Here is a 221,285-nt window from a genome sequence, read left to right on the forward strand (position 1 = left end):
AAGTAATCAAAATCATACTGGCAAATTAAAAAATCTCAATCTTTAGGAAGTTAAAAAGTTTTATGCATACTTATAAATGCACAGACAGAGTCGCAGGCCGCAGCTAGTATTTAAAATATTTATTAATAACCTAATTCTGGACTGACTTCTCTACCAATTAAAAACCATAATTAATGTTTTGTTTTAAATACAATAAAGGATTTTATAAAAAAAATATAACTTTAGCCACAAAACCGCAATACAAACAAGTGGTTAATTTTCCTTCAGTAATTATATTATTGTTGTTATTTAATTAATCATGTAATACTAACATGTAATGCGCTTACAATAATAATAACATTATAACTATTTTATGAAGATATTCTTTTAATTATTTTCTTAGGAACAAGCGGTACCTACTCAGGGGATGAATACAGCCCATCTGTATAGCTGGCTACTTTTATATCTATGTGCGGAAAATAGTTTCTGTTTACGCAGGTAAAACCACTGGTGTAGTACATTAGATCCAAAAATGTTCATACTAGCTTCTTCCCGCGGTATTACCCACGTCCGTGGGAACTACCGTTTCTGCCGCACTTGGTAAATAAAGTAGCCTTATGTTATTCTGATATATCAGCTTCATTCCTAGCGAGTTATATCAAAATCGACCTTTTTCTACATGAAAGATCAAAACAATCAATACGTACCTACATTCAAACATTCGCATTTATAACATTAGATAGGTAAATAGGATAACAAAGACAGGTGATAAAATTCATCACAACACACCAGCAATTTACAAACAGATCATTCACTAAATCCCTCAAAAAACAAAAGACAGTTTAAGTACTTAATAAACTCCCAATGAATCATTTAACTGTCCACGATAATTCGCTCGCTCGGTAAAGTCCCTATTAGCTTATCATCTTACAACTGTTCGTATATAAACGCGAGAATACTGAGTCTGGTCATCATTTGATAGTCCTGAAGAAAGCAATCATGTTCTCTTTGGTTTGCTTAACCCTGCTCGTGGTTAGTGCTTCGGCCTACCCCCAGTTACACGGCAGTACTGTCGTTAACTCTGATAAAAGTTCAGGTAAGATTTTTTTTCTAAGCGTCTAGCTAGACTATCTGTGTACCATAACTTAAATCTGTTCAGTAGTTTTGGTGTGGAACCGCGACAGACATTGTTACTTTTGCATTTAAATAATTGTCTGAAATTATAAATGTAAAAGTGGCGGATATAATTTTATTATAAAACGGCTGAACCAACTGAGAGACTTTAATCTCTAGACTCATCAATCATCATCATTATCACTCTACCCCAAGTTTATTTGGGGTCAGCGTAACATGTTTTCTCCATCTTCTTACTTTCTATAATAGTTATTTGTTATACAAGAGTGCAAAGTTGCTTTTTAACCGCGGGCTCAATTTTGATGACCGAGCAAGCGAAGGATTCTAAAATTGAAACACGAGCGTAGCGAGTGTTTCAATAATTAGAATCCTGAGCGATAGCGAGGGAATCAAAAGAGCACAAGGTGAAAAATCTTTGCACTCGAGTGCAACACGTAACTTTTCATCCCACCTCATCGAGGCTAAACTCAAAAAACAAAATGGCACGCACATATGAGTATCAATTAAAAAGAAGTAGGTACCTATTAAAGTTCATTTATTTAAAAACGCAGTTTAAAAATGAAACGAGGTTAAAAATCTATGTAAAAACAATAATAAAAATTACTTAATTAATTAATTAATTAATTAATAATTAATTATTTTAAGCAGTATTTTATTTGTTTAATATGTATTTGTTTGAAAAGTCTTATCAAGATTGTCACAAATGGAGTATTGCACACGATGTTCTAAATTCAAATGACGTTGCCGCTCTAGAGGATAAAAACGACTTTTGCGCTCAGATATCAAAGGGTAAAACTACTCTTTCCGAGATGGTGGGATGAAAAGGTATATTATAGTTACAATATGCGCTACTTTTTACCCTACCGTATACATTATGTAGTTCCTTAACACCCTTGATCAGGTAATTTTCCATATCAACCACATTTCTTTTATCTTCAGCAATAAACGCTAGACTGCCAATAACTGGTGACGATAAGAATATGCTGAGCGCTGTCGGAGGACTGAACTTCGATAGGAACAAGCACCTTCAAGCTGCTACTGCTGGTCTCACTTATGAAAATGCGTAAGTGATCATCATCAGTTATATTATATGTGCCATATATACGCATTTATGTATACGGATCCCATATATACGTATGGGATTTATCCAGCAGTGGACGTCATCTAGTTGTCTTGAGTTCAACACCTCTAATTTATAAAACGGAGTCATTTGTCTTTCAAAAACAACAAAAATAAACAAACAATGGTTTTAGATCTTCCAGTAGATTTCATAGCCCTATTCTAGAGAACTAGTCACCTTTCTCTTGATATATCAGACGTTCTAGGTATTTTACGAACTCTGGCACGATATAATAGAATTTAATTCACGGGCCTCCGCCTTAGTACTTAAAGCATGAGGCTCCTACAACTATGACACCTGCAGTTTTCATGGAGATTTCATTACTAGATGTTGCAGCTTTTCAATTTCTTTTCCTCTAACAATTATTTTCTTTAGACAATCCATTAATAATTGATATTCTCTTCCAGCCGCGGCCACGGACTCTCACTAACCGACACTCATATCCCGAACTTCGGTGACAAGCTGACAGCTGCTGGACATGCGAATCTGTTCCACAATGATAACCATGACGTGACTGCTAACGCCTTTGTGACCCGCAACATGCCTTCCATACCTCAGGTGCCGAACTTCAACACTGTTGGCGGTGGTCTCGATTATATGTACAAGTAAGTATCATCTTTGTTATACAAGTGAGCTTGATTGTCATGCTTTTACTAAGAAATTACGGAAAATGTAAGGTTGCAATGTCATTATCATCTGCCTAACCTTTTCCCAAAGTATGTCGGTTCCAGTCTTACCTGGCTCAGTGCAGTGTTTTCATGGAGCGACTGCCTGTCAGACTTCTTCATCCCAGTTACGTAGGCAATATTTGGTATGACTGGTTATCAGACTTTCTGGATTTTGACTGCCACGACGGTAACGACTGCCAAAATGTATCCAATTTAGGATACATAGGTCCATATTCATTGACAACATACATGTTCGTTTTTCTCAAAACAACTGTTTACTTTGAAAATTGAACGTTAGAATTCATACTAGACAGTTGTTTTAAGAAAACTGACGTTTATGTTGTTCAATCGTCATTCTGTTGTTTCATACCTATATTCTTCTTTCCAATTCCAGAAATAGAGTGGGAGCTTCATTAGGGGTGGCCCGCACTCCCTTATTTGATCGTACGGATTACTCAGCCACTGGCAATCTCAACCTGTTCCGGGATAGAGCCAGTTCCCTGGACTTTAACGCTGGGTTCAGCAAGTCTGTGTCACCCTTTATGAGAAGTTCGTCTTGGGAGCCATCCGCTGGTCTTACTTTTAGAAAGTATTTTTAAATTTTTGAGTTTTTATTGTCAAAGAGCATTTGAAAAAGTTTCTTTTCAGTTTTGTGATTAATATTTTAGTACTTTTAAACTATACATTCATTTATAAATATGTCATTTGCTTAAGCTTAATTCTCATCTCTTCAATTTTAAGATGCAAAAAAATGTAAAACCAAAGTATTAATTAGATATTTGTAAGTTTGCAGCTTGTGCCATATATTTTAAGAATAAGTAAAGCTTTTGTCATTTCATTATTTTTCATTTAAAAGACAGAATAAAGTAAAATATAACTAATCTTTGTTTTTATAAACTAAACCTCTTGTACAACATGCATTTAACTGCGGATAATTATGACAAAATTGCAACCATTAATCGCAAAACAATAGATAGATCTGTTATTGAAATTCGCAGTCAACTTTTAGATGTGTCAACAAAGTATTGTATACTTACAGAAAAAAGGGTAATGTACGTACAGTCGTATGTAAAACGTGCACATTAATTTTCTTTAAATTTTATTAATGTTTTTTTGTATTTGTATCATTGAAGAGTCTAATGTATTTACTAAGTTTCCTTCTTAATTTTCTACGAATCTTTATTTAATAGGCAGTAAAGATTTCATCTTATGAATATACTTATAGGAGAGAGCTATTAAACAGATAAGTATGGCATATAAAGACATACAGCGCCGATCGAGAAGCTACTGAGATATGGGATGACTTTTGTGGTTTCAAGTCAGGCATAAGGGCATTTGTTAGCAACTGTACAGAATTGAAGCACTGAGTTCAGGTGACATTTTGTAATGACCTATTCTTTTACCTGGCTAGATCAGTTATCAACGCAAGCGCACCGGTCGTGTCTTGGTGATGTTTTTTTTGTAAAGGGAAAAAGAACACACTGGTGTTATAAAATAAGTAAAAAGGTAAGGCAAATGGCATAATATAATAAATTATGTAGATGTAGCTTTATTTATCTCTCCTTTAAAAAAAAAATTAGAAACTTAGAGAGGGGTGCAGGCTAAGTTCAGACACGCAAACTTATTTGATACCTACGAATGGTATCTAATCTAATTTTTAATTTTAAAAACAACATTCACAAATATACCTATACTCGTACTTTTAAATTGATCCACAAATAAAACCTTAAATGTTGACTTTATCTTCACAAACAGAAAAACTAAAACAAGAATTTCAGTGCTAAAAGCTACATTTAATACAAAAGCCCTAAAATTTAAGTGCCAACATAAAAACAAATGGTTCCTTTGATGTGTCTGCTTAAATATCTTGGAATAAACAATGTTTGTCGATATTTGTTGAATAAATCTTTTGTTTCCACCCAATGGGCCGCGAGTTGCAATCATAACAGGCTGGTGACGAATCTAAGATGTACGCTAACTAGATGTGATTTAATTCGGGACATTAATTTTAATTGGGACTTTAGTAAATTAAGTTTGTTTTTAGGGTTCCGTACCCAAAGGGTAAAACGGGACCCTATTGTTTTCGCTCCTCTGTCCGTTCGTCCGTCTGTCACCAGGCTGTATCTCATTAACCGTGATAGTTAGAGAGCTGAAATTTTCACAGATGATGTATTTCTGTTGCCGCTATAACAACAAATACTGAAAACTAGAATAAAATAAATATTTTGGTTTTTTTTTGCTAATTTTTGTTCTGGTACGGAACCCTTCGTGAGCGAGTCCGACTCGCACTTGGCCGGTTTTTTTTTTAATAATTCACTTGATTAGTGGTGTGTTGGGATAATACATAATCATCATTTAAATGCAGTCATAATCTGTATTGGAACGGTTCAGGACTGAAGACGAAATAATAAAACATAAGCAAAACTTACCCAATTTCAATTTTATTTTACACATAATCTAAGCACTGCATTTAAGTGTTAACTTAATTTTTTTTCTACTCAGTTTTAAGTTTGAATATTTCCACTTCTCGTTAAAGTAGTGTCAACAAAATACCGCCCGTTACCGTTACAGCCTTTTCATCGTCCCACTGTTGGGCACAACAACCTCTCACATGGGAAGAACCAAATAACTATACAAAAAATGATATCAAACAAAAATGCCTGAAAGAATAACACACAATATTTGACACAATGACAGGTGAGAAAGGTATCAATCGACACTCACAGACGGTAAGACATATTTACCCGAGAGCTTTTCTAGTAAAAAAGCGATATCTTTGTAAAAGGAAACGAGTGAAGTTTTCGAGACATTATCAAGAGCTTTCAGCGTCGTGAAAATTGTCGTGAAAATTCCTTCAGTTTTCGCAATACTAGTAAAGATATGTTTGACGATAAGTATTGCTGTGGGGAAATAAAGGCGTGCTTGTGTTCGCTTTGTTTTAAATTATTTTCTTTTGCACAATGTTTGTTGGGATTGTTTTATTTGTGATAGGCTGTTTTGATCGCTCTGTTTTTATGAAGATAGAGCGTGCTCAGATGCAACCTATCTAAACAGTTCAGTGTAATGTTGTGACCATAATTTTGGGGACGTCAGATTCTCTAGTCAAGATCTCCGGGATGTTGACGATCGATCAAAATGGCGACCCTTTTGTCAAAACGTGGATTTTTTCTTCTGAGACGAGGAAACTCTTCTCTTCTACAATACATAATAAAGCATGCCAGACAACTACTTTATTTGATAGCCTTTTTCTGATAGGCAAATCAAATAATTACATTCACTTTTTATTTTCAGGTTCACGAATAAAATATCTAACAATTTAAAATCTATCACAAGAATTGATAAGGACGAAGAAAGTATTAAAAACGAAAATGTACGACGCACAACAGTTCTTAATCCTAACCCTGATGACATGTTCAAAAACTTTAAAAGATTTAGAGTCAATCATTGATGAAAGGCGTTTCATAGATTTCGATGAAATAGATCCTTTTTTTGACACAATTAAAGAAACTGGTCGTCTTAGTGAAAGAGAATTAGCTAGGTTACCTAGACAGGCTGAAATATTCAAGACTTTTCATACTAAAAAGGGTGTTAAAGAAACTAAGGTCGGTGAAGAGAGGACTGTTAAAGGAAAAAGATTTCCTAGGAAAAATATGGAAGAGGTAATCAAAGATGATATTGGAAACCTGGATTTTGTCGATAGTTTAAACTCTCATGAGAAAGTAAAGGATGAAGAACGGTGAGTTTAAGAAGTACTAAGACAGTAGGTTTTAAAGTAAACTGAATTTATTGATGTTCAATTGTTTTTTGTTTCAGCCATCAATTGGCGGGTCTGAGTTCTACTAGTAATCCATTCCTCAATTTTATTTAGCTCTAGGTAATATGTAATTTCTGTTGAAAAATAAATATTTATGCAATAAATTTTTTTTTACCTGTTTATTTCCATCTATGGTGATTTATTATCTTCAAAAGCACTGTAATTAAGTACCCCCGCAAACTGCACTCTAAAGTCGCTAAGTAGTTGGCCATCGGCCCGACTATTTACAACACTGTGACTTACAACTATAACACACATATGAATCAATTTTTAGTCGGTCTAATATCGGCCGGGTTTCTGATCCAGGTAATGTGCGTGCTACTATTCTTCTCCATATTGTCGGCTAAAAGTTTACATTATGCAAACAAAGACAAACAAAAAACTTCTCCATAGTCTGGTACAACCCCAGCTTCTATCTACTACTTTTCCCATTTAAAGTTTCCAAAACCAAAACAGTTTTCCAAAAACTTTTGGCGGGATTAACCGTGGTTATTGGAACGTAACTCTGTATGCTCGATGGAACTCTCATATTTTCAAGTCAACATTTTCGCTGGTGGTTTAAAAAATATGACTGTTTTCAAAAACATTATTAATGTCGATACTACATTAAAGTAAGCACGGCCCGATTTAGCGCTGCGAGATGGAAAAAATGTTGGGGTCCTATTCTGGTGAGTGGTAGATATTTTTTAAGTTTTGTATGTTTTTATTAAAACTATCTTTTTCTTCACTTTGTTGTGGTTTTAAGTAGGAATTCTATAGACTTGGATGACATGGAAGATAAAAAATCTACATTAAATAACATTGATGATATTTAAGTCGAATAAAAGATATTAGAAGTTTACAGAGGAAATCTTAGAGAAAGACCCATTATCAAAGTATTTTCAAAAGTACTTCTTTTCTCAGGCTCTAGACTGGCTGTGTACTAAATGCCATTTAAATTGATTTAGTAGTTTTTGCGTGAAAGCGCGATAAACTTAGTAAGGACACGATTTACAATAAAGGTATGGATGGATTTATTTTTCTCTACTCAAATACGAATGGGATTCAAAACAATTTCTGAATCCAAAAGTTCTGGCTTTCTCCACAACAACAAATAAATATTCCGCGTTCAAACGTGTCCTTGTATTTATTTACAGAGCTACCTTATCCGTGTTTCTTTTGAAGTCTTACAAACAATTAAATCGATTCTACATGTACCGTTAGTATGTAAAAAAGTTGCTAACAATTTTTGCTAGACAATCTTCTCAAAACAAATTTAATCTTAAAGGTAAAGCCATAATGCACATATTGTAAGTAAGTAGTAAAGCATGGATAGAGGCTTGTTAAATGTTACAGAATAAATATTAAACTTTACATATTTCTTTTTAATGGTCGTTTGAAAATATTATCCTAATCTTAGAAAGTTAAAGTTGGTTGGTTGGTTACGTGAAACATGAAGAAAAGGATGTTTTCATGAACTTAGTCGCAGTTCATGTATTTAATCAAAGGGCCTGCATTTTTTAAAAATTTTCAAAGACGGAAATATACACCAAATGTTTCTGACTGTACAAAGATTGTGCCCCAAGGTATTTTCCTAATCATTTGTTGTGTTATGTCTTTGCCTGGTTTCGTGTATCGATTTTGTTTATTGTTTGAATATATTTTGATTGTATTTACCTTATAGATGAATGCTTTAAATCTGAAGAAAGAAAATGACGTGTTTACGAATGACGTAATGAAATTCTAATTATGAAATTAGATTTTAATGTAATAGCTTGTATTTTAGGGTTAATAGGAGAATCTTGAACGAAATATTACAAAATACCTATTTAAATATCTATAGCATTTTTTATCAAATAATTACAAAGAAAACATATTTTTTCTGCCAAACTAAAAAAAAGTCGGAAAAAAAACTAAAAAAAGCACTCGTAAAAATAATTCTATAAGTTTTGAGAATACTGCACCGCGCCCGCATTTTCATTCCCACTGCCATTAAACAGATTGAGGCAGAAAAACAAGGATCTAGAAACTTGTGTCCCCATGCTAAATATACGACTGCGGATTCAGCACATGGATAAGTAGTAAATGGAGCTATCAGTATAGCCATTAAAAGAAGATTTTTTTATGTATGTTTCTACTTTAAAATGAAGTGTTGTTAAACCACTCTATCCTCGGGTGTCAAAGGTTATATTTTATCTGGGTACAAGAAGTAGAAGCCGCAGGAAAAGGCTATAGTTCTTATTAATGTGAGTATGATTTAATATTGAACAGAAATGGAATAAATTGTGTTTTTATGATGCTTTCAAAAATTCACGGCCACTGGATTCGAAAAATTACATAAAAGCTTTTCAATTTATTTTTTCGGATTATTTGATAAATAAGTATAGCGACAACATCGAATCTTATAGCAATAGAATGATAAGTTCATCCACACGAAAACAAAGGACTGATTGCAAAAATTATAAAAGTTCTACATACTTACTCCTCCATTAACTCAATACTCCGCAACACCAACGCAGAAATGAAATTCGGTATAATTTTAAAATTTTAATTAAAGTAGTTACTTAGTGGTTTCCTGGAGTCTAGGTTTCACTGGATGAAGAGGTTTTATACCTTTTGGGAAGCTGACGAATCTTACTTTTTGACCCTCAGGGAGGAAAAGAAGGCGTCGAAATAATTGCCTGCGGGATTGTTCGAAAGAGTTACCGCGGCTCTGGTACTTATAAGGCCTACGACGCAACACGACGGTTTTTAGTCAGTAAGAGTCTGACACTCCCTCGCCGCTGCACAGCGTGAGGGGTCATTTGATGATTTGTTAAAAAAAAGAAGGCGAAATAATTGGCTGGTTAATATTGTCGCAAGATATTATAACGCTTCGATGCTCTTGGTAGGACTTCCAAAGATATAAGTCGGTAGAAATATGGAATACTAGCTTCCGCCCGCGGTTTCGCCCGCATGGTGCGTCGATGAAAAGCAGCTTATGAGTTAATCCATGGTATCACCTATCTCCAAGTATGTTTACTGTATGTATATTCAACCAATTTAAGTAGGTACGTGTGTTTTGTGATCCTGTGAGGAATGTGACCAGGTTAAGCTACACTAGTCACGGTTGGTTACAGGATGGGTGGACGATGTGCGAAAAAATACAAAGTAAACGGCTAGTATTTATTTGCAGGTGTATTAATCTTTGATAGCTATTATGGATAAATAAAACACAGCTTATATTGAAAAATATATATTTGTTTGAAATATGCATAGAATAGATGAAAATCTAAAACTCATAATCTACACAAAAGACTTCAAAGCACATTATGCCATGAAACATCCCGCACTGCAGTATACGGTAACAGTATTTTTTGTATGAGCATTAAAATATACAATAAGCTACCCCCAGAAATTAAGAACTTAAATTCTATTGCCATATTTAAAAGGAAGCTTAAAGCCTTCCTAATTCAAAAAGCCTACTTTTCTGTCAAAGAATTCCTTGAAGAAAAATTATAAAATGATAGAAATTACTGTGATGTAAATAATGTTATGTGCCTAGATTATAAGTAAGTATAGAATTTAAGATATAAGGTTACTTTATGATCTCATTAAAATTAGTTTTATTAAGAAAAAAATTATTTAGTTTTATAAGTTATATATAATATAGTGACCTAACTTTAATTATTTTATTTTATTGTAATAAATTGCAATGCCTTAACAGGCAACTAAGTTCTAAGAACGTACCTAAATATAAGATCCCTTTTATACCTACTTAGTTCGCAATAAAGATTTTGAATTTGAATTTGAATTTGAATTTAAAAACTTATCCACACAGAATACAAAATATCCATTAATGGAAATAAGCGCTTAATATTTATATCCCAAGCTAATGGAAAAGGATTAAACTAATGCATTTGCATCGCAAATAATATTCCTACGAATAAAAACTCAACTAAAACAACAATATTAAAAATCCAATAAAACTTTTCCTATTCCTCCATGCTTATCTCTTGCCATCATGAAAAAGGATTTAATAAAAAATAAAAAAAAAACTTTCGCAGCAAAAAGTTCCGCTGTGTAAGCAACATTGAAGTACACTCGGTAACGCAAGTCCTAACTTTAAGCGTTGGTACAATGGTGCACAGCGGTGGAAACTTAATTGAAGCGGGCGCCGCTAGCAGGTTCCTGCGAGAATTTTTTTTCGAGTGCTCTATTCCTGTTGTGAAGGCCAAATTTTTGGATTTTCAAGGACAGTTCTTTTTTGTTTTTTTTTGAAAATGGAAGCTGGAAAAGTGTTTGTTTGTTTGGTTGAATTCAGATTGTTCTGAGGAGATAATTCCACAGAGGAGCTTTAACAGGGGTTGTTGTTGAGACATGATAGTAACTATCGAACATGAAGTTAAGCAACGCAACGCTTGGCGCAGTTGTACCATGGATGGGAGACCTACATCATAACGTGTTTCCCCGTGTTTCGGAAGGCAAAAAGGTGCCTTGGCTGTCATTAGAACATTTTTGATGACAGATAGTCTGACAACCAATTTTACAAAGGGGTATCGGGTTGCCCGGGCAACGAGGGTTGACGAGGTTAGAGCTCGCTCTATGTAAATCACTGGTACTCAGCTGCATCCGATTAAGACTACAAGCCGACCCCAATAAAAAAATATGTGCAGTAACTTTCAACTAAATTGAAAAACCACTTATGCACACTTAAAAAAGGCAACATTTTCTAAACATTCACTCACAAAAGGCAACCCGGAATCGTAATAATTAATAATACCATTCCCTCTCTTTTACCCTTCACCAACAAGTAAAGGACAGAGTTATAGTTTAGCTAGTGCACATGGAGAACAAAATGACTAGCGGAGGTGCCATAACGGAAAATCTTCTAAGAAAGTAGCGCGCCAAAATGCGGGTGTGCGGGGGACGAGGAACGTTACTGTCTTCGCTCTTATACGCTTTCATTGGACCCGATCAATTTTTTAATACCAAATATCGTTGACTCAAACAACCCGAACGCTTCGTTCATCATCATCATCTCAGCCATAGGACGTCCATTGCTGAACATAGCCCTTCTTAGATCTCCATAGATACCTGTTTGAGGCGCCCTGCATCGAGCGTCTTCCAGCGACCTTTATAAGGTCGTCTGTCTACCTTGTTGATGGAACGCTACGTAAGTTCACTCGTAACTGATCGTTTTGCTCGTGACCACGGTACGTATTTGACCTAGAAAAAGGCGCCTGACCTACCTGCATTATGGAATCTCCACTCTTTCCTTACTCCGTGCTAGTGCGTAAGGGAATCCAGGGCAGCTATTTATAAGTTCTCGGAGGGTAGTTCGAGGGCTGCCCTCGTTTCGAAGGCAAGTAAGTAATGAGCCGAGAACGTAACCTATTTAGTTTAACACTAGATCTCGATGCAAACGCACGGTTTTAAAGCTGTGTTCTGTTATTAATTATTCCTTTTTGAAAAGGTTTTACTTGTGGAGACAAGTAATTTAAAAAAGTAATTTGAAAGGGTAAACAGTTTGTGTAACACTTTTAATTCTTGTTTGAATTCAGATTATATGGGTTTCAATTTTATTATTATAATTGTTTTTCAATAACTCAATTTAAGAAGAAGAATCTTTATTTGCAGGATAAAATTTTAGCTTCATTAAGTCACTTCGATTAAAGTTATTTTGAAATTAAAAGGCAATCCTAGATTAGAGGTAGTTTGAAAAAAAGACGATTGACAGCAATATCGGGCTACGTATGTAAACATCTTTTGAAAACATAAAATCAACTCAAAAACATTGCGGACAGTCTCCAAACCCCCAGTTCACATAGTCACCTTACATTAAGACAGCACGGCTAAGTTTTTTAAGTTAACGAAGGAAAACTATAGAACAGGTGGTTGTGATCTGTTCTACTTGAAGTTCTTGCTCGGCGTCGACAGCTCTAGGTAGAATTGATTGGGTTCGTTAATTAACGTTAATATTCGTTCGTGTTGAGTGTATTTTTATTATTATAAGTGCAATTATTAAGTAAGTATAATTTCTTGTATAATCAAGACATACGGAAACAGGTTATTTAACGATTTAATAGTTTAACTTAAATTAATAATTATTCTCTTGCCATTTATTCCCAACTTAATGTCATGCGAAAGAGAGTTGGTTTATTTGTTACGCTTATGAGCAAAAGCGGCTGAAACAATTGAGAAGAAATTTGACACGGAGACAAGGTGACATAGGCCACATTTTATACCGGTGCGGGAAGAAAGTATATGAGTATGATATATGAGTGAAACCGCGAGAAACAATAAAGTATACATAGGCTACATTATATTCCGGTACGGGAAGTTTTCACGGGGAACGGGTGAAACTGCAGGAATACAGTTAGTGTTTCATATATCTAAAAGCCTTACATAGCCAGTAAATAATGTAAGAGCTACATAACCGTAAACCCGAAATCTATGCATCCACTACACGGTTACATAACCCTTGCAATGTATCTTAGACCATTCAAGCAACTGGAACCGCCGCAAAAGGGACGCTCACTCATGCATTTTCGATCACATTGTTACGCAAGCACATGACAAAATTGACAGGCATAGGCATAAAGTTAACCGCGGGTCTCGGACCATATGATGATGACAGATCAGCGGCCCGTTTCGTGCCACGCTCTCCTCGAGAGCTTCAGCAAACCTAGTACAGCCCTTAGGACCGAAGCCTGCCGGGGATTGTTCGAAAGAGTTGCTACGGTCCTGGAACAAGAAAGGCTCCAGAAAGAACAAACATGGTGGGTTTAAATCATTAAGAGTATGAGAGGAGAGATTTTTCAATCCAAAAAAAGTTATAAAACTTGATGCACATCTGTACATATGAGTTCGATCGACGTTCTCTTAAAGAAGACACAGCATTGGCGTGTCCAGTTCTTTCAATTCTCCAAGCAATGCTCTCATGAATCAACGTGCGTCGCTAATGGAGCCTGTCAAAGCGCTCGCCAGGATTTAAAAGCACGTTTGGACCGTCCAGTGAGAACGTGCCTATGAATTTAGAATTACACTCCTGTGTTAAATGTTACTGTGATATTCTGAATATGGGATAGTTTTTTAGGAAAGTGACTAAAAACCGTCGTGTTCCGTCATGGGCCTTTTATGTACCAGGGCCGCGGTATCTCTTTCGAACAACTTTCAGCCCCTTATGAACGCGCCTGCGATGTGAATGAGCCTTGCTTGTGTGTACAATGTTCATGTTGTACATTTACACCTAGAAGTTTCTCTCATCGGTCTATCTGACAGATGTAGTAGGATAGTATAGGCAGAGAGCTGTTAGTGTCAAATTACTGAAGCAATTTGGTGCCAGTCCATCACTATATTAGTACATCAACATATTAGACTAGACTAAAACAAAAAACTTAACTAAAATTAAAATTAAGTAGGGATAGGCTAAATCCAATCTATTGTTGGAAATCGGATGCTTAAAAATAGACTTTAATAGATTGCCTGACCTTTAACCATCATTTAATCAACTAAACTTAAGAATCAAACTTAGATCATAATCTAAACTACCTCTAAAATGACATTCCCACAATTGCAAGCTCACGACACATCAAAATCTAACCCCCAACCGCAAGACGGCAAACCTAACTTTTTAACCTCAACAAAAACATGTAACCCCGACAATGTGTTCCCGATAACCCTGGCTGAGCAATTTCCGCACACTCCCGTACTCATGTTGGCTGCAAAAACATGTTAACCCCCCTCTTTTCACACGTAATAGCGCAAGAGATCACGGCTCATTTCCCGTTCAGCAATCTGAACATCTTGTAAGTGATTGAAACGCTCAGGTATTTTAGGGTTAAGTTTCCTTGGTAGAAAGTTGAGGTAAGAAGTCAGATCTATGGTTTATGCTTATTCATGGGAGGTCCAAAAAGGTCAGCTAGAGACGTTATGAGATGATTCGATTTTTGAATTTGAAAATGATATTTGAATTTGGAATTCTTAGTTCATTTTTAAACAAATGAATGCGAGGATATCGACATAGATAGAGATGATGATAATTACGTACATGGGAGATAGTCAATATATGTATTTTTTTCCCGTTTATGTACCTACCATTTTCAAGTTGATTACTGAATTTGAACGTCATTCGTGACGTTATTTGTTTATTCGTTATTGCTACCATACCTTTATGGTTTTAAACGTTCAATACTTACTTTCTAAATTTACGATAGTTAGTCTAACCTGGCTTCTTAGCACTAGTAATACTTACATTAACATCAAACCGTTGCAATTACACACACCATCAACAAAACAAAATCGACAACCCCTTTCGAATTCCATACCATTCTTAAAAACCCGGGACTCGATAAAGCCACGTCAGCAAAGTATCCCGGTATCAATCGTTATGATAACGATGTGATACGCTGTGACGTCACAGATATCACAACCGTCGAATATATTGTTCGCGACGAACAAACACCGAATGTACTGGAAGCGGCTTTTGTGTAGCACTTGTTTTTCGAAAGTATTGTTACGAGTTTGTCAAAAAGCGTTTCCAGTTTGAAAAGTTCGGGGGTATGTTGTAAATTCAATTGGTGCTACTGTTGAAATTTTGACTGTCATGGGAGTTCTGTTGAGTGATAGTTTCAAATAGAAAATATAGGAATAAATAGAGAGAAAAGGGCTCATGATTTTTGCTATTATCTTTCCTCTATAACGAATACTTCTAACTAACGAAACAGCGACCCTTAACGTACTGAAAACGATTACAAAGTCATTCAAGACGATTTTAGCGACTTTAATATACCTAAATGTAACATTAAATTACTCCATTTCACGAAAAGCAACTCTAAAATTAGAAAACAGAACCACTTCAATTTTCAATCACCCCATTTTTCCAAAAGTAACTTACGATCTTAAAGTGCTATAAAACCAGACTAAAAATATCGTCTCAAAAGTATTTATTAGGTAAGAATTAAATCAGAAAACCACGCAGTCGCTTCCATTTATAACAGGGAATCAGTGGAGCGAGCGAAATCCTTTGGGGTACAAATTCGAAGCCGTCCGTGCGAACGAAGCATATTAGTAATTGTCATATTTTTATACTCCACCGCTCTTTAAGGCGAGTAGTGTTGCCTGCTGGGTGAAAATTTTCCCTTTAAAAAGCTATATTAATAAACTAAGGAACAGGTAAAAAAGCTTTACGTATGTTAATCAAAGTTTGAAATACATAACGTACAAAAGATAGAGGATACGTTTTTTTGTTTGCTGGTACCCTAAATCTTTGTAAACTACTGAATCATTTAAAAAAACTCCTTCACCATTGACAAGCTATGCTGTTTCCGAATTACATAGGTAAGTTGTTTCAGCAAAAATTGCAGCAGAACAATAGCGAGACTATATCTAAGTTTTAAATCCCATTCGTTGTTAGTACCAAGTAGTTGAAAATCACATGAAAACCCCGTGAAAAAACTGCCTTTACAGTGTTTTTCTCCCAACATTTTGGGAGAAAATTCCAAAGTTGGTATCACTAAAGGCGATTCGTACGGGTGATTTCCCACTTGTGGGGGGTAAAAGGTATTTTGTGTTCTCCTTTGTTGGGTATCTCCGTTATTCCGTGTAAAGGGTATTTGAATGTATGAGCCAGAAATAATGATGATGTTTTTGATTCTTGTTTTATTTTTAAACTGTTTACAGATGAAAGATGGTGAGTTTCACTGGATATGATTTTTTAAAGATACTTTTAATAAAAAAAAAATAAAAACAAGATTTAAAATTTGATTTTGTGGCGTTGGAGGAGTAATATCTGGACCTACTGAACTGATAAAAAATCCAATAGAAAGTTATATTACTTGAGACTGTCAAAAGCTATATGATATCCTGATACGGGAAGTAGACCCTAGGAACCTTAAAACCCTGGGAATCATCTAAAAATAAAATGCTAAGTAAATAACTTTCCCAAGATTTCTTCAGCCTACCTACACCAACTGAAGAAACACTTTTTTATTTCTTTTCACCGGCAACCTAACCCCATATTCACCTACTCACCTGTAAATTAGCACTAAATCTATAAATTATTAAGCGGAGCGTTTCAGTCACAAATCTAATTCGGCGTCCGACAACCGTTCCGTTCCCGGACCGGTTCGTCCAACGCATAAATCTGGAGCAAGACGGAAAACCGGGGCCGTAATAAATCTCATCGCGGATCCAGAATATTCATGAGACCACATACATACGCTTAACGGATGTTATACATGCTGCTGTTTGTATGTAGGTGTGATTTTGGTACTTGTGTAGGGAAGACGTGGTGGCCTAGTGGTTAGGGCATCAGCCTGTGAAGTGCGAGTGTGCGGGTTCTATTCTAGGACAGTCAAGGACCAGTGTAACTGTAAATAGCATGTACTTTCTAGTGTATATTAAATACCAATGACTGACTTAGGTAAAGGTAAACTCCCGTTGAGTCCTTCTCTGTGTGAGAGAAGTTCCGTGCTCTGTTTAACGATAAAGAAACTGATGAGGATGCTGATACGGAAAAGAAACTGTCTCATTGGTATATTGGTCACATGGAGCGATTGCTGTACACCAGAGGTCCCGAGTTGGTTCGGGGTTGAAAAGTTTCAAAAGCCAGCCCTGAATTTGGAAGATGGTGGTCTCCCGGTCATGGATCTAAAGTGGTAAGCATTAATACACTACTGTTTAATATATTTTTACAACGGTACAAAATATGCTTTTCTATATAAGCTCGACCCCTTCTAGTAGTAATGCTGAAAGTTAAATCTGCAACTGTGTGACCTCCAATGTAGGTCATGACTTGTAAATAGCTGATATTTTGTTAAATACGTACTATGTGTTGTTGTTTTCGCTTTACGCTATTATTGCTAAAAATAAGTCGATGAGTATTTCCTAGTTGTAATAGGCATTAAACTTGTTTCGGCAATACATAAATATCAAAAATGTGTATGGTGAATGTGTATGTAGATTTGTCAAAAAAAATAGTGAAGCTACAACTATCTAATGTAATAAAAAACCACTTAGCTACACAACGAACGAACTCCCATAAAAAGCCCATATTAAAAATTTAATTTCGTCCCATATATTACAACCGCCGTGCTACTACTTTTTTTTGCAACACACTGTACGCTAGTCAGTAGTGGCCCCAAAATATTTACATGCGGTGTAATAACTTTATTGCCGGGTGCTGACGTCAAATAGTGCAAAAAGGGTAGCTTTGATATTATGTCTATGTGGTCGTGAAACTGTTACTACCTACTGCTGAAAAATGAGGTGAGCGGCATTTTATATGTAGGTTTGTGCGTTTGGTGAATATTGCTCGAAAGATAGAAAGGGTGGAAAAATGCTAAGCAGATGGTGCAGAAAGTTATATTTTTAGATGACTTTTTTAGATGTAGAAGACATAATTTTAAACTAAATAATATCGATAGTCGATTTGTTTATTTATACTCAGAAAAACGTTGTGAGTGTTAACTCTCAAGGGAATTGAAGATGGTGTCTCGTTTAAAATTGATTTTTGTCATATCATGTATAAATCTTATTATTAAAAAAATAAATAAGGTAAGCTTGAAACCTACTGATTGCAATTTATTATAACGATAATACATGGCCCAACTATATGACTAACTTGAGGTGGTTTACACGACGAAACTATACTTATAATTTTATTATACCATAACCAACTGTGAAATTGCTGCCAATTGGTCAGATTGGTGTTTTGCAACCGACCCTTACATTAGCCATAAATAAAAATAGAATAGAATAGAATAGACCCTTACAAATCATATATTTTACCTCTAAAAACTCTAACATCCCTATGTGAAACAAGAAACTTCCTTCTATCTAATCCTCCTGAGAAAACAGGTGTGATATAACAGTCTTCTATCACACCAATTAATTAAAAATTTAAATAATCCCCAAGAATTTAGTGTTCAATTAAAATAAGATGTTATAATCATTAATTCGTTGAACAGAGTGTTTGGGGGAAGTTTGTTGAATCTTAATTAAATAAATGAATTTCTCCCCAGTGCGGGCTAAGTCGATTATTTTACTCAGTGAACTTCTCAACTCGTTTTCGTTAAAACTGTCTATTGCGGGTTCTCGATTTTTTGTGCGTTGACGTGAGAAACTTGTGAGATGTCGCATCGTCGCTAGACATAACGCAAAATGGATGAATTTTAGTTAGATGTAAAGATATTTAGAGTTTACAATGCAAATTTGTTCAATTTTCCATAAACGCACATTAAGTTTCACATACGAAACAGCACAGTTACGAAAATCGAAAATCAAAGATACCCTATTATGTACTTACCCCGTATACTCCCCCAAGTACTTACTCCATAGACTCCCTTATGTACTTACCCCGTATACTCCCTTATGTACTTACACCATAGACTCCCTTATGTACTTAACCCTTTTCTTATTTTTGTCTTTTAAATAATAAAACCGGTTGTCATCATCGACTGCATAGCTTTTTCCCAACTACCTATACCTTTCGGTCAGCTATCTCGGAAAGAGTTTAAATACCTAAATGATAAAAAAAATTATATGTATTGAAAAAATATCCTTAGTAGCGGTCCAATTTTATCACGACGATAACAATGCTTTTCCATCGAGGGCCGAGCGCTATCGTTGGCGAATTACATGACGCTACATTATCATTTGCGAGATAGCATCCAACTGATTGTGTGTACGGCTGAAATTCAGCATAAAGGTCGGCTAATTATAATCTTTGTATGTGTGGTTTTAGTATGGATATTAAATTAATTACATATTAGATATAAGCTAATCAAAGATTATTGGAAACACTACAGGTAGGTAGTAAACACTGATTTTCACTCCGCTGTATCTGGTTAGTCTGGAAGTCGATCATAGGCTAGGCTGATGATAAGTAAAAACTACTTAGTGGTTTCTTAAATTTTAATCGTCAAAAAGAAAGAATTTAACTTAACTGAAAGAATGAATTTATCGCAACGGAAAATCCTTTCACCAATCAAAGCGTAGGTAAAACATATATTCGTTTGCAAAATAAATAGAATCTTTTAGAAAAAAAAACCTGCAATATGCACCACACAACGTTTGTTTAAAGGCAACGAAAATTGGCGTTTTCAAAGATACACAAACAAGGATAAACTACGAATGCATCCTATGAAAAAATGTGGAAAAAACTTATTGACTACATCGATTGAGCAACTCCAATATATGTATTCAAAAACAGCTAAAACTGTAAAACGTAAAAAGTAAAAAAAACCATCTGTACTCTCAAAACAGTTTCAGGTTTCAGTATCGCAACTACATAGTAATAAAAAAGAAATATTTTAATATGTTCGTTTGGCAAACGAAAGGACACAATTTTCCAGACTGAAGCGTTCTTTAAGTATGAAAGCAAATAAACTGAGGTAGGGTAGATGGGGAACTTTTTTAGGGATCCGCAATAAATATGGTATTTTATTTTATTTTTATGTTATTGGGTTCGGTTCGCAACTGTTTTGCCTCATGGGATTATAGTAAGGTAAGGTAATGTTTTGTGCGATAAGTGAAGCGTTTTTTGTTAGCATTTTCTCCCAATGTTCTGACCTTTTGCTGTAACAAATCTAAAAATTAGTTTTCAAGACACAACTTAATTTTTTTAAAGAAATTTTGGTAGAATCTTGCTATAACAACCCTTTTATAGAAATACATTAATTAAAAAAAAAAAAAACAATTTAAGTATCTATTAAAGTAGAAAGTAAAAGTACTAGGAAACTGGTATTTTGGCATGTGTCTTGAAAATGCATACATTTGCCACACTTCTATACCCCTGTTCTGGCTTATAATCTATCATTTCATTTTACCAAGACATTTATACAGGTTGACAAAAAAAACCTACGGAACCATACCCACTATAAAATAAAGCATTTCCCTATTAACTAGGCGTGCTGAGTTTGTGTGTTTTACAGCTGAGCGGAGGCGCTAGTATTTTTAATATGCCTATGCTTACAAATATTTGACTGACAAATCCAAACTTTGACAAGACCAAAATTGTGCTTACAATCTGTCAAATAAACGTCATTTTACCAAAACACATTATACAAGCTAAAAAAAAAATTGTTTTTAAAGACTAAAAGACACGCTAGTCATGTATCAAAGCCATGTGTGATAGTCGTGTCAGAGCGTGTGGAAAATTTCATCCTAATCGAAGACTGGGAAGTGGGTCACATTAAGATTCCAAAATTTTCTTACATACATAGCTACAAGTGAAGCTATAGGTCGTGTTAAAAATCTACGGAACCTTGCCAGCTATTATAATATAAAGCGTTTCCCCACTAACTAGGCGTGCTCAGTTTGTGTGTTTCACAGCTGAGCGGAGGGCGATGCGTCCCCGACTGTCTACTGGCGCTTACGAGATCATTACCTACCCTGTATATAGAAAACATTGGCTTCGGTTGTTTTAGCACCCAGTAGATAGAAGGACTGTGTTTCGGATGGCACGTTAAACTGTAGGTCCCGGCTGTCATTGAACATCCTAGGCAGTCGTTACGGGTAGTCAGAAGCCAGTAAGTCTGACACCAGTCTTACCAAGGGGTATAGGATTGCCCAGGTAACTGGGTTGAGGAGGTCAGATAGGGCAGTCGCTCCTTGTAAAGTACTGGTACTCAGCTACATCTGGTTAGACTGGAAGCCTACCCCAACATAGTTGGGAAAAAAGGCTCGGAGAAGACTAGAGATAGAAGGACGTTTGAGGATTTTTGTGTGAAATGTACCTCTCTTTTGGTGGTGTAAAGGAATCTTATGTTTGATTGACATAACCAAAATTGCCAGCCAAAAGTAAAAGTACTAAGAAACTGGCATTTTTGCATGTACCTTACACATATTTGCACGAGTTCATAAGATGTATTTACTACACTATTGTACCTAACCTAACATTATTTCACCAAGATCTATACAGGCTGACAAAAAAAACCTACGGAACCTTCCCAACTATGATATAACACGTTTGCCTACTAACTAGGCGTGCTCAGTTTGTGTATTTTACAGCTGAGTTTTTACTGGCGCTTAGTCGATCATTACCAGCCTGTATATAGAAAATATTGGCTTCGGTTTTTCAAGCAGCCTGTATATACTTTGGACAGTGTGGATTTCTGTGAAATTTAGCTTTTGATGATAGATACGAATTTGTTTTAGGTTTTTTTGTCAAAAGTTTCAATCTAAATCAATAGTTCAGTTTAGCGTAATTATTTATACCCATAAATATATGCTCTCAGTAATTTTGTGTGCATCGTTCGGATCGTTTATTTATTTTACAAATAAGTATCCCTACCGTTTGACCCACTTACAACAACGATGAGCTTACGATACAACTACCGCCTCTATCTGGATAAAAAGTAGCCTATACAGGCACTAGACTCTGTATACCTTTCATTTAAATCATTTCAGGAGTTTCGGTAGCACGACAGACAGACTTACATTTATTATATTCTGTCTTAGCATACTGACTCTGTTTTAGCATATGCCTGCCTACTTAAGATTGTCCCCAGCCACAGAAATTCATACTTCAGTCCAACTTGTCCTAATAGTTTCACCAACAAGTCTTACTATTGGTATACATAGTTATGTCTAAAACCAGTTAAGTGGCCTAGACAGCTGTTACGATTCCCACGCAAGTCATAACAAGGGTAAACTTATTAGGGTAACAACGTGGTAACAACTCATTACTCTTACTGTTGTATTTATTGCGTGTCATTGTTTCTGAACGAAGATCTTTTTGTGGGCTTGTAACTGTTTCAGTGGTCGGTCTTCCTGGTAAAAATCTTGGGTTGAATTAAAGCTTGTTGGAGTCAAAGTGACCTATAGTAGTTAAAGCACCTACTTCTCATGTAAGAGTGTGAGTATTCGATTCCGGATCAGGCAAATATGAAAGTGAGTATGTTTAGATTTATTGTTATGCTAGCTTTTGTGAACGGCTTCAGCCGCTTTCTAAGGGAGCTGCACCCTCATAAATATGCACATACATATGATACTTCGAGCTATAGCTTTGATCTTAGCTGCTAAGTTCCATCAAAGTCCGTTCATCAATTTGCGCATGAAGACGTAACAAACATAACTCAAACTCAAACTCAAACTCAAACTCAAATTTTTTTATTTCAAATAGGCCTATGAAAGCTCTTTCGAAACGTCAAAGTTAGGTGCACGGTTCCAAAGAGTTGGTCTCATGGAGAAGAACCGGCAAGAAACTCCATGGACACTCTTTTTAAAAGAAAATAAAAATAATTACAAACATACAGTTTTCTATCTAGTCCTGAGAATGTTATACAATCCAAATTGAGCTAAAAATGTATTAATAAATTATACAAAATAATTTTAGTGCAATCGTTACTGGAAAAATAATTTATACAATTCAAAGAAAAAATATATTGGGTAACCAAGTTATCATATAATGCAATTTGGGGTCTTGCTGGCTTGGGCTTGGCTGGTCTGGGCGGCACTCCCGTGCCCGTGGTCGCCGGGGAAGCCACATGTGCAGAGAAAAAGAAAGAACAATATTAATTTAACGCCAGGCATCACTGTCATTAATGTAATCCTGAATTTTATAATACGCCTTTTTAATCAAAATGTTTTTAACTACATTCTTAAACTTTTTGTCCGTGAGATCAAGGATACATTTAGGTAGCTTGTTATAAAAACGTACACAATTCCCTAAGAACGACTTATTTGTTTTTGTTAGCCTAAACTTGGGAACCATTAATTTATGTTTGTTACGTGTATTTATCTGGTGAATGTCACTTTTAACTGTGAATTTATGGATGTTTTTGCGAACAAACATAATATTTTCAAAAATATACAAGGAAGGTAATGTAAGTATATTAATTTCCTTAAAGAATTCTCTAAGAGATTCGCGAGAGCCCATGCCATAGATCGCTCGGATCGCCCTTTTTTGCAAAACAAAAATTGATTGGACATCAGCCGCTGCCCCCCATAGCAAAATGCCATATGACATCACGCAATGGAAATAGGCGAAGTATACAAGCCTGGCCGTAGCTACATCGGTCAGTTGTCTGATTTTTCTGACTGCAAAAGCAGCAGAACCAAGTCGCCCTGATAGGGAGGATATATGGGGACCCCATTGCAATTTACTGTCAATGGTAATGCCCAGAAATATTGTACTGTTAATTAACTCTAATTTGCTCTTATCGAGCATTATATTTGTTTCAACCGCAGTGACGTTAGGCAAACAGAACTTAAGACATTTAGTCTTGGAAGAGTTTAATAATAAATTGTTGGCTGCGAACCATTTGGAGAGAATTTCTAGGCTTTCATTAATGTGACTAACATTGGGGTTCTTACGTTTAACTTTAAAGACAAGGGAAGTGTCATCCGCAAACAAAATAACATCCGAAATATCAGACAACACAAATGGAAGGTCATTTATATAAGCTAGGAACAGAAATGGACCCAGTATAGAGCCTTGAGGCACGCCCATTTTTACAACTGTCCCCGAAGATGTTGAGCCGCAGACATCCACTTTTTGCTGTCTGTTGGATAAATAAGACCGGACAAGTTCAAGAGATTTTCCACGAATGCCGTAGTGTCTCAGCTTAGAAATGAGTGTATCGTGGTCCACACAATCAAACGCCTTGGAGAGATCACAGAATATACCGACGGCATCCTGCGAACTCTCCCAGGCTTCCAAAATCTGAGTGACTAACCGCGCACTTGCGTCCGTAGTGGACCTACCCTTTGTAAAGCCGAATTGACGGTCGTGCAGTATATCGTTTAAGTTGAAATGGTTTAACATCTGATCAAGCATGATCCTTTCGAATATTTTACTTAGAGCCGGGAGAATGGAAATGGGTCTGTAGTTTGACGGATTTTTCTTACAACCTGACTTAAATATTGGAATGACCTTACTGTGTTTCATCAAATCAGGAAAGGTGCCTTCATCTATACACGAGTTAAATATTTGACTGAGTATTGGTGCAATATTGTCAATCACGGAGCTCAGGGCTTTAACAGAGATGCCCCATAAGTCTTCCGTTTTTTTTAAATTAAGGTTTTTGAAAGCTTTTTTTACTGTATTAAAAGTTATGTAATGGAATCCGAAATCCGGTACTTCTTTAGTAAAATTTTGTTTTAGTAATGACTCTGCAAGTGTAGAGGACGAGTTAAGTGATTTAGTAACCTCTACTGGTACATTAGAGAAAAATTTATCAAACGCGTTAGCAACCTGCACATTATCCGACACAGTTGCATCATTAATCGTTAACGATAGTTCAGTATCCCGGACTTTAATTTGACCCGTTTCCGCATTTATTATTTTCCAAACGGTTTTTATTTTATTATCCGATTTAGTTATTCTGTCACTAATTGATTTAGACTTTGCAAGAATACATACACTTTTGAATATCTTAGAGTAGTTCCGTACATGATCATGAAAAGATTTATCAGATGTCATTGATTTTTCTCGATACAGGTTATACAATACATCTCTGCTTATCCTAATCCCTTTTGTACACCATTCGTTGAATTTTAATTTATTGTCGATTTTTAGTTTCTTAATAGGACATGATTTATTAAATTCTAGACAAAGTGTGTTAAATAACTTATTAAATTTAGTATTCGAGTCCTCTGATTTAAAACTACTGCATAATTTATTGACAACATTATTTTTAAAGGTTTCTAAGGTTCTGTCTGTTAATTGTCTGTATTTTATTACTATGTTTGACGGAGTGTTTCTATTAGCAGGAAAGCTAACAAGCTGCCCCAAGTGATCCGATCTCACACCAGCAATAATGGAAGAATGCTGAACCACACAATTTGTAAAAATATTGTCTAAACATGAACTTGAAGATGGTGTAATTCTAGTGGGTTCATTAAACAAATGTTTTAAATTAAAAGATTGAAATAGAGATAACAGTTGATATTTATCAGAAGATTCAGAAGATATATCTATGTTAAAGTCAAAGCAAATGAAAACTAGTTTATTTGACTTAAAAATCTTCCTAAGTATTTCCTCCATATTTGTAATAAATAATGAAAAGTTACTTGCTGGTGGTCTATATACACATAAGAATAAATGACTTCCTATTTCTGCACATGCTACCTCGCACAGGCGATTAACAGAGCTTGAAGTGATGTCGCTTCTATCCTTAAATTTTAAGTTATTTTTACACAATATCAATGTACCCCCACCCTCTGCAGTTACCCTATTAAATACACTAGCAACCTTGAAATTATTAATATTAAATAACATTTTCTCAGGCTTGAGCCATGTCTCACAAAGACATAATATATCTATAGAAAACTTATCAGTTAAAAGTTCAATGTCTAATATTTTGCCAGAAAAACGGTTTACATTCTGATGAAATAGGATGAGGTTGTCGCTACGCTTTTCTATTGTCTTAGAACCTAGTTTAAACAATCAATCACAGTATTGTTAGAATAACTAGTCAATACTGGCTCGTCGCTTATCCTACATTTTGTCATATTGTTGGCTATGACAATGTTAATATTATATGCTATCAATGTAGCTATATTATCTTTATATTTATTAGGGAAAAACATGCTTTCCCTACTCAAATGAAATTCACTAACAAACTTGTTAGTGTCAAAGAATAATAGTTTGTCCCTATGACAACATGTCAATGTGTATATAAAATTGTTCAGAGTATGAACATAACTATTTTGAGTGTCAGAAAAACAGTCAGAATATGGAAGTGCACAAATCATTATGTTTTTTAAATTTAGTTTTAATAAGGTGTTGATACCATAAGCAATGTCACTTTTAATTACATCAAGACTGTTGCCTATCAAAAGAACTAGTGTAGTGTTAGCATCAAACTGTGTATTTACTATCTTGTTTATTATGTTGTTGAAGTGTAGGTTTGGGTAGCAATAACTAGTTACATTATGTTCTTGTGGGAGTGAGTGTTGAATAAATGAGCCTAAACCTTTACCAAATTTATCTGTAAATAAGACTGACTTGTGTTGCTTAGTATTGTGAATGATTGGAACAGTATGAGGGGGGTCTAGTAATGTAGTAACAGGCCTGGGTTCAGGGATTGGGATTGGGTGAGCACGGGTACAGGAAAGATTATTAGTTAGTGACTCATACACACTCACCTTCACATTACGCCTCTACTAGGCAAACGCCTCCCCCAAAGTCTTCCGTCTTTCTCTATCCAAAACATGCAGATTTCATGCATTGTAAAACATTCAAACAAAGAAGAAAACAAAAGCAACGTCATGACCCTATCTTAAAATAGCGAAGCCAAAGCTTGCAACAAACAACATTGACACAAGAAATTACTTTAGCCGAGCTGAAGACGTCAAATCAAATCCAGCGCAAGTTGATTATTGCCAAGCCCGATCTGAGTTTGTGTATCTACGTGACGGCCGAGTTCATTTAGTAAACGATGGTGATGGTGAGACTAAGGAGTTGGGAACTATTGAAGTAGGGGATGTGGCTTGACCAGTGGCTGGTACTTCGTTAATATCATTCATCTATCTATACGTATTACAAACAGGCGAAGAGTTTCTTTGCTCCAATCTCTGAAAATTCTGGACTAGTTTGAAAGATTATTTCAGTGTTATTTAGACTTAACCTAAGTCTAAATAACACTGAAATAATCTTCTCGTTCTTATCTAGATGCGCGGAATAGTTCGGGTCCCTTCTTATACAAATAAAGAATGAGCGTAATTACTCGCCACGCTTGCTCAAAGCGGATTGGGGATTTTAGACTTTTACGTCCAGGTTTCCTTCACGTTAAATGGATACTTTTCTGTCACGGAATCACACCCACGCTCACTTGAGACTCAGATGCTAAAGCATAACCATGCATGCTAACGTATAGACCACGATAAAAATACCATGAAAATGTGACAAGTCTATTGTTTCAACAGTCGCATTATTCTGCGTAGAAGAGTTTACCAACTTTCAAAGTGGGTTCCGCTTATTGATTTACCGGATCGAAGCGCCCTAAAGAGGTTTGCTGTGGGCTTACAAGATAGATTGAAGAAAACTTTGCCGGCTCCTACACAACAAAACTTCGCCAACACAATTAAATGTTTTAGGCGAGAAAAAACTTCGTTTGGAGTGGTGAAAGAGTTCGCTTTTAGAAAGGTTTAATGCGGTTATTGTTAACGTTGGGGAGTATCTGGGCTGTATTCATTTTGGGACCTCTGGGGTAGACAGACTAGAGGGCAGAGAGGGTGAAAGTAATCGAAGCCCTTTCTGATGTATTTGATTTCACGTTTCCAATGAAGTTATGTGCATTGGTCAACCTAAGCTTATGTCGTGTTGAAGAGGTAAAATGTTTGTAGGTATGTAAATAATTATTCTACAATTGAAAACTGTCCATTGTTGGTATTGGAACGCAAGTAAAACGTCAGGATACAGTAATTACGTTCATAATTAGGTTCATCTTAGAATTTGAACTCTATTATAACATGCTGTCTATCATAAATTTTCGGCAAAACGGCTAAAGGGAATAGATAAGGCAAGCAAAAGCTGCGACTCAAGTAAGATAGATAAGAGAATACATATAAAGTAGTACATAGTTACATATCTTGAAAATCATCAGTAGTCAGATAGGGCAGTCGCTCCTTGTAAAGCACTGGTACTCAGCTACATCCGGTTAGACTGGAAGCCGACCCCAACATAGTTGGGAAAAAATGCTCGGAGGGTGATGATCAACCAAAAAACCAGCAAACAAGTCATCAAAATATTTCTCCATCTCCAAAAGCCGGTAAATATTATTAAGATCTCCAAAAAGGTATATTCCAAATGTTTACGTACCTTCTGTCGCCCGTTGTCTATGGAATGAATACTTCAATAGATGAACCCGTGTTCCAATTTGATAGGTAGGAAACCTCATAACTTATTCATGGTACCAAACACCATGGAGGGAAAACAGTGTATTAATTGAATCGGTCTTCAGTTGCCTTTGTTTTGATGTATATCTATGAGAATTTAGAGAGGGTTTTGGTAGAGTATATTACAGTTATCGGCACGGATATTGAGCTCTCGGCGGAAGAGTGAGGATCGCTTCGCGCACTGTACACATAAGGCAATAAACCAATAAATCGCTTCTGCGCAGGTGAAGGTCAGGGCTCAATATCCGTGCCGATAACTATATAAGTGTTGGGATTGAATGAGTTTGTAAGAATTATTGTGACTATGGATGTTGTAATAAGGCTATTTATGAATTACTGGCTTCTGACCACAATTTCGTGTTGAATTATGATTTGGTAATGAGTAAAGATAATATTATGTAGCCTGACTTCCTCGATAAAACACTTTTACAAATCTGACCAATTAAATAGTTCTTGAGACTACCTTGTTTAAGCCAAAAACGGTGGCTTCATAATAATAAGTAGGTTGGTATAGATTCTTAAAAGCTCGCTACACTTTCCGTGATCCAATAACAGACATGGTGTCACATGATAAAAATTGGCATTTAATTTGCAAAATACTTTTTCATCCCACCATCTCGGAAAGAGTAGTTTTACCCTTTGATATCTGAGCGCAAAAGCCGTTTTTATCCTCTACAGCGGCAAAGTGATTTGAATTTAGAACATCGTGTGCAATACTCCATTTGTGACAATCTTGATAAGACTTTTCAAACAAATACATATTAAACAAATAAAACACTGCTTAAAATAATTAATTAATTAATTAAGTAATTTTTATTATTGTTTTTACGTAGGTTTTGAACCTCGTTTCATTTTTAAACTGAGTTTCCAAATAAATGAACTTTAATAGGCACCTACTTCTTTTTAATTGACAGTCATATGTGCGCGCCATTTTGTTTTTTGAGTTTAGAAATTTCCTCGATGAGGTGGGATGAAAAGTTACGTGTTGCACTCGAGTGCAAAGATTTTTCACCTTGTGCTCTTTTGATTCCCTCGCTATCGCTCAGGAGGAAAATTGAAACACGAGCGTACGCTCGTGTTTCAATAATTAGAATCCTTCGCTTGCTCGGTCATCAAAATTGAGCTCGCGGTTAAAAAGCAACTTTGCACTCTTGTATAACAAATAACTATTTTAGGCCTGCAATTTCTATATTCCCTACGGAGATGCTCTTACTTTTAAGCCTAACGAGTCTCGAGTATCTAGTTTGAAAAGAAGGTAAATTGCACCAATTTGTCAGAGGGTGAGTTGGACCGAATCCCGTCACTGTTGTGATGAAACGTACAATAGATTACCCTTCTATAGGCTGTTTGGAGACTGATATAAATGGCGTAATTTGCCGTTGAATATCCTCCTTACTTGACGAATATCCTTGAAATATGCCTGGGAATAGTTCTGTCAGGTTTTTGTGGGTAATAAGTTGTGTAGTGTGATATAAGTTTTATATTAGCGTTACATACTGGATGTTTCAAGTGTTTTCGATCGCGTTCTTGTTCTTCAATAAATGCGTTTTCTCTGAAACAATTTTCCATGTCTGTCTAGCTGTTCTTGAGATGAGCTGTTTCAGTCAAATTAATATACTTTTCAGCAATGAATTCTTGGCATACATTATTAGACAGCTTTTACATTATTTTATTTTTGTATTGTGCTGAAATTGAAAGCTGATTAGCAACCCATTCAACATGATTTTGTTATGTAAACTCTAGAAAGTTAATACTAAGTCAATAACTAAAGTCACAGGTGCACTGCGTTCTTATCACACAATTTCCTTCAATATTTAATGTTTTGAGGAACCAATTTATTTCAGTCTCAAGAGATATATCCGAGTAAGTGGGATTAGTAAATGTATCCGTTTTAATTTTTAATACCGTCAGCCCTTAAAAGGTTCTTCTACATTATTTATGACGTAACATCTGGTATGTGGAACTATCTTAATAGAAACGTAAAATGGAATAGAAATAACAACGTTAATGCATTTTAAAATTGCATTAAAAACTGTTATTTCTTTAGTCTATGAATTTCAACTTTATCTTCCCAGATTTTTTCTGAACTATGTTGGGGTTGGCTTTCAGTGCAAACGGATGTCGCTGAGTACCAGTGTTTTACATAGAGGGACCGTGTATCAAACATCTCGGCATCCCCATGTATGTTGGGGCCCTATGTATGTTGGGGCAACATAAAAAATCTTGGTGGTTTAGGCATGTCCTAGGATGATGAGCATTCTACAAAGTCTTGTCTTTCGAGGGTTAAAAAATACGGCTTCTTCGACAAACGCCGATTTCAAAATTATCGGTCGCTTAGTTTTCGAGATTTGCGCGTAACAAAAAATCGAATTCTTCAGATATATAGAAGCAATATACCTAAGTAGTTTCTAAATATATTGATGACAAACAGATCTAAGGACCGATAAGCCCGTATTTCACCTAGAACAGGCACACAAATGTCAATAACAGTCACTTTACAATACTGAGAGATCACTAACAACTCATTATACACAAGCCCCCTTTACTTGACAACATGTCTTGAAATTGTCGGTAACTGTTAGGATATGATATTCTGAATATCCGACTGATTACAGATCAAAGTGTCGACGTATTCGACTATTTCAATGGCTTTGTTTTGTACAAATACCTATCGTTTGGTACCCTTTGAGCTTGAATTTGTAGTGTTTTTGAAAGACAGATTACCTTCCATGACTCCTATTCATTGTCATCACCTGCCTAACCTTTTCCTAACTATTTTTTTCGGCTTGATGTGTCACCGGATGCAGCCGAGCACCAGTGTGCAACGAGCGACTGCCAGACTCTTCCTCAACCTAGTTCCCTGATAGGCAATCTGACCTCCTCAACCCAGTTACCCGGGCAACCCAATACCCCTAGGCAAGACTGGTTTTCAGACTTACAGGCTTCTGACTACCCGTATCGACTACCAAGTATGTTCAAATAACTGCTGGGACCTACAGTATATCGTGTCCTTCGAAAGAAGGAATAATCAGAATCACTGTTTAACCCTTTATTTAGATAACATATTAATCTTGAAGTGACGTAACTGTTAAAACCACAGGCTACCCATTAGACGTCAGTGGGTACTTTGACTCTAACCAGAGACTAGACTTACTTAAAACTTAGCTAAGTATAAACTTGCCTTAAACTAATAGCCTAAGTTGTTTGTAAGTCGTCAATATTGTCGACTTTAGCTGAACTTGGCTTGCACTCAGGGGAATTCGAAGATTGCTTTACAAATACGGAGTATACTAAGGTATTATGTTTCTAAACATTCTCTTTCATCGTAATCTTAATAGGTAAATCATCTGCCTAGCCTTTTCTCAACTATGTTGGAGTCGGCTTTGAGTCTAACCGCATGCACCAGTGTACCTACCTGTCCCTGCGACTACATGTCTGATCTCCTCAGCCCAGTTACTTCGGAAACACGATACCTCATGGTAAGTCTAGTACCTATATTTATTTAGACATACAAAAGCCAGAAAGTCTGACAACCAGTCGTACCACGGAGTAACGAGTCGCCAAGGTAAATGGGTTTAAGCTGTCTGATACCCAGTCCCTCGATCAGAAAGCCAACCCCAACATACATAGGGCGATTCGATTCTTTGTTACGCGCAAATCTCGAAAACTAAGCGACCGATAATTTTGAAATCGGCGTTTGTCGAAGAAGCCGTATTTTTTAACAATCGAAAGACAAGACTTTGTAGAATGCTCATCATCCTAGGACATGCCTAAACCACCAAGATTTTTTATGTTACTCCTAGAACACAGTTCTTCGAGCTGGTTAACATAACACCGATACCATCAACTGTAGATCCTACACTCTAAAGCCTAAACTAGCATAGAACGCTGGAAGTTCGGAAAACAAACGAGCATCATTGGAAATCGGATAATCCATTAATTCAGACTCCAAATTTCCTTTATAGCCCACCCGGGAGTGTTTGGGTGATGAATCGCGACAAATTCGCTTCGAAAAGCAATTTGGAAGAGTGGGGCGGGATTGTCTATGGTACAGCTACTCGTATTTGGGGGTATAGTGTGTTTCTACGTAGGGGGATATATGGGGTAGTAGGCCATATAAATACTTCTTTTGAAATACCTGCGGTAAAAACACTCAAACTTAAAATATGTATTAGCTTTCTTTTTTCTTTTGTTGATTAAATAGTCCGCATTTTAGAACTGTTTTGGACTACATTACAATATTGACATGAAAAATCTAATATTAGGTTTGTATTTTAAAGCTGAACAGTTTGTTTGAACGCGTTATCCTCAAAAACTACTGATCCGGTCTGAATAAATCTTTCAGTCGCGTAAAATTCCTTTTTAAAAGCTTGTCCATCCGGATATGGTTAATCTGATTTGCTGAAACAGACTGTCATTCGGTTTTCAATAGCAGTTTAATGATTAATTCACTTTGTCGATAAATAACACTAGGTATTTCCTAATTATATTTTGGTAAGGCAGGACACAAACTATAGTCTGTTTTTTAATCTCGTAGACTAAATTGACACTTGCAAAATGTCAAACTTTCTAATAATTTTGCTAGCTCTGTGGTGCAGTGTTGTACTTGCGATACCGGTTCGTTGAATCGTAACTTTTTATCTATAATAGACGAATTTAATATTCATTCAAAGTTTTATATTTAAAATTCACGTACGTACACATGGCTGTACGACGTGCTACAAACTGCCAGGGATATCTGACCACGCAAAGCCATGCGTAATCATCAAGGATAAGCCCATTATTTCAGGATGACTTATTGTAAAAAGTTACGATTCAACGAACCGGTATCGTAAGTACAACACAGCACCACAGAGCTAGCAAAATTATTAGAAAGTTTGACATTTTGCAAGTGTCAATTTAGTCTACGAGATTAAAAAACAGACTATAGTTTTCTATTTGCAATCAATCACTAAATTGGACTACTAGTGGATCTAACTAAATGCAACCTTGATTTCTTTGAGAGTCTATAAATTACTCCACTACGTTACATTTTGATGCCATACATTGAATTACCATTACTAGATATGCCAGATTATTTTGCAAAATATATATTAAAGAAAGTAACTACATACGTATTTTTATAGGTTTTATGCAAAAATAAGCTGATATTAAAAGGATGAAGACATTAAAAAGAAACATACCATTAATATGTTAATGGAGAATTTTCTCAATTTTCTGAGGTTGTTTGAAAAGTGTCGTAGTGTAGAACATGTTAGGCAATTTTTTAAACAGGTATGCTCTTCTTACTGTTTTACATTTAATTAGATAAAATTTTGAATTTAGTTTGACCTCTAAAAACTTTGAAAACTGTTAGCTTTAACAATAGGTTTCGAACAATATTCACGCGGCCATCCGGCCGTCTTTCGACCGTGAACAGGAACGATACGCGCCGTGCCACGTCATGTCAACAAAGCTGGGATGAGCCGATTACCGGGAGCACTCTTCTGCACTAAAATATATTCTGTTTCAATGGTTGGTCAAAGCTTGGAGTGGGTCAGTAGGATATTATTTATTTATTTTTAATCTTTATAACTAAAAGACTGAACGTTGTACCTAACCAATAAAAATCTTGTTGTTTAGATCAATACGTTTAATAAACCCACAATATCTAGAAGGCATTATATCACATATTTGTCGTTGTCGTTGTCGTATTTAATACCCAGCGGAATCGTTTAAACATTAAAGCCAATAATTCCATGTAAACCATGGCATGGGGAAGAACATAAAATATTTATTATACATTGTTGTGCATAAAATTAATTTTAATAAAATGTACTATGACGTTTTTCAAGATACCTATTTACCCACCTGTACCTAAAAAGTAACCTATAAAATCCGTATTTTGTAGCTCATCTAGTGCACTACATCCATGTTACCGTCACTCACTGGATTGCTCGGCTGATGAATTAATCCGGGGCAAGATGTGAGTGAATTAATAGCGCAGTGTTCACAGTGACGAGAGAGGCACGCCTTTCCAACTATCTCTAGTTTTACCGTGACACCGTGATGGCCTATTTAGTAATTCACTGCAGAGATCCATATTTTTTTACGAAGAAATAGGGTTGTTTTTATATACGGGCTGTTTCAGCCGCGCAGGTTTCAACTGCGTCCTGTCCTTCCCACTCATGGATAAAAAGTAGCTGATATATCTACTTCTCATATGCAAACATAAAAATTCATCACTGGTATTTACGATAAAGAAGAATAAGCATTCATTAAATATAATCTATACAAATAAACTTTCGCGTTTATAATTTTAAATAGGATTTTACTGCATCGTATGAAGTCTTGATTCTTAGATTAAGTTCTGTTTCGTTGGTATAGAAATTGCATATCGGAATTGCTGTGCCATGATGGATCTCGGGTTGGGGATCGGGCCGAAATTGGTTTGTAGGTTTTTAAGAAACTTTCACAAAGCAGCCTGAAGTGTGGTCGTTTATAGTGCATTGGAGAGCACGTAAATGTAGGTCCCTGCGTCTGATCTCTCTCCGGTTGTGTCGGGTTGCCGTCCAATCGGGCTATGAGAGTGAAGGAATAGGGAATTCTTCTGTGTTAGCTTGCTGATCATTTTAGAAGGAACATTTTTTCTTGACGCCATTATTATACTTCTGCCTTATCCCATACTGAAAAACAAGCGTTATTTTGTCTAAATTTATAAACAGAAATTCGCTTAATTTTACACAGAACAGGCTAGCAAAGGAGTGTAAATTCCTCCCGAAATAATGTGTTATTTGTAGAAGCAATTAAAATTCCTCCTCTGTACATTGTGTTTGCATGTTTAGGCCTTATTGTAAGTAGAAAGAGATTTATCTTTATTGCTTGTATGGGAATCTCACAAGGGGATTAAAAAGATTCTACAATTACGTTGTTAATTTGTTTTCAACAACGTGTTTGAAATGATGTTATTTTTATTTATTTTTTGATGATGATTTACTCAGCCACTGCATAGTATTTTTGTTATATAGGATAATTTTTGCTTTTATGTTTTTTTTTATCTTGCCGTCGGTGGCATCGGCTGCCATGAGGCGTGTCTTAGGTTTCATACCCGATCCTGACTTCTAAAATTATTCCGCGTCTAGGTGTTTTGAAAACCTGTGTTGATTTTTGTAAACACATAGGTACAGTCAACTTCAGGTCAGTGGTAACAGTTTTATAGGAAAATCGTACTTATTACTATTGAGTTAAGGTGCATGACAGTTACCACTGATATGCAGTCTACTGTACACGACAGAATAGGATAAATAATTACACTGGGGCAACGTTAAATTGAAAAAAAAAGTCCTTAAAAGCCTTATCGAAACGAAAAGCACCAATTTTTTACGAAACCCAAGAAAATCCTACAAAAACCTACTTACTCAGCAAATCCGATAATTCACAGCCGATAACACTAACATAAAACTTTATTATAACCACATACGATTCGCGAAATGCCGGCATTTTAATCTTAAAAGTCAATTGAAGTCGTAAAAACGACCTCCAGGCCATAACGTACATCTGTTGGTCGCTTAGACCACTTAAATCACTGGAACCGCCGTAAGCACCAATCTTTATCATAAATACGGCCGTACACGAAAATACGTCACTCAATTTTTAGTGCTGCTCAAATATCATTAGTTTTCTTTTACAGTCGCTCCCTTGTGAAACACTAGTAGGTACTCAGCTGCATCCCGTGAGACTGTACATTGACTTTACGCGACTTACTTGACTTACCTACGTAGTAAGTTGCTGAAGACTTAAAGTTAATTAATTGAGTTTTTCGTTGTATGTCTGAGAATTCATACACTTGACACACACATGCATATACGAGTATGAGTGTCATAAATGGGGCTCTCTCCATTTGGTAGAGTGAGGAGCGTCGTAATGGCATTTCCACTTGGTTTAGTGCTCTAAGGTTAGGCCATAATATACGGAGCCAATACTGGGTGGCTTGTGGGATGCGCCGGTGTTAATTATGGGTTTTTTACCATTTTTTGTGAAAGGGTGAGAATTAGTATTAGATTACTAGGTAGGGAAAAGATTTTTTTGCTTAAAAATATTTTTTGCTAAAGATAAAATGCCCTTAATCTGTATTTTTAAATTCATACTTCACTATTTTGAAAAAAGGTCAATAGGTATTCTGCCTGTTTTATCTCAATATATCAAAACTAACATCAGCACTATATTCCTAGGTATACCTACCTAGTAACATTTTTCAAGGTAGGTACCCTAAGGCTCCGAAATTAAGAACTGCATCCGAATAGCATAGGCTATGTTATATCTGGTTATGATCAATAGTTCCCTTTGACTGACGTCTGATGTTTAAGGTCCAAAAATATGCTTCATTCAACTTGGTATTTCAAAGCCTACCAATATGACGTCATCACCAACATTGGCGGCCAACCCAACTTGTCAAACACAATAGGCTTGTTACTCCCAGATTTGACCCAAATTGGACTCAACCAAGCGACAAAGAAATCTACTATGAAACTGACATTGACAACCAATCGGTTATCGTTTTGTGTCTATTTCCCTCCTTTTTTCAACAAGGATACATATACAGTTTACATCAACCTTAAGTACACGTCATAAGGTACATTTTCCTATGTTTAATGTGTGAGGTAAGTGTGTAATTTGTACGTGAGGTCGTCAATCAAATAGCACCCTTTTAACGTCTCGAGTATACACTATAAAGATGATACATGGGCGTAGATGGGAGGAGATTAAAAAGGTCAAGATGGACTATTTTCTTGTTCGTTCAATCATCATTTTGGTATAATCGTTACTTTTATGGTACCTATGCAGTAGATGGCTGACCCAATATACGTTTGTTGACTTCTGAACTTACACAACTATACTGTTACTTTTTGAGTTTTTTTCAGGAAAGAGTCGTTTTGCAAATTATTTTCCACATTTTCCAAAGTAAAATAATTTGAAAATCTCTGTTAGTGATCATTATTCTTAAAATTCATCTTCAAAAAGCATATCTTTAAAATTATGTTTAATTGAGAATAGCGCCATCTATTGACGCAAACTTTAAACTTTCAACCTAATTGTCCAGAACTGTTTGACCCCTCATTGCGTCGCTACTAGCCACAAAAACAGCCAAATTATCAACCAATAAATGTAGTTTCCATATTTACCGCGTATCTAAATATACTAGTTATAGACACTGAAACATGAACAATTAAAATATCGGATGCCACGGCCATCGTTAGCGTTGTAAAAGTTATTGAGCTAACTTTTTGAACAGAGTCTAAGAAGTTTTGTACCATAATGACCGACGCTTTAAGTTATAATGACGAGGCATAGTTAGTGAGTTCCAGAAAGTTCTATTCTCAGTTTTTGAGGGAAATTTTCGTAGTTTGATGTTTTATTTAGCGTTTAGTTCAGGTTTTTTTTATTATTTGTGTTTTCGTAGAGAAGGATTAGTTTACATAACGCTTTAAAAAAATTCTGTAGAATGAGGCCCGATTCATTATTTTCTGAATAAAAAAGTTCAAAGAAATAATAATCATCTACCTACGTTGCGTTTTGTAATAGATTGTAATGTACCTGAGATAATCTATCAACACCAATTTATTTACGTTTTTACACTCACAAATGCGCATGATGTAAATGATGTCATTCATAGTATTGCACGTATATACAGAATCACAATTTCAACATTGCTCTCACATCTTCGGTAGTATAGTGGTAAGTATCCCCGCCTGTCACGCGGGAGACCGGGGTTCGATTCCCCGCCGGAGAGAATCTTTTTGTGGTTTTTCTCAGTATATTTTTTGTGAAATACACATTTTATAAGAATAATTCCTGAAGTAATCTGGTTATATTTGTTTTTACTGTCTATTTATAGACCTGCTCGTTTTAAGTTTTATATGTTCCGGTGTACGAACATAGTATGCCTGATTAGATGAAGGCCTCTTGCAATAAAATACACTGTGTAAAAAAAAATAATTTGCACATTTTTGTTCACTGTGGTCATAAAAACTACAAGTTTCTCCGTGAACATAAGCGGTGTATATTTATCTCCGAAACAATTAAAACTGCAATAAAAATAGCCACTATTCTTTCAGCAAAGAGTTTATAATTGCTTGCAAAGTTGTAAATATTCCCACTGCGGTAATACTATGCGTTGGCATTTTTACACTACCTATGTAAACTAAGTATAATAATTAAGTACTTACTAAAGTATTTGTTGCTTTGCTTGAACGTGTTAATCTCAGGAACTTCTGATAGCTCATTTATCGAGGGAGACTGAAGTCTACAGGTAATTTATTTCAAGGTGCTCGAAATAGTTGGCTAGCAAAAACGAATTATGTTTCTGCTATTAAGTCAGTTAAAGAGCTTATATTTACTTTTTCCTAATACAAATCCAGATTTTGAAAAAAAAAAAACATCAAATAGCCATATAACCACAGGGTAAAGATTCTTCTCTTCATCATTATTGGTATTAAAGACAGCTTTTTTCTCTTCCTTTTATCCTGTAGCTCCTAAAAACTCCTGTACTATATACATAAGAGTAAATTCTGGCCGCACTAGGTTAGTAAGTAACGTTGCACTCGCCCGTAGTGACCGATATAAGGCTGCGTTTAGTGTAGGAGTGAAACGGAGATGAGCGGAACAGAGAGGAGTTTGTTTACTTAAACGTGAAAATCTCAGGAAGTACTCATCCGATTTCTAAAATTCTTTTAGTGTAAGATAGCTCTTTTATCGACGAAGGCTATAGTTTTTATACGGATGAATGAAATAGTTTCTACAAGTAAGGATGAAACCGAGAGCGGAGGATAGCAAAATAATATTATGTTCCTGGTATTCGTGCTATTCTGCTATTAAATAAGGTAGTGAGCGCCTACGTTAATGCAAGACCGTGGTATTATATATATATATTTTATCCTGTAGCTACTAAAAACTCCTGCACTATATACATAATAGTAAATTCTGGCCGCACTGGGCAGTAAGTAACGTTGCACTCGCCCGTAGTGACCGATATAAGGCTGCGTTTAGTGTAGAAGTGCAACGGAGATGAGCGGAGCGAGGGAGTGTGTTTGCTTTAACGCGAAAATCTCAGGAACAAATTATTCGATTTGTAAAATTATTTTAGTGTAAGATAGCCCATTTATGCATCTAATAGTTTCTACAGGCAAGGGTGAAACAGAGAGCGGAGGATAGCAAAATAATATTATGTTCCTGGTATTCGTGCTATTCTGCTATTAAATAAGATAGTGAGCGCCTACGTAAATGCAAGACCGTGGTGGTAAACCCATTTTTCTATTATATTGGCAAAAAATCCAGGCTTTTATCCTGTAGCTCCTAAAAACTCCTGTACTATATATGTACATAATAGTAAATTCTGTCTGCACTAGGGCAGTAAGTAGCGTTGCACTCGCCCGTAGTGACCGATATAAGGCTGCGTTTAGAGTAGGAGTGAAACGGAGATGAGCGGAGCGAGGAGGCAGAACTAAGTCGTTTAGTGTGAACTGAACTTACTAGTAGGGTATTTGAGGGAATAATCAGCATAATGGTGAATGATAATGATGGATGCCTGGCATGGCGATGCGGGAATGTGACCGATTTCATGCAACTCTCTTCCATACAGCACTTTAACATACCTCTACGTGCCTAGTAAAGTAACTATGACTTTTATTTATTTAGTAACATTACTTTCGTACGGAGTTTTGTCGAGCATAGTAAAACCAATCGGCAAAAATCTGTCACTCGGAATTAAACGTAACCTTTTCCACTCGTAGCTGTCAATTGTTTTCTCCCACTAACCACAATTAACCGATCGATGTCACTCTGAAAATTCGCTTATATAAATACGCTGATAAAACTGTTAAAATGTTGTCAAAAATGCTGACTTTTCCACAGGCTGAAATTAAAATACACGCATTTCTTATAATTAAGCTCACATATTACCTAGTTCATCTCATCTCATCTCTCGAACGCAGCTTGTTCGTAGCTCGGTGGGCTACAATAAATCTTGTCCGCTCTGATTCCCGGCACATTGTAGTTAATATACCCTGGCTGTATTTAGGAGCTGAGATATAGCACGGTTATTGTTTCCTAGTGCTCGTGTATTTTTTACTTGAATACCGACGGTGTGGTTTGGGCAATCTTTAAACGAAACTGCATATTCGCATAGGAAGAAATGTTTATTTCTTATAATAATTATTACAAAAGTATTGTTGAATGCGGTCAGAAAAGGCTTTTTTATTGCTATGTAGGTTTTGCGATAGGATCCTTTCATAATCATTATTTCAGCCATAGGAACACTGTTGAACATCGGCCTATATACCTACCACCTCCCACAGATTTCCAAAAGGTTTATTTGGAACTGGACTGCTACCAATGCGAACCAGCAACCTTTTTTCGGTTATTCGACCTATCCAAGAGCGAAAAATTTATTTAAGTACTTCTGTAGCATAGTATAGATCACTTAACCATATTCTAGGTAGGTACTTTTCAACCTAACTGAATTTTAATAGTTGTCTCGGTAGCTCCTCGGCAGTTTATTTCGATGGTAATCGTGAATCCATCTAATCAAAGTTTTTAGTCGATTTAATGCCGGATACTCAATCATTGTTGGGTATGTGCGCACTATCATTCATCTCCATACTGATTTATGAGCCCGATCAAACTATCGTCCGACTAAAAGTTTGCTTTGTAGGTACGGGAGCTTAATAAAGCAAATATTCCGAAACTGTTTTTTCCTTCACTGGATCAAAAATAACACAATATTATTAATAAATAAATAACATATCCACAATATAATTATTATCGTTGCACAAACAAGCAGAGTCAATTACAAAATACATTTCATGTCTGTTTGCTTAACAGAAATAATAATTATTGGCTGTGCAAACACTGAAATTAATTATTGTTTCGATACAGAACTGTTGGACAACCCGTATGAAGTAATTAATAGTGAGATAACCTACAGTTATTCACTTGTCAATCGTTTGTAGGTCTTGAGGCAAGGTTTTGTTTTCCGCTAATCTAGTAGAGTACCTACCTATGTAGACATACTTCTGTGACAACAACTGATAATAAGTAGGAAGATGTAAAGATTATTTTTTCCATAATAAATTGATTAGCTTTTGCCCCGCGGCTTCGCCCGCGTGGAGTTCGGTTATATCGCGTTTCCAAGAGAATTCTTCAAAAGTCCCGGATAAAAACTATTCTATGCTCTTTCTCAAGGTCAATTCTATCTCTGTAACAAATTTTATTAAAATCAGTTCAGTGGTGGACGTGAAAGCGTAACAAACAGACAGACAGAGTTACTTTCACATTTATAATATTAGAAGGGGTTATTTGTAGGTACCTACTTCATGTGTAGTTAATTCTTATGGCGGGATTCCATTAGAAATTTCACACATTTGTTCGTGGAAAAAAATGTGGGCCAGCAATTTGCCAAAATGTGCGTGCATCTGTACTTACTTCTAGCATGGTGTTAGCGAATATACACACAGGTTGCAGTTTCAGTTGTTATTTATTGCTATTATTTTTTGGTACAGCTATTAAAATGCTCCCACTCAATTTATTACTGTTTTCTAGAGCCTAGGGTGAGTAGACTGGAAGAAATAGTTTGTAGGACATTTCGAGTCTTAGGGCTGATTTTTCAATCACCAGATAACTTTTATCTGAAGAATAAGTTTGAAGTTTTGACAGCTTTTGTATAGAAAATATGTCAAACCGCCATATTTATTCCTCAGATAGAAGTTAACTGATGATTGAGCAATCAGCCCTTGGTGTGGTAAAGTTCAATGCGCCGATAGAATTCCACCTTAACTACCACTCAAATAGAAATAGTATTTCGGCTGTCACTATATTTGTGCCTACAATTTTATTCCCATGATACGAGCTGAAATACTCGTATGTATTTTTGGAGTGTCATTTATTACGACAAATGGGTATTGACAGCGCTAAAAGTATAAATCTATACATTTTTGGAGTTCCGTAGTCTGTCGGTATATCGTAGAATAGCGGCTTCTCGCGGTTTTACCTGTGTTCCAGGGGATCTTCTTCCCGCACCTGGACATAAAATAGCCTATGTCAACGGCTATAAGGAGATAGTGTAACTTCCCAATAGTAAAACATTTTTTAAATCGGCTCAGGAGATTTCAGGGTACAACTTTGGTAAAAACAAACTAAAAATTCTTATTCCTTATTAGGTATATTAGTTTAGATAGATTTAAAGATCAATCTCTGCCATTCCACTTCTAACATACTAAGCAACTTTGCATTTAAAGGAATGTTTCCAAATTGAATATGAACATACTTTTAACGAATACTTAAAGCCGTTTCGGAGTGGCAACATAAATCCCGCACTATATGGGGTGTTGTAAAATATGGCTGTGTTAGTAATAGTATGCAAAAAGCTGAAAAAAACTCCAATGCGCGTAGGCGGGCTGGACTATGTGTGTTAAAAGTATTAAAAAAGGTACCTTGATGGAGAAATAGATGGGTGCTTATGTGCTACCAGCACGCATTAAAAGTTCAAAATACTCTTAAAAACTGAATAGTTTTGGCATAGAAAACGTGCTATTTATGCTTACAAAGAAACATTACCTGGCCTATTTTTATCCGTTGGTAATTCCGTGAAAAATAAAACTAAGTCGTTCCGTTCAACCAATTCAGTTTTATTTCTCATTTTCACGGAAATCAAAATATATTTCATGAATCTGTAGCATTTTGGTAAAACTGACTCACAGACTCAACGTTACAGTAGGGTGTCCACAAAGCCCAACATTACCAAGGATATCGGATATATCGTTTGACCCAACACAAGTAGGGTAACAAGGCTTCAGAATAAAACATGAGACTGTCCACCTGACCGGCAATGAATAATTTTATATACATTGATGTGTAGTGCGACTTCGAGTTTATTTATATTTATTGCGAATTTCGTGTGATAGGATTCCAAGTCAGTGGAATAGAAATATTCGAAGATTGAGGAAGTTATAAGAGGTAGATTATTTATGTATAGTCAATCTTTGATATACGGAAGTGTTTTTAGGGATACATAGGTACCTACTTGCATGTGATTTCGAAAGAAGAAATGAACTTTTACAAGTTGTCTAGATCTTAGTGCAATTTAGGTGTACGGGAAAACAGTGCCATGCTTTTTCGCAATTTAATTTTCATAACTTTATAAATAGCTGGATATTCGTGGATGGAAAGTCGTGGTGGCCTAGTGGGCAAAGAACCAACCTCTCGAGTATGAGGGCGCGGGTTCGATTCCAGGTCAGGCAAGTACCAATGCAACTTTTCTAAGTTTGTATGTACTTTCTAAGTATATCTTAGACACCAATGACTGTGTTTCGGATGGCACGTTAAACTGTAGGTCCCGGCTGTCATTGAACATCCTTGGCAGTCGTTACGGGTAGTCAGAAGCCAGTAAGTCTGACACCAGTCTAACCAAGGGGTATCGGGTTGCCCGGGTAACTGGGTTGAGGAGGTCAGATAGGCAGTCGCTTCTTGTAAAGCACTGGTACTCAGCTGAATCCGGTTAGACTGGAAGCCGACCCCAACACAGTTTGGGAAAAAGGCTCGGAGGAGGAGGGGATATAAATAGCTGGATATTAGGAGCTTACAAACAAATAAAAGTTTTACTCATTTATTACGTTTTGCAACATTCGATACCAAGCATGTACTTGCCGAAAAAGTAAATACAATAAGCAAAGTTGTGAATTCAGTCATAATGCATCATTGAGATTTTATACAGTAGAATACCTAGATTTTATTTTCGCGAAATTTTTCCTCGAAACTTTTAGTTTTACGCATTCGTTCCAGAAAAATTCTCTTCTAAACGAAACTAATCCGATTTCGCTAAAACTCGCGCGACTTTGCTCGCTGAGTAAGCTTTTTTTAGCCGAATACAGAGGAAATAGTGAATGAAGTATTGTTTTTAGGTATTATATGACCTCGATATTATGAAAGTTTCAGTGAATATAATACTACGTTTATATTTTGAAAGTTTAACTGAATAGAAAGTCTGGCTTGGAGTTAAATAAATAATTCACTGCAGAAATGACTGTCACAGATTTTTTTTAAAAGTGTAGTGTAAATTGTTTCTCCTAAAGTTTGTCCTAAAGTAAGCAAATCCTCTAATTTCCTAACACATTCTTTGCCACAAAACAGGAATAGGTAACCTGCATTCAAACCCGCTTTGAAGCTACTAATTACAACGCAACAATACCTTTATTTAGCAGAACCGTATCCAAAATACAGCAGCAAATTCGTACGTTTGGTTTTAACTAAACAAACGAGATATTTGCATCGTCGAGACTGGTAGGCAGAATAAACACGGTGCACGTAGTTGTGTCTGCGTGTCAATACTGCTATGTAGGTACAGTTTGTGCTGACGAAGCTGTTTTGCACGCTGTCTCATTTTGTTATGGGAGAGTTTTTTCGGTTGGTTACAATTTTTTTTTATTTGTCTCGATACCTTTCAGAAATATTCTCGAAATTATGAATCTTTTCGTACCTATGTGTTTAAAATTAAGTAGGAAAGTATATTAAGCAGAAAGATTTCACCTGCTTAAGACTTCATGTTTGAATTGTAACATTTAAAACTTAAGTGTAACGGGATATCTTTTTGAATAAACACGGTGCACGTAGTTTGTGTCTGCGTGTCAATACTGCTATGTAGGTACTGTTTGTACTGACGAAGCAGTTTTGCACGCTGCCTCATGTTATTATGGCAGGTTTTTTCGGTTTGGTTACTACGTTTTGGGTGTGAACAGTAGATGCACAAAAAATGTTGTATTAAATTTTATAATGGGCCTGATACAATTCAGAAGTATTATAAGTAGTAAAATAATTATTTATTTAAAAATGACTAGTCTTGATACATTTAAAATTTTTGAGTAAATGATTAGAGTTTAATTTTTGAAGCAAAAACGTTCTTTGTATCCATAAGCTGTGTATAAAGATTCAACCTATATGTACGACTTCATATTTGAATTGCAACATTTAAAACATGTAAAGGTACGAGTTTTTGTTTGACTCCATAAACCTAGATTATTTGCAATGCTCTTGGCGTTACGGGATATACTAGGAAGCGAGGTAAAGCGAGGCAAAGTAAATAGCCAGCTCTGAGCTACATACCGCACTTCTGTAAACTAACGGACTTTAGATACAACGTTGTATCTACCTATCTATAGAGTTGTTGATATATTCTTTAGGGTTTAGGAATTTATCTGTTTATTACCTGTTACTTGTATTTTGGAAGAGGCATTTTTGTGCTCATATATCTGGATGGTTGGAGTGTTTAAACACAGCGTCTTCAGAAAATGACAGCAAAATATACTTACGGGGACAAGATACAAGTAAATAGATTTAATGATATTCGAATTTCCAGTAATTAGCTGCATCTACTACAAGTATTCAATACCTTCGGAGTAAAGAGGATTATTGAAATTATGTATCATTTATGATAAACCTCAATTTAGTTTTGTATCTTGATTCCAAAAAAATGTTACAAAAATAACATGAACAAACGTCTTATGTTAATTAAAATTGTAGAAGATACAACTTTTAGCAAAGCTTCGAAATTACATAAAAACTCAAAAATTCTTGACCCACATCATTATAATTAATCAGATAACCGATCAAAATCCAAATCTCCATCGTCAAAATCATCTAATTAACTTAAAAGGATCAAAAAGTTTGCAGCAACGAGGCTGCAATGGCAACCCGGTTCGAAAACCATCTGACCATGGAGAACAAAATGACTAGCGGAGGTGCTATGACGGAAAATAGCGGCACCTTCGCAACGGTAGCGCGCTAAAATACGAATCTTCGGGGGACGAGGAACGTTACTGTTTTCCCCCTGACCATTTTTTGTTATATCAAAAATCGATAACAATCTCGAAGAACCTGTACCCCTCGATAGTTCACTCGAAACTGATCGTTTTGGTCATGCTCACCGTATGAATTTGACTTAAAAGAAGGTGCCTGATCTCCCTGCACTATAGCATCTCCGTTTATCTTTCTTTATTCTATGCATCTGACCCAGATACAGGGGTAGGTGGAGAGCCGTTTTATGAACCGACCCATTCACAAAGCTGATTGCTATGTACGTTTCCATTCGAGGATACTCGCGTACTACCCGTTGGGGCCCCGTGATTGGATTACCTTTAAATCTGGTCGGTTTTTATAGTGTAACCGCTTTTTTCTGGATTTTGATTTGATGGGAGCTGTAGTGTTGCGGTTGATTGATTTGTTAAGTGTGTGGATGTGGTTTTATGATGTTGTCAGTTATGTTTGGCACAAAATGTGGGATCAGTTCAAAGTTATATGATCATTATTTTCGCAACCGGCTGTCTTATCAAAGGCATTAGGGAAGACTGGCGATTAGCTAGTAAGAAAGGTTTTGATCTTAGAAATGATGCATGGATGGATGTTGTGTAAGTCGATATGGTTAGAAAGTATGTTACTTGTGAGACGACGGCAGATAGAAGAGTATGGCAGAAGAAAACAAATTTCGCCGACTCTAAATAAAATTGGGATGATGCCTCTTTACATTTTGCATACACCGATGCACTGGTATGCTGTAATGTAGAAAATGCATTCGGTCAGTCGGCCTTATAACAATGATCTCATCTTCTATGCAGCTATTTAGGGGAACTTTCAACTGCAACGTAATAATTAAGTACACATCTGCCTACTCTCCGGAAAGGCGTAATACCAAACACTATTTTCCACACAAACGCATTGCTCACCGCCATAAATCCAACTTAATTTATACAATACTTGTGCAATTACAAACCTACCTACCACTGCGGTTTACCAGCAAACTAAACAGGTTGCCGTAGATTCTACCTCACTAAATCAACTGATAATTACCTTACACCCCACTATTGGGTAATTACAAGAGATATCTCAAATGTCGAGGGACGTAGGTACAATGTTCTGGGTAGTGTTGGCCGAATTCAGTTTTGGTTGTGTGCGTGTAAATACGTGTTTGTGTTACGGGAAGTACTCGCGTCCTGTGGGAGCTATTTCGCGTGCGTTTTTTAAAAAGTAGCCTATAGCTTTAAGATGGATTTTAATAACCTATTTATCTGCTGATTGACTAAATAGGAATTTGGCTTTTACCATTATTAGGCTGATGACAAAATTCTATGCCTTTTATCTAGTAAGCAAAGTAACATATAGGCAGATATGTTATTCAAATTGATAGTTACTCGATAATACGCAACCTAACACTAGAGATTTTTCATGTTATTACCAGTAGGTACTTAGTTCAATATTATAGGAGAGCAAGTTTTTGGAATTTGATATTTGAACGTTTGTTCATCAGGCTTTATCAGCGGGAAAGATTTTAATGAAACTTGACAGTAATAAATAAGCTAATAGTTACGCTACTTTTTATCTGAATACGGGAATTTGTTCCCTCAGGACGCTATTTTATCACACTACATATTTTAATTTGTCACGTAATTAAACGAAACTATACATTTATTTGCATCGCTACAGACGTTACATAGCTTGTTTTAGTTCTAGCATGTTTGTTTACATTCTACAGAACTCGCTTGTGTAAATACGGACTAAAACGGATTTACTATTTCTCAGCCTTTGCGCTATATTATATACAATGTTTCTGTTAAACAGTAATGCGTGGTCACCCTACTCAGGTATGCTAGGCTATTGATGTGGTAAGTTGTGTGCTGTCACGGTTAGATTTTGGATGGGTTACCGTTTCATATATTAGCATTAGCATGTTAACTGAAACTTTTTTGTTAATTTCCTGCATCTGGATAAGAAGCAACCCATAGCTTCTACGATACATAAGCTATTTAACACTAAAGAACTATTCAAATCAGTCCAGTAGTTTCAGAGATTTGATTTGAGGAATACACTCTAAGCATAAGTCTTAATAAAACACATCTTCATACAATTTCATTTCGTATTTATGTATGCAGGCAATCTGGGTTAGGATAGGTCAAGATAAATCCTTCGGAGCGCGGGTTACAATGTCTTTGATTGCCTAAGTAAATTAGGACAAATTATACATTTCCTCCATTGAAGGGGTTCCAAGTAATTCCTCATTATAGGGTTTACTCAAAATAGTGACACTAAAACTATAATCATTTTAATGACTAGCTTTCGCTCGCGGTTCCACTCACATCCCGTGGGAAGTTCTTAGCGCACCCAAAGGGAAGTGTAATAATTTTACAATTAGACCAGTCGTCGCTAAGATTAGTACGTTCAAGCAAAATAACAAACAAAAAATTACTTTGTCTTAACTAATATAAGAGTAGCAATAAAAAAATCTTAAAAAATATTGTAAGCCTTTTGCTTATGCGCTTGACCATAAAGTTCCTAGACTCATTCTGTAACAAAAATTAATACACATTGCAAAAACTTCTTCCCAGAAAAAAGTCACTACCCAAAACCAATCTAGTAAGTGTAAGTAATTAAATAGAATGCCTAGTACCAACCTTTATGTTAAGTTCATTTTCTTAAAACGCCGTCAGGTTAAGCTGTACGAATCGCAAAGTAAGCAACCTTAGATCCCTTGCTTAATAAATTGAATGAATACTGGCCCCTACGCTTTGTAGGATTCGAATTTCGAAGTGACATTGTGAAAAGAGTTGTGTTTTTATGAAAACAGTAAATGTTTATGTTTTTACGTCAGATTTGGTTTTGAATTTAGAAATCTGAATTTGAATTATGAATTTAGAAAAAAATTGTTGTCATATTTTTTATTTATTAGGTGGATTTTCATTAGGTAATAACATGGTAATGAGTAACCAAATAAGAATAATATAGACAGCCACTTTAAATATTATTTGTATTACATACATATAAGGTTATCTGTAGGAAAACCAATTCTGGGGCAAGCTTGCCCTTGTAAAACATCTTCTCCAAGATGTTTATGTATTTATAAATAGTGTGCAATAAAGGCATTTAATTGACTGGTCATCATTGGAACATATCCTAACGACAAGAAAAGAAAATATAAAATGATATTTTTGTGAGTTCCAATGGTAAAAAGGTCCAAATGTTTCACATTAATTAGATGATGTTTTGGTTCCGTATAATCAATTGACTTTTGACGTTATTCTGCTAAGGTTATCTTATCTTCTTTTTTCTGATAACTTAGACTACCTATAATTTGTTCCCAAAAAGTTGTTGGTATGTCTTCTTTTCTTTGTTTTCCATATATAATGAAAGGTAACACCTAAGGTACGTTACTATTATAATTATGTACTTACTTAAAGCGACACAAAGTTTTTCCACACTGCTATCGACTAGCAGCATGATCAAAGGCTGCAAGAACCAACCGCTTAGATATGTAACTCATTAAAAAAAATGACAGCCATTTGCATTGAAAACTACATTCCCCCACAAAACATACGAATTAATGCAGTTGTGTAAATATTCAAATGTTTAATCAGTTGACAGTCATTACAATAGGTATTATCAGATTTCGATTTAATGACCAGTAATATATGTATATAGAATTTAAAGTGAAATTTCAACCTAATATTCAAGTCTTCGGTAGTATAGTGGTAAGTATCCCCGCCTGTCACGCGGGAGACCGGGGTTCGATTCCCCGCCGGAGAGAATCTTTTTGCATTATTTTATAAAACCTTACATATTTTTTGTTTCTTTTAGATATTTTTTTTTTCAAAATGGCATATCAAATTGTTATTAAATCTAAGTCCTAGTTTACAGCTACGTTAGTTACGAATTATGAATGAGGCTATAGGCTACTTTTTATCCGGGTTCGTGCAGAGTTGAAAGCTAGTTTAAATTATAATCTTCATAATGTTACGTCGAAATTTGTCAAAATTAAAAGACAAGATTGACTCAAAATCTGCAAGCAATATGTCATGTAAAGTTCCAATATTTACAGTTTTCACAAAAAATTGTAAGATTAAAAAAAATATTTAAAACGAAAACTTCACACAAACATCATAAACTAATTGTCCATCCATCATAATTACGAGTTCGTTGAAAACCTCGGCATTCGTAATCTTGCTAATTATTTTCGGAATCAAAAGCTTTCGAAGTTTCTCTCAATTTGAATTCTGTTTAAGGTTAAAACGTTTTGTTAAGGCCGGGTTTGTTTTTAAGCGATCTTTAGGGAATACGGAAAAAAGAATGATCGGAGCGATTTTTTTTTGTTAAAATAATGATTGGGGGAATAGGAAAAATAGTCGCACTGCAGATTAAGTATGGATTTATTTGTAAACTCTTATGATGTAGGTACTGGCCGATTTTCGGCCACGGCTGTTCTCTTTAAGGTGATCAGCCAGCTGCGCAAGTTTTAATACAGGGCCCAAGCAGACTACGGGCTGCTTTTGTGACAGTTTCTTAAAAACCACAATCAAATCAGAAATCAGAGACCCTATGTACAACAGTCGCGACGACTAATTAAGTAGTAGACCAACGAGGCCGCTAAACTCTGTTATGTAAATTATATAAAATGTTACTACCATGTTGTTACCTTGCGACGAAATCTAGTAGAAGATAAAGTAATACAGCGTCAATAGGTTCCTTAAAAATATATCTTAGCTTAAAACTATTATAATTCTATCATATCCTATACGTTGGATGTAGTTAGATATCAGCAACAAATTATCTCAACCCGATATTGGCATTAATAACAGCGTTGGCAAGCAATTTGCTGTTTCAAACACGTTGGCGTTAGTATTTAGTATTACAGCTTGTCTGTAACATGTGCTAAAACATTATACCTAGTTAATACAGAACCTCCTCTTTAATTGTAGTTGGTTAAACTTGAGAAGCATGAAGGGTAATTCATTTGGAAAGGTTAATAGAAAAACAGTAACCATTCTGTCCTCCAGCTAGCGTTTTCCCAACTATGTTGTTGGGGTTGGCTTCTAGGCTAACTAGCTGAAAATGATAAATAAATATTTATTTATTTAAGAATATGCTGCAATGAAGGATTCCGTACTAGAATTGCCACAACTATGCTGCGGAATCAAACTACAAAATATCTTCTTGTGTTAAGAATTTCAACTTTCAAGAACGAGATTCCAACAACATCATCTGCCTAGCCTTTCCCCAACTATGTTGGGGTCGGCTTCCAATCTAACTGGATGGAGCTGAGTACCAGTGCTTTACAATGAGCGACTGCCACGTACTTCAAGAACTTGATTCCTACCATAACAGTGGAGAATTGAATTATTCTTGTTGAATTCAGAAAAAACCCATATACCTATTGTTTCGTTTCCATAAAGAAAACAAAACGTAATTTAACAAAATCAATTTAGTTTCATACTTGTTGTTCTGGTATCCTGCGGGAGCAGTATCGAAACGCCAATCTGTTGGTTGTTCATGTACGCACATTGACCAATCAGAACCGGGCATGACTCGCGCGAAGCTCGTTCGAGTCACCAATGCCGGCAAGCGCTCAGTTAGTCGTTGAGAAAACGAAATCACGCGCGCGAACACGACAATATCGCTGCTCATCAACCTAAACCAACAAAACCGACTGCAACTCCTGGTTTTTGGTGTGAAATCATCTCAACCAGCAGACCAAAGCATCCCGGGATCAAACGGAGTGGAAGCTCAACGGCCAGTGCAGGTCGCAGCCCGGATTCGCAAGGTATGTGCGTGCATTGTATTTTTGCTGTTACCTGTACAGGAATTACTCGAACAAGAAGTGTTTTATCGTAAGACCAAGATCTGGTCTCCCCAGAGTAGTACCACGCACCGTTTTTACCTACATTTCGGCCGGTGCAAGTTGCTACACCTAGTATATTGTTTTGCAAAAAGTTTTTCATATACCTACCTATTTTATTTTATTTACGTTAGGTTTTATTCGGCGCTCACAAAGCCATATTTGCTCTGTGGTTTTTTTGTTAGCTGTGTAGAATGCGTTTTGGCAACGATAGCGTGCCGGAACAAATTATGGCTTGAATGTTTGTTGCGTTATGCGGTATTTAGTATATTAGGTACTAGGTTTTCAGTTGAAAACTGAGGTAACAATTTTGGCTAAATTTTGATAACATTTGGACCACACATAGCTCTTATTAAAAAACTTTCGTCCCATGTAAAAGCCCGGGAAACTGACTTGAGGGGCTCAGATAGGGCAGTCACTCCTTGTAAAGCACTGGTACCCAGCTACATCCTGTTAGACTTGAAGCCGACCCCAACATAGTTGGAAAGAAGGCTCAGAAGATGATGGTGAGTCCCATGTAAAAGTCCATAGCCATAGCATATTCATTGAGATTCCTAACCAACCATTAGGTGCTAAGATGTAAAGTCGTCTGTTTACTATTGTTGGTACTCATAAGAGTTGGAAAACCTTAAAATAACTCCGCCTTAACAATCCATCTGCAAAAACATTAACTCATATTTGTCATGAATTTAGTATCTTCGCTAATTCTAAAGCTTTTAAATCACAATTCTTCATTGTTCGTTTCGCAACAGTAATAATTGCCGGGTCGACGCCTTAGGCATATTTTTGAATGGGCGCCTTCCATTGGCTTCCTCGTGAACAAAAGGTGGGTAGTTTTTGTTTATTTTGTTCGTAATTAGGGCTAGAATAGAGCTCATTCAATAGCCGGTTAATTAGAATGTTTTGGTCATGTTTTTTTGTTGGGATTAAGATTGGTCTGTATTTTTTTTGAGAGGTGCTATTTTATTTTCTCAATAAACATCTAAATTAATATAATAGAGCTAAAATAATTGCTTGTTTGTTTGACCGTGCTAATCTTAAGAACTACTGAATATACTTGAAAAATCTTTCAATGTGTCGCTGTGGAAGTGTGCCCATTTACACCGAGGTAAATACATGCGCGTACCTATGCTCGGAAGTTAGTTGCAAGCCGCCTTTAAGTTAGGTGAGACATACACTAACAAAGCGGACAGCACAGTCAGTCACGACAAAGACAGACACAGATAATAATACAATATCGTCGAACATAGAGTATCCAATCTATATTTCTACTCACCCCTCGCCATCGGATGGCACAGTGGTCTCGCTATCAATTACCGCTAGTCATGCAGACCACATGAATATGGAAGCGACACTCAGTGAATTCGGTCATTAGTCTGCAGTTTGAGTGTGTCGCGTTAATGTCAGTGGGTTAGATACTCTAATATTTAGATGAGAACTGTAGAAACTTGGTGAGAAGATATTATTATATTATATACAGGAATATGATCATTTGTTAAAATCATTCTTTTTCTTTTGTAGTCGTTCCTAATCCAATGAGGTTTGCAATTCCTATTTATCCTTTTGATAATTTATCTCGATTCGTATATAGGTACAATAACTATTGGTATTTCAGTTATTCAAAAAACTGGTCTGACTATGTTCTGAGGTTTCGGCCCAGGCTAGAATAATAACAATAATTGGATCTCAATGCATTGTGAGATACCCATGTCTAGCAGTGGAATTTGATGAAGAGGTAAAGTAAAAGTGTAGAGATTTTTTGACATAACTATAGTTTTTGACATAAAATACAAACTTCCGAGTTATTGAGAACCTCTCCCTCTTTGGAAAGTAGAAGTTACTTCTTAACGCGACGGTTTACGAGATTTAAGTAGATTTTTTTACGAACTTACACTTTCTGTTGCTGATCTTCCTTATTGCCTTTGTTCATCAAAACCTACACAGGTGAGGTCTAAGAATCTATCAGCAACGCGACTGATTCTAAAGTGCTTTGCTTACGGTACGCCCCTGAGAGCAAATTTACCGTCTTTTTTGTAAAAACTGTACTTAATTGCTCTAAAATGACCTTTGTTTCAACGGAAAAAGTTCCTACAAATACCTATAATATTCTGTTGTTTATTCAACAAAAATCTCAATACATTTTTTACTCAATGTTTTTTTTAAATGTAAACAGTGAAGTGCGAATCGGATTACCGAAGTACTACTATTTGTGATTTTTAAAAAGCTTTTTTGTAACTATATATATTTTTTTGTTTGACTGTTATTTTTGTTTTAAAACAATATTTGTGTTTACATAAAATTTTGTAGCGTTCATTAATATTTTTGTATTTGTTTTTGCTGTGAATAAACTGGTGTTTTTATTGTGAAATCTACATTGTTAGTGGGTTCTATCTATTTCCACGAACTGGTCATTGTTCAGGTGTATTTATACCTGTATGTTTCATTCATACAATAGTACGATATAAAAGCTTAAAATAGCTATCTTTACTTTACGGTACATATTTATACGTGGTAGTTAAAATTTTATTTATTTTGATTAATATTATTTTAAATAGCTTTAATTTTTTTTTTACCTTAATTTCATGAGGCGTAATCTTTTCATTGTAATTAGATAGCTAGAAAGATTTATACAGTAAAAAAAAATAAAAAATAAAATACCTAAAAATAACTTTATTGATACATAAAAACCTTTCTTACATTTTATCTTGTTGCCATATTATAAAAAAAATCTTAACTATAGGAGGATTTGAAATAGGTTTACAAGGAAATACAATACAGTTGTTTAAAGGTAACATAAGTATAGTGAAAAACCCTGCCTCCCAAACTAGGGAAACCCTGTGACCTAGGAGTCAGTGTTCTGCTTATAACTAGTGCACAATCATAATTAGTGTGGTTTCAGTAGTTACCTATTTCTTTTGTTTGTGGATGTGTGTGTGTATGGATATGGATGTGTGTGTGTGTGTGTGTGTGTGTGTGTGTGTGTGTGTGTGTGTGTGTGTGTGTGTGTGTGTGTGTGTGTGTGTGTGTGTGTGTGTGTGTGTGTGTGTTAGAGCTCTTGTTTTGTAGGTTTAACATTGGTAGATCAATAGATTTTCTGTACTGAGATAGTCTTGTTCCAACAGCCATCGAGTAAGTTTACATTTTACTTCGTGCTTGTTAAGTTTACCTAGTTTAAGGTGTTGATTTATTCTTCAAAAGTTTTTTTGAATTCAAATGTCTCTCTTATTTTAAAAGATCAGCTACAATTGCAGCTAAAAACTTATCGTATTTACCCATACAATAATGAAATAACTTTCAAGCGACATACCAAAAAAAAAAACCGGCTCAACAATACCCCAAAATATCAAATCCTTTAACCTTACCAAGAGTACCCAGAATCACTGTTAATTAGTGTCAAAACTAGTTCATCTGTTGCATTTATAATTACGTGCGGCGCAGGACGAAACGGTTTTTCCGCTCCAGTGCTCTGCTGGGAATGTAGGTTAATCTGGGAAGATTCAATTGCTGTTATCTAACTTGCTGTGGTCATGGTTTTTGTGAAAAGTAAGTGTAGGAATAACCATCAATTTTTGGGCAAGTACGGCAAATATACCTAAATAGACGGAAGAAAGCTGAAAAAACGAATTATGAAAAGACTGCTTTCCGAGGATTGCTCCATGTATTTTATGCTATCCTGGTACATGGCAAGCAATAGCGTTGACACTCTTTACGCAATTGGAATGTTCATTTAGGTTATGCTGTCCTGGTACTTGCGTAACTGCTCACGTTAGGTACTGTTTTTTTATTAAAAGACTTGTCTAAACTAAAACTAGCGAATTTCATCACCAATCAATCAAGATTAATCTTTGACAGATTGCTTTTGATTTTACAAGAAATCCGAACGTCTCATTAGTTCTAGTAACCATGCCTACGGTACGTTACATTGACCTACAAGAAGGCGCCTGACCTAGCTACCTTCCTTATGGTATCTCCGCTATCTTTCCTTCCTCCGTGATTTTTTTGCCAAAAAGTATACAAAGCATCATGTTTCTAATCACACATTTTTTGTTTCGTTTCCTCATGATCAAATTCCATGAGCTTTTATTGAATTTCAGCGTCTAAATTTTTTTGAACAGCCTCAATTTATTATCAACTCTATGCCAAAGTTTATAAAGGTCAATTTTGCTTGAGTTTAAGCTAGGGTTGTTAAAACTTTTCTCAACTAAGCTTAGGAAGGTATTCCCTTTGATACTGTTTGCGAATTTAAATTTAAATTCATTAGTAAAATGTATTTTGATCGAGTTTATTTTAGTTTGTCCTTAATTTATTTAGTTTGTGCTAGTAGTTTAATATCCTTCCAAGAAGGTTTTCAAAGTATTCATATTTCAACGAATTACCCGTACTTAGGGTTGGTTCATCAATAATTTGAATTTCTCTACTAAACTTGATTCTACTGTAATCAGTAATGTACAGTAAACTTCAGGTCAGTTTTATAGGGAAATCGTACTTATTACTATTGAGTTAAGGTGCATGACAGTTGCCACTGATGCGCAGTCTACCGTACAATGGCCCAGTTGGAAAAAAATGGGATAAGGGCAAGAGAGGAGGGTGAATGACGGTCCAGGTTACGTACTAACTATTTAGTAATCTGAGGTCCAGGTTGAATTCCTAGGCTGACAGAAAGTAGCTTAACATTCCTTGCATTCTGTGATCAAGCCTCCAATTCATTATTTTCTACAAAGTATTAAGTACCTATAAGATTTTGGAACTTTAACATGTTTTCAGCCTAATACGAAGACGTTCTGTAATTTATTCTACGGAAGACAATATGATTTAACATAAGACTGCACAAGACAGGTAAGAAACAGAAGTACCGTTTTGGCATTTCACTAATAAAAGACTAGAGACTTGAGACATTGCAATATTTTATTCGGCCAATAGATTGTTCGAGATCATAAATCAGTGTGGAAGATAGTAACTACGCGCTTAGCAACGATTAGATAAGTATTGGCCGGTATCAGACCAAAAACTTTGATCACTAAGCATCGGGGCCAACTGTCGGCCGACTGTTAAGTCTACAGTATGCTTTTATAGTAGTGGATTTTCCCTTCGGTTTTTCCGACCGGATCGTACCATCTGTATAGGAAACAATTGACAACTAGCAGTTCAGACAAAGACATGTGAAAACGGGCGACAGGTTTTTTTTCACTCATAAAGCACATGGGTCTATAGGACATTGTCCAGTGACTTGTGGTTGTGGGTCACATACAAAAGGAATGAGCGATATTCCAATGCCAGTTTACGATTTCAGACTTTTATGTCCAGATTTCCGTCATTGATGACCAAGATTCATTTAGAAAGTAGGTATACGAAACTTTGAACTGTGTCATTGTTCAGTTGCATACATTACACTGGAAGCCAATCCCAACATATTATTATTTGAGGCAGGCAAATGATAACAGACATTCAATAAAAGTATAATTAAGAAGGAAGTCTGCTCTTTGTAATATGTTCTTTGTAATAAGTATTCTCTTTAAAGCCAATTTCTCCAATAAATATGCCTGCTGTAAATAATAAGCATCTCTATAAAAGATTTCTACCCAAAGCACAGTATAAAACTACTCAAATATCCCGGCCTTGTGCACAAAGTTCCGCGAATATGTTTATGAATAATGAAATAAGTTCAGTAACGCATCTCGAGCCTCTAATATTTCCTGAAGGAAATTGAAATATGCTAAGCTCTGCTTTTGTGTTCGTAATCTTTATATTTTCAGTGTTCCGGGAAGTGTAGCAATTAGGTGAAGAGGTGCTTTTAGCATAAGTTAAGATACGCAGTGAAAGTTTCAAGCACTTTTGGATATCGATGTTTATAGCATTCTGTTTATGGACTAATTTTTATAATAATAAGTGGAAATTATTCTACTTACTTTGTCCCCCCTTCCTTATATACTTTATTATGCCCCATAACGAGAGTATATAAGGTGCTTTAATATTACCTGCCAGGACTTGAATGGGGGGTAGTATTGCGTTTATAGATCACAATAGTAAATATAAATAATTGATTATTTGTCATATTTTTTTCATACAAAAACAAAATACGTATAAATTTGACTTAATTTATTAGTATAAAACCATCCAGTGGAGTTACCGCGTTGCCGCTCCGCACCGAATTCTTTTAAATTTATTTCGCAAAAAGCGCGGCGGCGCCTTTCATACGCTGTTGCCATACTTATCAGACGGCGCCGGCGCGCGGCGGCTAGACAGACTGTCGTCAACGCGCAGCCCCGCCAGCCTGGCGCTGGCGCTGGCGCCGGCGCATGCGACGAACGGGGTAGTGCGGGGGAGGGTCCCCACCCTCCTCCGCACTACTGCGCGCGGGGCTGCGCGTTGACGACAGTCTGTCTAGCCGCAGCCCCGCGCGCCCCCATCCTCACCCGCACTACCCCGTTCGTCGCACGCGCCAGCCGACCGCCCGCGACCGCTCGCTAGTCGCGACCCGCCGCCCGCCCGCCCGCTCGGAAGTAACTTTTTAGCGGTTTCGGTTTGTGGCTACCTTTTAAAATGCCTCCGAGACGGTATTCCAACCAAGAATACTTTGAAATGGTATTGTGCTACCGCGAGTCTAACTCCGTATCTGCGCATGCAGTGAACTTGTTTCAGCTGAGGTTTGGTGTGCGAGTGAGCCATCACACCATTTTGAATGCCGTGTTCAGGTTCAGTGAACACGGCCGCTTTGACCCGCCACCCGTTGACGTAGGCAGGCCTCCATATTCTGCCCATCTTGAAGAGCAAGTGCTGGATTTCTTCCGACGTCATCCTCTTGCGAGTACCAGGGATGCAGCTCGTGTCTTCAATGTGAGCGACAATTACGTGTGGCGACTTTAATTGTAATTTATCGTCATTTGATAATAATCGTTATCGATAGTTTAAACAAATGTGATTCTTTACACTAACTTGTCAGTCCAAAGCCTGTTTTAAGTGTGATGGGAAGATTATCATCTTATTTTCGTCAGTTTTTTGGAAGAATGCGTTATCTGGTAAGTAATTACACATTTTAAACACTTCTTAGGTAGAGTCCAAACTAGTCAGCTGATTTCAGTTTTCATTCCAGGAACAGATAGAAAGAGATAGCAGTTGTTTTCATTGACGAAGCGATACTACGAACGTAATTTGTGAACCACGTTATGCAGAGTAGAGCCAATGTTAATTTAACTTGTTTAATGTCTCAAATTGAATTGACTGTTCCGGGCACGAAATTTCTTCACTATTGTAATCTATAAACGGAATACTACCCCCCATTCAAGTCCTGGCAGGTAATATTAAAGCACCTTATATAGTATATAATAAAGTATATACCTAAGGGGAGTAGGTACATAAGAAAGTTCATAAGGAAGTATAAAAGGAAGTACATAAAGAGAGTATATAATAAAGTTATAAGGAAGTACATAATGGGAGTACATAAGGGGTGTACACAATGGGAGTACATAAGGAAGTACATAAGGGGTGTACATAAAGGGAGTACGTAAGGGGAGTACATAATATAGTATAGAAGGAAGTACATATGCTCTCCGATGCACGTCATAACTACCGCTCCCATAGAATGCTAATGAAAACTACAAGATACAAACGGGGCTAAACTATAAACAAATGACTGTTAAAACTCCAAAAAGGAAACATACAAATATCTACTGAACCATTCGTTCGCGCGCTTGAATCCCAATTTTAACCCTCGTGCCTTGTTTAATATGTGCACGTTTTAATAACATGCACCCGAGTTGTTTAAATTGGATTTCCAATAAACTTTAGTTAAAATTAAAAAAATACTAAAAGCTGCAACGTTAATAATTGATGGTTTTCACAATTTTCAGAGCGCAACGTAATAATTATGTATTCTTTCAGCGAATTATAATTTTATGCTAGTTCCATTAATAGTATTAATTTTAATTTGGTTTAAATTATTAGTTGTTGAAATTTCATTTTGAATAATTTAATTTGTTGGGTCGGTGGTTTCGTGTTAAATGCAGGGTTTGACGTCATAGATTCAATCCTGACAGCAATTAATTTATCTTTTTTGGAATAGCACTAAGTTTAGACGATAGTTTTTATCTCCGTTCTTGCTGAAGAAGTCGTTATTTTGTAATCATCATCTGCCTAGCCTTTTTCCATCCATGTTGGAGTCGGCTTCCAATCTAACCAGATGCAGCTGAGTACCAGTGTTTTATAAGGAACGACTGCCTATCTAACCTCCTCAACCCAGTTACCCGGGCAACCCTCTTGGTTGGACTGGTTGTCAGACTTACTTGCTTCTGACGACCCGTCAAATGACAGCAATTGTATAATAAATCCAAACTAATATTATAAATGCGAAAGTAACTCTGTCTGTCTGTCTGTCTGTCTTTCTGTCTGTCTGTCTGTCTTTTCTTCACGCCTAAACTACTGAACCGATTTGTGTGAAATTTGGTACAGACATAGTTTGAAACTTGAGAAAGGACATAGGATAGTTTTTATTACAAAAAAAAAATAAAAATAAAATTATTCCGGACATATAGCGCCATCTATTGGTCAAATCAAAAATCTGCTGGTAGCCACTATTCCACGCGAACGAAGTTGCGGGCAAAAGCTAGTAGGTATATACATAAGTCACGTAAACTTACTAACGGATAGTGACAATCATTCAACAATTTTATTACCCAAAAAAACTCAACGAGCAACTTCAAGCAATTAATAAAAACCCCTTTCATCTTGAACATTAAACGTTTTTTCCCTATCTAGAAACTTGACTAATAACCTCATTTCAGTGCCCATAAAACATTTTTAAACACTGAAAAATTCTGTGTTAATGTTAAATAAAATCCCTACTAATATTTTAAATGCGAAAGTAACTCTGTCTGTCTGTCTTTCTGTATGTCTGTTACGCTTTCACGTCTAATAAAATTTGGTACTGAGATAGAGTTGACCTTGAGAAAGAACATGGCAGTTTTTATCCCGGACTTTTGAAGATTTGTCTTGGAAATGCGATATAACCGATCACTACGCGGGCGAAGTCGCGGGAAAAAACTAGTGTTAAATAAAATTCTGAATAAAGAAATTAGTATTAATTATTTCTCGAGGAAACTAGGACCAAAGGTTTAATATTAACTCCCTTTGAGTCGGACGGACCATGAAGTGAGGTTTAATTACGGGATGAGAAAAAAGACTTAAAATTACCCGAGATAGCATGAACCGTGTTATGTAATACTGCTTTGAAATTGCATGTTTTTTTGTCCGACTTTGTTTAAAGGAGGGTTATGGTTTTCATGTTTTTGCACATGCAAAAATGTAGAAAAAAAATGTTGGTACATTTATTTAGAACTATCACAAAGAATTTATGAAAAGGAAGCCAATTTTTTGATCAACAGACACAAATATAATATTACTCTTATGTTCATAACATTTGTACATATATTGGGTATTTTTCGGTACAGTAACCTTCAAGAAATGCCAACAAAAAACCGCATGAATTATTATCATGGTGCCTGAAGACAAATGGTTTGTGCAGTGAAACAAAACAAACTCATACCTAAGTATTTTTTTCAGACATCTTCATATTAATAGTGATGGTGTACTCAAATTCCATAAATATGATATGCAAATAGGTCACAACTTAGTGACCGATTTAATAGAATATTAAACTAATCTAGCGGAGGCAATGATGGCAAGAAAACATGGTGCACTGACCACAAATAAAATTGGAAAATGGGCGGGCTAGCAATAATTTTCTCGGGATTGATTTCTCAGCAAAATATAGAAAACAAATGAACTCGTATTATTTAGAATAGCTGTTCATACAACATAAGCGAAGGCGTATTAAAGGACCAAAATATTCTACTCCGACTTTAAGGACCCCACGTATTATAGTACATACCCACACACTGCAGACTGAATAGTCGGCCAACAACGACAGTAAGTTGGCAAACATTTTTTTTTTATAAAAGCTTGATTCCAGTCATAGTTTTCAGATAGATAGATACCTATAGATACTCTTTACCATGCACGTAAATTAAAAAAAACTAACTTAAAGATTTAAAATACGGTGACACAAGGTCAGTCGGTCTGACACTGGCTAAACCTGATCTGATCGTCGTTATATGCATACTAAAATTCACCTTCATACTGATTTATGAGCCCAAACAATCGGCTGACTAAAAGTCTGTTGTCTACTCTTACAGTCACAGACATATCAATTAATTTACCAGCTTATGGCTGACAAAATAATTACATCCTTCTGTTGGAAATTTGAAGTCTGAACCTAAGGGGATTCCTTTTAAGCCGATATGAAAGGAGTCTATCTTAACTATTGATCGGTTCAGGCTCTACGCAGTCAAGGGTTCATGAAAATCTAATCGCTGTGTGATCACAGTTCTGTTATGGTGGGTAGGGATGGTACTGAAAGAAAATGGTGGAAAAAATTGAGGGGTTGCGAAGAAAAAATTAAAATTATTATGACTTATATATTATGGTCTTGGTCTTCTGAAATAATTAAGGCTACGATAATTTGACAATGGCGGTAGTTGCTCTTGCTGGTGAGGAAGAAATCCTTTGTCTTCCAAAATGGACAGTGGTTGAATCTGCACTATCAAAGTTTCCTAACTTCATGCGAAGAAAATGGAATTCATTTGATCAGATATAATTGAAGACAGATGCAGACCTGACAAACAAAAAGAAAATCCCGTTATGGCTATATTTAACATGTCAAAATTATAATATCGTGTATCCTCCTAACACCTAATGTTATGGACAAGAGCTTGTATGTTCGTATCAAGGTTTCAGGAGCAAATAGTTGTTTAATTATGTTTCAGATAGGGCTGCCAGCATTATTGGTAACATACCTGTATGCCTATCGAGTTCCAATATCGATATCGTATATACAGGGGGTATCAGTTTTGTTCTCAAAATTGTTTCAAATTATTTACTAATTCAGTCTCATCATCTCATCAACTATAATGATGGTATCGGCTTCTAAAAGGCGAATGGTTGTCAAAATTTCTGGTGATGAAGATGAAAGATGATCAAATGACAGCCTAGACCTACCAATTTAACCTGCGGTCCGAATCCCGGAAGAACTCGTTGTGACTAGATGGTCACCCATCCACAGACTGACCGTGGCAAGGGTTGCTTAGCGTTACGTTATGATCAATCAACCACTATCGTTGTCATTTAGTTCCGAGATCCACCCAAATAAGTACATTACTATAAGAAGTTTCGGTGAGAAAAAACATGACACCACTATTTCCACAACTTTCTTTGTCTCCATTTCCATACATATCTTCTACATAACTACCAACATCCTTGACAGGGGACCGGCCGTTTCTCACACATTTTTCAACAGCCCCACCTAACTAAAGTTCAATATATATATCTAACCCTCGGCAACCCTGTATCACTCGCAATATTCACTGACATGCATTATTCAGTTTCATTACTCGGAGCTACTGCGGACAATAAATCGAAGTATAGCATTTATTCATTGGACGCGTTTTTTTTTTCATTTTCATTCGCTTTAGCAACTGAATTCTGTATTTGGATGGTGTGTTGAAGTGTTATGGTTTCGTTTTGATTGTATTTTCTTTGTTTTTAGGTACTTCTCTCTTATTTGCCTAGTCTTTTCCCAACTATATTGGGGCTAGCTTCTAGTCTTACCACGTAAAGCTGAATAGCAGTGTTTTACATGGAGCTACTGCCTATCTGAACACCTCAACCTAGTAAGCCCGGTACCCGATACCTCTTCATAAGCTTCATAAGCTTCTTATATGCTTGGCAGACTTTCTGGCTTCTGACTACCCATGATATCTGCCAAAGATATTCAAATGGCGGCACCCATTAATTTATCATGCCTTCCTAAACATGGAAGAACTCCTCATGACAAGATGGACATCCATCCATGTTTTCATTACTCGGAGCTACTGCGGACAATAAATCGAAGTATAGCATTTATTCATTGGACGCGTTTTTTTTTCATTTTCATTCGCTTTAGCAACTGAATTCTGTATTTGGATGGTGTATTGAAGTGTTATGGTTTAGTTCAGATGGTTATTTTTGTCTGTTTGTTTTACGACTATCTTATTAAGGGTTTATTGGTTTGCACGCACCAATCTCGGGAATTTTGAGACCAATTTTAATTCTTTCAGTTCTGGATTTGATGATTATGTGACGCGAGTGTATCCGATCGTGGAAGCTCTTTTACCTCCCCACTCAGAGACATTTAATGGTTACTTAAGCCATTCCTTAGTGAAGGGTTTGTATAACATTCCGTCACTAAGGAATGATTTAAGTAATCATTAAATGTCTCTGAGTGGGGAGGTTATTGGTATAAAGTATATGACAGTATTGATGGTTTTGATACACTAGGGGAAGCTAATTTAATAAGACCTTAAATATATAGTTTTTCTGACTTTATGCGATTTCCCAATTAAATACATCTTGAAACCTGTATTTCAGTAGGTAAACTTTGCATCCCTATTTATAATTTTTGACATGTAACGACTAGCTGGACTAACAGTTGCAATCGATCTGTTAGCTACTCGTTATTGTATTGATATAAGTAATTTAGAGAATGTTGCAACGACGAAATTGTTGTTATCAAGAACTCCCCAAAAGAAATCAGCTAACACAAACAAAAACACAATAAGAAAAGATAAAAACAAAAGACTAATGGAATTCACTTCACCGCCAATTTACCCAGATCACCATTTGATCACAAAAGCGATATATGAGAGATCCGCCTTAACCTAATCGCCCACTAATTGATACAGTCTTTCAATAAAAACTAAACGGTAAAGAAATACTTGATACCCTTAATGTAGGAGAGGAAGGCCGATTTGTTTCACCATTCAATAGAAAGAAGCTATTAAGTTAATCCGCTTAGACTGTCATCTCAAAACCGCCCTCAAAACAACCGAAAAACGTTACACGACATCCATTGCTGACTCACTAGAACACCACTTACAAAGACTCTTAACAAAATCAGCAATGGATGTTTGCTCAAGGTTTTTGGTCGTAATTTTTCATGTAATTAAAAATGTTTCCCAGTGACTTTGTAGAAGGTTGAGAGGCGATGGTACGCACTGTTATCAGTGCTAAGTCATTTCATTGCCCGATTAGAGAGCTACTTTCTTACGGATTAATTATTATTCGAGCTTATTCGAGATGTGTAAGGTTTTATTAGATTGCTTGTGTTTTGTTATTTATTACATGTTAGCATTTATTTATTAAGGAAATATGAAGTAGCTGTTAAGTTGAGTTAGTAGGATCGTGTTTTCTGCTCATTATTTCTTTTTGTACGAGGTGTGAGAATATTTTTTGGGTTCAGTTCGTGTCATAATATCATTATGTTCTACTACAGGTACGTAGTAACAATTTAGTAATCTGTGCAAAAGGTAATTTCTAAGCGAAACAGATATCGAGAATAAACGTCCGTCCATCTAGTCCATCGCCTGCCTAGCATTTTCCCAACTGTGTTGGGGTCGGTCTAAAGTCGATCCGGATGCAGCTGAGTACCAGTGTTTCACACGAAGCGACTGCCTATCCGACTTTCTCAACCCAGTTGCCCGGCCAACCCAATATCCCTGGGTAAGACTGGTAGTCAGCCTTATTGGCTTCTGACTACTCGTAACGACTACCAAAGATGTTCAATGATAGGCAGCTAGTCGGTCAAAGTATAATAATACAAAGTTATTTGCAAAAGATTCACGAATCATCTGTTTACAAGAAAATTGGTAAGAAAATTACGTAACAAAAGCTATGCAGTGATTTATGAGCGCCCAACGTTTGTCGCAAAACAGTTATATTGGAAAACTTCAGGTATTTTGGTAAAACCGCGTCAGTTTCGAAGTATTGAAGATAAATGACGCGGATATTTTCACGAGTATTATTATTTGTTAGAAAATTGTGTTTGTGTTTTGGAAGTTTGTTTTTGGTAACCGTAGTATCTAAGTACATAATATCGATAAATAAATAAATCCAACAGAGTACCACTCGTCAAGCAGAGTGTCTAAGTAACAGTCGCACGAATGTCACTACATAGGATAAAACAAAGGCGCTTTTTCTGTCCCTTTGTACTCTTAAATCTTCACAACTACGCAGCCGATTTTCATGCGGTTTTTTCAATAGATAGAGTGATTAAAGACAGAGGTTTATATGGATTAAAGTATACATTAAATAGTGGGGAAATACTATTATCCCGTGCGAAGCCGGAGCGAGTCGCTAGTATTTTTATAAGACATACAGACATATTGTGTAGTTTTTCTAATAATAGCACATAGGAATTGGTGAAGAGTGGGCGTTTTTGTGGCTGTCTTATGTAGTTCTGACGTTTGAAAAGCTGTTTTTAGCTTACTTTCAATAAACGATTTTGATTTTTGGACCGACCTATCATATGCAACTCAAGGCATATGGCACTCGGTATCTTATATATGTATAGCCTTCCTCGATATAAATGGGCTACACTTTAGTTTTTTAAATCTGTCCAGTAGTCTAAGATTAGCGTGTTCAAGCAAACAAACAAACTCTTCAGCTTCATAGCATATCCCTTCTTCTGAAATACTCGAACATCAAACCACGCTAATTTGATTAACTTCCTAAGCATCTCAATAGAACTTACTTTGGCATGACGTTCACAAACTCTATAATACGACAAAATGGCGCAGTTTCAGTTAGAAACACAAACAGCCACGAGTGCTGTATCCACGGAACGGAATCCGAACCGATTTTGAGAGCCCTCCAGTCTTAGAGCATTTGAACAACTGGAGACGAATTTGAATTTGGAGACGAAGTTGTATTATACAACAAAAATTAGTGGCAAGTTGTCAATTCATTAATGCTAGCAGACCATACATGTGTGCATCAAGTTTATGTGGGCACTTGTGTTTGTCAATTTTGTAATGTACGTGACGATACGATTGAAAATGCACGATTGAGCTATCGCTAAGTATTATATGCGTTGCCTTCCCCAGTGACCTTATTGGTAGACTTTTTGGCCTCGAGGTTTGTGCTCATATCTGCTCCGGTTGGTTAAATGCTCGAAGCCTGAAGAGTAGCGAAGTTTTAAAAATGTAATGTGATTACTGGCATACCTAGGCGCTTGTTGCAAATATGAAGCGAGGCGGATAAAAAGGTGAAAATATGGGTATAATGTTTCGGATAAAAATACCTGTTGGTTCTCACTGAAATATTTTACGTGTTTTTATGAATTACTCGAATAATAAAGTTTATACAAGTACTTGCCAATTTTATCCTTTTCCTAACTATGTTGGGATCGGTTTTCAGTCTAATCAGTGCATCTAAGTACCAGTGTTTGACAAGGACCGACTGCTTATGACCTCCTTAATCTAAGCAACCCGATACCCTCGGTAAGACTGGTGGTCGGGCTTACTGGCGTCTTACTACCCGTAACGACTGCCAAAGATGTTTAAATGACAGCCAGTACACACCAATTGAAAGTGCCTTCCGAAACAAGGAAAAACTTATTATGACATAGGTCACCCATCCACAGACCGTTCGCGTCAAGCGTTGCTTAACCAACAGCTCGAATGCCAGACCTTATTTTTCAGAAAAATCATCTTCTCATTCTAAGAAGGAATAAGAATTGATCATTGCAAAACTGCATTAGCACTACCAGTATCTTCTAGAATTTAATACTTCAAATTGAAAACGTGAGTTCTGTCTTCGGGGAGTAAAACTGGGAACATAAATTCTCACCTAGCTTAATTTATTTATTTACTTAGTTTCAAAGGGTGAGGTTAAACTTACCGCAATATGTTTGACCACAGATAATGGTTGGTTGGATCAAAATTTAAATCTGGGTTTGCTGTATATGGGTCATGGATTGATATTGCTATGTGATTAGTATTTTAGGTCATCTATGTGGGTTTGTGAGGTGTATCTCCGTATCTATTGACTGAATTTGAAAAGTATATTATCACATGCTGTGAAAAACATCGTGGTTCCACTCGTATCCCGAGGGAACTGCTCCCTACAACTCGGATAAAAAATAACCTATGTCCTTTCTCAGGCTTTGGGCTATGTCTATACGAAATTTCATTTAAATTTCGGTAATTTTGTAGTGAGTCGGATGATGATAGCCGCTTTATGAATCGGTACAATAAGAACTTGTTTTTCTAATAAGAGTGTGAACAATTCTTTATGTTTAGTTCGTTCATTTCAAACGTTTACGTGACTGGTGTTGGTATTAAGACTGTTAATCTATTAGCAATAGTACTGTGTCTTTATGAGAAGAGTACTTTAAATTGTTTTCAAAATTATAGCTAGTTGTATTTACCAATTTCCGGAATAGAATAGCGTGTTACCTACGTTGGTAACTAGTACATAACATACAGACCAAAATTGATGGTATCGAAAATTTGCGTAGACCAATCGCACTATACACAATCATTCAAAAAAACATACATATGTATATGTAGCTTCCACCATCAGTTTCATTTGCGTCTCCTGGGATCTACTCCACGCACCCGTATAAAAATAAAGAGTCTTCCTCCATTCGTGGGGTTATCTAATACTGAAATAATTTTTCAAATCAGTCAAGTAGTTATTAATACCTTACTTTACCATATTTAGATTTATATTTACGTCATTAAAACCTACCAAATATAATTATAATATAGTTTAATATTTCACTAATTAGTCGTTTAAAGTTTCACGTAGGTATACGCATATCATTTGCACGGTCGGTTAGCTCCGGTAATCGAATCAAAGCGATCAATTAATTCGTAATGATTTACTTCAAACGGGTACAAATTGTATCTGGCATATCATTGCAAGGGAGCTTGTCAAACGAATATCGGGGATAACATTCTATAGTGGTACAATCATGAGCAACAATTTAATGTTTACACTTAGGTAAATTCAGAAGCGGTTTATCTCCTGTTGTACCTAAGCCGTGACTGCCTCGTTGGTCTAGTGGCCACAAGGTTCGATTCCCGGGTCGGGCCGAAATCGGTCGTACGTAAAGTCCTGCGCCTGTCTCTTTCCGGTGGTGTCGGATTGCCGTCCCATCGGGTTATGAGAGTGAAGAAATAGGGAGTGCACCTGTGTCTGCGCGAATGCTCGTGCACTATAATATGTCCTGCGCAGCTGGTATGGCTGAACTTCCTTAAATGAGAACAGCCGCCGTGGCCGAAATCGGGCGTGGACACCCATTGTTCCCTAAGCCGTGGTGGCTTATTGCGTATTTCAATAACCAATCTAAGTATGTGTTTTCTTTTTGCAATTGGAGACTGAATTTTGACATAAGCTTCATATAAATTACCTACAATTTCTAATCGCAAAACAACGAATGGTTCGGTTTTTTAAATTCCGCAGATAAAGCGTGAAGCACCAACCTGTCATAATATCTCTGTGCGTGGGGGATTAATTCCAGATCAGGCTAGTACCAATGCAACTTTTCTAAGTCGGCATGTTTTTTTAGGAGTATCTTGGATACGAATGGCTTATTTAATGTGAAGGAAACCATCTCGAGGAAACCTGGACGATAAATTCATAACAAAAGCAAGCGCGATGATGATGTATTAATTAAAGTTCAACGTTTTCACTAGCATAATATTTTGGAAGCTACAATGTAGCAAAATAATAAAAAGGTCGTAGGTAATAGAAATCCCTTGAAAATATTTACTAAGTGAACACATATTGTACGCGACTGTACAAAGCTTGTGGGTGGTACTATGTAGTTACTAGGTGTTTGTGTATTTTGACTAGTTTAAATGGAAATGTGTTTGTTTGTTACGTTTTCGTGGTAACGGTTGAATCGATAAATTGCTATTATACGTGGAAAGGTTATAAAAAAGGTTCTAACTTTACAATCTTTGGTACGCAGTAGCATCCTGGTGGAATGTAGATTTAAATTTTAAATGGAATTTTGTAAAACTCATTCTGAGCTTTAAAGTCTGAGTTCTTCTTGTGTTTCGAGTAATACTGACTCAATGGTATCTTAAACACACGCGGGAAGTAAACATAACTTTCAAAGACAGACTTTTACTTACCAAGATTTTAAAGCACCCATTTATACAGAAAATGCTAATAAAAAAATAATAGGTACGTAGAAATAATACGCACAAACGGATACTTCAAACATTTATTTCACAATTCAATGACTAGAATCAACAAAAGGCTTACTCTCTAAGTCACGTTAACTGTCGTTTAAGTTACGGATTACGAATCGTTAACAATTCGCAAGTCGAAGGTAGTTTCTACAAGTTCTATTAAAATTAATTTGGCAGTTACGAACTACTGGTAGTGGTGTGCTTTGGTACAATTAATAAAGTGGTAACGAAGAAATTAATATTTTAATTTGTAACAAAATAGTGAAAAAAAACTGATCCATTTTGTGTGATTTTTAATTTTTTTGTAATAAATGTAGCTCAGATTTTCTTTACTGTTTTTCAAAACACCTTAACATCATTCATACAGAAAATATTTTTTTACAAGAATATTAAGAGTGGGACAGCATAGGCTGAATAAAAAATTAGGTAATACCTTACCTACTTCTCCGTGTGAGAGGAGGCCTGTGCCTAGCAGTGGGACGATAAAAAGGCTGTGACTGTAACTGGTAATACGTACCGTTGACATTCGATTTTTACTATTTGTAAACAAGCATCTAATAATGCTACCGGTATGTTAATTGATATTATGTATACAAATTGGAATAAATAAATGCATTAAATTTTAAACGCACATAATTTTACCAAAGCACATCATAACATTTACATATAGTTTGACACGAACATTTAAAACTTATTTTAAATATTTTAAAACATCAGTCTTTTAATAAAGATACTTCGAGATGAATATTTTTTTGTTCTTAATTATTTTTATTTAAATATGTTTTACAATTCAGTTGCTTCGGATGAAGCGAATGGCAGTAGAAAAGCTGTAGTCAGTATTTTTGAAAATTAAAAAATATAAAATCAAATAGTTTTGTAAATTACATACAGAGCATGAGACACACAGATTATGGTTAATTCTTTAAACTATTTTTCTAAAATAGGTAAACGGAATCCATTTTTTTAGTATGTACATTTTTCTTTTTTTGGTTTAAGCAGTATTTTGGTATAATTTTCACTATTATATATTATTGTTGAAGCAAGATAAGTCTTATAGACTTTTTCCATTCAAGAAATTTCATTAGGTTTTTCTATGAAATCTTTTTAAATTATTTTCCCAACTTGTCATCAAGGTGTAAACCAAGCTTAGCTGTAATATAGATTGCATTGTTTTCGTGTATACTCACCTTAATTCCTCCCCCTTTTTCTTTCCTACTCTTCAATTGATATAAATTGATATTGTCGACCTCAAAAACACAGTTTTTACAATATTTTTTGTCTGTAGAATTAATTCCTTTGATTTTATAAATCTTTGATAAAAAAAAAAGTTTTGCAACTTTAGTACCTTCTTATTGACCAAATTCTAACATATTTTTTCGAATTTTTGGTACTAAATTGAGCGAACCTATTCTTTAACACCAAGTTACACAAACCTAAAATAATAGGTAATTACCAATTTACATTTCCTTTTAATTTTATGGATACAACTTGATATGCTTAAATTAAAAATTACATTTACCTAAATGTTTTTTTTCTTTTGTTAATAATATGTATTATGTATAGCTATTATTCTATTTTTGTTGTTATCTGTGATGTGGGGTGCGACAATGACCTGTAACAAAAGTAAACGTGTTAAAATAAACAGTCCTATAGCAGGAAAATATTATCAAAACAATAACTAAATTACATATTAAGACGTATGAAACACATTATTATGATGTACCTATGCATGACCTGCCGAGCCTTGTACCAACTAAGTTGAGGTCAGCTTCCAGTCTAATCGGATGCAGCTGAGTACCGGAGTTTTACATGGAGCGACAGCCTATCTAACCTCCGCAACCGAGTTACTTTGAAAACTCACAAGTAATCAGTATCTACTTAAAATAAATTCATCGATGTGGATAACATAGTATCCATATATGTACGGATAAACAATTTTTTTGGATGCTGTGGTATCCATGGACGTTTCAGTAGTTTAAATAGTTTAGCCAAAATATTAGAAGACCACACGAAACCTAATTTCACAAAGACCTAACACAACTGTACCTAAACACTGATAATGACAGGCCTCCTAAAATTAATTAAAGAGTAACTACTAACTATTAGTTCCACTGTGCTATTAGCATCTCTAATTAAGTGTAAAATGATTTATTAGTCCGTTTGGCAGCTCATTATCGTGCTTCGGAAGTAATTATAACTTGATTTGTCATGAAATATTGCTGTGACGAGGTTGGATTCTGTATTTGGATTTCCGTATGTGATACTATATACATGGGCGTTTTCCTATCTATGTAATTGGATGCCATTTTTTCATCATTGATTTCGTTGTAGGATGAAAGGTCTTTAAGCAGCTTGTGACCAAGTAGAAGACATTTATTTACCACCACAATATTGCGGATCGTAGCTGCATTTACCTGTTATTATGCTTGAAATAAATTTCGATAAAAATACCACTATGTAGGGATGTACAATACATACCCCGAAGTTCTGAAAAGTTACTTAAAATTAAGTCTTACTTAAAAGTGTTTATGTCGCAGCCATATACCTACGCTAATATGACAGTGGTAAAATGATGTTCCATTTGTGTGAGAATAGTATACCTACCGTTTCAGTATTCGTCCCTTAAAAGGGAATTATAACGAAGGTTCTAGAAGTAACAAATAGTTACTTACGTCTTGGAACCGCAGTGACGGTAGCTTTAGATGTGCTGTCGCTGTCGTCAGACTCCGAACGAGTCTGGAAACTTGTTTCTGTGGACAAAATATAAGAATTGAGTCTTTGAGTTATCAGTATCTTTTGCAACTTCCCTCGAATAGTTAAAAATGCAGCGTCATTTGCCCAGGTTATTCTTCCAGTCTGCTAAAGATGTTCAAATTACAGTCGCACCTATCAATTTGACGTGTCTTCTGAAACTCGGAAGAACTCGTCATGACAATCGATAGTCATCCATTCATGAACCAACTGTGCAAAGAGTTGTTTAACCTTATGACACATCGATTCATGAGGCTGTTATTTAGCGACGAGTTCCTACATATTGAATTTCTCTAAATTTAAAAAATAATCACAACAATACACCTTCCGCAAATTCACCTAAAATTACACGCAGATAAGGCTAAAGCAATAAGTACAACATTTTAGCATCGAAGTCGTAAAGCCGTGCAATAAAGGCGAAGTAAAACAATTGAGTCGAGATAAAGGCTTTCCTTATGCCGTGATCCCACTAAAATTGTTCGCGCACATTTGTTCGCGAACATGAAACGTGTTCGCGTCAACGCCAGTCCACTACTACAACATTTGAGTAGGTAGTATACAATGTTGATAGGACTTTTTACACAAATAAATATCAAACAAATAAAATATTACTTAAAATCCTGAATTAATTTATTAAGGCGCATTTAATTAATTAAGTTGATGATGAGATTGAAAATAAAGAGTCATATCAGGATTATTGATCCTCAATTAGGTGCCTACTCAAATATATAATGTGTGTTTACGCACAAAGGTTTAATTTTTGCGGGCATTTAAGAAATCGTTCACTATTTGTTACTGTTTGCTAGACCGAGTAAACCAGAAGAAACATTTGTGAGCGTGACAGTGCTACACACCGGTAGAATCTCGCCTTTACATTGGAACATTGTGACAGATCAATTAAATAGAAATACGAGTACAATTGTTTCTAAGCGAGATCGTTTAAATACGAAGATAGGGAGGTGGTTTCAACTGTCTTTGTAGTGGTTAATAATCTTCTTTTATGCGTAGGTAGCCTTTGCCAATGATAAGGATAAGTTTTCATTCATACAATAGTAATAAAATGTACAGGTATCGATTGCCCTTTTTCCGATATTTATTTTAAAGATTTAAATGTTATTAAATTAAACATCTAGCTACTATCGGCGGTTTTACCTGCATTTCATGGTAACTTAACGAAACGAAACGGTAACTGGGTACTTCACACGTCTTTTAGAAAGTAGCCTGACTGAATTTATCAAATCGGACCAAAATTCCCTGAGATAATTAAATGTGCGGTCAAAGGAAACAAACAAACTATTTAGCTTTTTAAATATAAATATAAATGATGCTAAACGTATACTACTGTTTTTAACACCTTCTATAAACTTAGTACAGCATCGAAGTTTCATTTTAAACCGTACTTAATTATCTCTACAACAAGTTTGTATACCTTCTCCTCTATTTATCAGTCTTTATTTGAAAGTCCCAAACGGAATGTCGAAACTAAACGTAAGGCGGGAGTCATCAATTTTATTAAATTAGATCAAGATTAATGGTCAAACGGGACGATGCTTAAGGGGCTGCAAAGTTAGCGATAAGGACTTTATAGACAGAGTGACTTTCAGATGAAAAAAACCCCGCGTTAACATAATTTGTTCCTTAGATTGTTGTGAATAAGGTTCAGGTTAGAATGGGCACGGTAATTCGTTTTGTGGGGAGAATTTTTTATGTATTTGGTGGTCATTTTAAGCAATTATCTGTTTGGCTCAGAGGGTGTTAAATAATTAATTTGTAAGAGATAACTTAAGAATGATAAAATTTGTATTACATTCCTTGGATAGATCTGTGAACAAATATTATATAGACAGATCACTAGTATTTTACAATTGCGTAATATTCCATATTGAAATTGACAATAGTTTACCATTTACATATTTATATGTGATCAAGGGTCAGAGTCAAATTAATTACATATTCTGGTGTTCTGTAGCTTGGTAGACAGCTAGGATCAACTTCAGAAAAGCACAGCTTCTAGACAAGATATACACACAAATGCGCAGAAGTTAAATTGCTAACTTCAGAATAGCATTTTTGCTCAAACATTTAATCTTAGTGAAATACGGTGAAAAATAGCCGTTTTCCTAGCTGCACACTGCAGAGACAAGAAGAGTAATATATAAACTAATTAAATTAGGAAATAAATGCTTTCGCCGCTTTCCTTAATAAAACTGTTCCCGAAATAACTGGGAGAAAAATGTGGGAGATACAGTGTTGCTAATTGCATCGTTTATTTACTTGTGAACGTTGCTTTTATACAATGTTTTGTTTGAAATCTCCATGTATATAGCTTCTGCCATCGTTTTCACCCATGCAGTGGCAGCTATTTCGTGCATATGGATAAAACCCTATAACATTCCTCGATCTCTTACACTGAAAGAATATAGCACATTGGTCAAGTGGTTCCCACATTTATTAATTGGTGTTATGAAAATCCCCAAAGACCTGAAGGGAAGGTATATCTTTGATATTGTGTGAAGGAAGACAGATTCTGGACTTGTAAAAGTTCTAGTCTAGACTGATTAATAAACATTGTAACCGAAGTTTCTCTTTTACACTAAACATGGGGTATAAAGTAATAAATAGTATAGATAAAGTTAAATTGTAAGCGTTGGAATAAATTAAAATGCAAAATTAATTATGAATATATACACGTGTGGCTATCAAAAGTGACCTTGAAATAATACAGAGTAAAATAAAATCAGCAAGCATTTTAATTATAAAGTTATTTTGAAAGCTTCATCAGCCAAATCAACTTTGCCTACACTTGAGTTCAAAAATTTTGAGTCACAAAAAAATTAAAAGAAAGAAAACACTTGACATAAACTTTGATTAATAATCTTAGAAAGCAATCTAACTTTGGCTCGTGGTGTAATTAAAAAAAGATTCATAAAACTCGAACAATGAAAATTGATTAGCATAAACGTCAAAAATTGTCTTTCAACGAACATTTTCTCGACTTTCAAAGTTATTAGAAGTGACAACAAAATGATTTTTTAATGGCAACGACGAAAATATGAAGCCTAAAATATGACGAAGAAACTATAAAATATTATTTTTTGTTGAAGCATAATTATGGATTCTGCTAATAGTATTCCATGTTCCAGTTTTTAAGGTTTCGTTTTCTCATTAATTAGGCTATTTATTTCTGATAAAATATTTTACTAATCAGTCCAGTATTTCCTGAATTAACCACGTTTTTAACAACTCACTTTAACAGCTTTATAACACTTATAGGTTTTTGACTTTATCAGCCTCAAAATTAACACAATAACTTCCAGTCCCAAAAAAAATTTACACAAAATAATCTTACAAATCAACTCGAAAATCGGCCTTGGAATAACTAAATAATAATTTAAGGGAGGCTTTGAAGGGAATTCAATTAATGATAACAACGTCTAGAATTTGAATAGAATTCATTTGAAATGTCAGACTGAAATATACGACAGGGACTGTCTCATAATTCAAACGAAACGTGATAACTAGAAGCAATTTGTAGAGTGCCTAGATGTGCCATCAGTCTTCACTTTTTTTTTTTAGTTTTTTTGTCTCTTGTTTAAAAAAGCTAAATTAAGTTAGAAAATCTGGTGCTAGCATAGTAAAAGCCAATTTAATACCTTCACTGATGTAGTCCTTGTTGGAGATACAATATTAAAAAAAAATATTGCTTGAATATGGAGTTTGCTTTGCTCATTAGTTAGTTAGTAGTTATTAGTTTTTTTTTCTTTTTTTTTTTTGTCCATTAACATATAAAATATGTTAATTGTCGTGTCCACACTATTTGAACAGGTGTGATTCTACTACAAAAGCAAGGTTTTTTCAACTAAGAAATCAATTTTCCCATTCAACTAAGTTGTGGCTGTGTGGCTGACTTAAATTTTAACCTCGAGCGGTTGAATATCATAATTTTATAGAAGGACAGCTATTTGAATAATCCGTAGTGACTCAGTCATTTAATTACTGGCGAATACCAATATCTTGAGGTTGGAGCAATTTTCAAACTTCTGGGATTTCTCAGAACGTTTAACGAGACCAATCGTTGAATAAATTGTGCATTGAACGAAAGTGTAGAAGTCTTATTAACATTTTTATTGTTTTATAATTTAGTTAGCTTTACGTAGGTATGTATGTTTGAATACCTAACCCTTAAAATAAATGTGTATTTAAATTGTAATAGATACCGACGTAAATAGAGCCTATGAGGCCTGTTATACAATTCAGTTTTATTGTTTGTTCAAAAATGTACTTGCAATAAATTGCTTGGTAAATAGTAATAACCCATTTATTTTTTTAAATAGACACTTTAAAGTATGTATGGGATCCAATTTAATATAGCTATAGAGAAATACATAAGGAAGGTGGAAATAAAGATAATATGGAAAAGTCACCCAAATGTTAAAACTCATCTTCGTCTTTCTGCGATAATCACTTCAAAAGACTTGAAAACATGGCACATCTAGAAAACATAAAATTCTACTATCTGTGAAACAATGTGCTCAAACGATAGCAAGGTACGTTTCAATTGGTAAATTGCCTCTTACCTAATCCTGAATATTGAATACAGTACCAAACAGATTTATGTTGTCTATCTAAATCTTATTGTTTGTATTTAATTAATATTTTCAGGTTGAGCAACCATCTTGAATTGGGAGTTAGTAACTTGATGGTGTTTTGGGAATAAGGAGCAATGGGGAAATCTTTGGGGATGGTTGCACCAAAATTGACGTTGGTAGCTTGGACCCAATCGTTTTGTAATACAAATGATGTTTATAATGTCTATTTTTCTATCTGTCAAGTTTCTTCAATCGATTTTCAACCTTATCACAATAGTGAATAGAGGAAGGATAATGTTCGATTGGTAAAATTTTACATATTCGGGTAGGTAGACCGGCTGGAGCCTGTAGTTTAATTTGACATAACTTTTAGTACTACTTTTACGTAGTCGGGCATACATTTTATATGTAAAAAAATATTTGCTTTAAATAATTTAGATTTTCATATAGGTAATTGATATACTTAAATATGATTTTGTTTATTCTAAAGTAGACACGTTTAATCACATACCTGTAGGCTGTAGGTTATCTTACCACGGATTCAGATACTCAGATACCACGTTTGATGATTGATCTAAATATAGACTAGATTATTTCTTTCCACATCAATTTTCAAAAGCGATCTTATTTTAATTTTCAGACTCGCTAAAATTTGATAGAAAACCAATATCAATTTCCTTGATTTCATGTTAATTTTATTAGCAGTACACGAGACTGCTTATGCCTTTGATGGCATGATATCAAAGACATCAATAATATTGATTGCGTTTTGATTGATATTCTCGGAAAAGGTTTAAGAGAGGGTACTTATTGCATTGATGTAAATTGTAAAGGCTATAGGTAACTTCTCGTTTGAGTTGAGAACGATACTTATGTTGGAGTATAGATGCTTTATATGCTTTTCTTGAACAGTTGCATTGACGAAGTCAAGTATTGAATTTCTATCTTGTATGCTGTCTTTGATATCATTAGCTATAAATGTATGAATGCAAGTACATGAGTAATTTATTATCTTAAATTTTAAATTTGATTAATTGCGAGGGTAAAAAATTAACATGCGTTTCTACAACGTTTACAGTTTTTTTTTATCAGGGCGAATGATTCATTATCGTCAGCCTTAGCGTCCCACTAGGCACAAGCCTCTTCTCATACAAAAAAGGGTGAATAATTAAAAGGGAAAAATTAATATGATAACTTGTATGCCCACATTGACGATACTAACTCTGAAATGTAAATTCTCTTTCTATTTCACACAAATGCGGTCAAACAAACCGTTCATTACAATATTATTGAGTTACCAAAACACAAAGCGTCCAATGCGAACATATATTTAAATAAAACTAATTATAATTATCAGGCCCAGTAACCAATTCGCATGTACAAAGCTTTTGCATTGAAATTCCTGAATTATTTGAAAATGTTTGTATATTTAGTAAATATAGGTAGAATGATAGTAATGTATTTAGGATGGACGGGAATCATATTATTGAAAAGCCTAATTATGCACATATTATGAATTCGTAATGCATGAATAGTGTGCGTTTGTACGCTTTTGGTTGATGATTTAATCCGATTAATAGTAAGTAGGAAAGTTGATCATTTATTTTGTAGATCATTATTGACATGTACTCGTTTTTGATAGCTTCGGCATGCATTATGCCATAATTTAATTGAACCAGCTAACCAAAACATAAATGCTTTAAATACTGCTATTAGTACCTAAATATAATTTGGCCGTGTTGGTATTTAATTTTTTTGATGTAGACATTTTATTTATTTATTTATCGCATGGTTTCGCAAGTAAAATGAATCGGTCCAAGAATAGTTCCTAGAGGAACGCCGTAAACAATTCCAAAGATAACCATATAAGGTCTTTAGTGATATCTAAAATTACATACAAAATTAAATTATTGATTTATTATGGTAACTTACCAGTATCAAACCTCGGTCTACTTGGCAGTCTGCTCGGTAGATCCTGATTCTCGACGTGATCAAACGTCCTGAAGCCCAGCGCGAATTCCGCGTAAGGACTTATCTCGAACATTTCTGCTGGAACAAGTGTTCCGTTTACTTTTTATTACGGATAGAAACATTCTTTCGAAGTATTTTTCATAACGTTTAATATGTTTTGGATTACTTCCCTGATATTATTTAAAGAGCTTATTTTAGGCTTATTAATTTCATTATTCTGGTTGGTTCATGGCATTGATCGTTATTTGTGAGTTCTGCGGTATACGATCTTCCAAAAAATTTAAAATTGCATATAATCTAAGTCAGTAGAAGACATAGTTTACAGATTTTTAACCGACTCCTCAAAACGGAGGTGATTCTCGATTCAGATATTTATGTTTTTGTTCATCCCCTAAGTTCTATGATTTAATTTGATTTTGATCGGCATTATTGCTGATTTTACAGATTAATGATGACATTAAACCTTACCATTCTTCCCAGCCTTCCTATTGTGTACCGGCGAGGTGTATATCCTCGGCGCATGCGCGTACCGTTCCTTATGTTCCGACTGGGACGCCACACTCTCGTTACGGGATTTCACTTCATCAGCGATAGAGTGGCGGTATTGAGATGTAAAGTTTTGTCTGTTAGATACAAGAACATTAATATTTGAATAGTACCTTGTTATCTTCAGGGTAGACTTGGACAGTTTTAAAATTAAAAATGTTACCGGGAGTAACAGCCCTTTTGATACTAGTAGGTTTTTCCAGAGATCAATTTATTGAGGTAAAGGCATAAACATATTTTTGATCGTTCACTTATGATTTGATTGTATCGCAATTTCACCAAATAAGGTAATATCTGATTTCCTCAATCACATCAATCGGGATTAATCAACCTTAACTTAGTTTAAAGAACGTTTGAAAGGAACACATAAAGTGAAAGTAGGTACCTAATTTTTGCACGTGTTTCGAACTATCGATATCAAAAGAAAACCCGTCATTTATTAATTCTTTTAAACTTAGTTTTGCTGACAATGAAACCAGCCCTGAATATTGTATCATCCAAATATTCTCATTAAGTATTTTCATTTGGTCAGCAATCGAATGACAGGACACAACGGGTTATGTCGGGTCAGATAATAGACACATTATTAATAACTGTTGTTTCAACTACGAAGCAAACACAAATTGGATTGTTTGATAGTAATTATTGAATGTAATATTTGTTGGTTTTGTGGCTTTGTTTATTATGCAATACCACTAGCTTTTATTTCCAAATGACAATTTAAAATTTTGAAAAATTGGTTTTTTAGAGCGCGATTCAGAAGACCGAACTCTCTAACTTCTTTAGCAAATTGGATTGTTTGATAGTAATTATTGAATGTAATATTTGTTGGTTTTGTGGCTTTGTTTATTATGCAATACCACTAGCTTTTATTTCCAAATGACAATTTAAAATTTTGAAAAATTGGTTTTTTAGAGCGCGATTCAGAAGACCGAACTCTCTAACTTCTTTAGGCTGTGCCCTATCGGGACCAAATAGTTTCTATGTTAAAGAATTTACAACTATTTGTATATGTATCTGGAATGCTAATAAAGAAGTTGGGTACCTAGACTACCTAGTTAATGGAACGCGATGCAAAAATAACAAAGCAAGAACAGTTCTGACTATACAAGATTTCAAACTCTTAAACTTATAACTCACCTGTGTCTTCTAAACAGTATGCAGAAGAAGGCCATAAGACATATGACCAGTAGAATAGAACTGCAAACGATGACCAACATGTTCAGATCGAACAACTCTGATGGTGGGCCGATTTCCTCTGCAACAAAAATAATGTTTTATACCACTGCGCAGCTTAAATCCGATATTTATGGTTGCCCTGGTAACTGGATTGAGGAGGTCAGGTAGACAGGCGCTCCATGTAAGAACACTGGAACTAGGCTGCATATGGTTCGACGGGGTCCTCAATATGGTTGGGAAAAGTAAGTGCCTTTAGCTTTTTGATTGATGATGATGGGTGAATATGGCCTGAATATGTTTAAAAAAATTGGACTTCAGATGTTTCAAATTAAAAATTAACGCCCCTTCAGAAATAAAAATGAGAATAATGCGATAATAATGTATGAATATTTAAAAAAGGTTAACATAATGTAATGATAGCTGTTGTTGAAAATAAAATAAAACATAAAACTAAGGTATGTAACTGTAGTTTCTAAACAGTGTTAATAATAACTAGGTATGTAACTGTAATTTCTAACAGCCTTTCAGTAATATCCAAAGATAGGTATCTAGTACACTGCCTAAATCCACAAACATAAACCTAGCCTTTATCAACCATCAATTAATCACCGTCAAAGGGAACATAGATTTCAAATCAGTAGCTAATGTTACACACATAGGTTAAACCTGATTACCCGGTTCGTACAAATTTCAGGCTGCCTAAAACTAGGTTATTGGGTGCCCGAGTTGTACCCACAGAGTAAAGAAAGATGAGTGGATATGCCATAATACAGGTAGGTCAGGCGCCTTTTAGGTCGAATACCTCCGGTTGGCATGACCGAAAAGAGTGGACTAAAGATGCGTTCGGGTTTTTTGAGACAACTGTCAACGATTTTTGGTATTACAAATCATTCTCGGGTCCGAAAAAAGGCGATTAGGTAAAATAGATGTGATGGGCATGACCAAAACGATCAATTACGAGTGAACTAACGAACCTCTGTCATCTGTCAACGATTATTGGTATTATAAAAAATCGGATCCAAAAACGGCGTGCAAGGGCGAAGACAGTAACGTTCCTCGTCTCCCGATCACCCGCATTTTGACGCACTACTTTCTTAGGAGGTTTTACGTTATGGCACCTCCGCTATTCATTTTATTCTCTGTGGTTGGATGGCTCTAGTTAGCCACATCCGTCGAGACTGGGTGGTATCAAGTTTCGCAGAATAATTTCTAGGTTCAAATGTAGTTTTGGGGCTTCGGGGTTTGCGTATATGAGTATGTGTACGCTGGTTTATTTGCATTACTTGCTAGGCTATTGAAACAGTTTTTTTTTATAGAAGATCTTCTCGGCTCGATCTCTGCTGAGTCACACTGAACACTCTTGAGTTAACGTATACAATGACAATGTACTGGTATATTCATACACATATTAGCGGTCGGTCTTGACTTCGAACGCGTAGAAATTTTACAAATGATATACTAAAATCTTCCTCGAGAACCACGCTATCGAGTGGTGATAACGGCTGGAAAATCGGTGGAGTAGCTTTTGAGTTCATCACGAACAGGAAGACAGAAGCGGCGGGGTACTTTGTTTTATAATATGTATAGAAATGATTGAAGTACGTATCAACAGCTTTCGTGAGATAAAACATACATGAGATAAGGGAATACATGAAATACCATGCCAAAACAGATTCAATATTGAGCATACCGTGTTAGTTTGTGATCTGTTTAATCTTTTTAAATTCTTAAACCAATAAAACTAGAACATTTTAAACAAATAATGAAATAACATTACACAAATTCAATATCCTCACACACAAAAGACTTTGCTTCTCCGCAATGCTGAATACAGTTCCACGAAATACATACATAGGCACGCAGGATATACTCAATGGCTTACACTGTGAATATACCTGAAACTTAGGAATATAGGAGAACCAGAAACACAGAGATATAATATATAGCAACCATCAATTCATACAGGATAACATACAGCAAGATTGGTAGCCGACTTAGAGTGGTTAGCCAACTGGAACCGCTGGGAGTGAGATTGTAGCTCACAAAAAGCAAGGAAAAACGTTTGCCAATTCACAAACGGAACGAAGCAGATAGTGATAGGTAACCCTATCAAGCGTTTTCGATCACATAATTAAAAACATGAAAAATACAAGCATACACTTGACGTATGCATGCGAGTCCAATACAGTGTCTCTTGAAGATACTTTTAAGTACTTATATCTTGGATATCAATGGCCAAATAAAAGGTGAAGGAAAACATATTGAGGAAAATTTTATTATAAAGTCTGAAATCCCCAACCCGCATTGAGCAAGCGTGGTGATATGCCTACCGCTCAATCCTTCTCTGTGTAAGAGGAGTGGGACGGTAAAGGTATTAGTAGTATAGTATTAGGCTTATCTGGTTGTTTGAATGCTCTAAGTAGCCGTATATCAATGATGTTTAGGTATCTTTGAGATGTATGTTTGTGTTACAGTATATGGAATCCTAATTTGTGTTGTAATTTGTACTCTGAGCTAGTATCAACTAGTATGGTTGAAAACGAATTGATGAAGCAAGCTTCTTCTTTCTTTTATATGCGAGTGAAAATGTGATATGAAGTGGTAAATATTCAGTATGATATTCCAATTCAGGTTTTTAGATTTTCGATTTCACTGCCTATCTGGTAAATTATTTATCCAAAATAACCGATTAATATTCTGGCTTTAGCCAAACACATCTCATAAATCTGCAATTTCTCAAAAGTAATTTTTCTCTTATCTCAATCATTCAATTCAAAAATATTACGACTTCATGAGCTCCAAACATTCAAAAACTACGTTAAAAATAAACAAAAGCAAAATACTTCAATAAACCTATAAAATAGCTTATACAACAAAGCTTTATAAACCACAATAGAGAACCAAAGCTTTTATAATAAAAACACAGCGAAGACCCATAAAACCTTCCTAAAATATACTCCAATAGAAATTGACATCACAGGCAGTAAGAGCAGTTAACCAACCGGAGCCGCCGTGAGTACAAAACTCTGTGTAAAAAAGTCTGCTTATTTATGCGCTGAGGGCAACGCAACAAATAGTGATAGCTCACTTATGCATTTTTGATCACATCGTTACGCACACGAAAAAAATGATAAAAACATAAGCAGAAGCTTGACGCTCACAGGTACTCTGAATTTGTATTTAAATGAGCAAGCGTGGTGATTAAAGCTCAATCCACATGTAATTTTAAACAATGACATGTTTTACCCTGGAAATTCGGCATGCATTGTACCTGAAGGTCTTTATTGCTTCCACAGTTTCAAAAGATTTTTAGACAGAGTGGGTTATACGTGTCATCTTTGATATTATATACGAGTAAATACGATCGGTGGTGTCTGACATTAAGTAGGTACGCCTTCTCCGGTTGGTTCAATGCTCCATGTACAGGCCTAAACGGGCCCTCAGTAATCAGCTTTACGAGCAAATTTTGACGAAATAATTTGTGGTTGGAGCGTCAAAACATTTTGCGAAGTAAACGGGAGTGCCTTGAGTAAAGGCTTGAGTTTAGAAAGGTCGATTAGCGGTTTTAGAATATAATACATCTTTCCGTGGCCCTAAAAATAGTTATTTGTTATACAAGAGTGCAAAGTTGATTTTTAACCGCGTGCTCAATTTTGATGACCGAGCAAGCGAAGGATTCTAAAATTGAAACACGAGCGTAGCGAGTGTTTCAATAATTAGAATCCTGAGCGATAGCGAGGGAATCAAAAGAGCACAAGGTGAAAAATCTTTGCACTCGAGTGCAACACGTAACTTTTCATCCCACCTCTTCGAGGAAATTTCTAAAACAAAATGGCGCGCACATATGAGTGTCAAATTAAAAAGATGTACCTATTAAAGTTCATTTATTTGAAAACTCAGTTTAAAAATGAAACGAGGTTAAAAATGTATGTAAAAACAATAATAAAAAATACTTAATTAATTGAATAATTATTTTAGGCAGTATTTTATTTGTTTCATATGTATTTGTATGAAAAGTCTTATCAAGATTGTCACAAATGGAGTATTGCACACGATGTTCTAAATTCAAATCACTTTGCCGCTCTAGAGGATAAAAACGACTTTTGCGCTCAGATATCAAAGGGCAAAACTACTCTTTCCGAGATGGTGGGATGAAAAAGTATTTTTTACTTCCGTATTTTTTTTTGTTTCTTTCACATTACAAATCGTATAAGTTAAAACTAGGCACACAATTGGACCTCTGGGGTCTGTCTTAGCATGCAATAAGTAGCCTGTATCTAGATCCGAAGGACCACGAAAATGCAATAAGCTCGCTTTCGTATTTATGAATTGGCTAAATAGATTCTCCAGAAGAAAAAAGATATATTTACTTCTTTCGGATTAAGTTTGTGATCTGTTATCTTGAATAAGAAGCGATTAATGAGGTTTCAATGCACCTAAGAAGGCGCCATTTTGCTTTGCATTTTTCATGTAGTTATTTGTTCAACTGTATCTTATATTTTCGGTACCAATAATTTTTCACACATAAACAATATACCCAAAATAACCACACATTTACAAACTAAAAACAAAATAAAAAGTATTTTTAAATCCATGGATCACCATTACATTTGCAAATTAGTGGTGACAAAAATGAAACCTATGAATACACAAAACAAAATGATATAAAAAATAAACATCAAAAACCAACTTCACAGTAACATATGAATAAAAATCAACAATTTCACACTGAAAAAATACAGCGTTAAAAATATCGTTACCGGTTGTCATACGTTATTAAAAACACAGTTACAATCATATGTGGTGTAAATTATGTTTTACTAGCCGTTTTCCCGCGGTTTCACCCGCGTCCCGTGGTAACTACTGCCCGTACCGAGATAAAATATAGCCTATGTTACTCCTGGATAATGTAGCTTTCGAATGCTGAAAGAATTTTTAAAAACGGTCCAGTAGTTTTTGAGCCTATTCATTACAACCAAACAAACAAACAAAGTTTTCCTCTTTATAATATTAGTATAGATATAGACTACGGAAACATATCGAAGGGAAAAACTAGGTTACGTCGAATATAGGGGTCAATGTTTCAACATTGATTTTCAGTTTTCAGTCTGAAATAACGTGCTTTGTGAAATTTTAGCTTTCAAACAATACTATTGTATTTTAAAGTGAATGAGTTTGAAGATTGCATAATGAGGTTTTAATGAATATTTGTAAGTAGGACATCTACTCTTTCGGCAAAAAAACTTTTCAATATATTCTTAAACTTACAAAAGACATAGGTACCTGGGTCATATTCAAAAAAATTGTATATTAAAACGTCCAACAGAGTTATTCTTTTTTAAAGAATAGCTACTAGCTAATTACTCTTAAAACAGAATAAACATTTATTTCAGCATTATGAAAAACAAAAATAACGCCCCATAATCCTCAATGAATGATTAATTTTAAAAGAAAACTACAACGTAGAACATTTGTTTTCATATTTTATAAGCAATGCGTGTCCACATTCTTGGCGCGACATTTAGAAAACATTTTATTATTCAATATTAGTATTTTAACTGACAAATAATTGATTTCTTAGAAGAGCATTGTGGAACCTGAAGGAATTTGCTAAAATTATCATGAAATATAACACGCAGAATTCAGGAATAATTAATTAAAGCAAGTCTTGATTTCACTTCATTTCTGTTATTCCTGTCTGTTACATTAGTAATTTTAATAATTTTTGTAGTAGTTATCAAAATTATTTTACCTAAAACATTAGCAACTGAACTGTCAAAAGAATCGACGAATCAAAAATGTTCGGTAATTTTGTTAAGCGCAACAAGCACGAAATATTGTGGTGCAGTGATTATTCGACAATTAAAAGTTACTTATTACTGTGAGACTTTTAAAGTATCGGTAAGTACTTTTACTGTTTTATAACTCAGCTTAGAATAAATGTATATTGACACTATCACTGTACTATACAAGTTTCGTATAAAGTAAAATTAGCATTGAAAAGAGATTTTTTAGATTAGACACAAGCAATTTATTCATATCGGTTATCATATCGATTACTTATTTCTGTGACGTAACAGATATGAACGGTTAAGGTTTGTTCACAGTGTACGTACCGAGATAAAAACGTATTTAATCAAACCTACCACTTTTCTTTTTATTTTATAATTTTATAAAGGTATCTTTACGAAAAGTCGACATGAACAGAGTAAATAAAAATAAATCCACTAATAAAATATAAAACTCGAAAATGTTTTCTATCGATATACATTTTTACAATCGATATTTGCAGGTAACATCATGTATTATAATGGGATAAGTTTGGGATAGTTACCTACCTACGAATGGCTTTAGTTCGGGTATAAGAATTGCTGTGGGGTTTGTTTTAGAATATTTAATATTTATGTATTAAGGTTTTCTTTTCTTCACAGGCAATATGCCACTAACACTAGGTGGACGACAGCGAAATTATAGAGAACAATTCGAATACTACTATCTACTTATTTTCTTTTAAAAGTGCGTCGTTATATACTGACCCTAATAATTCGTCTCTGTTACTTTTCCGTTATAACAATATAGCTTTCCTATCTGTTTCATATCTGTTTTTTACAATTTTTTTGAAAACGACCCACCTACCTAAATATGTGTAAGAATTAGATACCACAATAGTATCATAAAAGCGAAGGTTATTGGATATGTATTTGTTTGTTACATTTTCAGCCGTAACAGCAGAAACGAACTGTGATGAAACTTCGCAGTCATATAGTTTATAGACCAGAATAATATAGATACAGACTATTTAATCAGAAAGTAAGTAGGTAGTTAACACAGAAAGCTAGTAAGCTTTCTATACAATTTTAATAACCAGATAGAAGATAAAAGTTACCCTCATCAAATATTAAAAATACGACATTTTATAAGGCTTCGGGCGCATTTTAATTTCAATTAGGTACAACATTTTAACAACATACTGCAAACAATATGTGACAAAGTTTAATTAAAACGTGGCATTGTTTTAATTTGGAGTTGATAAAATCTATTCCATACCTGCATGAATTCCTGTCATTGCTATTTACAAACTTTAATTTGTAGGTTAACATGGCTTTATAAAATTCTGGTTTAGACGATTTTGTTACTGTCATTTTTATGATATAAAAAAAATGTTGATCATATTATAATCTAACACAAAATGAAAAAATGATTATATCTTGCACAAAATATTAACATCACAACCTAAATAAATACAAAATATGAAAATTCTCTGCTTAGAGAGGTACAAAATTATTTTCAAAACACTTGGATGAATTTGACACTTGGACAACTGGTAATAAACTACAAAAACTGACAACCTTTTCTTTAAAAATAACAGGAACCAACGTTCAAAAATCACATCTATTTCCATAGGTATTCTCGCCATGTACCTAATGACCATTTTAACATAGACAGGACAAGCGAGGTGCGCTAGGCGTGTAATAATATGCTACACGCACTTTCTTTTATTCGGAAATTAGATGCTATTAGTTTATATTACACTGCATTGAGCAAGCGTGGTGATTAATGCTCAATCCTTCTCCATGTGAGAGGAGGCCTGTGCCCAGCAGTGGGACGATAAAAAAAAAAGGCTGTAACAGTAACAGTAACACCAAATTCTTGGCGCAAACTATACATAAATTGGTAAATATGTACCATTTCTCTTCACAAGATAATTTCCGCTCCGCTTAGGACTAAAACTTCTGCCTTATTTGTGTTCAATGACACAATTTCATCTCAAGCCTGTCACGGCTGATAAGGCAACTTTTGATGGCAACATCAAACTTTCGTCATTTGTTCACAATTATGTCTTGACAAACTATAAGGAGTTAGTGAGGTTTCGCGCAATTGTTTTAGAAGCTTCTAAGTTGCTAATGATTTATGGGCGAGTAAGGGTTTTTGAGTGTTGTGAAGGTTTTGCTATAATTTGTCTTATGTAAAATGATCTCATAACGCTAAAATTATATAAGAGGAATTTTGAGAATGTGTATCTTTGTTTGTTACTTCTTGAATGTGACTTCAACAATGTGAAAGGATTTTGATGAAACTTGGCTAGGCTAGTTTTTATTTATCCGGGTGCAAAAAGTAGTTCTTTCAGGAAGCAGGTGAAACCGCTGTTGGAAGCTCGTAATTATTATACATAGCAACACGGATTTTTTTTACTACACTGACAAAAAATAAATTAAACTTAGTTATCGAAAAGCGTATTATATTATAAGTAATTGGTATTTCAAATACCTCCTGAAACCGTAGAACATTTATGCTTACGACATCATATTAAATGTTAAGTTAGATCTAATTTCCTGTCTCCCAGTGTTCGTGGAATCGTTTAGTTGGCTGACTAAAATTGCCTTGTCATATATTATCCTATACTACGTCATCTTATTATAAAACCATTTAAACTTAATACTAACAACAGCAACATACGAGAACTATTACCGATCAATTTAACTTCCCACAAAAATAAAGCCTTAGGTATAACATCACAAACTTTTGTAGCAAGAAACTCGCTTCAATACACCCAATGTGATACAACCCTATAGTTCCGTAGTTCCATAGGGAACAAAATTACCAGCGGAGATGTCATAATACAAAATCTCATAAGCAAGTAGCGAGCCAAAATGCGGGTGTTAAGGGGACGAGGAACGATACCAGCTCCACCCTTGCATGTCTTCATTGAACCCGTCCATTATTTTCAAAATAAAATCACCAATCAATCAAGACTATTCTTTGCCTTTTTTTTAATTTGACAAGGAATCCGAACGCCTTGTTAGTTCTATTAACTGATCATACCTAACATATAGTTATCGGCACGAATCTTGAGCTTTGACCTACATCTGCGCAGAAGTGATTTATTAGCAAAGAACCAAACCCGAGTTGCGGCTATGACGCGATGCACTGCGGGCCAATCCCCCCCGCTCCTTACTTCATACCACAAAAGGGACCCAATAAATTACTTCTGCCCAGGTGAAGGTCAGAGCTCAAGATTCGTGCCGATAACTATACGTAGCTTGACCTACAAGAAGGCGCCTGACCTACCTTCCTTATCGCATCTCCGCTATCTTTCCTCTCTTCGTGGTAACAACCCTACAGTTTCCTTGTTCTATAAGCCGGTGATCGATCACTGCTTACAAACTATTTACATTAAGCCAATAAGCGAGATGTAAGCTGACCGCTTTTCCTTACAAACTTTGATATAATTCATTTAGGCAACTTGGTAATGTTATCATGCTCGTTATATTACGTAACGAGTCCTTGCACAAGACAAGACTCAAGTCTTGTCTTGTTGTTAGAAGGGCCAAGAATATTGTAAGAGCTAATTGATAATCGATTTTGCTGATAGCTTTTAAATCAGCTACTCAGAGACTTTGTATATTTCATTACTCTGTTCAGCCCGCGTTTTCGCCTGCCTTTTAATGGACCACTTTTTGCACATGCATAAAAAGTAGCCTGTACATTAATCTTATACTTAATCTACATTATTGCCAAGTTCTTTAACCCATTACATAGTTTCTGCATGAAACAGTAACAAACATAGGTACACACATTTACAAAAAGCTATAACGTACTTTATTATTGTAATCAATACTCTTATAAACTAATATTCTATACTCTGCTTTCTAACTTACTTAATAAGGCCGTAATCTAGCGATTACAAAGACAATCACTTAGCGATCGATTCTTGTATAAAGGGAAATTAGATTTCCCCATTAAGAAATTAATCACTAATCCCATTTCATCCCGCTTAGTGAACAGTTTTTCTCTTGATTTTATTACCATAAAGATTTTACTCACCCTGATTGGTTGTTTACAGATTGAAAACAGCTACACCTACCACTACTTGAGCCCCCCCTTCAAGCAACAGACGTTACCAAGCTCCAGTTTCGAAAAGTCACAGTTATATCTTTGAACTAGTTTCGCTAGAAATTAATATTAATGGAGTTCTAGTCACTTTCAACGTTGTCTAAGTTTAGACCTTAATGTGTCTAGGTAGACTGAACTTTGTCCTAGACACAGGTGGAGCTTTCGACTAGTTATTTTGTGGATCAAGTTTTGAAAGAGCTCTATTTGATGTATAAGTTAAATCTAGCATGGGTTTTGTGGAATTTTAGTTCATATTTATATGTAAGTAAATATTGTTGGTATATTTTTGGGGCTTTATTTACTAAAGTAATTTATGACAAACTGTAAGGCAGACATTTTATTAAATAAGAGTAAGCTTACGTATTTATTAGCATCGGTATTCGGGAGATGACGGCAGATAGAAAAATATGGAAGAAGACATGCTGTGCCGACCACAACTAAATAAATTGGAATAGGAACAGGAAACGATGATGATGATGATATTTATAGACCCAGAATTATAAAAAACAACATGTTACAAACACAGAAAATCATGTAACATAAACAAATACAAGCCTCACAAATACCAAGATCTAGTGGGATCAAAAATTATTGATCCTTAAAATCCCGTTACTTCAAACAAACAACAACAATATGGCCGTAGTATGTCGATATTCAAGTAATATGACTTTGACGAACTGCCTCGTTGGTCTAGCTGTCGCAAGTGCGGCTGCTGAGCACGAGGTCTCGGGTTCGATTCCCGAGTCGGGCCGAAATCGCTTTGTGGGTTTTAGAAGACTTTCACAAAGCAGCCCGGAGCCTGGAAGCTGGTGATTGATACACCCGTGCATCGGAGAGCACGTAAATGTCGGTCCTGCGCCTGATCTCTCTCCGGTCGTGTCGGATTACCGTCCCATCGGGTTATGAGAGTTAAGGAATAGTGAGTGCACTTGTGTCTGCGCAAATACTCGTGCACTATAATATGTCCTGCGTAGTTGGCTAATCTCCTTACATGAGAACAGCCGCCGTAGCCGATAATCGGCTAGGAGGCCATCAATATGACTTTGCAACTCTAAAGCTTGGAGACCAGAATGGCTTGCGTTTGCAGATTACACAACTACTAAGTCTTTAATTGCAGACAAGAGCAAACTTGCTATTATTGGTCCTAAGGGATTAATGATAGAGTTGTCCCGATTAGAACGGTATTGGAACTTTGTAGTTTCTCCATGTAGCTTATGAGTCAGGTCAATATCATTATTTGCCTAGCCTTTTCCCAACTATATTGGGGTCGGCTGCCAGTCTAAACAATTCTATAGGTAGTGTAACGTTGTATCTAAAGTCCTTTAGTTTACAGAAGTGCGGTATGCGTGGCTATTTACTTTGCCTCGCTTTACCTCGCTTCCTAGTATACCCCGTAACGCCAAGAGTATTGCAAATAATCTAGGTTTATGGAGTCAAACAAAAAGTTGTTCCTTTATATGTTTTAAATGTTAAATGTCAAATATTCACCATCTGTACAAACGGCTTCCGGTCTAACAGTATGCAGCCGAGAAACAGTGTTTTATATGGAGTGACTGTCTTTCTGATCTCCACAACCTAGTTACCCGGGCAACCGGATACCCCTTGCTGGTAGTCAGACTTTAAAAGCTAGATAATCAATACTAATATAATAAAGAGGAAACACAAAAATTATACACATCATCTTCCGAGCCTTTTCCCAACTATGTTGGGGTCGGCTTTCAGTCTAACCGGATTCAGCTGAGTACCAGTTTTTTACAAGGAGCGATACACAAGAATTATATACGAGAGTTCAAAAACTCACCTCCATCCAAAGTCTTGGTAGCATAAGTATAAACAGTAGAAGCGGCGCCAGCATCGTTTATCGCAGTCACTCTTAGCTGGTACCAGTTTGCGGGAGCGAGAGATCCGACTGCGTATGATGTTGGCATGGAGCGAAGTGGTGGAGCTTGGTAGTGGCCTTCTATGTAGCTCCAGCCGAGGTTTAGATCCATAGGCTAAGAGAGAAGAAATTAATTAATTAGTATTTTTAGGTAGGCATTTCTTTCTGAAGGAAATTGATTATAATATTAATCACTAGAACTTGGCATACAATTTCTAAATTATGTAGGGAGCACATGAGAGCTGTATGCACATCTCAAATGCGTCATTGAGAGATTCTCCGCTAGTGTCTTAGGTCAAATCTGCTGCTGTAAAGTTTCTTCTTGTATAGAAAAATAACTTCTTATTTAAGACTTTCGAATACTCATTTTTTAATTCAAGATGACAATTTTATATGCAGGGTGTCTCTCAAAATATGGAAAATTACTTATTTACCCACATTCTGGAATCAAAAAGTTGGTAAAAAAACCTGTCCATACCCCTGTCCCATTGGATTTGTACTTACTTAATCTTCGAATAACAATAACAAAAAAAAACTACCAGGAAACCATAACCCCAAAAGAACTCACCGCCTTATTCTCAGCTCGTTGCCAAAGGTTGGAGCCAAGCAGTCGATAGTCCACCTCCCACCTGGTGACGTCACAGCCGCTGTCATCCCATCCACTGAGTTGTATGTAGATATGCGTTGCGTTGCTCCAGAGCCAGTCCGTTGAAGGTGGCGATACGGGTGCTGTGTGATAGAAGACAAGGAGTTAAGGGAAGCGTAAATTCGAAGAGGTTGAGTATGTATGTACCTATGTTTTGGTGTCCTTGTGGGTAAAGCACCAGCCGCTCAAGTACAAGTGTGTGAGTTCGATACCGAGTCAACTTTTTTAAGTTCTTATAATTATCTTGGACACCAATGATTTAATGCATGGTATATGTACCTACATTTACGTACACGGGTATGGCTCACCCGCTTTACATCAAATAAGTAAGATGTATCATACGATACGATATAAATAACATTCGAAGTCTCGTTAAAAAGGACACCTAACTTCTGTCAGATGTTTCACTTCCCGAACCTGGCTATAAAGTAGCCTATATGTTATTCTAATATACAATCGGCATACTCAATAGATACTGTAAAGTTTTATCAAAATCCATCCTACAGTATTTGCGTAAAGGCGGAACAAACAACGATACATAAAAAATTTTCGCGTTTATAATAATGAGGAAGACTTGTAACAACAGCTTTAAAACAACATTGATCAGTATATCAAAAACGAATAAGACCAAGCTACTATAGACTACTTATATAACTTGTGATCCGCGTTCAGCCGTAACAAAAGTTTATGTGGAAATAAAATATTGAAGTCAATATTGAAAGTCTTTTGGGAAGGCTTTCTATCAACCGCGGTACGATAACATACGAGATAGGAATATATAAAACTAGATAGATAGATAGTCGTACGGTCAAGGACTGCGTGAGTATATGTTTTGGCAGATATACCAAGGCTACTATTAGATTTAGTGAGTAATAAAACATGTGAATGAATTTCGCGGTTGCTCTTTTGTTTTTGTATGATTGCTTTTTTATAGTTACTAATAGTCTTTGTGTAAGTATATATACATAGGTATGGAAGTTTATCATTAAAAATAAATCATATTCAGAGTATTTATTTTCTGTTTAGGTTCGAGTACTGTTGAAGATTAGTTGTTTCTCATTGTTCCGAAAAACTTCTTTCCTACTAGGGTAAACTGTAGCCTTTGTCACCCGGTAATAGAAAATAGCTTGTGAAATATTTTTTTAAAACATACCAGTAGTTTCTGAGATTAGCACGTTGAAGCAAATATACATACAAACTCTTCAGCTTTGTAATATTAGTAGGTACAGGTACTTTTCTATTGTCATTAAAAATCTTTGCGATGAAAGAGTATTTGTGCATAGCATTGATTTTCATTTTAAAAACAAAAAATCTCAGATCTAGCACATTCACAAAAAAACAAAACATTGGTCCTCACACACGCAGTCCCAAATCACGTATTTACATTATATTGATATAGGTCCGTACATATGCCCGGCCTAATTTCTCTGACCAGCCGATTAGCACGTACGAATATTACTCAAAGATGATACCCCTATATAGCTATTTACTTTAGTTTATGTGCCATAAAAACATATTATTATGTAACATCGTGTTTATTGGGCTTAGAAATGTAGAGAGCAGAATTGGAATACGGTTTTCTATTGCGTATTTGCTTGTTATAATCTCAATTCACGGTTCAATTCACTCGAGAACTTGGAAATGTGACAGTATGGTCCAATGTTTAAAATGTATTCAATGATTTTGGTTTATTTAAGTCACTATCTTTTATTCAGTCATATTGTCATTGATCTAGTAATCGGATAACGCGACTGTTATGCCGGGGGTCTCCGGTTCGATTTTAATTGCGGGCCGAAATCACTTTCAGGGTTTTAAGCAACTTTCATTAAGTAGCAGGTCCTGCGCCCGATCTATCTCTGGTTGTGTCGGATTACCGTCGTCATATAGGTAAGAGTAAAGGAATAGAGAGTGCACATATATCTGCGCACATGCATTGTACTGCAATATGTCCTGAAGCGCAGCTGGCTGAATACCTCAGAGAGAATAGCCGCTGCGGCTGACAGTCGATCTTTTTATGATATCTAAGAAGAAAATAGATGCCGTAACTCATTTTTACTCACCTCCACCTAACGTAGTGACATCGATATGCGCCGGAGCAGAAGTGCCGACACTGTCAGTGGCGGTGACTCTGATGGAGTACTTAGTGCCACACTTAAGGCCGGCTAGTGTAACTGTTGAACTCACCTCCGCCTAGTGTAGTGACGTCAATATGCGCGGGAGCAGAAGTGCCAACACTGTCGGTAGCGGTCACTCGGATAGAGTACTTAGTGCCACACTTGAGGCCGGCTAGTGTGACTGTTGTACTCACCTCCACCTAACGTAGTGACATCAATATGCGCCGGAGCAGAAGTGCCAACACTGTCAGTGGCGGTCACTCGGATAGAGTACTTAGTGCCACACTTGAGGCCGGCTAGTGTGACTGTTGTACTCACCTCCACCTAACGTAGTGACGTCAATATGCGCGGGAGCAGAAGTGCCAACACTGTCGGTAGCTGTCACTCGTATAGAGTACTTAGTGCCACACTTCAGGCCGGCTAGTGTGTCTGTTGAACTCACCTCCACCTAGCGTAGTGACATCAATATGCGCTGGAGCAGAAGTGCCAACACTGTCAGTGGCGGTCACTCGTATAGAGTATTTAGTGCCACACTTGAGGCCGGCTAGTGTGTGCGACTGTACTCCAGGGAGACGGTTCTCTCGCGACACCGGCCATGCTTCTTGCCAGAGACCGTCGTTTTCTCTCCATGTTAGGTTGTAACCTATGCAAGGAATAAATTCTTTAGTTACGAATATGTGCACAAAGAGAATGTATGACTCAAGAAAAAAATGGTTTTAAAATCTCTCCAGTAATTTTGATTTTGCTTTTGACTATTGTTAAGTCATTGTAGAGTAGTAGAGTATTTAGCTGGTAGTCATTATTGCCTTAATTCAATTCCAGAAAATATTTTTCTTCACATTAATTTGATGCACATAAAAGTATGTAATGTGATATAGTATAAATATTTAATTGTTGTTATTTACTTAAATTGATGCGTATGTAATGTACATGCACAAATATTTAATTGTGGTTTTTTACTTAAATGGATGTGAACATATTTCTTCAATATTAATTTGCATAATTTGTAAACAATACAAAAAACATCGTTTACTAGCTCAATTACCACAAATAACAAACAAAATAACTTAACCAAGTAATACACCACTCTCAATAATTAACAAGAAAATCAAACAAATACTCACTGATACCGAATCCAAAGGAATCATTCCCATAGGACCGTATTTCGTCCCACTCAACCACAATATAGTCTTTATAAGGCGTAGCTCTCAACGTCGGAGGGTCCGGTAGAGGTAACACTTTAACTGTGAAAACTACTGAATCTGAACCGTAGAGGTTTTTGGCTAAACACGTGTAGTTCCCGCTTAGGGATTGGTCTATACCTAGAAGAGAAAAGGAAATTAAATTATGATGGAAAAAGTCAAATTACTGCTGCGGCTTATAAATGTACGTGAAAGCATTTATGTGGATGGAATGTATGGTATATCCGTACAATTTAATATCTAGGCAACAAGCATTAAATTAGGGGTGTGTTACACATGTCACTATATCGGTAACCAGCCGCCAATTTGAGCAATAAGTGGCAATTTGAAGGCTAGTGATGGTTTTGTTATCGTTAATAGTTACATGATACAAATCACCTTAAACACATAGAAAGACCCATCGTCCTACTGACATTGTCTAGAAATTGAGGACATATTTTTAGTGCACATAGAGAATTTAAACAAAATCAAAAACATAAAATCAACAGGAAAAATTGCAAAAAAATATCCCACTTACTTTTAATCAGCAAGCTATCATCGCGATTCCTTGTAAACCTTGGATGATGAGTTATAATATTCTGGTTATGATACCAAACGGTCCTCGGTGGTGGAGAGCCAACACTCCTACATTCGAGAAGCAAGGAGTTTCTCACAGCCACTGTTATTTCTCCACCCAGAGAAGCAACTCCGGCCACGACTAGGAACAAAGTTTTAGAATATGTTAGAGAACAGTTCTGTTTACGGAGCAAGGATTGAGCGAAGATGCCATAATGCAGGTAGGTCAGGCGCCTTCTTCTATGTCGAATAGGTGCCGATCAGTACGAGTGAACTAAAGAAGCGTTCCGGTTCTTTGAGACATCAGTCAACGATTTTTCATAATCTTCAGGGCCTTTTCCCAACTATGTTGGGGTCAGCTTCTAGTCTCACCAGATACAGCTGAGTACCAGTGTTTTAGAAGGAGCGATTGCCTATCTGACCTCCTCAACCCAGTTACCCTTTGTAAGACTGGAGCCAACGATTTTTGGTATTATATGAAATGATCGGGTTCAAAGAAGGCGTATAAGGTCGAAGACAGTAACGTTCGTCGTCCCCCGATCACCCGCATTTTGGCGCGCTACTTTCTTAGGAGATTGTCCGTTATGGCACCTCCGCTAGTTATTTTGTTCTCCATGGTTAGAGAATAGTTCTGTTGGAGAATTTCATTCGTGTGAAAGTAAATGTTGGAATGTATGCAATGAGTTAAGTTGGGTTTGTTCAATGTAATTTTGTGAAATTGAATTGTTTTAAAAGTAGATCGCATACAGGAAGATTTACGACATAAATTGCTTTTTTGTTCTTTTCAGAAAGTGGTAAAGGGTAGACGTTTTGAGCTGAAAAATTTGGCGTTCAAAGAGTGCCGTTTTGCAGCCAAGTTTGAATTAATGATTTTGAGCTTGACTTCAATATTGCTAGATATTAGAATTAAAATATATGGCTTACGTATAATAATAAATCGGATTTCTGATGAATCCCACAAATAGAATTCACTTGGGAAGCGACCGCAATCCGCTAATTATATTAGTTTAGGGGTATGATTTAAGCTGTCACCAATTTAATTCATTTTGTGTTTCTTAAATAATAGGGTTTGCTCTCAAAATAGTAGATTTGTCACCAAATGTAGTCACCAAACAATATAAAATCAATTCTACTATAAATTACAGAAAATCATGGAGATATGGGGTCAAGTACCAAATAAATGGTTTTGTATGTATTATAATAGGTTTGTCCTAATAGTATTTAAGCAAACTAATTTAAAGAGATCACCAATAAATCATATATTATATCACTAGAAAATTTCATGAAGATCTAAAAATGTAGGGCGGTCGTCATCATCCTCTCAACCAAAAGAGTCTACTACTTAACTGGCCATGTGCCTCCCCAAGGGTATTAATTTCCACAGGTATTATAAATATATTTAAATTAAATTTCTAGCTGAATAGTAAATAAAACACCTAATTAAAGTCAAAATAATCAATTTTTATTGATAAAAATAACAATCACTGAATAATCAGCGCTGGTTTGGATTTTGAAGGGCGCCCCCTTTTCTTTTCTGGCCGATAAGTAAATTTTTTGCTTCTGGTGGGGGGCTAATAAAATGCACCCACAACAATGAACGTAATCGTCGCGAATGAAGTAAACTTGCATCGTATGATCGTACCTACAACCAACCTACAACCCATTCGTTGAGGCCCGAAAGCGCGCCAATTTGTCTCCCTTCCCTTCCTCTTCCCTTTGAACATATTATCATTAAAATTATAAACTGACGTATTAAATTGGTAACGAATACATGATGTTAATAACTGAACGAAATAAAATGTAACTACTGTATTGGTGACAAAATAACAAATAAAATGGAGTCGCAGTCAGGGATCGATTAATCGATTTATTTGGTGACAGATCTACCATTTTGAGCACCAAGCTATTATTTAAGTAATAAAACTATTATTATAAGAACGAAGTTTATATTCATGTAATGCACTACAATTTTATTGGTAATCCATCTCATATTTTACACATTATATTAACAATAATTTGGTAATTCATACCTGGGAACACTCTTTGTTTATCTGAGAACGAAAATATTTCGTGGTGATAGATCTATTTATTAGGTGATACAACTTGATGACAAATATAAATTTTGGTGACAAAAAATATAGTTCCCTTAGTTTAGCAGTAATAAATACAAACTATATTTCCAGAGATAGTAATTAATAAAAGTGGGTTCCACCATTTAACTATAACGATAACTAAACCATAACCCGTCGTTAAAAAGCGCCGATTAAAGTCCAGTCATTTATTACAAGCACTTATGAATGTCAAAATATAAATACGCTATATATTTTTATTTTATTTTATTGTTCTACTAGTTATTTTTTTGTGTTGTAAATATCTATGTATATAACTATGTAAATAAATACGCTTGATTCTAGTTGCCCAATCCAAACGTATCTTCTTATGGAGAAGAACGGGCAAACTCTACAATCATATATTTGAAAATGAGCGTCTATTATATCGCTGGTTATGGTTTAGTTATACCTACTTAGATATAGTTTAATGGTGCAATCAACCCTATAAATAAACAATACATTCAACACAAATTAACAAAATTACAGCTAAAATTCAATTGCGTACTAAAGGGCCAACTTTCATTACCACATACCTCTTTGCGAAGGAGTATTCGTAACCCTTCGGCTTTCTGGTCCTTCTCCCACTGCGGTGCTAGCTGTCACCCACACGTCATATTGTCGACCTTCGATCAACCCTTTCAGTTCTAGAGTTTGAGACTTCTCATATGCTTCCGCTGTGCTTTGAACGTCTACTCTTATAGCTTGAGGTCCATCGTTACTGGTAGACAAAAGAAGGTAGATTAATTTCGTACAAATATATTTTGTAGACATTTACAGTTTTACTACCCCAACATAGTTGGGAAAAAGGCTCGGAGGATGGACTTATAGTCTTACTACAAAAACTTAAACATATGTTGAACACTTGTCTACAAAACGTGTGGCTGAAAAACGGACCTTGTTTCAACGTCATAATCTGACACTTTTTTAGACAAGTGTTAAACTGACGTTTAAAAATTTCTGTGGTACGACGGTTATAGTCTGTATCTTGTGAAATGGACCAAATTAGTTAGTAATTAGTTCAAATTGATGACAAAAATCCTACGGTTTTTCTGCACCCAGATAAAATATGCCCTAAATCAAATGGCATAAGTGTAGTCTCCCAACGTTGAAAGAATTTTTCAAATCGGTTCAGTAGATTCGGGTAGCTTTGATGACACCAACAAATTTTTAACTAGAATCGAACGCGTTGGTATTTTTTCTCTTATTTACACTAAGCTTTTCACACTCACTTTTCAAATACGAAACTGGAGATCAAAAAACATCAACTCGCGTAACGTTATAGACATACCAGACTAACAGTTAGTAACATAACTTTTTGAAAACCTATCCCAAAAAATGTGTCAGGCTTTTTTGAAAACTGGATTCAAAATTTTTCATTTAATCTCGTCAACTTTAGAAATTGGAGTCGAAAATTCAAAATTCAATATTGTACAACGTTAGCAAAAATTGGAAACTTGAATAAATTAGTCACTTTCTGTACTTCGTAATTAATTTGAAGAGTATTAATTATGTGGGCGAAAGTTAGCTCTCTGAAACAGTTTTAATTTTTTGCGAAAACGATAAAAAAGTAATTTAAAATTATTTTAGCTCATGTTTCAGTAATTAAATTTTACTTAGCCTTATCGACAAGTGAAGTAAGTATACTAAATCACGGTAGATATTATTTGGATATTTTTACTACTAACTTAACATCCATATTTTATTATAGAAAGCAATTTACGAATACTCCCCAAAATGTACATACGAGATAATTACCCAAATACTGCTTTGACCGAAACGACACCTACAGCCAGTTTCTTCATCAAAAGTTAAAGCCAAAGTAAAAGTTAAAGTTATGTCTAAAGTTAAAGTAACGGTCAAATTCAATTTTTCTATTCGTTTTGCTGTCACTTTGGCCTTGAAAAAACGAATTTGACCGTTACTTTTACTTTAGACATTACTTTAACTTTTGATGAAGAAACTGGCCGTTAGGCATCATTTGTCAAAGTTTAGGTTAAGTACTATTTGTTGTTGCAAGCCCTGAGCACACAAGATACATTAGAAATGGAACATTTTTGTTGTTTGTTTGTAACTTGAAGGTTTCGAAACTACTGAACCAATTTCAAAATATATTTCACTGTCCGAAAGCTACTCTCTTCCCGAGTAAAATAGACTATACTATTATTTTAACCTGGCACGGGCAGAGGTTCCCACGAGACGCGGGTGAAACTGCTGGCAGAAGCTAGTCCTAAAATAAAGAAAGAAAGATACATACTTAGCAGTAGGCTTGCAATACACAGTATAATGCATGAGCCTGCCGTTCGGCTGTCGAGGCCGCTTCCAGCTCACGAGGAGGGTGGTCGAAGATTGTGCTAGGAGCTTTATTTCTGCGGGCGCTTCGGGTACTAGGAAACAAGATTTTTTCATATAAATATTGTTTACCTTCTTGGAAGAAAATGGTAGCCTCAATAATCAATTCTTAATCGAAATCTATGAAACCAAAAGTTATGGTTTATCTGTCAGATGAGGCCCTATCAGAGACTTTATCAGTAAATGATTTTCCAACACTATTTTATAGATTAGATTCAAACGTAAGGCCAGGATGTATGCATTCCTCTGTTGATCAGAATGACCAAAAGTGAGTGGGGACAAACCACAACAAAAAAAAAATATAATCATTTATTGTAGACTGCTTTTAAGTATTGAGCAGCTGATATTACGCATAGGTAATGCGACTATAATAATGTGTCTGATTTTGAAGTCAAATCTATGACCCTATAAATCATTGCTTTAAATTACTATTAATAACATTGAAATTAAATAAAAGACTACTCTACCAAAACTCTACATAGAGTTAAAAAACTTACCATCTTGCAGCGTAGAGCAGACAATAGGAAACGAGAAAGGCCCCAATCCATAGTTAGAGAAGCCAGCCACTTTGACCGTGTAGTTAGTGAATTTGTAGAGTCCCTGTAGCCGTAGTTCTGTCACCAGCGAGGTAGAGTTCATCCATTGTCGACCTGTAGATTTACATAATGATAGAGACGGCGAGGTTCACTGGTGATTGCTTTGTGTAGAGTTTGGTAGTGTGTTGTTGTTTGCGGGTGACGAACTGGAAATAATAGCAATGTGGTCTGTGTTATTTTGGCGGTGTTGTTTATAGAGCCGGCTCGTGGTAGATTGGTAGTTTTTTGGGGAAATTGTAAAATGCTGTTTGTGAATTGTTTTTTTAAGCTACCAAATTATTATGTTAGAGACGTACAATATCTCTCAATGTGGACCTAAAATTATCAATATAAAAAATACATTACTTCCTAGGATCACATTATTCTATTTAATATTGTTAGTGAGGTAGAGTCCATTCATTGTCGACCTGTAGATTTACATAATGATAGAGACGGCGTGGTTCACTGGTGATTGCTTTGTGTAGAGTTTGGTAGTGTTTTTGTTTGCGGGTGACGAACTGGAAATAATAGCAATGTGGTCGGTGTTATTTTGGCAGTTTTGTTTATAGGGTCGGTGTTTTGTTTATAGAGCCGGCTCGTGGTAGATTGGTAGTTTTTTGGGTAAATTGTAAAATGTCGTTTGTGTAATGTTTTTTTTAAGCTACCTAATTATTATATTAGAGACATATTATATCTTTCAATGTGGACCTAAAATTATCAACATTAAAAATACTTTTAACACATTTCTCAATCGTACGTATTTAGTAATTTCATATTATTGTATTTTGTGTTGCTAGTGAGATAGAGTTCATCCATTGTCGACCTGTAGATTTACATAATGATAGAGACGGCGTGGTTCACTGGTGATTGCTTTGTGTAGAGTTTGGTAGTGTGTTTTTGTTTGCGGGTGACGAACTGGAAATAATAGCAATGTGGTCTGTGTTATTTTGGCAGTTTTGTTTATAGAGTCGGTGTTTTGTTTATAGAGCTGGTGTGTGGTAGATTGGTAGTATGGTAGTTTTTTTGTGTATTTTTGGGTGAAGTGTAAAATGCCGTTTGCGGATTGTTTTATTGAGGTTCCAAAGTATTATGTGCTTTCTATGTGTCTCTAAATGTTTTCCTAAAAGTACAATGTTTAGAATACTATTGCAATACATCTTTCAACCTAACCAGACCATATTATGTTTTGTTCTATAATGCACAAAAGGTCCATATTTCAATAATAATAACTTCAAAAGCCAAAACAGATGTAGTTGGACATGAAAGATATGTAAATCCATGTTACATGTCACACTAAACGCATGTAACTGCACATTCACATGACGTTGCACCGAATTATTTAGTTTATACAAGTTTATTGTGGCATTCGTTCGTATTTCCAACTTTATTATACAATCGAAATTCATGGAATAGTAACGTATAGTAAATTCCATGTTCTTAGGAATTTAATTTGTAGTTAACACTGTACTTTTATATTCAAGTATTTTAAATATAAGTTAAAACTTTGAATATATTAGGTAATAAACAGCCGGCCTAACAAGGGTTTATTTATTTATCATAAAATAGTTAAATAAAAAATGTTAACAAGAAGGGTATTTTTATTAGAGCAACCCACATAATATATGAGTAATAATTTCTAGGAAAGAACTGATCTAATTTAGCTAGATGATCATTATAAAAGGCCGCTCATCGCATCAATGCAATGCTTTAATTCGTTTACTTAGTAAAACAAACTCTAAGAGAAATTCATTTTCTAATCATAGAAAGTTTTGGAATATTAAGAAACCTAAACTCACCCTGAGCAGCATACAGCACAGTATAACCAATGAGCGCGCCAGCTTGCTTGTGCGGCGGTATCGGCTGCCAACTCACGCGCAGCGCTGTCGACGTCACGCCCCCACATTCTACTGACGATGGAACATTCTAGAAGCTTCACTCACCCTGAGCAGCATACAGCACAGTATAACCAATGAGCGCGCCAGCTTGCGTGCGGCGGTATCGGCTGCCAACTCACGCGCAGCGCTGTCGACGTCACGCCCCCACATTCTACTGACGATGGAACATTCTAGAAGCTTCACTCACCCTGAGCAGCATACAGCACAGTATAACCAATGAGCGCGCCAGCTTGCTTGTGCGGCGGTATCGGCTGCCAACTCACGCGCAGCGCTGTCGACGTCACGCCCCCACATTCTACTGACGATGGAACATTCTAGAAGCTTCACTCACCCTGAGCAGCATACAGCACAGTATAACCAATGAGCGCGCCAGCTTGCTTGTGCGGCGGTATCGGCTGCCAACTCACGCGCAGCGCTGTCGACGTCACGCCCCCACATTCTACTGACGATGGAACATTCTAGAAGCTTCACTCACCCTGAGCAGCATACAGCACAGTATAACCAATGAGCGCGCCAGCTTGCTTGTGCGGCGGTATCGGCTGCCAACTCACGCGCAGCGCTGTCGACGTCACGCCCCCACATTCTACTGACGATGGAACATTCTAGAAGCTTCACTCACCCTGAGCAGCATACAGCACAGTATAACCAATGAGCGCGCCAGCTTGCGTGCGGCGGTATCGGCTGCCAACTCACGCGCAGCGCTGTCGACGTCACGCCCCCACATTCTACTGACGATGGAACATTCTAGAAGCTTCACTCACCCTGAGCAGCATACAGCACAGTATAACCAATGAGCGCGCCAGCTTGCTTGTGCGGCGGTATCGGCTGCCAACTCACGCGCAGCGCTGTCGACGTCACGCCCCCACATTCTACTGACGATGGACCTTCTTCAGGAGCTGGTGGAAAAATAAGAGGGTTTGTCAATTGTGTGACTGCAGTCAGGAATATGGGTGGTGGTGATTGATCGTACATGGGAATGCGTGTAAACGTCGGTCCTACAAATTAATGATCTCTGATTACCTCTCTCCGATCGTGTTGGATGCCGGTGCCATTGTATTATGAGAGTGAAGGAATAGAGAATGCACCTATGTCTGCACTAATACTTGTTCTGAGCAGCGGGGTGATCTTTTTAGAAAGGACATGGTCGTGACCGATAAATTGGTACAGACGACCCTTTTATTATTTATCACATCCAACATAAGAATTTATAACTATGACTAGATATTTAATCATATAATATCAATTTGCTGTACAATACGTATAAGTAATGTAAAGGAATGAAATTCCGGCCTCCTAATATATCAAAAATACAAGAAGATTCAATACAAATCCTCAAGAACGCTGTCTCAATAGAACTTCACAATAAAGATGGCACCGAATTACAATAACCAGATATTCAGAAACTAGAAACAAACATAAATAACAAACAGACTAAGAACACACATACACACAAACATTCGAATCTTTAACTCATACATAATGCAACAGTCGTTAGTTGCCAGTTAAACAAAACACAGTCGCAGTAATTAGACAAAACTTGAGGAATAAGCAACGAGTTAAAGACAAATGTTTGGTGAACTCGGAGTAAAGATGAGATGCTATAAAGAAGGTAGGTCAGGCACCTTCTACTAGGTCGAATAGATACAGTGGGCCAAATGGCCAAAGCGATCAGTTACGAGTGAACGAACGAGGTGTTTGGGTTCCTTGAGACGATGATGTCAGCGATTTTAGTATGTTTTTGTGTGGTATGGTGAAACGAATGCCAAGTCCTCGTCCCCCGCACACTCGCATTTAGGTGTGCTGCTTTCCTCGGAGATTTTCCGTTATGGCACCTCCGCTAGTCATTTTGTTCTCCATGTTGGTGAATTATAACTCTTTGTATAAATTGGAAATGGCTGCAAATATTGTAACATTGTTGTCTAGTTTCGTTTACAATTGAATGTCTTCTTCTTCATCTTGCCTTGTTTTCAATTTTACTTTGGGTAAGCGCAATATGTTTTCCACTGCCATTCTTCTCTGTCACTCGACATACTAATATTCACTTCCCTTTTACATACATACATACGTACATGCCACCTCTTAGAAAATCCATTCATCTATTCTTCGGTCTTCCTCTCCTTCTCCTGCCATCCACTTCTGTACCACTTCTGTTATTTTGGTACATTCTGAATGCAAACTTATTTGATATCAATCAATATGGCCATCTATTTGCAACCAAATTATTTTTGCAACCCAAATTAAGTCAGAAGTTATCATATTGACAGCACAATATCCATTAATAATTCAATCCAATATGGCTGTCATTTAAAACTGGTAATATATGTATACCTCTTTAATAAAGAGGAAACATTGTTGTTTGTTTGTACCCCAAAGGCTCCAAAACTACTAAACCGATTTGAAAAATTCTTTCACTGTTGGAAAGCTACACTCTTCCTGAGTACCTAACATACATAGGCTTAATTTTATCCCGTTACAGGCAGTAGTTCCCACGGGACGCGGGTGAAACCACGGGAAAACAGCTAGTAATAGCAAAATTACGAATAAGCAGAGCAGACGTAGGCTAAACAGTTTGGAACTTTTCCCCTTAAACAAAGTATGAGTCTGGGTAAAGGGGCGCTGAAAATTTTCAAGTATTATACAAAAAGAAAGTTGTTCTAGAAGTTTTCTGTCAAGCACTAAGGCTGATGTTTTCAGCTATTTTATTTTGTTTCGTAAAAGGAATATTTTTGAAAGGATTTATTTTGCAGCTTAAGTTTTTGGTAATTAAGTAAAGCAGGGCAAAGCTTGAAAGACTAAGCAAAATGACGGAAAGAAAGCGAACATCCTAGATGATTAGCAAGTGAGATGTATCACTCTCCAGTGGAAGCCACTATGGCCAAAGCCTGCCGGGGCTGCGGGATTGTTCGAAAGAATTACCGCGGTCCTGGTACATAAAGAGCTTAAGATGGAACATGATGGGTTTTATTCAGTATGAATCTGACACTTCATCACGCTGCACCCGCAGCGGGAGGTATCATTTGATGATTTCTCATCAAAAAAAGATATAGGTATCACTCTTGTGTTATGTGGAAATAAATAACAATATTGAGGACGCGAAGACGGTAACAAAACACACAACAATAAACAAAAACAAATGACAACAAAAACCTCTTAAAACAAAGGTGCAAGAAGTAAAAAGTAATTATAACAACAACAACGGAAAAGTTACCAAAATGCTAATAAACACGATAAAGGTTTACGAGTTTCGAAGTTCGAAACTTTTACCGATTTACATAGACGATGAAACTTAGAGAATTGAACCTACTGGAGACGTCATTTACCAAATGTACGAGACAGTAGCTTATACTCGTATGCCTGTGAATAGGGGTAACTAATCTTCGTGAAGTTGACAGCTGTCAATTTTTAAGGGATAATAGTATTTTCTGAAGTAACTGAAAGAATTGTCAACTGCACCAAAAAAGCGGTCATATTTGTCATGTGCAAGTGCATGCGTATTGCGTTACTATGTGATCGATTATGCATGAGTAAGCCATTACTACTTTTTTGTTGCATTGTTTCCTCTCTTATATTATTGCTTTCCGCATAGAGATATGTAATTATGGTGTCTCCAGTTTTAAGTGCTCTAAGTCGATAAAAGATAAAATCCATTCGAAACGAACGATGTGATAAGTGAAGATCTGATCACGACTAATTGAGGATTTAGGCTCTGTTATTTTATGAGGAAATAGCTGGAGGATTGAGGAAAAATCTATCGAATGAACTTACAATTAAAGATCACCTTGCTTTCAAGTAATTTTTGGAGTTAAGAATGTGCATAAGGAATATCAAAGCAGTTCATGATTTGCGAATAGGTTCTCAGTTTGAATCAAAAGAAGGTTTCATATGTTCAGCTTATCTACTGTGAAACTACCAGTAGTTTTTTGACATCTATTTTAGAACTTATGATGTAGGAAATAGCAAAAGCAAAGCTTATCAATACAACTTACCTCCTTCTCTGGTATCTTGAAAGAGCGGCACAGAAAATGGTCCTGAACCAGCACTGTTGAATGCAGCTACTGACACTGCATACCTGATAAAAAAATAAATTAATAAATATTCTAAATAATACCTCCAACGAAAATGTGTCGTACTGAATTAAACCATGGATTTGAATGGTCTTTTTATTTGACAAGAAATGTAATCAGAATTGCTTTACCTGCATTTTGAAGAAAGATTGTGTGGTTTTTGAAGGTTTTATGTGGTTTAGGTATCTAATATTGATTAATATCAAGCTCGGGCTGCAAAATGGTGATTAAAATAAAAGTGGTTATTATGTACCTGACTCCTTTTAGCAGTCCGGTGACAACAGTCTCTTGTTTGGCATATAATGAGGCAGTTTTGATTGTCTTGTCACTCGTTTCTTCAGTTTCTAAAATAAATTAATAACTAATAACATGTACATGTCGTTTCATTTACAACCCAACCCAATTTATTTTATCAATCAAGTTTTTTTATGTTTTGTACTAGAGACTTTCGTTTTTGGGGGAAAATTACAATTTAGGTTTTTACTGAAGGTAGGAAGTTTTCAAGTTCTTAGTTTTACAAGTTGCTATCTGAATTATTATTTCACCTGCGTTCTCAGAACATTACTGAAAGATTTCTTAAAATTGGATCAGGAATTCCTAGGATAGATACCTATCCTCAACTAACCTACCAAATACCAAAAACTCTTCAGCTTAATAGTGTTAGTATATTTTTTCACGTTATCAATACCTTTGATCCCCGTCAATTGAGGAACAGCCTTCAACCGGTATCCTATAATAAGTCCGTTGTGCGTATCTGCGGGTGGTGGCAGCCATCTCACTCTCAGTTCTCCGGGAGACTCCGTCTGTTCCAATTGTACTCCCAGAGGTGGTGATGAAGGTGCTAGGGAGAAAATTGTGGAGTAAATAGAGATTACTGACTTTTGAGACCTAAGAGGCATACAAACACATATATATCGGTATCAAAAATAAACTAAGTATAAAAAGGCCGCAAATAACATAAAATTGTCATAAGAAATATGATAAGGGGTGTAAAATGTGTACTAAGCTTTATTTATAAGAGCTAGCTAACGGCTATCGTTCGAACGTTTCTAAACAGTTTCTGAGAAATTTCAAAATGAAAACTGTAGCATGAGATACACTTGACCAACATATGTACCTACATACGCTAAAGAAAGATGACATGTTTTAACTTGTTTTTTCTTAAGTTTTTTGGGAACCCCTCTTATAGGGAGCCATATGAACCTAATTCAATTAAATTAACTAATTAATACGACAAGAATCACTAGCGCAGAACAAAAATTACCTTCTTCAGTAGTAGTAAATCTGACGGGAGTGGAGAAATGGCTGAGATCTGCCTGGTTTCCCCCAGCTACTCGAGCTGTGTAACTTGTAGCTGGCAGAAGATCTTCTACTTCTATACTGTGTCTTATTTCTTCTAACCTACGAAACAAAAGGGATACCAGAAAAAATATAGATTTAGGAGCCCATTACTGGTTGACGGACATTCTAGAGGCCTGTAGCAGGTCATACGCAACAAGCACTAATTTTAACAAACCCGCGATATTTTAAAAAAATATTTTAATTTTCTATGATCAAAATGAAAAACCGCTTAAGTACCGATTATATGTAGAGTTGAGGAAAGCAGTACATATTTAATTACACATGAAAATGCATTTTTCACCCAATACTCAATTGATTTTAAAAACCTCTCTCTTAAAAATACATTTTATTTGTACATGAAACAATTAAATAGCTGTCAATTTCGGCGTAAGGATTTACCAAAAGATGTCCACAGTTTTATCAATCAAATATTTCTTCAAGTAATTCGTGGAAAAAAACGTACGTACCTACTCTCAGTGGATGTGGGCGTCAAAGAATTTTCTTCAACGCAATTTTCAAGATTTATTTGTCAATTTACTTTGTGGAATTTTAAAATGTCCCATGGGGTAAGTTTAATAAGATTCCGAAATTTTGCGTAGATTTACGATAAAACTACCATTTTAATCATTTTGAGTTACGTAGGTACACTGTAGTCAAACAATTTTGAACCTTATGTAGAGGCAACATCTAATTTCAATTTACTTTTTTATCGAGAATGGTCGAATGACAAAGTCACTATATGATGCCTGCCTCTGCACACATAATGGGATGGGCTGTCAGACTTTTAACTTCTAAAACCCACCGTTGTTTCTTCTGGAGCCCTTTATGTACCAGGGCCGCGGTGACTTTTTCAAACAATCCCTCAGTCTCAACAGGCATCCACCCTGTTTGAGAACCTCATCAACCCCTACCATTATCTTTCTTCTAAATTTTCTGAACTTACCTAGTAATATTGATAACTCTAGCGTTATTCCAGGACAACCTCTGACTGCCACTGATCTGTAAGCTATAGAACTGCGCCAGAGATCTCGTCATATCTCGCCAGGATAGCTTCACTGATCTGCTTTTTATTGAGTCCACTGACAGGTCTGAGGGTGGCGCTGGTGGTTCTAAAAGAAAAGAAGGTTAAAAATATTGAGCAGGTTTTTATGGGAATAAAATATTTTTTGCATTTATTGTCGTTGAAGTCACTAATTTGTAATTGGAAAAATCTACTAGTAGTTTACTTAAACCTAACAGATTGCAACATTCCAGTGTTCTTATCGGAGTTCCTAGTATTCTAATTGGAACACACAGTATCCTGATTGGTGTTATACAGTATTCCAGTGGAGTTTTGGTATTCGAGTTGGAGCACACAGTGTTCTTATTGGAGAACTCAACTTTTTTTTTACTGATAACAAAATCATCAAATGACCGCATGACTCCCGCGTAGAGTTTACGGCAGGGAGCGTTTGGGCTCCTCAGGTTGGGCAGGAGCTGCTTAAAGCCAGCACCTGCCTTCTAATTGGATTACCTTACCTTGATATTTAAAATAATTGCTGCATATTTTTGCCAAAATCAAGAGAAATGAACCCCCTGATCATATTCAGCTATCTAACTAAAATAAACTTCTGGTCAAGCTCATAATTCAGATTTAAAGCTAATATGTAATAGTATAATTTAGAAAGTCGTTAATTGTGCTTTCGGACGTTAATTGGTTTCGGCTAGAGCCAGCTGATCGGCTTCTAGTGATTAATTGTTTGTTTGTTATATTTGCGCGAATATTTCAATCGGTTTGGTTAGCGATTATTTCTGGAAGCTGTGATTTATTGAGGTAACTTATAAGGGTTATGTTTTTGCATATTTTGTAAGGAAGATCAATATAGAAATTATTGCATATCAATTTGGTGCATGACTGAGAATTCAGATTAAAACCGATAAGAGATAATCAGCGGGGTAAATTATATTTTGGAAAACAGACAGTTTTAGGCGTCGTCCTAATTGGCAGCGATCGCGCGATGGCGCGATGCGTTTTTCATCTCACGATCTCACTTGCGAGGTTCCGAGGTTCAAATAGAACACTCTGATGAAATCTGTATGTTTGAACTCATCGCATGACGAGAACGCATCGTGTCATCGTGCGATCGCTGTCAATTGGGACCACAACTTAGATGAAAAACGCATCGCGCCATCGCGCGATCGCTGCCAATTAGGACGACGCCTTAATCATCATAAGTACGCTTCATTGGAATAATAAAAAGGTATCTAGCTGATAGGTTGTCTAAAATATATTTTTTTCGCGAACAACCTCGAAAATGTTGATGGAATCTCTCCATGTAGGTAGGTGTCTTAAAGACACTCTTTACCCGTTCATTATAACATCAAAACCAGACTTCCATAGTTTATTTCTTTCTTAACTTATGTACCGAAGTATGAACAAATATAGAGAAGATTCTAACTTTGTAAGAATCCTTATTATTTCTAAAGCAAGTTTTACACGTGCCTAAGTAAGGCTGTGAAAAGTTATATATAAACTTTAACTCGTTTATTGTTGTATTTTCAAACACATTATTTGATAACCTTGTGGGTTTCAATATATTAAGTTTGTTTGAAGGTTTACTTTTACCCTTTAGAGTATCTGCATACTGCATACTTTTAGTCGGCCGACAGTATGATCGGGCGCTTGATAAGTACTGAGTTGTATGGTGTGCATATTAAGTATCTATCTGATAGAGAGCGGTCACGTGATCAAGCGTTCAAGCGGTCAATTTTGCGTTCTTTGTGTCATTTACGTTACATAGACATACTCACATAGGAGGCATTCTGACCGCGTCGGTCAAGTAAGAGTAGTAGTAGTAAAGCTCTAACGCAGAACGCTTGAAAGCGTGACCGCTCTCTGTCTGATAGATCCCTTACAATGGCTGACCATTGATCAAAAAACCTACATACCTGAGTATTTAGTCACGATTTCCTAAAAAAAAAAACAACCATCTCGGGCAATCTGTCAGCCGACTATTTTGTCTGCAGTGTGCGCCTCTTACTTATACCCTTATTATGAACTTAACGAGGATTATGAAAAAAGATAAACAACATAAAGGTATAGGTTCTACATGGATTTCATCAAAACACGTAAAATAAGAAAATTCTAAACTGCAAATATGTAATTTTAATTTAATCCGGGACGAGCATACCTCATTGGTTTCAACCCTGTACCAGCTTAGTAATTTTAAAACCTATCTCAAAGGTTGGGATGTCATTATAACAATGCAGGCATATGAAATTCCTCTAATCCTACTAACATTATATAATATATGCGAAAGTTTGTCAGGCTTCCACGGTAAAACTAAACAATGAATTTCGATGAAACTTGTCAATAATAAACCCTATAAATCACAATGCCCAATAATTAATGCTCAAAATTAATTAAAACCTCAAATCAATCAAACTTCCTACTAATCAAAATTAATTATTAGAATAGCCCTTTAGGAATGCACGGCCCTAATATCGTGAATTGCACCCGATATCGACAAAACATAATTATGTTGATATTCATAGCAATAAGGCATAAGGTCATACACGGACTGCTCGAACAGTCGTAGTCGAAAGCAACTGCTTGACCGCGCAAAAGCATAAAATACAATATTTGCCCATGATACCAAACAGGACAAACGAATTTCAGTGCACTAGCGACGGCCTGAAGTAGTTGCAACGTAATTTATGTAACAGACTCATCCTCTACCAGTCTAATCAGATGTTGTCTATCAGCGTTTTTCGAGGAGATACTGCCTATCTGACCTCCTCAAGTTACGAAGTACGATACCCCTTTCATAAGATTGGTGGTCAGACTGTTTTTTCTTCTTTTTATTTGACTACTCGTAACGACGCAAAAAGATAACTGAGAAAGTCAGTCGGAACTCACCAATTTAACCAGTCTTATTTCTGTTGTCTGTGGTCAGAGAAAATCATCATGACGTTGATGGCCACCCATCCTCAGACTGACCTCGTCAAGCGTTGCTTAACCATATTATTAATGAACGGCTTTTAAGCATGTAAAAGTCGCAGTCGAAGTTTGAAGGCTATATTAACTGCGTAAAGCAGACCGTGTATTACCAGCTTTACTTTTCAGTTGAACCCAAACCGATTACGTAGAAACTGGACCAATAAATCCGTATGGATGCTACCTAATGATGTTACGTGAAATATGCTCTACTGGGAGTTTGTTTGTTTACGTTTCGTACGTATTTGGGCACTAAATTATCTGGTTTGGCGAGCTTTGAGAGCAGAAGGGACCGCGTGGGTAATTGTAGTGCGGATAAATGGGTTAGGTAGTAAGCTGGTTAATGGTGGTGGGAATATAGATGGGTGACCGGTTTTTAATATATTGGATTCATCTTTGTAGATTAAAAGAAATAGAAGGCTGCGTCTAATATCTCTGGGTATAGGTATTACCATAAAATACGAGAAAATAACTGATTAAACCTGAGTATACCTGAGAGTTTGTTTTCCCTCTACTAAAGGGTATTCTCAGGAACTACCAGACCGACTTGAAGTAGGTAGGTAAATTTTTAGTGTTAGATAGCCCATGGAGAAGGCTTTTGCTAGCGGTTTCATTTGCTGAACTACTTTCCGCATCCGGATAGAAAGTAGCCTACAGCCTTCCTCAATAAATTGGCTATCTAACAATGGAATAATTTTCGAACCCTACTGGTATTTTCTGATAGCGTGTATCAGAAAATACCAGTTTGGACCCTTCCAAGGAAGCAAACACTTAATATTATTAGTATAATATATTCTATCATATTCAGATAAACAATGTAGCAAAAATAAATCCTTCAAACAGCCAGTTTACATAATTTACCTACCCCATTATATTAAAAAAAAAAATTAAAACATCTACTTACCCAATATAGTAAGATGCACACTATACACATCAGCTCCGAAGGGATTGCCAGCGCGACAAGCATATAGCGCGCCGTCACTTGTTTCTGTTTGAAGTAACTCCAGTATGCTCGTCATACCATCTTCTGTCTTCGCTTCGGATATTTTTACTCTGGAAAGATAGCTAATTTTAATTGCTTATTTATTTAGCAACATAGTACATTTTTAGTAGTTAATTGCTACTTAGACTTCACTGTCTGTGTGTCTGACTGTTTGTAAATATTGTATCTCAAGAACCGGAATAGCTAGACAGTTGATTATCTTTACCCAGGAAGAATAACTAAAGTTATTTGTTCGTTTATGTATTTCGTAAAATGGCCAAGTGTAAGTCGGACTCACGTACGTTGGGTTTCGTACCATTGTTTATGAAACGAGCAAGATACACTTGTTTTCAGTTTCCTAACTATGTCAGTTCATGAGACACAGCCTGGTAATAGGCGGACAGATAGACGAAAAGCGGAGTCTTAGTAATAGTGTCTTGTTTTAACCTTTGGATAAGGAATCTTAAAAAAAAAAAACAAGACTAGCTTACATGGGCGGTTTCACCCACGTCCTTTGGGAACTAAAAGGTCTTGTACTTTTTGAATATAGCACCTAAAGCTTAAAAAATGTCCCTACCCAGATAGTTTTCTTAAAATATTCTGAATACCTTGTTATCTAAGTTACGGTATCCAAGCCATAGTCGGCAGAAATGCTAGAATAGGGAAAACTATAATATTATGGTAAAACTTTCTGGATACGGGATAACAAGATGTCAATTATATCTAAAATGGAAATAATATTATTGATGTTATCCCATTCATGGAATAACTTAGCTTTTCATAGAATTGGGTATACCTACAGTAAGTACCTAATTCCATCTGTCTGTCGGTTACACGGAAAAACTACTGAACCAATTGACATTAAAGGCAGACAGGTAGTCTAAAGCTGTATCCCACAAAAAACAAAAATGTGAAAGACTGCCAAGTTCGATAATATGGGAATGCTTCGCCTATAAAAGAAGTGAGATCTGAATAAGTACCAAGTTCCATACACATACCTCAGTTAAAAATAGTTACTTTTTAATGATGTTACTTGGCAAGTTTTCATACACCTTGTTATAAACCTACTAAACGCAATGAATCAAGTATTTAATTTTCTATTAAAACTTGCCAAATAATCATCATTAAAAAGTAACTATTTTTAACTGAGGTATGTGTATGGAACTTGGTACTTATTCAGATCTCACTTCTTTTATAGGCGAAGCATTCCCATATTATCGAACTTGGCAGTCTTTCACATTTTTGTTTTGGGTGGGATTTCATTTATTTTTGTAAGGTTGTTTATTTTATTTTTTTCTTATGATGAAGTTAGTTAAAGAAATGTCTCATTTATACTATCTTTTAGATTTTTTAACATGCACTATGTTTCTTACAAAGAAATGAACTAGATTAACTATGACTAGATTTACCAACTGACTGACATGACATGTTATCATATATTATGTTCGTGGATCACAGTTACACATTCGTTATTTTCGAAAGTGATTTTTACTTTACTTTGACTACATACAAACCTTTGTACCATTCGAAGATATATTATATAAATATAGATAAATTTAGTTCGTTTTAGTTCCTTAGGGGTATAAATTTACACCGGGTATAAAACACCTTCATTATTTTGAAACCGACTCACACTTGGCCATTTTCAGATTTTTCCCTTTACCTTGACATAAAGACCTACCTCCATGCCAAATTTCAAGTCAATACGACCATTGGAAGTGGTCTAGGTTTTTGATGAGTGAGTCAGTGAATCAGTGAATCAGTGAATCAGTGAATCAGTGAATAAGTGAATAAGTGTATAGTAAAAAAAAAATAGCGATTTTCTGACGTCAATATCTCAAGACCTACAATAGGTATATTAATGAAATTTTGTATTTTAGATAAGTGAGGGGGTCTCAACAGATACTAGAAATTTGATATGCGTAAATAAAATAGATTTTGAGTTACAGGGGGGTCGAATTTGGCCCGAAATGGTTCGTGTAATATAACCCACGGCCGGTGTGTCGCCTTTTTTGCCCGAACTTGGCGGACACACTGCCGTGTGTCTAGATCTTACTTCAATATAATTTTATTCGAATTGTATGGATCGTGTTATCTGAATGAAATGAATTCAAATGAAAGCTTCTGAAGCAACATATGCAACTTTTTAGCCAGTTGCGTGAAGTAGTGCACCCGGGAACTAGGTGAAACTCGACAACCATACAGATCGCAATACAAAATCTCATTTTAAACTAAAAACACACTCAACAATAAAACGTATAAGCAATAAACTCATTTTAAAATGCAATCGTTCATTTCGAACAAGGAGAAAAAAGAACTTTCTAGACTTAGTTTGCGAACTGAGCTCCGCACTAATTTCTTTAAACACAGTTGACCTACATACAGTACGAAGACTAGAATAAACAGACTAAATGAAATGAACTCATTATCTTCTTGCAGTTTTGTATATACCTACCTACTTATATACTTGTTATAACGCATTTAGTTACTGTGCAATTTTGTTATAAGGCCATGATTTTGGAGTTTATCAGATTGTTTTAACCATGAGCTATAGTTTCTATCTATGTATCTTTCTGGTCGTGTTATTAAAGCATCTGCCTCTCAAGTATGCATGTGCAAGTCCTATATAAGGTTTTCTTCTTTGTAATAATATGTACTTTCAAAGTCTGTCTTGCGGACTGCCGGGTCTGTGAGATTGTTAGAAAACGTTACCACGGCCCTGGTACATAAAAGGCCTACGACAGAACACGACGGTTTTTTAGTCAGTAAAAGTCTGACACTCCCTCACCGCTGCTAACACACAGCGGGAGGGGTCATTTGATGATTTTTGGCGTCGTTAAAAAAATACCTTAAAGGCGGAAGAAAAATAATAAGAGGAAACCTAAACTTTAAAGTTTGAAATCGCCAATCCAGGGAAGTGCAGTGGAAAGTTTCTAGAGAAAACTGGAGAGTTCTAGTCACTTCGTTGTTTGACATGTCTAAGCTACCTTAATCTGAGAACTATTGTTGTAGAAAGTAGTTCTCCCGAGACGTGGTCGAAACAGCCAGTAACTTATATAAAGAACCTTAAAAATAATTGAATGTTGACTCCATTATCTCCTGTATTGTTTCATTAATGTTAAATTTTAAGTTATTAGTATTACCTGCAACTTAGTATATTCCAGTGATATTTTATAAGAACTTACCTCTGCGTCAAAGGATTAATAGGTTTCCCATTCCTCGTCCACATCATTCTTATAGGATCATCTCCCTTCGCCTGACACTCTATAGTCACGTGCTGACCAAGCTTCGCTGTCATATTTCTTGATATTATGTCGAATGTTACTGGTTCTGAAATAAATAGTCTAATAAGTATACAAGCTTTAGTTAAAACTGTGGTAGTATGACTTCAATAATAATAATTATTTTTAGCCTATAATCTCCCTATCTCGCTTTCATACTTCCCGATCCTTCGACCGAGTCCACTAGACTTCAATAATGCATTGCAATGCACGAAAAAAATTTAGGCACAGGGATTAACTGCATATACATTACATATACTACACTAGTCTAAACACTGTCACGAAGTGTAATTGATATACATCGATACAGATATAAATAGAAAAAAATAACAGAACGACAATAATTTGAGATAAGAGATGAAATAATGGAAAACTACGTCCTCCCCACGCAAAACTTAATTGTACCTTACAGCACAATGCTGTCGTCTGTTTCGCAGGTTTTCAGCGAAAACCAACGCTGACATAATGACTTTTTATAATAAATTAAACTAAAAAAATGCCATGGCTCTACTTTTTTGACTAGTCTAAAAACAGCATACATCAATTCAAAAATATTCAGAATTTCTGGACTTAAATCCCTACTGTCCATAATATTAAAAATCATTCTTCTTTGTCACAAAGTAACAAAAACACATAAATTCCTAAACTCAGTATCAACCAGGAAACACGACTGTTTACATTTGCATGTTTACGAAGTATATTTGTCTTAAGTTCAGGAAGAGCTTAGAAACACTTCGCTACAAGTAATAAAGGAAGAAAAACAAACTTCGTCTTTCTTCGTAACTTGTTAGAATTAATTAAGAGGTGCCGCTATTGGATGACGTAAGCAATGAATTTGAATTGTAACTTTATCTTGAGGTAATTGGGTGGTTTTGTTACTTCTGCATAGGGGATTTTTTGTTCGTATACAACAGAATACAACCTATGCTCACAAGTGACAAAAGTGATTTTTATGATGACTTAAAAAAAACATATAAATAAAAACAATGGCAAACGCAACTGTACACGAGAACATACGAAACATTAGGTTTGTATCAAAAGACCAAAAATTCTATAGATAAACATGAAAATGTAATTTTCCGTAGATAAATAACTTACTACCTAAAATAACCCACAAACATGATGATGAAAATACCTTTTACATGGTATTTTATAAAACTACAGTACAGCATACAATCTTTTTTTAAGGCAATGTAGGCGCGCACGTGAGTCTGTTGTACTGAATTGTCAAAAATATAATGAATGCAATAAGAAGAAACAGTAAAATTCTGATAAAACCATTATAAATTCCACTTACTGTTCACAGAGATCCAGACAGTCTTACTGAGAGCCTCCCCGACGCCATTTTCCACGTGACAAGTATACAGTCCAGCATCAGACAATGCTACGGAGTCAAATATAAGGGAACCGTTCGATAAGCTGAGCACCCCTCCACCAGCCACTTCCAGTACTGGTCGCCATGTGTCTGATACGACTATAACAATATTAAAAGAAAAAAACATTATTTAAAAACCTATACACGAAGAAGTGGGTTATTTTGGAAAAAAAAGAAAAACACACTTCAGGAGAAATGCAACTGACGTACTCAAAAATTCACATCCAAAAAAACGTAATTTTTGAAGCCACTGATCTGGTCCTGGGTAAGGTACTGGTCGCCATGTATATCAGATACATACCTATAACAATATTAGAAAAAATATTGTAGGTACACTTTAAGACAGTTAAAGTGGTCGAAGAGGCAAAAATCCCAGTACCCCAATTGAAAACCCATTCTTCATTTGAAGTCATTTAACCGTAGGTATATTATTTTTGGCTAATACGTTTAATTACATAGTTATTATAAGTATGTAAGACATTAGAATTGTAAATATATAATGAAATATAAGAAAATTCAATGTTAAAATGGGTGAAGTTTTTGTCTAGGTAATTCTGATTCTTTCTGAAAATTGCATCATCAATGAATTTTACATCAACTTAGTGAAAGTGGTATTGACAGCTCATATACCTTCTAAGTATATGGCAACGCTTCTACCGAAAGTAGTCACACAAAACTAAAGCCAATCTCGGCGCGAAAACAACAAACACGCTTTATAGTTAACAAATAAAACAAAACAATCTTTTTATCTTTAAAAATAAACATTATTTTCTGAGCAGATCATGCAGAATCTGAAGTACGAAAAACTAAAAGAATCGTACTTGGAAAACAAACATTTTAAAAAGAGACCGTCATACAAGAGTTTTCCTAGTTTTTGGCAAAAATTCAAGATTTTTGTTTGAGTTTTCACTTCTATTGGACTGAAGTGCGACAGCGAGAATTCCATATTTTCACCGAGTTTGCAGATTATTTTGACGTAATAAAAACTGGGTTTTGTTTTATGTACGTCCATCACTGTTCCAGTGGTGTTAAAAAAGGTATGACTGTTTTATTTTTGAAAAATTTTACCGAATCTTGTTTTTCTGGTAAAGACCAAATGTCTTTAAGCGATGGTTTATAATTGCCTAAATAACAACAGTAATTTTACGACTTCTAAAGCAAGTAGACTACTTTTTGTGCCTATATTGGATGAAAGCCATTTATTTCATAACCCAATAGTATGTCATCAGTGGAATATTTTTTTGTTGAAAATGAGAACATGCGAAGCCCGTTGAAAGCATAAAATTGCCACTTATAGCCAGTGAAAAAAAAACCGGCCAAGTGCGAGTCGGACTCGTGCACGAAGGGTTCCGTAAATTACAGTTAAATCAACCTATCTCAAAAACTATAAGAGATACTTTGATCAAACCAAAAATCGTTGAAAGAGTTAATTAGCATGCATCACCTCTATTTTTTTTAGAATTTTATACCCCGTAGTTATAAAAATAGAGGGGGGGGGACATACTTTTTACGACTTTGAGAGCTGATATCTCAAAAACCGTTCACTTTAAGAAAAATGTTTTTTAGAAAACTTTATATCATTTTAAAAGACCTTTCCATTGATACCCCACACGGGTATGTACATCGAAAAAAAAAATTTCATCCCTCAGTTACATGTATGGGGGGCCCCACCCCCAATTCTTTTTTTTACTATTTAGTGTCATATTTTTGTAGCGGTTCATACAACACATATTCCCATCAAATTTCATCACTGTAGTACTTATAGTTTCCGAGTAAATCGGCTGTGACAGACGGACAGACGGACAGACGGACAGACGGACAGACGGACATGACGAAACTATAAGGGTTCCGTTTTTGCCATTTTGGCTACGGAACCCTAAAAATGACAGCTAATTTCAATATAGGTTCGCTCGTATCCCTTCTAGCAGCAATGTTGAAAGTCAAACCTGCAACTGTGTGACCTCAAGCGCAGAAAGTAGCTGAAATTCTGTTAAATCTATGTTGTACATATATCCTTAATAAAAATACTCACTATCTTTCTTCAACCAGTGCGTCTGTGGTTGCGGGTAGCCATTAGCACTGCACGAGATGTGACCTCCTCGCCCGAGGAGGAGGGAAGAGTTCTGCGGTTCTTCACTCCATTTGGGGGCCACTGTGAGAAGTATAATCCATTTAAGTATAGATAGATATACTCTTTTATGTATAACAATTAAAATAAAACAAAAAACAAGTCTCTTATGCATGTAAATATAGAAGATTTATAAGAAATCTTTTTATAAGAAAAAAGTTGTCTTTCTTGACTCTTTCATTAGCTAGCTATACATAGCCTTCAAATAAAGTGAGTTAAAAGTATAAAGGCAAGATTTCACAAAGGTACTATCTCTTCTGGTATTCTTACTCTAGCAAACAGTACCAAATTGAGTGCGAACAATTCTGAAACATCCGCGAAACTGCAACCTTCGTTCGCGAATGCGTACACATTTTCTTGGTATGTCATAATCTTTATAGTTTACATAATGTTTGTCATATATTTATAGTATGTTTAAGTTTTTTAAAGGTACCTCTATATGATATGGGCCTTGATGCCTCAATTAAATGGATAAATAAAAAAGCGTCCTTTTCGAAGAAAATTAAGGCCATCCCTTTTCTCATCAAGTCATAATGTAAACATATAGGTATATAAGATCATCAAGAAAATATTACTTTTATGAAAATTTTGGCTCAAAATAATCGTGAATGAAAACATATTGTAACCGTTTATTATTAAAGCAGTAGCGAAGATTTTAATTAGTACGCCGAATAATGAAACTCAATATTGTTGGGGAATAAAGAGAATTTTTAATACAATAATTGCCAGATTTTCGCTTTAAAAAGCGTTCGTTAAAATATTTCTTGTAAAAAAGATATTTTGTTACGATTTTTTTACGTTATGTCTCCTATTCTGAAAATGTCATGCAAAATTAAATTCATTTCAAAAATCAAAATCAGGACTTCTGATATATTTGCCAATTACCTACTTAATGTAGAATATATCTTACTCAATGTATTTATCTGCTACTGTTGAACTATTTTTTATATCTCAAAGTTAAGTTTTACATTACTACAAATGTCATAAATTCATCCAAATAAAAAGGTCCTTTGTAAAAGTTGAATAAAAGTCGACACAGGACAAAAACAAAATTGACAATCTTTTCAATATTGAAAGACAATATTATACAGTTTTAAAGGACCTTTCAATATCATCTTGAATTGTAAAAATGACGATAAAATATTTTATGAGACCTTTCGATTTCAATAAAGGTAAAATCATAAATATCGGAAAATATCATAAAAATCTCAATTCACGTCTCTACTGAGAGAAATGTGATATTAAATATTCATTATGGAATTAATTTTACAGAGTGTTTCTTTTTATAAACAGCAGGATGTTCTCAAATCGTCTGCCCGTTTTTTGTTCCAATTATATTGACTATGGCTTGTAAGTAAGTCTGACACCAGTCTAACCAAGGGGTATTGGGTTGCCTGGGTAACTGGGTTGAGGGGGTCAGGTAGGGCAGTCGCTCCTTGTAAAGCACTGATACTCAGCTACATCTGGTGAGATTGGAAGACGACACTAACATTGTTGGGAAAAGGGCTCGGAGGATGATAATTGACTATGGCTCGTCGCTAAGTAACAGCCACACGAGTCGATCATGAATAGTTCCTTCTGTGTCATGACGAGTCCCTATATGAATGACATGGAGCGATTTCAAGGTGCGACTGCCTGTCTTATCTTTTAAACCAGGCAACCAAATGAAATGAAATGACAGCCAATGAAGTGCTTTCCGAAACACAGAGGAACGCGTCATGACAAGATGGTCTATCATGGACCAACCAACAGTTGCTTAAACTTATGATCAATCGACCCGTGTTGTTACTTAGCGTCAAGCTGTCCTACCTTTAAATAACCAATTACCGTCAAAAGATATTCATTTCAGAATTTAACGAAAAGCCGTCCTTTTTGATAGGTATAATAAAGTCAAAAATAAAAGTCAAAGCTTCAGAAAGGAAACAACTTGACACCAATTAAAAATTAAATTGCAAACTGCAGAGTTTTTCAAGCAGAATTGTGCTATTTTGTACTAACAGGTTTTTTATGGTGTCATTTTGTAGGTAGATGAGAACGTAATAAGGGTATGAAGTATCTAGGTAGCCTTTTCTTATCTAGGTTGGGGTTAGGTCAAATGGAACTTAGTGCTACTGAATATTGTAGTTTTAGGTGATATGAATATTAGGTTACTTAAATTATTTTAGAGGAAGTATATTAAGGCAATATTTCTGATGCTCAGTGTTCTCTTTGAATGTGAGGCTACTGTGAATTTTATTTTTTCACAATATTTTTTTTTCAGTATATTTTGATCCGATTACCTTACCTTCAATCGAAGTAATATGTAAATGTGACAACGAAGATCATCATGTCTTATGTACTTATTAGCCATGTTTCCAATAAATAACTTTGACTTTAAAAAATTAAGGAAAAACGTTCGAATTTTAAATGCTGCTTTTCAGTATTCATATACAGCCATACTTAAAATCGAATTTGAAATAAGCTTTCACAAAACTTATCAATCGGAACTTTACATAAATATCGCATTGGAAATGATACTCAGCATCAGTACAGAACTACTAAAAACGATAAACGATATGAAAATGGTTTGCACAGCAAATGACATCAGCAGACCAAATGGTAACAACTACAATTTTCAAACATTGCAAATGGGAACCTACTCTTTAGAACATAAGTTTCAATTTTCAATGCAATAGTTTGGGTATATTACCTTTGATGTAGAGGTTGACTGTCCGATTCACTTTGGCAACGTGGTTCGCAGCAACACATGTATAGGTGCCGCAATGATCTAAAGATACGTTCTTTATTATTAGGACACTGAAAACTTCTAGGCTTCGTTCTGCGATCTGAAAATAGTTGAAAGTGTTAGAGATTTTAATAGAAATTCTAATGTCGAAGTTAAAGAGATAAAATGGAAAGAAACACAAATGATTTTAAGTAGATAAAATAATCCGAAGCAGTTTAATAGAAATGCAATTGTTTTAATAGAAAATTGGCGGTAAACGTGTCAAGTGAGAATAAATTATACAAATTATTAGTTATTTTTTCAAATTGTAATTTTTATGTCTTTTAAAATAGCAGAATTACCTTGGCGACTGCGTTATTCAACAAATCCGTCAACACTATGTATAAGTGCTAATAATTAAGTATCATCTGAAGAAAATTGTACCTTGTATCGCAACGGAATTTTACTACCAACGACGTTTTATTTTACTCATTCAATCGTATCTTTCAACATTGTCAACAGAACAAAACATCTCAACTACAAGACAAATATTACCTTCAAATGCGTCGGAATCTTCTTGCCATCCTTCAACCACGAGTAATAAACCGGCGAGTCCCCGCTCTTAAGATTACAATGTATCTGCACGATTTGTCCTTCTTGTAAATCCGTCGGCAACAATATTTCTTCCAACTGTGGAGCCTCAACTACATGCAACTCAAACGATCTCTTCGCCATCTCACCTGAAGGACTCCTTACTACACACGAGTACGAAGCTCCGTTATCCGCCTTCGAAACTTTAGGTATATTCAACACACCATCATTTGTTACTAGAGGTACATCTCTCTTCTCTCTTAACTTAGGTTTCCTCCCAAATATCTCTTTACTACCCATTTTACTATCTCTTTTGTACCTATTCTGTGTTGGCATATCTGTGCTTATTTCTTTGCCTTTGTATTCCCAAGTAATTTCCCTGTAAATAGAGGCGTTAAAGCAGCTGTTTGGTAAATATTGGAATACAGGATAATATTGTATTATTTGGTGTGAAGGAAAATGTTCTGAGTGGTTCTGCGAAGTAAGCATTATGGAAGGACGCATTAGATACAGATTATATTATGCTGGGGTCCTTAAATGTGTTTTGAATTTTTAATGATGATTACTGTATTTATATTGCTCCTTTTTGCATTAATAATACATAATATTTTGTATGTATATTATATAAGCAGATAAAAAATAGCAAAATACAAACATACAAACAAAAGCATATGCTAGCTTGCTTAACAATTTTCAAACCTACCTAGGGTATTTAATTGTTGTGTCATTATTAACGGTTAAGCTTTTGAATCCATATACCTATGTATAGGTAACATGAAGAAAAAACCTGTTGATGTAATTTATAACTTTTGGATTCACTATTGTATATCACCAAATAAAAAAGCTTTGGCGTTGTATAAACTACTCGTTTTTCTGCCAAAGACCAACTTTTAGATAACACTATTCATCGGGTTTTGATTTGCATGCAGATATTTCAGCTTTGTACCCCGTAGCGGATAACTACGTAAAAGTTTCCAAAAACCCCGATACTGGACCGAACTTTTCAACTTTTTCCCAATTAGCCGTATAGCGATATCCTAGTTTTATAAACAACAAACAAAAAAAAAATGCGAAAAACAAAAGACTATATCGGAAAAATATAGGACTTTTTTGGAACACGTTCGCTCTTTATTTGCTATAAAATTTTTCATGTAAGTTTCTTGGGGACGAGATCGTAAAAGAGACATCAAATGTTAAACATGGTCTTCATAAATGTACCGAAATATTATTGTTTATAAGTAACGGTTTTGAGATAAAAAGGAGCGTTATTTCAAAAGATAAAATAATATTGGTTACGACAAAGGCAGTGGGTCCCATTGTAAGGAAGAACCTTGAGTTTGATGGGTTTCATTGATTTTAATTTTGTCTTTGAAAAAAAAGAAATTATTATCAAAGAATTCAATCTTAATTTACTTTTGAATCAATTCTATTTTAAGAACCATTATCATCGTCAAATTGTGTCATCATTATCATCATCATCATCTCAGCCATAGGACATCCACTGCTGAAAATAGGCCTCCCCCTTAGATCTCCGCAGATACCGGCGTCTTCCTTGTTGGTGGACGTCCTACGCTGCGCTCAGATTGTGTATCTAGGTATCTAACATTAATTCATATCATTGAGGTTGAAATAATGCTGCTCAAAATACCTCATTACATTTGCCATTTGGTTAGTATCAATACTGAATATTTATACTACGTTTTATTGTCTTGTCTTGTCTATTCTCTCTTTTACCTAAACACATGAATAAATCTTCCTTACCTCACTGGATATCCATAGTAGGGGCATTTCAGCGTGACACTTTGTCCGCTCTGCACTTTGAAAGGCGGCAACGTTCTTATATAGGGTGGACCTAGAACAATATAGTTTGTGTCAAACGCTTTATACAGGGTGATGAAATTGGCTTCAAAGTTTATGTTGTGTAAGGTATTGATTTTTAAATGAGAATAGATTTCTTTTATAGAATAATTTTCTTTACAGATTTTAGGTTGATTATGGGAGATTAAGAGTTCGAAAGAAATTTTGTACTCTGAAAGATAGATACATATTTTTGGATTCATTCATTAAACATATTAATTAAAGAGGCAATTATTATTATTTTTTTTTTTTTTTTATTATTATTGATCCTGGCCGATTTCGGCCACAGCGACTTGGATCCCAGACTCCAGTGACTGACAAAGCCAATTTTTGCAGTGAATGTCCGTCCACATTCACTGCAAGTCAGCACTCCTCCGATATAGGTGTATTGTATGGCCGCGGGTGGTCGGGCCTTCAGCTCATCTCGCCTAGCGTCGAGCTGTTCTCTCCGCCGGCTCTCAAACTCGCACACCTTGTCCTTAATAGTCCGCCTCCATTTGGTCCTATCTGCCGCCATAGCCTCCCAGTGTGACGGATCTAAGTCACATCTCTTCATGTGGCGTTTCAGCACATCTTTGTACCGCAGACGTTGACCACCCTGCTTACGCTTGCCAGTCTCCAGCTCTGAGTAGAAGACGCGCTTTGCTACTCGGGCATCTGACATCCGGGAGACATGACCAGCCCAGCGCAGCTGCCGACGCATTAGATAGGCCTCAATACCGCTGACATTAGCGCGTCTAAGTACTTCCGTGTTACGAACACGGTCCGACCACTGGATGCACATAATGTCACGTAGGCATTTTAGATGGAATCTATCTAATGTCCGAATATGCTCGCGGTACAGACACCAAGTCTCAGAGGCATATAGGAGATTTGGCAGAACTATTGCCATGTACACAGCTACTTTTGTAGAGAGCTTTATGTCATGTGAGCGGAACACCTTGGCACGAAGTCTACCAAAAGCTGCAGCAGCTGCTCCTATTCGGCTGTTGACTTCGTTATCAAGGAGACACCTGGATGTTATGGTGCTGCCAAGATATTTGAATTGGTTTACTTGCTTAAGCGAGACATCTCCGAGTCTAATGTCAACTGGGGCACTGTTCACAGTATCAAGTGCCATGACTTCGGTTTTCTTGACATTTATCTTCAGGCCAAATCTGCTGCATGCCTGCAGTAGTCTCGACATAAGCCTCTGCAGCCCATCTGGAGATTCCGCCACAAAACATAAGTCATCTGCATACATCATCTCAGTGATAGTCGCGTGAGACACTCTTGTGCGAGCCTTGAGTCTATTTAGGTTGAAGACACCTCCGCCATCGGTACGAAAACAAATACGGATACCTTCGGACAGAGTCTGCAAGGCTTCCCGAACGACAACTGCAAAGTACAGGGCAAAGAGAGTTGGAGCGAGCACGCAGCCCTGTTTCACACCGCAGCTCACTTTAAAGAACTCCGAGTCCTCGCCCTGCACACTGACACAACAGCGCATGTCATCATGCAGAAGTCGTATCATTCTTATAAACTTGTCCGTGCATCCAAGTTTCGCTAGTACCACCCATAAGGCTTTGCGCGGCACCGAGTCGAAAGCTTTCTCCAAGTCAACAAAGCAAAGAAACAATGGTTGACTCTGCTCACGACTCTTCTCTAGAAGTTGACGGATAGAAGATGGCCTCACACGTACCTCGATTCGGCCGGAAGCCAAATTGGGTTTCAGGCAGTATGTCTTCAGACAAGGGCATCAAGCGGTTCAGTAAAATTCGTGCAAAGGTTTTGCCTGGAGAGGTTAGAGAGATACCTCTATAGGAGTTGCAGTCAGATTTGTCGCCTTTGTTCTTGTACAAGGAGCACACCGAGAGACTCGAAACTCATCAGGTACTCGCTCCTCGTTCCACATCTTTGCAAAGAGTTTCCAAATGGTCTCATGCAACTCCGCACCCCCATATTTCAGCAACTCTCCAGGAACATTATCAATGCCGACCGCTTTTTTGTTCTGTTGTTGTTGAACGGCGACGATGACCTCACGCAGGGTCAGTGGATCGTCTAGCTGCTTGACAGTGGGCAGTGATGCCATCGAGCAGATAAACGACATGTCCACAGCTCTATCGACATTGAGCAAGTCGTTGAAATGCTCTGCCCATCTCTTAAGTACGTCCTGCTTGTTGGTCATTAGCTGTGTGCCGTCATGAGATCTTAAGGGTACTCTTGTACGACTGGTTTTACCGACCAGTTTGCGAACCTCATCATAAAACGCACCTAGCTGTTTCGTGTCAGAGAGCCACTGCATACGTTCGGCCTTTGACGCCACCACTTGTCTTTTATTTCCCGTACATATCTCCGCAACTCGGCTCCACTTTGCTTAACACGCTCCGCTTGTTGATCGTCCCTAAATTGACGTAGTATGGAGCGGTGATTCTGGATAGCTTTTGTTAGTATTTTATCATTTTCATCAAACCAGTCTTCGTGTCTACCAGGTTTGACACCCAGTGTCTGCGAAGCACTAGCGATTAATCCGGTCGAGAGGGTATGCCAGTTAGCTACAGAATCACCATGCTCAACGTCTATTAGCTGGATCGCATCACTAATTGCCTGTATATAGTTGTCGCGTACCTCCAAACTTTGAAATTTTTCCAAATCTAGGCACTTAGGCTTCACTCCATGAGATCTGCGAGGAGGATATAAACGAAGCTTCATCTTGGTGACAACAAGACGGTGGTCCGTGGAGCACATTGCATTAGCATCACGCATAACACGTGTAATCTGTACTTGGGAAATGTCTCTTTGCCGAACGATTATGAAATCAATCAGGTGCCAATGCTTCGATCTCGGATGCATCCAGGTAGTTTTATATTTAGCCGGGAGTCTGAACATGGTGTTGGTGATGGCCAGTTCGAATTCGGCACAGAGAGATAGCAGGAGTTGTCCATTACTATTTATGTTACCGACACCATGTCTTCCCAAGACCTTTGGCCAAGCTTCAAAGTCACGTCCGACTCGCGAATTGAAGTCGCCCATCAGAAGTATCTGTTCCCTTTGGGGAATTTTTGATAGGGTTTGCGTAACTTCTTCGTAAAACTTGGCCTTGGTTTCATCATCCTTGTCGAGCGTTGGTGCATAAACACTGATGATATTAAGGTGATTGCCATTATCGAGGTGTAGGCGCAGCGTGGTGACGCGGTCCGAGATGTGGATAGGATACTCCTCTAATTTAGCTGCTATATGGTTGCTGATCGCGAATCCAACCCCGGATCTTCTAGGCTCTGAGGACGGAGTACCTTTCCAAAGAAAGTATATCCGCCCAAGCGCTCCAATCTCTCCCCCTCGTCTGCCAAGTGAGTCTCACTAAGAGCAGCGATGTGCACACCGTAGCGTCGGAGTTCTCTCGATACGAGAGCGGTTTTACGAGGAGGACACAGGCTACTTTCGCGATCAAGGAGGGTTCGCACATTCCACGCTGCAAAGGTCATATTATTAATTTTAACGGGTTTCCGTCTGAGATTATTATGTATCTTTCGACCACGAGTTATTGATGCAGAGACAGCCGTGGTTACTCTCTCTTTTTATACAGGGTTAAGCCTTTTTTAGGACACCTTTTCTAGTCCCCTCCCCGGATTGGGGGAAGCAGGGCCTCTCTAAATAGAGCTGCTTCGTCACCCAGGGAGCTGCCGAATTGCACTGTTAACCCAATGCAGTGCAAAGCGACCATCTACTCTAGGTCGCCTGCGTGTAGACATCAGACAAAGCCAAGTTGGCATCACAACCGGACCTCTCTACCTCTGCCCATCGCCGCAGGGCTAAATCGGAGTCCATTTGGCAGACCAAGTCAATTGCGCAGGAGATATTAAAGTGCACGAAACGTAGCAACGACAGTGTGTGCATACACAGGTGCACTCTTATCTCTACCTCCCTGTATCCAATGGAACGGTAAACCGCCACAATTGGAGAAAGGTAGAGACGTCCCTAGGCGTTAGCATGGCCTCTAACTAAATTATTACTGTTCTGAAACGTATGCTTTAAAAAATACATATTAATAAATAAATAAATTGAGAACCTCCTCCTTTTTGGGAAGTCGGTTAAAAAAATGTTTTTTTATATTCTTTTTGAGTAGATAAATTATTCAGAAAATGCATTTCCAATCTACCTATAATTTTCAAAACCCCAATTCTCTCGTAGATTTTAAATTTAAAACAACATAACCATGGTTTATAGGTACGAAGCGAATTGCATTAAATATTCCAATTGGACATAAAATATTATGGCTTCTAAAGAAAATAGGTTGAATCTTTCGCTTTAAAACTCGTAACCATCAAGTACTGGATGGAAATGAAGTATAGATAACGTGGAAAAAGTATACTTTTGCTTTTACGGTTAATTTTATGGTTTTTAGTTTAAGGGACGCAAATCATCATGGCTGGCTTGACTGATATTTGAATTATACGCTATAGGGCTTTTTAAATCGGATAATAATAGATAGTTATCCGATTTTCAACCCGTCCAATATTGAAACGATTTTTTTTGTACTTATATATTTTTCGTACATAATTACCTATGCTAGTTGTTCCTCGTACACCATACATAATATATTTGTGCGGATAGGTACTAATATAATAAAGAAGACACATTTATTTGTTTGTTTCTACTCGTCTTAGTATGACGCTGAAACTACTGAACTGATTCAAAAAATACTTTCACTGATGGGAACCTGCGCTTAAACTCCTTCTATCGTTAAGCTATATTTTATCCCGGTACTTGCAAAGTTGCAATAGTTTCCACGGGACGCGAGTGAAACAACAAAGCCTACGAAATGGATAAATCCATTCAAATTCACGCTCAATAATGACAATTCCTACAGCTAAAATTGTCGTTCTACTAAATAGGAACCTCTTCAATTCAATTTCCTGCTTAACTTAACGTCGGCCGTGCACTATTTGGGACAAATTTAGCCCAATTAGCCGCTAGATCGTTAGCCTGCTAGCTTCATTTGGCTATTTCAGTGTTCTAGAACCACAGAGTAAGGAAATATGAGCAGAGATGCCGTAATACAGGTAGGTCAGGCGCCTTCTTCTAGGTCAAACGGGTACGGTCTTCTAGGTACGGTGGGTATGACTAAAACGATCAGTGAACTAACGAGGCGTTCGGGTGTTTTGAGATATCTGTCAACGATTTTTGGTATTACAAAGGCGTACATAGTATCGTATTCTTAGCAGATTTTCCGCTATGGCACCTCCGCTAGTCATTTTGTTCTCCTTGGCTCGTAGGTACAGCCATTAGCCTTCCAGTCAAATCCTGTATTAATTAGCAAGGAAGGACGGGTAAGTGTGAGTCCTTTTTTTAAGTTGACTTGGGTTTAACATAGGAATGTCAAAGACTGGAATGTGAGGTTTAATGCCGGCTTTTAGCTAGCTTTGGTTCATCATTAGATACCTATTTTCTTCAATGTTTTGTACCTACAGTAGTATCTACATAAATAATATCCTTTTTTTAAAAGCGAAAGTAACTGTGTCTGTCCGAACTGATACGAATGTTTGGTACACTGATATGCTGAGAAAGGACATACTTAGGCTATTTTGTAATATTTTCATGGTAAATAGTTTCTCATATAGGTATTTTGTTAGAATATTATTTGTGTGCCAAATATATTGTATCCCACCAAAAACATTAAATGTAAAAAAAAGCCAATCCTCTACGCAATTCCTCCACCGTAAAAAGTTTTGAGATCGCATAGAAGCCAAGTCCTGTTCAACTTTATTTGTAATAATAAATCAATATTTTGTGACTATATCAATAGTTTTTTTCACATTACAATAATATTGACTTGGCCATGAGCACAATAACTTGGAGAGGTGAAAGTCAAACATGAAGTTTAATATCACAGAATTAAATACTTTTAGTTTATTCAATTGTTACTAAATGACCGACAGTCAGTATCATCCAACATCAATGAACTGCACATGTATGCATGTTTAGTCCATGGTCATCTCAAATTCCAATCAGTCCAATCGTAAAATCATGTCCATATAGAATTTATCAATTCAATAGTATTTACACATTATTTCAAGGAGCGACTTTTAACTTGTGCTCATGGCCAAGACAATATTATTGTAATGTGAAAAAAACTATTGATATAGTCACAAAATATTGATTTATTATTACAAATAAAGTTGAACAGGACTTGGCTTCTATGCGATCTCAAAACTTTTTACGGTGGAGGAATTGCGTAGAGGATTGGCTTTTTTTTACATTTAATGTTTTTGGTGGGATCTAATTTATTTTTTGTAGGTCTCTTTCTTCTCTAAATATATAACAAACTAAATATGTACACCTAAAGTAGCACGAAAACAACATTTTTTTAAATAAACTAAAAAATTTCGAAATTGTCGAATTTTTGAATCGAATATCTTTTAGAATAAAAGTCGGTCCCGGCTGTCATAGAACATCCTTGGCAGTCGTTACGGGTAGTCAGAAGCCAGTAAGTCTGACACCAGTCTAACCAAGGGGTATTGGGTTGCCCGGGTAACTGGGTTGAGGAGGTCAGGCAGGGCAGTCGCTCCTTGTAAAGCACTAGTACTCAGCTACATCCGGTTAGACTGGAAGCCGACCCCAACATAGTTTGGGAAAAAAGGCTCGGAGGAGGATCTTTTAGAATAAAAGAGATTTATTTCAGAGGTAGATGGCGCTATCACATGAAATTATATTATTTTTTTTAAGTACTACATATACTTAACTATGTAACGAAACCATAGCGCGATTCAGACCAGGACAACGCCATCTATCGAGCGAGCATGCCGTATTTATCGCACTGCAATAATATGAAAGATTTTATCATTATTCATTTCATTTTAACCTAGCTTTTTTATTCATATGTATGTATATTTAATACATAATAACAATAGTGGTATATTCGACTACGTAACAATAAAACAAATAGTAATATTTTGTACATAAATAAATAACAAAGTTATCAATGCAGTCAAGATTCATACACAACGTTCTTGAAAAACCGCAAATATAAATTTGTTTCCTATTTTTTTATTAAGTTTTAAGGTTTTTATAATTTTCCCTTTATATGTAGCTAATAACCTATCTTGGTGCCAAATTTGAAGGTTCTAAGTTTGCTAGAAGTACCTTAGACTTTTGATGATCGGTCAGTGAGTGAGTCAGTGACAAAATGGTGTAACTTTGATGGCTCATAACTCGTAAACTATTTATTCAAATGTCTTGTAATTTTGAGTCTGAGCTTGTTCTAATACTTTCTCTTGGTCATCGAAAACCTAAACTCCTAGCTTTGTTCACGTGGAAGATACAGGGGGCTGAAATAGCCGCGAAACGCTTCGAGAAAAGATGGTACGGCCGTGCCCGTTTTGCTCGAGTCTTGGCTGGGGCACTGCCGTGCCCTCAGATGTTACAGTTAAGATCAAATGCTTTTTCTCTCAGTGTGTATATCAGAAAACAGACAGTTACCTAAAAGTTACCTTAAGAAGCTCATTTTATAGACATTTTCGTACTAACAAGCACAGGGATCAATGTCCGTATCTCATATTGATTCATCAAACTAGTCTGGGTCATGTGACCGAAATAATAGTATATTTCCGTATTATCGTAGCGTAAGGTGAAACGAGAAGAGTTTAGCAGTCCTTAAACAGACTCCGAACGCAGGTCGGCCGGAGCAAAGACAATCGGTCCAGGTGGGGTTTCACGGGCGGGGCGGACCTTGGGTGCGAGTGCGGGGTTGCTATGCAGACCATGTCCCACCTCATCGCTCAACTTGCTCGCGGGAGGACCTAATGAGCGCATCTGGAAGTGCTCTCGCTGTGACGGCATATTGGGCTGACAAAGTGTAATCTCACTATGTCATAGACACGAAAGAAGATGAAGAAGGTAAAACTTCTACTTGCAATGATGATAGCTATTCCATTACAAAGGCTAAGAAAGTTTTTAGATAAGACCCCTAACCTACTTATAAAGCTGAGGGAACCTGTTTTGTTAGTTTGAACGAGAAAATATCCGAAACGAATGATCCAGATTGGAAAATTCTTTGTGTTAGATTGCCCATTTTAAGGAAGTTTATAGACTTCATAGCCTAGAGTAGAGGCTACTCTTATCCAGGTGCGCGGAGTAGTTTCAATGGGACGCAGTATACTTACGGTCATATTAGGTAGCTTAAAATACTTTAGTGTAGTTTTGGGCCACATCTGTACAGGGATAATAATATTTCTCAAAGAGATTTTGTTAATGATTTTTGTTTTACTTTTGTTTAATATTAACATCTGATACTTTAGATAGTTTAAGTGTGTACTCGCCCTAACAAACCCGCAATATGAAAACTTTATGAAGAAGATAAACTTTGTAAACTACCCTTATCTGTTTGTTATTCTATTTTTATTTTAATAGAGTTCAGCTTCAAGTTTCTTACATAAAAGTTGTAGAAGCTGCTATAACTTCTCTGAGCCATGTCTTCTTATTTTATGTGACTTTTTTTTAAAGCTTGAAAAACAAGATTTTGTACCTATCTATTGTATTTTTTTTACATAAAGCACCTATTGTTTTTAACTCCAAAAGTAAATAAAAGAAAAGTTAACATTTGTTACCTATGCGAATCGTTTAGTCTATCTGTACCGATGTGGCTTTTATACGGATGGGCCGTTATTGATTACATAGCACAAATTAGGACGTTTGTTTCTTTAAAAAAAAAGTATTTTTTAAATATTTTCTTTTGGTTATGGTAAACATAAATATAAATTGAAATTCGATAGGAAAACAGATACCTATACATACTTATATGGCAACATTAGAGAGCTTCAGTCTCTATTAATTTGCTCAAAAGGTGGTAATTATGAGGGTTTTTTAAAAGATACCTTATGTAAAATAATTTGTTTTGCACGAGCAATAACTTTATTCTTGTGGTAAAACAAATATCCCGATTTCCTCATCTCAGTTATCGTAAAAAGCGAACCGAAGATTGTCTATTCGATAAACCGAAACTTTTCCATTGACGAAACAAACAACATACTGGGTTCCAGAAACTTCTTGTTTGGTTTTCTAAGTGTTTTCTTCTATTTTAAAGAATTCTTTCTAATAAAAGTTTTTATTTGTATAAATATTGGAGGTATTTTTATGAGGGCTTTCTAGTTTGAGACATGACCATATCGATGTTTGTCCAGATTTATTTCCCTCTACGTTCTATCAGAATCAAGAAATATAATAATAATGTAATAATGGCGTCCACGGCCGGTTTCGGCCACGGCGGCTGTTCTCATTCAAGGAGATCAGCCAGCTGCTCAGGACATATTCTAGTGCACGAGCATTTGCGCAGACACAGGTGCACTCCCTATCCCTTCACTCTCATAATCAAATATAAATCTCTCATAACCAAAGATCATAAGTCACAAAAACACATAGGAAGTGGTGAAGGGCGGGCGTTTTGGGGGCTGTCTTTTGTATTGACGTTCGAAAAGTGCTGATTTTCAGCCTACTTTGAATAAATGACTTTTGATTTTGATTTTTTGATTTTGAATAAATGACAAAAGAGTTGACTTTCCTCAGCAATGGAAACAGAGACACACTTCACTTCATTGTCAGTGAGCTGCTGGTTTAATCACATTACAAAGTCTAGTGTCAGTTTTCTTAAACCCACTTGACGGCCTATGACGAGTAATTTCAACCACGACTAAGTATGTAATAGATAACAGTCGGGAGCGACATCTATACATGCTCTCTTGGTGGACTTCTATAACCTATCTCTGCGTTAATTTGCGATAAGAGATTGAATTCTAAGTCCATATAAATAATATCAGATTCCTATTCCACATATATACAACAGATGGGTAGATACCCAACTAGCAAAATTCTCCTATAGCAATTGACTAATAAGATTACACGCCTTATAGAAATCTAGTAGACGCATTAACTTAGGCCACTGATCCTGCTAAAGCATCTTTTAAGATGATTTGCACTACAAGTACTTTCGACCGTATAGTTTAGTTTTATAAATGTCAATAGGATTATTTTACACGACTCTTACTAGAGCAGTCAGTAAGGATCAATCTTATAAATGCAAGTTATAAAAGTTATTAGCAAAGTGTGACTTTTGATCCGATAATCGCATTTAGTAAGATTGTTTTATCTTGTTAACGTCTTGTTTCATTCTTCTATCAGACATGCACTTCCTATAAATGCCACAGATAAAGCTGCTAGAGGTAAAGATATTATAGAACAATTTTATCTTAGTCGTGACCCTTAACGGATTCTTAGCAGCAAGCTAGCATAGCCTCTGATTTTTATAAGTAAGGAACCTTGAAACTTAAATATGGTGGCGTAGGTATGTCATGTAAGCGTCTTAACTTAGATTAAAAAGTCATATAAAGGTTCTGATAAATGCAATGTAATGGCGCCCTATGTAGGACAGGTATTTATTAATTTATTACTGAATTAACAAATAATGAAAATGTTAAATTTTGAAGGCGTATGAAGATATGTTTATTATCGTCTAACATTTAATCAATAAAATTATTTTCGCAAGTTGTGTAGGCACTCTTTACGAAACAGGCACACGACAAATGTTACATAATGACAAACCTTATTATAATGTGACTTTACTTATATTTTGAAAATAAAAGAGGATTCAATGTCATGCACAAGCACAGTACAATGAATTAACGAAAAAAGAACGAATGATCGACTGAATGAATCTACTAATGATATTACGCTGATCACTGTAGGACCAATTACTCTAGTAGCGGCACGCGCCAGATCATAAAAGGACCAATCGCTCTTTTTGGATGCATTTACCGGATTTTTATAGGTCAAATATGTTTTGTTAAAGCACTTGATAAGGTAATTATAAAATCAAATAGCACTTTACCGGATTATAACAAAGCGACTATAGGGCGAAATAGTCCAATAAACTGCGCCCAAATGCGGCTATATTATCGTTTACAGGATTTCTATAGGATTAAAAAATACGTGCTCCTAGGATAATTACAGGGCTACATTTTGCTACTTGGGTAGTTTTTATAAATACCCAGTTAAGGCACGTTTTGGAAGCGAGCTGCCGACTGTTACTTACCGCACGTGATGCATCTTCACTACTTACTAGTTTGTATAGTATTTACATAAAATCGTTTTGGATATCGATCGATTTCATATAGTCGATTTATGATGATGTCCTCCTCCTCCTAGACGATTATCGGCTAAGGCGGCTGTTCTCATGTAAGGAGATCAGCCAACTGCGCCGGACATATAGTGCACACGCATTTGCGCAGACACAGGTGCACTCACTATTCCTTCACACAGCTAGCCCGATGGGACGGCAATCCGACACGACCACAGAGAGATCAGGCGCAGGACTGACATTTACGTGCTCTCCGTTACACGGGTGTATCAATCACCAACGTCCAGGCTCCGGGCTGCTCCGTGAAAGTTTCTAAAACTGCCTCGTTGGTCTAGCTGTCGCAAACACGGCCGCCGAGCACAAGGTCTGGGGTTCGGGATGGCCTGACCTAAGTAGCCACAAAAGAAAACAAAAGAAATTCAAACTCACCATAAACATTGACCCTATCATGGTGTACCACGACATTGTCACCATGATGCGCCACACAGGAGAACAGACCACCATCGTCTACTCTTAAATGTGAGATATTCAGTTGCGTAATCACGCCGCTGTCTGGAGCCATGGTCTGACCTATGGTGTATCTGGAATGAAGAGTTCAGTTTAGAAATAGGTTCTGGTGTAATTATGGAATTTATTCAAGTGCACGTAGTAACAGTTTTCAGGTTAATAATAAGGACAAGTTAAAGTATGACGAGCGGAGGAATGGAAAACAAATGAATAGTAAAACATATTGGGCCGATGCCGAATCCTTGTAATTGGGAATATGGCAGGAAGAAGAACCGTCCTGTGTGTCATCTCGTCTCGAGAAAGGTAGCTTCCATACCGTTAATTCTGGTATTCTGTACTGTTAAGATTCATCAGAACTCGTGTAAGTACATTTTGCATGAAAGATAGACATTCAAATTGTTATGTCTGCGTTATATACAAATACACAATCAGAATAACATCTCAAAACAAAAACGTTCGGTAACTAAAGAAATAAACTTGACATTTCAACAAAAAACTGGAACATGTTTCATCAGGACATTTAATTGATCCGTATTTGTACATGCAGATATTGTTTGCGATATAATTAACTGTTTGTTTGTTCCACACGTTTTCATATCCACGTGTCTTTGCAGTGATATTTTTCGGTCTTTTTATAGAAACAAATATGATTGTTTGTGAATGAGAAAATAGCTTAGGGGTTTCTGTTGCTCTGTAGAGTGTTTTGGAGACAAACAGCCCAAGAAAATTATTGAGTAATTAAAAAATTAACATTCGCGTAATTAACGCTTTAATCTGAGGAACTATTGGGCCAATAAGAAAAATAATTCAGTAGATTTCCCATTTATCTAGGAAGGCAATAGTTACGCTATTTTTTATTATGCTGCGGAAAGAAACTCCCATGAGATGCGAGCAAAACAGCTGTCCAATTTCAGTGAAATAAAAGACATTTTTTAAATAGTTTGTGTGTCTTTTAATTATCGCGTATTACACCATTTTAATTCACACAGCATTCACTAATCCCCATCAGAAATACCTACCTACATACATACAAATACTTCACTGTTGTACAGAAATGGCTGTAATTTTCAGACACACGTTCCCGGAATAGATTCTATTACGAAACGGTATCGTTCCCTAGATTTACTTAAAGACTTGCGGAGGCTATCGATTTTGTATCTCAAAGTGACTTGCATATTCAATTTTGAAATGAAATAGTATTCGAAAAGGTAATGGAGAAGGAAAAATGTCTTATTATTCCTCTTTAAAGTGTGCTCAAAAAAAGGGGCTGCATGAGGAATAAGTTGTTAATGCGAAAGTGACTTTGTTTATCTGTCACGTTTTTAAGCCAAAACTAATGTTGAGATTTTAATGAAGGAATCCATATCGATTTAGAGCCTGGGGAATCACTTGGGACTACTTTTTTCCGGTTGCAGAAGATAGTTACCCGGGAAAGCAGGTGGGAATAAGCGGATAAGCTACACTACTATGAGACAATTAGTTCCCTATGGATTCAGGTGAAACTGACGGGAACAGCTAGCTAGTGTACCTATTAAAATATATGCATATATAGCTTTTTGCGTCCATAAAAGTTATTAAATATGAAACATAATCATAGCACAAGCAATAAAATAAACTTACCTCGAATCCGTATTAGACGAAATAACAATTCCATCTCTTTCCCACACGAATCTGCCTGGATGTGGCCCATTCAACGTACATTGCAGACTAACCTGCAAGCAAATATCAGCCTTAAAACTTAACATATAAAGTACAAAATTGAATGTATATTGTATAGAAATTGAGTAACCTGCAAGCAAGTATCAACTTTAATTCTTAACATATAGAGACAAAAATTGGATGTAAAAAGAACAGAATTGAAAATCGTAGAAACAAAGAACCGTTGAATATAATACAATGTTGAATTTAAAATGGCACTTCAATTGAAACCGGTGACTTTTATATTGTTTAATAAAATAACTTCTCGTTATTGGTATAGATGCATTATAAAAGGCTGGACTTTTCATCCGGCGAAAATACTACAACTGAACATCGAGTATTTAGTAGTAATGTTTAGAGAAGTGCCTTTTAATACGATCTTTTTGTTTTACGAACCTCAAAAATGGGTCAACCGATTTTGATATTTTCCCTTCCGTGAGAGGAGAGAAACGATGAAATGGATGGATTGCCTGACAGATGATGTCACTTAGTAAGTACTTCCTTATACATATCTATACTAATATTAAAAAGAGGAAAACTTTGTTTGTTTGATTGTAATGGATAAACTCAAAAACTACTAGACCGATTTTAAATATTCTTTCACCATTAGAAAGCTATATTATCTGCGAGTAACATAGGCTATATTTTATCCCGGTGCGGGCAGTAGCTCCCACAAGACGTGGGTGAAACCGCGGGAAAACGGCTAGTTGGTATATAGGGAGTACATTGAGAAGAGAGTAAACAGGGAAATATATAATGAGAGTATAAAAGGAGTGTAACCGGCTAAATCCAGCTCTAACCGGCTAGAACTAGTTATAACCGCATTTCAGGCTTTAGTCGTAACTTATCCATAAATTATAAGAGCCCAAATAAATGGCAGACCCCTGCTGTTTGCTGCCCAATCACGTCTAAACGAGGGAAAGCAACATAATTAAATTTATAGGGGCCTAAGAAGACATGCTAATTTTTCCCAGGAAAATCTTACAGCTCCCTAGAGACAGGATCTTAGAGCAGTTAACTAACTGAAGATGCCACTGAAGTACATTTCTCTTTGTTAAAGGTACGATAGACACTCATGTATAGATGTCTGTGTCTAGTGTTTGCTTGTCATCTCCTTGGCCTTTTGTCACGTCTGGTGGGGTCAACTTCTAGTCTCATCAGATGCTGCTGGATACCAGTGTTTTACATGGAGCGACTGCTTATCTGTTATAGTTATCGGCACGAATATTGAGCTCTGACCTACATCTGCGCAGAAGTGATTTATTAGCAAAGAACCAAGCCCAAGTGACGGCTATGACGCGATGCGCTGCGGGCCAATCACCGCTTTAGCCCGCCCCCGCGCCTCACGTCATACCACAAAAGGGACCAATAAATTACTTCTGCGCCGGTGAAGGTCAGAGCTCAAGATTCGTGCCGATAACTATACCTAGATACTCCTTGGTAAAACTGGTTGTCAGACTGTCTGGCTTCTAACTGCCTGTAACGACTGCCAAAGATGTTGAATGACAGGCGGGACTCGGAACTCACTTTAACGTGCCTCCCGAAACACGGAGAAACTCGTCATGGTAAGATAGTGATAGATTAATTGGGCTTCAATCAACTGTGGGTTCAAAAATGTATGAGTAAATTGGCAGATTTTCCTTCATACTTAGAGATGTGCAATCAGCGGATCCAGTGGGTTAAGCGCTCTAACCTTGAGACAGCATTAAGATTTCCAGTCAACGTGGGTAGGAATATAAAGTAATTTTTAAATTGATTAAGCAAATATACTTGTTTATTTTACTGAAACAGCAGTTACGGAATAATAACGTGGTACTTGTTTATTTTCGTAGATTTATTTACATACATCTTTTCTTTGACGCTGAGAATTGAGTAAGAGGTTGTTTTGGTTTCAAATCATATATGGTGAATTAGTAGGAATACATATTTTCTTCTGTTATTTCGTAGCTTTATCTGTAACCTAATTAACTAGTAGAATCACCGGCAGGAACCTTGAGCGCTGGCCTTCACCTGCGCAGAAGTGATTTATTAGCAAAGAACCAATCCCGAGTGACGGCTATGACGCGATGCGCTGCGGGCCAATCACCGCTTTAGCCCGCCCCCGCGCCTCACTTCATACCACAAAAGGGACCCAATAAATTACTTCTGGGCAGGTGAAGGTCAGCGCTCAAGATTCATGCCGATGATTATACTTAGTAAGAATATATTCTGTACTTTTCGGTAACTAACAGCTGCTAAGTATAAACTCTTCAGAAAGGTTTTAATGAAGGAGTTTTAATTACGCGTTTATGAATTTTCAGAACATTAAGTTTCGTACTACCCTTACCAACTATGTAGCTATCCTTATGAATATTTATAAAATAGTGAGTTTGATACGCTTTCACTGTATAATTACTGAATCAATTGAGATCAACTTTTGCCTCGAATTAGATGACGCCTATGGATAACTAATAGAGTAAACAAAGGTATACCTACTAATATATAAAGAGGAACGATTTGATTGTTTGTTCGAATCAAATAGGCTCCTGAACTACTGAACCGATGTGAATAATTCTTTCACTTTTAGAAAACTGTACTATCTGCGCTGAACATGGACTATGTTTTATACGGGTAAAAAGTTTACCCGGGCCGCGGGTGAAACCGCTTTGATCAGCTAGTTTTACAATAAAAATGGCAAGAAATACAACCGTAGAATTATTATTATATGAATAATTTTCTTTTCTGAACTCTAATGTCTAAATCAAATGCACTCATGAAATGAAAGTCTAGGAAAATAACTTTGAATTTATGAGGCGACAGTCACCACTGAAGTAAAAAGACAAGAATTTCTGAATTCCCAAGTATGTGTTATTGGATTTTTCTGTTACGAACCAAGAATTGGCAAAATGACATCGTATTTTACATCGACGTTTAAAAAAGGAGAAGTAGTAAGTTTGTGTTGTTTTTAATGCTTGTTCGGAGTTTTGAGACGATTTTTGAGGTAGAAAAGCTAGGTAGGTAGTAGTTGACGTTTAAAAGGTTTTGGCTGTGTTCTTTGCTTTTATCTATAGATACTTCTACACTAATATAATAATGACGAATATAATTTTTTGTTTTGTTTGTACCCTAAAGACTAAGCCAATGCTGAACCGATATGAAAAATTCGTTCATTTTATGAAAGTTTCACTCCTTCTCAAGTTTCAAGTTTCCTTACTAACATTGCTAAAGGACCATGGGCAAAAATGTATGAAGCCTGGGCTCACCCACCAACAGAGATGAGACCACTTTGGATATACTTGTAAAGCACTAAATATAAAGATTTAAACTCATTTTTGCGAAGAATCCATTGGGTTATTTTGCTATTAATATTTTTCTCCGACCATAAATAAACTAATATTCTGCAAAAAGTAATGCTGTTATGGCGTTGTAGGTTTTATTATTGAACACCTTTAACTAGTTTTAATTCCAGGTTTAATGTATACATAAAAAATAAAACAACTGCTAACAGTTAAAATTATTTTTGTTAACATTTCAATCAATACCAATAATAATGTCGTCTAAATATCCTGCCGGTGGATTAAATTGTGTGTGCCTTAGTTTCGTTATATAGATACCGAGGACAGTCCGTGGACGATTTCTTCTTTGTGCTAGAGATGGAGTCTCCTGATGTCTCCTATGGATGTTCCTGAGTTTATACGCCACCGACTTCTTTGCCGATGCACCTAAGAATAGTTTTTTTTTGCTTTTCAGTGTTTTTGGGAGTCAGTTTTATTTTTTTGTAAAAAGTTTTTTATTTTTGGCTTTTCAGTGACAAGCATAGTTGTCACTATCCTCATTTGTGGAAAGTTCTCATCAATACGAATAATATAAGCCCAAACACGAGGTAGTTTACATATTCAGTTGTCGAGTTCCCTCGACCTTCTCCGGTCTCCATCATCAGGTCAGCTCCAAACCTTCACTGTTGCATAGTGTTATCAAACGTACACCTCATTGTCAAGTTTTTAACCTATGCACGCCTACAATTTTCGAAAGTTGCCCTCGATTTCTCAGGGTTTCCATCATCAGATCCTGACCTGGTGATGAAGGTGGTCCCATAATCCTAGCATAATCAAATCCTGCAAATTAGGTTTTATGTCATGAACAACCAAGCGCACTACGAATCCTAACAATTCTTTTTCTACAAAACCTGTTAAGGTGCATATCTTTTTTTTGCCATGGAATTGAAGGTAGTGCCCATAGTAAAAATTTTAGTACAAACAAAAACCTTCACAACGGCATATGCTATAATTCTGTTGGACAATGAGCCCAATTTGACTCATGGTCCAAATATCTCGGTACAAGCATAAGTTTCCACATCTAGCATAATGTAGTATATAGTGTGTAGTAAATAAAGTCCTTTTTCTACATACTTACATCAACACCGGGCATAACAGTTGTCTCACTGAAGTGCTGTGATATGATCATTTGTAAACTTCTTCTGTACCGATAATGGTCATCATAATAATCTGCAAGAAAAACAAAATGAAAATTGTTATTAATTTTCACAATTAAGTTTTTAGCATATATTGCTATCCTACATTTTTACTCAACATACCTATTTCTTACATTTTTAAATATTAAATTTAAAAAAAAAACGTTTAAAAATAATGATATTTAACCAACCTACTACAATTATAAACGCGAAAGATTGTACCTCTATATATGGTATACTATGGTATATACTTTGTTTCCCTTTCGCGCAATAACTTCTGAACAGATTTTGATGAAACTTGGCAGTAATATAGCCTATTTACTAATAATTATATGGGCTATTTTTATCTATGCGCAGGAAATAATAGCCACGCGGCGGGGGTGAAACCGCGGGTGGAATCCTAGTAAATTATAAATCTTATAGGTAGCTGTTATGGGTTTGTCCACCGTGTTTTTTAATCATGCTTCAATAATTTTTAAAGGACCCTTTTTGACCTACTTACCTTTAGTTAAAACCCGTTGTTGCCCGATCTTGTAATCTCCGATGCTGTAAACGGATCTGAAAAAAAACATCACGGTAAGATACCAATTATTTTTAATGAACCGTACCTAAAATGAAACTTTAGCTTTAATGAATTGGGTTTATTTTTGTATATAAACGAAGGTGTATTGGGTTATTTTATTTTGTTGGTGAACATTTTAAAATTTCCGATTTTGCTCCAATTTGGCTTTTTGATCCACCTGAAACTGATTTTTCCGAGATAAAATGCTGTTAAAGTATTCTTCTTATTATTGATGTATTATCGAAGAAAAAAAACATTTTACAAATTATTTCCTTAAATTAAAAACAAATGTTTAACAAAGGTACGGATAATAGAATGAAATAAAATGCTTTTCCACCAGGTAGATTAGAAGCTCGCAATCGCAGGTTTTAAACTAGCTGGATGCCTAATATTTTTGCTTAGGCACTTCTCGACTTTCTCCAATAATTTAGTACGCTAAGTAACAGTTCCATTTATCCCCTTTTGATCATGACCTTACAAGCAAAGTCACTCAACAAAGATAACTTGCAAACTGGAAGCGCCAACTAAAGCCAGATAACGTAACATCTATAGACACCATTGATAAGGCCCTGACCCGCTTTGAAGATTAACAAATAATTTGGAAACTCACTGAGTCGAAAAATCTTATTACTATCCAATACACTTTGAAGTCTTGGTCTTTGAAGACGATTTTAGAAGCTTGTATGTATATCCCGATATTTGTATAGTATGGCAAACTATCTGTTTCGTATATAAATCGGCTTTGATGTAGACCTTTGAAGTTCTAGGGTCAGAAAGGTCTGGTCTTGCGATTATCAGCGTCGTGTGCAATGACCTTCATAATCCTTAGCTATTAGGAGGTCGGGAAGTCTTGTGGTATTCAACAAGATATTATCGGCATTTGAGGAGAAGTTAAGCTGCTTTTGCGCGTCAAATAAATCTTTGACTTTGAGGAAAGATGGAAAAATAAATGACTATCACGCTTTTATTAGGTCGACATTTATGTAACTACATATGTAATGGAATCTATGATGACTTCCAAGGATATACATATATAATGTCATGAAAATTGGCAGCTGTATACATGCAGTATTTCATTGTTCTGATGACTGTACAAAGTTTTGAGAATTGTAGTTTTGATGATAATAAAACAATATGGTACTGTTGAACTGATCTGATGGTGTAGCCCACAACGTCATAACTATGTTAGGACTGTGTGAAAAGTAATTTCAGTAATAATTTTTACGTGCATTTATAAAAGCGTGTTCTTCTAATTATTTTTGTAAGCTAATCTGCTGATGTACGCGTGGAGATGAGCCACGAACACCTTCGTCCGTTCTTCACCTTGTTACAATAGTAGCTACTTTAGATATTTAGATTATTGACACCACACTACGAGTGAAATCCCATCCCAGCAGAAACACCCGGATCATAGCAAGCTCATTCAAAAACTTTTGACCCACATAACTCGACAAAAATGTTGAAAAAATTCACATTTGGGACGCGACAGTTTTCTCTTCTCCTTTTATGGATTTTAGTTTTTGTAACTCTGCGCTTTTAATCTGTAAAAGCATCGTTTGAAATTTCATTTTAAAGGGTAGTAAATTGGAGCGAGTAAAGGTAGGCTATGGGATAGCGGTGTAATTAAGTTATTGGTTTACAGTGCCTATGGTGTAGGTAAAGTAAAATGTAAAGCTAAGCTAATTTTAGATACTTTTAGAAATATATTTTGTTGTAAACGTGTCTCTATGTTACCTACAGGTTGTTGTTTATGTTTGATAGGTTAGGACATTGATTCAAAAATATGGCCCTAACAACTCTTAAATTATTGGCATTAATGCGAAAGTAGATAAGACTGCTCGACTGTCGAATTCTCACAATGTTTTAACACTGAAACAATTTAAATGAAATCAAATAAAATGAGTCGTAAGTAACCTATCTAAGCTTTGGGCAACTACTAGGTAGGTACTTAGTCATTTCAGCAAAAATAAATCTGTGTGACAGAAAAACAGAAAAGTCATTTTTCGTTACTTCTATATTCTAAGCCATTTATATAACCTTTAGTACTCTCGCATTATTCACATTATTTTCCTGAGTTCTGCTCTCAAAAAGCCACAAGGGACTATTTTGGTCCCTTTATGGTAAGTGGCTTTTTATTTTAATGGCATTTTTATCTTACAAAATTATCGTTTCATGTTTCTTCCGAAAAATAATAGCGATGTTATGAATATGGTTATAAATGCATAAAAAATACTTTATTAGGAATGCCTCAGGGGACTGTTTTCGGCCCAATTTTTAATAACGTCTTTTAAAAGGCCTTTTTTATTGAAACAAAAGACGTATTGTGTTATTTATTAATTGGATCATATTGTGGGGAACCTTGGTTGGTCAATTCGGTTAGGTACATGTAAGGAAAATCTTGAGACAATATTGAAGTTATATAATAGCTCATACTATTATTTGTTGATAACTTCTAAGAGGTAATAAACCTCGTAACAAGACTGAATATAACTAGTAATTAAAGTTCGTCGATAGAAGAGATGAAATCTTCACAATAATACATATGGAAAAAAAATGCATTTGAAGACGTATATTTGGATCTTTTAAGCAAATCCTACAGTACATATGTTGATGAAACTTGGTCTAATAACATCAGAATTACACGAAAGCAACTTATTATCTTCGTCCTAGAATTAATTGTGTCGGGATGAAGCCACGAGAAACAACTACTAGGAAGGTATTACATAGATAAGGTCTTTGCCCTCCACAGTAAGTTACTTTAGAACATAACTACAAATTCTCAGTGTATTTAAACTTCAGATAAAACACAAGTTTTTCAAACATCCGTCGCACAAACAACTAAGTGAGAACATAAGTTTTATCTCGTGAGCAGAGAGTACTTACCTCTATATACCTACGTATGTCAGTTGTTTTATTGTTGTTGTAAAACTCCGGCGGGTTCCTTATGTCTCTTACTATGGGAATTATAATTTTAATGCGAATATTTCACGATGAAAAACTTAATCAATAAAAAAAAATAGAAGTCTTAGATATATGAACATTATTGTAGCTAGCCTAGAGTATTTTAAACTTCAATTTTTCTAAATCATCTTTAAGTTATAGATATATTCAGCGGGCCCAGCAGGGTCAAGGCTTGACGGGGTTGCGGGATTGTAGGAAAGAGTTACCGCGGCCCTGGTACATAAAAGGCCCACGACGGAACACGACGGTTTTTAGTCAGTAAGAGTCTGACACTCCCTCACCGCTGCCAACCCACAGCGAGAGAAAAAAATATATTTTGATATATGAACCAAAGTGGATCCCGGAGGATGGAAGGCGACCGAGAGGGAGACCAAAGAAACACTGGAGGGAAGACTTGGACAGCTTCCTCTCGGACTGGCCTCAAGCAGCGATGGATAGAGAAAAGTGGAAGGCTTTGGGGGAGGCCTTTGCCCAGCAGTGGGACAGCAGAGGCTAATAAAAAAAAAATGAACCTTATTGTAGTTAATATTAATAAGATTTGATGGTTTTACATCTGTAGCTTTTTTTATTGATAAACCAAAGTATGTTCAATCATTCCAATAAGTAATCAAAATTTGTAAACAAGCAAAATAAATGTAAAGTACTTAATAAAATTGATGTTTTTACTCAAATTGTGTTATAACAAAATATTGAGTACAACACTTTAAAATAACTACACCAATTTGGATTTCAGGGAAAAAGCAATTTTATTAAACTGTTACAAAGAAGATTCGGAAAAGCTGTTTATCGGATTTTGTATTAACATACCTACATTATTAATTGCTTCGATGAAAAAACTACAAAAAAGTTGAAACAGATACTAATTCAACGTTTTTACTCGAATTACACTCTAACTACGTACAATGTTCCGGTTATCGAGATAATATATTCGAATTAAAAACCTGGAGCTTAGGCTGTCCTCCAACGTCAGACCTTTTGTAAGAGAGATGCATGCCGATTTTTGTACGACTATCTGACGAGGATTTTCTGACCGACTTTCTGTAGGACGTTTGTATTGCACTGCTATCAGTGTTTTCTATTTTTCTCCTACACAAAATCGGTCACAAAATAAAACAAAAAGTGTTTATTCAAAGTAGGCCGAAAATCAGCACCTTTCGTAACGTCATAATTACATTAGACAGTTCCCCAAAAGCACCCAATGTTCACCGAAAAACCAACCATGAAACAACACCGTCGGATTTATTAACCCAAAACAAAATACAATCGGGACACATAGTAGGGGATTTCGCGTTGATGTTTAGAGTGCTCCCCACTCACCTACCACTTGTTATAATGTTCATATACCATTATATATTATACGTACACACATAGAAATCCCCTTTATTACCCGTCTGATGTGTGACGCAACGGAATGCTGAGATTTTTTGCTTATTTGAAAGCAACTCGGGGACTTTTGAAGATTCCAAGTACGTAATAATTGTATTGGGGGAAAAGGGACTTAGTAGATTTGGGCGCTTCTTATTTTGACAATTTTGTTTGTGGTAAGTCGACTTTTTTTGTACGTCAAAAAAATAGGTAATGTTTCTTGGAAACCAAGTTACTCGAACATGGCTAGATGTAAGTTTTGTAATATTCTTAGAATCTTGTATACACGAACGGTGTTTTTGGTGTAGGTCAAATAATTCGTTCAACGTACGAAATAACTTTTGTCGAGGTAAGTAAGCAAATGGAAGCTCTATCAATTTAACAAAGTAAACAACGTGTGTCTATAACATAGTTATATTTTGCTCTCACAGAAAAAACAGACATTAAAAAATAAACAAAATCAACATAGAGGTAATATTTTTCTTAGAATCAGTAAGTAACCTAACGCCCTTCTCTAAGAAGATCAAATTAAATATGTAAGCCGAAAAATATATTTTTTCCTGCAACCTGACGTGAGGAGGCCTTCGGAAAAAATGTTCGCGAAAAATTTATATTACACGAAATACTTTCGAGATAATTTCAGGGTAAGTAAGATTTTTTAAATTTTATTTTGTTTATTACTTCGCTTTTTGATATGGTTGAATATTTTTAATCGATCCAACAAGGGGAGAGCTTTTCAACGCGATGTGTGTTATTTTTTTAGGGTTCCGTACCTCAAAAGGAAAAAACGGAACCCTTATAGGATCACTTTGTTGTCCGTCTGTCTGTCTGTCTGTCAAGGCCCTTTATCTCAAGAACGCGTGGACGTATCAAGCTGAAATTCACATGAAATACTCAGGTCTATTGCCTCTTTAAGCTGTGAAAATATCAAACTTCTAAGCCAAGCCAATCAAAACATACAGCCGATTATGTCGATATTTTCAACAAATTTTCGACACTCGCAAAGGAATCAAAACCTACAGGATACTTCCCGTAAACTCAGAGTCTTGAAATTTGGCATGAAGCATTGTCATATAATGCAAATATAGGAAAAATTCCGAAAATCTCATTTTTTTAGTTATATAACATAAAAAAAAATATTTTAATAAAATGAAACTTACTACCTTATTTCTCACGAACGAATAAAGGTATCAAATTGAAATTTATACCAAATACTTAGGTCTATTGTCCCTTTAGGTAGTGAAAAAATCAAACTTCTAAGTTAACGCGATCAAAAGATACAGCAGTTATACCGACACTTTAGACGAATTTCCGTCACACGCTAGGGAATCAAAACCTACAAAGTACTTCCTGTGAACTCAGAATCTTGAAATTCGGCAAGAAGCAACGTTATATAGTACAGATAAAGGAAAAATTGCGAAAATGATAAATTTGAAGTTACATAAAATATTAAAATATTATTTTTGCTAACTTGACATAAAATATTTTTTTAATAATTATAAACTTACTACCTGCCCTTTTTCACATGAACGCGTAGAGATATTAAAGTTGAAATTCATATCAAACACTTCTTAAATATAATTGCCTCTAAACTGTGAAAATTTTTAAATCATTCAAAGGTCATTGGGCACCTTAGTATGGAAACCATAACCACGGCGGATACGAACGAAATATAGCCCAGTATAATGATAAAGGCTCTGATTTACTATGGCATTAGTCGCATCTATGTGAACCATGGGAATCTAGAGAAAATCAGGTGTAAACATCAAATATTTTCCTCATTTCAATGGGGAATTTAAACGACCAAGTTTGACGGATTTGAGAAATCATTTCTTTGTAGTGAAAGAGTATACTCGCCGTTTATTTCCATTGTCATCAGGTCAGGGTCTGATGATGGAAATCCTGAGAAATCGAGGGCAACTATCAGAAATTGTAGGCATGCATAGGATTAAAACTTGATTCTCAGATGTATGTCTGGTGATACTATCAAACAGTGAAAGTTTAGAGTTTACCTGATGATGGAGACGTGAGAAAGTTGAGAGAACTCTATGTATGTTTAAAAAAATAAAAGATCCCATTAGTAGTGAATTCTCATCTCCTAAAATAAAATAAGCTCCAACACAAAGTTACGTTATAAATTGTAAAGGAGTTCCCATAACTATATCTGATCTTTGCTATCGATCCCACAATGGCAGTTTAACCTATCTATGTGGAAAGTCTTCGCCAATACAAATTAAATAAGCCCAAACACGTGGTAGTTGCAACATACCGTTCAGGAGTTCCCTCGACTCTCTGTGGTCTCCATGATCAAATCAGCTCCAAACCTTCACTGTTTACAAGTACCCTCAAAAATACACTCACATGTCTGGTTTTGACTCGATGCGTGCCTACAATATTCAAGAGTTGCCCTCGATTTCTCAGGGTTTCCAGATCCTCATCAGATCCTGGTCATCCGAATTGGCATCTTCTTTCTTTATGAAAAGTCTTTAACAATAAAAACTAGCATTGCAACCTGTACAATCCTCTGAAACTGCTTGTCTTTTATATTTTTCAAACGATCCTGGACATTCGTCTCCATGGAGTTTTAATAAAATATTTATATTCAAAGAAACGTCATAATATTCTCCAAGATTTAAAACTACTTTGATTCATGTCCGCCACTTTTTACAAAGCGGGTGAGATATGCCCAATGACCTTTAAGACATAATTAGTTATTTTCAATCAGATTTCTGAATGATGACTATAAAATGTTCCCAGCCAGCACAAACCTTTTGAGTAATTTTTGTTTAACAGCAGTCATAGAAGCTAATTGCAGAAAAAAACTACTGTAAATAGCTGATATGGCGCTTACTCAGACGTTATTCAAGCAATTTGGGCACAAAATATACTGCTATTAGCTGTGTAATAGCAACGTAAAATATGAATAATTTTTGAATAATTGTACGACAAGCTGAATATTTTCTACATAAAAAGATTTTGTTCTTTAACACAAGTATTACAGCTCTTTTAGCCAGATGATGAGTGAATGATGAATGAACATATTATAATTGACTGAGTCCTTCAAAGCTCAGATATTCAGATCATACACAGCGTTTAGCTTATTTCAGGTATATTTTAGCAAGAAGTTGATCAAATTAAATATTGACAAATCCGAACAGAGTTATACATATTCGTAGTATAATATTTTACCTATCGTAAATTTTACCCTTATTTAGGCTTGATGGAAGAAATTGTAGGTGCGCATGCAACTTTACCGTGTATATATATATATATTTCGTGTAAATTTTTCACGCGCTTCCTGATAAGCCGGGTTTTGAAGAAATAAACAACATTTCTTCTAGTTATGTTTTTTACGTGTAAAATATTTTTTTAGTTTATTTCAATGTAAGGGTTCAAAAATAACCATGTAAAACTTTTTTAAGAATATTATATTTATTTCGTTATTAAACTTGAGTATTTGAGTATAAAATTCCACATCATTATAATTAGGTTATGTTGTTCGATAATGGCGACGCACATTCTGAATAAAATCTGATTGCACAGTGGCTTACCGTCTAATGTATGCATAACAGACCATAAGTGTCCACTTATTAAGTTGTGTTCTGGTTAAAAGTGGACTGCATTAAAACATTTTCGACAACTGTTCTATAATAACACACATGCGTACTGTAAGTCAAAAAATTAGGATTCAGTCATATAATAATAAAAACCCGATGAATTGAAAACCTCATTCTTTTAGAACTCGGTTAAAATATATTACTTCTGCATCTGAATCTGTTAATATTGCTTTAACTACAGTTAGCTGCACATGACGGTAATTTCGTACTCAAAGCGTCATAAAGTAGTTACAACAGCTATCTTTATTTCTGTTAAGTTACTATATGCTTCATAACAGAAACAAAGCCTATTTTATACAGCAGCTGAATAACTGTCAAGGTGTAGTGTGTAATACAACTAAAAGAAAACAGAATACAGCTTATCCAGTATCATGCTTGATAATGGAATTTTATACCAATGTTATACAAAAGATTACACGAACTCTTGAGTAGCAGGTCTTTTTACGATGATTATTCAGTTTGAAGAAATAAAATCCGCAAATTACTAAACTAATTCAGCTGATAGCATTGTTATAGCAAGAAATAACTTTAATACATAATTTGGTAATACACTCAGCTTATATTCATATATAATAAAGCTTAACCCTGCATAGAGTTAAATTCTTGGCCAGTTATCTGACTTGTGTGCTGCCTGGGTTGTATATAAATAACTTTAATAAAATAACTTTTACAAGGTACTGGCCTACTATTTTAGTTATATTATAAAATAAAAAATATTAACTATTTTGACTCTCACGAAATTACCATAACTATGATTGTTCTAAACTGAACGGTTGGCGCGAGACTCGCTTTTTACCTATACAGGATTTGTACGGAACCCTCGGTGCGCGAGTCCGACTCGCACTTGGCCGGTTTATTTTAATAAGGAAAACAATAAATAAATAAAAATATATTCATTCAAACAATAAATAATAAATTTCAATGTCTATACCACATTTTTTCCTGTGATTTAAAATCCATCATAGATGTTTTTTTTTCAATTCATCATTTGGCCAAAAGATCTAAACAAAGAGCTACATCTGTCTATTTACCTCAAAAGGCTCAACCAATTTCAATGACATTTGGTTTCCGGATAACTGTAGTTTGCTGAAGGACATAGAGATAAGTATATATTAATTATTATCACTTTAGTACCTAAGCCGAAGACCTTCTATAGATGTAAGAAAAACTACAATAACTACTTAATACTTCCTTCGTAAACTTGACATCAAACAAAAACCATCTAACATTTAAATCCAAAGGCTCACAAAATCTAGTTACAGTCTATTTGCAACTGAAATATTGTTTCTTACCTTTCATTAGATCGAGTCCTTTCAGTTTCAGGAAATCGAAGACCATCCGTACTGCGGAGGACGACTGGAACAAGGAAATTGGCTTGAGTTAGGAATTACCGACTTATTTGGTAAATGCAAAAAATGTTTGGCAAAATATTTTTGTGTGTGACTGTTTAGTGGGGATGGGAATATGTTTATGTTTTTTATATGTTCTTATAATTAAATGTAAGAAATGTATGTGTGTTGTATATATTTGTGTGGTTTTAATACAATGCCTAGGATTTAATTTCTAGAATGGCTCAGAAATACCTATGTGTTATAAATTATGTTACACACGTAATTTTCTAGGAAACTTATACATTTTCTAAATAGCAATCAGAAATTTTATTTTTAAGACTAGGATAGGCTAGTTTAGAAGACTGGGCTATAGGTTTCGTTGTCTAAAACGGTCAAATATTTAGGGACAACATTAAATTCCGTTTTTTTTAAACAACTTTTTAGTAAGAATCAAGAGTTTCACATTCCATTTTCAAAGTAAGAATAAAATAACTTATGTGTTATTGCTGTACTTGGGCATTAAAGTGTTTTTATTAAACTGCTTCAAAACGAGTATATCCATAAATAAGAACACAACGAGTTTTTGCTGACTCACCAATTAGTATTGCCATTCAATTACTGTAAACAACATCAATTCTTCCAGACATTTATTTCCTAAACACTAATTAACTTTCAACTAGAATTTCATCAAGCGGCACTATAAACGTAAAGCTAGGTACAGACTACGCGTTTATGATATGATTTTTTTGTATTAGTAAATAATAATTGAGTTGTCACAACATGGCATGGTTTCAACAAAGATACATAATTATAACATAGGAATTTTAATTTCAAAATGTGATAGATTAACAGCAATACCTATTAAAAATATCATAAGTACATAAAACAACTTTGAGCTATAATAGGTACGATAGTTACTGGACTTAAACATATAACTTATTATTTATCACTGATTTCATGTATTTCGGTATCATTATTTAAAGTTTAAAAAATTAATGAAAGCATCCGTCTCATTCTATATGCGGACTGTAGGTACAAAACTATCACTCCAATGATCGCGTAAGAACGCTTCGTCTGCACCAAACCTTAGGCTCTCGAAGACGCGATACTCGTGACGTCACAAGCGCGCGTTCCCGTCGTTAAAACTTGCTCAATTAAGTCTGCAGTTACACTGCGCGGTTGTTAGTGCAAACAACTTATGCTGTGTGTTCTGAACTGTGGTGTGTTTGTGTTCGATACTTTTTTATATTGGTATTTATGTTGATAGGCCATTAATAATAATATACTACAGTGGCTTCCACCCGCGGTTTTAGACGAACAAGACAACCTCGTAGCCGGATGGTGACAAAGGCTATGAGCTTCTCCCGGGTTCAAGCTACCTCCTCTCTACTTTTCAGCTTAATTGGTGAAGCCGTTCACACGTGATGGCGTGACCAAGGAATATAGGGTTTCATTGTTATCTCTAGGTCTGGATAGATAACTGTAACTTTACCAACTTATTTTCTTTTTTAGTGTATGAAATGAATTCATTCATTTGACACCATGCATTTTTTCTAAATTTTCTTACTTTTAGTTATAATTTACGTACCTACGTATCTTCTCTTTTGAGATCTTTTACTTTCATTCGCTAGTTGCATGTTTATTGCCTCTATTTTGATTTCTGCCATTTAAATTGTAAAATATAATGAATAAAAGGGGTAAATAAAACACTCAAAACTTCAAACTTCTAGATTTGTTTCTGCAAGTTTAATTTTAAACTGGGTTATGAATTCAAACTGGAACGCGTTGAAAGAGTAATTGGAATAATGATCGCTATTAATTGGGCTGTAAGAGAAGTTACGTAAAAACCTCGTTGATTTACCAATCTATAAGTTCAGCTAAATTACCACAGCTACCTATACTAAATCCTACATCAATACTGATAACAATTACATTGCCAGTTAAGTCGTATAAACCAGATTTCAACTTTAAAAACTGAATCCATGTCTTTTCATTCATTTGAGACATACGGTGCCACAGACACACAAAACAGATAGACATAGCAATCAAATATATAAATTGTAACCATCTTTTTCGTTGAGTTAACTTACTAAACCTCTTTTATCCTTTTTATTAATTTATGTATTTGGTTTTTATGTCACTCTTTGATTTTTATATTATGTTATGGTTAACTAAATGGTCTACGCATGATGTGGATTTCTGTAAGTGAAGAAACACATGGCATGGTTGTGTTTGTATATTTTTATGTATAAAGGTGTCTACACACCAAAGCCGCTGATGCCGGCGGCACAGCCCGGCGGCCCAACCCGCCGGCCGTATTTTGTACAATCATGCCGCCGGCTTTCATAGAGTATTTGACAATTACTAGAACACCACATGCCGCGGTAGTCGTGCCGCCGGGCTGTGCCGCCGGGTCAGCGGCTTTGGTGTGTAGACCCCTTTAAGTTGTTTATTTCTTGTTGGAATTCCTAATAAAATCCTAAATATAACAAAACTTAAATCAGCCTGACGACCTCTGACGTGGACTGCTATTGAGTAGCATTCGTGGACGCTAGCTTTACGTGCCAAAGATAACTAAAAGTAGCTAATCTAGTTCAACGAAAATCAACCCTTAATAGAAAATAAAACCCCCTTCCACTTAAATCAACTAACCAGACAGACATCTTAAGAACTCAAAACAGTAACAAAGTTCATACCACGCGTACGAGACATGGAGTCGTTAAAACTTTAACAATATTGTGATCCACTTGGAAACAGACTTGAACCGACGCTAATAGACATCGTAACTAGTTGCAAAACTCTAATATTATATATCTTAAAACTTACTGTTCTTCAGTTTTGTCTCTGGAGGGTAGCTTGATATAAATAAGTTGTAGATAATCTAGTTTGGAGTGGTTAATGGAAGTTTGATTTGGTTATTACGATAGTGCTTGACATCGAGGCTCGCCGCTTTCCATTTTTAAACGACTTCCCAAGAAGGAGGAGGTTCTCAATTCGGATGTTTTTTCTTTAGCTATCAGTTTGATAGTTATCCGAGTGGTGAATATGACGAGTCGTTCTGTAATGGTGATGACAAGTGCTATCGAAACTACCCAGAGACCAGGAAAGTGACTATTGACAAGCATAAGTTGTAAATTGTGGTAATTGTTTCGGTGTAAATGGGCACATTTGTATAATTGTACCTCCAGAGTAAGAAACCCGGTTGGCTAATTGATAGATCAAAGCCAATTTCGCAAAGAGGTTTTTTTTCCAAATATATATTTCTCCTTCTAGCGCAGTAGAGTAAAACCACGGAAAACAACGCATTAAACAAAAGAAAGCTTTCAATGCGATTCGTAGCCACAGATTTGGAACCTCTGAAAGTTTCATATCCAAGCCTTCAAGATAATGTTCAATTTCATTCCCAAACATTACAATATCAACGGTTCATGATAATTGACGGTATTTTAATGACGTCACCCGCACCCGGTACATGCGAGCTCAGTTATTACGTCATCGCGCCATCTATCACGTACAGTGGAGCACAAAAGCTGTTCGCGAATTTAATAACGAAACTATTGTGAATATATTTGCGATGAATTGTTTTTTGTTGATGGATGTACTCGAAATTTACTGGGTAGGGAACAGATGGTTTGCAGAAACGGAGTAGGAAAGATGAGCGGAGATGCCGTAGTGAAGGTAGGTCAGGCGCCTTCCAAATACGTACGGTGGGCATGACCAAAACGATTAGTTACGAGTGAGCTAACTAGGCGTTCGGGTTCTTTGAGATATCTGTCAACGAGTTTTGGTACATATTACAAAAAATGGCCGAGTCTAATAAAGGCATGTAAGGGGGAATACAGTAACGTTCCTCGTCCCCCGCATACTTGAATTTTGTTGCGCTTTCTTAGGCGATTTTCCGTTATGGCACCTCCGCTAGTCATTTTGTTATCCATGATCGCAGCCCAGTTTTTTTAAGGCTACAGTACTGTCGTACACAGACGGTGTCGTGGTTGACCGCGAAGAAAATGGCGGGTTAAACTACCAATGTGAGGTCTGCTTTTTATTTTGATTTATATAATTTGAATTGGTTTTTGGAGCCGTTTTGGCTTTTTGAAGGGGCGATATAAATGATATCTTATCACTAAATAACATTTGCATACGTAGCTATAGTTTTTAAAACAAGTCACTATAGTTACTCATAAACACATATTTTTAAATCAACTCTTTACTTTCAAATTTGAACATAAAAATACATAATAAACAGTTGTGTTTAGGAAAACTGACGCATATGATGTTTGTAAACTTGGGCTTAAGCCTTTTGTTACAACGGATAGGTAGGTACTTTCACAATATTTTCGACATTTCTCCCTAAAATTGTATCGCACCTACGAGAAATAAACTTAAAGCTAGCCCCTAAATACCATTAGCTTTTTACCCAACTAAACCATTTTAGTGAAAAAACGGAGCACAAAATGCTTTAGAGCCCCCGCAGACCACAGACTTTTTATCGGCCGATAGTTTGGTCGGGCTCTTAATCAGTACGCAGATGTTAGCAAGTGCGCACACTATGACGATTTGGTATCGGCCGATAAACAAGTTTGATGGGCTTCCCGATTCAATTCAAACTAAACTATCGGCAAACTATCGGCCGACCGTATAATCAGTATTGGCTCTCTACCACACGCGCACACATAACGATTTTTTTGTCGGCCGACTAAGCCGATAGTTTAGTTCGCTCCGAGCTTTGACAGCGAATGGTCGGGCGCGCGTGTTTTGTAAAATGGCGTCGCCCAATTCTCAGTCACTTATTTCGGAATCTTTGATCGTAACTTTGATCGAGTAATTTGGGATGCATACTTATTGTAAAATTTTCCATTTAATAATCTGTCACTAAAGATATGATGCACCCAATACTCTCGGGCTCTCTTTTCAATTTTCCCTCTCCGGTGTATGAGAGCAATAATAACATTTCTATGCAATGTTTTATTAATTTTCATTGTGCGGTGCGACCACTCTTTTCACCAGTTAGTTAGAAACTAGCAAATAGTCGGCAGACTGTTGCAATAGTTTGCGCGCTCATCACCGACTAAACTGTTTAGTTGGGTCGGTGTGCGTACTAGCAGGCCAACCCGACTAAACTATCGGCCGATAAAAAGTCTGTGGTCTGCGGGGGCTCTTAGGGGACATTTTAGAACGTTGCAGATCGTCTGCACTCGTTTATTTTGTAAATCGAGAGCCATCAGGATATCGAATTCGCTGCGGAATCGTTCAAAGTACTTGTTTATACAGCACTATCTCTTTACTCGATTTTATTTCTATCGATTTGTTGCCTTGAACACTCGATTCGATTGAAGAGAATGAATCGGATTGTTTTTAGTTTTAACTTTGATTAAGGTGGTGAATCAATATAACGAGAAGTCGGTGTCTAGTGGACGCAGCTATGTTTATTTTGACACCGACGTTTAAACCGGCCCCTAAGGGTCCATTCAGACAGATTTTTTTGTGTTTATTTTTTAGTCAAACATTCTCCTAAGACTGTCAAATACTATACTGAAAACCACATCAGAATCGGTTCAACCAAACGCGAGATAATCGCGCACAAACATACCTCCATGTAAGTTGACTTGATTCTATTTCTATCAATTTGTTTTTCTGTACTCTCGATTCGATTGAAAAGAATCGGAATTAGATTAAGGTATAAATATTTTCTTTAGATTTGGCTTGACAAGTTGCCAAACCTAACTTTTTCGAAAGCTTTTGATTATTTAAGCAAACAGACCTTTTTCAATTTGCACAGCTCGCTAGTCGTGATTTTTGGTATTACCTATTGTGTTTACTGCCAGTGCCGTGCCTATTTATATCACAAGTTTGAGCTTACAAAAAATACCCTGGCAGGTCTTTGAATCCTAATCTCAGGCCTATTAATCGTCAGCGAGGCCCAGCAGGGCCAAGGTCTGCCGGGGCTGCGGGATTGTTCGAAAGAGTTACCGCGGCCCTGGTACATACATAAAAGGCCTACGACGGAACACGACAGGTTTTAGTCAATCAAGAGTCTGATACTCTGTCACCGCTGCTAACCCACAGCGGGAGGGGTCATTTGATGATTTTTGACGTCGTTAAAAAAAGCCTAATAATCGTGTTAATATTGTAAAGCGAAAGTTTGTATGTATAGAGGTTGGCTCCTCTTTCACGCAAGATGTTCAAAATGGATTTTGATAATACTTGGCTGGATGTATACTAAATACCTACATCAAAATAACATGTAGGCTATCTTTTGATCCGGGCGAAGAAAGTAGTTCCCTCAGAAACCGATGGTGGAAGCTAGTGATATAAATAGGTAGTAGGTAGAAAATATACATGTAAAACATAAATAAATATAAACTGCATCGTAAACATTCAATTATAATTCAATTATTGACCCATTCAAACGTAAAACAATATTATTGGCCGTACGAATCCACCCGTTAAAAGTATAATAAATAATTATGATATCAATAATTAATGTTTGCCTTCAACGAAGTAAATACTGTTTCAATTGATCCTCTTTGTTGTTTTAATGACATGAATAATCAGTTATAGCGTCATCATTGAGAGGTTTTTATTCAAATACTGTTACTGTTACAGCCTTTTTACTGTTCCACTGCTGGGCACAGGCCTCCTCTCACACGGAGAAGAATTGAGCATTAATCACTACGCTTGCTCAATGCGGGTTGGTGATTTCAGACTATACATATAGTCCAGGTTACCTCAAGATGTTTTCAAATAAATATGTTTATTTGTGGTTCAAAATTACAACCACGGTGGTCAATGTCTAAAGAATGAATAGTCGGTACAGCAGTTTTTTGGATTATTTCAACAGTTTTAAATATTTCCTGATTTGTTTATTAGGAAAGGGTGCTTCTACACGATGCATGTAACCGGAGCAAGTTAATATGCGCAAGTGACAAGAGATATTGCCTTGGTACACGCACGTTTTTAAAATTCATATAACCTGCGCATGTGCCTCAACATGCGCAAGCTACTTGTACTCTTAATGTTATAATGCCGAAAATTTTGTTATTTTAACACGCTAACATTAGAGAGTACTGGACCGATTTGAAAAAATCATACAGTATAAACTAGACTATAATCATTGAAGGTAGGAAGGTAGAACAGGGTACTGTAATTCTGGTGCACGAAGTTTCTTTGGGAAGCAGGTGAAACCGCCGGTAAAAGCTAGTTTCAATAATAAAACTTATAAGTCTTCAAGGACCAATTTCTTTGACAAAAGGACCAGTCTTTGAAAGGAAAAACTAAATTGTTTTATTTAAAGAAGAATGAAAATTAAACGGGCTCAAAAGACTTTGTCACAGTGACAAAGATAATTCAGTAATTAAGAGAACTAATTGGACCGTTATAAAAATAGAATTTTGTACTCCAGTGGGTTTTGAATGATAAATTAATGTAACAATAAATAATTTAGTGATGAAGACTTTAGAAGGTGTTTGAACCCTACCAAGGAATTTTATCTTTTTTAAATAAAATATAGGTAAGTAGGTATATCCTTTCAATCTGACAGTTTATACACCAAGGGTATCCCGTTTCATCCGCATCCCTTGGGAGCAACTTCCCGCAATCGAATAAAACATAGTCTATGTCACGCAGGGATAGTGTAGCTTTTCAAAAGCGAAATAATTTTTAATCTGTCCAGTAGCTTGCAGTAGCAGTAACAAACATTTTCCAATCGGTTCATTCGATGCCTTAGTTAGGGAAACAAGTAAACAAACAAAAATGACTTTCTTCTTTATAATATTAGTATATGTAGATATAGATAAGGCCTTCTTGAGAAAACCGGCCTACTTACAGAGCTCTTTGTATCCAAACTTCAGGTGGGTAGGCGCTTACGTATCAAAGGCCTCTATGAATGCTCTTATCTAGGTTACATCTCTTGGTTTCTCATTGAAAAGTGCTCTGCGAAGCACTACTCTTAAAAGCCAGACGGTTGAGGCATAGTTTTAAAATATACTCTTGTAAACAGTTGTGAAGCTACGTATTAGCATTCGTAACAATGTCACTCACATGAGCACATGCGTATGTGCTCGATGCACGACTCTCAGCACTGATAGAACCGATAAAAGCTCGTCGATGCACATGCGTGTGAGTGACAGTTTTATGAACGTTAGTAGGCTTCACAACTGTTTACAAGAGAATGTATCTAAACTGTGTTTGCGGCCAAATAACAGGGTGTTTGAACATTTACCTAGGTCTGAATTTCGTCTGGATATGTTGATGATTTGTTGATAATGTTTTCCTGTTAAGTATTGTGAAGCGAAGGTCATAGGTACCCACTTAGCTTTTGCTTAACCTTTTGGTTGTAAGTTTTTCATTAATAAACTGTAGGTATGTACATTAAAAAACATACAGACTTTCAGATACAACCGGACATTTTTTTATTGAAAGGTTGATCTAAGGATTTCCAATAACAATGAAAAAGATTAGTACCCGAACACCATAAACAAACAAAAAAAAATGCAAAGCAAATGCTTTGCTTCAAAAATCTCAATTTCATATTTTTTTCCCCAAATATTTACAAAACCCTCCATTTACCCTATTTTCCCCTAATGCAAATTTTCCATTGCTTCCTCAAGTAATGTACAAACAAGAGAAGAATCTCAAGCAGTATCACAGATTAAAAATAATAAGGAAATGTTAATGGTTCATCATGTTTCTAAACGGTTTTTGTCAAAAAGGTCCGTTGTTTGGCAAAATAAGTAAAACTTTGACTCACTGCATGTAGGGTCAGTGAGCTTTAAGGATAACTGGATTAAAATGCATCTGAATATTAAAAAATGTATAGGTACCCTAGCACGCTTATGATCTGCACGACTATGACAGTTCTCTAGCTTTACCTAGCATTGTGTTTCTATACTAATATTATAAAGAGGAAAACTTTGTTTGTTTGTTTGGTTGTAATGGATAAACTCAAAAACTACTGGACCGATTTTAAATATTCTTTCACCATTAGAAAGCTATATTATCTGCGAGTAACATAGGCTACATTTTATCCCACGGGACGCGGGTGAAACCGCGGGAAAACGGCTAGTCTAGTAATAAAATATCGAGTTGATAAATTTATTGATCAACAACATGAAGTTAAAGAAAAACCCTTGAAACTTTTATTGAGTTAACATCTTCCACCATCAGCTTTAAGAAAGAATGGGCTGTCGACGCAAATCAATATAGTAGGTATATATTTACTTATTTTAAGTTATCTCTTCCGTAGCAAAGTTTTTCCTTGATTCACTAGTGTGTTACGTGCTTTGGTAATAACAAAGTATTGTTTATCTTTATCAAAAGAATACCAACAAATATTAACAACACCTATTTAGCAATAACCACTTCAAAACATCCTTAAAACAGGCGACAAAACTTCAAAACACACCATTCAACTTAAATCGCTTTGAACAAAAGATTTTTCAGCGGCACAGACGTTTTAGCGATGTTTAGCCGAATCGTTCCCGCGGGCCGTGGGTATCATTCAGCGCTTACTGGCGACCAGAGAATTGTACACAATAACAGTTAACATTTATAGTGAGTTTTTTGCGTTTTTGAAGGGCCTAGATAAGATTTTTTTGGGGTTCCATAAGCTGGGATTTTAGAGTTTGTTATGTCTTGTTTATTGGCTCGGTAGATACATGATTGGTTGTGCATCTGTTCGCGGTTTGACTGTGGTGTTCTTACCTAATTAAATTGGAACTATCTGGTCATATCGGAGAACTAAATGGCTCTACATATATAATATGTATGTAGGTACATGGGCTTATAATATATAGCGAATTAGAAAATATTGTCAATTAAATGACATGGCAAAAAAAAAATCATTCAAAACTTTTATCAACTAAGAAAGTGATGTTTAGCCGAATCGTTCCCGCGGGCCGTGGGTATCATTCAGCGCTTACTGGCGACCAGAGAATTGTACACAATAACATTAAACATTTATAGTCAGTTTTTTGCGTTTTTGAAGGGCCTAGATAAGATTTTTGGGGGTCCTTTGTGAATTACATGAAGTGGGATTTTAGAGTTGGTTATGTCTTGTTTATTGGTATGGTAGATAAGGGATTGGCTATGTGACTATGGTCTGTTCGCGGTTTTGATTGTACATTTATGTACTAAGAGAAATACCACATGCTGCAATACAATATGTACATCTGCTTATTATAGGTATACAGCGAAATACATTGTCATATTACACTTAACTTTACATAAGTTTCGAAAACTACAAACAAATGATATAGTTATAACGAAAATCTCAATCAGATAAAAAAATCAATTATCATTATCTGCCCCCAGCATTTTCCCCACTACTTATATTGGGGTCGGCTTTCAGTCTAACCGAATGCAGCTAAGCACCAGTGTTTTACATATAAAAACGGCCTATCTAACCTCTTCAACCCGATCACCTAGACAACCCAATACCCCTCGATGACACAGAAAAAAAACATACATTCGCATATTCTGTATTTTTAACTTTTAACATGCGGAACCGAACCGTATTTTCCCATTCACAAAAGTTCATCGGACTTTCCGTTTCAACGTCCGTCGAACGTTTGTGAAAAATAGTAAAGTGTTGTTCAAGAGTTTTATGCGACAAAAATGGGTTTTTTCGTTCCGTGTATTTTTGTAGTACTGTTTTTCGGAATGTTGCTTTGTATTGTGGAGGGTTTCGGCTGAATTTAGGATTAGAAAAGGTTCGACGGATTTATTCTTGTAATGGGTTAGATTGAAGTTATTGGTTTTTATTGGGAGCTTTGTGTTAGTGGCCTGTGTCATGGAACTGAAGTGATAAACTAGGAAAATATAATATAAATTGTTTGGGAAAGTATGTTGAGGTGTAGCATTCAAGTAGGCAATAGTGATTATCAATGTTCTTCACTGTTAACGAAATTAATTACCTATTAGTGACAGTACGTACTCACATTTTATGCAGGTAGGTAGTCTTATTTTAATTTTATTCCTATGTCTATATAACACAATAAACTATTTGATTACGGACGATTAGGTACTTTTAACGTTTATTATGCTAATGTTAAAAAACTGCGAGTCATTTCTTTTTACAGGAACTGGGCACTTGCTGGGTCTTCGCGTAAAATAGTAACTTATGCGTTATGTTACTTCATTACCTTAATCGATTAGGTATACGAAATTGCAGTTTGACAGATGCAAATTTTCCCTCATAGCAAATTGTATCCATATGACGTCGGGGTATAAAGCCCATTTAATATAAAAGTTTATTAAATAACTCCCACCAACAACGCAGGGCTCTTATATTAAAAAAGTTTTTCAAAAACTTTCGAACACGAAACGTTTCCGTGAATTTTCGCTTAATTAATGTTAAACCGTTTCGTACGAAATATGTATTGCTAACCTTCCAGTCTGAAAATATGATATTCTGAGAAACAACGGAAATAATATAATTACAGCGCTCCGGTAAACTGATAGAAGGTAATTGAGTTTCTGAACAAATTCAGAGGGAACCATTCCATAAAATATCATACTTGAATCATATACCGTCATAAACTTATAATGGCTTCATAGACACCAAAAAGGTTTTAATACAATTAAAAAAAAAATACTCACCAACAAAAAACAAAAGAAGTCGCCTCCAAAAATTCAAATCCATTTTCGAAATAAAACACTGTTCTTAAAAAAATAACAAGAGAACTCAAATTACAAAATTCGAAACACAAAAAATCTGTTCCATTTTCGTTAACTCATTTTGCACAAGGTTTCACAGATAATAAATTAAAGTGTTCTTTTTTCGAAAGTGTCGTCGTTAAGTTCGCGGGTTCTCTAAGCAGGCTGGGCTACACGTCTGCCCAGTAGCGAGTTTCGCGGCAAACTGAGAGCGGGAGAACCAATAGGGGTGTTCAACCCTATTCCATCCCGTTCGCTGAATTTGATGAAGCAATAGTTTTAATACATTTGAATTTAGAATGTTTGGGAAATTGCGTAGTTGAATATGTGTGGGTAGGTACTAATTTGTGTGGGGTATATGATTATGAGTAGGCGTAAACGCGTGCAAATCATGGAGAACAAAATGACTAGTGGAGATGCCATAATAGAAAATAACCTAAAAGTATATGCGTGCCAAAATGCGAATGATCGAGCAACGAAGAACGTTACTGCCTCCACTCTTATACGCCTTCTTTGTAATGCGCTTTATTGATTTGTGTAATTTTTTATATCCTTTCATTAATTTGCGTATGTTGGTTAACCTGCAATTGGCGACTGTGTAAGTCCTAGTAATAACAGAAATTGTACTCTTAGCTTTATCTATACAGATGCTGTTGGTAAACCATTTATTAAATTAAAAAAAAAATGCTCCCATTTTTGTCTCAAGGAACCCTTATTAGTTCACTCGTATCTGATCATTTTTGTCATGCATACCGTACGAATTTGACCTAGAAGAAGGCGCCTGACCTTCCTACACTATAGCATCTCTGCCCATCTTTTCTTCCTCCGTGGTTCAAATAGACATGTAGAAAGGGTAATCAGACACGAACTTGAGAACAAAGCGGTAAGTTTTTATTAATAATTCATTTTCGATTTTCATGAGGGCGTTTTCTTCACTCATTTTCATTCGCTCTTGACTGAAATCTGGTTTTAATACGATTATCATTTTAAATTAGTATGAGAGTAAACTTGCTAAGTAAATCGTTTTCGTGGAAAAAGCTTATGATTAGTTTTCCGACTGCAAGAAGCAGAATGCATTTTCCTTCTTCCAGTTCATAATTTATTCATATTTAATATACAATTTAAAAATGCTATTTGAGTTTCATCATCCTTCTTCACTAATCCCGATTTCTCATTAGGAATCGGCGCACCACTGGGACACAGAGAAACTCGCCACGATAAAAATGGTCACCCCATCCATGGACCGACCGCGTCATAAGGTTAAGCGCTCCTCAACCTCTTCAAGCAACCAGGTTGTTACTATTAGGTACTTAGTCATGAGCTCCTTTACATAATAATTATTTTTTAATCATTCTACTAATTTTGAAATTAAGTAATTTAAGTACCTACTCTGTTTAATAAATCCAACTCTGTTCAAATGAAACCCCGTCTATCTATCACTTCAACAAATGAACATCAACAGCAGAATATGGTATTTGTTCCCATATGAGTACAGTTTGGGAATCACATCGCTTTCCACTCGGTTTGATATCAACAACGCGTATTAGAGGGTACTTGTAACAATGCTATATTTGTACCCTCTTGGGTAATGCTCAGATCATCTTATAACTCTCGCTCCGTATGTTGTTTACTATGTAGGGATGTGCAGAAGTATAATAAAGTAAAATTAAATTTATTTTAGTGTGAAATTAATGTATGTATAAGTACAGGCTAAAAAAAGGCTGAAATCGCCAATCTGCCTTGAGCAAGCATGGTGATTAACGGTCATTCCTTTGATGATCTCGATGGCGCAATGGGTACCATGCCGGATTGCCGAACCTGAGGTCCCGTTTAATTCCCGGTTCGGTCGAATTTGTGTTAGGATCATGCTTGTTGGCCGTGGTTGCGGGGCTGCGGCTAGACAGACTGTCGTCAATGCGCAGCCCCGCGCGCCCCCACCCTCACCCGCACTACCCCGTTCGTCGCATGCGCCGGCGCCAGCGCCAGCGCCAGGCTGGCGGGGCTGCGCGTTGACGACAGTCTGTCTAGCCGCCGCGCGCCGGCGCCGTCTGATAAGTATGGCAACAGCGTATGAAAGGCGCCACCGCGCTTTTTGCGAAATAAATTGAAAAGAATTCGGTGCGGAGCGGCAATGCGGTAACTCCACTGGATGGTTTTATACTAATAAATTAAGTCAAATTTATACGTATGTATTTTGTTTTTGTATGAAAAAAAATATGACAAATAATCAATTATTTATCTTTACTATTGTGATCTATAAACGCAATACTACCCCCCATTCAAGTCCTGGCAGGTAATATTAAAGCACCTTATATACCTACTATGTATTTATTAATATGTTTATGTGTATGTAGTTTATCAGTTGTGTTAACACCCATAACACAAGTTAGTTATAACTTACCATGGGGTTAACCGACTGTGTGTCCCGACATTATTATTATTCCTTTTCTTTATGAGAAGAGGCCTATATACAAAAGTGGCACAATAAAAAAGCAGTAATTATAGTCTATGTCGAAATTTGTACTTTTCAAATGTTTGACCTAAACCTTCTGTCCTATATTTAGTACCTACAGTCAGTAAAGTTTTATCAAATTCTAACAATAGTCTTTACTTAAGTCTGATTCTCCCTAAGTGGGTATTATCATATTTTGTTGCTAAGTCTCATGTGTAAAGCATTTTGTCATAAAAACGATAGGTAGTTGTTTTTTTTTTTTGCGTCTCTTATCAAAGTGGCTTAAAGGAGCTTGAAACCATACTGTGGAATATATAATCATCGGCACGAATCTTGAGCGCTGACCTCCACCTGCGCAGAAGTGATTAATTGGGTCTCTTTTGTGGTATGATGGTAAAGTGGTGATTGGCCCGCAACGCATCGCGTCATAGCCGTCACTCGGGATTGATTCTTTGCTATAAATTACTTCTGCGCAGGCAAAGGTCAGCGCTCAAGATTCGTGCCGATGATTATAATTGCCAATATATCAAATGTTGTTCTGATTCGGATCTATAAATCAGCATTTTTAGTCTTTTGTTAACATATTTTTCACACATATTCCTCCGACACTATAAGCTAACTTCACAATGACAATAATATTTGAACTGTAACTAAATGTATTTCAATACACTACCATTAACTTTCAACCTAAAAATATACCACTAACTAATATAAATGAACTTCTGCTTCAGAATGAAATGAAACCGTTAATTGCTAGACTGCACTTAATACAAAATGCATACTTTTCAGGGTTCCGGAAATGAAAGTCTGCAACGAAAACCCTTTTACTTGAAGCTTTGCCTGATAAACATGATGGAATCGATTTTTCTTGAACTAAACCCTGCATATAAATAAGACGTTACATGACTGAATTACTCGATCTATAGATGAATATCGATATCGATATATCGATAAATCGAAAGTAAAGAGCATCGATGCTTGAAAACATCATGCATTTTCCCACCTTTTTCCATCATAAGATTAAACCTATTCACCTACTTACCACACATATGGCCTTAATCTATAAGTATCGATTAATCGAAAGCAAAGAGCATCGATACATGAAAACATCACGCATTTTCCCACCTTTTTCCCACATAAGATTATACTTACAATCCTCAAATATATGGTCTTATAACACGAAAGCCAAGAAAGGTACTCTAAAAATTTCAATATTTAATGGAACTACCTTGTATCTAGCCCTTTAACCTACTAAAAACTAATGTATCCTTCCTACAAACTATAAAAATAGTACTCCTGCACCACTTAGGTTGAGCACTTAAGCGCATTACCTTTACCGCAAATCACGCCTTACGCGTTAAGGAATAGGAGTCATAATCGCGTGATCTAATTAAAATATCACATGTACCAATTCTGCTATAAAGACAACCACGTTGTAATGTTGGTAGCAGATGTTGCAGGCGCCCATTACTGTATGTCATCTCTGCTAGTGAGGGGAAAATGTCGATAAAAATATCGATAATATAAAATTCATCGATACAATCTTCATTTTCTTTGTTAAGCTTAATTTTTTTTTACCGTGGTTTTGATGGGGAAAATGTATTGACATCAACAGGAAAATATGCTGACAAATACTTTTTGTTAAGGAAGGAACAGAGTAAAGTAAAAGCCTTATCAACATAATGCTCTCAAACATCAAAGCGAAGCGTGAACAAAAGATGCAAACATGTATTTTGATGTTTATCGAGAGAAATATATACAAAAATATTTAAAATAGGCTTTGCAGGACGTGACCTCTTGACCGACTTTATTAATACGTACGACTGTTCGACCTGTGTATAATAAATAATCTTAGATAGGTCGTATATAAAAAAAAAATAGTATTTATTTATAACTGAAATTTTGTTTTACCACTGACAACGTTATCAAAATGCTTTCATACCACACATAGGCAATCAAATATCCGACAAACGTTTCTAATCTATACAATGACTTAACCAAGAATAAGCTGACATACATGCCCAGCGCTGAAAGTATTGGCAAATCCCCTCAGGTTGAGGGAGACGTTTACCCAGTAGTGGACGTTTCACGGCCGTGACGACTACCTAAGACTTTTCAAACCTAAAAAAAAGAAATATTCCCCACAAAACTATCGACACGTTTCCCAACCCTAAGCCATCTAGCTGTCTAAAAGCTATTAGCAGTTGGCGACGGAGCCACCTGTGTCTGTCATTTCCTTACGAGAGATTACGTTCAGGCATTAAGTAGTGACTCGTATAGACGTATTTTAGCCAATTACTCGCTCGAGACGTTGAGGTTTTGCTCGAAAAGTCTGAAAGACAATTGGAATTCTCGTTAATTTTTAAGTGGGGATTACAGATGTAATGGCTTTGTGTTGAATGTGGAGTTTGTTTTCGTGTTGAAGTTGATTTCGGTTTGAGTGATGTAGATTTAAGTTTGAAAGGTTAGATGATGTCTGGTTAGATGACTTCATGGTTTGGGCGAATAAGTAAGGGTTTCGACATGGGGATTTGATATTTGTACGAATAATAGGTGGTATTTCGGTTCTATTGGAAAAAAGCTATGGTGTCCAAAACGCCTACCTTTCACCACTTCCTACGTGTGTTATTGCGTGGAAGAAGAAGCTTGAATATGAACATAAATAAATACGGAACATCTTAATTTTCAGAGCAGTTTATATCTTCAAGGATATTCATTGACGTCGGCTTTCAGGTTTCACAGAGAAAGAGAACCAAAAAAAACGCTCCTTTGAGCTTCCGCTCGATCTAGGACTTCATGCATTTCTGATACCTACCTAAACATCTGCCCTACTTATTTTCTGAAAGAGTCAATATAAGTGAAGACGTATTATATTTTTAATACGATATTTATCTAAGTATAGAACATGATATATTGTTATTTCAATGTCTTATGGACTGATTGGTCTCATGGTAAACATAACATAAATGTTGACGTCAAAATGTCGTAAATATCGTCTGCTTAACCTTTCCAAATATGTTGAGGACGAATTCCACTAGACTCGCATGCAGCTGAGTACCGGAGTTTCAGATGGCAGCGCCTAACATGGGAAGCCAATACCTCTTAGTAAGACTATTTGATATCTGACTAACCTAACGGTAATGACTGATTAAGGTGCGTTTTGAACGCTCACATGCCGCGACTGCATAAAAACAATTGAAATCTAAGGGCGACTGCACGTGCTGCTGCCGCTTCGATCCAAAACGGTTTCATGTAAAAGATACCCTATACAAACACTAATGCAGTCACAGCATGTGTGGTAGAAAGTTGCAGTCGGCAGTTACCATTCAAAAAGTACCTTCAAAATGCACTAATTCTTCTTCTTCTTTCGTGTCGATGACCTGTCTTATAGTGAGACTACACTTTGTCAGCCCAAAATGCACTACTTAATGTGTATTGATATAAAGCTTTTGTCAGAGTTTTTTTCGCCAAATAAAACTGAGAGTAATATTACCACACCTGTGTGAAAAAGCCTTAAACTTGCGCTTGCAACTTTCCTACAAGTGAAGTCCGAAGTTTCTTATTTTATTTAATCACTTACAAGTTTTTTCAACTTTCTTCTAACAAAGAAGTAACGATTATTGCTTCCTTTCAAGGCGAGACTAACAAAGTTAAAGTATAAATAAGATGAGTTTCAGCAACCGGTTTTTTTCTTTTCTTAATAATAATCTTTTCTGAGCTGAAGTTAAAAGGAAAAGTTTGGTACTGACAAGACTTTCGTCAGAATTTTTAATGCAAAAGGAACTAAAAATGTATCTAGCACTATGTAATTAGGTACTTAAATTTTTACTATTGAGACATAAACTAGAAAATAATTATAATTTTGTTCAAAACTTTTTTTCTCGTACGTAATTCGTCTGCTACCGGGTTACTTAAAAAAGGCCTTTTAAGAAAATGTTATTTTATAAAAGAAAGTGTAAAAAGATTTTCAAATTGAAAACATTCTTAAAATTAATCTACTAGCACAAACTCAAAATGAAAACTCTGAATCGCTTTACCAAGACCCCACTTTCTTACAAAACCTTCTAGAGTTAGTGCATGTATCAAAAATTCAAGAACCCTCTTTCTCGAAACTGCACAGAGGTATTCAGTTGAAATTAATAATCAAGTGCAAGTCAAATGTCCCTGTAGAGCACTGGGAGGAATTTTATGCTATGCTGGCTGGGAACTTTCTCGAAGGGGCTTTGAATCTAACTTTAGCACCTGAGACATATGATTGTAAGGGTAAAGATAGGTTCATTAAACTTAAACATAGGAAAAGAGAACCAATTTTTTATGGTCTGAAGTGTTTTTACTTGAATGCATTACACTTAGGTACCTACTGCAGGACCGGTTTGAAATTTAATTTCAGTGTCACAGCTAATTTGTGTTGCTAAGGAATATATGTTATTTTACTCGGTTGCGCATAGTGGTTCCTTGACGTGTATGAAAACCTGGCGGAAGCTTGAATAGGTATTATTTGTAAATCTGTGGATAAATATTTTCTTTTAGAAGCAGCTTTGAGTAATTGCACTCAAAGCCAGAATACGTACTTCTTCGTATTTTATGTACTTGGTACGATTCTCCTTACTTTCCGTGGACGTTTTAAAAGCTGCATAAATCGGACTTGTTGCAGATTGTTTGAAACAAAATGGTGGTGTAGGTATTTCATCATGGAGTATTCATCTGTGGGAGTATGGTTAAAAATATTTTGTGTTGGTTATGCTTACTTAATTTGTGATTATTGAAGTTAATAACACTAACACACACACTGAAACACTGTTCAAATCAACATTAAACTTTGAAAGTAAATTGAATTATTCGTACCATTTCTTTGTAAAAAATATTCTTTGACATCCTGATTTCAGATCACCAAAACATAGTTTTACAATGAATAAACTAACACTTTCCAATCATTTAAATCATTATCGGGAAATAGAAATACCTAATCGCTGTTTTTTTTGCAAAAAAATAACTCCGCATTTTAGTTATTTTCACAAAGTATTAAAAAATCTGACCCCAATTTTTAGGATTTTACAGTAATAAAAAAGCCGGATGAATTCCATTCAATTAAGTTGCATAATATTGTCGACGAAAAATATTAAATTATTGTTAGAAATCTTGTTTATTTACATAGATATTTACCATACGTATTAAAAACTATCCTAGTAAATCAAAAAGTAAAAAAACTGTTAGAATAACTATTATAGATTTTACTATTTAAATGTATTTCCGTACATTTTCGTTTCTACAAGCGCGTACGATTTCAGAAAGACATCTTGGCCAAAGACAGAGACTGCAGAATTTTCCACTGAAATCGCAAGACTTCTAAGTAATTCAAAATAAGAAAAATGCTATGCATTAAACGTAAAAATAGAGGAGAGGAGCGGTGCCATCATTTAAGGATATTTCATATTCTACCGTAGTAGGTGGTATAGCAAAGTACTCTTAAAAATACGTACGCTATGATAGGTACAGTTGCCTTCTAAGTTCTTTAGTGTATTATGCACTTCTTAGGAATAAGTGTATTTAAGGCAAGCTTTTTCACAGCCCCAAGGGACCACAGGCCTCTTTATACATACATAAGTAGGAGCAATATCAACTTCAAATGACTTCCAAAAGAAGGAAGAGGTTCTCTATTTGATTGTAGGTTTTTTTTATTGATATAATATTATCTCCATGTGTTCCTGAGAAAAGTTTCAACAGACAGAAAGTCAGATAGCCAAATGGTTTTACATGAGTTCTTTTTTACCCTCAGTGATCAAGAACCAAAAATACAGTTATAAATATGAGGTAAAGCGCAAAACTTTTGTCGCCTAGCTTACCTCTATGTGGACACTGGTGGCCGCAAACAGCATGGTAGCAAGCACGTAAAATCTATTATACGAGTGAGCACTTTAGTTTTTTTCAATTTAATAGGAGTATGGCTGCCAGTTGGCATATTTCTAGTACTCTTATGGTGGTATTTAAGTATTAAGATTACTCCATGGAGAATAAGACTCGTACAAGTGTTGTCTTGTGCAGTCATAGATATGTATTTGAGTTTAAATGCAATTGAGAGAAGCTACATTTAATAATAATAAAAAAAAAAAAACTTTATTTCGGACAAGTCCATATGAGCGAATACAAAAAACAACATATGAAATAGATTACATCGCAGTGTGTAGGCTAATCCAGTGCCTCAGTAACGGTGAATCCCACCTATCTGTCAACACGTTCAGGATACTATTGGAACTGGTTCGCACTCGGTGTAACAAGGAAGCGCATCGCTTTCTAATGATGGCATGAAACCCGTCAGTGTGCGCGTCTGCGAACATGCCCGAGGCACTGCAATACCGGGGCAGCCCCAACAGTACCCTGAAGGCGTTGTTGTATTGTACACGCAGGGCGCTATACGTCGTCCGCGTATAGTTAACCCACAAGGAACACGTGTACATCGACTGGCAATACGCTTTAAAAAGCGTCACCTTAACCGCGTTACTGCATCGTTTGAACCTGCGGGCCAACATATTGCTTCGGACCGCCAGCGCCCTACGTTCCCTCTCCATATCTCTATCATCCTTCAAGTCTTCTGAGACCCAGTGACCAAGATATTTAAAGTGAGACACTTGCTTCAGCTCGTTACCACTTAAGGTGATAGGTATTGGGGTGTAACTTTTATTACCGGCTTTAAATACAAGTATCTCACTTTTTCTTGAGTTATATCTCAGTCCATGACACTCCGCATACGTCTCACAAATTCGTACTAACCTTTTCAGGGCTGAGATTGAAGGACTCAGCAGCACCATGTCGTCCGCATAACTAATGTTATTAATACTAACTCCATCAATATGACACCCGACGCCAGCCCTGCTGAGTTCTCCAATAAGACCGTTCATGTACAGGTTGAAAAGACGCGGTGAGGTCAAGCCACCCTGCCTCACACCACAATCCAACCTGTACACATCTGATGATGCCCCAGCCCATCTTACAATATTTGTTTGTCCATTGTACCAATATTTTAACATATTTACAATTTCTTGTTCACAAGTTGTCTCCCCTTCCATTTTTTTCCATAGTTTCCTGTAGGACACAAGGTCGAATGCCCTTGAAATTTAAGAAATATTATTTTTTTAACAGTAGAAATAACTAAATAATGGTATCGATCGATCAGAATCCGACGTTTACCGTCTTACCACAAAAACTTTTAAACGTCAGTTTATGCCTTGTCTAAAAAAATGTCAAATTATGACGTTGACACATGGTTCATTTTGCAGCCAAAATTTTATTAGACAAGTGTAAAACAGGGTTTAAAGTTTTTGTAGTAAGGCCCTTAGGGTTTAATAGTATAAAAAGAATTTATATTTTTTTCAATTCCGCAAAAAAAGTTTGTCGTACAGAAAAACTACTATTGTAGTAGCAATTCTCGGAATTTTTACATTCCAATTTCAAATTGTAACCTAGAACAATAGAAAATCTTTTTTTGTTTTGTTATGTTCCTAATTCCAAATTCGTATTATCTTCAACTTAAGCGTACGTTCCAAATTTCAAACTACCCACTAAGTTATGACTATAATCTAAAGTTTTAAGCTTTCGAGTCGAGAGCATCATACCGGTTCTGAAACGGTGAAAACTTTTCAAGCGTCTGAAAATTTCAATATCACTAAAAGGATTTTGCGATTCGGCTGTTTTTGAATGGCCCTTGTTATTTTGAGTTGATTGAAGGGCTTAGAGTAAAAAATTTAGGTTTTTTTTTCTACTTTTAAATGGTAAGTATATTATGGTATCTATGCCTACATTATGCGTTCTTAGAATAATTTTCCAGCGCTATGTATGGCAGTCAGCTTTCGGTACAAAAAAATGAAACTGGGTAAACCAGAGCTTTACATGGAGCAACGCCTATCTAACCTCAACTTTCCGGATAGCACGATACCCCCTGGTATGACTGCCTTGAAAACATCATAGCCTTTTGACTAACAGTAACGACTGCCACAGAATTACAAAAGACAGCCAGACCCACCAATTTAACGTGCCTTCCTCAAAATCAATGAGATGCAAACACATCTATTGCAAAAAGTCGTTGCCGTCAAAAAGAAGGACAGGTTCCTTACAAAAATCCTCTCATCTAAGAAACTTGAGGAAACAGATAAACTGGTTACAGAAGAAACAATCCATTTTAGGCGAATGGTTTCAAATCTCAGCTCGCAATGCTATCGGTCCCCTCAGGTCACATTTTCACTGATGTTTTATTCATTTCGGATTTTTTCTTGTGTGCGTTTGATGTTGCCAGGCTTGAAGAAAGTATTTTGTGGTATATTGATAATGGTAGATTGTGATTTTTTCATTCGTAAAGTCCTAAAAGATGGTGTCATTTGAAGTCGCAATTGCTAAGGGTCAGATAATCTGACAGCTAGTCTTACCAGGGTATTGAATTGCCCGGGAAACGGGGTTGAGGAGGTCGGATAGGCTTCATATAAAACACTGATAATAATGAGCTACATCCGGTTAGACTTAAATAGGCTTCATATAAATCACTGATAGTGAGCTGCATCTGGTTAGACTTGAACCTGACCCCAACATAGCTGGGAAAAGGCTAGGCGGATGATGTACTCTTGAAAGTTGCTACAGGCTGATATTTTCATACATTTGAGCGTTTTAATCTTGTTATGTCGAAAAATGAACCAAAATTTGAAAAACCATAGCAAAAAGCTTTCACCTAATGGACAAACATGGAAAAGTTGCGTTTTAAAAGTCGTAATTGAATTTTGATTGCACTTTCGCACATGCCTGCAAAATATTCACATCCCATAAATAATAGTAAGTATGTATAACATGTATTTCAAGCAAATATAATAAAATTATTCGTTATTTTTTGCAATATAGTGTAGATATTGCGCTTTTAGTTTTTGCCTTTTAGACGATATTTAATATTTGCCACTCTCTTTGTGTAGAAGGATAGCAAAACTACGAGGTAGGTAATATACGCGCATGAATTCTAATATAACCCATTTCTAAGTCTTTACTTAGGTTTTCATTTTATCCTTTTTTACATCTTCTCGATCCTTTTCCGTTTATTTACCCAGATACAGCTTCAGCTGAACCTATTTATGTACACAGTTACGCACTTCATCTATGCTTATTTTCCAAAACCACCTCAAAAATTACGTCCTCAAAATTATAAACCCATTTTAACATTATAAATTCCCTATCACTACCCGTACCGACCTCGAAATCTCGTAAAATCTCTCGTACCTTACTTACAAGGACCTAGGGGACCCTCAGCTATCCTAAGAGGTCCTTGCCAACACTTGAAGCGTCATAGACCGCAAGATGCGAAGATATAGGCGGTCGCTTTGACCCGTGAAGTGTCAATCTTAGTTGCGTGCTACATTATTCGGTAAGTTTTTTATCAGAAGATTTTATGGTAGACTAGCAGAGTTTCTCACAGTACAGGGATAAAATATAGGCTATGTTACTTGGAGATAGAGTAGCTTTCCAACAGTGAAATTTTTTTTTAATCGGTACAGTAGCTTCGGGGCCTTCAGGTTACAAACAAAAAGGTTCTTTGAGTATTTTGTTTGGTTAGCTTTTACACAAAATAGATAACATTTACGGGTAGTCAGAAGCCAGTAAGTCTGACACCAGGCTAACCAAGGGGTATTGGGTTGCCCGGGTAACTGGGTTGAGGAGGTCAGATAGGCAGTCGCTTCTTGCAAAGCACTGGTGCTCAGCTGAATCCGGCTAAACTGGAAGCCGACCCCAAAATAGTTGGGAAAAAGGCTCGGAGGGGTCGTCCTCGTAGTTTTAGTTGTCGATGTATAGTATAAATATATCCATCACCACCACCTGCATAACAATAAAACTTACTCAAATACAACGCTTTTACAATTTAAACATCACAATTAAACATTTTCCCATAAAAGCTGTAGTATTTTTCAGTTTGGCAACACAACACAAGCGGCGGTCCAATAAATCCGATATAAAATACGAATCGGTGTTTACCTTGTTTTCTTTTATTTTCCACTTTTTTTGTTTTCACTTCTGCTTCGTATGCCGAACTCGCGATAATGTCAATACATTGGACTTTTCACACTGTTTTTTCATTATTTTGTTTGTCTCGTATCTTTTCGCTCTATTTCCTATTTTAGTTGTATTTTATGTAGTTTGTATTTTTTGCTGGAATAAATGAACAGTGTATTTTGTTTATGTATAGTCTTTTTTTAACTTCACTAAGATAATTTGTGCCATTTCATTTTGTAAAAATACCGATAATGTTGAACTATACTGAAACTGTTTTCCTTCATTCATTCAAGTAAATACAGGTTATGTCCCGTTGTTGAAATATTTTTACTGACTAAATAATATTTAGTCAAACTTTTACTGACTAAAAGTTACCTCTGTTCCTTTTGTGTATCAGGGCTACACTTAACTCTTTGACCTTAAGGATCCTCAGAAAAATATAGGCTTATTTGTTCCTGATAACTTTCAAGACCGTTTAGGATAAATACTGAATATCAAAATAATATTTTTTACATAAGCCACTTACAATAATCTGAGAAACTAAACTAGCATAACTTTAACATTTTAACGGAAAACGCCAACCATTCATTGCAAACCGAAAGACATAAAAACTACCAGCCAAAAACCAAAAAAAGAACAAAAAGAACCATTTTAAAACGAACAAGACGATGTTATAATGTAACCGACACGGCGACTCGGCGTCCAATTGCAATTTTTCATACGATTGGCTCAATTCCAACGTGATTACCGCGAATACAGTTTCAGGTGAAATATGTATGAACTATGAACAGAATAATATCTCTACTTGTATTGTTTTTGTTGATTGGGTACCTTGATTTTATATACGGTTGGGCTCGGCATTAACGAGGTTCGAAAGCCTCCAAAAGTATATTTTTTGAGGCTTATATCGTTATGAGGGATAGTTATTTGATTTTCTAGGAAAAAGGTTTGTTGAACAATTTATTTTAGTTTAGGGTACGGATTACCTATATGGAATTTGCTGGTTATTGTTTGAGGTTAAAATATTGTAATGTTTTGATAATTTTGGATTTATTTCGTGTGATTTTATTATCGCCGGATTTTTCGTTTTTGTGAAAAATAAAACCTTATGTAACCTAGCGTAAAGTGTCAATTACATGTGTAATGTTACATTATATACTACATATGTACTTATAATTATTTTATAACAAAGAGGAATCATTTTTGTTTGTTTGTTTGGCTGCTAAATTACTACACCGATTTAAAAAATTATTTCATCAGCTATATTTTGTCCGGGTACGCAAAAAAAATCCCCCGAAACGCGGAGAAAACTGCGAAAAGCAGCTAGTATGGTTATAACATGTTAAGTGAACATTCTAATACAATATTAATACCTAAGCTACGCATTCTTATCACATTCTGAACCCACCTCACAATACCAGTGTCAATATTGGTCCTTTCGCTCTATTGATATAATTTCGTGGTACAAAGGACCAGAATTTATTGTTCTCTACCATTGTTCGAGGTCAGTCGGTTTACAAAGCTTAATTGTAAGGCTTGGACGTGTACGATGGAAAGATCAGCGGAGATGCCATAAGGGAGGTCAGGCGCCATCTTGTGGGTCAAATACGGTATCTATGGTAGACGTAAAGTAACGAGGGCTTTGGGTTCCAAAGATTGATATCGATTGGTGTGCTCCTAGCCAATTATCGGCCAAGGCGGCTGTTCTCATATAAGGAGATTTGCCAACTGCGCAGGACATTATTATAGTGCACAAACATTTGCGTAGACACAGGTGCAGTCATTCTTCCTTTCCTAATTAACGTACCAAAACGATCTGTTACTAGTAAATTAATGAGGCGTTCGGGTCCCTTGAGACATCAAAGATTGATAAGAATATGGGTTTCAAAGAAGGCGTATGAGAGCGTAGTCAGTAACCCGCATTTTGGCGACGCTACTTTCTTAGAAAATTTTCCATTATGACATGTCCGCTTGTCATTTTATTCTCCATGGGTTTGGAGTATTACACATGTGTCTATTTGCTATTGTACTTTGTATGTGATCTTTGTAAGTTGGTCTTTGTAGTTTTGGTTTGTTTAGCGCGTTGGGTTGCGTGAATAAGTGAGTTTTTATATGTAACTTGAGTGTAATGTTTGCAATTTCATGTTTAGTGGGTCAATATGATGACAAACTTATTTTAAGGGTAAAAGCTCCTTCGCCTTTTTTAAGGGTAAAATACTTTCTTTTGTTTCTCTTTAAACATTATTTTCATTTTTTTTATTTTGAACAATAACTACAACTGGTTTCTATGGTTGCAACAACATGTAACATCATATACAATACGCAGGCGATTGAGACGTTTTTGCAAAAAAATGTCTGACTTAAAATTTATCATCCACATACCAAGGTACAGTTCAAAAATCTCACACAATCAAAATCCCACTTGCTTCGAAATTTCAAAACCTACACAGCTATATAAACACAAAACAAAATGAAGCGCCACTTTCGCCACCCTTCACCGCAAACAACTGCCAACGAGGGGTGAGCAAATAACATCAGTTAGTGCTCAAACTCAGAGTTTCTAAACATAATCTTCACTTCGCGAGATGAATAATTTTGTATGAACTTGCTATTGACTTTATATCTGTATTGATTTTGAATGCCAATGTTGAAGTTTGGTTAAGTAAAAGGTTTTGGGTGTGTCTGGATTCAGTATTTACATGAATTATTGTCATTCTCACTAGTAAGTCTAAAAGCCTTATGTTGGGGTCCTTGACAAGACATTTATTTTGAATCATGCTTAGAGTGGTTATAAATTAGGTACTTACATGCTACCACAAACCCATCGTCGAAAAAAAAATCTAATGCAAATTGTTGATTCCCACTTTCAGAAAGAAATTCTGAACTTTATAAACAATACTTACCTAGGTACATTTCTTTTAATATTGAACAATTTACTATACATATGTTTCTTTCCTCTGCCCCTGAGTACATATTTAAATCGATGTAAAAAATCTCTGGTCCTCAATTCATTATTTTCAACCCTTAATGTCATGTCTCAATACGCCATCCATAAAGGAAAATCGTCTATATTTTTTTTTTATTTAAAAATCATAGCATTTTTTTACAACAAACAAACGCATTTGTTGAATGACAGATCTTTCTAAAACCCTCCTATAATTTAAGTGCAAATGCTAAAGAATACCGTCAGACACTATTGTAATGACGAGAAGCGTCGATTTTCGATAAATATCAACACCTACCTATCTGACTACCCCCTTCCCCCCATTTTTAATCTAAGATAAAGGGTACATTGAGTGCTTAACCATCGCGTCTGGCTGAAACTATGTTAAACTTACACCTTCTTTACACCTTAACTCTTTCACAATAAAGTCTAATTTCGATCATCTTGTTTGCTGCTAAAAAGTTTGTATCGCGATACTTGAAGACTATCTTATTCATGCGGTTGGTAAGGCTGTAATGTCCGGGGCATAAGGTTGAATTTACAGCAGCTGGAGTGTAGGTTTTAGTGTGGGTTTTTCCGTATCTGTAGATAGTAGACTTGACAATAGGGCCTCTTGTTTCACCGGTCGCTGAACGTAGGGGTAGCGGTCACGGTGTATAGGCGATAGCGATTTATCCTTACCCTTGCTTATATCAAGGGCTGAGAAGTAACTCAGGACGAAAACGACTATTTTATTACAGTACTTAACTACTGTTAAACAGATTTGGACTATCTGCTTACGATTGGAGACGGAAATTGGATGCTGAAGCTAAGGACCCACGAATTATGAAGAAAACGTTAGAAAAGGAGCAAGGACCATTAATTTATGAAGAGGCAGTAGGTATCTCGAAGAGTGGATCTAAATAAAAAAGGGTTTGATATGATACTTTATTATGTTGACGCATTTACATCATCTACTCTAACCTATTTATTATAATATTTTCATCACACAGTCATAATAAATCAACGCATCTCTTAAGGTGACTGACACACAAAATCGCTGTTCTCATGCCACTATATCCCTACCCCATCCATCTGCCTGTCCCCCTCTTCATTGACAATAGATTATCTACGAGCCGGACACTTTATTATAGGGTATTATATTCACAAACTGCATCATGCAAAATGCTGGCGTTCAATGCACTTTATGAGCCTGAAAGATACGAGAGAACGACAATGGATACCTAAAGCCTATGTTTTGTCTGCGGGATTGTTCGAAAAAGTTACCGTGCTAGTACATAAAGGACTTAAGAAGGAACATGATGGGTTTTAATCAGTAAGAGTTTGAGACTCCCTCACGCTCAGCGGGAGGTCATGTGATGATTTCCCGTCAAAACAAAAAAAAAGGCCTCTGTAGTCTAGCGCATTTTTATTATTTCGCAGCTGGCAGCATATACATACCTATGTCCTCCGCAGCTGGCTGATCTCCTTATATGAGAACAGTCGCCGTGGCCGATAATCGGCTAAAAGCTATGTTGAGGTCGGCTTCCAATCTTACCAGATTCAACTGAGTACCAGTGTTTCACATGGAGTAACAATATTTTACACCAGTGTTTTACTTCCAAAGCTATAAGATACTCGAATTATTTTGTAGCAAGGGAACATAGCTGTCCCCTGCTAATGGTGTTTGCATATTAATTTATTATGTCTATATCACACATCCACTTCCCATTATATGAGTTTCAATGTAAAACGTAATTTCTATTACATATGAGTCGGATCCGCTTTAGTTGGGGCCATGAAGTCAGCGAACTACATTCATGTTACAAATGAGAATAAATAAGATTTAGCTTCAGATATGAACGGATTTGAAATATTGGAATGATTTAATGAATGATTAGGTCTACGTAAACCTATTCAATGAAAAAGGGTGTATCTGTTACTGTAAAAGTTCGCAGATTTACCATTCATGATCGCAAATCTTAGATTTTACTGGAAAAAACTTAGGATTTAGTAGTAGTTTGAGCAATGAGTATACAGGTAAAGTACGAGCTTTCGATTTTTCTGCTACATAGATATTCACGATTTAATGATGAAACCTACATCGAGAGCATGGTCATACGATTATACACCGTAACTTTTTCATACCTTACACTCCTTCTGGTCCTTTTATATAAACACGAAAATCAATAGGACCAACTAATATAGGTACGTATTTATAATACTCGCTCGCTAATTTCATAGCCACACCATAATACCAATGTTTACGGAAGTGAGAGAAAATGAATTTTATCATAATCTTTGTAAAAAAGATGAAGAATTAATGAACGTTGCGACAGCCAAATTACTTTACTAATATTATTTTGAAAGAAAATCCCTCCTTAAATACTCTTAGGAGACTATTTGCTTATGAAAGTAAGATTTTGTTCTTACTGAGATGTGAATATATTTTTGTAAGTAAAATAATAATATTTTTGTTCGAAATGAATCGAACTTTTTTATGTTTAGGCAATTTTACTAATTCCCAGAAGGAACTACTTTACGCGCTAGGATAAAACGTAGACTCCAGAGAGAATTTAGACTATCTCTTTACCAAATTAGATTTCAATTGAACTTTATTAAAATCAGTTCAGTGGTTTAGACGTGAAAGCGTAACAGACAGACATAAAGAGTTACTTTCGCATTTATAATATTAGTAGGGATAGATTGATTTTACTATCATACCTTCTTACACATAAATAAGATACACCTCTGCTTAGCCTCAAGAAAATACCAAGCTTGAACTTTTCTTAACAACTTCGAAACATCTCAATCATAACAGGTTATATTTCAAGTTAATTATCAGCCATGTTTCATAATGAAAATATCCAATCTTCGAGAAAATACGAACAATGGACGCGCTTCTAATAAATACCTTTTTATTGTGAGACAAACAACGTGAGTTTGAATACACTCGAGGCCAAGGAAAATGGGCTCCTCTGTTGTTTTTATAGGAGTTGTTGAAACGTGATCTGTACTTCATTATTGCATTTGTTTGAATACGCCAATGAGTACCTTAATGTCTCCTAAAAAATTAAATTAATAATTTGAGACATTTGAGACGTCATGGATTATATTTAGATTTGATTGTTTCATTTTTCAATTAGCAATAGGATACTGGACTAAAAGGCACTGCACTATAATTTTAACAAACGTTTTTGAGTAAAATTAAAAATTATTTATGATTGATTTATAGTTAGTTTATGATTTATTATAGTAGCCTATTCCGTACAGAAAAATGCATTAGTCTTTAGAATAGAAAGCTTATCAAAATTAATTTTCAGCTCAGATATTTCAATCCAACTGAATTTTACACTACTACAACTACAAATGCAACACAAAAAATCCAGTTACAACCATTACAATATTTTAAATTTTAAAGCGTACAATTTAAAACAATGTCGTACCTACACATCGTTGGCGCCAATTATTCTGTCCCGCAGTGTACGTATGTACAATGCACGTCACGGCCAGGTTTCCACCACTGTTGCGTCGTGTTTTGTATTTATTTTATTACCCATTGCCAAGTTGTTTAATACTCTTGCGTTTTTTTTTGTATGGAAATCTGTTGCCAAAATTTTTTTTTATTGATATTGGTACTTTTTTTTAAGAGCCTATTCTAAGCTGATCTGATTCTGTATTTCATTCGTTAATAGTTAAAGTGCTTCCATCATAAAGTCAAAATCAAAAATCATTTTTTCAAAATAGGCTAAAACAGCACTTTTCGAACGTCAGGATTACATAAGACAACCCCTAAAACGCCCTCCCTTCACCACTTCCTATTCGCTATTACTGGGAACAAGAAGTGGCGCAATACTCCCCAGCAACCCCAGAATGCTACTTACCCACTTATTTTTTCCGTCGTGTTTAAAACATTAATAGGCACTCTACGTCTAGTTTATTTTACTACAAGATCAGCAAAGTTATCTGGCGTCAGTTTATGTAGATATTTACTTAATAAAAAGTTGCATAAACCTAGTCTAAATCTAGTAACGTCAGTTCACCTCATACCCAGTGATTAAGGCTATACAAAATGAAACAGGCACTCTGGCCGTACCGGAGTACGTACGGACGACCCGCTTAAATTACATAGAAACCGTCTGTCGTCTAGGAGTTAAGAAAGGAGAGGAGGAGCAAGTTTTATTTTAGGTCTAGGATTTATATATTAAGGCGTTAAACATTTATACCTGCTTACCTACTAGTATACCTATGCACTTTTTATGTACATAGGTACCCTAAAGTAGTAAGGTTCCTCCGGGACTCGGGTGAAACCCCGGAAAACAACTAGTAAGTAAATCAAATCTCCTACTAATGTTATTGTTAAAAGGATTTTTTGTTCGTTTTGAAAAAATCTCTATCCTTTGTTCCCGTACCTATGGGACGAAGTTCCTCCGAGACGCGGGTGATAAGCCGGAAAACTTAAAAGCCCGACAGATAGATAGTCCGACAGACCGATATACTTTCACATTAAATATTAAATAAGAATCTTTCCTACAGTATTCGTAACTCCAAGCCTGGAAGAGGAACGCGTCGTTTTGAACTTAAATTGCCCGTGACCCGGAGTCCCGGTGGTTTTATTAGCTACTAGCTCACATTGAGAACTGTGACTGTGCTATCTAGGCTTATTTACTTACTAGATTTAAACACTAGTGTTTAAGTATGAATGTAGATGGATGGAGAGGAAGAGGAAGACTTAAGAAAGGATGGATAGATTGCCTGAAAGATGACATAAATAGGAAGGGAGTGAGTGTCATTATGACGAGTGACAGGGGAAAATGGAAGAGGATGACATATTGCGCCGACCCCAAATAAAATTGGGAACAGGGCAGGAGGAAGAAGAGATTTAAACAGAGAAGAGATTAAGACTTATTATTTGAGTATATTTTTTTCACATACCTAGGTGTAATTTGTGTGTATTTTGAGGACTTAGGTACGTAAATACTTATCTCCAAAATGCAATTTCACGAAAATAAAAGTACTGTCTGTGCAAAGAAAATAACTTGTTTAGATTAGACTTAACAAAGAGAAGTTTAGAAAAATATTAAATATCACAATTTGAAAATCGGAACTACATCCCGGTATTAGCGCGTTCGATCAAAATAGCTAACTGTTCAGCTTTATAATTATGTACCTAATATACTTGTACCTACTAAGACATGCAGTTTGGTGGATATACATAATATAGTTGTAGATACAGAAAAAAAGTAGGTAATTCTCACGAAACCATAAGAAAATAAAATTCAACTCTCTAACTATCACGGTTCATGAGATACATCCTGGTGACAGACTGACGGACGGACGGACAGAGGAGCGAAAACAATAGGGTCCCGTTTTACCCTTTGGGTACGGAGCCCTAACTAGTGTGTAGCATTATTAATTTTACTTGCCTTCTCATAAAACGCTGCAAAGAATCACACATGAAAACATTGCAATGACTCTTTTATTAGGCGTAATATTCAGATCATTTCAACTGTTTATTCAATTATCAAACATAACAATTGTTCCTTTTATACTATTTATTTAATGAACTGACTTTTATGTTAATGCCAAAACCAGCCCATACCTACTACATTTTACTTAAAGTATTTATTGATAAAAATGAACCCATATTAAACTTATTTTTCCCTACCTACTTATTTTAACCCATATAAAATTATTCTTCTTCAATTTTTTACGTTATCTCTCACCTTAATAACCCACATCTTCCATTTTCGAAAAACCAAAGTTATTCGTAAACAGTTGATCCGACCAATCAGAGGCGCTATCAATATATTCATAGCGTTTCCCAACACAACTGTGTTACAATATTTCCAGCTATTTCTCTTCAGAGGGAATTCTGTTGGAGTTTTCTTTTTCAATTTCAAACTGTCTCTAGTCTGGGGCTCGCGAAACAAGTGCGGAAGTACGGGTTGAGACGGGTTTTGTGTGGATATGACTGGTTTTTATTTAAGGAATTAAAAAAACAAAATACCCGACTGCACACTAAAAAAAGAGTAAAACAAGCCCCACAATAATATTGATCAATACAACTTTACTGAATATAATTTATAAATATTGATGGAAAGCATCGCAGGCGGGGACCAACAGAGGCTCATTTATAGTCATTTGGGTTGTGCACCATTTAGCAGAATTTTCGTTGGTGGCGGTCAAGGTGGTCCCCGCCTGCGATGCTTTCCATCAATATTTATAAATTATATTCAGTAAAGTTGTATTGATCAATATTATTGTGGGGCTTGTTTTACTCTTTTTTTAGTGTGCAGTCGGGTATTTTGTTTTTTTAATAATAATTCTTTTATTTATAACTTTTTAGCTGTTTTTATTTAACGAAAATGTTGTAGATGTAGAAGACTATATGTATATGTAAGTACCATTTTAAATTATTTCGACGACATTTGGCTTTAGATTACGAGTGATGTTACTCCGCAACATAAATTTACCGCCAATGCGACGTTCAAGACGATCAAGACGACGTTCATGCATTTGATCAAGACGACGTGATTGTATCGCCAAAAGAATCGCTTTTTGCTTGCTAACGCATGAGTTGCTTTGCGTTGACGCAGAATTAACATGTTCCCGTGGGAATTTTGAGAAAAAACGTATCCTATATTAATTACTCCCGTGATTGAAATGAATCTAATGATACCGCATACATATTTTTTTAAAGGGAAATTTAGAAAAAAATATCCCGTGGGACTTTTAGGATAAAATGTATCCTATGACACTCCCGTAATCAAGACAAATCTAACGATACCTCATACTTCAAAATCCATCAAGCAGTTTAGGCTACAGGAGGTCACAAAGGAACAGACATACATACATACTTACATACTTACATACTTACATACACTCGAAAAACATTACCCTCCTTCTTTGGCAGTCGGGTAAAAATAATGCGGGTTTTTAGGTTTGTTTGTGATTGTATTAATCTGTTGAAGTTCATTTCTATAATCAGAGGTACTTACTTACCTATAAAATCGTTTTATCTTTAAATTAGAAGTTTTTTTTTATCATTGTAAAAAGTTATGTAAGTACCTACAACAATGTTCCTTGAGTTTACCTAGAATTTCAGTAAAGATTTTTTCGTTTGCACTTGAATATTTTTTTGAACCTAACAATTCATTGTGTAAATTATAAAGTTCATTTCTTTATTTTAACTATAAAAAAATTTCTTTCGAACTTCATAATCGTTGTTAATAAACTTTACAAAATAAACGGTAATTTCGTCGAAGCAATCACATCTTCGGTAGTATAGTGGTAAGTATCCCCGCCTGTCACGCGGGAGACCGGGGTTCGATTCCCCGCCGGAGAGAATCTTTTTGCGATTTTTAGGATTACCAAAATCTACTATTTTATACTTTATAGTATTTTTGTCGATTTTTAATTAACTTATATAAATAAATATATTTTTATAATATATTTAGTAAAGTCTGATCCACACAAAACCAATGAATATCAAAGCGACGCGATGTCTAAAATTCGCTGTTATAGGAAGAGCTTCGAAAAAAGACCAGCGAGACACTCTGTCTAATAGAATTTAAATTGTTCCTCCTTCAGTTTGTTTATATTTTGTCTTATTTGCATGCTGAACTGACTTGATTCTTATACTATCGAAATATACACGTCGCATCTTTTTTCTAAGCTTTTTAGTTTGGCCATCTATACTAATAAAAACCGGCCAAGTGCGAGTCGGACTCGTGCACGAAGGGTTCCGTAAATTACAGTTAAATCAACCTATCTCAAAAACTATAAGAGATACTTTGATCAAACCAAAAATCGTTGAAAGAGTTAATTAGCATGCATCACCTCTATTTTTTTTAGAATTTTATACCCCGTAGTTATAAAAATAGAGGGGGGGGGACATACTTTTTACGACTTTGAGAGCTGATATCTCAAAAACCGTTCACTTTAAGAAAAATGTTTTTTAGAAAACTTTATATCATTTTAAAAGACCTTTCCATTGATACCCCACACGGGTATGTACATCGAAAAAAAAAATTTCATCCCTCAGTTACATGTATGGGGGGCCCCACCCCCAATTCTTTTTTTTACTATTTAGTGTCATATTTTTGTAGCGGTTCATACAACACATATTCCCATCAAATTTCATCACTGTAGTACTTATAGTTTCCGAGTAAATCGGCTGTGACAGACGGACAGACGGACAGACGGACAGACGGACAGACGGACATGACGAAACTATAAGGGTTCCGTTTTTGCCATTTTGGCTACGGAACCCTAAAAAGGAAATATTATTTCTTTGTTTGTTCCCTAAAGGCTCCGAAACTGTATTTAAAATTCTTTTCACTGTTTGAAAGCTACCTACTTTTACAGAGTAACACCTAGGTAGGTATTAACATAATAAAGAAGTATGTAGGTACCTATGCATGTAGGGGGAAATCTTTGGAACCGCTGGTCGGATTTCCAAAATTCTTTCACTGATAGACAGCTAACAATGTTCCTGAAATTCATAGGCTATAGGTATTTTACCCCGGTACGGTTAATAGTTCCCACGGGAAGCGGGTAAAACCGCTGCAAAACGGCTAGTAGGCTATAATTTACACAAATAAAAAATAATGTTAAGTAGGTACTTACGTAAAACAAAAGACAGCGCGCCTGTCGATTTCTCCAAGAATCCAAAATTGAATTAACGTCAAACGTCAGTCCAAGGAATGTTTTTCTACAAACTGTGATATATTGGATTAACAATGCTATTTATTGGCACAGTTCAAATATGCATAAGTACGTACATATATGCGAGTGTGACATTTTTACGAACGTTTGTGTTTTAACGAACCTTCAAAACTGTTCATTTTTATTCTGTGCTACTTGGTATGTCGGTCCCTTGATTAATTTATTAATTTGTAAGAACCTAGTTTGATCCCATACCACCAAAATTATGTAAAAACCATTTTAACGGTCAGACATTTCATTGGTCTATTGTCATTGGCAAGGCACTTTGCACAGATAACTATATACTAGGTACTACAGTTTGGCAAATCCGTTACTGGCACTCACATCGTCTAACGTACCTAGTCTAAACGGTGAGCAGAGAACGTTACAAAACTATACCTACTTGAATTTGAGAATATTTAATTTAAAATATTAATTTAAGTTACGCATCGGATCAATTCTGGATGGATGAAGTGGCGACAGGTAACTATCACTATCTGTGACCCACGGATGCCCCTCAAACTGAATCCGTCATAAATCGTCCTGTATGGATCGGAGTGTTGGGCATTGAAAAAGAGGGATGAGAAGAGAGTGCATGTAGCAGAGATGAGAATGTTGAGATGGATGTGTGGGGTTACCAGAATGGACAAAGTGAGGAATGAGTATATCAGAGGAAGCCTGAAAGTAGCGCCAGTGACAGAGAAAATGAGAGGTCAGCGTTTGTCGTGGTATGGGCATGTGATGAGACGGTGTGAAACGCCTGCCACAAAGAGTGTGCTAAGTATGAATGTGGAGGGATGGTCAGGCAGAGGTAGACCGAGGAAAAGATGGATTGATTGCCTGAAAGAGGACATGAAGCAGAAGGGAGTGGATGTAAGTATGACGTCTGACAGAGAGGAATGGAAGAAAAAGACATGTTGCGCCGACCCCAAATGACTTGGGAACAGGGCAGGAAGATGATGATAATTAATTGCAACTTATTAAAGCAAATACTTTTAAAGTAGGTAAGTACGATTTAAAATTATTTCTCGTTCTTTGAACTATAATCAAAGTTCCTACATTCTTTATGAAATGAATGAATTATGAATAATAACTTTAGGTACTTTGTGTAAGTTTCAAAAAATGCCAAGCAATAAAGATTAGGCATATGGAAATAAGAGTAAGTACCTGATCTATAAACATTGTCTTAAGGAAGTATTAAATAAAATGTGACATAAAATTAAATAACATTTATTCGCGTAACATTTTGTAGCTTACAATATAAGAATCCAGAGTGACGAAGGCTCCCAAACTACATCTTTGCCATCGTCTTTCCGAGTAGTTTCGGCTACATTTAATCCCGGTACGGGCAGTAGTTCCCATAGAACGCAGATAAAACGGCAGGAAAAAGGATACGTGTCAATAATCACATTAGGAAAATAACCGCGCTGACTTCATTCATACGCACGAGCCGAGTCTTTCTCATTTCTCGAAAACAGCGGTAACCAAAAATGGATTTAGAGAGATGTTCCTCAATTAATCGCTAAGGGATCTACTTCTTCCACTTCCATTGATTCATCAACTGCCTCCAAATATACCTCTGGTTCATCCGTTTCATCATCAGAGCTTGTAGTTCCTTTGTCTTCTACTACAGGTGCCAAACTAGAAACACTGCCTTCCTCAATAATTGGTAGTATCATTTCTGGGCATTCAAAAATTACTGGGACAATCGGAGTTACGACTTCTCTTGCTGCACTAGTACTGGGCAAACTAGTTACATCTACTTTTTTTCCTTTGTATTTCTTTCCATCCGAACATCGAAAAATTTGATCAAATGGTGACTTTCTATGTGTCTGATATATATTCTTGTTCAATTGCCATTTCAGCACATAGCACGCGATTGCCCAACTTGAAGAATTGTTGTCCATACACCATTCAAATAACAATAATTTCAGGCGATCCATGTATGCTGAATTTAGTTGAACATGTTTAATCTCTATGTCAAATGGTGCGAATTGAGTAAGATGTTTAACTTGGTCGATTGACGTTTCCACAATCTTGTCATCTATAAATAGTTTCTTAGGCGGTCCGTAATCCATAAATAGTCTTAACAGCTCTAAAGAAATTTCTGAATCTATTGTACTGTTACTCATAGGGACCATATGAAGAAATCCAGTATGCAGTTCTTCGTAAACCATGATTCGGTCAAAAGCATTGTCAAGCTGGTGCATTTGTAAAATATGTACAGCACATCGTGCGAACGGCCTATCTTCTCCTAAGCAAACGCAACAAACCTCATTCAGAAGCTCAACGGCAAAATTTGGAATTATATGAAAATCTTGTACAACGTGTTTCATCAACTCAGGACTGGGATGGTGGTGTTGCAAATGGAGTGGCCAAATTATATCAAAAATATCCTGCCAAGCGGGAAATATTTTAAATAGGCCCTGGTCCTTTACCAACAACTGGTTGCCTCCATAACGTGAAGTTCCAACTTCGAATTCATCTTCGTACTTATTTTTGTAATCCTTACGAAACTTCGAGATATGTTGCTCCTGTTGTATTTCAGCCATTAATTCATTGAGATACAATTTTGACCACAATTTGGACTTGTCAAAAGCTGTTCGTTCGGTTGATTGTAGTATAATATTCCGCAGTTTATCATTAAATTCTGCTTTAATGGCTTCTTTTGCAGCTCTGCACACGTTATCTGCGTTTTTTTTGTACGAGCTTCTAGCATCACTCACTTTGCTTGTACTCGCCATATTGAGATCAACACAATACACACCGTTTGACAAAAAAAAATGTTTTTACTGTAATTGGCTCTTCAAAACCATTTTATTTCAATAAAATTAAGGAAAACAGAATACTTAGAGGTTAGGAAGTATGTAAATAAACAAACTGGACTGTAAGAAAAAGAGCTAAAGCTTCTTCTCTTTCCAACCTCAGTTCATTCATCGTTTGACATTTTGGGGCACGCAATTAGAATGAAGTAGCGATACTAAGAAGGTGAAAGAGCGAGCGAGAAAGACTACTCAATAGTATGCTTCAGATCTGTGAATTTTGTATCAAATGCTAAAGAACTTGGCTGTTTCGCATAAACTTCACTTAATTTTTGTTGTGGTTGGAATTTATTATCAGTGCGTTTTTAATGTTTTCAGTTAAATTTTCTGTTTTAATTATAACTTACCGTGCGTAACGTGACCAAAATAATTTGGTACAATAATGCTTTGACGAATGTGATTAGTGAAACGTAAGTATTTTATTTTGCAGTCAATTCATTTAATAGATTCTTCTTGAAGATTTAATTTTGGAGGTGTTAAAAACTTTTTATAGCAATAGCATTAATGGTGAAGAAGTATGTGCTGCATTATTCAGGTTAAAGAGGTCAGATAGGTAGTAAGCTCCATGTAAAACTGGTGCTCAGCTGCATCCAGTTAGACTGGTTTACATACCTATATTTCAATTTTGTATGTTTTGCTAGGTAATACTTACAGTGCTAATAAAACAAAAACTTTTCATATACGCTTTTGCTAACTTTTCATCCCATTATCATCCTCCAAGCCTTTTCCCTACTATGTTGGGGTTGGCTTCCAGCCTAACCCGGATGTAGCTGAGTACCAGTGTTTTACAAAGAGTGACTGCCCTATCTGACCTCCTCAACCAAGTTACCCAGGCAACCCAATACCCTTTGGTTAAACTGGTTTCTGACCTGTAACAACTGCTAAGGATGTTCAATGACAGCCGGGACCTACAGTTTAACGTGCCATCCGAAACACAGTCATTGGTGTCTAAGATATACTTAGAAACTTTGCCTTTGCTTACTTGTAATGTTTACATAATAAGTAGGTAGGTATCCTATGTAGGATTGATCATGGTAGCCACAAGCTCCATTACTGTTGTCCTAAATAAGTAGTGCAGACATTACAGTTGTGTTTTTACTAACAAAATGGACTGTGTATTGTCTGATAAATAAAGATTATATTATATTATTATATTATTAGGATGCTTTCTGCTATACATAGAAACAAAGAGAAATGAGAACTTCGGCCAGTGGGTCCTCTTAGCTTCTTTCATAAATGGTAACATGAGTAATTAAATCAAATTCAAGATAATTACAGTAAGTACAAAATTTTGTTCAGCTTTTTTTCTGTCCCACTGCTGGGCACTAGCAGAGGCCTGTGACACTCAATCCTTCTCCATGTGACAAGAGTGTCACAAGGAGAAGGATTGAGTGTTAATCACCACGCTTGCTCAATGCCGGTTTCATACCGGTTTCATATAGGTGATTTCATACCTTGTAGTCTAGGTTTCTTCAAGATATTTCCTTTACATTTAATCAGCCATTTGGAGTGCAATCCATGCTTAGAAAGTACATACATACTTAGAATAGTAATTAATATGAGGAATGATTATCATTTTTAGCAGACTAAAGAAAGGGTTGTTCAATTACACAATGTACTTTAAAATATATTAGGAATAATAAAATGTTAGATGCATTTGACTTGTAACTAGATAATTTAACACGAAATTCCCATAAGTAATCAATCTTTATGTAATCATCATCATTAATAGCATAGCCCTTTCAACTATTGCCTTTATTTTATATGGGCAACTGCCTGTATGACCTCCTCAAACCAGTTACCTGGGTAAATCCTCAACAGTTATGTACCTATGTGCGCACTGTTTCACACAAATAAATATTTTAATTCTTTATTTAATTATTTAAGTTGCCCGGGTAACTGCGTTGATGAGGTCAGATAGACAGTCTCTCTTTGTACTCAGCTGCATCCGGTTAGATTGGAAGCCAACCCCAATATAGTTGGGAAGAAGCTTGGCAGATGATGATTTATTTATTTATTAAATGTAAGTATACGATGTACATGTTTTTGGCCAACATTAAAATGAAACTGCACTATCTACATAGTTATATCTATACCTACTGTATATTTATTTACAACTGAGAGTTAACTTTAATTATATTGCAATGCAACTAAAGGTTTTAATTCAGTCTAAATTGCAGCAATAGTGAGTACTATAGGTACTTTCCTGAGCGTCCAATGTTTCTCTTCCATTTCCGATCGCAGTTAAAAAACACAGAAAAAAGCTTTTTTAAACTGAATTGATTAACCGTCGCAATAAAATGGTTCGGTTAGTTCTTCCTAGCTGAAATAGAAAGTAAATATTTTGCCTTGAGCGGCACATAGCTTTTTATGTCGTTTTTTTTTTTAGCTAGATGGACAGTGGTGCCATTTTAAAACTTGCGGTTTTCGTAATTGAAAACAAGCGATTCTTGAAGTTTTTATGCGATAGAATACTTAAGATTTTTATATGACAGTAAAATTAAAGGATTAGTTAAGTAGTCTTCTTCTTATCTTGATTATTAGGTCTTTCATGTTTTAGAAGGCACATTAATTTGGTAAATCGGAGGTGTCATTTCGAATTCCTTGGCAGTGGTTAAAACCAGAAAGTTTGAAAATCGGCATCGGGAGGCGATGTTACTGGGTTGAGCAGGTCAGATAGGCTGTATGTAAAATACTGGTATTCAGGTTCATCTGGTTAGATTGGAACCCGAGTCTCACCGTCATAGACATTATTACGTAACGTTCCGAATGAATCAAAAATTCGGGAAGTAAGGAAAGAACAAGTTCTATTTTACACCATACCTAAAAAGTGGAGTAAAATCGTCATCTTCAAAAACATGAAACACAAAAAGCAATAATTTAGCAAATTCAGTCCATCTCGTCGCCATTACCGCGGTTATGTCCCGTGTATTTTAATAGACGCGTTCCTGACGATTTATTAGGGGAAAAACAAGATGGCGTAGGCCGGTAAATGATGTTGCTACCTCACAGCCGGACAAATGGACGACAATCATTTATTTTTGCTTTCGTTTTTGAGTTTTTGTTGGAGCTAAATGTATGAGGAAGATTGTTGCCGGCATTTTGATATGAAATATCTCGTGGAGATTACTAGGAGGCAAAAAAGGCACACAAAAAATAATACCTACTATCTTCTTAATATTGTAATGTCTAGTGATCATGATCATCTGCCTGGGCTTGTCCCAAACTGTGCTGGAGCCAGCTACCAGCTTTAACCGGATGCAGCTGAGTTATACAAGAAGCGACTGCCTATCCGACCTCCATACGCTTAAGAATGCTTGTCAGACTTTCTGGCTACCCTTTACAACCGCCCTAGAAAAATAACAATTGTTTTATTTTTAAATGCGAAAAACCTGAACCTATCGAAATAACATTTAACATGGGTATACTCGCCCGTAACGTTGAGGAGTCATAAAGCTACTTTTCATCGTGCTGATGACACTGAAGTGGAAAACGTAACTCCGAGTAGTGAGTTATAACGCCCCAGAAAATCAAACTACAAACCCAAGAGCCATCTTCAACATCTGTAACCCTCAATAAAACAAAAGCATACCAAAGTTAACCCTACCAATTAACATCACTGGTTCCGATAGAATCAATAAGTATCATTCTAAAACTAAAAACCGTTCGTTGCATGCAAATCTCGTGGTATTTGAACAAGTTACCGAGAGTACTTTAAACTTATATTGTTTCAACACGTTGTGGGTTACGCTATTGCAAGATGATCAGAAGTTCCATTTTTGAAAAAACGTCTTTGTGGTGGTGATTGGCGCTCGTTCTGGAGTGGTGCCACAAGAAGGCTGATATGAATGCCTTCGTGGAATATAATCTGTACTGATATTATAAAGCTGAAGAGATTTTTTTTTTGCTTGAACGCGCTAATCTTAGGAACCACTGAACCAGTTTGAAAACGAAACCGTTATCCAGGAAGTTGGCTTTTTATCCCGATGCGCGAGGTACCTAGTTCCCTCGGGACGCGGGCGAAATCACTGGAGAAAGTTGGTTAAAAATAAATACAAAAGCACTCAGTACCTACTTAATTGGAAGCGTATCCACCATCTCATAAATAACAGTAAGATGCTTCTGACAAACATATTCAGGTATAGCATACCTAAGCTCATTTTATCACACTTTACAAGTGAATGAACCTTCTAAACCCGTATTCCACTATGTTTCCGCTCAATAGCACTGAAACTATAGTCCTTGTAGCGAGAAAGGGACAACAGCAACCCTGAATACATCCATCTTTGTCACACAGAACAATGTTGGGTCTCTGAACTTTGAAACTCGGTTCTGAAGAGTTTAAAAAGGGGTTCAAAAGCTTTAATTGTACTTACACATGTGTCGTTTTATAGTTCAACTAATATAATAAATGTGATAGTTAGTGTGTTTGGATGTTGGATCCTCAATCACGCTTGATTGTGGAACATCATCATCCTCCCGCCCTTAACCCAATCTTATTTGGGGTCGGCTCTGCATGTTTTCTCCTTCCATACTGTTCTATCTGCCGTCATCTCACAAGTAACATTCTTTCTAACCATATCGACTTTCACCCAATCCATCCATCGTTTCAGCTTGGTAGCTGAACTTGGCACACATGCATATTGGGGTCCAATTCAAAACATTGGATACTTTTTATCACGGTACAAGGAATAGATCCCTCGGGACGCGGGTGAAACCGCAATCGGAAGCTAGTTTGACCTATCAATGACATTTGGGTGAAATTGCGAATGTATAGTGATTTAAGTAGGGCTTAAAATAAGACCCCTTTCGTTGCGGGTCAGTAGGTAGGTAGACGTTGTGTGTTTAAAGGATTACATCAGCTCGGGAGATGTGTTACTCGGAAATTGTTGGTCATGACTATGAAAACGCTGGTTTTAGTTGATCAAATAATTGAAGTATATTTTGGTGCTGGTCTGGTTATACCGATCATTAAAAACCATAAGAATTGAAATATCCTACGTCGTCCTAACTTCAGTAGCTTAAGTATCATTTCAAACTTCGCTGGTAGCATGTGGCACTCCCATGCACCTCATTCAATAAGCGACTAGATAACCTGATATAAATAAGAAGTCCCTACATATATTTTAGTCTTACCCTTTTTATTAGCGAAGGCAAAAGGTCACCTCAGTAAGTGGATTTACTAGGAATTTTTTGACGCCATGGAAATCAGATTATCCCTTTTCAAAAGGATTATTAAAGTACTGTTAGGTTCGCATTCTTGGAAACTCATGTGTTCAGTTCTCGCCAATTCTTTTAACGGAAAATAAGAGGAACGAAGACTTTAGATACCAGAAATCTTCGACATCTTCACATGCACTACTTTAAAATTAAAAAAGAAGATTCAAGAGGTACAGAAACCAAAACAACAATGAAACAAACTTAGAGCAAAACCATTTATTTTAATTTACTTTTCCATTAACAAACTCTAGAAGTCTAGGCGACAATAGATTCTTCTTACAAAGGTTTACCTAAGTATTGTAGCGTGTTCTAGCTAAATGATTGATTTAGTACTTTTCTTTCTGCTTTTATACTTAAGAAACTGCATGCGGCGTGGTTTCAAGAAAATGTTTGTCTTAGTACGCACTTTTAACAACATATTTATGTGTCAAAAAGGTGGCTCTAGACTGCTCTGTTATCATCTGCCTAGCCTTTTCCAGCTATATACGGATCGGCTTTCAGTAAAACTGGATGTAACTGAGGACCAGTGTCATGTACCAGCTACCTGTCTGACCCCAACCCGGGTAAAACGTTAGTTATCTCTTCGTTTATACTGGTTGTTAGATTTCCTGGCTTCCAATTATTCGTAAGACTGCCAAGGTCACAAAACGTGCCTTAGAATAGAATATAGAATATATTTATTTGCTTGAAATATGGTTAGGTACAATATAGGTCTTACAATACAATTACGTTTCTCATATCTCGCCTCATATTCAGCATGCAAATTTTATCGGTATGAAATGGCATAATTCTCAATTATTAAAAAATGGTAAGTTACTCAGTTACCTACTTACACTATTAAAAAAGAAAAAACTAACACATACAAAATTATAAACTAAAACATACAAATAGTCAAAATTTAAACATTTAAAAAGAATACAAAATCATAAAATAAAATAATACTAATCATTTACAAACATTACATTCATCAAAGCGACTGCAAGCAAGCAATACCTTCTATCTGACATTTTTGTTTCAAAAAACTCGTATCTACCATAAACTACCTTTAGATTCGAAATAAAAACAAAAAACTTTATTAAGCAATACTATGCGTAAAAAAAGAAAACTTTGATTTTCAGTATCTCATTATACCTACCTCGGAATAAGGATTTTATTAAGTTTTATTGTTCCCCTTTAAAATCCACCCGGAGTCAGATAGGAGGTATTGCTTGCTTGCAGTCGAATGGTCATTGTCGTTCCATTTTCGAAACAGAAAATGGATGACATTTTATCGTAACTTTTAAACTTAGAACTACAAAAACGCCCGCCATTTTCTTCCCGATCATAACGTTTGGCGCCAATTACGTTCCATATTCGAATCAAAATGGCATCCAATCTAATCACATCGGTTCCAAGAATCGAGACAAACTGGACCAATCCCAATGTGATTGCTATCCGTGCTGTTGTATTCCAATCCAATTTTCTTTACTGGCAATCTATTTTTGAGGAGAAAGATATTTTTTTGAGACAATGCGAGGTTGCGTGGTTCAGTTTTTTTTTTGTTATTTTTATTGAGAGGTTATGTCTTTGCCTTGATGTTGTCAAAAAGGAGGTTGTAGTGTTTTTCATGTTTACCTCCTGCAGCTGTAGCAAATTTTTTTTTGAACCCCATCCAAATTCTGACCTCAGAAAAGCTTAACCTAATGTCATAAAGTTAACATAACAAATACGACAATAAGGCTCAGTACATACGTTGATCCTTGAGCAAATCAGTCCGTCCCTTTACGACTCCCTACGTTGAAGTAGTCATTTACACGATGTTACTAACATTTATGAGTCCGCCGTGTATTCAAGCCCTTAGTTTTGTACGACATGAGAACGCAGTTACAAATATTTTCGTTGTAGCTCCCGCTCGCGGTTTTACCTGCGTCCCAAGGGGTTGCTAAGTTATTCTAATGTATGAATTATAGGAAAGTTTGAACAAAATACATTGCTATAGCTACTGGTTGAAATAGTAATGTTTCACTCAGTTTTAACCAGTGCTTTCAGTACATTGCTATGCTACCGCTTTCGCTACCTTTTTATGTGTGTGTCACAGTGTCACTTTCTTATTGTTAATTAAAGTTAACCACTTTGCTGTCCACGAAGCAGACATAATAGTTAAACTATCGGTATGTATCACATATGACTCACGGGACAGGGAAGTTGTTAAGTACTTGAGACTGGTCCTCTTTGTGGAACTTACGCTTAGAACGTGTACAAGTAAACCACACGACGTAACATCTACCTCGTGCCAACCTAACAATAAGACCCATCTCACTCTCAGGGGCATGTGAAGAAAATTTATTATTATTAGACCAGTACTCATTTTTACTGACACTAAACTTTGTTGTAGGTATCCATAGAACTCCCAGGGGAGAGAGAGACGGATGTATGTTCGTTGTGTTGTCCAGTTACAGAGATTGTTGGGTCGTGTTTTGTTTTGGTCTACAAGTAACCTGATAAGGGGACGATCGATCATAAGGTTACCGTTAGAGACTCTTGGATCCTGTTATGACGACTTCCTCCATGTTAGGCATAATTGGTGGGTCCCAGCTGGCATTTGAACCTTTGGCGTCAAAAGCCAGAAAGTCCGATAACATGTCATATCAAGGAACATTGGGAGTCGCTCCTTGTAAAACACTTGCACTCAGCTGGATCCGGTTACTTTGGAAGCCATTCACAACATAGTTGAGGAAAGATTGATATTGCTAATGTCTAGATACACAAATTGCTTTAGTACCGATTTTCTCTAAGATATTTGAGAAAGCAATTAACAACCAACTCACTGCATACTTCGAGAACAATAGTTTATTTGTTGATAACCAGAAAGGCTTTAGAAAAAACAAGTCAATTGACATGGCCATTTATGATTTCTTGCATACAGTAAGCAGTAGAGTAGATAAGAGATTACCTGCTATTGCACTATACATGGACATGTCAAAGGCTTTTGACCGCGTCGACCACAAAATACTTATAAACAAACTAAATTCTTACGGAATAAGAGGAAATGTATTGAACTTAATTGCATCCTACCTTCGTAACAGACAACAAATAACATTTATTAGTAGAATTTATAAAAATAACGAAATAACGTATAAGTCTAACCAGAGAACGGTAACTTACGGAGTACCGCAGGGAAGTGTGCTTGGCCCGACTTTGTTTATTATTTACATTAATGATTTCCCAATGTCATCAAAATACCCCATGACAATGTTTGCAGATGACAGTACCCTACTTTTTAATAGTGACGACCTACATTCACTGGAGGCAGATATTAACTCTAACATTGATTCGGTTGTTAATTGGCTAATAAATAATAATCTAGTTATAAATTTAGAAAAAACAGTATTAATGAAATTTCAACAACGACTAAATAATAATTTAAATTTAGATATTAAATACAACGACAAAATTATTAATGAGACTAATGTTACTAAGTTTTTAGGACTAAATATAGAAAATACGCTACAATGGCATATACATATAGACAAAGTATGCAATAAACTAAACCAATACTCTTATGCTCTGCATATGTTAAATAAAACGGCAAACCGAAAAACAGTATTAATGGCGTATCATGGTTTAGTAGCGTCGACTTTGAGGTACGGAATTATGTTTTGGGGAAACGCAACGGGTAAAGAAATGGTGTTCAAGTGTCAAAAAAGGTGCATTAGAGCTATCTGCAATCTAAAATCTACCGACAGTTGCTACATGCATTTTAAGAATTTAAAAATATTAACAATGCCCTCACTATACATTTATGAAACAAGCATGTTTGTAAAAAATAATTTAAATAAATTTGACCAAGTAACCAGTCAACGTCGTTGTGATAAATTACATGTAATAAGATCTAAGACAACATTTTATAAAAACAGTATTTTTGCAATGGCTCCAAAAATTTATAACAAACTTCCAAAAAGTATAAGAACTGAACAGAATAGTACTTTTAAACGTAGATTAAGTACATTTCTAATAGATAAGGCATATTACTCAGTTGAAATATTTCTAAATGATAAAATAGAAACACTATGATTTTATATGTATAAACTCAATTATTTGTACACCAATTCCTTGGTAGAACATAGAGCTCTAACATGTTTAATTTTAAGACCTTTCTGTATACCTATGCTCACAAATAAATACATTGATTTGATTTGATTTGATTTGATACTTCAAGACTTTTGTATGTGAGTAGAAAATTGCCTTCATTCGAAACTGATACAAACGTAACCGAACAACTAAAGTAAAGCAAAAATTCTCTTCCACCATATTTCCTCATAGTTTTGTCAAACTCCCCTTTACAAGTGGCTACAATATCTTATACAAAGCCTTACATTACTTAAATCTTTTCCGTACTTAGAGAACTCCACCAACTGGAAACGACTTCTGCCTAGGGTACAAGAGCCGGCCAGACATAATCATCTGCTTTATCATCTGCCTAGCCTTTTCCCAACTATGTTGTGGTCGGCTTCCAGTCCAACTGGATGCAGCTGAGTACCAGTGTTTTACAAGGAGCGACTGCCTATATTATGACCTCCTCAACCCAGTTACTCGGGCAAGCCAATAGTTACTTTTTCGTAAGTAGGTAAAGTGTAATCGCTGTCATCAAGTTTATAATTGTGATTTTTGTTTGAATGTCATTATACACATAATGTGCTTCACAATTAGTTGAGTTGTCTTGCCCCTAGCTCGAAAATTGGCAGAATTTTTCTTGCAAAGATTTGTGCTCATAGCTGTTCTGGCTGGTTGAATGCTCCAAGTGCACCCACAGTACATCTATGTTCGTACAAAACGTGATGTGATAAAACTAATGTAACTATAGGCTTATTTCCACGAGCCGTGTAGAAAATGGCGGCGGGCTTTCCCGCGTATTTCTTTATTGTATTATGTCGAGTTGTGTTAGAAGAATTCGGTTTTTTCGGTATTTTTGTTCGTGAAATGTTGTTTGGTTTTCTATTTTTGTTTTTGTTTACTTTTGCGAGAATAGAGTAGGCAACTCTTTCTATTCTCTTGTTTTATTAATTCTTCTTTCGTTATTTAAAATAGAGGTTGGTTAAATATGTAATGTAACTAGAAGAATAAATAGTTCGTGCATAAAATCAGGGTATGTATTGTCAAATAACTTGGCTGATCTAAAGTCAGGCTTATAATGACTGGAATATCCTTATTGCTCAATAGTGTTCATACATTTTGACTAGGAAAGAGTCCACATAGGTAGATAGATACCTATTTGACGAAAGCTGTAATACATATTTTGTATAATAAATGTCTGAGTATTTATTTACACAAATATAAGTGAAATTAATTAAAACTCAATGAAACATGATGATAAAATTATGGTATGACCGTCCGAGCTCTTCATTAAACTGGCATTCACAGTTTTAGACGGAAATTACATTTCGTTTCAACAATTTGACTTTAATTTAGAAAGGTAAACTAATTGCATTGTTTTAACATTTGATAAATACATAAAAGGTACTATAAGTTACTGTTTCTGGACTTATTGCTAAACATTGTGTTAAACTACAATTATTTTATCCTTAGCACAGATTAAGTATCTATAGTTCGTGAATGATCTCTTTAGACCTGTATTGAATTTTAAAAAATCCGAAGATTCAGATACAAGTAAATATTTGCAAGAACATGACAAACACATAGGTACCTACAACTCAGAACTTAAATACAAAAATTCCCGTCCATGAAGACTATCTGTCTAACTGTCCTTATACAATAAACTCTGTAGGTCAAAATATGATTGCAATCCGATTCATAACCAGACAGCTAAGAAGACAAAATTTGGACCGCCGCATAAAGCTCCTTTCAACCACATCGAACACATTTCGCTGCAACTCCAAGAGCCCCCTCACTTACCCCATTCCCCATAAAACGTTAGGTGCCGTTAATTCCCTTACCGACACTAATTAACATAACAAGGAAATTCCAAGTCCACAAACATAGTACAATATAATTTAAAGTTGTCAAGCGTTAGTCGGAAACTTACGTTATTATGTCTCTCTGTCGCCATAAATTATTTCCGAGTAATGCTATTTCGTTCCTCTTGCGGCCATCTTGGAATTTGCAGTTGGGCTTAAGTCGTAATTATTAATACTGTTTGACATTTTGTTCATTAATGTTTTAGGTTATTGTCAGCAAGTTAGTATCCTTAGAAAAAGTTACATAGGTTTTCTTTGCAAATAAGTAAAATAGGCACTTGAATCTAATTTTGACATCAAGTTAGCTTTGAACATCGCAGCCTTGTTCCCAACCATGGTGGGGTCGGCTTCCAGTCCAATCCGATTCACCTGAGCTGAGTACCAGTGCTTTACAAGAAGCGACTGTCTATATGACCTCCTCAACCCAGTTACCCCGGCAACCCGATACCCCTTGGTTAGACTGGCGTCAGACTTACTGGCTTCTGACTACCCGTAACGTAAGTGAAATAAACTACATATATTAATTTATGTATCTGCCTGGCTTTGTAATAGTCATAATGGCGTCCAAAAGGATTAACGTTCGCGCCTGTTCCCGCTAACACAGGTGCATTATATGTTCCCCCACTCATAATCCGATAGGATGGTCTTCTAGCTTCGTAATGCGTATCTGACCATTACATGGCAAACTCGATTATGATGAAGAGTGTCTGCGGAATTCTTTGCTAGCTCTTTTCCATAAGAAACTCCCTGTATTCGTGCCCTTACCTTTAACGGTTCGCTAAAACCTATTTCAAACAGGTCTTAGTACCTATTTCAAACAAAAACCTTCGAATTCGATGTGGCACAAAAAATTCAACGTTAATTTTGTTGCAGATTCTACTTTACAACTAATTAGCCTCTACAATAGCACCATTTAAACTGCTAATTTAGATTTAAATACGTACAAAATGTCCTGCTTTTTCCCTCTATATTTCCGAGAGCACGAGAGGAATTATAGTGTTAGCAAACACATACCTTCACGTAGCACAGAATACAAACGAAATTCCACTTGCGGATGCATTTCTTGTTGAATGTTGGCTGTTGTGTGATACAATAATGTTCTTGGTTTGTTTTATTGGGTCAAGGTTAACGTTTTGGTTCAGGTTTTTCGTGGCATATTTTATCATAGAGTTCTGTGGAAGTGTACACACATTTAAAAAAGTTAATCCTTACTTAATCATCACCGTTGCCTTTTCTTAAGTCTAATGAGGTAGACTTCTATAATAACTAAATGCAGCTGAGTAGTTTACATCGAGCGAAAGCCTGTTTGACCTCCTGAACCAAGATACTCAGAGCCCAGAAACCAGATAGAATTTAACAAGATGATCTCCCACCTTTGGACTGATTGCGCCAAATATAGCGATGTACCCATGCGACTATTTACTTAACCACTTCTCCTTATCAATCCTCAAAATACCTTTTACAAATTCAAATTCCGAATGTAAAGTTGTTGATTTAAAATGACATTATATCTAGCTTAACTACTTTCTGCTTGTACAAGTGATGCCAGTTGGAAGCTGACATTTAATATTTACTTAATGAAGTTCTGTCACATATGTTTATCCAAGCAATGGCAGTTGCAGCAGCCAGCATATGTACCTATGCCTGTTCAGCTTGTACATCAAACAGACTACCAATATTCGTTACAAACACCGTCAGCTTATTTGTTCAGGCTAGGTATTCCAATATCGTCTTTGAGGGAAAGCTCTGAGTCCGTCTAAAATGGTTGTAGGCTATTCGATACTTAGAGCATTCTTACTACTGGAATCGTCAAAAATCTCGGTGGGAGTAAGGCTGCAAATTGAAGAGCGGGAGGCGAGGCCATGTAACAAATAAGAGAACTTTTCTCACAAAGATGTGCTATGCTACTTTACCATAAATACGCTTTGCACCAATCATATTCATTGTTGCAAAATTCCGGTGTACAATTTTTACTAACTCTTGTAACCTACATGCACTTATCTTCCATTGAAGCCGTGGCAGATATTTTTATAGCAACTTATATACTAGCAAATGTTAATAAAAATATGTATATCTATAGGTCAATGGCTTGATTTGGTTTGATTCGTGTATAGCATAATATGGGCTGCGCTTTTGTGACTTTGACAAAGGGAAAGGCTATAGCGACTCCATTTTGTTAAATGCTCTAAGAAGCGATAGACAAACCCGTGTTCTAACAAGGTAGGTTATCTGTGGACGTGTTATACCTACATGTATGTATATACTTATGTATGTATGTAGGTGTCGATGTGTGTAGGAAGTGTCGTATGCGTGTTGCTGGTAATTGGGTTATGTCGGTGAGTTTAGGAAATGTCTGGTTGAATTTCTTTTTGTGATCAGTGCAAAAGAGGATGCTGATTGATTCGCATGCAATATGGATCATAGATTAGGTGACTAGCATGGAACTGTGTTGAAATATTGTTAATCCAAAGATTAATCGACTTTCCCTACTTATTAAAAGTTATCTTTCGACTTTTCGAGTTACAAGTTGTAGAGCCTAAGTACTCTATAATCCACAACATTACACAAATTAACTGATTTGAACCAATTGGCCCAACGCGTCTTAACATCATAGTCCCTAAAATTTCCTATTTAAATCTGGATATATTCCGTTCTCCCCGAAATCCCAACAGAGCTGCAGCATAAACGTCTCGGCTCACAAACATTTACGAGCAGGATCGCTCTCAGTGATGTGTGAAACATAGTCCAACACAGTTTATGTGTAGTTCACCGGCGATACCTAGTAATGGACGCCCGATATCGCGGTATATTGCCCAAGGATTCGTAATGGGACCAATGGATAACTACTGTTAATAATAAACTACACGTGGGTACTTATAAGGCTGAAGAGTTTGCTTGCGCCAATGAATGAATGATCTGCAAAACCTTTCAAAGTAGATTAATTCATCTATAGAGGAAGGATGCAGGCTACTTTTACAGGGAGCATGAATAAAAATTTGTAAATATAAAGAGAAGTAAATGACTTGAACAAGTATGTATGTATTTTTATAAAAGCGTAAAGAATCAACTTTCCTAAACGAAATATCTACAAACACATAGCCTTTACCTCATCCATACAACGCAAACAGCTGATCTCAAAAGCTTCTTTCTATCTCAAAACAGCACAAATCCTTTATAAACACAAACTTGTCTCAATAAAAAATGAGCATTACTCAAAAGCAATTCATAACTCTCTCGTTTAATAAAAAATCTTTATAAAGTGGTAGTTTTTACAGGCAATATCCCTTCAAAGAACTGAAGATCAAAGCAGAAATAATGTTGATAACAAATTCGCTGCAATTTTCAAATATTCCTGCGCAGTCGGTTGAGCGGAAAAACATGCCAGGAGCGTTTTGGATGAGGAAGTGGTTCCGTAGCTTTGCCAATGTTTATTCGGGAGGAGGGGCATTGAAAATGTCACCTTGTCTTTTAGATAAGCATTATTGGTACTGAATAATGCATATAAACAAAACTATCGCTGTTTAAAAACGAAAAAAAGCAATCTTATTTCTAAAAGTATCTACATATTTGCGACGAAAATAATGTGGTCTTTTTACAAATATCTGTATCTTTATATGTGCAGGCAGTTTATAAAACTTTATATTTTTGTATGAACATAATATACTTAAGTATGTGCTGTAAGATTTATAGCTAGCTAACTATTAATTTATTTGTCAAAGTTACATTTTTAACATAAAATCGTTTCATTCCCCGCTTACGGAACTATAACAATCTGGCTGCAAAAGAAGCTAATAGTATGAATTAAATTTCCTTTGAAACATTTTCTATTAGCATACGTCGGATTTGTTTGAAATGGAATTTAGCTTCAGCTATTTAAATTTCTTACTAGTTTCGTAGTGCAAGGTGCTGCAAAATATTCTAGTACTTTACATAATTAACTTTTACTTGAACCAGTGAGCTAGAATTTTGTAGATAATACCTGGAACAAGAAAGTAGTGAACAACTGTTTTCATAATAAAAATAAGCAATATTTATAATTTAACTCATAACTTGTAATTTTATATTGAAGAGGAATTCGAAAAAACCTGAATAAATCAGCTATAGGAAATACATGAAATATTAGGTAGATAAGTATTTATAAATTATCTAAACTAATATGAAGTTTATAGAGGAAAATATTGTCTATTTGTGTTAGTCCCTGCTCTGAAGGCTGCGAAACCACTGAACCGATTTGAACACAAGAAAGCACGGATCACCCGCTATATTTCATTCGGGTACGGGAAAAAGTTGCTGGCAAATTCGTGAGACACTGCTAGTAAGTAATAAAGACTATGTTCCGGATAGGCCAAAAGCTTTCAAAAACTTTAATTCATTAAGATCAAAATGAGGTCCCATCAAGAAAATTCTATCGTTATCACAAAGCATTCCTTAGCATGAGTTATATAAAACAATTCATTAAATAAATTGTTCTACCCAAAGCGGCAATTCAAAGATATTAGGTCCCAAACAATTATTAAAATTATCCGCATGGACCTTTTAGGTTGAGATTAAATTTTCGCTAACGTCAGCCGCCATTTTTTATTTTGATTATGCTGCTGTCAGCAGTTTGTATCTTTGTGCTACGAGAACCCTTAGGATATAGATAGCTGTAAGTGGTAATCTTAAACATGGAGTACCTAAGTGATATTTCCAATGATAGTTCCTTGACTTATATTGATACATCTTTGCATGCTGGAAGACATTGTCTTACACTAATCTCATTTACAAAGGATGACCAAAGAAACGATGGATGGATTGTGTGAAAGTCGATATGGTAAGAAAGAATGTTACTTGTGAGATGATGGCAGATAGAAGAGTATGGGAGGTGAAAACATGATGATACGATGACACTAATCTCACTCACACGTTATGGGATATACCTAACTGCCTTTGCATAAAATGCTTCAATTTTTTGCAAAAGTAATCTCTGCTTGTTCTTGTTAATGGTATGGACAGGCGTTCAGAAGTATATTGGCAAAATATGCGGACATGAAGCGAGTTTCCTCATAATTACAATTTCCAAACCATAAGCAAAACTTCGGGTGCAGTTTTCATTAATAACAGACTTTCATAGCTTTCAGCTTTTTATTTCACACACACTGGTTGGTTCGACCACAAAAAGACCATCCCTAGTATATAATATTATAAAAGCGAAATTAACTCTGTCTGTCTGTTACGCTTTCACGTCTAAACCACTGAACTGATTTTAATAAAATTTGGTACAGAGATAGAGTTGTCCTTGAGAAAGAACATAGGATAAACTGATAAACTGACAAACCCATTCAACTCCTCTTCGGACATAACACCTCTGAAACAACAAAGTGAACCACCAGTGCAGTCTACTTCAACACCTTTGAAACAAAGATCAACTTTACCCAGTTCTACGCAACCTACTCAGCAACTTAAAAACCCCACCAAAAAACAAAAACTGTGTATCTTAAGTAATAACAATAACAACAAGATCCTATCAATTGCAGAAAATTCATTTCCAAACTATGAAATATGTCATTACCTGACTCCAAATTGTGGGATAAAGAAACTTATCAGCAACCTCGAGCAAAAATTGGCAAACTATACGAAGAATGACTACTGCATTATTTTGATTGGCGAAGAAGATTTTCGAAGAACTAATAACTATATTGAGTTAACAATTTTCATACGTGAAACTCTCTTAAAAATACAGAACACAAATGTAATACTTTGCGCACCGACGTTTAAATTGAATGACTACTCAGCGATGTTCAACGGAAGAATAGAGACATTTAATAGCCTGTTATACTTAGATGCATGTACCTATAGTTTTGCATACTTGTTCGATTCAAACTATTATCTTTCTTATGACTTTCAAATGTTCTGGAAAAAAACTGGATCTGTTAACAACTACGGCATGTCAAATATATTCTTGAATCTTAGATTAATGACCGATGAACTTGTAAATTGTAATAATATTAATATAATTAGCTCAAATGATACGGAACTTAAAGATAGCCCCAATGAATCTTTAGAACATGTGAACATTTTTTTTCTATTATAATCATATACAGATTCTGCATCAAAACATAGCGGGGCTTCTCAATAAATCGGACTTATTATCAGTACATATTCAAGAATTATTGCAAAGAAAAATAGATGTAGATGTAATATGTATAACTGAGCACTTTGTAATATCTGGTTATGAAAACTTAATTAATATACCTAACTATAAGTTAGCAGCATGCTATGCACGAAAAACACAAAAACGTGGAGGTTCTTGCATCTTAATTAAGAGTAACTATGAATTCAAAGAATTAAATATCACGTCAAACTTTTCAGTGACAGGAGTTATAGAATGTTGTGCGATAGAACTAATTAAGCAAAATATAGTTATTGTGTGCATATACCGTCCGCCGTATATGACTAACATCAGTCTCTTCTATGACAATCTAGATTCTCTACTAAAGACTTTGTGCAATAATCCAAATAAAAAAGTGGTTTTATGTGGGGATTTTAACATAGACATAATAAAAAGGAATAGATTTACCTTGGACTTTGAATCTATACTGCTCAATTACAATCTTAAATTAGAAATACAACAACCAACACGCCTATTGAGTAAAACTTGCCTAGATAACATTGCTCATAACTGTAAGCAGAAGTGCGACAGTGAGATAATAGAACTTGCTTTATCTGATCATACGGCTCAACTTTTGAAAATCCCTGTAAAGAAAACTTGTATAATTAATTCCTGGCGAATACAAAAGCGCATGATTACAAAAGAATACTTGATTAAATTTAAAAAATGTCTAAAATCTCTCACTTTCTTAGATGTGTTCGATACTGAGAATGCCAACGAAGCCTATAATAATTTCATTAATATTTTTTGCCTTATGTATAACCTTTGCTTTCCAATTAAATGGGTTATTGTCAAACCAGACAAAAAAATTAAGTGGATATCTCGAGGAATCAGAATTTGTACTCGCAAAAAAAGAAGTTTATTATGGCAGTACAGGTCATCTCCTACAGCTAAAAATAAACACACGTTCAAAACTTATTCACAGAAACTCAAAAAAATTATTAGACTTACGCAAAAAGCCCAAAACAACTATATGATTAATAATTCTGAGAACAAAAGCAAAGCAGCGTGGCAAATTATAAATAACACTAAATTTACTAAGGATCCTATATTACAAATAAATAACCATAATTCCATCGTTAAAGACCCTCATGAAATTGCCGAATCATTCAATAATTTCTTTATAGACCAAGTAAAAGACGTATCCAAAGAAAAATCTGATATAAATAACATGACTAAAATAGATAATAATCCTAACTCAATGTTTATGCCGCCCGTGGTTCCACAAGATATAGCCAGAGCAATAAGAACATTAAAAAACAAAAAAAGTCATGGCTACGACGGCATAACAACTTCTGTTGTCAAATTTGTAGCTGAAATTATTGCTGCACCCCTTAGTCATATCATGAATGCAAGCATTGCCTCAGGTACCTTCCCCGATAACCTTAAAAAAGTAATTATTAAACCATTATATAAAAAAAACGATAAAGAAGACTTAGCTAATTATAGACCAGTAGCCCTAATTCCTGTATTTTCTAAAGTTTTTGAAAAAATAATATACGAGGCAGTTTATGATTTCTTAAATAAAAATAAAATATTATGTGATGAACAAAAGGGGTTTAGAAAAAACAAAAATATTAATATGGCAATTTACGACCTACTCAATAACGTAATGCCAAATGTAGACCAGAAAATACCCGTATGCGCCATATATACTGATATGACAAAAGCATTCGATTATGTAAAACATGAAACTCTTGTAACTAAACTCTTTAAGTACGGAATAAGAGGAAACGTCCTGAATCTAATAAAGTCATACCTTACTAATCGAATGCAATGTACCGAAATATCAAGGGTATGTGTATCATCAAAACAAGAGCTTAAATATTTATCCAGTTACAGAATAGTTAAATATGGCGTACCCCAAGGGAGTGTGCTTGGCCCCTTACTATTTCTTTTATATATCAATGACATGCCTCGCCAAATTAACCAATGTATGGTACTATTTGCGGATGACAGCACAGCAATAGTAAAATGCCAAAATAAACTTAATTATGAATCCGATATAAATAATACATTACAGAGCATAATAAATTGGCTAGATAGGAATAATTTAGTTATAAATATACAAAAAACAAAAGTAATGCACTTTCATCAGCGTCTAGTAGCTGAAGATTATGATATAAAATATGAAGGACAAAAAGTAGATTCGACAAACATAACAAAATTCCTTGGCATTCTTATTGATAACAAATTAACTTGGAGACCGCATTCCGAGGATATATGTAAAAGGTTAAGCAAGGCAGCGTACTTACTCTATAACCTAGCAAAAAAAGTAAATAACCGCACTGTACTTGAAGCTTATCATGGTCTAGTAGTTTCTGTTTTGAGATTTGGCGTAGTTTTCTGGGGCAACTGTACTGAGAGAGAGAGCATATTCAAAGCCCAAAAACGTTGCATAAGATCAATGACTAGCCTTAAAAATACCGACAGTTGTGTACCTGTGTTCAAATCCCTAAAACTACTTACAGTTCCATCTCTGTACATAATAGAAGTTGCAATGTTTGTTAAAACAAACATGCACTTATTCACCCTAATGGACGATATTAGAACACGTCCGGGATTAGTTAGATCACAATATAAAAATCGAATGTTTACAGGTACATACAAAACAGCATTATTAAAGAAAAGCCTTCTGACAATGGGCCCTGTCATCTATAATAAAATACCCCAGGCCTACAAAGAACTAACTTTAGGTCTTTTCAAAAAGAGGCTAACGTCACTACTTATAGATAAATGCTATTACTCAATTCAAGATTTTCTGAATGACGATAGTCTATAATAATGTTATATGTATATTTCTTTTCTATTATAATTTAAGTAATTGTTGCCTTTTAATAAATTTTTATTTGTTTGTATAGTACCTAATAACTTTAAAACTTTTATTTTTCTTTTGCATGCCGTAAGGTAGAATGTGTTGGAACTATGTATAAATCTAACATCTTATTTTGTACCCATATTCTTTGCAAAATAAACGATTTGATTTGATTTTGATTTGATAGTTTTTTATCCAGGACTTTTGAAGAATTCTCTTGGAAACGCGATATAACCGAACTCTACGCGGGCAAAGCCGCGGGCGGAAAGTAGTAATGGAATAAATGTCAAAAATGTATAATTTGGCGGGGAGGGCAAACTCGGGGGCGAGTTTTTTGTCTTTTGTTGCATATTTTTGGCTGGTCCAGTGTAGGGATAAGGTTTGGTCCTTGTATTAGCGGAGCGGGTTCAAAACGTATGACCGGTAGACCGGGTGAACTGATGTATAAAAAGTCCTTAGCTATTGGTGTTGAAGTACTACTAAGTCTAAAAAGTTCAATCTGATAGGTATATGGACATATAAGGTAGGTAGGTATTAGGTATTATTTTCTTTTAGGGAGATCAAGATTAAACAGCGGTTTTGAAAGAGCGAATTATTCATCATCTACTCGATTTTAAACGGCACCTCATGCAAATATTATCTGAATCAGCGATACACCATCTCTATACATACCATCATTTTAATGGCACAATTTACGAAATAAAAAAAAAGCTTTCAGTAGCAACCTTACATTAAAATCTAAACCATATATACCGCATACTATTATTACACAAACAATTAAAAAAAAAACCACGCAACAAATAACCCGTTAAGAGATTGCACAATGACACACACACTTACACAGCTCACGCACACAAACACACACACTATTCACGGACACAAACCCTAAACAGCTTTTGAGTTGCAACAAAATATTTTTAGCTCTAAAATATTTCTGCTGGACAGAGATTTTTGTACCAACATTCTTTTTTCGCACTCTCAGCAGTTTCCGCCGTGCCGCTTAAAATCTGAGCTTTAAAACGTTATGTGCCTGCTTAAGGCGCAGTCACATCGGATTTCGTTGAGAAAATGTTGACCGGATTTCAAGAAACAATATATGGAGTAGTGTTGTTATTAAATTGTCTGTTCTGTCCGGGTTTTGTGGATAACTGACATTTTATTTGTTTTGTCAGAGTGAGATGTTGAGGTTTTGTCCCGCAGAAGAATTTTATTTAACAATTCATTTGTCTTAAGTAAAAGTTGCAAATGCCAATCTTTCTTAAATGCGTGTTTTTCTTAATTGAAGAAATTGTGAGCCTTTATTCTTTTATTTATTTGAATGCTTTAAGTATAATAAATGTATGTTGGTATAAACGATATACTTTTAATAAATGAAATAGCTAGATAGCACATTTAAATACAATAGCTTGTTGTTATGTATGTAATCTAAACTTAACTGCAGTAAACATCTATCGTTGAGCTATCCAATAGAGCGAACAACTAATAGTCTCTAGAGACAACATTAAACGTTACTATTAGTCACTATTGATTGCCTGAGAATTCTACTATTCTCTAGGTACAATTTACATACTGTGTGTGTGTTACACTAGTTTCTGCCATCTGTTTCACTGAAATCCCAAGAGAACTATTCCGATAAACTGGATAAATATTAGCCATTGTCCGGTTCAGCCGTTTTAGCATTATTGTGTAAAACACAGTTACCTATACATTAAGGATTAGCGGCTAGAATACAACTCTCGAATTAAATAAAGCCGAAGAGTTTGTTCGAACCCGTTAATCTCGGTAAGAGTTAGACCGATTTGAATTCACGTAGCGCGTGGAGTAGTGTCCGGCGGTAAAACTACTGATGGAATCCAGTTAATATTCCTCACTCTCTAATTCACTGCAATTTCTTATATTTTATTCGTTAACCGGGTTTCATATCTCTAAATTTCCGGATAAAATGCAATCATACCCGGCTTTCAAAAAACCATCTTCCCCTTAACTTCAGAGGACGAAAACCGTGCATAATTAATATCTTTGAGCGGACACACATTGCATATTCATGAGCGAGACGCCTCAGCATAAAACTAGATTATTAGACTGTTTTCTATCATTCTTAATTGATATTACTTGTGTGTGAAACGTTCTAGATTGTTCTAAGTCTTCGGTCTAGGGATTATTGTGTTACGAGCGGTTGCTAGGCAACGGCTTCACCCGTCTCCCTGGAGAGCTACTTACATCCCGCGTGCGGATAAAAAGTAACTTAGTATCTTGCTGATGTAAGAGCTAGGTATATTGCTGTCAAGTTTTATCATATGCTTTCAGTAGCTTAACAAACTTACACGTTTAATTCTAGCTTCCGTCAGCGGTTTCCATCGGCATCCTAAGGAAACTAGTTCCCGCACCTAGATAAAAAACTTAGGTATGTTATGTGTCATGCATACAAATTATATTATTGTCAATTTTCATCAAAATCCGTTCAATAATTGTCACGAGAAATTGAAGACTAGTCGTTTTCCCGCGGTTTCAATCACGTTCCGTGGGAATCGCTGTTCGTACCGGGATAATAATAGCCTATGTTACTCGGGAAGAGTGTAACTTTCCAACAGTGAAAGAATTTTTCAAATCATTCCAGAAGTTTCGGAGCATTTGTGGTACGAATCCTCATACAAAAAAATATTCATCTTTATTATATTAGTATAGCTAAATTGAGGATAATGTGCCACAATCCTAGTGCCAACCCATCTCTCCTAAGTCCTACGTTCCTTTCGTGCTAAAACCCTGGTTATTATACTCGTGTGTATAAGATTAGTTATGCCTTACGTAACATTTTATCACCACTGAAATTCTGGACATAAATTCTGTGAGAAAACCGGTATTTCGTATTTGAGATCTACCTACGTCTTAAGCTTTTCCGACTTCATAAATGGAGACAGTAGGAAATTGATAAAAATGACAATGTAGCACAATGTTTTTTTTTCTTAGCCTTTATTGTCCCACTGCTGGGCAATGGCCTCCCCATTTTGCCTTCCCGTCTTCCCGAGTCTTCCCACCAATCAGGGTTGTAGGCATCCAGGTTGTCCCACCATCTCTTCCGGGGTACAATTATCACAAAAAAAATACAAATATCCGGATTGTTAACCTTATCCTTTTTGAGGAAGTCGGTTAACAAGTGCTAAGATTCCTATAGCCGAATCAATGTATAAAACTACAACCGGTACCTATCTACTTTTCTAACCTTGATTTTTTCTTTCCAGTAAATCCTTATAGACAATAGCTTCGAATAGAAAAACTCATCAAAGGCAACTGACAAACAAAGCGTGAAAGCGAACCGCAATTAAAAACAATTAAACACCCACAATACGTGAGGAAGCAGACATACCCGTCGCAATAACATAGGTAATACACATACATAGGAATAGGTAAATATGTTCAGATAAGTCAGAGGTTTTACGTATTTTATAATGCATCGTCATCTTTTTTTCATGAAAACCAACCTTGATGTAGACTCGAAATTAAAAGACTCAGATGAAGAATCCTAGATTTATAAAATTCGAGGATAATTTAGCTACTTCTTTCCCCCTTAACTTCTTCCTATCATCTCCCTACTTCTGTCCTTTTCCAACTATTTTGAAGTCGGCTTCCAGTTTCACCAAACGCAGCAAATTTTTTTCTTCTTTTATACTTCTCACGTACAATTATCACTTACCTGCTTTCTAGCCACAGTGTTGATCACCGAGTTTTTTTCCCAAAATATCGTTTTATGGCTTTAACCTACTTCTAAAACCTCGCACATTTACATATGATCAGAACACTAACACTTGTTTTATTACATAAAATTCGCAAGCCTATCCAGTCTATTTAGTTCCTAGCTCTATGGCAACTATAGACACGACTACACGTAGACTCCTCATCCCCTTTTGATTCGGAACACTTCATTTACAGTAGTGCGGAACAAAACATTGTTATAGTGGTTTTTACTTAACGCTGCAGGTTGAGATGTACTGAGAATCAGATCTTTTGTTTTTTTTTTTCATGGGTTCTATTGTGTTTTGTCATTTGATTGTAGTATTTGTGATTTGATCCAATTGAAGATTGAATAGTGATTTTTTTTTAATCTGTTGGAACTCTTTGGGAGAATGCACCTCATAAGCTTTTGATATTTGAACATCTTTATTCTATATTACTAACGTGTGTCATTAATATCTCTAGATATATGATATTTTATATTTCCATTCATATATAGACATCTAGTTATTTCTTCAAAAAAATCCCGGTAATAATCCATTGGAGCCAGGTGGAAGAGCACAAGTCTATTTTTATCATTCTATCAGACTATACTTTCTTTGGCTAATTCTTTATTTTTTCCCAAATGTCTCTGTAGCCTGTAGCTTTGGTGGACAACGCATCTTTTAGAAGACAATATTTTATAAATTATAATTTTGAACGTGTAACCCTTGAAAACCCTATTTTATAAAAAACCAAAGCAAAAAATCTTCCAAATTCCGCCCCTCCACTTATCCTATCCCCGGTGTGCTTCGTCATGTCTCAATGACGCTGGAGTGAGGGGGAACAAAGCAAGAAGGATGTATAGGAGATATCATCCGCCATATAGCTGATACTGACCGGTTACTGGGAGATTAATATTCGTATTAGCAGCGAATGTGCAAAAATAGTTATTTGTTATACAAGAGTGCAAAGTTGCTTTTTAACCGCGTGCTCAATTTTGATGACCGAGCAAGCGAAGGATTCTAAAATTGAAACACGAGCGTAGCGAGTGTTTCAATAATTAGAATCCTGAGCGAAAGCGAGGGAATCAAAAGAGCACAAGGTGAAAAATCTTTGCACTCGAGTGCAACACGTAACTTTTCATCCCACCTCATCGAGGAAATTACTAAATGCAAAAAAACAAAATGGCGCGCACATATGAGTATCAAATTAAAAAGAAGTACCTATTAAAGTTCATTTATTTAAAAACTCAGTTTAAAAATGAAACGAGGTTAAAAATCTATGTTAAAACAATAATAAAAATTACTTAATTAATCGAATAATTATTTTAAGCAGTATTTTATTTGTTTAATATGTATTTGTTTGAAAAGTCTTATCAAGATTGTCACAAATGGAGTATTGCACACGATGTTCTAAATTCAAATCACTTTGCCGCTCTAGAGGATAAAAACGACTTTTGCGCTCAGATATCAAATGGTAAAACTAGTCTTTTCGAGATGGTGGGATGAAAAAAAAATAAGTAAATGGTATGGTTATAACTACCCGTTTCTTGTGGTTTTACTCTCGCCCATACCTTGATAAAGTATATAGCCTGTGATACTCGGTAAAAGTGTAGCCTTCCAACAGTGAAATAATTATTCAAATCGGTTCAGTAGTTTCGGACTCTTGAGGGTCTACATATGTTAGTATAGATGAAAAATACTGATGAATCCAAGCGTTTTTATTTTTTAACTGCGGGTTTCTATAATTTATCCATCCGTGGTTTTGAGATTTGAGATTGGACACAATTTACATGGAGCTAATGTAAAAATTCTATTTCTAATCGCAAATCAAGATAATAGATATCCACCGATAAAGCATAACTTACCATAGATTTGCACCATCCAAGAATAGAGCAAGAAATAAGTAAGTTCTAAATTCTTTTATCATACCAAAAAAAGTTGTAAGAAAAACCTTCTTAACGAAAAAATATGTAAACCCAAGAAAACAAAGTGCTCGCCAACTTACAAAACAAGATCCAAGTTATTTAGCAAAAAGCATTACTTTACAAAACTGAAACAAGCTGACGTTGGATTTTTATTTTCATATTTTTTTACCTTTTAGGGTCTTGCTGTAGTCAAAGTTATGCTACGTTCGCTACGCGGAGCATTATTTTAATTGATAAACTTCTGAGTTATGCAAAGTCAATGAAACAACAAGTAGGTATTGGTAAGTATAAATGTATGATTTTAATTTAAATATGTTTTTTTATTCATTTCTTGTTGATTATCAATTATTTACTTTATTGTCGTATAGGATCTAGTAAAAGAAAGTCAACTTTTGACAAAATAAAAATATCTTAATTTTGTTCAAGAAAAATACAAAAAGTGGTGCTCATGAAACTCAAAGGTTGTTTTTGTTAATCTTTTATTTTTAGAGGCTTTTATTCTTGGAATATGCCAGCCCAGGCACTGTTAGAATCGCAACTGAAACTTTTTTACAAAAATATTTAAAGTGACGTCGGAAAACGCTCGCTATTAAAGATATCAATCAACTTGAAGTGGTCCACAAACATCTAGTAGCCGTGGACTTTATCAGATTACGTAGACTCCGCTCTACAATGAGGAAATACGTTTTTTAAATGAATTTCATGGAAAATAAAATATTTTATGCGAGAGATGGTCTGACTTCTTCATTGGTCTCATTATTTCTGAATTAAATAGCTTCTATTTAAATGTGATATAAAGTTTAATTTGTTTTTTAGTGATTGAGCTGTTGAATTTTATTGTCAGTTTTGGATATTTACTATCCATAGATTTTATAAGAAATCTTGGTGTGTTTAGATCATCCATCACTGAGTCTTTGTGATACGGTGATTGTTTTGGTCATACAGATACTTTAGAAACTTTAAATGTATAATTATAAAACTTTTGTGACAACACAATTGAACTTCCAAATTCAACGCTTATCTCATGTACCAAAAATGCGTTTGTACTTTGAAACTTTATCAACTATCTGTTTCATACATAAGCTTTATTAGATCATATAATATATTTTTCTTCTTCCTGCTATGTACCCAAGTTACTTGGGGTCAGAACAATATGTTACTTACATTCCTCTTTGTCATCTATCACACTAGCATGCACTCCCTTCCTATTAATAACAACTCTATTAGATTTATAGATATGACTAGTTTTATCTGGTCGACTACAGTCTACCCTTCAGACCACTACATACCAACCAAAAATCACACGTATGGATATTGGATTTGCAAACTTAAGTAACCAGAAACTTAAAATTCAACTACAAAAATATAATTGGAGCGTTCAATTTGAACGTAACGCTGCAAGTAAGGTCGTTCAATAAACGTCTGTGTCAATCGGCGTATCGTCTTTCTATAATGGATGGCCTGTCGGTGCCAAGCGACGGGTTAATCTATTAAACTGTTCCCATTTACACACGGGATTTTAAACGCAGCAAAAATATGTCAAAATGTGTTGTTTGTGATTTATGATAGTTGGGGTATACCTAACCGTGTTAAGCGGATGTACGTCACGTACCTTATCGTGCTTATAACATAAAACCAGTCTTCAAAAGCGTATGACTTACCGAGTAAGTAACTAGATTTTAGTAGATTCCTGAAACATAGGTACTGTAGCTTCCAAAACACGGAGGAACTCCTCATGACAAATGGTCAACACGTACCGATCGCGCTAACCCTGTGATCGATTAGCGAGCTCCATTGCAAAAGTCAAAAACGATTATTTAAACATTTCAAAACATATCGTACCTAGCATAATAATAAGACCCTTAGCAATACACCTAGGTATGTTTAACAAATAAATATTTGTGATTATGAAAGTACACGTCAAAATTCCTTATGGACATTACACCCAAACCCTTTCACCAATTCCTAGTACCTACTCTTGTAGATTACTAAAATGTATATTAGTTTCTTAAATCGTTAACCCACTTAGGCTTTTATGTAGAAGCCTAAATGACTTCGAGATATTAAATAATACAGTTTCATCTAAATTACATCTATTTTCACTCGAATGCTATTTTCGCTAGAATTAAGCGAAGTAACTTAACGTTTCTGAGACGTCAAACTTATCTTTAATAAAGGCCCTTCAAGCGTCTTTGTTGCTATTTGGCTTATCAATTTAAAGGCCGAAATTCTACTTATCTATAACATTTAGTGACTGTCTATGATTTATGAAATCTAGTAAACAGATTGACAAATCAATAAGTATTATTGTAGCACACATTTTGAAGAGACAGAAAAGAAAAATAGAAGACACAACCAAATCTCTATTATTTACTTTATCTTTCGAAATGTGACGGTGTTGCTAATTCACTTATGTAAATCCTTTATCAGCGCTTTCACTCCAGTCCGCTCGGTTTTGGAGCTCGTATTCTTTGCTGTCATCCGTAACATCCATATGAAC

The 221,285-nt window shown here is 35.8% G+C and overlaps 3 protein-coding genes and 3 non-coding genes across 6 annotated transcripts; 5 read left to right on the forward strand and 1 right to left on the reverse strand.

Annotated features, from left to right (window-relative positions):
- Positions 1-926: 926 nt before the first annotated feature.
- On the forward strand, positions 927-3,782 carry LOC126056541 (attacin-E). The gene is made up of 4 exons (XM_064041240.1): positions 927-1,075; positions 2,053-2,176; positions 2,641-2,838; positions 3,296-3,782. The coding sequence occupies exons 1-4, from the start codon at positions 979-981 to the stop codon at positions 3,498-3,500; spliced, it is 624 nt and encodes a 207-aa protein (XP_063897310.1). The 5' UTR covers positions 927-978; the 3' UTR covers positions 3,501-3,782.
- A 131-nt stretch (positions 3,783-3,913) lies between these two features.
- Positions 3,914-6,815, forward strand: LOC135118657 (uncharacterized). Its single transcript, XM_064041241.1, has 3 exons — positions 3,914-4,407; positions 6,193-6,637; positions 6,715-6,815. The coding sequence occupies exons 2-3, from the start codon at positions 6,270-6,272 to the stop codon at positions 6,767-6,769; spliced, it is 423 nt and encodes a 140-aa protein (XP_063897311.1). The 5' UTR covers positions 3,914-4,407; positions 6,193-6,269; the 3' UTR covers positions 6,770-6,815.
- Positions 6,816-38,219: 31,404 nt separating this feature from the next.
- On the forward strand, positions 38,220-38,291 carry Trnad-guc (transfer RNA aspartic acid (anticodon GUC)). Its single transcript has one exon. It is a non-coding gene; the product is annotated as a tRNA-Asp (tRNA).
- Positions 38,292-50,047: 11,756 nt separating this feature from the next.
- Trnad-guc (transfer RNA aspartic acid (anticodon GUC)) lies at positions 50,048-50,119 on the forward strand. The gene has a single exon. It is a non-coding gene; the product is annotated as a tRNA-Asp (tRNA).
- A 20,175-nt stretch (positions 50,120-70,294) lies between these two features.
- LOC110378787 (cell adhesion molecule Dscam2) lies at positions 70,295-166,276 on the reverse strand. The gene is made up of 32 exons (XM_064041237.1): positions 166,028-166,276; positions 154,391-154,454; positions 145,096-145,151; positions 144,536-144,627; positions 140,066-140,157; positions 138,368-138,519; positions 126,736-126,826; positions 124,939-125,353; positions 124,369-124,504; positions 121,584-121,703; positions 119,474-119,650; positions 118,081-118,225; positions 114,818-114,966; positions 110,881-111,046; positions 109,861-109,997; positions 109,285-109,437; positions 108,850-108,940; positions 108,519-108,601; positions 105,294-105,428; positions 102,560-102,712; positions 101,968-102,097; positions 100,247-100,431; positions 97,565-97,744; positions 96,970-97,167; positions 96,288-96,488; positions 93,654-93,814; positions 93,008-93,200; positions 81,274-81,391; positions 80,056-80,210; positions 79,549-79,662; positions 72,949-73,026; positions 70,295-71,888 (listed from the first exon to the last, which is right to left on the reverse strand). The coding sequence occupies exons 1-32, from the start codon at positions 166,068-166,070 to the stop codon at positions 71,860-71,862; spliced, it is 4,392 nt and encodes a 1,463-aa protein (XP_063897307.1). The 5' UTR covers positions 166,071-166,276; the 3' UTR covers positions 70,295-71,859.
- Positions 166,277-188,752: 22,476 nt separating this feature from the next.
- Trnad-guc (transfer RNA aspartic acid (anticodon GUC)) lies at positions 188,753-188,824 on the forward strand. Its single transcript has one exon. It is a non-coding gene; the product is annotated as a tRNA-Asp (tRNA).
- Positions 188,825-221,285: the final 32,461 nt, after the last annotated feature.

Source organism: Helicoverpa armigera, chromosome 24 (assembly GCF_030705265.1).
Source record: "Helicoverpa armigera isolate CAAS_96S chromosome 24, ASM3070526v1, whole genome shotgun sequence".
Classification (NCBI taxonomy): domain Eukaryota; kingdom Metazoa; phylum Arthropoda; class Insecta; order Lepidoptera; family Noctuidae; genus Helicoverpa; species Helicoverpa armigera.

Excerpts from the sequence above, each read along its gene's own strand:
- LOC126056541 (XM_064041240.1), top strand. The coding sequence starts at position 979 with ATGTTCTCTTTGGTTTGCTTAACCCTGCTCGTGGTTAGTGCTTCGGCC. Across the intron at positions 1,076-2,052 it reads TAACTCTGATAAAAGTTCAG|CAATAAACGCTAGACTGCCA; the intron begins GTAAGATTTTTT and ends TTTTATCTTCAG. Across the intron at positions 2,839-3,295 it reads GGTCTCGATTATATGTACAA|AAATAGAGTGGGAGCTTCAT; the intron begins GTAAGTATCATC and ends TTCCAATTCCAG.
- LOC135118657 (XM_064041241.1), top strand. The coding sequence starts at position 6,270 with ATGTACGACGCACAACAGTTCTTAATCCTAACCCTGATGACATGTTCA. Across the intron at positions 6,638-6,714 it reads AAAGTAAAGGATGAAGAACG|CCATCAATTGGCGGGTCTGA; the intron begins GTGAGTTTAAGA and ends TTTTTGTTTCAG.
- LOC110378787 (XM_064041237.1), bottom strand. The coding sequence starts at position 166,070 with ATGGATTTGAATTTTTGGAGGCGACTTCTTTTGTTTTTTGTTG. Across the intron at positions 97,745-100,246 it reads GAATACTCCTTCGCAAAGAG|TCGTGGCCGGAGTTGCTTCT; the intron begins GTATGTGGTAAT and ends CTTTGTTCCTAG. Across the intron at positions 73,027-79,548 it reads TAGACCGAGGTTTGATACTG|AAACAAGTTTCCAGACTCGT; the intron begins GTAAGTTACCAT and ends TTTTGTCCACAG.